The 288,358-nt window shown below is 37.7% G+C and overlaps 2 protein-coding genes across 2 annotated transcripts in view; both read left to right on the forward strand.

Moving 5' to 3' along the window:
• The first annotated feature begins 45,384 nt into the window (after nt 1-45,384).
• Nucleotides 45,385-155,566, forward strand: IARS1 (isoleucyl-tRNA synthetase 1). The gene is made up of 34 exons (XM_082322249.1): nt 45,385-45,459; nt 51,351-51,470; nt 52,011-52,167; nt 52,647-52,766; nt 55,641-55,723; nt 65,155-65,272; nt 68,022-68,169; nt 70,125-70,212; nt 74,210-74,270; nt 75,883-75,978; nt 80,909-81,031; nt 82,489-82,580; nt 87,420-87,518; nt 99,048-99,174; nt 104,084-104,157; nt 104,530-104,724; nt 110,447-110,533; nt 111,227-111,310; nt 115,362-115,509; nt 118,413-118,533; nt 123,168-123,259; nt 123,623-123,700; nt 124,181-124,302; nt 127,382-127,484; nt 127,704-127,787; nt 135,219-135,393; nt 136,180-136,292; nt 136,610-136,705; nt 138,830-139,006; nt 142,728-142,839; nt 143,816-143,941; nt 149,259-149,402; nt 150,371-150,523; nt 155,044-155,566. The coding sequence occupies exons 2-34, from the start codon at nt 51,352-51,354 to the stop codon at nt 155,124-155,126; spliced, it is 3,798 nt and encodes a 1,265-aa protein (XP_082178375.1). The 5' UTR covers nt 45,385-45,459; nt 51,351; the 3' UTR covers nt 155,127-155,566.
• A 21,238-nt stretch (nt 155,567-176,804) lies between these two features.
• ATP2B2 (ATPase plasma membrane Ca2+ transporting 2) overlaps nt 176,805-288,358 on the forward strand; it is a 433,349-nt gene continuing 321,795 nt past the window's right edge. Inside the window, exons 1-2 of the mRNA XM_082322150.1 lie at nt 176,805-176,921; nt 288,332-288,358. The exon at nt 288,332-288,358 is cut by the window's right edge and continues 25 nt beyond it. The gene's annotated coding sequence lies outside the window, so the exon portion shown is untranslated. The remainder of the gene's footprint in view (nt 176,922-288,331) is intronic.

Raw genomic sequence — 288,358 nt, forward strand, 5'->3', positions numbered from 1 at the left:
TGGCCGGCTGCCCAGCACCATGGCCGTGTGCTTTGGGCCTCGCTGGCCCCGCAGCCTGCTCAGTTTTCCCGGGGGAAGTTCACTCCCTCCCCCGGGACCGGGGGTCTCTGCCCCTACCCCCAGAAGGGCAGCCTGGCCCGGCACGGCCCAGTCGGCACCGCCACCCATCTTCTGGCAACGTAGGCTGCGTGCGCCCGCCCGCCCGGCATGGCCCTCGCGGCTCGCCCCCCAAAATCACGCGCCCCGGCCCCAGCGACTTTTCACACCCTTCAACGCTCTTCCGTTCTGGACAAGGCTAGAAGCAATTTCCTATCCTCGTTGCCCAGCTTAGTGAGAATTGCAGCAAAGTGGCAAAGCCGCTTTTCTTTAGAAGTTCAGTTCAGTGTCACGTCTGTATTTGCAACATGAAGATTGCTGTAGGTTGTGTTTCTACGGTAGCCAAAGGGCATTCCCCGTTCCCCAGTTGTCTCCTGTTCCCCAACATGATTGCTGCTCTACCAACGGAAGGCTTCCTTCGTGCAGTATAAGCCAAGAAATCCTTTTTAATAGAGATTGCAAACACCTGGGAAGGACTTTACTCCTCTGTGGAGACTTCAGGAGAGTCAGAGCAGTACCTGTTACTGAGGGCTTGAGTCCCATCATACGCCCTTTAGAGCCAATCAATCACATGTGCTCTACGGGAGGGTAACAAGGGGCCTGGGAACTGTCAGTCAACCGAAAGGGTTTCCCTCCTGTTGGAGACCAGCAAGTACCTTTTTTCAGGTTTCTGTCTTGGTCCTGAACACCGCCTGGTATTTGTCCTGGTAGGTCCAGTACTTGACTCAGTGTTTTTTGGTGAGGAAACATCCCTGATGCCTGGGCGCTCACCTGAGCCTGTAGCCTCGGCTGCCTTCCCCTGCGGATTCCTCATGGCCCTGTATCGATGTCTGTAGTGCTGCAGCATCGCCAGTGGCCCCCAGAGGCTGATGAATGTGCTCCCTCGGCTGCGTTGTTGCTCGCCGAGGAACTCTAAGTTTCGTAGGGTCAATGGCGTCTGCTCTACATTTCTCTCGTTTTGCCTTTTTCTTTTTTCTCCATGAGACATCCTTGTAGGCCTTCAAGAAGGTTGCTAGCAAGAGAAGGTTTCAGTCTTCTCTACCATGCTTGCTCCTTCCTAAACTCTTGCCAACTCTTTCCCTCACAGAAGGATGGGAAGCTCAGGTGTGTTAGGAGATGACTGTGAGCATTGGTAGAGGTGAATGATTAGCAATCAAGAGGCTCGTGCAAGTCTTCCGCTGAGAATCCCTTGTTTTTTATGTCAGGTAAACCAGAGTTTTAATAGCAAGTCAATGATTGGGGAAATACACTCTAAGATAAGAAAGCTGAAAAGTGTCTTTTCTTGAGAGGGACATGTTTAGAGCACAAAAGATCAAAAAGCAAATAGCCAAAGTATTGAGTAGGTGAAGAATAAAAACTGTCTTTTTTCTGAAGTTCTTTTCTTTTTCTTCTCCATGCTTTCTGAAGCTTGTCTGAGTAATTTTTTCTTTTTGGTTTTCTTTCTGTCTTCAGAATTCATTTGCATTATAGAAGATTGAAAACAGGTATAAAAAATTTACTTACTCTCACATATTCTTTGGCAAACATGAAATGATAAGTTTATAGGTAACAGGCTTTATCTTTGAAAGCCATTAGATCAGACTCAATTTTTAAATACCTTGGTGTGTCATGCTGCTTTGTGAAGATCTTAAATTGAACTGTTTTTTTGTGGCGCATGACCCTTTCTCTTTCTGAGACTACGTCGTCCTCCTAGTTGTAAAAAATGCCACATTTTGCAGTATGCTGCCTTACTACTTCTGCATGCTCTTATTTTCTCCTAAGAATTCCTGTAGGATTGATGTTCTAATGTGCTGCTTTCCTGTGATCCAGAGCTTCACAACTGTTAACTGCTAGACATAGTGCATTGTAGTATGAAAAGACCTAATGACATAGTATTTACAACAGTATATGGTTTCAATCAAGACTAATCTTTTCAGGCCACTTTGATGGGCATTAAACTAAGAAACAGGTACATAAAAGCCCCAAATTAGCAAAGGAATAAAAGTGCTGGGCACCTGCTATCAGCCCTTCTGACTGCACTAGATTTTGTACAGCTGCACATTTCAACCTGCATGGATTTTCATGTAGTATAGCTGGAGAAGGTGAAGGAGCACTAAGCTAAATTCTCTGACTTTTACCATAACAAGAAACATGTTTGTACCAGTTTGCCAGGAGAGAATATATTATGCAGTAGCACATTACTAGAAAATCCTCTTTCTAGTAAATCTGCACTTATGCATGGATCAGCATTGATGCTTACACAAAATGGCTGACTTGTTTTGCTAACAATCGGTGATTTCCTGGAATCTAATCACTCAGATTACTCAGGTCTTTGGAATATTTTAAGAATAAAGACTGCTGTATCAAATCACTTTATTAAATTGATATGACTGGCCAAAGAAACACCTGACTGCTTTTTAAAAGGTTTTTACATATTTGCAAAATTATGAAGATGGCACATTTCGATGTCTTAAAATTTAGTAGTTTTTTTTTCACAATAATGTTTCACCTGTCATATTTGAGGATATTGCAAACATGAATGTTTCGTATCTTTGTTCAGCCTTCCCTTGTCTTTTGACATATCTTTTCTTTCCTTACAGATCTACGGTTTTCCCTGTAGTGTTTGAAGCCAGATGTTTGGAATATTATATCTAGTTATGCTGCTGGCTTGATGTATTGAAAATATGAAACGTTTCACTGGAAACACCTGGTGTGTCAGCAGTAGCAACACGTCAATACTGCATGCCGTAAATTGAAAGCATGTTACTCAGCAGAAGCTGTCATGTAAATGCTATATCAGTTTTTTTCCTGACGGTGGCATCAGTTGCCCAAGTTTTGCCGTGTTGCAGACAGGACGGGTGTAGCCAGCGGGCTCGTGCACAGTCCCGGGAAAGATGGTGCTGGGGGGGGGCGGGGAGGAAGGGATCGCTACCGCAACGCTGCACATCATCCCCGTAGCTCTTTCGTTGGCGTGCATTTTTCTTTTTCGACAGGGCTGTGTTTATTGGTCCTTTCGTTTCTGCTTAGCTCTGTGCCCCGAAGCGTGGAGTTTTCATCATCTGGTGGTTTTGCTTCATGTATTTCAGGGTAGCCAGTTCCACACTGTTGCAGTCTGCTTACACCATTTTGTAAGTAAAACAGTGTGCCTGCCTTTCAGCAAACTGTGTAGTTACTAGGTCTGCATGCACACAAGGTAAGGACCTAACTTGTTTAGATTGGCAGCTGTGTTTTTCTGAACCTCAGTTAGTATATATCAGCTGTCTGATACTAAATGCATTGGAGCCTAAAAGATACCCCTGCTGCCTTCCCTGCTGCTTGTTTGTTCCAGCTGTTACATTGATAGTATGCTGTGTGTGCTTCCAGACCTTGGAGTGCAGGGAGGAGGGTGCGAAAGACGTGACAAAGCGAGGAGGAAAAAGGAGAGCAGTTGCTCCCAGAAGCAAAACCCAGCTCTGTTACGTAATAGCTGACTGTTTTCTTCTCCTCCCTCACCTAATGTCACTCTTCAGTGTCATGCTCTCACCTTCCCTTCCCCAGACAGGCTGATGCACGAAGCACCTCTGAAAAATTATTTGAGCAGCACAGCATTTTAGGAACAACTGTGGAAGCCATCGCTAGCCATCTCATTGCTGAAGGCAGGTGTTGTTTTAAACCAGCATTTCATTACTGCAGGTCTGCTAACATCCATTTTGTATAATCCAAAAATAGGTTGTTCAGCTTGCGAGTGAGGACATTCTCCCTAAAGGTCCTAGGAGCCTGAGGCTATGGCTGTGCTATGTTCAGAAGGCATATCACTAGTTAGCTTTAATCCAGCTGGACTGAGTACAACAGTGCTCAAATAGTAACGCAGAGTTCAGTGTGGGCTAGCTAGGTGAACAAGCGTCCAGGCTTCCCAAGAGGCTTCTAAAACTTGAAGCAGTGAAAGCTGGCCCTAGCCTGGCTGCCACAGTCATTTTACTGCACCATAGCATAGTAATGGAACTTTCTGATGTGACTGATGAGTGAGAATACCATTCAAATCATTAGGACACTAATTCTTGAGGGCTTGGTCATGCTACTGAGCTACTTAAATTTTTGTGTACTTACGTATTTTGCACAGTAGATCAATGTAGTTACTGAATGAAACAGCATGTAGTTTTATTTCCTTGGAAACAGAAAGGTAAAATGCATTAGTATAAGACCCCAGTGAAAACCTGTTTTTAGCCCATGTTTGCTGCTGACTAATGGCATGCTTGCTCTTAGTTAATACAGAGCAGCTGTTAAGTAGCTGTACTTAAATGGTAGTGATGCTGTCTTGTGTCCAAGCCCTAGCTATGCACATTACCTTTGAAAAGACAAAAGCATTATCCAGCTTGCCTCTGATGATGTTATTGTATTTAAAAGAACAGATGCTTGTCAGAAGAGATGGTAGTGAGCATGTGCATGTTTTACCCTGCCTGTGTCCAGTGCAAGATAATGTGGTAAATCTTAACCACAAAAGTGGTTTAAGGTAATTCATTTTACATTGCACCATCAGTGTCCATGATTCAGCTGAGAAGTGGTAATTCTGTATGACTTGCTAACTTTTCACCCAAGGCAGGTAAGTGTTGAAACACTTGAGTGGAGCGGTGCCTTGAAAAAAAAAAAAAAACACCACCACCATCACGCCCCCCCTGCACACTTCTGATAGTGGTTAAGTCTGCTCTCTGCAAAAACTTTTGGTGCTGCAGTTTGCATTAAAAGAGAAGACTGCAGTCGTCTTACAGGCATTGTGTTTTCATGTTTTACTTAAGATATTGCTGAGCAAAAATGAAGAATCATTATTGTTTCATTTGCTTCTACATTAATATATTTGGATTTGATCAATTTGCCCTGGAGAACGGCAGTCTTAGACTCAGATGTAACACAGTCTGATACAAATGCCTAAAACTTCCTACCTGGAGACTTTGGCTTTATTTTTACTAGCAACCAAGTACTTTCTGAATGCAAACATGCCCAAAATCTCAGTGTAGATAATTGCTACGTAGAAGGTCCTTGATTTAAGCATCTGATTGTGGCAATAGTATCCTCAACTAGGAGATTACTATGACAAGGTTAATATATTAAATCTGCATTTGCTCATTATATCCAGAAACTTTTGACACATTGGCTAGTATGACCAACAGTGCTTGGTAGGGTTTTTTTGTTGTTTTGTTTTTTGTTTTGACAAAAAGTATGAAAGCATAAACTAAAAACTAATGTGGATGATGATAAGCAATAAGCATATAACTGTCATTGAAGAACTAAGTGCACTTTGTAGAGTTTTAAAAGTTTGGGGGAATTATGTAGCAAGAAAGAGGAGCAGCTAATCTGTGGTCAAGCGTGGCAGTTACACAAGGGGCAGGTATGTCTGATGTTGGTTTCAAAATCTGCTTGCCAGCTAGAATTCAGGCAGAGTGACAAAGATCCAGCTCCCTGATTTTTTTTATTCTCCCCCCCGCTCCAGTTTGCCTGTAGTAGCACCAAGGAACTAAACACAAAATGGGCTCGGAGAGAAACAATGATTTACAACCTCTCAGTCTCCAAAAAAATAAACAAAAAAGAAGCACGACTGCATGACCTGCTGCTTAGCCCTCGTGTTTGCTTTCCTGAATTCCCTGCCTCTCTCCCCGGCCGGCTCTGCCGGGGTCCCCTCCCGGCTGCGGGCCTGCCGCCGGGCGCGGGGCCAGCGCGGGCGGCTCCAACCGCCCTGAGCCGCGGGGCCGCTGCGGGGCCCGATCCCCGCCGGTCTGGGTAAACTCTGCAACCCGTGCGCCAGGTTGAGCGCAGAGTTATGTGGAGGTTAACTGGGCTGGCACGATCGAAAGCACAACTTGCTAGTGGGTAGATTGCACCCAATGACTGATTCCTGAGCAATTACTTTTTTTCTACCAACCAACGATGCCTTCAAAGGACTCTCTGTTCTTCGGCATGGAAAGTTTTGTAACTTCCCAGCCATGCTACGTGCCTTCTCCTTTTCGATATATTTGTGGCTTGCATTTTCTGTTAGCAGTTACGATCCAGTGCGGCTGGAGCAGCAGATAATATTAAACCTTTCATGTACAGCTTTCATCTCTGTAAAGGAATGAGTTGATGCTTTGAGAAGTTTCTTAATATTTGTCAATAGCTTTCCCATTAATTTTCCCTTTAACTTTAATAATAAAGTTTTTAGAAGCAGTGTTTGTAGTGTTTGAAACAGCTGTACTGGGAATCATAACTTTTTTCAACATCAGTTTTATTAGAATATGTATAATTAGAGTATTTCTGCTTTTTAACTCGAATGCTCATTTCAAATGCATGTATTTTGATGTAATTTGCTTTTGCAAAATGATACTCTCTAAGAAAACTTGGACAGACCCCCCTACGATCTTTATTTTTCTACCTCCAGAACATACTGTATTTAACTTTCAGAATATTGAAGACAATGCAGTCTGACCTTTGTTCCCTATTTTCATTTTATGCTTTACTATGTTAAATGTAAGTGCCATATAGCTAACTGAATGATACAGCTGCTTTCCACAATGCTATCCTGTACTATTCATCTTCTATGGAAGATAATCTATTCCCTCATTGTATATATAATTCTTTAAAAGGAGAAAGTGGGGCCTGTCCCTTGTAAGTGTTTTTGAAGAGTATTGTCAGTTAAAAAAGCAAAGACATTTTTGGGGTGGTTTTCTTTAAAGAAGGAAGAACAAAGATGTTACAGGCTTGAAAATGTTCTTATGCTTAAAAAAAGGCAATATGATGTTAAGACATGCATGAATTGGTTGATGAGAAGATTGAAAGGCGTCTCCATATTAGAATATACGTCTAGAGCTTGGGTTTGTCTGATTAAATCTTTGGCTTTTCAACCCTGGCAGTTATGCCATGTAGTTAAAAGATCTAAGTGGTTTTTATGCCCGATTTGTTTTAATTTCTGCTCATACATAAATTAAAAATATTTTTTCCCTTAAAAGTACTTTTTATCTTCTTTGAGATGAAACTGGCATGTAAGATGCAGTGAATTAACTTAAAATCTGTGTATTTTCAGTGAAGATGTTAATGTGGGTTAGTAGGATATTCCTTTAAACCAAGGTACTTGATAGTTGATTAGGGCAGTTCAGTACACACTAAAGTAAGTCTTTCCTAAAGTTAATGTTTAATTAGCTAGCCTATTTACTTTGTTTGCAGTTTGTACTAAGAAATTATAAACCAGTCCTTTCACAGTGTAAGCTATAAGGAGTCACAGGCTAAAACAGGCTTTAAATTAGAAAGCTAAAAATCAGCAGCAAGGCAAAGACCTCAGCAAGCAGCTGAATGAAGATTGTTCTACAAAAAGTAATTATTTTTGCAGAGGCTAAGCGTTGTACTAACTGCCTAGACAGTATATAAAGGATGGACGTACGTGAGATATACTCCTCTGCAAAAGCAGACAATAGCCCATAAATACTTTTTGGGAAGGAAAGAAGTTCCTGTTGAGGTAAAGATTACTTTCCTGGTTTTTAAAGGCAGTTGGGGATTAATTTTTATATATGAACTTAAGCTGGGCTCCCATTCCCTGGAGGAGATATCCCTTCCCTCTTACATTTCATCCTACTTCCCCCCCCCAACCCCAGGGCTCTTAACCACAACTTAAATGAGAGGGTGTGACTGTACTGTTTAATTAAATGATGGTATTGACATGAAAACAATTGTGACTTCATTCATGGTGCTCCTTACAGAAGCAACCACTAGGCTAAGAGATTACAGCCCCTATTGCAAAGAAATCAAGTTACTAATTCAAAAGAGTAGGAATATAATTGTTCATACATCTATCAAACCCAGTAACTTCTATATAAAATTCTCATCCAAAACAAATAATTTGAAGAAATACTAATGTGTTTAAATATAATATTAATAATGCTGTCATCACAGCATTGAATTTTAGGCAGTGGACAAATTACTCTATATTATTGTTAAAATAAGATATCATTGGCCTCTGTTCTTCAGTTCCATGTTTATAACTGGATTGTCTCTTCACAAGTGCATGAATTTCTTAGGTCATAGGGGAGTTTGCTGCAATCGCCTGTCTGTGCAGCCATGGCCACCTGACTGTGCATGGAGGTAGCTGAGGCATGTGCCAGCATTCCTTTCTCTGACTATCCTTTTTTTTTTTTTTTTTTGTATTGGTGGAGTTCAAATCACACTTTATGTACAAACACAACTTCCAAAGAAATAAAATCCTGTTGGATATTTTGCATTAGGCAGAACTGCACAATTCAGCTTACTGGTAATGTGTTTATACATGCAATTATTTTATGGCCCTAATGCGTAATGTGCATATCTTATATCATATGGCCCTAATGCACCCAAATGTGCGTATCTTATAATTTCCATGTGTAACTGACTCCCATGACAAAGGGCTTGTGACTTCTTGGCCAATTACTTTTTGTAATTGGAGAAGAATTTTCCCATTCACCACAAATGATTCAGGTTTTAGTGGTGGAGATTTAAGTCCCACTTACTGCTGAAATCTGCATGCAAGGTCTTTCACATTAATGCTGTTTTTGAAGATGACACCTAAAGCTGTAACAATTGTACTATTGATGGACCTGAATTCATCAGGCAACCTTATTAACTTTTTAACTATACATGGAGGATTTTCTCAGTAGTTTGGCCCATTACTTGGGATCATTCACTTTAATGTTATTTTTTCATTCACTTTAATATTACTTTTTTATGATCAAAGTGTACTACTGAATCCCATGGCCTGCTCAGGGCTTGCTCAAGCATATCAGTTCTCAGAACATTGTTGTTCATTTTATTAAGTTTCTGGGTTTTGTTCCAAATTCAACATTGCTCTTCATTAGAATAGGAGCTGAAGAGGTAGGATGTTAGCTTTTCCATTTCATATCTTAAGCAGCAGGTATTTTTGCATCACTTTTCCCTGGGCTAGGGCACACCCTTGATTTCCAATAAAAAGAGTTAGTGCTGGGACAGGTGAGATTTTTAGACCCTCAGGTACAGTCTTGTCAGTGCTGATTTTAATACACAGGTCACACAAAAAGGGAAAACTTTTTTTTAATTAAAAAGAACCCAGAAACTTTTAAGGGTATTTTAATTGTGAACCCATGGCTTGTTTTCTTTTAGGGGGGAGTTTAATTTACTTGCTGCTTCCAGTTTAGCACCTTTTGAAATTGCCTCACCTTGGTCTCTCTGCTTTCGTTCTTACAATGATCACGCAGTTTTAAAAGATTTTTATCGGACAATACATCAGCAGGAATTTGAACTGTGTTCTGTTGCTTTGGAAACAAGAACTAAGATAACAGAATTTTGCATGGCTTCGCATAAAATGTCTATAGACTAAGGTTTTCTGCCTGTACACAGCTTAATTTCAGGGAGTTCTACGTTCTCAGGCAAACTTGTTGCTTTTCCTCTTAGCTTGAGGGGGGACGGGAACTGGGTATTCTAATTCAGTAAAGCTCACCATGCTGCTGTGTTAGTCTGTTGTAACAGCGAGTGGGGCTTATTACGTGTGGTAGGAGCAGGCAGAGTTTGTGTAGCAACAGCTCTCCCAGCCAATCACAGGAGATGTGAGATAAAGTGGAAGCATTTGTAGCACTTCCTCTGCTTTTATTTTTAATATGCTCTTTCCTTGTCCCCCTCCTCCACTGCAGGCGTAAGGTGATGTCTCGAAGCTTTCACCCTGGTTTGTGCAATCAAACTTGGTTAAACCAAGCCTTTTCTGTTTAATCGTTGTGACCTATATCTGCCAGGAAAAGGTTCTGTATTTTGTTTGCCTTTCTGTAAACTCCTCTGCAGTGCCAGCTGTACAGTGTGGCTAAGTAAAATGTCTGAATTTCTGTGTACATGTTTTTCAAGAGGACTTGAGAGACAGTGAACAAATTTTATTAGCACTTACTGCAGTTTTCCAACATCGGTTTTGATTAACAAGGCTAGAGTAAAGGGAGTACTGGAAAGCTACTGCTTACAGCACAGTGTAATTCATGCCATATTGTGGACTGCTGAATCACAAGCGGTTAACGCTGGTATTAGCGAGTTTCCTCTACTGAGATGGCGGGGGTTGGACAGCTAACGCAGACGATACTGGGAAGTAGCCTTGCACTGTAAGGAAAGGGGAGAGGTTAAGAATGAATGCAAGTTAGAAAAGCTAGTAGTGAGGAACTGAACTCTGGTCCCACCTTCCAGGAATTTAAGACAGCTGGATGCACGGGATAATAGGAATACAGAAGAAAGGGATCTCTGAATCTCCTGTCTACTGCTCTGTGTTTTGGAACAGAGGAAAAGCAGTCTTTTACTTAAATTAAATTCTCATTTGCTAGGCAAATTGGTAAGTGTTCACCCCCCCTTCCGTCTCCAGCCCAATTATCAGATTTGTTTGACAGTCTGGTAGCAAGCTGTGTCTTTGCTTTAATAACAAAGTCCAACCTACAGTAGCAGCAGTTGAGTTGCAGGGAAGATAGACATGGTATCTCTTTAAAAGACAGGTTCTTAAACACAGAGGTCCTTCGTGCTGCTGAGTAACTTGACCTGCTGTTTCTGACAAGTCCCGGAATTTAGCTTTATGGTATTTCATATCCCATAGTCTCGTTTGCATTTGTTTTTGAAATGCTGTCCTACCCAAAGACAAAAAATTATACCCTCAGCTCAGCTGTCAGGCTTGGAGGTAGTTAAGGACACTGATCTGTGATCACACAACAGAATGGGGTACATTTGGGAAATGAGCAGTCCCCTTTCCAAAGAATAAGCTCACTGAAAGATTACGTGTGGTGTTTCCAGTGCTTATCAGAAGAAAGGCAGAACCTTTACTTTGTTTGAATGGTCAGTATTAAATTTGTCCTTTGGTAACTTTTTTTGCTTAAGAATGTGGAGTACCATCAGTTAAAAGTTAGTCCTTTGTTCTTTTGATTTTGTAAAAACAAGTGTGAAAACATTGAACTTATCTTCTGTTTTTGTGAGCAGAATATTTGTGGGGTTTTTTTCACCTTAATGTCCATGCACGTTGCTTTTGTAAGGCTACAGTTTTATCTATGTTGTTGCAGTTCTCATAAGGGAAGTTAGGAAATGGGCTATATGCTGAGCACTCATTGAATGACACTTGTAAAGAATGCTCTGCATTTTCCTCCTGTGGAAAGGCAAGGTATAGTCTATTTTAAAAGAAGTCATCAAGTGGGGAGATGTAACCAGATGTGATATATGCATGCTGCATAGTGTACAAGGCCACAGAACATGGCTAGAAAGGAAGCTGTTACAGATGCAGGTGCTATAAACCAATCAGCAGTCTATTAATTAAAAGCAACATTGATATGAAATAGTTAACACTTCTGGGTGCCACGTAATGACAGCTATACATGAGGGAGTTACACAAATTTGCTGTGGTAAATTTTCAATAACATACAGTGAAGCAAGGCTCTAAAACTAGCTTTTTAGCCTAGCATCAATATGGAAAGCTGTTATATTTCAGTAGCGTTTAATTATAGTTTTTCTTTTTGGTAGATGTAGTAGGTTCTTGGGTCTGCTCTTCTAACTGGTGTATATTTCATTGACTTCCGTATGTATTACTAAGACATGTACATGGTTGAAGATGAGACATTTTGCTTTTTAGGAAGTGCAGTAGATATAGTCAGATGTTCAGAAAAGATCATTGGCCAATTAGTCATTCCTTTCTATCTATTTGTTCTTGACAAGAGAAGTACTTCTGTCAAGAAACTCAAAACTTTAGTGTAATTGGGGGGGGAAATATGACATTTACTCTGTCGCTTCCGTTATTGAAAGCAAATAAGTATTCTGCAAATGACCAAACCAAAATTCTGAAAATTAACATGTCATTTTGTAGATAGGCCATAGTCCATGAAATGTGCAGTTAGTGCTCTCCCTGTCTAGTTTCTACTTTAAGCTCTTGTGAGGAGATACTAGACAACTCCACAGTACCCCAAGAGAACAATGCTATACAGTTTAGACCTGCTTGTTGTTTTGACTATTCCTGTCCTTTGCTAATAATCTACCAAGCTTTGCAAGCTAGCAGAGTAAGTCTGTTGAGGCCTAGATGGTAGTTACAGAAGAAAGTAAGTAGCACATGAACCTGTGCTGATTCTTTGCAACAGAGAAGATCAGGAAGGTCAGGATATATTTCTTACATCCTACTCTGGACTGTCAGTATGAAATAATTCTAGCCTGGTAACAACAGTGTTTCAGAGGTGTTGGAAAACTGACATTGACTGAAGTAGTCTTACAGGCATCATGGGAATACAAATCAGTAATCTCTTAGTGGTATAACACAATAGCAAAAGAGAGTGGAGACTGGTAACTTAAACCCTTGTAGAGTAGGTTTGATACAAGCTTTGGTAGATCAAGCTTTTAACCCATTTGTTCCTGTTAACCTCTTTCTTTCTTTCCATCCTTTATAATTCAGCAGAATCTGTTTAATTTTGAATTATTTAATTTCTGCCTCTAATCTGTATTTGAATTACTGTAATGAATGTTCACTGTTCAGTTTTTTATGTCAATTAAAGGATGTGAATTCTACCACTGCAGAGCCAAGATAAATTTTGACAAGCTGCAGCAATTGGGCAAGTGGAGCTTTGTTAGCCATCTAAAAATGTCTTAACTGTGTTTCAATGTCAGTCTTAGAAATGGTATATGTTATTGCTGTTATGTGTTATATGCCATTTTGTTGTCAGACAAAAATTAGATCATATAACCTCATCTATTTTGTGTCAAGATTTTATGTCTTTGTATAGTTCCATAAGTGCATCTTGTAGGAGGTTCATTAAACCACATTTTAATTATCCTCATTAAGAATTATTTTGCCTTCCATCAAGATAAGTTATCTTTCCCTTCAATACTGACAAACCCAAGTAGCAGGAAACCACTAATCAGACCTTAATGCAATGGGCTTGCAGACTTTTAAAGCTCAAACGAGATTTTCTGGCTTTCAGGTTTGGGTTGGTTTGGGGTTTTTTTTTGGTGGTGGTCTTTTTTTCTTGCAACTAAAAGACAGAAAATTTTAGTATTCTTACTTCAGCTGAGAGCTGGAGATCTCCCTGTAATCATGATTTCAAAACCTGGTTCTTTAGAGAGAATGCCACATCTTGAATCACCAATAACTTTTCTTACTCCAAACAAAATTAGTTTTTCATTGTATGCAGTGATAAGACAGTTAGTGTGTTCTAATAATGTAAAGTGCTTGCCACTAGAATTTCCCTATACATCTTAAAAAAACCCCAACCAACCAATCAACCAACCAAACCCCAACAAAACAAAACCCCAAGCCCATAAAAGGCCTAATTTTATTTCTGAGCGTACATTGAGAACACTTACCCCCCAGTGCAAACTGCTGAACACTGAGTTCTTTAGCAAATCAGACCACATGTTTACATGCTTAGATGTTCTGACATGTATGCAAGTCTTTAAGCAATTGCTTTTGAGCACTTTAGCCTACCTGTTAGGAAAAAAAAAAATAGAATATTGCTCAAAATAGTCTTTTCTTTATGCTGCAAGCTCTTTGCATATAGTTTTACATTTGTGGTTTCTGATTTCATGGTTACAGAGCTGGCTAACTAGCAGTTAATCGAGTGTAGGGTGTCACTGCATTTTGCTTTCTCCTGGCAGCACAGCTGAGACAGCTGCAGAGAGACAAATTCAGAGTCAGGTTCTGCTCACCACTCAGCCCCTTCACACTCACAATCACTAGCTTCGCAAAACATGTCAAAATACAGCCAAAGGAGTGCTGAGCTAATCAGTACCTAGCAGCAGCTAAAGAGTTGGTTAATGAGCTTTTTTTTTTTTTATCATTCCAGAAACATAATCAGACAAGACAAATAACTATAGAGCTTTAGATGTTATCTGACTGTTAAAGCATTTTATTCAAGAAATAAAGTTATCTAGTTTAGATGCCCATGTGTCTGGAGCCAAATGACCTCTGTCTTTGTGTTTGTCACACATAAAATTTTCTGTGTTTCTGTGGGGTTCCTCTTATGCTTGCTTGTGTGGGCTGTTCCCTTGGTTCAGATGCCCACTTACTGCATGGGACCTGAAAACCTAATACAAGTTTCTCCAATCTTGTCCCTGCTGCATTCTCCCCTTAAAGGAATTTTTGCCACTCGTGATGCAATACCTGTTTTATAGTATTTTTCACAAATATGATCACTCATACAAGACATAGAATATGCAAGATCTTATTTTAGTTCCCCTGCACGTAGTACAGGGCTGTTTATACTAGCTTGGTTTTGCATGTGACACTTAGAGTAATGGGATATAAAACATTACAGTTTTTTAAATTCCTTTTCTTAGGTTGGCTCTCATCTGCGCCATTAATACAAGTAACAAACTGCAGTCATGGTGGGGAGAAAGAGTATAGGTAGCAGAGAAGCCACTGATTTGAATATTTTCCTCACAAGCTTCTCAGATGAAGTTATTTACGAAATACTAGTCAAAATGCATATGTGCTGTCTTAGTTCTTTTCTAGCCCATCTTTAGAAAAAGCTTAAATTGGAAGGAAAAAAAAAATAGCTGCAGCCCTATCAAGAAAGATTTCTGAGCACAAGCAAAGCTGAATTTGACATGCTGTATTTTCTTGAAGACAGCTGTGGGTTTTGATTTTTTTCTAGGTTAAAAGCATATGTTTTCTGTTTTAGATTCACATAGATTTTTATCTCCTAGATACCTTCTGCACACACTCCTCTCTTATCATGTGTGTGATTTGTAATACCTACTTTGCATAAGCAAACTAACTGATAAAATTATGATCCATTTATGTCTCAATGCAGATAATTATGGATGCTTGGATGCTGCCATATTCTACAGTTTAACTGGAAATATACTAGCTTCTAAGTATGCATTATATGTGTTATGTACTGTCAAGAAGAGGAGAGAGAGCATAGCATAAGAAACAAGATTATATGGTGCAGTCACTGTTTTTAATTCTAAATTAATAGAAATTTGCGGGGTTGACTTGGTAATTAACATTCTTATTTTGTTGTTTTGGGGGTTTTTTTTGTTACTACGTTACGGCTGTTGGAGGCAGTGGGAAAAGTGTGTTGTCAAATGGACTAGCCTCTATTTTTGACTAAAGAGAGTCTTGATACTGTGAAGGTAATGGTAGGTAGTGAAAAGAGAGATGAACTGTTAGGCTGATCAGCCTGTTGGTACCTAACAAATGTGTCAGCCTTTTACAACAAAAAAGAAAAAGGAAAAAAAAAAGGGAAACTAAAGCACCTAGACAAAAGGTTTACTGGTTTCTGTAGGCTAACAAATGCATGTTTGTTTACATAATCTTATTTGAGCTCTGGGGATAAAGTACTTTTAAAAAACATTTCTTCTATATTGCTTTAAACTTAAAAGACAACAGTTTTTATATTGTAGAAGAGATGTAATAAAAATAGGTTGTAATGAAACAATATCTAGAACTCCTAAATTAGTTAGAAGTGTAGATTAACAACAACAACAACAACAAACCTATATATGATTATTTCCAACCTCCCAGATTACAGTTGGAAAAGACGCACTGTATGACCCGCTATGTACAGCAACAGTGGAAACAGGAGCTCACCTTCCTGAGAGGGTGGCACCAGCAGTGCCACTGCTGTATTCCTGCTACTAGGCTCAGGCAGAAGGCAGGTGGGATCTTCTGTTTACATAGTAGGTAAAATGACTCATTCCTGAAAACTCCAGTGTTGTTTGATGGGCTTTTTTAAAGATCAGTCTTATTTTCTGGTTCCAGTACATAATTAACTGAAACTGTAACATAGAGTTTTTAAGGAGTTGGTTTCTTGATCTGATTCCTGAAATGATGACCACTGTACTTGCTCATGTCCTGCTAAACTTCTCAGCTGTGGTGAATCTATTGAAGGAATCTCTCAGGCATGCCATTCTTGTTTGTAAACCTTTGCAATCTGGGAGAACAATTGAACTGATGCTGTCAGGTAGCATTTTATGAACCTTGCAGTCAGATTGACAGGTATTTTGGATTTCTTTTTTATTTTAGGTTTTATAGTTTTATTATTTTGGAGAATAATATTTTTTTTAATTTTATACATATAAAAATAATTTTTTAGTGATAGAGTCATAATACAAGATCTTTGCCTTTGGCCTTGGGAGAGAAGCAAAGATAAAATGGCAAAGTATACTGTTTTTAAAAAAGTTTTCCTTTTTATTCTTGGAAAGCAATTTGACTGCTCTCCCCCTTGCCCCCTTCCCTGGACTGCCTGCTCTTCATAAATAATCTTCCAACATATAATTAATACTTATTGTCCTTATATAATTTCAAAATCTCTCTGTATCTAACACAGGCACGAGTCTGGAATTCTTTTGTTCTGACCTAAGACAAAACTCATAGTGCATGACAGTGGGAAACAAATTAAACAATTGTTAGAGGGCTATATTTAGGTTCAGTAACTGCACCAGGCACTGTTACTTTATGCTTCTGATTTTTAACGAAGCAAACAACAATCAAGGGAAGAACTGTCAAATGTGGATGCTGGACACAAAGGTGTTTCAGGTCTGTACTGAGGATAAGTGTGAGGGTGGTTAATGTCTGTCTCCTTTGGGCACTTCAGATGGTTATTTGAATGTGCTTTGTGTTTATTCAAAGTTAGTTGCCATTGGTGTTTTTCTTCTTTTATTGAGGATTCAAGGATGGGAATGCCACTAATAAAGTAGTGCCTTTACCTAGCATGCCAGATCTTGCAGTAATGCAATTGTATTCATATCTGGCTTCTAGTGGCTGTAAATAGGGCAGATCAACACTGTAGCCTTGGCAGCAGGAGTAATTGTTAAGGATACAAATAAAAATGAGGTGTTTATCTCCTGCAGTCTGTCAGTGGACTTTGGTGCTTAGCTGCCCTTCTTGGTTTCTCTTTTTTCCTTTTCCTTTCTGCTTTTTTTTACTTGTTTCTAATCTCTAGTGTTAAGCAAAAAAAACCGAACAACCAAACCTGTTTATATCAATAGCATTTCATATTGTTTAGTTCTAGAAAATAATTATTAGGGTTATCTGATCCATCCTCTGCAATCTTAGGTCCCTGATTTCTATCTTACTCTACTGCTCTGTTTTTTTTATTTTATTATCAGATCAGAAAGTGAAAATTTGCTTGTACAAGCAGAGAAGGCACCAGCCTTGACCTGTGAGAAGATAGTGTTAAGTTTGCAGTTTAATTCGGTTGTCATCTGTACTGTAACTATACAGTTTGATTTGGTATGAGCTTATTATAAAAACAGGACCTTGAATCAATTTACGGATTGTCCCACCATCCTAGGTCAGGATAACAAGCCACTGATAATAGCCGCAGTGACTGACATCAAAATGAGTGACTGCTGAAAATGAGCAGATTTTTTTTGTATGAGCAAGTTGTCAGCCTTCTTATTGAAGTAGCAATCTGAAACAAGAAGGGTTATTCTAAGCTGTTTATTCCACAAATAAATGGACTAAATTTTGATCAGCTGAACCTGATGACTGCTGGCATTTAAGAGGCATCGACATTCAGAACTCACTGAAAATATTTAAAGAGGGTAATCCCTCCTACACAGATATACACAAATACTGTCAGTACATTTGAGAGTCCAAGTTCTCTTCTGCAGTATGTGAAAGCTTTAAAATGTCCTATAAAGCCTTCAGCTGAAATGTTCATTAGCCGCTTATTCCAGATGCTTTCAAGGATTCTGTGGAATACCAGTTGTTCTAAATCTGGCTCTCTGAACACAGCAACCAACCATCATTCCCCTGAAATTGTATCTAAAGCCATATTTCAGGCAATAAAATATAGTATTTGTTGAAATGTTGACTTTTGTGCTGCTGATAAGAGCTAAGATACCAAAATTAAACATCTAACAGTTGCTAGTAATGTCTCATTTCAGCTGAATTAGATTATTAGGGAAATCTTCAGTTGTATCCTCTTCTGCACTGCACTTTCTTAGTTGTTCTTTTACCTGCATATAAACAGTAGAAGCTAACTAAGCTGAAGACTTGCCGATGCTAAAAGGAGTATGAGCTCATTTCATGTCGTTTGTGCTAGGCCTAGTGCTCATCTGACCACACGATCAGCAAGCCAGTCCCAATCGCCTAATCCGGCAGCAAATGTCTTTTTGGTTAATTCTTGTTCTGTGACAGTTGATTTGGGGCATATTGTAGTCAGATGCCACAGTCAATTCAAGAGATGTAGGAGGAGCATGTTGCTGGGAGAGGGAGGGAATTAAGACAGAAGTGGGGAAGGACAGAAAGGAGTAAGGCTGGTTTGCAGTTTTCGGCACTTAACAGAAAGCTTCCAGATATTTGCAAGTGCTTTTTGTTTATATTTTTTGTACTATATACCTGGAGTAGTATATAAGTAGAAAGAGCTGTGCAAAATTACCAACTTCCCTCTGGCATCTTCCCTGCTTCCTTCCCTAAGGCCCCCTACAACTGCATGAGAGATTTGCTTTGTGTTGTTCCATGAAGGGCAGTAAGCTGAAGCTACATGCCTTCTTGTGGAGATGCACAGTGTTACTACTGAGAGAACTAGGGTTTTGTCTTTAAAGAGGGCTTTATACATCACATATCTGTGTATAGTGTGACTGTGTTCTTCAGTGAGCTTCCAAGAATTTTCAGTTCACTTTGTCACATCATCTTGGTGATATGTTTTGTCTTTTTCTTTCAAATATTTAGAAATCTACATTAAATAATTTGTATTAGGAAATTTACAGTTAAGAAACTGGTAGGTTAAGTGTTCCAAGGTGTGATAGTGAGTTTGTTTTGATTACCTGCTTTCATCTGATTGTCCTAGCATGGCTTCTGATCTTTACAATTTGCTTTGCTCTCATCTCATAATTTGTATGTCTTTGAATGTACATTTTGGTAATACTTGGGTTGCCAGTAAATTCTATGACATTGCAGTCTTTAAAAGTTAAATGTGTGTATAAAATACTTTTAAAAATGATGATTACTGAACTATATGACAATATAAGTTTGTTAAACTTGTAAGAGAAAATGCTTTTAGTTAGCAAATAGTTGGACAAAATAGAAACCAATGAATTCTGTCCTTTAGCTGGAGAGAAAATGGCAACAAACTACACACGCACAAACATACACATATGAAATTTAAGAACTACTCTGGTGTGCTAAATCAGTGTTCTTTATTCAGAAGAGTAACTTAGTTTATGTAATTAGAAATTGATTGAAGTGCTGCATCTTGGAAACTTTACCTCTAATGTTACTAAATTCATGTTCTTGTTAGGAGAGCATGTAGACTTGATTCACGATTTATATACAGCGAATTCACCATTGCCAGGGATTATTATGAGGCTGGAATTCCAGATTATGGAAGGATCTGGATAGTACATGTCCTGTGTGTTGCAATCCATAGCAATGGGCCTAACAGCCTCCCTGTGTTTGTGTGTGCATTTCTCATTCCTGGAGTGAGGAATGCTGAGCAGTGCAGTGTGGGCACAGCCGGGTGGCTTTGTAAGGGCCAGATCACCTACAGCAGAACCAGTGCTGAGCTCAAGCTAAAGAGCTTCACTGCACTCAAGCTGACTCTGCTCAAAGGCAGTTTGTTGCATCTGTACTGTATGCTTCCAGTTTTAAGACGACAGTAAAGTAACACTTGAGTTGGCTCCTGCTTGGAGCAGTTTGGATCTCTCAGCTGTGTTACACAGTGTTTCTGAGCACAGGTTAGCCGTGGAAGCAATAGAAGTGTGTGAGCTGTCTGTGTCTAAGCCACCAAGTCGTTCTCTCTGGGGTGTGGTTAACTCACAGCCTGGATTAGTTGTTGGTAAATAACTGTAATCTTGAATTTGAACCACCTCTTGTAAATGATGTTGTTTATATGATGAAAGGGAAGGGGATCACATGTCTTCATATGGAGCACATTAATTCCTGATACGTAATAATAACAATAACCCTGGAAAAACTAGGGAGAATAGATGCAGACTTCATTGGGTTTTGGTTTGTTTTGGTTTGTTTGTTTGTTTGTTTGTTTGTTTTTTAGGAAATTCACTGTTACTTTTGCATTATTATTACTATCTTTAGTTAAAATTCAACTTTTTTTTTTAGTGTATTTGAACAGATCAGGTAGAATTCACCTTCAGTTCTTACCCGCAGAAATGAGTAAATGTATAGCCCCAAAATATCAACAGAAGTGCACAAAACCTAATAACTTTAATCTACTATAGTTGTTTATTTCATTTATGGCCTATCAGTTTTTTTGAAACAGGCAGATTAATTACCTTTTATAACAGGCTCAAATGGATATTTTATGCTTCTTTTTTTAATTAAATTTAACTTTAACCCTGAAAATTGGGATGATTGAGTCAGTGGTTGCTATGGAAATGTTCATTTGATACATAAAGCTGTAATTGGATGTTTGTTTCCCCCTGACTTGCAGCTTCTCCTAATCCTCGCACCATTGGTAACTGCTGCCTTCTGCAAGGCATCCAGAAGAATGATGTGAGTGTCCTGTAACTGCTTCAGGCAAAATGAGCTAGATAAGCTTAATAATTTAAATTGGTGATCTGAGCTAACTTGTCTGAATTTTTGCCTGAATGATAAGATAGTGCTTGCATGAAGTAGTCTGCTGACTCTGTGGTGGAGGTGGTAACACCCTGGCAGAGAGGCAGATGGCAAGTTCAGGTCGTTAATGTCATCTTCTACTTCAACTTAACTTTGTACAAGATATACATCCACTTGCTTTAGTGTTTTTATGACAAGGGCTATTCTTACATCTTGTTTTACAGTAAATTTATTACCAGGCTTTTATACCTAGCTAAAGCATGTTTTATAGTAGTCTAACCCAGACTACATTCTTACCAATGCTTGTTTTAACCATTGATTAGCCTCTGTTCATTGGAGGTGGACAGGACATATTTTGGGTTTTGTGAAGAACTGCGCTCCTGGGAACATGTAGATTTTCATTTTTGACAATAGGGACAGTAGGACGTAAAATTCAGGAAGATGATCTATATCTGAATGTTTTATACTGACATTAGCTCACCACAAATTGCTAGTCTCTTTCCTGGTCATCACCAGATGAATGATTTTTCTTTTTTCCTTTTTTCCCTTTAGGGAAGGAGAACTGTACCTGAATTGCAGTTTTCAGCTTCAGGTTTTACAGCGCAATGGAAGATTCTTGCCTCTTCTGCCTCAGAAATGAATGAAGCAAGTTCAGGTACTTATCTATTCACTGACTGCATGTCCAATCCATATATTGGAGAGAGACCACAGTTTTTTAAAAACAGAGATAATGTCTTTTTTTAAAAAATCAGCTGATATAATTAGAGAAACATACTAGTGTCTCCTCACCTCTAACTCCCTCAACCCTTCAAGTCTTAAATAAAAGCAGTGTGCTTCAAAGTTAAATAAAAGTTGAGATCAAATCCAAGTTGAGTTCAGAGTTTAATTAGATGTATACCAGTCAGACCATCTCGGGAAGATAGATCAGGTTGGCAAAAAAGGTAGTAAGATGACCATCTCTAAAGGTGGTCAGAGGAAAGCATAGCCTGTGGAATATAGACAAGATGGTTTAGGAAAAAAAAAAAGTGCATCTTTTTTAATAGAGTATACAGGTATTTGCAAGAAGCCATGTATTTTAAAAGTTACAGCTGAGTTTGAGTTTTGTCATTCCTGATGAAATGTGTTTGGAGGATTATGTGCCGATCTGGGTGAAGGGGAAGGGTTCAAGAGGGTGTATGTGTTCTGGGAGGGAGGCCAAAGGTGCCTTGCAGCAGGGCAATACACCTGTCCTCTCCATTGTGTTTGAAACAAAATACCAAATCAAGTAGGCTTAAATCAAACATGCTGTATTCTAAACACATATATGTGAGGAACTGAAAGAAAAAATGTGGTTGGAGAAGTTAATAGGTGTGGAAAAGAACTCTGCAAAGAAGACTTTTTGGTGTCCTGAACACCAAGGATTAGATTAGGTTTGGAGGAAAGAAGGGTCTACACCTTGCTTTAGGAACCAAGACTGTATATTTGTGGTGAAGACAGGACAAGGACATTCCGAACCACTTATTTTCACTGAAAGAGGAAGCTATCTGATTGTAAGGAACCTGATCTTTATGGAAGGTTATCCTGTCAAGATTTTCTCCTGCTTCATAACTGTTGAGATAAAAATTTGTGTTATTTGTGTTGGGATGACTAACGTAAAATCCATGCCTAACCTACTGAGGAGCAGTTCTGTTTGTACAATTCCAAATAAGCAGGAATTCCAAATAAGCAGGAATGCCAAGTAATAGAATGCACTTCATTGCTGGACAATTAAACAGGAGTCTTGTATTAATTGGGATGTGTCCTTTAGAAAGAACTTAGTGTCACCTTTATCTTGAGGCTCTTTGATTAATTGGTACGATTTTTTCTTAATTGCAGTCTTAACTGACACAGCTGGAAGTTTTTGCATTGAATAGAATTGATAATGTTGATAATGACTGGAAAACCTAGAGCTAATCCATATTGAAATAATTTTACAGTCCCAGAGAATGAAAAGTCTAATTTTGTTTTGTAACATTAAATAATCCTGTTTATGTTCTTAAAAAGTAGTGTGTGTCATGTAGCCTTGGAGGCTGGTAGTTATCAACTGTTATTCCTTTTAAGTATTAAAATTGGAGCTCTAAGCCAGCACCTCATTAAAATACTTAACCAGCTCTTTCAAAGCTGATGGCTTCCAACTGGAAACTTAAATAAGTCTGTGATAAGGGAGAGTCAATAGAGACATTGTGAGCAATGTGTACATCTGTCATAAGGTGTTTGTTTTAAAAGTACAGTAATCATGAGAACTGTCAAAATGCAATGGAGTTGTTAAAACACTTGTTCTACTTTTAATTTGCCATAATGGCAGTCTTTCTCGGTATGAATATTTAGAATTATCAAATCCGTAATATAACTGAATGATAGTCACAACCAGGCATCCTGAGACACTCTGTGTAACTCAGGACGGAATTTAAAGGAGCCACTAGTTGTAAACATGTCTGCAGATTTTAGATTGTCATTTCATAAAAGCTAATTCTGTCTGTAGTGCTAAAGTATTTACCTGCTGGCATATAATTCTGGCCTCAAAAGGCAATTTTTTATGTAAATTACTAGTCATGAGCCAAACCAAACAAGGTTATTGTGCACACATTGGAAAGTACAGAAACTGGTGACATGGAGTTACTGAAGACATTGTTTATAATTATTCAAAAAAAGGTGTATGTCTGCAGCATGTGTTGAACCTAATATATTACGTGGAGTGAGTAGTCTGGGGAGGATGCTTGGGATGATAAATGGTCTGTCAGGACAGCAGCTTGAATAGTCAGGTAACTCTTACTTGAAGTGTGCCATGTGGTCAGTTGTAGAGAGTTTGTCCTTTTGCAGAATGAAGTTCTTTTTCCTGCTGGGAGAAATCCATTTTTCTGTGATTTCCTAAAAGTGGATTTTGGCCAGACATCATGAGACAAGGCCAACATTGCCAGTGCTGCAGACTCCTCTAAAAAGTTAGGTAAATGAGTTATCTGTCTCTCCACTGGAACGGAAGCCATGAAGACAAAATACATACACTTATACACAGTACTTTTTTTTGTCATTCCTAGCTATATGTGTTAAGTGCTGAATAACATAGCAGAGTGCTGAACTCTTTTATTCCCTAAACATTTAAAGACTTGTCATGTAGCTATACAAAGAGATATTTTTTGAGTACTATTTTGTACTCACTGGTAATCTGATACCTTTTACCAGCTCTGAAAGATGAAAAAAAGAATTGTAATATACTTTTGAAAATTATAAGGAACTACCCATATTGGGGAAAAAATAGAGGTCTAAGGAGATCTGATATGGTTTTCCTTTAGAGAGCTCCAATATTTTCTGTATTGGGTGGAGGTTATGCAGCTGTTTTTATCCTAATATTAACATATTGGGTTACAGGAATCTTTCCACTTAATTGAGCAAACACAGGAGAGTATTTATGTAACTGAAGATCTGCAACTGCCAGTAGAATTAATTAGGAGAGGAATAATTAGGCAAATAGTAGTGTCCAAATGGTCCCAATAGAAAAATGTATTGCAATCCCAATAGAAATCTCATTAATGTTGTTATTTGTGATGAGCTGTGCCTTTTGCAGTACCACAAAGGGAGGCAAATGTGGAAGGATCTCAGTGGGGTGTCAGCTTGGGTATGAAGCAGAAACAATATCAAGGTTTTAAGCTGTCTAGTCTCATTTTTGTCAGTCATGGCTGCAGCTCTGCTATCTGCTTAAAAGCCTTCCTTGATTGAATGAGCCACTTTATGGTGAAATAGGTACAAAAGAGAAAATTGCAGGTTAGTACTTGTTACAGAATTGTTGCTTCATGTATCAGAAACAGCTTGTCTCTTATGCTGAACAGATAACCGCGTAAAAAATGAGACAAATTAAGCTTATTTCAAATACTTTTGCTCGAATTCAACGGCCTACTGGTTCAAAGAACGAAAAAGTTAATGAGCGTATTATCTAGACTTTCCATTGTGATAGTACTCATACAATGGAATAAAAGAAAGGTTAATTAATGTGATGTCATATTTTTAGTGGCTGTTCTAGGAAGTAGTCTCTTTGGTTCCTGGTCTGTAGTAGCAAGGTCTGTCATGTGGTCAGTGAGGGAAAATACCTTAGACATAGTTCTTTGGGGGAAGCTGAGGGTGGATGCTATAACAGAGAAGTTGAGTTGTCCCTGTTTTCCCCTTGTTTTGCCATCTGATGATAATCTTTTTTAGCTGTGTTACAAATTACTGCATTGCATTTCTCTGTACAATACTGTACAATACAGAGTGCATTTTTCAAGCCTGTTTCATAGGTGCATTGGAATGGTATATATGACTAGAAAATACTGTACTGTGAGAATATCTTTTACCAAAACCTATCAGTAAAACCAAAGCATTTCACAGATAATCATTCAGAGATTCCAGCTTGGGAAAGAGGTGTTACTTCCTCAGAAATAACCTCCTCCATGCCTTCCATCTGAGGCATGGAGAGGTTAAGGGAACTGTTTAAGGGTCACAAATATAATCTGAAGCAATGTGAGTAATATAATTGTTTCATATAACTCCAGTTTCTAACCAAACTGGAATAATGGCCTTCATTCCTCTATCAGTGAGCTACAGTGCCGTCCTGATTTGAACTGTTAACAGGATTTTGTCTTGGGTTTTGATCAAAATGAGCTAACAACTGAGTAGTGCATGATGTAGTAAATTAATTTTATTTTTAGTGATGGGTAAATTAATCCACATCAAAATGTTCTAGGCTGACAACTCTGGAAAACTAGTGCTTCTCTGTCATAGTGAAAGTCTACAATAACAGTTGTGTGCATTTTGTATTTATCTATTCCTCTTCCCCCATTAGCTATAGCTGCTGATGTTGTTAATTAACTTGGCTTCCTATTATGGTAGCAGCAGTGGATAAATATCAGTTAAGCAGGACTCTTGTTTATGTGCATTTTTTTAAAATGTGACTATAAAATATTCATTAACTCTAGATTCCTGGGGCCATGTTCAGACACACATATCTCTTCCTTAGTGAAGAGAGACAGATATCCAAGTGAGATTTTTGTGACTCTTACTATAGACAGCATGCATGAAAACAGGGTGCAGAGAAAAGATGGAAATAGTTGCCTGACTATGGGTCTTTGAACATGGTCTAGATGAGAGGCAATGCCCCCTACTTTACTGTCTGGACCAGAATACCTGAAAATGTGGGATTCTGATTTCTTCTAATACACTGAATTTTATGCCATTTGTTAGCTAACCATTTGTAGTGTCAATGGCAAAAGCTTTCTAAACACAGCCCTTTTGTACTCTTGCCCAGAATTAGTGAATGAGCAGCAAGACTGGTGTCTCTGAAAGGAGTTGGCTGTACTGTACATCCCAGAGCAGTACTTTTAACGCATACAACACGTGCAGCAGTTACATCCAATATGTCTGGGGAGCACTGAACACCTGCATTAGGGACACAGCAATGGTGACAGATGTGCAGCGAATCTGAGACATATAAAAAATACCAGTCGCTGTGCAAACACTGTGCAGTTAAAGAAGGGTTGCTTCTCTCTGTAGTGTTCTTGAACAAAACACGTGAATGTGTTGTGCTGTGCAAGCATGACTAAGGCCAGTACTTTCAGAACTGACGAGATTTACTGGCATGAAGGATCTCTTTGCAGCCAGCATATATTGAACGCGGATGTTGCATCTCACTTGCACAGAAAGTGCAGGTGAGACAGAGCAGGACAGAGCTGTACTGCTGAACCCTTCAGGGCTATTGGAATCTTAGAAATCTGGGAGAAATAGAAAATAAACTTTAAGCCCATCCAGAGAAGCAAGCAGAAAACCTTTTCCTTTGTGTGCTTTTTTTTCCTCTCACCAGAAAGAAAACACTTCCTGAAGCATTCAAACATTAGCCCAACCTAAATTTTAATACTTTTTTTCCAGGCAACTTTTTTTCTGATATCCAGAAGTATTTTTTCGAAGTAGAAGCCAGGCTAATGCAAGGACAGGAACTAGGGATTTTGGAAAATGGGGAAATTGAAATAATCTAGGACACAGTGGGAGTCTGATTCAGAAATAAGGAGGCAATAGAAAGTCAGTGCTGGAGAGCACTTCCCAGTGCTTCAGGAAAGTTAAACAGCTCAGGTGTCGCATGGGTCTGAATAAGTATAACTTTTTTCTGCTGTGTCTCAGCTGATGAGCATCCTCCCTCTAGCCCTCCTGGGCCTGTGTCCTGCCTTGCCTTTTTCACCACCAAATCAGAGAAGAAAAATCAGGTCCGATTTGTTGAGCCAGGTCTACTGTAAACCTCTCATGCATTGGCTATCATTTTCTCATAAAATCACAGAAGAAAAAAAAAGAAAAAACAAAACAAAACCCCAAACGAACAACCCAGTGGAGAGGCTAATAGCTGAAAAATCAAAAAGGGAAAGGAAATGAAGATGAGAAAGCAAAAAACATGCAGGTTACTTCAAGAGGAGACTGTGAAGGAAGGTGTTCAAAGGGCAACGCTGGTCAGCAGTAATAGGAGTTATTTATAAAAAAAAAAAAACACCTTACCAAACATTAACAAATCTAGTCATATTCATGTGAGGACAGAGGCAGTGAGCCAGTAGGTTAACTGGTGTATACCACTTAGCTCTTCTTGCATTTTGTATGTAAAACAGTGCATCTTGGCATGAATCCCTACGGTTTTAATCCAACTGTACTGCAAGAGCAACCGTTTCTAAACGCTGATGCTCTTCATCCCAGTTTCAAGGCTCGTGACCCTACTTCCATAACTGAACTTCATTGGGTTCATGTCTTCAGTGGTTAAATGCTGAGGCCCTGCTTCTTGGGGAACTGTTGTACTGAAGGGACTCTTCAAAAAGTGTTGTCTTTACATATCTCATGAAATGAAATCTTGGGAGCATGGTTTTAGCAAACTCAGAGCTGCTATGCTGTCTGCTGGCTCCCCGGTTCACCTGTTACAGCACAGACAATTCATTCACAATTTACGTAAGTCAAATTAGTAATCGAAAACGTGATGACTAGAAAATGTAACTAAGCCTGAGGTAGCTGGAGGACTGCTGGCTCATTGTCGGTCAGTGTTTCCACCCTAGCCATGAAAAGAAAGGGTACTGGCTGTTAGAGGGTGCTGGAGAGCCAGCCTGGGGCTGCTCGGAGGGGATCTGCAAGGCCAGGCTAGGGCAGGACGCTTACACTGTAGCTTGTATTAACTTATAATTCAAAAATCATTGGAAGCCTAAGCTCCTCCTAGTTCGATTAGAAGCCAGTTGTTTTTTTTTTTCTATGGGAACTTAATTGTTTCTTGCTGGCGTTTAACTAGATTAAGTTAAAGTTGTACTTTAACATAAGTTAAAGTACTGTTGATACTTTTTTTTCCCCTTTTCCTTTTTCCCAGTAGTAAAGGCTTGGGGCTGGCAGTCAGCATGGGGCCAGAGTTGCAGGGCCATGGGGAAGCACGCTGCTCAGCCTTCCCACTCCGCAGCTCTGCTGGGTCCTAGTGCCCGCTGCTGCCAACGTTTTCTCATCTCAGTTTAGTGTCTCGGGTTAGGAAACACTGATCCAGTAAATAAAAAGCAGGTCACCCCTCAGAATCATGTGCAAATCCCATGCAAGCCGTTTTGTAAAATTAGAGGCCGTGTTAGTCTTTTACTTGTATTACAGAGGTGTTGTTTCCCTAAGTAAGAACTGATTCTAACCTGAAACTGAGTTATAATACATGCAGTAGCCACTGTGACTAGGCACGTATTTACTCTGTGTGGCTGGCGTTTACAGATGAACAAAACCTGCAGCAGGCAAATGTTGCCATCGGTTTTCTAAAGCTTTACTTCTCTGCATTCAGCATGGGCATCATGCAGGCCTAGAATTGGAGAAGTGCTTGTAACAGTTTTTATTCCACTCTCTCCTTCTCTTTCCCAGGTAATGGAAACTCTTATGCATTTGAAGTCTGTTTTGGAGAGGTTATATTTTGATGTGTGAAACCTTTAGTTTATCTTGGTTTTGGCCACTTTATTTGTTAAAGCAAAGGAGCACAATAGTTTAAATAGGGCTAGAGATTAATTGTCTCTACTCCAAAAATTGATTTTCAGAGATCCTTGCTGTAATTCTAATTAGTATTACTATGTGCTATTGTACTAATATGAATACAAATGCACTAATCTAACAGATTTTATTGTAAATGAAGAAGCTGGTTTATGCAAGGATGTTGTTTTAAAGAAGTTTTTCAGAGAGCATAGTATTCGCTCACAGGCTTACTGAGCCACTGAAAGAAGTCAAATATAGATATCTAACTCTTCTTTCCTTTCCTGTTATACTACTTCATAATTTAGCTCTTACGTTTGTCAGTTTTGATATTTCCTGAATATGGGAACAATAATGTTAAATGATGAAAAATATGTTGAAATAGAGACTGAAGGACTGGGAATGTAATGTAAGAATGGATCTATTTTTAAAAGAAAAAAAAATCATCTGGCAGAAGTTAGTTGTATATTCTTTGAGAAACTGGTACTCTGCGCTCCTGTTTGTTTCCACAGCCTTCAAAAGTTACAGGCCGTGACTGACAGACCCAATGACGGGGCAGACAAAGGCTGTGCAAGGTCTTACCTAGTCAATACATACTCCCTGATCCTCTTCAAAAACCTGGAGAATTTTGGAGGACTAAATGCAAGAAGGAAAACTGTAGGCTTACAGGGACAAACTCAGTCCGGACAAGTGTAGACACAGCTCCTGCTGGCTTTGCTAGGAGCTGCGTTGAAGTCAAAGCTGAGTTAGGTCCAAAGTGTTGGTGTAAGGCTGCGGTAGCACTGGTGTAGACCTGCCCTGCATAAGGTTAGGCTACAAGACAGCGCTAAAGCTTTTCTGTCCTAAATAACTGTGGAGAAATGGGTAATAGTTAAATGATCTTAGAATAGTTCCATATTTTTGACAATGGTAAAATGTTTATAGTGCTTCCTGTATGAAATATCTGGTGTGCTAAATCACAAAACAGTAGAACAAAGAGGGGGCATAAGTTTAAACTAGTTAAAATAAAGTACTTTACACAACAGACTTTATTCCTTGCCCCAGTAATAGAGTGTAGGGGCAGATTGTATCAGTTGGTCTAATCAGGCATTAGACAAATTTGTGATGACAGATCCATAAACTAATAAGAACGGTTAGCATAACAATAGTAGATGTTGGGGGAGTATCAGGGAAACAAATAGTAGAAAGCAGGCAGATGTGTGCTTTTCCCTGGACAACTTCTCTTGCTGCTCTTGGAGATCAAATACTGAGCTGGGTGGACCACCAGTCTGACCAATAAGGTATTTCTAGTGTTCTTAAACTTTGCTATCTTGTGATTTTTTTTTTTAATTGAAAATGGCAAGTTCCTGTTATTGCTGAAGTCAGCAAGTTGATCATCCTATCCAAACAATGTGAAAGTGAAGCAGTTTCTTGTTATGATGACCACCATCTCTTACAGTCCTACTGAGACCAAGTTGTGGTGTTCAGGAACTGCAAGGAGAACAAGACAATGAAAGATGTGGAAGAAAGGGGTGAAACAGGAGATCTTTAGGAACAGAAGGAGGATGGGGGGAAAGGAGAAAGTTGGAGCAGGAGGATGCTAAAGGAAATGGAAGAATATGAACACAAGAAATGACTTCCAGAAAATAGAGACATGAGGAATCACTTCTGATCACTAGTGAAAAGGCTTGCACTTTTTAAGGCTGGATTTGTACCCCTAACATGTTTAGAAGCCTGGCAGTTTTCCCTTGAAAGCTATAAACTCCTGAAGGGGGGAAAGATTCTCCTTCTAAGCTTCCTCCTCAAATGAAACCCAAAATCATCAATGAGTATAAAATCAGCAATAAAAGTAAATCTTATGATTTTGAGAGTGTCCAACTCAAAATTTTTTTTATTAATAGAATTTTGTGTTGATATACTGGATACTGGCCTCTAAAAGAATCAGCGTACACACCAACACTTGCATTGTTTGACTGGCAAGGGTAGAGTAAATCTGTGGCCTTACTTTTCCTAGACCTTTAGGAGCAACTTTCTTCATGAAGGTTTTAGGAAAGAAATAATCCATGCATGCTTATTGCTTCTTTCATGCTTGTATGCCTTTTAATGGTAATTAAACAGTACATATCTTAGATCCAAAGGAAAACCAGATTCTAGTGTGCCTGACTAATTTCTCCTCTCTGAACAAAAAAGGGAAGCATCAAACCTATGTGTGAGGATGTTTAATGTTTCGGAAGGCTAATACCTTTACCACTGCACCTCTTACGTAGGTATCCTTAGATAGATATCCAATACTTTCCAATTTTTGCAGTATTTGGTTACAGAAGGGGAAAAGATGTGTTCTCTTGTGCATAGACAGAATTTCTTCATGGTCTGAAATGTGTAACAGGGCTTTTCTTACCTGTAAGATGGATTAAAGCAGGTCTTGAAACATGAGAAGATTTGCCTTTTCTCATAACATGGGTTAGTTAAATAGGGATGAAGAAAAACTGAACTAAGGAGCAATCAGAACAAAAGAATCTCTTTTAATCCAGTATTTCCTTGATATTTGTGAGACCTGCTAAAATTTTTCTTTACTTATGCATGTGCAGCTTCTCTGGTACTGAGTGCTGGTATAGATGGATCAGGACTAAACAATGGTATAAACCAGATAATAAGCAGGTTACTAGTTGGATAATTCACATTGATGCAATGTGTATATATATTATACTCAGAGGAAAGCGAGAAGGTTCCTGCCTCTGAAACTTAGTAACTGGTAGTGGTCAATGTTAATGTCAATGGTTAAGAATAAACAGTTTGTTGGGATGTGTGTCTTTGGGTTTTTTTCCCCCATTGGAAAACATTTGTGGGAGCAACATAAACTCAGGTAGGATCTCAAACTCAATGTTTATAATTGTCACCATGCTGTTTATAATCATCACAATAATCATCATCATGCTCTACTTAATTTTATACATAATCAGATGGTAACATTTTCAGTTGAAATGTTAAAGCTATTCAAATATATTTTAATATCAGTCATATATGCATACCACCCTACTTTTCTGAAAAGAGTGAATAAGCTAAATTCTTCCATAATCTATTTACAGAATTGCATGAATACTAACATTGTATTAATGTACAGTTTTCAGTAAGGATAGCACCTCTTTGTGTGTGCTTGTAAAACTTAACACTGGAAGTACTTTAATACTAGCGACAGAATAATAACATTTGTTCAAATGTTTTGAAATACATATTTTTTTTTTCTACCTTTGTCTCTTAAGGATCATGTTGTTGCACGTGTCCTGTTATCTATCCCTTATAATAATTTCTAGAGCCAAGAGAGATATAGAGATCTCAAAGACAGGTCACACCAATCATTTCTGTTCTGAAGAGGGAAAAATACACAGACAGACAGATGCTGTATTAAAGAATGCAATATGAACTCAACCTGTGGATCAAAGAATCCACAAAAGAAAGCCCCAGATTTAGCTCTCAGTTAAAGTTTCTCTTCTGTGTCAGTTTTCAGACACTCATCAGTAAGGGATGAACTCCTGATGCAGAACTGTGATAAAAATGTTGAAAATAATTCAGTCAACAACCAGGCATAAGCCTACTGGAAAATAGGCTTCAATAGTCTTGCTGTTTAAAATTATGAATTTTAGCTGGAACTATGATATGCACTGCGTTTCTTCCACACAGTGAGATTGTAGTGATATGACTGTAATATGATAGGAAAATGTCACCTTCTCACCCCCCCTTCTTTTTTCCCTCAAGGCTTGTAAAATCATTATAAAACAGTTTTTCTATCTATAGTGTGTATTAATAAGGAATACCAGAGAGTAGTTGTGATCTTATTTTTCTTTCTGCTTTTTTTCACATTTGGAAGCAAGTACTTTTTGTTTGTTTACAAATTGCTGAATTTAGTTTTATGTTGTTACATAAAAATTGGTAAATCTAACTTGACACCTACATTCAGTTAACCACAGGAAGTTTTTCACCTGGCAAACATTACAACATTTGAAGTATTCTCTCCTTCCTGATACTGAACCAAAATTTTCTCTATTTAAAATTACACTTAGTTGCATCTTCTTTAGAGACATCTTGTTGGCAGCTGTTACATTAAAAAGGGGAAACATTGAATTCGTTGCAATTGATCTATAGTAAAACTAATTTACAAATCAAATAACTTTTGGTTACAATGAAGTAATCTTAGTTGTATAAGATGACCTTTCTAGGTGCAAGCCATTTTCAAGTACAAGTCACCTGTAATTTTACAAGACGAAATACAACGACTAAATTTTTAGATAATAAATTTTTAGATAGTATCAGTGACTCATATAGAGTAACTGATTAGAAAGTCTGCAAGAGGAGATGCAACCCTTGCAATAATTCAGTGCAGATCACAGGGTTGATCAGTGTGAGAAAGAGGTGATTATGCTAGAAGTCTTCAGTTCAGAAAAGAGACAACTTGGGATGTGACAGAGGTTACAAAACCATTAGTGAGATTAGATAAAGACTAGCTGTTCAGCACCTCTTCTAATGCAAGAACTTTGGAGGCATCACATAAGCCTAGCAGAGTCAGGACGTGTACTTGATGCAATACATGGTAGACTTCTGAAGCTTATTGCCAAAGGATATTAAAGGTCTACTTGTGTGGAGAGAGTGAAGTGGTATATGGAATAGAAATATGCTGAAGAGTGCTAAATGTAGGGAGCCACATCTGACTCAGAAGGTTCCTTGGGATGAATATAGTTACAGTTTGGAAGAGCATATGGGGAAAGTGGTGTATATTTGTAATTTATGCCTTGCCCTTCCTCTTTCTTACAGTCTTATATGACAATGTTGAAGGCAGTGTGCTACTCCAGCTTTTGGTCTGACTTCATTGAACTGATGTCAGTTTTGTATGTTATGCCCTAATTTGGTAAATAAGAAAGGATATGACCTTGAATTAGATTTTTAATATGATTTTGTTGGTTTTGCCATGCAGAAAGACTGCTGGATATTTGAACCACAGTAAACACAGTAAGACTTGAAGTAGGTGTCACATAGCTAGGTTGTAATGATCTGTCTTCATGCTTCTACTGACAGATTCCATGATCAAGAATGTGTGCACTGTGGGTAGGCAAAAGATAACTTCATTGTGCACGGCAGCTACACAGCAGCATATTTCACTGATCTGGTAAATGGACTTAAGTCACTTCTTTGTAGAAGTGACCCTGCTCCATCCAAGTCTGTATTGAGAATCATGTGGAAAAAAATTGTATAAATGCAGGAGGCAAAGAATTTTCTCTCCAATGTTTCCCAAAATGGGAAGTGAGCATACTACTCTAGAAATGGCACAAAAGGTGTTCAGAAAGGGCATGGAAGTAGGTCTAGATTTGGAAGGAGCACAGCTTTGTCTGCATGGTTGCTGTTTTTTGGGCTAATTAGGGACAGGAACTGAATGACAGAGTTCATTTGTGGAGAGAAAAGGGGTTGAGCAAGATAATTAGGAAATCCTGGCTTAGGCAGGTCTCTGTGATAGTAACAAAGAGGAAAAACTCTACTTGGTGCCCTTAACTTGGCAGCAGATAGCACTGCTGCACTGAATCATTTGTTAAGGATAGATGACTATTAAATTTTTTACCACTGACTTGACTCTTGCAAGAACCCTTGAAATAGCAAAATTAGCATGTTACCGTGATATTGTGGGGCCTTCTACTCTTATTGAAGCAAAGATCATTGACTCAGTTTCCAGCTGGACTGGGCTCTCAAGTGGAGTGCATAGGGATACTGGTAGGACAGTACTTCTGCAGTACTTTCCTGTTTGAAACTTCTTAACCTGACTGATATGCTCGGGCATGCCAGAAGGAGACTTTTTTTTTTTCTTGGCAGAAGTTGCTGGCTTATGTTTAAAAGAACTGTTCTGGAGCCTGGAATTTTAATTATTTTGAATCAACTTTTGGTTAAATTGTTGCTATTAAAGAAAGTATTCATCATCTGGAAAAGACATTTAACTGGCTGGGAGTAATCCTGCTAGACGTGTATTTATTTCAGTTTAAATCTGTTGCTGCTAGGCTTTGGGTTTCTTTTCCTGAAGAAACACTAGGAGGAGAGAGAGAAACAGAAGAATAACATAAATAAAATTTTTATTCTGAACTAATTGCCTTGTTCTGAATTGCATAAAACATTTGATCTTTTTCACTACAAAATTTCATGATAGAAGGATCATTAATATTAAAGATAATATGAAATGCAAAAGTATTTGTTGTACTTTAGGTGGAAGCTTCTCTTTACATGGTATTTTACTTTTCTTGTTTCACAGCTAAAACTAGCATGTCGTAGCTGGATATGATGTAGCAGCAATACAGCCATAAGTGATGGTAAGTTGTGCCCCAGTTTGGTTGAAGAAATATAGAGAACTAAGCTAGCTTCAGTCCCACCATCTCAAATAAATGTTACTCTCATCTGTTCTTTACTTTGCTTTGAATTTCCACAGGCCTTTTCACTTCATCCTAGCTCTGTTTGCTTCTCAGGATGGAAAGCCTGTATGAAGGCTTGGAAGGAACTGCCAAGAACCACAGGCTCCTCTGTAGGAGAAACTGTCAAGGAGGATTCCCCAGGACTTGCACTTTGTATTTAATTTCCTACAAGCCACAAAACTCTCCATTCCCTTGAAACAACCTATGACCATTTGTACAAAAGAAGTAAATTACCAAAGGAAGGGCACTGCTATGTCTCTACTTCCTTCAAGAGCTAGGAATATGCTTATGGTGCAATACATAATGAATTTTTTCACTGAAGAAACACTACAGTTTGTAGTAGTATTTCTAGTCCTACCCAGAATGTGAAGTAAGTGTAGTTCCCAAAATCCTGTTAGAATTTGTGTCTAGGTTCTGGACTTCTCTCCCTATTTTCCTGAAAGTATATCTTAATTTCTTAAACCTGATATTTTTAACGGAGTTGAGAACATTATTCAGTATAATCCCTTTCTTATGATCTTTGAGGCACTAGAAAGATCTCCTGAAAGTGGCTTTCTTTAGGGCTGGAGGACTGGTGAGTCTAAGATGTGGTTTGCAGTTGGGATTCTTTATTATTTTCCTTCTTGAGAATCTACTTATGTTTCTTATGCAAAAACTTTATGTTTCATTTTTACTGTAGATATTGAGCCTGAGTAAGAAAAAATATTTTCAGAGGCTGTATAGAAAGGTAGAATACAGTGTAATCATCTCATGCACAGTAGTGTAACTATACGCATGTGGAAAGTGATAGGGGAAGTACAAAGGGAAAGAGAAAGGAGCTGACTTGAAGATAAAGATGGTAGGAACTAGTAAATCTGTCAAAGTAGCACCATATATGTAACCATTTTGCTTGTAAATTAATGCTTCTCTAACATAATTATTTTGGTATGTGTATGAAAACAACTCAAAGATCAGAAAGTCACAGAAGTAGCTCAATAAATGACTAAGATACTGTATTGGATATTGAAGGAAAATGGCCTCCTCTTCTTCTAAAATGTTACCTGTTGGGTGATGTGAAACTACTGCAGTCTTTACAAAAACTATGTATATGTTTTCAAGACAAGTTTGTGGGGTTTTTTTCTGCATGGTGAAAAAGGATCTCCCGATCCAGCAAAAATATAATAGGCCTAAAGTGAATTTTATTAGCCGTCAGTTTTTGTCTTGAAAAGAATACAAGAGCTAAGAAAAATTAACCAGAGACATTTGAATGTAATTGAAATATGTGACAGCAAAATGGTCACTCATATTACAGCAGATAGATAGTTAAAAATAAATTCCTTTTTATCACCCCATGTTTGAATTGAACCTCCTCAGATCCATTACAAAGGCATTGCTGGGAATGAGGAGCAACTGGGTGACAGTTTTCTTCCAATCATGGTTAAGTTTTTCTAGTGAATGTGATTGAAAGCCTTTCGGGTATTGTGCAACATCACCTGTTCCTCAACAAAAAGTAGCACTTCTGCCTTGCTGGAGACTTCAAACAATTATGCAGCCATACAAACTGCTTATCTACATGCTCAATAGAATGTATTGAAATTTTAATAATGGATAATAAAAGGGAAGTTCTGCCTCCTTCATAATATTACCAAGCCCTTTTTCTCCAGGTAAGTTTACCAAATTCTAAGTCATCCTGTGCACAGACTGGCCATAAAAATAAATTACACAGGTTACAACAGAACCCTTTGTGTTGTGTCAGCACAGCCTCTCTATAGCTTAGGCCTTAGCCTTTCCTCCCATTTGCCTTGGACTTCCAAGTAGTTCGTACATATTTTGTAAGTGACTTCCAACTGTACTCCTAACAAAAATTCAGTGAGTTAATGACTTGATATATAAGGTTCTGTTAATAAAATTTGTTTAAATTTCTAAAGCTCACCTGCATGAGAAGTGTGGCTATAAAAGAAAAATCCTATTCTGGTGAAGCTCTTTAAAAATGAAAATAAGGTGGAAATATTTCTAAAAGTGTTGCTGTTTTTACAAGCCTATACTTAATGACTTATCATGTCCATACAACAGTTAGAGTGTGACTCATAGCACAGGCATATGTTTCCTGACTGATAATACTCCTCATCTGCCTCTCCTACAAATGCTAGAGTTCAATATGTCATTGTAATACAATCTGATAGATTACAATGGCAATCAAACCAATAACTTATCAAAGCAAAATGTAGGCTCCAAGGATTCAAAATATTAAATAGATTGGGCCCAAAGATATCCTTCATCAGTTTCAGATCTCTGTCTGTAGTTTTGTGATCTGCTTCAACACCTGTGTGTATGAATCAGAGATTTGAGACAGTGGCACAAGAAAGACTTAGAAGCAGATGATGCACGTGCAAAACTTGCCATTGTAAAGTTTGAGAAGGTGAGCGAGTTTGTTGGCCAGTGGGTTGATCAGTGATTTTCTGAAGTAAGAGCTTTTGGTTTCTTTTCCCAGCTTTGATGTTGACTAACTTTGTTATGTTTTGAATTTCAGCTTTGTAAAGTGCTTTCGAACTTAATACTAAAGTGTTATTTGTGGTTGCATCCATTACAAAGCTGGTACTTTCCAAACACTGAAGTAATTAATAATTCACGTGATAAAGGAAGGAAATGGGAAAAAATTTACGAATAAGCCAGATCTAAGTAATACAAGTAACACACCAAGAAAAGGTCTTTAAGAGAATAGGGGCTTGCTGATGAGACAAGGGTAACTCTGTAAGTGTACAGTGAGAAAGTGAATATGAGAGCGTGGAGATGAAGGGCAATACATGAGGATTCCTCACTGAAAGTGTTGGTATCAGCTTTGCTCGGTGCGTGGCCAGACACATCTACGTTTCGGGTCTGTACTGACTCAAAGGAGAAAGGGGGAATCCCATTTCTGTCATCTTTCTTTCCCTCCTTCCCCCATGACTGATGGACAGACTGAAGTGGTGTCTGATGCTCTTGTCCAGGACAGGGCACTGCAGTCTGAATTGGTGGTGCTTGCTGCAAGAAGTCAATGGAGAAGGACACTCGGGGAGAAGGGGGAAGGCTGGGTGCCATGATGTACATCTAGGGCTTCAATACGAATGGATCGTTCATGGCAAATCTCTCTGTCTAGTGGTGAGAACATAGGGCTCACTTTCAAAATGCAAGGTATATCTCTATAATTCTGTCAGGCAGTATGTGACCTGTAATTATGTCCCTATGCTGTTCTATTAATTTACACTCCTGCTTTACTTTGCTTGTGTTCAAGCAGATCCATATTATGATGCAAATTTAGCAGCAGTACTACAGAATGAAGGCCAAGTTTCAAGTAAGTGTTCATAAGTGAGTTTTTGTCATACCTGTTGGAATGGCAAGTAGGGAAAAAAAAGAAGAAAACATGCATTCAAACCATTAATTTAACATGTTACTACAGATCTAGATTCATTAATAAAATACAAGCTTGCTGAAGACCAAATCTTTGCAGTTTTTCTGGGTGCAAACTTAGGTTTCATTTACCTGTATGAGAAGTGTATCCCTGTACCTCTGTTCTAGAATGGCTTCCCATTGAGTAAAATTCCCAGTATGGGCATGGTTCTAATACAAACCTGCTGTTGCCAATAAGAGCTGTGTTTTGCACCTAACAAATTGACTATGGTGCCTGAAGTTTATATGTATAGACCATATGGCTATTTCCAAATAAAATAAACATTATGTTACTCTTAATGTGTTCGGCAGCTTTGTTTCTTAGGAAAGGTGAAGAACATTTTCGACAGCATTTCTTTTGACAGCGTTTCTTTCAACAGCATTGTATTTCATAGGATTGCAACTGAGGTACTAGGAATCTCAAATATTTTGCCTTAAAATATGGTTTCCTTTGTAGGGATGATGATTAACTCCTGTCTCTGTGTCTGTATTTGTAAAGGGTATTATTATTTGCAAATCAACGTCACACCTTACATTTATTCTTCTGACATATGAACACAGATGTATTTGGATTTCACAGGCATGGACTAGAGGAGGGGTAGCGAACTTTCCCAACTCTACAAACAGCATACACCACATATTTACATGGTGGTAAAGCACAAGGTGTGCAACAGTCCTCAGGGAGCTGAAGGGAAAAGGAGGCACATTGAAAAATGATTCAAAGACAGACGATCGTGCAGCTCCAAGGGTGCTACAGTTATGCTGTAATTGGGGTTAAGAGGGTAAGAAAGGCCCTAGATGAGACCTGTGGCTCACCTGGCCCCGTGTTCTGTCTCCAGCAGCGCTGACAGGCACAGCCTGGGCGGCGTGGGGACACCACCAGTGAGCAGCCACTTCCACAGTCCCTCCTCTATATTCTTACCCCCTCAACATATACTATCATGCTTGCTCTGTTTGTGGACATGTCATCACTCATTTGTCTAATCCTGTTTCAGAGGAGTTGGTACAATTTGCCCCTGCCTTCTCCTGTGGCAACAAGTTCCAGGCGTGTGTTACCTGTTGTGTAAAGTAAGTTTTAACTGTTTCAAGCCAATCTCCTCCTAGCTTGAATTGATGCCTCTGAGTTCCCAATTTAGGGATTGGGCGAGCTTCATGTTTACCTTATCTGCTCCCTTCATGGTACGTATAAAACAGAAAACTTAATCCTAAGTATCTCTGGAGAACTTGGTTCAGCTGGTAGGCATCTGCATTTTTCGGTGTGCAGAGGCCCTTTAAATCTCTTTCTAGACATTTCTCCCTCTGCTGTAGTTGGTAAAATAGGAATAAAACCCTGCTGTCATAAATACAAGGCAGCCATGAAAACGCTCCAATTACAGTAGAAAAACGGCACAGTGGTGCAATCAGCAGCTCATGTCCAAAGTGCTACTCAGCTTTGATTGCATTCCTTAAAAGGAGGGGAACAGTAAATAGCTGCAGAATCAATGGCTTCGGTGTTTACCTTCACCGCTGGGCATGCACCGAGCTTCTCCCCCGCCCCGGCGGCTCAGCCGCGCCGCTGAGCCCGGGCACGGTTTTCCCATCCCCGGAGCCCGGGCTCCGGGACCACTCGGAGTTGTTTGTTTTCATCTTGCTGTTTCTCTCCAGCTTCTTCCCGCCCCCTCCCCACCCCCCTAAAACCACTGGCCGCCGCCGCTCCCCTCCAGGGTGGTATATAAAGGGCCATTTTCCCTTAGCTGGCTTTCCTCCTTGGCTGGCCTCCACTTGCAGCGATAATTAAACGACTTTTCCGTAGGAAACTAGAAACAGGGGCGAGAGCCAGGAACGCGTGAAACTTTTCCGCGCTCATTTTGGAAGTAAACAGGCCGAGAGCAGCCGTCATAAGCCACCCCGCCCCCGGTCAGTCACCGTCCCCTCCCGGTCTCACCAGCCCCCCGGGGGGGGGGGGGGGGCAGCGGTTGCCCCGGCAGCTGCCCCCCCCACCCTCACCCCCCCGAGGTGCCCCGAACAAAGCGCGGTCCGCTCCGAGCTCGCCTTCAGAAAAGTTCGCTTTTATTTACAAGGGAGATGCGGGGGTCCCCCCCGTTTACACACACGTTTATAAAATTAGCCAAACCCCCCTGACAAAAACGCAAAAGGGTGGCCGAGAAATAAATAAACCTCTCCCACTCCCCCCTGAGGCGGAAAGGCTTCACCGCCAGCAGACTTCCCCCCCTCTCCCCCCAAGCCGGTCCGCGGCGGCTCAGGCGATCCTGCTGCAGAACTCGTCGAAGTCCCTCTCCATGAAGAGCTCGCTCTCGATCACATCGTCCTCGGAGGGAAAGTACGGCTGGCTCTCCTCCTGCGCGGGGTCCGCGGCCGCTTCCCTCCCGGCACCGCGCAGGGCTGGCGGCGAGCGGACGGCGAAGCCGGCCTCCCCGGCGCACTCCATCAGCGCCCCGCGGGCGTTCTCCAGCACCCCCAGGTAAGAGTCCATGTCCAGCGGGTCCATCTCGCAGTCCGACCCGCCGCTCTCCGTACCCACCGAGTCCGAGCGCAGGTGCATGAGCTGGTACTTCTCCCGCATCAGGAACTGGTTGGTGTTGCGGGGAGCCCGCATGCCCGGTGCCCGCCGGCCCAGGACATTGACGGGCCGCAGGGAGAGGAGCACTCGCGGCCGGGCGGGCCGGTGGCAGCGGCGGAAGGCGCGGCAGTGCTGCTGCTGGTGCTGCTGCTGCTGTTGCTGCTGGGAGTGCTGGTAGTGGCTGTGCGTGCGGCTGCCCAGCAGCTTCCGCGAAACCCCTGGGTGCCTCCCGCGCCGCCCGGGCGGCCAGCGCGACCGGCTGCCGCCCCGCCGCGGCTCGCCGCCCTTCAGCGGCGGCGGGAAAGGGCCTCCCGGCACCCCTTCCCCGCGGGCGGGCTCCCAGGGGGGGCGCCGCGCGCCGCCGACGATCAGCTCCGCTCGTCGCAGCATCGCGGCCCGTCGCTCTCACATGCTCCTCACCGCCGGGAGAGCTGCCGGGACGCCCCCGCCGAGCAAGTCCAGCGCCGTCGCCTCCCCGGTGCGCCTTCTCCCCCCTTCCCCCGGGCTGAGCTGCCGGTTGCAAAGAGCCCTACGGCGTCCCCGCTCACGGGGGCCTCCCCGGGCGCCTCTACCTTTTCACGATCCGCTCTGTTTTTTTCTTGAGCGGAGCCCCTTTACAGCGCATAGCCTGGCTGAAGGGCTGCGGGCTGGGGGGCAGCTTGACCGGCTCCAAGCCGCCGCCTCGGAGAGATGATCTCGCCTACTCCCCGGCCGGCCGCTACCGCGCTGTCACCGCTCTGCCAGGGGACGGCGGGCCGGGGCGAGGCCCAGGGGGCCGGGTAGAACGAGCGAGGGGAGGGTGCGGGGAAGGCACTGAGCCCCGGTGCCTCCACGCCACCAACGCCGCCCTACGCCGACTTGCGGCGCGCAACCCCACACCCCCCATATTTCTACCGCCCGGCGCAGTCCAACTGCCGCCGCGCCGAGGGGGGAGCACAGGCGCTGCTGAGCAAGCCTGTCCTCGCCAAACCCCGCCCTCCGTGCCCGGTGAGTGCGGGCGCTCTGCGCCACGACGAGCCGCCCCGGGCCGCGCCCTCCTGTCTCCCGGGTTAATCCCGGGATCTTTTCCCCCGTCCGGCGCGTTTTGGTTTGGCTCAGCGCTCCCGGAGCGTTATTTTGTTCTTCTCCTATTCACGAACACCTCTTGCGCTCAGTTCCCCGCGCAAGCACCGTTGCCCTTCTCTCCGTTGCAGTGTCAGTACGCAAACTGCTTAAGCCGCCCGTGAGGCACGGAGCGGCGCTGGAGTTGGGCGGGCGTAACGGCTGCGGGGAGAGACGGTGCTCAGCGAGGGTGCGGGGCAGAAAGGGGCGCACCGACCCGTCAGCGGTTTGGGGCCCGTGACGAAGCGCTGGAAAGCCGCGGCGCTCTGTGCCAGCGCCTCCTGCCCCCCTTCCCCCGTAACTCCTGACTGGGGCCGACGCCGCCCCCGGGGAACGGTGATCTGCCAGCTCGTAGCCCACAAAATGGTGCCCGTCCCTTAGCGAGGGGCGACCGCGCCTTCCCTTCCCCCCGTCAACGCGCGGGGAGGGGAGGCCCGCACTGCCGTGAGGGCGAACAGAGGCCCGGCAGGCCGCCTCACGCCTCGGGTGCGGAGAAGGACAGACGCTCCGGTGGGGTTGCTCTCCGGTCTGCCCCGCTCCGGCGGCGCGGGAGGGGGTGCCCACCGCTTGACCGGCACAACCCCGATGGAGGGGAGGCGAGGCCCGGTCCCCACCCCGCGGCAGCCGCCGCTATGGAGGCGTGGGGCGGGGCGGGTGGCGCTGAGGCCTGGCCGAGGCCCAGGCATGGCCTGTACTGGGGAGAGGAATAGGGTGCGAGGAGGTTTTGGCTGGCATTTAGCTAGAGGAGAGGGAGGAGAAGGGCAGTCCCCTCTTGAGGCTTTCTGGGGTTTTGTTTCTTCCCTTTAACCTTTCCAGATGAATCGGTGCTTTTTGAACAGTATTTTGTGAAAAATGAGAGCAGAGACATTCATTCTTGTAGTTTGGGGACGGTCCCAGTTACTCGTGCTGGGCCTTGATCCCTGTGCTACAAATTTCCCTTGGTTTTCAAATCTGTTTTTTTTTTGGCACTGTGTGTAACTATTGCACTACTAAGCATGACAGTGACTGCCCTATTCACCCCTTCTTTTTGGTCAGTTTGTTTATGAAAAATGAGCTCAGTGTTGTGGCCCAAATGGTTTCAGTTGAAGGCTGTGCATAAATAAGGGCAGTAGACTTCCATGTAGATAATGTTTTATTATTATTTACTAGCAAAGGGTAAATAAGTACAAAATATACTGGGGCGGGGGGAACAAGGTGAAAATCTGGATATGTGGTAACTGCAGAGTCAACACTGTCAACAACAAATTGTCAACACTTGTATTTCATTGCTTAGGAATATACATTTTTAAGCAGTGTTTGTTTTAAATTCCATTCAGAAAGCATATGGTATTCAGTTTTAAAGTCAACTGGCCTTATCACCTATATGTTTTACAAACTAAAGTCCAAAATTGAAGGAGTTGGCACTGGAGCAAGCGCAAGTTGTCTAAAAAAATTGCAGCCTCTACATAGCTCATGAAGTGGTCTAAACCTGTTCGTTTTTTTTTTTTTTTTTAAGTAAGCTTACACTACTTGAGGGAAAAAAGTTCAAACTAAATTAACAGAAGCCACTGTTAAATTAAATTAAAGGCTTCCTGAAAGTAATATCTATCTGTCTGCATAGAGAAGAAAGCTTTCTGGCTATAGAAAAGGTCCATAACGGTAAGATGAGTAAAATCTCTGAATTAGTTATTCTTTTCTGCATTTTATTCCTCTCTTATCTACCTGTTTTCAATCTTGAGCCACACTTATTAGATTTTCTTTAAAAAAAAGAAACAACAGAAACTCCAAAACATGACAAAACAAAATGCTCAGTTGAAGGAACGCTGCATCAGGTGGTAGAATCCAAGTCCTCCTCCTTTTAGGTTGTCGCAGGCCTTTTCATAGCTCTTAGGTGCGTTAGAAAGCAGTATGGGTTAAACAGATTTCTGTCACTTCACACTTCCCTCCTGAATACAGAACATCCCGGATCCACACAGGCAGGAATCTCTGCATGGTGTTTACACTGGAGACTCTTGCTGGGCAAGCACATGCACCCAGTCTCTCCCTGTCCTGTTTGTTAGTCCTGCTTACTCTGGCCTCAGTTCACATTTTCTGTGTTGTTTCTCTGAGTTTGGTGCAGATTGAGTTCCCCTTTTAGCTATTCTAGAGTGATGTATGCAATTCTGTGTACAAAATAGTCTTGTGCTTCTTTGTGCAGGTGAGAATTCTGTTTAACGTGACATGCTTTGCATCTCGACGTGTCCCTCAACCACAGACAGACACTGACCTGTACGGACCAGTGAGTTGATCTTGTACCTAGTCCTGAAAATCAAAATCAAAAGCTAGCTTTTATTGATTACCTATATTTGTATTAGTATAGAAGTTTTAAAGAGTAATTGAAAATCATTACATGGAGGCAGCTCAGGCAGTTGAACTGCTTGGACCATTATCGATCGGAACTTAATTCCCCACGATCTGATGTGGTTAGGGGTTCAGGTGTACAGATGTCTAGTCCACAAAGAGCATCTTTCTCTATTCATGCTTTTCCTAGTTTCTGTTCCATTTTTCACTGTCCAGAGCCTTTCCACAGCTGTTTTCATCCCTTTCTATAGGTGGAAGGAAATGTTCTGTAATTTCACAATTGGCAGCCAGTAGTAATACTTTTTCAAATTCTTAAGTTTCCTTTGACATATGGGAACCCATTTACAACTTTTATTCTAGTTGGAGCGCAGCAGTAGAAGAGGGGACTTTTGTCATATTTACAGTCTTAAGAATTGGTATCTCAACATATTTAAGAGTATTCCTTTAATGGAGGCAAGTTCAAGCTTCCAAGATGTGTGTGTGGTAGTGTCTCTAGACAAGTTCAAGTTTATTTCACTCTTAGGATTTTAGAGGTTTTTTTTGTGTGTGTGTGCGAGGGGAAATCCTGTGGCCAAGAGAAAATGTTTTCACTTTCTGTGTTCCAAACCCAGAAATACCGCGGCGGGTCACGGCTGCGGGTCTCCAAACGGAGGTTTCCCTCAGCCGGTAGCCGCCTCAGCCCAGGGCGCTGCACTCCCTGTGCGCAAACGCAGCGATGGCAACCACTGGACATTTTAAAAAGCCACTTTAGTTTGCGAAAGAAATGTAAGCCATTAAAACCTGAGCAGGATTCATCCTCCCCGGTTAAACACTGCCCGTGCCCCCCCGCTGCCCCTCACGGGCGGCAGCCACAGCCCCGTCACCGCCCCTCCCGCGGGGAGGCCCCGCCTCCGCCCTGTCCTGGCCAATGAGGAGGCGCAGGCTGGGAGGGCGGGAAGGGTTTCCCGGTCAGCCCCGCGCGGCCGTGACCTGGCGTTTCCAGGAGAGCGGCGTGCCCAATAGCAGGCCGCCTTATTGCGCTCTAAGTGTGCCGCCCGCTGATTGGCCGTCGCTGCCGGGTGTGCCCGCTGGTGCTTCCTGTCATGCTTTTCCAGGCGCGGTTGCATCATTGCGGGACGGGCGGTGCTGAGGTGAGCGGTGGCGGGACCCGGCCCGGCCCTCGGGGCCCCTCTCCCGAGCTCCTCGCATTCCCCCTCCGTCCCCCGCCGGCCGAGGGGGACTGTCAGTGAGGCGGGGGTCGGCTCAGGGGCCTGACAGAGGGGCGGCGCCGAGGCCCCAGGGACGTTGCGGGGTTTTCGGGGGCGCTTCGTGCGGGCGCCGGTGCCGGGCGGTGCCTGTTAGGGTGTCACAGAAGACCCGCGGCTCATACGCTGCGTGCCGGTCCCGCTGGCTGCTTGCTCCGCTCTCCCTCCGCGCCGCTCAGTGGCGGGTCGCCGGGCGCGGTTTGTGGCCCGGCTGGTACCTGTCCTGTCACCGTCCGGAGCTCTGGAGCGCGTTAACGGGGAAGCGGTCGGGCTGGCTGCTCCACTGCGGGATTTTGATGTTACTAGCGCCTTTACAGGCGTTAGAGCTAATGTATTTTGTATGTATAACATTATGTTTGCGTATAAGATTTTTTTACTCTTAGCGTTGTGGTTTAACCCGGCAGGCAGCTAAACACCGCACAGCCGCTTGCTCACTCCCCACGGTGGGATGGGGTAGAGAATCAGAAGAGTAAAAGTGAGAAAACGGATGGGTTGAGATAAAGACAGTTTAATAGGTCAAGCAAAAGCTGTGCACACAAGCAAAGCAAAACAAGGAATTCATTCACTCCTTCCCTTCGGCAGGCAGGTGTTCAGCAATCTCCAGGAAAGCAGGGCTCCATCATGTGTCATAGTGACTTGTTTGGGAAGACAAATGCTGTAACTCCAAATGTTTCCCCCTTCCTTCTTCTCCCAGCTTTATACACTGAGCATGATGTCATATGGTATGGAATATCCCTTTGATCATTTGGGGTCAGGTGTCCCGGCTGTGTCCTTTCCCAGCTTCTTATGCACCCCCAGCCCACTTGCTGGTGGGGTGGGGTGAGAAGCAGAAAAGGCCTTGACTCTGTGTAAGTGCTGCTCAGCAATAACAAAAACATCCCTGTGTTATCAACACTGTTTTCAGCACAAATCCAAAACATAGCCCCATACTAGCTACTGTGGAGAAAATTAACGCCATCCCGGCCAAAACCAGCACACTTAGGCTTTGTTGGGTGATATACAGATTCTTTGCTTTTTGTAGAATTTAGTGATTACTTAAAATAGGTACTTATTAAAGGTTAACCAGTTTCCTTATTGCAGAGTTTAGTACTCATCAAGGCTTAATCTCATTAAATTGTTGAATAAAGAACCTAAGAAGCCTTGCAAGGTGTAATATGTCTTAAACATTCCACTTCAGCATCCTTCTAATAGAGGGGAAATTTTTGAGGAAAGCACACTTTTGATTAGTGTAGCTGTGATGGATTTGATGTTTCTGTCTTCAGCAAATCTTGGCTCCACCATGCCCCCCAGGAGCCTTCTGGAAACTGAAGAAAGCATATTTTTTCAGTTTTGTTGGTGACATAATTAGGAAGTGACTGTCAGGTAATAGCAGAATTTAGTTGGCACATGACAACAGTGTTTGCTAACTCAACTGACAGTAGTTTCTCATTTTTTTAAAATATGTGGTTCAAAGTTATTTCAAAATAACCTAGTTTTGCACAATGACAAATTTTACACTTTTAGTCAAGGTAGTATGAAGACAACAGAAAAATCTGCTTAAGAGATCATAAGATAGAGAGTAAAACCGAGTTCTTACATGGTATGAAATATATTTGTGTCTAAACATAGTATTAATTTATGAGCCCGCTCACTCTTCTAGCAATCTTTTAATTGGCTCTTCAGCATAAAAAGAAACACTCCTTGATGGGGGATAGATGAACTATAGTCCATCTCGCGTAGTGTTTCATCTTGAGTGATACGTTGAGATGAATTAACCTTGATATACTTTCCCTAACCCATCCTCGAGTATCAGGCTCAGCTTGAGCAGACTTAATTTACCTGTTTAGAAATTAGAAGCTGTCACTTCCTAGTTTCCCGGTTTAGTTTTTTGATCTGCTCACTTTGGGGCATATTTTTCAGTAAGAAAAGTCTGTAACTCCTCAGTTTTGTGACCCATCAAATAGAACAGTGGAATAATCAGGCCATTATCAGTCTGCTATGAATAAGGTGTGAATATACATTTTCTATGTTACCATCAAACCCAAAACTTTTGTGAAGAAAACCATGTTTTTAATTTTTTCCTGAAGTAATTACACTTATAAATTGCAGTGTTAGGGAGACTGGCCATGAAGGTGGCAGCTTTATGTCCTTTTAAAGAAGAAAACTGGTCGCTCAATTTTTTTTTTTTTTTAATAAGTTTATTCTTGCATTTCCAACTATTTGGTGGTTCATGTAAACTGTTAGTTACAGTAGGTGTGCATGATTTATTTTTTCCCCCCCACCTGTTCTCAGGTCTTTGATTAGTGTTGCAAGTCTTATTCCCTGTGTAAGGCATTGGCACAAGATTTTCAGAAGCAATGTTTGTTCTCTAGCTTAGCATTATGTTCCCGTCTATCCTTCCTTTTATTTTAAACTTGGTTGTTTCCATCTGTTCTAGAAACGTATGCTTTTGATTATCAGATGAACAGTTTCAAATATTGTTCCCTCAGAAATTGCCTTGCCTCAAAGCTCAGTACCTAAAAAGGCAGAAATGGGGAGCCTAGTTCTGTGTGTATGTAAAATAGCGCACTGTTTAACTTTGGGGAGGGCATCTGTAGATGGAGAAAGGAGGCTCTGCCTAGTCTATGGGGGGAAGTTTGTGCATAGGTCTCTTATATAGAATAGTTTGTGGGAGAAGGTGACTGGAACAAGGATGAGAGACTGATTATAAAGCCCTTGAAATTAGGAGACCTTTTGTGTGCTTTTAGTTCATACTGGTTCTTTATCTTTTCAGTTTCTCAGTCAATGAAATGAGTAATATCTTGAAATCTATGTTGTTTTAATCATCTGTCTATATGTGATGTATGTGAAGTCCAGTGCATTTCTGAAATACTGGTTCAGTTCATTCATAGTGGCATTTTTATTGAATTTTTGTTGAAAAACTAAATACTGATTTTTTTTATCTTAATATGCAAAAACCCACATTCTAACTTGCTTTTATGGTTTTAATGCTTTTTATTTTTTTCTTCTAGATAAGAAGCCCAGCATAAGTTTGAGACAGGTGTAGTACAATCTACAAACTTTCACGCCTTTCCTATTGAATGTTGTTATCTTTTAAAAAAAATGAGTGTACTTAAAAAAAAAAAAAAAGTTCCCCAGTGGTGCATTGCCTTAAACTTTACCACTTTTTGTCAGCAGAAAATGAATAGAGAAACAAGAAAACAAAAAAACCCTTGTGTTTACTAATCTGTATGTAAATTTGGAGCCTTGTCCAAAAGTGTTATTAGATGCATTTGTATAATAATTTCTATAACATCATTTGTGATGTTTTCACTCAGTGTTCAAAGTAATGAGTTGTCCTTGATTTTTTTTCTGTTTTAAAATACCTAGATTGCTTATAGTAATGAACTTTTTTTGTTGTAGGTATACAGAATTATTCATATCTCGGTCTATAAACTGGTTGTGCTTTTCCTGAACACGGAAGTCTGCTTTTTGCTCAGCTGAGGTTGAGCCATAGGTAGATTTTAAATGTGGTTTGTCTTTTAGGTCAATCTGTTTAAAATTCTGTTCTGTAACTTGAAAAAACTGACCTGTAGTGACTGTTACATATTAATTCTCATCAGTAATTTTTTCTTCCTAATTCTGACATAATAAACTTCTCTTGTAGTATTGATAAGAGTGTGTATGAATTTGTGCCCTGTGGTTACTGGACACTGGTTTGTGCATACAGTGCTTCAGTTGGTAGAAATGGGCCAAAAGTGATACTGTGATTTACGCATGGAGTCTGTGATACGTGAGCAGCTTCCATAGCCCGGTCACAGTTACAGACTAAACCTTAAACATATATTTAATTTATTAGATTATAGGGACTTGACAGCTGGGCCAGTTGCCAGTTTGCAGTTATCATTACATTGCGAAGGCTAAATTTGATCTAAGTAAAATGTGCAGATCCTTAGTCCTCTTCTCAAGTTGGCTGGCTTGTAGGAAATAAACTTTAAGGCCACATTCTTTTATCATCTCCATTGTCTTTGGTACTGTGATCTTGGGGCTGTGATCAAATTACTGAGAAGTGGCATGGTCTAATTAGTCCTTCGTTGAGTGCTTTGAGATATGATGATGAAAACTCTTGTACAAGTTGCATGTACTGTAACTTACTGTGCTAAGACTGGTTATTACCTTTTTAAGAATACATCCAGGCCATGTCCATGTGTTCCTTGTCAGCTCATGATTTCTTCTTCAGTCGCTGTGTTGCCTGTGTACCAGGTTGTGGGTTTCTCAATTAATTTCTTGTCTTATTTGATAATTTGCGTTTATTAGTGGGGAGAATGATCTGTCATTAATACAAAAAGTATGAATTGTGGAATTTGTCTGTAGGTTTCATTTTGGGGCACATTTTTTCGTATGGGTTCAAGCATTGAGCTAGCAAGTTCTGTGGTGTTCTGGGTTTCATTTAAGTAAATGTTTTGGAACTTTAGCGCTATCAAGCAGCATGTCAACTGTAACTTGAAGTATTGTCTTTATATGTTTGCATTTGTTGCTGCTTATAGTTGCTCTTTGACAAACCTGAGTAAATCAGAAGACTCAGTCCTTGTGCTATTGCTTGTAATTTTACAACACTAAGTGAAACTTGAGTCTCAGTAGTGCTCAGCTCGTTCTGGTATAACTGCTAAGGAGCAGCAGCACTAAAATTAGAGGTAGGAGAGCCTGTTTCTTCTCTGCAGTCGTCTATTATAACCTTCATAACCGGTTTTCTTCTGTTACGGAACTCCTGTCTTAAATATCCTTATTCCACAGAGCTTTTGCTTAGTGCTTGCTGTAGCGTTTTGTTGAAATTTGACCCCTTTGAATCTTGTAGCAGGTCTGGAACACGAGGCAGCTCTATTGTGTGTTTTTAATGATGTTGAGGATTCTCTTCCTTGTATTGTGAAGACATAATTTTCCTTGTAGTGATTTTCATTGACTTACCCAGAATTGAAGAATGGCTTTGCGCTCTTGTGGCCAAAACCCACCAAATAAAAAAAGACCTTCAGGAAATGGCCAGCAAGAAGTACCCCCTTGTGGCTTAGTTCTGACACACTTGTAAAACTGAAGAGGGGGGAAAAAAAAAAAAAAGATTAGAAAGAGACTAGTAGTTTTGCCAGTACTCTGAAAGTTAGAGCTTTTCAAGATGCACAGTTGAGGTCTTTGAGCTTTTTCCTCATCTGTTTGTTTGAATTCTTCCCCACGTGTTCATCTTCCATTGCAGTGTGTTTCAACTATGCTGTCTGAAGCTTAGCTGCTTTTAGGAGCATCTGAGAATGGTGGCCTAGCTAGATGGAGGAAATGCTGTTTTAAACCTTTAAATTGTAAGAATAGATATACAGTGAAACGGAGCCTCTTCTTCACTCGTTTTAGTTCCTGCACTTAAAGTACATCTCACTAGTTCACAAACTGATGCTGAAAGGTCAGTTTGAACTTGGAAACTTTCCCTAAAAAAAAACCAAACCCAAACTTGTAACCAAAAAATAATTTGCCCTTTGACTGCATTCTATATGAAACAAAAATAAAAGCATACTAAAAAATGAACGACCATAGCTGGATGAATGGAGGATCCTTTTCCTGTTACAAACCTTTGGTGCTAGTCTGTCAAAATTCTTAGGCTTCTTTTAGAATATAGTGCTCGCTTCCATGCCTACACTGAATCATGCTCTTTGAAAAACTGAGATGTGGTTTGGTGATATGGATTTATAAGACAATAAATTGTATTTGTGAAGTAATTTTTTTTCTCACTTCTGTTCAATATGTATTTTCTTTTCTCTGCTTGGTCGTTGCTGGGAAAGAATGGTTCAACAAGTTCCAGAAAATATAACTTTTCCAAATGAGGAAGAAAAGATATTGGAGCTCTGGAAAAATCTCAATTGTTTCCAGGAATGCCTAAAGCAATCAAAGAATAGACCTAGGTAAGAATCTGCTAAAAGCTGTAGCAACTGTGTGTGACAATGCAAGGTTGGCTTAGCTGTAATTACTTTTGGGGTTTTTTTTGCCTCAGTCCTGTTAACAGCAGCTGCTGCTTTTGCAGATAGCAGTCTTGGCGAATGTTGCTGTCATGTCAGTTACTGTTTATATTTCACGTTGTGAAGAATCAACAGTGTACAAACAGTAGTAATAAACCTGTATTTTCCCGCTTGGTGCGTTTATAAAAGAAATCTGCAGGTAAGCAAGGACAACTCTTTCCTGTGTCTGCCAGCTGTGGAGCAGCATGCTGGTATTTTCAGTAGTAATTTTGGTAGAACTGGCAATCAGTAGGAACTGAACGAGTTGAAATATTCCCTTTAGTCTCACTGCCAACATGATACCTATGCTGACTGATAATAGAAGAGGAAGAAATTGCTATTGTCCTAGTAAGACATAAGAAGCATAAGCATACAGATATACTTATGCTGTTTGAAGATTTGATGCTCAGTTTTTGATTTAATTAAGAATGTTGTCTTGTGTTGTAGGTTTAACTTCTATGATGGCCCTCCATTCGCTACTGGGCTTCCACACTATGGCCATATTCTTGCAGGAACCATTAAAGACATAGTAACCAGATTTGCTCATCAGAGTGGTTTTCATGTTGACAGAAGATTTGGCTGGGATTGCCATGGCTTACCTGTGGTATGTGTAATAAATCTGCCTACAGATATTTCTGTTGGTTCCTCTTTCCATGCTGTTACTTGCTTATCAATCACATTTCTATTGCTCTTATGCCTGGCTTTGATGTTAAAAGAGAAATGGGAAGTTCTTTGTCCAGTGTGTTGCTCTGGCTTTTGCTCGTGTGGTGGTTTTAGGTGCTTCCTACTGGTCACCTGCCCTTCTCCAGGCACTCTGTTCGTTACTATAAACGTATTTATTTGGTATGTATTTCAGAAAATTTTTTTTTCTTTTTCTAAAGATAGTAAAGAAACAATCACACAAGGGTTATCCTTTGAAATGTCTGCTTAGTTCAGGTGCAATACTCATGAAATCTCAAAAGGATAAAGGAAGCCCTTTAGCTTCATTAGAATGCATAGAACATAAGTAAATTACCCAGAGAAATCCTGAAAGCTTTTGATGACAGCGTGGGTTTTTTGTCTGGTTGTTTTCAATGCTCTCAGGAATATGAGATTGACAAGACCTTAGGCATTAAAGGGCCAGAGGATGTGGCGAAGATGGGAATTAAAGAATACAACAACCAGTGCAGAGGAATTGTGATGAGATACTCAAAGGAATGGGAGGTAAGTAAAGACTCAATGTGTATTCTGCTGTACATTTCTGATTGTATGTGTGCAGAAGTTTTTCAGCTGGGGTGAACTTCATCCTTCTGTCTATTTGATTACGTGCATAAATCTCATGTCTTTAGCTGCCTTGTTTCTCACTGGTGATCCTGAAAGAGGAACAAAAAGAACAACATTGTGGCTCAGAACAGGGAGACTGCTGTGATGTCAAGAGAAGGTTACTTTAAGGTAACCTGGAGTTCAAAGTCTCTAACTAGATACATCGAACATCAAATAGATACATTGAACAAGTTGTCTCTTTCTTCATGTCTTCTCTTGTATAGAAAATTGAAAGTGAGGTCTGACTTTGGTTTTCAAATGGAATCAATAAAGGAAATGCACATTAACCTCCCTGCTTTTCTGTCATGTCGTCCCTGTCGTCTTCCCCCTCCCCCCGCTTTTCAGTCTTTTCATTGCCAGAGTGTAGGACTGTAGCTCTGTAGCTTGTATTTCTGGAACAGAAGTTCTAGCATCTGTTTTTATGTCAGAATGGGTGTGGGTAAGCCCTCAGTCTTCAAAGAGACTGTTGGTCTAAACTTTATATCCCATGAGTATGGTGATAGGGAGAGCATTGGTCTGTGCAGACTCTTGAGGCTGGAGACCTGTTCCAAGTAGATATTTTCTTAAGAGATGCACAAGTTTTTTTCTAACTGATGCTTCTTATTTTTGTCCTTAGCAATGTGGCCAGAATAAAGTACATTTAGCCCAGTACTTTTTATTTGCTCTCAGTCTGATATGTCTGTGAAGTGATGACTTTTCTATGGCTTTCTGGAGCTGAGGAGGGGCCCAGGTGCTTTCCTAGCTGTGCCACTATATTACAGTGACAGCATGCAATAGCAAATGCCAAAGGAAGAATGGAAGAAGAGGCAATATTTTTTCAGCCTTTGTGGCACAAGGCCTTCCTAGGTCAAAGGATTTTTAATTTTTTTTCCCTAGTTTATAATCCCTAACAGATTTTTGTTTTTTTCCGTCATGAATTTATCTAGCTACATTTTGCATGTAGGTATACTGATGGCCTCTAAACAGTCTGTATCAAGGCATTCCTATACATAATTTGAAGAACTGCAGTTCTTCTATAATATGTTTTCCAGTAAACCTTTATCTTCACCATCACTTGTTTCTTTTTATAGGCAGAATAGTCCTAATTCTTTATTTTTTCCACATGCAGAAGCAGTTGTACCTCATCACAATCCTCTTGTATGTTCTCTAGTCCTGCTGTATTCCTTTTGATTGAAATACAGTTTCTTATTTGAGTATCGCTTCCCTCTTGCCCTTGGGAGCATTTTGAAGTTATGGCCATATCCAAAGAAACTACAGCTGCCTTTGTTAGAATAACTGCGGTCTAAATCTAAGCGAGTGGCTGGATGAAAAGCACAGAGTTTGTTTTTTCAAATATACAATCATTTATCTATACTTTGAAATTTTGTATTTCGAAAACATCATCAATGATTCTTTGTTGCCTTTAGAAATAAAAAGATTCATTCAGGTTCGTGTTTTGTTTTCTATAGTTGTTCCTTTTAACTTCTTAAGCTGTCTTCAGCAACTGGTATTTTTGCAGTGCTGATTAGTCCAAATACTTAGTCTTTTGGATGGTAAATGGATTTTGTATTTTGTTTTGTGCATAAACTTGTGCATGTATATGTGTGTATTTCCACGCACAGACATATATTTTAGATTATTAATAAAAATAATGAAATTTGTTTAAATGTCGTCTTTGTGATTTGTCTGGTAATAAATTCAAATATTTTGGGGTAGTGTTAGAGAAGAATTCCCAACATTCCTATTGGAGATAGTGTTTATTTTCTGTCTCAGGTGGCTAGCAAATGGTTGAACCTTATGAAAAAATATAAAAGGTTCCTTGGATGTGTAAGATCTTTCAGTGCTGAGACCTAACATAATACTCCAACTTCATGGATCCTTGTACTAATCAGTCCTAGGCTTTGGATCTTAATAGTGGAATATCAGAGTGGCTTAAAGGTCAGAACCAAAATTGATGCGTTTCAGGAGCTCAGGTGTTATGTGAAAATAAGAGGTGAGAGAATTCATTTGCTTTGTTTTCCCTTTACTAGTTTGACATTCATTATAGTCTGTGTCTAACAGTGTCAGGACAGGTGTCTCTGGGCTTGGTTATTCGCAGAGTTAGGGGTTCTGATATCTGTGAAATTGGCAAGAGAGTGCCACTTGTCCAAGTGAATCCCATAGCTAGCTTATTACTCATTAGTTTTCATATTCCATGCCAATGGACATGACCATAATCTGTCCTGAGACAGGGACTAACACCTGTCAGTCTTGTGGTCTTTGGCAGCCCTGTCATAGCTTTGGGAAGTCAAAGAAGGCAGTTGGCCCTGAAATAGTTTTGATAACTTCTTGTGACATATCAATTTCTTTCAGCATTTCTTTGTCTTCGAATTACATCATGTTTTCATAAAACTGAAAGCTGATAGACTGTGTTCTGGATTTTGACTCTCTCTGCAACGAGTAGTTTTAAAAATAGAAGCAAGACCACTGTAATCAAAAGTAATTTTCAGGCATTTGAACCTTGGCTGAACCTTGAATGATCCACCATTTCTGTTTAGTAGTGTTGAACACGTTTGCCTGTTGCATGACCTTGGTGCTAAACAATTATGTTCATGGTTTCATTCTTTGCTTATTTTTGCCTGTTTAAATACACTGTTCAGGACTATTGTCAGGCTAAAATATTTCATAGATGTGTTTCATTGATGTGGGACAAACACTGCACTTAAAATCAGGCTGTTTTACAGAATAAATACTGGAAATGTATCATGATCTTTAATGTTAAAATGCCTTTCAATCTGTGTGTCTGTTTCTTAACAGTTCAGTGTTACCAGATTAGGACGCTGGATTGATTTTGAAAAGGACTATAAAACTCTTTATCCTGAGTTCATGGAGTCTGTGTGGTAAGTTAACTTGTATACATTTTTACATATGTACATTTATATACATTACATATATGCTTAATGAATTTGCAATGTTAAGAAGGCTTCAATTATTGTAAACGTGTGTTGGTTCCTATATCACTAGAACTGTTTTGAAACATTCCAAATTCAGATAAATAGTGGGCAGAGTAATTAAGGTGATGTGAAATCTCTTGATGTCGAAGTGAGGGAATTAATTGACATACTTTTTTCTTCTTCAGGATAGTGGCGTTTTTCAAAATAAAGTACAACGGTACTGCTTTTAGTGAGCCATGAAATCTTACTGCTCCATGTCAACTTAAAAGCAATTCTGAAGATCTACTCATATGTTCCTTGCTTGGTTTAGGAAATTACATTATATCTCTACATTCTTGATGTTCTTCACACTGTCAGCTGCAAATGGGCAAACTATCCAAACTCAGCTTAGCTCTAAACGTCTTCTTCAAGCCTGAATTTAGAGGCAGGGAATCCGCTGTCATCTTTTTCTTGGCAGCATAGTTTGACAACTGTCTGGGACTCCTGGTGCAGAGCTAAGTAAAGTTCAGGTATTTTGGCAATGTATTCAGGGTGACTGTTGGCCTTCCAAAAGACAAGATGACCTTATATGTTAAGGATAATCAAATTGACCTAATGCAGTGGAGAAATGGCAACATTGAGTCCTTCAGGTGATAGAATTACAAGGTGGATTGCAGGGAGAGGTTTAGCAGAGTATATGCTGACAAAAAGCCATTGAAAAGCAAATTATATACATATTAAAGTATTATTGATGTTCTTTAATGTTTAAATTTTACTAGTAACCTTTAATTGTCTAGTTAGTTACATATGGTAATGATAAAGGATTAACAGAACTTCGATATCTCTGAAGCCATTCTAGAGGGCTGAAGTGCCAGTGAGTTTTCAATGAACATTGAAAAGATGGTGGGAAGGGAGCAGATGTTTAACTAACTTAGCTGAAGAAACCCTGCATAATGATAAAGCTAAGGCTGACAAGAAGCCTTCCTTTTGTAAGTTACAAAAATAATTAGTGGCACCTTAAATCCTGTTTAACTAGCATCTTCCAAGGACCATTTAAAAAACAAACCTGACTTGAACTACCTGCAGCATCTCTCTCAACGGTCCAAGCCTTTTTTTTGTGGCTTGTTTTCCTGCCCCCTTTGAAATAAAATTTCTGATCTTTCACCTGGCTTACAGAGGTTACCTCCTCTAATGCTTGCTTTGGATACAGGCTCTAAAATATAAACTTTAGATCTGAAATCTCTGTGGTATGAGATTTTAGGAAGTATGTAGGCAGACAACCTCTTAATTTTGTACTTTTTTGCCTCCTGATGCTATTAATTTTCTTTGTAATCATGTAATGAAATATATTTTTAAAAGTCTACTTTTAAAAATTGGGTTTTCTGGAAAGTCTTCCAAGTCTTGGAGGGTCATGTTACAATGCCATTACCAGCTTGCTCTCCAGTAGAACAGGAGGCAGAACCACTGATGTTTGCATAGAGATGGAGGAGGGGAATGGGAAAGGAACATGGGATGCCTGTTTCAAGGCTAAGGGAGATAATGCTTAAAGAGAGCACTGTAGCTGTAGTTACAGTAGTGCTTTTGACAGGATAATGTACAATTTTTCTAAAAAAAAAAAATCAGATCGTTACCTAGGCAATCATGAAACTGAAAATCTGCGTTACTGAAGTTACATTTTACGTCCATTAGGAGTGTTCATTTGAACGGTAGATTCTGGTGTGCTTCTCTTAAAATTGATTTTATTATTTTTTTTTTTTTAAATAAGAGTTCCTTTTTAAATTTAAAAAAATAGTTTTAAAACTTTAGTGTCCAGCTAAGTACAAAAGAGAAACTGCAGATTAATTTCTGCATTGCCTGTAACCTGGTAACCATATTGGCCTGTCCAGTGTTTTTATCTTTTGGTTTTTGGATTTTTTTTGTTGTTGTTGTTCTGCCTGTGTGAGTAGAACGCTGCTCTTAGGCCCAGAAAAAAACCCAGTGATAATAATAATGGTAGTGAGCATGGCAACCATGGATTTTGTGGTTAAAATATGGTAAGGATTTTGTCTTTAGTCTTTTAATCAGCTAAATATATCTGGTTTAGGGTTTTTTTTTTTGTTTGGGTTTTTTTGTGGGTTTTTTGTTTGTTTGTTGTTTGCCTTTTTTTTTTTTTTTTCTCCTTAGCTCTTCCTGAGGCGTACAGTTCTGGAGTGGTCTCAACTGAAATGTCTAGCTTTCTATGAAACATGTTGTTTTCATCCATTATGCTTATATTGAGTTCAGTGAGCTAATGTAATAACTTGTGATAAATGTTGTTTCCAGTGGTAGCTGATTTTATCCAGATTATTTAAACTTGAAATAGTTCAGGACTCAGACACCAAGTATATCTTTTATTAATATTATCTTGTTTTGTGCAAGCTCAGGATGCTAGAGAGCATTCTTTTTCATATTTTGTAATGAGTTTGTTGGAAATGGCTGCTTTGTAAGCATTTTGGTGCCGTGCCATATGGCAGCTGACAGTAGAATGACTTTTCAGCCTGCTAAATTTTGACTTAGAACAAAACTTCATCCAATGCTAAAATTGTGGCATCCTGGCAGAATTTTTCAGCAGAACATTGAATATTGGTGTCATTAACCAGTGATACTGCAGTGGTTTCTCATGTGAAGATATAGTCAACTCTTCATGTCTTAAATAACTTCTAATTCTGTAGAACTTGTATATCCATCCTGCAGCCAGCTTGAATCTCAATGAAAATGTGTTGTTCACTATAAACAGCACAACGAGAATGATGTTCTTGAGCTAGCATGGAACAAATGCATAATATATTCTTGCCTTTTTTTTTTTTTTTTAACAGCTCATGAGACGGATACAGTGAAATTGAGAGCAGTTTGATGTGATCTTAAACTTTTTACTGATCTACATTTGGTCTGAAAGAAGTATATGAACTTTGGGAAAAAAACAACTAGTAAATTATTGTCTTTACTACTGGCTTATTACATAGTTCTCAGGCCAGCTGCAATTTTGCACCTCAAGAACAGTTCTCCCTGGCCACTGAGGAAGCAGTCTGTGAAGTGCTGAGGAGAGGAGGGGAATAGCTCTGTGGTCAGAGCTGTGGCATGTTTCTGGGTCTGATGACGAGGGGTTTCAATTTTCTCCGTTGCACAACTTTAGGGTTAGTTAAACAGCTTTCTATCACCATCTAGTGGCTAAATTTAGCAATTGCAGTCTGAGCGTGATTCAATTTTAAAAACCGTTGAAAGCTCTGTGTATGTTTTGAAAGACTTGCTTGTATGGTGTGAAACCACAGGTGGTGGAAGCACTTCTAAGCTACTTCTGTACCCTAAGAAGATACTCTTGAGTCCTTTGTGATAACACTAGATAGTGGGTGGGGAGAGAAAGAAAAATGTTCCTAGTTATGGTAGAAAATTGGTACTTTACATGTTTGAGATCATGACTGTAGGCTAAAAAATGCTCTGTTTACTGTGAAAACGCTGTATGGAGCTTCCTTTGGTGATGGGGCTTTTTGTCTATTTCTGCCTTCCCTCCACCAGACCCATCTCAGTTGTTCCATCTTCAGTTTTCCTTTAGGTTTGTTAAGAGGGGAGCTCTCTTTCCTTCCTTACCAGGTGTGGCCTTTGGCCTCACAGCTCTGCCCTTCGATGTTCTGTAGTGGTGTCAGGCTTGGGGTGCCACCGCACTCCTCCTCTAGGCTGCAGCTGAGGATGTTGTAGGTAGCTCCTGGAACTGGAGCATTTGCCTTGGGTTGCCTGACTCCCGATGTGTAGCTTTGTTTTCATTTTGGCATGACATTTTTTTTTCATACTCTATATTCTCAAGACCAGCTCTGTCACTAGATGTCGGTGTCTGGCTGCCTTAGCCCTTCTCAGTGAGAAGGTGAATGGAGGCCTGGTTTGTTGTGAAGATCAAAGCAACTGGATTGTTATGTTGTTGTTTTTTCTTTTCTGTGTAAGCAGAAAAAATTGTTTTCTGACTTCATTTTTTTTCTGTATGTGGAGTTTATCCAGCACTAAACCAGAATGATTTCAGAACAACAGATCTCCGGGTCCTAATAGGAATCACTATTGCATTTTATCTATTCCACGACTCTCTAATGATTCTCTAGAGAGATACTGTTCATAAGAAATCTGTTTTGTCCATTTTTCTACTGGCTATCTGCATTTTTTCTCATACTTCTATTTCTTTTGCACGTTTAGTGCTCTAGTCCCCTTGTTGCCATCTTATCATTCCAGTCCTTGTTGTTTTATCTCCTCACCTGTATTTTGAAGGAGGAATACACTGAACTCCTACTTAGTTGGATCTTTGGGGTAAGTCTGGCATCAGTTTTAGATATTTATATTTTCTGCTATACAGGTATTTTGCACTTCTGGCTTGATCCAGAATCATTCAACACACTGATCCAAAGATTACATCAGGAAATCCCCTCACTCTTGCTAGTTGAGAGCTTGGAGGGTAAACCTGGAGCACAATGATCTCTATATGCTAGGATTTTAAAGGTTTCACTGGTAGTTGAGTGTAAGACTTGACAACTTCTGTACTTTCCATTTCTATGCCCCAGAACAAATGCTTTTCTTGTCTTTTTTATGAAGGTGTCTTTCAGAGATGCTATTCTAAAGACAGGCTGTCTCTGTGTTTGTTATTTGACTTAATGTTCCTCTTATGTTTATGCTTTTTTGACTCATGTCCAGTGTCGTTTGAGTACTTTTTTTTTTTTTTCCTGTTTTCATCCCCATGCATCTGTTTTTGATTGTTGCTTTCTTTTGATTTCATCTGGTCTTTCAAGCATTGCACATGAGTCACAGCAGAACCTTCTCAGAATCTCTGCTGCTTATGGTGCTGTTTGGATGCAGCCTGCTTGCTGAACTGTGTAGATGACAGGGCTTCTTACATAGTGTGGTGTTTGTGATTGTTGTTGGTTTGGGTTTTTTTGTTGTTGTTTTTTTGTTTTTTTTTTTTTAAGTCTCCAGAGGCTGTTAAATTGTCATTTTTTCTTGACATGAACTGCTACTAGGTCACACAGCAGTAATTTTGTTCATTTATCTATACTACCATGGATTTGTTGAAATCATATACTTCTAGATCCTGCTGTCATAATGTTTTGCCTGTCTTACTTTTAGCCTTTGTCGGTAACTGAGTTTACAATTCTTGGTTTGGTTGTTTTTTTTTTTTTTTCCTTTAAAAATAAAAAAGGGGGAAAAGCACTTGACATGAGCTTGAAAATAATTTCTCAATGTTAGTAATGAGTACTTTCATTTTCTGGAAAACTAGAAGTTTTCAAAGCCTTAGAAAACCCTAGATACTGAGTCATTGCAAACAGAACGACTTGATCACTTGTAATCGCTTGGTACCCCAATGGAATGGCATTAAGAACTTGAGAAGCTCTAAGATCAAATCCTTCTCTTCAATGTGAAATGAATCTGCATGTTTGAAGAGGGCAACTTGATTTTGCATCTGCTAGGGAATACTGTGGGATGTTGGATTTTGTGTGGTATGCCAAGGGTGTTTTGGGTATTGCAATGACTGAGTCAGTATCTTTTGGAAGCAAAAACTCCCTTTGTAGGAGTTTTATTATATCCATGTGGTGTTTGCATGGTGTGTATGTGACTTGGATCAACAGACATTGTGGCCAAGTTCTGATTTCTTGGAAGTTATGCCTATGGAGAGAGTAACTCACAGTCTCAGTTACTGACTGGGCTCAAACCAGTTGTATCATCCCCTAATGATGCTTTAGGAGCGACAAATGTGTTTTTCAGTTTGTGACATGCTTTTTAGAAGTTAAAGCTACCTTGCGTCTCTAGGGACCAGATTCTCTGTTAACAAGTGGCTGAAATATGCATCTTGAGTTCACCATTTCCCTAACTTTGTAAGTGCTGCTCCCACAGCCAAGAGGATGCAACTAAATTTATTTATGTTAGAGGAGAAACATAGAAGAATTAGGGGAAGAGGGTTTGATTTCTAACTTCTGTGAACAAACTTTTTCTGTTTGTCATTAGAAAGGAGCTCTGTGGTTTTGTTAGCTTATTTCTTTCAGAAAGGACTGCAGTTTCAACTTTGGCTTATAAACCCAGAGCCTCTTTCTTGAAAATCGTCAACATTTTGCAAACATAAGGGTTAAAACACAATTTGATAAGTTATTGTCTAAAATATCATGTGTTGAATTTTTAAGCAAAACATGGTATCCATCTGTAAGTGACTCTTACTGTTAGAGCTAGGTTCATCTTTAGCAGTTGCTTTGTTTTAGGTGGGCAGTGCTGCTGGTACAAAGCTCTTTGGGAGTCATTTCCTGTGTGTTTCTGATGGTCACACAAGAACTGTTCTCAGAAGCTTTCTTGTTAAGGAAACCAGTTCGGTGTTTTTCAAGATCACAGAACAGTTTTTTGTAGTGATAATGAGGGCTATTGCATCAAGCAGCAGTCTTGACTCAATCACGGTTCTACTTATTATGTTGAAATGGTTGTATGGGAGTAGAGGTTATGATAAACTACAAATAAGTGGTCGTTATGAACTGTAATGAGAGCACTGAAGAATGATGCGGTTTGAAAGCCCATCTTTTTGCTCAGCAGTGGAACAACCGGGGAGCACTTGGTTTGCAATAGGGCAGAATTACCACAAGAGGGAGATGCTGGCTTGGATTTTTAACTTGGCAGCACCATCTAGTGTTCACCTTTCCTGAAGTTTACAGTTATATTTACAGCTGAATTAAATATTCAGTGTTTCTCTGAGTAGTTTTCTTCTATGCTGTTAGTAGGCAGTGTTCTTTAGAAAGCAGAGATAAAGTGCAGCTTTTTTCTATAGATATTTTAGTTAACCGTTTTTGAAAGGCAAATAGAGCACCTTCAGTATGAATGCTGTCAGTTGTCACAGTCTGCATTAATTATCTCTGAGATGGTAACCATACATTTAAGTTGTGGTTTTTGTTTTTTTTTTTTAACTTGCATGAAAACTTCTGCAATTAGCCAGCTCAAATGTATATGCTGAAAGCTGGTGAAACTATATTCATGAATCATTTTTATAAAACACTGATTTATATTTACGCAAGTTGAAGTTGATACAGTCTCTGTTGTAAAACAGATGCACTCACTGCTGTGTTTCAAATTTGGATTAGGGGTCAGGCAGCCACAGCTTGCCTGTGGGTGACAATTATTGCTTTAACAAAGTTAGTTTTGAGTTGTGTGTGTGTCGTGGTTTAACCCCAGTTGGCAACTAAGCCCCACACAGCTGCTCGCTCACCCTCCCCCGCCTCCTGATGGGATGGGGGAGAGAATCGCGGGAAAAAAAAAAAAGTAAAACCTGTGTGTTGAGGTAAAGACAGTTTAATAGGACAGCAAAAGAAAATAAAATAATAACGATAAAAGAATATACAAAACAAGTGATGCACAATGCAATTGCTCACCATCCGATGGTCATCTGACCGATGACTAGCCCGTCCCTGAGCAGTGATCACCACCCCCTGGCCAACTCCCCCCAGTTTATATACTGAGCATGATGTCATACGGTATGGAATAGCCCTTTGGCCAGTCTGGGTCAGCTGTCCTGGCTGTGTTCCATCCCAGCTTCTTGTGCACCAGGCAGAGCATGGGAAGCTTGAAAAATCCTTGACTAGTATAAACAAATTGTTGCTAAGTGGAGCAACAACTAAACATCGGTATGTTATCTACATTATTCTCATACTAAATCCAAAACACAGCACTATGCTAGATACTAGGAAGAAAATGAACTCTATCCCAGCCAAAACCAGGACAGTGTGTAAAGTAAGCCACCTTTGTTGGAGTGCACAACTCCTGAAAGACTTCTGGGTTTGGCTCCTCCATGGCAGAACTTGATGCTGCTGAGGGTCTCTTAGCCTTTATCCATCTAGGAATTCAGATTATTTAATTTTCATGATGTTAGTGACAGCTAATAGGAAATTTACTAGAGGCCCATGGATGAATCTGAGTAGATTACATGTCTTCATATCACAGTCTCTATTTTCTTCCACTCTCTGATCTGCGAGGTAATAATTATTCTGATTAAGATACCGTATGACAACAGGCCAGTGCATATCCTTTGATGTTCTTGTTTCAGGCTGCAGATACAAATCAGTGCAATAGTCTACTTGCATTTTGTCTTGAAGATTACGTTTTCAAGCATAGAAGGCAAGACACTGACTTAAACACAGGTCCAGATTCTCAAGCACAAAACAACAGCCTGCAGGAGAAAGTGCTGCTTGCCAGGATGGGGTTGGTTGCTTAGCAATGAGCTATATATCTGGAAAGGGACCCAGAAAAGTGATCAGGATGGTTTGAAAACACAGTTTGAGTAAAGGAGCTTTTAAAGTCAGCAGTGTTTAACAGTTTGGATGTGGAGTTTGAAATGACCTGACTCTGCAGAAACTCTGATTTTTGAGTTTAATTTGGCATGATTATTTAAGGCTTGTCCTTTCCGGCCTTTACTTTTAAGGTAGCCAGCCTGCAGACTGTACCACTAAGTGTGCAAGTCAGGGAGACCTGGTAAGCTGATAAATGTTGATGATCCTTTAGCAAACCCTGCAGTATTCAGATACAGAGAAACATAGGGTTTTGTCCATCACACGGCCACTTGATGAGTTACTATGTGAAGTGTATTTTTCTTCCAGCTTCCATGCATCTTGAGCATTGACTCAGTTTGTCATATTGTAATATTATGTGCTGTCTTGATTATTTCAAGAAGACATAAGGATCCAAATATGCTACAGGCTGTATTGGAAATTTCATAAACAGAGTTAAAGCTTGATGTGAGACTCTGATCTTGCACAGGATCTGAGTGCAGGGTGAGATGAGCTAATAAAGGAGAACATTAATGTAAATTGTGGGACCATAAAACTGAGTTCATTACTTTGCATGGTTAGCTGTGTCCTCTTGTGAAAAATGCTCTTCAGATTGTCAGGATTTACTTGGGGTAGGTTGCAGGTATCTCTAACCTGTATCTGTCTCTCTTCTGTAACACTGGTTGCTGTAGTAGGTGCTCAAGATCATGTGATAAGTGAGCAGCCATGTCACTACATGTCTTCTCTCTAAATTATGACTGATTTCAGCTTTGTTAATAGGTCAAATTTCAGGTCTTTTTTTGTATTCAAGAGATTTGAGAAAGATTAATGAGCAATATGGATTTGTGTTTCATCTAAATACTATGTGCTGTGCAGTCAGTGCATGGAAAACCAAGTTGGTAGAATCAGCTAAAGCTAAAAATCAGCCAGAAATACACTTGCAATGAATTTATCTCTTTCCTTTCAACTTGCAAATATTGTGTTTAGTTGATGACTGATTATTTAAAAAAGGTGTCATTCAGAATGGCACTCCAGCTAGAGTGGAATCGCATTTTGCAGTTGGTTTATTAAATTTGAAACACCAAGTGCTATTCCATTTTCCTTGTTTACTTCCAGGTGGGTTTTCAAGCAGCTGTATGACAAAGGACTGGTGTATAGAGGTGTTAAGGTCATGCCTTTTTCCACCGCATGCAACACCCCACTGTCAAACTTTGAGTCCCATCAGAATTACAAGGTAAGTACATTATATGTTGCAATCAGATTTCTCTATTGTCTTCAGTTTGGATTTGGAAAGCTTTAGTATTTTTTGCTTGGTGGTACATAAGCATGTTATTACATTCCAAGTTGATATTAAAAATTTAGGTGAATGGGTTAGTTTTCATTATATTTTGCTGTGTTTGTTTGGATCACTTGATCTCAGCCTTCTTCCCTGTTCTTCTTGGTTACTACTTACATATATATATATATGTTACATACTGTGTTTTATTCTGGTAAATTACTCTCACGTCCTCTCTGGGCTCTCAAGATGAGTATTGCACTGTGTTAGGTTTTTATGTTAAATACTTAGAGGAGAGGTGCAGTTGTCCCTGTCTGCTTAGATCTGAAAAGAGGAAAGTCCTTGGCAGAGTTGAAATCTCCTGTGAGCGGATTAATAAGAATTTCCAAAGACTGTTTGGTTGTAGCACAGTATGATAATAGCTCTTCTAAGAATCATTAATTTAGATTGAGAAATTCCAGGAAATGTTTTACCTAATATAATGCATGATATACTATGTTTTATAAGATGTTCCTTTAAAAATGAATGACTAGATATAGTAGGTGCAGCTTCTCATTTGCAACAAACTTGTGTTCACATACATGAAGGTGGAACTTGTGTCCCAGCTTTCCAAATTTCATGTTAGCTTGTGGACAGAGGTTTTGTATCCTTTCTAATCCCCATCCAGGCTGCCATATCCTTATATCATAAATCTTTCACTTATGTTGTTACTTCAGAGAGCTAGCACAAATTTTACATCTGGTCTTTTTTACACCTTGCCTAAAAAATGCCAATTTGCTGGCCAAAAATAGTGTTTTTAAAACAAATGCTTAAATAGACTTGTAGTACAGTGCAGTCCACAGATACTAGAGCTTTCAATATTGCTGAGGGGTAATTGACCATACTGAAAAATAAAGGTTTTGTGATTTAAGAAAGTGAGACCTGCAAAGATACCTCAGTATTTGTGACTGTCTGACAACTGAAATAATTACTTTGCTTGTACTTATTAACTAACATTTCATGTAGGCTCAGATTAATGAGCTTTCTTTAGAACAAAGTCTGTGGGTGGGTTTTTCTGTGTGTGTGCACGCCCCTTTTCCATAGAGCAAAGCTCTTTTCTCTTCTTGAGTGTTAATGAAATATTTAGATGCTGTTTCTTACTCTAGAACCAGTAGAGTGTGTGTGGGGTGTACTGCTCTGCCACTTCATGCAAAAATTATCTTTTTTTTCTGCTAGAGGTGGTGTTTTAAAGACTGAAATGTTCAGGGTCTGTAAGCTGACATGATTTATTCTTGGCAAGACCAGTCATTTCTGGGTGTAAGGCAGCTGTTATCTTTCTCACTGTGGAAAGCAGGCTTTGGCTTCTGTTTATCGATCCTGTGAGAAACAGGACACAAATCATGAGAAACAGGACACAAGAAGCATGTTTAGAAACTGAGTTATGTGTCTGATGTACACTTGAGTAAACTATGTCAGCGGCTTGTATTACATTTAACTGAAGAAGTGTTGTCTTCAGATTAAAGCAGGTGTAATTTTGTGAACAGATAAACTATTATACAATGCCATTACCTGGCAGCCTGGATGTTATTTTTTTATGGCTTGCCAGTTGTTTTTATCTACCTGGTCAAATTAGTGCTTCAGAAAATGAAGTGAATAGCCTACAGTGCTGTTTAACAATTAGTAGAGACAGAACTGTAGTGATAGCTCGATCTTTGCTTGGTATTGAGCGCAGTTCGAGAGTTATGTAATATTTATGTTTTACTGTTGACTGCACCAGATGTTCACAGAAAATTCCCTCTGGAGCAGCCCTTAGCCTAGACATAAATAGCTGCTTGTCCCATGATGCCGTTAACTGTTCCATGACGCTGGATGGAAACCAGAGTGCTTCTCACTAGAAATGATGGGGAGATAGGACCTATTCATGTGTTTGGCGTCTGTGCGCAGGACGCCCATTTTTGTTTTGCGTTTAAAATTGATAGTGAAAATTTCACATTTGCAAGATTAGAATTGCTTTTTCCATCTGCTTTTCATAATATGTGAAATGTGAAGTGACTGAATAGGGTTGTACATCTGAAAGAAAAACTTGTTTTCAGGGGATTCTTTTGACTGAGGCGAAGTTTTATAGAGTAGCTGACAAAGGTCTCCTTTCCTGAGATTTTTTTTTACTCTTAAATAATGATGTATTCTTGTTTTTTAAGTACCCAGAACTTTTTTTTTTCCTTGGTAACAACAGCTTCTTAATAAGAGATTGCTTCTTCTTAAGTGGCTGTTCTTCCTACTCCCTGATGCTAGAGGAAAAGGTGGGAAAAGGCTTTGTGTAGTGGTATCTGAGAAACTGCTGCTTTTCTTGCCAGTTGAGATTGATCGTAAACTTTTAAAATGGGATTATAAGAGGGAACTGGCACTCACCTCGCTTTGGTGTTTTGGCAGCTAATTCCCAAAATCTCACTGCTAATCCGAATTTTTAACCCTGTGGCCTTGTCAGACTGACAGTTTGCAGTGGTATAATGGAGGAACATTGCGATTGGTGTTCTCTTCAAGCTTTCTTATGCTGCCACTTCACCTTCTACCATTACAGTGATAAACTAGGCAAATTGCAAGATAGGTTTTGGTGGATGGCAGTAATAGTTACTACTTCTTAGATTTGTATTTTCTCACTAATACATGCAGTAAACCTTTTTTCCCCCTCCCTCACTTTTTCCCCCTTTGACTTTATCTTGTTTTTAAGGACGTTCAAGATCCTTCAGTGATTGTGAGCTTCCCACTGGATGAAGATGCAAGTGTTTCTCTTGTTGCTTGGACCACTACTCCTTGGACCTTGCCTAGTAATTTGGCCCTCTGTGTTAATCCAGAATTGCAGTATGTAAAATTGAGAGGCAAGTGTTAACTGAAGGTGACATATAGTGAACACTTCTTTCTTCAGTGCCTGTGAATATGTACTTATATTTTGTATGATAGACTGTTTTATGCTAAATTTGTAGCACTTTGCTGGGGTTGGATCAGTGTTATTTTGAAGGATGAGATTTACTTCCTATGTGGCTGATGATTTCCAGCTGCTGTGCTCTTTTTATTTTACGTGCATTGTGAGGACTTTTCCCTAAAAAATATTGATAGATGAAATAAAGAACAAGAGCAAATGTTTTATCTGTTTTCTGAAAGTCATGCTATATTTGAGAGACAGGGAAGTGTGACTGGATGTCCCCAGCTTTTTTTTCTTCCCTCCTTTCTTGGGGCTCAGACTCATGAACAAGTTACTGCTATATGACAGCTAAGTTGCAGTAACTGAACATCTCTGTATTCTTAACCCGTAACAGACCGAAGATATCACATGCTAGTCTCAACCTGACTGAAGTGTGTTTTTTAGTACAAATGTAAGACAAGGTATATACTGTGGTTTCCAATGTAAGAGTACGCTTGACCAAATGCCTTGGCTTACTCGTGGATCAGTTGGTTGTGCCTGACTAAGCAAAGTGTACTATAAGGTAATCTCTTTCCTGAGAGCACCCAGCACTTCAGGAATTGCATGCAACAGACCCTGTAGGGTACCTAAACAATATAGGCTGTTGCTTTTCTCGTTACTGCTTCAAGTAGTTTTCCAGGGTTTGCATTTCCATTTTTTTTCAGTTGGCAATGCAGTATGTTATGATGTGTCTTCCTTTTCACTTAGGAAAATAATTTATTTTGTTCTTGAAGTTCAGTCCTCTTTAATTATATCTTGATCTACACCCCCCCCCCCCCCGCACCCTTTTTTTTTTAAAAATGTAAATAAAAATTAAGCAGGAATTTGGATAAAAGTACTTGTTGCATTGCTGTTTTTAGGTTCTCCCAAATTGCTCATCTTTTCTGACTTTTCAGTGCATGTTTAAAAATAAAAAAGAGGGGGGAAGAGATATTCAAGTTAATGATGGCATTTAATCTGGAGTAAATAAATGCCAAAGGTATAATTTCTGGTTCCAACATAACCACATGAATCTAACGTGTGCTTAAGATGATATTAAACATGAAAAGTTGCAGAGGCCTTTACAGTGAACTCCAGGTGTTTGGGCTTTCTTTGTTTTAAGAGAGAGCTAAATATGTTTCGGTTTTCAAAGGTTTTAACATAAATTTGGTCATCTCAAAAAGAGTTACTGAGGGCTTTCAGAAATAACACCTACACCTGCCTGAGGTGCTGAGTTGTTAGGTTTGGATGTCTTTGGCCTACAGCCTGCTGATGAGATAGTGACTCTGACTAAGATGGTAGGTAGTAGTCTGAATAAAATTGTCATTGAAGTTAAGAGATCAGGGTTATTTGGGTGTAGAAAATGGGTTTCCTTCATAACATTTCACTTTTATTTGTATTTACTTCCTTTAAAAAGAAATCCAAGCATAAAATTGATTGGAATAGTAAATCTCAGAAAGGCAGCATAAAGCGCAATCGTTACCCCTAATGTCAACTTAATAATATTGGCTTTATGTAGTAATTGTCCATCTTCCAATTATTTCCCTCTGTTTTAGTTACATATACTGAAACTTTTAAATTGCTTTTCTTTGGCACAATGATAATAGACAAGGTAGGGTATTTCTGCCTCTCAAACAAACAAACACACTGAAAATCAGTGGCCCGGGTTTCATCCTTTGGTTTCTGTTTAAAATGAACTTTGGAAAAGTGTTCATTAAGTGGCTGTATGGGGAAGAAGTAGCTGGAAACTAGTGTTCGATCAACAGGATTGTGCTGGGCAGTTTTATAGCTAATATGATACCATCTTGCATAAACTGAAAGGTTTCATAATGGTGCAAATGCAGGTATTAAATTTAGATTTTATGTAACTTTTTGTTTTATTTTATATTCTAGATAATGCCACAGAAAAGATTTACGTTTTGATGGAATCCAGGCTGATAGCACTGTACAAATCTGACAGTGAATATGAGATACTTGACAGGCAAGTACATAAATTATTACACACTTATTAACTTCCAGTATTTTTGTAGATCAGAAGTTAAATGGTTCAAGAAGTTGGATTTTGCAGTTATCTGTGTAAATATTTAAAAGGAAATGGGCAAAAGCAAAACCATTGTCTTTAGCAAGCAAATACTGCTTCCATAGGATGGTCTACCTAAGTAATGTAGTTAGTGGCAGTTAATGCTTTCTGAAGACTGCTTATTAATCTTGGTTCAGTAGAAAAATAGGAATTACTAAATAAAACTGTATAGGGGATGCAGGTATTAAATTCTGTAGCTCTCTTAGACAAAATATGTAGCTTGGCTTCTCTTAAATCTTTTGTATAAAACATCAACCTGTTAAAGAGGTAAAATACAACAAATATTTATTTGCTCACTTTATTCAGTCCTGTGCAGTGGGTAAAAAAACCCCAAACAAAACCAAACAAATAAAAAACAAACCAAACCAACAAAACACAAACAAACCCAACAAAAAAACACACAACACAAAACCACAATAAAACAACAACAAAAAAATCAAAGACTAGATGAGAGTAACAACCCTTCCTCACTGGCACCAGTTATTTTTATTTTTATCTTTTTTTTTTACCAAGCAGTTGAAAGCTTTATAACATGTAAAAAATATTTTAAAAAAGGAGGATGCATTCTTATTTCAGCTAAGCAATTACATGTAGTCATTGAATTAGGGGAATATAGAGCTGGAACGTTTGCTTAAGATGTTGTCTACCCTGATGCCTCATACTGTGACAGTTGAGTAATTCTTATTTTGTATTTCTGCACTGATTTCTTCCCCCCCCCCCGCGCTGAATTCTCTTCATCTACCACTTACTCTGTAACAATTTAAGCTGGTACTCAATTTGTAAAGATGATTTTCAGTACTCTCATTCTTCAGGGTTGCCAGAACTTCTGATCTCCAGTTTTTTTTCTCCTTTCAGAGTCATCAGTAAAACCATTGAATAGTGTCAGCATTATGATGCCTGTCTCTGCCAGGATAACAGTGGAAATTTTCTTTCAGTCTGTTAACTGAATTAACAATAACTTTTTTTCTCGAAGTGGTTGTGTATCCTTGTAAACGTACAGTCACCCAGTTAAAATATTTTTGTGTGTCAGAATGACATGTCAAAGTTTCAGAATCCTTACTAACATTAAGAGTTAAATCTATCTGCTTGCTTGCTAAGCTAGGTAGTCTGCCTAAAAAGAAGTAATTGGGCTTGGTGTGACTTACTCTTGACAAATTCATATTGTATGTTCTTTAGCACTTCACTTTTTAAAAACTGTTCAGTCACTTAAATTTGAATCAGGTTGTTTCGCTAGTCTGACTGGTTTTTAGGTCCATCGGTACTCCATTTCTCTCTTGAAGTACAGGTACTGTGTTCCTTACCAGTCTTTTGAAACTTCTTCAGAGTGTCTAAAAACTAAGCCTTGTACGAAACCCACTCTATTTTCCTAAATATTTTTTAATGCATCTCCTTCAGACTTAAAAAAATATCAGCAAGGTGGATGTATTAATACTTGTTGATCTATTGTCTTTTGCTTCCAAATTCTTCTTTTAATGGAATACTACAAATTTAATTTCTGTCTGGTTGCAGTCATTCTATATCCAGGAATGCACTGAATGTTTCAGCCTTTTTTGGTGTGGTGTTTTCATCAGCACTGTGAAGTACCTGCTCTTTAAGACAGTCATATACAGGTTTCAGTAGTCATTGCTTATGTCCCTGGCTAGTTGTATTACTAGGTTTTTTTTGCCCCCAATCTTTGATTTTTTTTTTTTTTTTTTTTAAACCTCTCTGTACCTATACATAAGGCCGCTAGCAATTTCTGTTCTCATTGCAGAGTGGTATATTTTTCTTCTTTCTGTGTTAGTGCTACAGTCTTATCAAGCTGACTTTTTTTTTTTTGGTCATGCTCCAATTTTTATGTTAAGTAATAAATTAGTTCTCTCAAATGTGAAATGTGAGACAATTAAGAGGTAGCTGGTAGTTGAATGGATCTTTTAAAGATTTAGATCTATGAGTATATAAGCTCATGGAAATGAACTTTCCCATTTCTACTCTTAGCTTTTTTTCTTTCTTCAGCTCACTTTTAAATTCTCAGGCAGTTAGGCCCTCAAGGGAGAAAATCATGACACTTGCTGTATACCAGGTGGCAGGCTGAAGTCAAGGAATGATCTTACTGAAAATTTTCTGTATCTGAAGTCATCTGAACTTCCTGAGTACTCTCAACCTTTCCCTCCCCTCCCAAACCTGACTTTTCTCTCCCTTTTCCTCTCAGATGCAGATGGTAGGTTTTTTTGTGAGAGCAAATGGGAATACTTGTTCTTTGTTTCACTGATGAGATGGCTACCATCTTTATCAGAACACTCTCTGTAGCGTTGCACAAATGTCTCTGTATATTACCCCACTTTTGGCTATGGAGTGGCTTGTTATTTTATTTAGCAATTGTAGATATGAAATGATTGAAGAGCATTTTCTTCCCTTTGTGTTGCATTTCAGTCTATTTTCATATTAAACACTTCATTTCTTTACACTATTTTCTGCTGTTGTCTCTTTTTGGATTCTAGAGAATCCAAGAAAGAGATTTCTGATCTCTTGAGAGTGAAAGATTACTATAGTGATTTTAAATGAGTTTGTTATTACTATAACTTAGGTCATAAGGAGGCAGCACTGTATAAATTTTCAGCTTGAAGTTGAGGACTTTGATAAACAAGTATTTCAGATATCAAAAGAGAAGATTGGCAATGTGATCCACAACCCTTACCTTTCACTTACCTGCATTACATAAAAATTTAACTACTTTTTTTTTTTTTTTAAGCTAGATCTAGTGCTACACGTTCTGTATCTGAGCATTCCCACATCTGTGTGGCTGAGCACTGAGAAGCTTTTCTCTCATCTGATCCCAATTAAGCACCTCAAACATTCCTAAGGCTGTTTGTAATAGAAAATATATAAACCATCTGCGAAGCTGTGCCTTAAAATAGAAATATCCCCTTTTCCTAGTGGGTATTATGTATGCCGAAGCTGAGGAGTCACGCTTTTTAACTTGGCAATAAATACTGCTTGAGTTCCTTTTTGTACAATGAAGCAGCTTTGTAGAGTTCCCCACTTTGAAGTAGTCAAATGTTTTATTATTTAACCATTGTTTTAGAAGATGTGGATCAAGAAGAGCACAGGGAAAGACCACAGCTGTGACACATTGAGAGGTAGCCCATCTGTTAAACGAAGTTATGTTTTAACTAGACTTTTTCCTGAAATGGAAGATTGAAGCACTTTGAGGGGAGTTCTGAGCAGTGAATCCCAACCTAATCACCATCTGTGTCGACTATTGTCAGAAGCCTGAAGACAGTCAGATCTACAGGCTCTCCCTCTATCTTGTATTTCTTGTCTGGCTCAGTTGGTTCCTCAGTCAGTCCTGTCTGTGTTGGATCTTTCTCTGAGATGCCTGTGGAGAGCTTGGATGCCTAGTTTTAGGAAGAGAAAGGAGGCATCCAAGCTCTAAATGCTGCAATAACCTGTATCACAATCTTCTGTGCATATAACTTTTAGGTGGTTTGGATCAGTGCTTACTTAGTTCTGTTGAACATGCTGAGCTATAGGGCTTTATTGTTATGAATATTAAACTGAAATTGTGTTTTATCCAGAAGGTCCTTGCCCAGCTTTACTAGAAATATTGTTATTAGTTCTTAATTCCTACATTAATTTACAATGATTCCTTGATAGAAAGACCATCAAATACAAGTGTACCTGTTGACTGTTAGCAGAGATGCATTAAGACATGTTATGGTTTTTGTCCAAGTCCAAATTGCTAAAGAGGTGTAGAAATGGGAAGCAAACTATTGAGAAAATACTTTTTTCTTCACCTTATAAAGTCAAATTCTGTTAGGGATGGGGAAAAAGGAAACAGGAAAAAATAGCATTCCTAGCAGCTGACTAAGCAATTTTCAAGTTGTTAATTTGTGTTCACATAAATATTTCTCCTCAGGTTTCCTGGCATTGCTCTTAAAGGCAAGAAGTATAAACCACTCTTTGACTATTTTATTCAGGTAAGATGAACAAGTTTGGTGTTTGATACAGGATACAAAGACAAATGTAAAAATGATTCTCAATATTCCTTGTTTGTATTATAAAAATCTTGCGTCCTAATAACAAACCCGATGTTGTATTAAGGTAGTTCAAAATCCTAGTGAAAGGTTGAAAAACAGAAGGTTGACTTTTTTCTGTACTTTTCCCCTTAAGTTTTAAATACACGCAGAGTAAGAACTCGGTGATAAATAGTAGTTTGACTTCAGATTGCAGAGGAACTTCCAATTCACATTAATAAATAGGCAGTATTCTCTCAACTTTTCATCTGGTGAGCTTCTGTCATCTGCCTGTTAAGTCCACGAATTTTGTATTCACAAGAGAATGACTTTGACTGTGGATAACAGTTGCAGACATGTAGTGTTTTCCAGTGAAGAGTTAAAAGTCTTTGCTGAAATAACAACTGATACATGTTTTTTATGGATGTCCTCCTGTGCAGCATTTAAGCACTGTGTAAGTCTAGCATAGTTAATAGCACTGCAGATGATAATAGAATATATAGCAATAAGAGAGGGGGCAGACAATGTATATATTTTGAAAAAAATTCTGATTAAAAATTGATTAAATTTTTCAAAGAGTTGAAGTGGATTACAGTACTGCTGGACAAGCAGCTGTTAACTTGTGTAAGGGATTTGGTCATTTGTGACTACCATCTGTTCTGAAGCACGTGCTGAAGTTCGTGAAGGTGAGAAAACCTCTGTAGGGAGTAGGACCTGTTATGTCTAGAAAAAGGTCAAACACATAGCTGAAGCTGAAAAACGGGACTGAAGGTGTAAAGGTTTGGAATGGATAAATTTTTTGAGTCCTGCTGTACTTCTAAGGAGCAGATGGGCATCTACTTTTTTTTTTTTTTAGAATGGATGTCTTATCTCGAAATATCCCTCTTCAGAACAAGCCAAACCTAATATTTTGTAATATATTTGGTTCAGCTGTGACTGCAGTGATTTCTTTTACTACTTTTGTTTTAAGGAATAAAAAATATCTCTGTTTTTCATTATCCACATACTGAACACATGGAAAATTTTCAGATCTTTTCTTGGCAATTTTCTATGTGTTGTTTTGGGGTTTTTTTGTGTGTTTGGTTTTTTTACTTGATACTTACCACCTTCTCATTCTCTGGAGGAAGTAAAATATATTACTATAAAAGCAAACTTCTTTTTTAAAATTAGAAGGTACAGTGGACATAAAAAAATGCAAGGAGACTTCAGTGTATAGAATCCCTGTAGCTTTCTTGATTGTATCCTCACTTACAGGAGTGTACTGATTTGTAGTCTGTTAAGCACAGAACTGTGTGAAGATCTGTGGCTTGAAGAGTAATTGGCTATGAGGCCTTCTGGAGAGGTCTTAGTTTTAATCACATCTGACACTGTTTAAATGAAGTATACAGCCTGGGTGCCGAAGCTATGGGAAATGATTAAATAATGTTAGGAATGTCACATTTTACTATGCCACTTATTTTTGATGCAGTTCTTCACTCTTGCAGGTGGCTAGTGGCTCTTCCATATTCTTAAGAATTCTGTTTTGCTCTCTATATACGTGTACATATATATTAAAAAACATGTTTTTGTGTTACAGTGCAAAGATAAAGGTGCCTTTGCTGTGGTAGTAGACAGTTACGTGAAGGAGGAGGAAGGCACAGGTGTTGTACATCAGGCCCCCTATTTTGGTGCTGTGAGTATGAACTACATACCTGTTATGTTGATTTTGTTCCAACACACATTGCTTGGCTTTCCAGCTACTAGGGACTGTCTGTCAGGGTGACTATGATATTAAATAGTTCTCCCATTTGCTACTTAAAAATGTAAGAATACAATGTAGCATTGTATTCTAATGAGTTCTTGCACTCACTAGTGCCCTTTGTGTGCTAGACTGGAGATTTTAGGTGTCCCTTGATTTGGTTATTGTTGTGGTATGTGAAGTGAACTCACCACTGTATCTTCTGAGTGTCATTGATCTTAGCTTTTCTCAAAGTCTAAATTTACAGCTTCGAGAAGAAGTGATCTGTTACACTGATAGTCAAAACTGGCTTAGCTAAGTGATAATTTTGGATGGTAACAGCAGTTCTGCTCAGCACACTGGCCCTCTTCAGTGTTTCAATTTCATTACTCATTGGGCTTTTAGAGAATGAAAAAATGCTTTGACTGCTTTTGTACTGAGACTTTATCCCTCAGTGTAAAAGAGTTTTGTTGCACTCCATTCTTTTTTCTGTCTTTATTGTCCTTTCCTTTAGTCTATTCTTCTGAAGGTTAAGAGGGATAATTTTTCATGGATTTCATCATTTCAGTTTTTAGACACATGAATTAAATGCAGTAGTTTGGACTCATTGTCCTTTATGTATAGTGTCCTGTCTTCAGTCATTATCCAAAGATGCCCTCAAAAAACTTGCAGTAGAGCTGCCAATGCCCAGCAATTAGCAATCCCTGGACCACGAGCTCTATCATCATTTCCAGAAACTGTTGGCATTAGTAATAGGCCTCTTTGTATTCATGTGAAATATTCCATCCTTTTTTGTCTTTTCTTCTGTATTTTTCTAAAGGGTGCATCCATTTTGATGTCATTTCCCTTGTCTAGATGAACATGGATATGAAAAGATGTCCCAGCTTAATACAGCTGTGAATAAAGAAAATCGGACTGGGCTGTATGTTATTAGTTAGTAAAGAAATTCATGGTGACTGGTAAAGTGTCTTAGGAAGTCTGAAGCCTATCACACTACTTGCACCTCAGGTATTCCCCTATAGCTAAATTTTGCAAGGACTTGACTGAGGGGTGAGGGAACAGACTTGGTTTTGAGGCAGGAGCTCTTGCTGTAGGAGATGGAGTAAAGAAAGAGAACAGGCTGCTAATATAGAAGGAGCTCTGGAAGAAACTTTCCCTTGGCTGCTGTATTGTTTTGTTGTATATTTGCACAATACAGTTTAGTTGTTGGAAACAGCTTGTTGGAAAGCCTGAGTGGCCGGTTAGAGCAAGGATTATCTGCCCTCTTTTATTTGATTTTGTTATAAGCCCACAGAGATTTGTGTAAACACAGAGCAAAAAAAATCTTTAGTCTCTCTCCTGGGAAGCCAGCAATTACCTTTAAAACTATTTTTTTTAAAAAACATGAGAGTATCAGTTAAATGCATTGCAAAGAAAAAATGCATAAAATATTTGTGTGAGGAAAAAGAACACTAACCTCACAAACAAAACTTTGCACTCATGAGCTAAGGAGCAGCTTGACTTTATAATGCATGATGCATAGACCTGAGTCAACTGGATATGCTACCTTTAGAAGGAAATTGTGTAGTATATGTTGCACTTAATGCTGCTACCTTTTTTCTTTTGGGATGCATGTAGCTCACTTTTTGCAGCCCGCTGGTTATTTTTGTTCATAAAGGCTCACAAAGGGTTCTGGTTTAGGTTCAGAAATTCATCATTGTACAGTAGGCTCTATATAGAATGCTGGCATTAAGTGTTTGCCTTTAAGTGGGCAAGCTCAGATGAAAGAGGAGAGATAGTCCTGCCTACAGTCATGAGTTATCTTCCTAATTAATCAGCTTCTCTGTGAATTCCTTTGCTGTTGTGTTGAAGGTGAATAGGAAAGAGGAGAGGGGTAAGTGGAGTAGGAGGCAAGGGTCAGAGGAGAAGAAAAAGAGCACAGTCCTTCACAGAAAGTGTTGTATCTTGTCTCTATCCCTCCCCCTCGATATAAGTAAGTCCTTGGATAAATAGGGATAGAAAGTAAATTTTTTTAAAATTCTGCTTGCTGATACATATTCTGTATTGCTGATAGCTTAGAAATGTATCCTTCTGCAACAAAATTTAAACTAAAAATTCACCTTCATTTAGTTCCAGGATATGTAGTTTCGTTGTCTTGTGTGATGCTTTTGCCAAATACAAACTGCCACACAATATCAGAGCACTCTATTATTTCAGTTCAAAAGAAATGAAAATTAAAGCTCACAGAACAAGACAAACCTGTATTAAAAACTCTGTAAACTCATTGTAGCTCCAGATTAATGTGACACTAAGATTCAGCTGCTCAGGCACTTCATCATATGTAGAGGTATCTACAGTCAACTAAAAAGCTTTAGTAACATTTTAATTTGCATACAAGCCCTATACTTCTAGTGCCTGCTCAGACTGAGTCACAGAAGTTTCATAGATATGTTACTGTTGCACTTTCTTTTCAGTAATTTGCACAAGTATTCTTGATATTTTTTTGTTGTTGTTGTTGAGGTGCCGAAAGTGAACCTTTTGCTTCATGTTTTTGTTGTGTGTTTTTTTTTTTTTTTTTTTTTAAATTTCAGATAAAAAAAAGCTTTGAGTTCTTATCAATGAGCTGTTTAATAGCTTCTGCTTCATCTTCATTCATTTTGTGTATGGTTTTTAACTTTTATTTGTAATCTTTCGAGAGATCTAATCGTGGCAGGGTTACAAAAGCGAGCAGTATGACTTCTCTCCTGCAAAGAATTGAAATTTGTTGTAGCTTTCCAGAGGAGCTTAGCATTTGTGGATTTCTGTATGTGCCTGAATATATTCTTGGGTTGTGGTTGCTGAAGCAGATCTTCATTAAATCAAATGGCAGGTCAGTCTGGAAAGCTTTTACGTTCAAGTTTGAGTTCTTCAAAAGAAAGGAACTAACTGTAGAAAACCAAAATAACAAAGCCCTTTATATATCATTGGCTGCATCAGCGATGCAAATTGAACTGAACCACCTCTTGACCTAGGTCTTGCAAAGTGGAAGGTTTGTTATTATGTTTTAGCTAGGTTGTGAGTGTGCCAAGCTTTGTAGTCTTTGCTCGCTGCTTCTTCAAAGCCTTTTACAATTCACTGTCAAATCAGGGTTGACAGTAGTTCTGTCATCTGGCCTACATTTTAAACACTGCAGTCTGCTTGTTGTATCCCAGCAATAATAGCTGATGAAAAGTCAACTGAGGATGGGCTTATCTTAGTTAATCTATTGACTGAAGAAGCTGGTTGACAAAGTGGAGGCTGAATGATCGTGATGGCTGTCTGCAGCTGCTAGAGAATGGAAAGAGACTATGGTTTAGATAAATGAGTGCTGTAGCTGAAGTGGTTTTTCAAGTCTAAGTGTAGGACCTTGGTACATGAAATAGCCAACTTCACTATTGTTGTGGATAAATTTCATAATTCTAAAATATACTGTTAATTAACAGGCAACATCTGCCAGATCTGGCTTGAGGGAGCTGGTAACTACAGGGAGTGGTGGGTAGGTTTGGAGGTTCAGGATGAGGACCACAGAAAGGATCTGGAAACTCTGCTCTGTCACTCCAAAGTTGTCTCACCTGTGTTGGTTGTATCTAGGAAAGGAGAATTCAGTTAGCTATGGGCCGCTTGCTTATTTAATGCTTATTTACACACTTGCTTCTGGTGTGGTCTCCTTAATCAAGGTGGACAAACTGCTTTGGAGTACAACTTCTATGAAATGGCTGCTGCATTTTACAAAAGGTAAATGAGCTCTAAGCATAGAGGAGGCTAACAGTTCAACTGCTGCCAGTTTTAGTGGGCAGGGTCACTGCAGGTTGTGTTTCACACTATACAAAACTTTAGTTTTTGTTCCTGACATCTGTGGTTTCCCCTGTTTCATCAGAGCAGCAATACAGGAAACTCTAAGACTCAAAAAAGCACCCTGACTTGATGCAGGCTTAGACGGGGCCTTTTTGAGGAAAAATGAAGTGATTCTGTGAATGTGCTGAGAGTGAATGATCTGTGACTGTTCCTTTTTCCCTTCCCCTCCCAGGCCCAATAATGTTCTCTCACCTTAGAGCAAGAAAATGGGTGATCTCGAGTGGTAATTGGCTAAGATATGGACTTACTTTGACTTCAGACTTGAAATTAATATCTGAACTTTTCTATTCCCCTAATAATTTTGTTTTAATCTTTTCTAAGATACTATTGTTGTTTAGTTATGTTCATGAAAGTCTGAAGTGACCCTCTTTTTCTTAATTTTTTTTTTCTTTATGTTTTTTTTCTTACTGGTACAGGAAATTGAAAGTTTAAATGGAGGCTGGCCAGGAAAATAAACTGTGATGTTGTCCATGTGTGGTTCTTGGTCAGTAGCATTGCCTACGGGCCAGCAAAAAATGAGAAATACAGATGTAAAGGCTTTGGATCATTAAGACGTTCAGAAAATGGGATTTCTTATGTGGAGTTCCAGAATTAGATTGATTAAAACAACCTACCTTCTGAAAAATGCCATGCAGGCTAAACAAGGAAGTCTCTGGCTAGTACAAGAGCATGGCATAGTGGTTGTCTGTTCCTTTACTATGCATTAGTAGCCTGAAGCTGTTGACTACATGTATGTATGTGTGTATATATATGCACGTATATGTATATGCACAGAAGCACATGCACATATCCCCTCTACTAGGTGAGAGAAAACAGATATTCTGAAGAAATCATCATTTCTGTGGTGAATAAAAGTACAATCTTGTAAAATACATCTTTTCCTATGCATATTTGGGATTAGTGAAGGCTGAGTATTTTGCTATTCTTGTACAGTCATCACGTTTTCTCTTTAATATTTAATTTCTTTTTCCAGGGATAGATATTTTAACCAGTATTTTGTATTTCTATAACTTGGCACTTGTCTCTTTTGTAGGATGATTACAGAGTCTGCATGGATTTTAATATTATTCAGAAAGATTCTGTGCCTGTTTGTCCGGTTGATGCATCAGGCTGCTTCACAGCAGAAGTGACTGAGTTTGCTGGACAGTATGTGAAGGTTAGTGGACTTGGAGAAAGTAAATTACTACTTTATTCAAGATAAATTTTATATATGGTAGAAGTGTTCTTTTCTTTCCCTAAGAAAGAAAAGCATTGTCTTCAATGTGTCTTTGGTATCTGGAAAAATCAAAACTGTGTTTTAACATTTGCAATGATGTTGCAATTGTTTATTACAATATCTGAAAAATAAGGAATTTGAAATGGAAGTAATACTGTGTTTCTAGTAGTGAAAAGGAAGAGGAGTGTCTCCTGTTCACATCTACTGCAGAAAGAGTCTCACTTTTCCCTTGTTTCTTATGGAAATGTTACGTATGCAATCTCTAGGCAAGTGTGCAGAGGCCTCCTTTACCTCTGGATGACTTCTGAATTCACAAATTAAGTTTGTACCAGCCAGTTAGTGTAACATGACTTGTTAGAGGTGAGAAATCCAGTCATTTTCCCCACTTGTGGGACGTGTTGCAATGTGAATTTACTTGCCAATAGATGCAAAAGAATCCATGTAAAAGGAACCCACAGGAACTCCAGATTGCTACAGACACAAATCCATAGAAAGGAGTGCCTCTTTAACTTTATGTACTAAGAAAACAAATTGGTTTTAGTCATTTTCCTACTGGTACAGTTTGATAGCAAAGCATGTTCCTGTAAACACAATATACTTGAAAAAGGCTTAAAAATCTTGTATTGCATTTGAACTCAAACAGCTGTCATTGCTTCCTGCTATATATTAAGGCAAATAAGAGAACACTGGAGGCTACATGTTTATCTTCTTGCTAGTAGGAATATGAACTGAAGGCTCTTGGAAGATATTCTTATGATGCTGAATTCTTAGCTTATGAATATTGTTGTATCATAAATCTTTGTATATTTTTTTTTTCCTTTCTTAATGTTATGTCAACACTTGTTTGTTCAGTAGATTGCCTTCGGTTATTGATATACAACTTTTACTTTCAGCTTAGAACTTAAATCCTGTTTAGTTAGTAAGGTACTGTAAAAGATGCTTCAACTTCTGTAACTGTAGTCACGTTAGAGGAATTTGTTGTAGTGAAGTCTAAATATTAGGTAAGAAGCACTATGTGGCTTCCCGTCACAAAATCATAAGACTTAATGAAAGATTTAAGATATTAAATAATATGAGTTCTGGCTTGTATTAATGCTACAGAAAAATTGAATTTTGTACACAGTTGTGTGTACGTGGAAACAGAGTTAAGGGCAAAAAGGGACTGATGCTTTATACCAGGATTTGGAGAGCAAATAACTTTCCAAATTTAGTGTTTTACAGTGCCTCTGCAGTAAATGCATAAATGATATAGAACCTTTTTGCATTTTTTGTGTACGTAAATACTGGATTATTTGTAGGGGTCTTCTTAATTTGGGTATTGGAGACAAATCCTGTAGTAGCTTACTAAAATAGTGAAATTTGTATTCCAAGGAAAATTTTTTGTTCTGTCTTTTTAGGATGCAGATAAGAACATCATTAAATTACTGAAAGAGAAAGGCAGACTGGTTCACAGCAGTAGTTTTAAGCACAGCTATCCTTTCTGCTGGAGGTAAGGAGAGAAGTGCATATGGCTTTAAAATTGAGGGTTCTAACTGAGTAGTTCTTCAGATTTGTCTCATTTTTTCCCTCCCTTGACCTACTTAATTTTTTTTAACAAGACTAAAAGTAACAGGAATCAAAAATATTGAATTAGGAGAGCTCCAATTTGGTTTAGTAATGAAGTAAATTAATTTTTTTTGACATAAATCTGATTAATTTAAGTGTAGTGCTGAAAACTTTTTTCTATTATGATTTTACAGGTGTGTTTTTGTAGCTTGAACGTCTCATTCTTTGGTGTTGCATGTAGTATTGCTGACTACTTTTTGAAGTCATCTAAAAAAGCTTATTTTCTAAACAGCTAAGTACTGAGTGGTGGAAAAGGATATTTTGGTACCCTTTGAATTGTATCCAAATAAGTATATCGCAGAATGTCTTTAAATGTTTGTGTTCAGACTTTCCATTTTTTGGATAAAATGGCTATATTATAGCTGTTATCATAGTTACTTCTTTTTAAACTTGTAAAATTACTTCTTTCTTTGGAATCTGGTAGAGCCCAGTTGCTTATAATGTGGAAATGTCGGTACTGTTGATTAAAATCAAAGTTAGCATTTATCCACTACAGTGGGTAGTAAGCGTAATACACAAATATGTTTTTCTGCTCAGTCATTCCTGAATGGAGTTCACAAACAATGGTTACATCTCTGATCACAAATAGCAGTTCACATGTTTATAATATCTGTGGAGACTTCTTAGAAATATTTGGTTTTGTCAACTAGAAATTCAAGATTAGCTCTGGAATATCAGGTAGGTGGTTCAGCACAGTGGCCTTCAACAGTCTTCCTTCTCAGATTAGGGATTTTGCAGAGGTTGAAGGAGGACTCCATGTGCAAGTCTCCATGGGCCTTCAGAAATACAGGCTAGACAAATTTAATCTAGAAAGGAAGCATGTTTTTGTTAGTGTCCTCTCTGGTTTTAAATGTATACAATTGGTGTTGCAAAATTGAGAGAAAAAAAAAAATCACTGAACAATGTCAAATTTAAAAAAAGAAACTTCAGTAATCTTTTAGTAGGAATATTGTAATAAACTGTTTTATTACAAGTAAAGGCACACTTCAAAAAAATAAAATATCTAATTACGTATCTGAAATGGCTTGAACATTTTATGTCATATCTGATGCATACAGCACCTGAACTGAAATAACAGTGATAAAAGCTTTTCTCTCCGTCTAGCTTTAATGCTACCTGGTGAAGTGTTTTAGCAGTATGCACTTATCTTTGATCTATAGCAAGAATAACCTTTACTTGCTCTTGAATAGCATGAGTGGTTTGTTTCTAACAGCTACCTAGAAGGAGAATTACTCTTCAAGGGTTATGTCCTTGATGATTTGGGACAGTTTTTGAAAAATGGCAGCCCAAAACCAAGCAGTGCTTGTGTTTTTCTTATGTAGCAATTCAAATGTACAGTCATGGCCTTCTGAGACAAACCAGTAATGTAGAAATGCTGATTCTGTAGAATGTACTTAATCCTGCCACTCTGTTGACATTTTTGTTGATTGATGATAAGTTGCAGGCAGCACCTAGCAGCAAATTATCTGGTGGGAAGAACAGAATAATGGATTCTACTTGAAAAGCTCATTTCACTGCCATCAGAAATCAAACCATAATTGGAATATGCTAAAAGTAGAAGAGTAGTTCATAACTTCGAACATAGTTATAAATTATTTTGATTAATGTAAGAAAACTTTGAAATCAGACTCTTCTACTTAATATACCACTGTTCATGCTTTTCCCTGAAACCAGGCAGTTGTTGAATCCTCATTATGTTGAGCTATTTTCCCTCTCTTTACATATCATCGAATTAGGGTCCTTCTCTACATTTTCTTGTTATTGTGATATGTAGTAATTTTCTGTTAACTAAACTTTAAAATCTGAGAGAGGAAAACAGTAACAACTTGGTAAGTACACAGTAGGTAATTTTCAGTTGGAATTCCCCTTCATTGGAACTGCTGAAGAAAGAGATCATTGGTCAAAAACACTCTATGTAGATGTGAGATCTTGAGAGTCTATATGGTCTAGGTAGCAATTTAACAACTCTGGAAGATAGCAAAGGTAACTAGCATGACAGCTGAAGTGTCCATCACAGCTACTGCATGCCATTCTGTTTGGAAGCTATATTGGGAAGCTCTACCATTGACAGATGAAGAGCTTTGTCTTTTTCAAGCCAGTGAAAGCAAAGCCAAGAAGCATCTTTCATAGCACCTGGTCACTTATCTATCATTTGTTTCCTAAATTATGAGAAAATGGAACGGTAATAAGATCACAATAATTTGTTTACAACAGCTGTGCAGTCCAAAACAGGTATGAGAAAACTATTGGGAGTGTGGAGTGTCCACAGAGAATGGTCTTTCCAGTCTTCATCTTCTCAAGTATAAAGATTGTATTTCAGAGAATGCTAATTTTGTGACACTGAAAAGGAACAGGCAATTTGCTCAGGTGCTTTGATTGCTCTGATATAATTCTAAAGGACATATTTATAAGGGGAACAAAACATCGTTCAGTTGAGACAGAGGAATGTTTAGGCAGGAAATTTATAAACATTAGTCTCTGATTTAGGTCTGTCGGTGTTTTTTCCCTTGTCTTGCATTGATGGAAAACACAACCCAGTAATGGGTATTTCTCATTTGATTCTACAGCAAAGAATTGAATCTGGTTTCCTCAACCCTCTCACCAGTCATGAGGGGCAGAAATGTGTAAGATGTTACTGGTTGGGCAGATATTCAGTGTGTTTTTCTGTTTTTGTCTCCTGCTGAGACACTACTTGGCAGTACAGCTAGAAGAAAGAAAATATTCAGGGAAACTGTGCCATCTCCCATTTCTTACTACCTTCATGTAGGTGGAAACAGTGCTCTGTGGGTGCTCCGGAATGGTTATCAAGTATTATACAGTTACAGAGTTAGGTTGAAAGCCTGGGAAATGATCATGGCTTCATCTGCTTGTCTCTTTCATAGATCCTTTGTGTCTGAAGCTACTTTTGCACTAAAGCTTGTCTTCCATCAGCCCCATCTGTCAGCTGCTTATTCCTGATAGAGATTGGGTACCAGTTTATTGTCCCAGCATTCTTTTTGCAATATGTTAAGGCCATGTAAGCAACTGTTATTATCAGGTTTTATTTTTCTTGTTTCCAGTAACTCAAGATCTTGTAGGTGATGGCAATTCATCATTCTTCAGCACATCTGAAACAAGATACTCATTGAACTAAAGTACTTCTGGAATACTTTGTAGCTTGCAGAATACTTTCTTTTTTACTGTGATCTTGCTGCTGTGAGTTGTTAACTGAACTGTTCCCTTTCTCAGGTGTTAGGACTTAAATTTGAGAAGAACTTCCTAGCTTAGCATGTTTGCATTTAATAGCTAGAACACTACTACATTATTATTGCTTTGAGCTTTTACCATATCCTGTAAGTTGTGGGTTTTCTTTTCTTTCTGTTGGTCAGGCAGGTGTACCTTTAGGAAGTGCTTCCACAGTAGCAATTCTAATTTACATCATAATCTCCAGTAGTTTGTGCATTTCAAATTAGTCCTTGCTATGGATAGAAGTAAAATGAATTAAACTTTTAAGATGGGTTGTTTACAGTAATGACTGCATGTAGGAGATAAGGGTGGTTTCTCAGGGTCTTTGCTTGTGAACTATTGTTGAGTAAGTGTATTTCCAAGTTCTGAGGCAAAGTGAATTAAACAAAAGTAATATTTTTAAGAAACATTTTGTGGGGTGAATTGATACTAAAGCAGAATGAGCTTCTTGTCCCAGTGTTGTTGAAGCTGCACTGTACTCATAGACAGATTCCATCCCCTAGGGCTCAGTCTCCCTTTTCACATTGGAATAATGGGATGGATGTGAAGGATTAGAAATGTCTGAACTCTCCTGTAATGACTTTTACCCACTACTTGATTACTGGATCCTTTAGAAGGATGCATGCTACTTGAACAATCTCTCAAGACCTTTAAGCAGTTGTATTATAGAACTGACAAATAAGTGACCAGGTTGAGACACAATGTGGTCAGATGCTTAGAGATACTAACTTTACTAGGTAATTTAGGGAACTTAACAGTCTGTACGCTCTGCCCCATAGTGTTCCCATTTCTAAGCAGTCCCACATTCTGAATCTGCTCCCACCATATATGGGCTTTATATGACTTTCTTTGAAAGCTGAAGTAAGGAATATCTTAAGATGTCTTCATAACTTCTTACTTTTATACGTTTATCTAGACCTCTTTCTTTCCTTCTGCTGGAATGGGACATTCTTCTAGTTAACCCTGGGTACTGTTACTTCATCTTTATGATTCATTGTTATTCTTTTAAATACAGGTAGTAAAAGTATAGCATAATTGTTTTTTGCCTTTTCAGATTGATGTACACATAAAAAAGACACAGAATGAGCTAAAGTGGAAGACTTAAATATGACTCATTTTAATACTTACTGAAGTTCATATTATTGTGCTATGTAGGAACATAAATTTCAAATTCAAATATTGTTTCAATGTTCTCATGATTTCTTTTGCTATATAAATTACTTGAATTGCTGGGTTTGAAGGCTTTTTAAAAATTTTCTGTAGGATTTGATTTTAAACTAGGAGCTCACATAAGTGTAACAGTTTGTGTAATTTAAAAAACAAGACAAAACCCAACCTTTGTAACTGTGATAATATTTCAGGAACAACAATGAATTCAGTCTGTGGAAAGGGGACTGTCATGTACAAAAATACATTTTAAAGAGTATTTTCTAAATAATGTAGCACTGAAAATGTTTTTGTTTGTTTTGCTCCCTTCCCCATCATCTTCCCTCTACAGGTCAGATACTCCATTGATATATAAAGCTGTGCCAAGCTGGTTTGTAAGAGTGGAGCATATGGTGGAGAAGCTACTGGAGAGTAATGCCCAATGCTACTGGTAATGTCTACTGCATATATTTTTTTTTTTCTTTGCCCAGGGTTGGGTGTGTAGCGGGCTGTTTGTGTGTGCGCGCGCATGCGTGTGCCAGAACTCTACAAAGCTCTATTTCACTGTTAGTGGGCTAACTTAACTTCATATTTCCATTCTGTCCGTTTGAGCCAATGTTGCTGGAATGGGGCTGGTAACCAGTTTTAAATAGTGTTTTATCTCAGGTTTCACAAATGTGCCTCAAACTGGTAGAGTAATGGAATAGTCTTGCTGGTATAAAAAGATATAACCTGCTTAATTGCTTATCAGCCCAGTGCTTGAACATCTTTGCACACTATTACTTTCTTGTGTTGAGAAGGCGTTCTTTGCTTGTGTAAAATCCCAATGAGGAACATATTTTAGGGTGTAAGTAAGGTTGAATACGTACTAATAATTTACAGTGAAATACATTGCAGGATCATTAAAAGTATCCTCAAATTGTGTTATACTATCCTAATTAATTCAGCATGAGAGAAACTGCAAAGGAAAATCAACCTGTGGAAGCATGGAAGTGCACATTTAAGCCTCCCAAAAGGGTCTACTAGAGAGAATTTAAGCAGCTAAACTCTGGGTATTTATTGTTCCAAATTAAAATAATTTTTAGATCAGTGTTTTTCTTTTCATCTAGTTATTACAGATAAGGTTGATACTTTGTCATAGGTGCATTTGAAGGAAAAAAAAAAAACCCAACAAAAAAAACCAAACCAACACCCCCTCCTGCCAAACTGACCTTCCCCCTGCAACACCCACAAAAAACCCAACCCAACTGCCCAAGTTTGTGTAATAGTTTTACGTAACCTCAGTTTCAGAGGTTTAAATCAAAATTTTCTACTAGTGGCAAAAATTAAATCTTTATATAGGGAATGTGAAAAATATTTGTGTGAAATTTATGTAGAAAACAACAGATAAGTTTTAGATAATTTAAATCCACTATTAAATTAGCAGTAAGAGGGAACTATTGGTGATGGTAGCCATTTTGAGGGTCAATTGTGGGTTTATGGTGTGTTAGTAACAAAAGGACCCCGTCTTCTCCACCTCCATAACCTTTATTTTTATTTCTTCTCTCATAAATAACTTGTGCCTGGGAAGTTGAGACCAGGTGAGGAAAATGTGGAGGTTACAGCCTTGTTCGGTTGACTGTGTGCCATTTCAGTTGTTGTTCAGACTTTCCGTATGAGGACTGTAGGAAGAGTTGGGATTCCACCCCTGTGTGCCTCTGCTCAGGAACTGAAATGGTGTTAAAGAAGGTGACGCAACTTTCAGTGAACAATTACAGCTTATGCTGCGTTTTTTCATGGACAGTAGTTAGCAATTACATTCTCGCTGAGCAGCTTTTGCATAACTGCTTACGTGGTACAAGCACTGTAAATATTGAAATATGTGGGAAAAGTTAGTGATCCATGATACAGACTGTCCAAAAATGCTGCAGTGTTCGCTTGCTAATAAGCACATGCCCAGTCTGGATATGTAAGAAGATTTTATAGATTAGTTAAGTGTTGCTTTCTGTTTTCCATAACAGAACATACTGTGATCCTTCTTTTGGGGAAAAATAAGCTGGAGAGGGGGTGAAAGTGTTTGTTCTTAGCTTTAATTAGCTTTCTCAAGATGCTTTTACTGTTTTGATGACTGACAGTAGACCTGCATACTTAATTTTCACATGAATATAAGAAAAATGTAATGATCCTATTAAGGAAGTGTTTGAATGGTTGAGATAGTTTTGCTTTTCCAGAAGCAAAGCTTCAAGAAGGAACTGGTAAGTGACCTCTGCTGATCCAGGAGACATTAATAAGAATTAATAAACAGTTTGAACCCTATGTCATCTACATATTTGGGTTTTAAGTGGTGCTTTCTGTAAGTGTTGGGTAATGGGGAGACAAGTGGAACCAACTGTGAGAGCTACTGTTGCAAAGGTTGGATGGGAAGACCAGGCAATTGTATTAATTGGCAATATTCAACATGCTTGGAATTAAAGTAATTGTCCTTTAGGCAGTTCTTGAGTCTCAACATAATTCTATAATTGACCATAAAACTGATTCCTCAAGATTCCTGTCAAAACAATATGGTCTTACAGATTTTTGAGAATCGTTTTAGAGAATACAGGCACAAGTAGAGCTGTGTTATCACTAAGTAATTAATAAAATACTATATATTTCCAGTATGTGATTTCATAATTACTAGTTTGAATACTCGATGGCTTTTGTTACATAAAGATGGCTTTTAAAATCTAGCTTTTTAAAAGAAAAATGCATTACTTTTAAGGTTTTCTTCCTATATTCTTCACTGATGTCAGTTTTATTTGGGATGTAACTTCTTCAGTTGGCATTGAGAATGCTAGCATTCTTCAATATTCATTTATTTAAATTTTGGGAACTCCATCCTTCCCCAAACCTACTTTTTTGCTTTTGAAGAGACTTGATCTCTGGAAGTGTCACAGGAATAATACCTAGCTTTTTAAAAATTTATTTTTGGACTCTCTGGGGCTTCAGCATGTCCTGAAAATGAGAAAATTGGGGATAAATGCTTTTCAGACTATATTAACCTTTGCAAAATGAGTTTGACTGCATTGCTTTTTTTATTCCTATAAATGACTGATAAGTATATTGTCCCTTAAGAATAGCTGCACTCTTTGTAGGTATCCTTTTTGATGAAATAGATTAAACATAGTTGCACAAACTTCGCAACCTGATTGCATTTCTAATTAGTTTTTTAATGAATTAGCCTACTGATAAAGCCATAGTTATTCAAAATTTAAAGCCAGCAACTGTGTCTTCATTTTTCAAAATGAACTTGACTATAGCTTTCAAGAATGATTACATGAGTAATGTGCCAGCAATTTTGTAAAATCTGAAACCAAAAAAAGCGCTCTTCTTTCTCCCAACCTTATTCTGATCAGAGTGGGACGTAACTTGTGCTGGATGTTGCTGTAAATGCAGAATTGGAACAGTATTTAAGAGATGGTGTTTCAGTCTTTAATCCAAGGTCCGTTACTGAATGTTCTTTTTTACCACAACTGGCAGAAGAGTTTATTTAAAAAAAAAAAAAAAAATCTAAATTAGAAAAAAAAAAAAAAAGGATATTCATATTCAGACAACCTACTACTATGGTACTTGAGATAGAGTGGCAAATTCAGCTGCTGTACCATTCAGGGCTGTCAGACCTTGGTTTCCTGTTACATCAATACATGGAGAGTTAGGTGCAGCACCAAAGCTGGGTCCCAGTGTAAGTGGTCTGGATTTCAGCCTTAATTGTTTGTAGTAACTGTCGTCTTAAAGAATGATTTGTTGAAGGAGCATTTCCTATGTAACCACAGACAAGCAACTAAACGATGCCCCCTTAGATTCTGTTGTATAATATAGGACTAATTCCTGTCATCACAGAGTTCAAAGTTGGTATAAATTACAAATTTTTAAGTTCTTTTAAAGAGTAAATTAGTGCAATATGTTTCTAAACTGTTGTAGCTCACACTTCTGGCAGTGTATATATGTATATACACTTGCAGTTCGATAGAAAAGGTTCTGTAGACTGTGTAGTTTGTATTTAAATATCAGCTTTGAACTCTTTATTTAGTTTTTATTTTTTAAAAGCCTCCCTCACTTAAAGTTCTACTTTTAGTAACTCCTGAAAGATTTACCTCTAACTGTTGGCAAGTTTCTAGTGTTAGAGACTATTGCGCAGTTCTGACATTGTTTACATAAGAAGTACAGCACTTGTTATAGTGGAAAAACGAGAATCAGTGAAAGGAAGACAGTAAGGGACTTCAAAGAAGCCAAGCCTTTTGTTCTTGCCTCTTCTTGGCATTGAAAAGTTCAAGCATTGTAATAAAGAGATTGATGTATATTAGTTTAAGGTATCCTTTTTTTACTTTCGTGACTTAAACTGTTAGCTCTTATTGAAAATACCACACAGCTTTTTTTCTAGAAGTGAATTTCCTGGTTTACAAAGTGTGAATTTTGCACACAATTCCTGCTGTTCCTGTATAAGCAGTCTAAGACCAAGTGTTTTCACATGTGTCAAACACATTAATCTTTTGAGAAGCTTTTGATCTTGGTCTTTCTAATCTTTGACCAGCTGCCTTCTTTGCTGAACAGCAAACTGACTCCCACCGTTTGAAATGTGTGATTTGATCACAGATTATGCCTATCTTGTATCATAAACCCTTAGACTGGTAGGGTGTGCAGAAGATGGGCTGTAGAAGCCACCTGCAATAGAAAGCTAACGTTTGCTCTACTAAACTTGTAACTTTTGTGCAGATGAGAAATCTGAGTCTGTAGCAGGGGCAACAGAATTGTAAGTCATAACAGAATGGTAGCAAAATGGAGGAAAATCAGTTACTGAGTCCCTTGTTTTCCTCCTTCTTTTTTTTAGGATGTCTCATAGGATATTTTCTTTCCCGGTTTGTTAGCATTAATAAATACATTTAAAACTGTTCAGATAAAATGTATCGTGTGTGTGTGTATGGATTCCCGCCGCCCCCCCCCCCCCCCCCCCCTTTTTTTTTCCTTTAATATGACCATGCAATTGTAACTCTTCTTTTTGAATCATTGATCACACTTTTCTTACCCAGGAAACGTGAATACAAATTCAGAGAGAGGTCTTCTCTCTAGTAGTGATTGTGAGGTATATAGCAACATACATTCACTAGATGGCAACATTTCCTGAGGAAAAATTCAAACTACTGTCATTGCCTACAGTAGGAGGTGAAAAAAAAATTGCTGCAGGGTTAGCCTTGTGTTTGTCTAATTTAGAGCAGCATAAATCAGAAGATTTTGTTACTGGCTGTTATCAGACATAGTTGAGGATTGGAAGTGAATTTTGAGGCTTGTTCCAGTTGATTTTGATGGCTTGTGTTCTGCTGTGTCCTAATTTTGCTGTTTCCTCTTAAAGCCTCTTGAGCAGAGATTGCCAGTTATGTCATGAATACAACAGGTATCTTTTCAGTTCCCATAAATGGTCATCAAAAGCTTGTTGTTTGGTTCAAGTAATAGCTTACTAAATAAAGACTCTAAATGTCAGTTCACTAAGCAATTACAGTACCATGTTCTTAGGCAGCTGGTAAATCTATCTGCATGTGCAGTATGTTGAATGTTTGCCACTGTTACAGGATTGCAAACATATTTATATATATAAATTGAAATGAATCCTAAGTGGTAATGCTGTAGAAAAGTACTTTGTAACTATAAACGTCAGAATATTCCAAAGGAAACTATGCAGAAAGAAGAAAAGTGAAAGCTTCATTTCTCACTGGCTTCAGGATGCAGGGATTTTTGCCATCATTGGTAAGATTAAGAATTTTAATAGCAATTAGCATGGTGTCTGGGTCATACAAATAAAATATATCAGGATTTTTTTAATATGAGTGTATCAAAAAAATTGGAGGTTACAGCTTCACTTAATCTAGACTTGTCAAGCAGCTGTGCACTGCTGACGGCGGGGTTATGATGCAGTCTGCAGCAGCATTGCAGTCTCACGCTAAAGTGTTTGTTGCTATGGGAACCAGGATAAAAGAGTGAAGAAAAACATTGCTATATCAAAATGATTGAAAGCACTATTCATTTAGCAAATGTAAGCTGCATATAAGCAGAAAATTCTCTTGCACTGGTGGAGGCAACCTGAACTTGTGTGGGGTATGTGGTTGTGCACCTTTCTAATAAGCTTTCGTAAATTGAAGAGGAGAAAGAGTCTGCTGCAATGGAAATTCTGCGTGCTTTGCAAACAGCTGACCTTTCCTCTCTCTTCCCCTTTCCTCCCTCCTGCCTCCCCCGATGTTTAATTAGGTCCATGATATAAATTGGTGCTAATTAAAGTGTCAAAAGGGCATGAATAGTTGCTTATTTTATCTCCTTGAATTAAAAACCATTAAAAATCAATTTGAGGGCATGTTGAAGGAGGCTTGTTATTACAGCAAATTAACATAATGGAATTTAAGACTTTGTCTTCTAAGTATTGCTTAATGTTTAAAAAGAAAAGCAAACGTTATACGTAAAATAAAAAAACCAGCTGTTATGCTATGAGTTTAAATAAATCTGTACATATTTAGTTAAGTGACATAGGATAACTACTTAATCAGCTTTGTTTTTGCTGTTACAACTCAGCTATCTTCTGGAAGAATGACTTCCTCCTTTCCAGACAGATAAGTGATTCCTGATTTCAGGTGTCACTTAAAAAGTTACTAGCTCACCAAATGAAAGGATGCACCTGGGACCATCTTCTCAGAACGAAACATATCAGATGTTGGGTGCTAATCTGCTATTAGATTTCCTAATTCACACTATTTAAGGTAGTGTTTGTTTATCAACTTTATAGTCTAACTCTTATGGGACTGTTTTTCAAATAATTCATAAGCTAAGAGCTTCCTTCAGTTAGTAATTATGAAGTAAATCTTATCCAATATATAAAGTTGCTGTGCTTTTTCAAAGAATGTAATGAATAAAATTAGCTGATGAGAAGAATGATGAAGAGTGAGAAAGGGTTGGTATATCTTTATGTAACGTCTTAAAGAGCTTTTAATGGTAAATCGATGATAAAACGTATGAGGCTTCTGCTGTGGTAATATTTGACAGCTATTTATTTCAGAAGTGATATTTGTGTTTACAGAAAAGAGGGACAGTACTGCTTTGAGACAGAGTTCCTGTGTCCTGTGACTAGGGCAAGGTGAGACAAATCACAGAGTCATGCAGAGCACGTCTGAGCTTTGAAATGGAATAATAAGTTGAATTCGGTATTTGCAATTGTGTTATGAGCATGAGATATACTTCAAAATATATGTACAGAAAAGGAACAGATGTCTTAATCCTTTTATTAAGTTTCCTTCCGGATTATGTAATAGTTGAGATTTTTTTACATCCTGCACATTTCTGGAGACAAGAGTCAGAAAGCAAATATACTAATATTAATTGATGCTGTTCCTCAGCTATTAATTGGTGATGAGAAGTCACTGGATCAGCAGCCGTGGTAACTTACTGTTAGCGTACCCACTCATGTTCTGGCATTGAAGACGGTCCCTAATTTGCTATTTTCAAATCCATGCCCACTTTGCTTGTGTGACTTGGATGCTGGGTAGTACATAGACTTTGAAGGCAAAGAAAATGGTTTCTATTGTGATAAGCTAATAAAAGTTGTTAAAGGACTGGATTTTGTTTTGTTCTTCATGTTTGTTTTTTTTTTCTCCTTGTCAAATGGAGTTTTTATTTTAGACACTAAGAAAATGAGTAGCTACCAAGAAAGGATGTGGGAGTTCACTGTGCAGAGGACTTAGCAATGCATGAATTTAGCAAAACCCCAAATCTGCTTCAAGAATAGGAACAAACAGTCAAAAACGGACATAGAAACTTGGAGCAGATTAATAATATTCATCATCTCTAACTTGTTAAGATAGAATTTTGATGTTGGGAGAGTAAGATAGAAATTAGCATTCAAACAGGTTGAAACTGATGTACTTTCAAAATATTTCAAATTTATGATTTGACAAATCAATATTTATTCCTTTGTGTTGTGGAGTTCAGTTCCCTGAACTTTTCAACTGCTGAAATGTCTGCATCCTGAAGTTTATTTAGTGCGCTGTCCTGGGTGCCAAGAAAGTAGAAATAGCTATTATCCCACACTATTCTACAGGCATGAATCAAGAGCTTCACGACCTGCTGAGACAGCAGTCTCCTTAACCTTGCTAAATGTTTGAGAAAGAATTACAAAATCCTATCTATGTCATTCTGCAGAGAAATTTGAAAGTCAAAACGAACACAAATTGTAGACCAGTTGGGAAATAAAAAAACCCCGTTTCTAACAGCATAGCTTTAGGAGCTGCAGCAGGATTGCGTTAGGAGAGAGAAGTCGCTGCTTTGATTTCAGTTGCAAACTCGTGGAACTATTTGATGCTGGAGCTTGACCTTTTCTGAGATCTGAATCTGTTCAGTGCCATTAGCAGTGGGTTGCTTTAAACGGGCTGCAGCACTGATCACCTTGCTTGTCATACCCAACTGTAAATTCAGTGGAGTCACCAGCATAAAACTGAAATTTGTGCTTTCAAGCTGAAGGGCGTTTGTGACAAATACCTGGTTAAATGTGAAAACCATGCATATTAGCGTATAGGAAAGGGCTTTTTTTCATATATCTGTGTTGTAAAATAGCAATATTTATGTGAGTGACCTTGCTTTTGGTTTTGTCTTTTTATTCTTTTTAAAGCTTCTAAATATCCATGCTGTGATGACAGTTTTGATGCACAGGGGTCAGTATTTGGCAAATTGTGCAGCCATTAACTTTCAGGGGACTGTTTCAGCTTTTGAGTTTAGGTAAGCGGTGTTTAACACACTGCAAAATTTCCTGAAAGCTAAGGACCAGCATCAGTAGTGATTCATGATTTTATCACGGTCTTATCAAAGTCACAATTCTGTTTGCAGTGTACTTGGGAATACAGATGGAAAAATTAACTGGGAATTATGAGGAAGACCGTGGGCTGATAGATTAAACACAGTATAGTGTAGCCTCAGGGTGAGGCCAAGTTTCTTCAGTTACTGCACGGGAGAAAAGGGAGCAGAATTTGCTGGAGGGCAGCATTCCTCAGGCTGCCCTCAGTCTTCTTAGTTGAGTAAAACAAACAATCTTTCTGTAAATTTAAGAAATAATTGCTTTGTGTAGATGGAAGAGTAAAAAATGCTTCCTTGACTAGTAATATATATCTGTGGCAGGATGTTATCTTTATTAAAATTTAACAAGAGAAGTATACCAAGAAAATATCTAAGAAAAGAGGATTAAAAAGAAATGGAAAAAGCCCTATAGAAACACTAACCTGGAGTTGGTGTAACATAATAATCAGGTGTTAGTAACAACATTGTTGAGAATACTCTGTTCTGTCTTCCCAACCTAGTGAAATATTTAAATTGAAGGTGCCTCTTATTTTTTCCTCTTTTCATGTGTAGGTAAGTCAGAAGTGTCAGACTGAGATATCTGTAGCTAAATCTAATGAGACTAAATAAAAGGAACAGGCTGTAGTCTTGAAGAACTGCGTGACTGGCAAGGCTGTTCTCTCCTGCATATACCTCCTCTAGCTCGTTTCCAGTTGGAGGCCGTATCTGCTGTTTGGTATCTGGGTAGCATGTATGGGCAGCATCTGTGTGGTGGTAAGAACCAGTTGTTTTAAGTAACACTTTCTTTGACTGATGGGCTCAAAATGTGTTTGAGATACAGGCTCTTTTTATTTTTTTTGATAGCTGTGTCAGTGTTATTTCTATATTGTACCTCTGAAGTGCCACAAATCATTGTTGCAAATGCGGTTCCTAGTAGATGAAGTGGTTTGTGTTTTATGTTCCACTAAAAACTGGCAGCAGGGTCAGACAATTTTACCAGAAGAGGTAAATTACATGCTTTCATAGCTCAGAGAGAGAGAGATCACACCACATACATTTTTGTGGTTAATGTCCACTTTGGGAATGAAATTAATTTTTCATGCATGTTTTGAGGAGGCAGAGTTGAAACTCTTAGCATTTTAATGTCATTGGGGGATTGTTTCAGCCTCTAGCTATGTTAAATGGGACTAATAATTTCAGCTAATCAGTGTCGAACAACTTCTGAAAAATGGAAACTAGTTTAGGAGTGATGTAAAGAGAAGTTTTCCACATTAGTGGAATGTTAGGCAAATGCTAATGATCTTCGTACAGTTTCCACTTGTGTTTGGAGAGAGGGTCTCTTAAGGTCACCACAAAAAGTTAATAGTAATGAGTCCCACTCTAATAAAACAAATTGTGAAAGCATGTATACATTTCTAAATTTCAAAGCAGGGATATGGATGTCATGTGAAACATTAGTCACTGAGTTTGTTTAAAAATTTTTTTTATATTACATTTTTGTTTAAGAAATGTTACAGAAGATAACTTTACAGCTGAAAGTAAATCTAGAAGTAACTAGTGAAGCTGTGGAACTTCAGGCTGATACGTAGTGAGTCTTTTAATGGTAGTTTTTATCCACCTGAGACAACATTGGCATCAAGAAGTCTTCAGATCCCCACAGGGCATCGTCATGGCTAAAACTTTTGAAAGGCGGTAGCTTTCATTTTCATCAGTAGATTTTTGAGGGATGCTCACACTTATTTAATGAATCTTCCACTGCTGGGCCAAAATCCTACCTTAGTGCATCATGTGAATCCATTCTTTTAATTTTTCCTCTAAAGGACGCTTTCATTTTTGTTACTCTTGGGGCTTATCTGTGATTAAAAATCATTCTTGTTCTTAAAAAAAACCCCACAATATTTGATAGAGGACCAGGAGCTTCAAAAAGAAAAGGTAGAAGAGACCATATGTTTTCTGTAGTTTGGCTGCTCCTTTCTTTGTAAACTCTGTGTCTCTAAATCCAGCTCATACTTTGGAAAGGGACCTTCTAGTTACACTGGAAAAACAAACCCAGAAAAGCTTGCCATGGTTTGCTCAATAACTCAATTCTAGAGTTATTTGTATTATTGTTAGCTGTTCATTCACAGCCTCTGTGCATCTATGACACTGTCTTAAGGTTATTCTTCCTGTGAGTTTCATTTGAGGTTGGTCTTTTTAAATGCACCTTTAGGCATGAAGGGGGTATATTGTTGACCTCAAAACCCATTGCTTTTCCTAATCTTCTATATAATCATTGTATAAATAGTTAATTATGTGTTTATATCATAAGAGAAAACAATTGGTTCCTCATGAAACCATCAGGCCATTTAGCATATCTGGGAAACTTGCTAGGCATCAGATTCTGATGTTAAACTTTGAGCTTCAAGACATTTTCATATGATGAAAATTTGTCTTTAACATCCCTCAGAGCACATTAGTGCTCAAAACAAGTTTTTAGCAAGCATCAATATGGGTTTGTTTGTTTGTTTGTTTGTTTGGGGAGGGGTGTTGTACTGTTTTTTTTCATTGGAGAATTAAAAGTGGAGATGATAAATAGTGTGAAAAGGCTTTTTTTGTAGGATGTATCAACTTGGGATTTCTTTATTCTTAAAGTCTAAAAGAAATGTGCAGGTACCTGGATGCTCACGCATAATGCAAGGTGCCTTTTGATGCTATTACTCCAGGCTTCTGAAACTTTGTAATTTCATTCAGCACCAAAATCAGAAACTGGTATTTTTTTCTGTATGTGAAATAAAGCACAGTAGTATTTTAAACCACCCTTAGCCATAATCCTCCAACGTTAGACTATCCTGGGGATTTTTGGACATTGTTTCATCCTTAATGAATCTATTGTATGTTGCACACATTTTTACTGAGTTATTTGACAGTAAAATAAACATGGTATTTTTCACTTCTATAGCTTACTTGAAGATCAAAGAAAGGCAGAAAAAATGGTGTTACTTCTTTGGCAGCAAGTCTATAGGCCTTGCAATAGCCAGTGCAGTAATATGAATGGCTCCAATTCATGCAATGTGCTGCAATTAACTTGTTTTGTGGATGAATTCAAATATAAGTGTTCTTATTAGCTTTCTTTTAAGTGGAATGTAGTGATACGAGAATACTTTTCTTATTTTCGGAACAGGGTTCCAGATTTTGTGAGGGAGAAGCGTTTTGGGAACTGGCTTAAAGATGCACGAGATTGGGCTATATCTAGAAACCGGTACTGGGGAACACCCATCCCTTTGTGGGTCAGTGATGATTTTGAAGAGGTGAGTAAGAAAACAAAGGTTTCCAGTTGACAGAAAAGCCTATCTGTATATGTTGTTTGCTTATTTTGATAGACTGTTATATCTTCGGCTGCTGTAGTCTTAAGTTCTATTAATATGTCTTTAACAGTATATATATATCTATAACAGGTGACAGATATATGCATATCTATGCACACATTTGTGTGCCCCTACACATTTTCTTTGCTTTTGCTTGAAAACTGCAAGCAATTTTTCTTGTTTTTCGTATTAGAATTAATCTTATCTTTTCTGGAAGAATTTGCGGTGATGGTAAATCTAATGGAAATAACAAATGCAGTGAGAAAATGGCAAGGAAGAGATTTTTTACTCAGTCCTTTCAGTCTGTTTTTGAAATTCTGATGCTCAGTTATTTCAAGGCAAATGTATTGCTGAAGGCATAAAAGCAAGTCCACCATAGTAGAACAGTGAAAATATATATTTGTAGTGCTACACATGTGAATGTAGCAGACTGTAAAAATGTGCATCTAGTGGAATGATAAATGTGTATAATGGGAATGCTAGAAATGATTTTTTTGAAGTTGTAAGGTACCCTGCAGTTGGTAGCATAAAGCTAACTGCACAAGTGAATACTTAACACAGTTTTGAAGACTGCTGTTTTCTAAGTGTCAAAACACCAAGTTTTAAAACATTTTCTGAAGTTTTTTTTTTGTTTTTTTTTTTTTCTGTGTGGGTTAGTTCCTTTAGACACACATAATAAGTCTTCCTCATGCTGGAAATAGGAAATGCTAATCAATGTCAGGATGTCCATGGAAGGTAAATACTGTTGACAGCATCCCAAGCCTTTGTTTTTATCTCCCTTAATTTGAAAAAGTTTTACTTTTCATTTTAGATGTGGAGGACCTCAAGTGGGAAAACGTATGCCAGAAAATTATTTTATTGTCCTAAACTGCACTATTGGTTAGATGTGCACCATAAAGCATTTTTCATTTCCTCTTCCTTGGAAATCTTGCTGATAGGCAGGGAGATATTGGGGGAGGGACGGAGTTACTCCTTGCAACCACGATTTAAGTATCTAAGAAAGCCTTGGCATTTGAATTCTATTTATGCTATGAGCATGTTTGTAAATTACTGGCAAACCAAATGCTTCTGTCTCTCATAAAACAGTTAATTTTTAACATTTATTCAAAATTTTTAGGTATAAACTGTCAGTCTCCAAACTAAACTTTTAAGTCCCTTGTTTGGTGTAACAGTTTTTTTTAGATAGAGAAAAGGCTTTCAGTTTTGTGCTAAAGTATTTCAAGACTTCATTCTACAGATGAAGAAGATTGTGTAAAGGTTACATTACTCCCACTCCTTGCCTCTAATAATATTTCATTTTTTGTCCAGTCTCCCAATGTCTGTATTCCTTTGTGTACAGAGTTTTTTTGCTTTTTTAGGTATGATTTGTTTGTTTTTAATAACAATATAATGTCTAACTTGGAAGACTGACCTTTCGTTTGAAATTAGCTGCAAGTATTCCTCAGGGCTTGGTGTTCTGAATAATGATAGAAATACGAACAGATCTATTATTTTTATCCGTAGATGTTATACATTTCTGTTTACTCTAGAGTCTGAATGTCATGCTTCAATAGTTGAGTGTGGCTTCTGGACCACGCTAAATTTCAAGTTAGGGTTTTTTTTAATATTCTTTCTCTTTTTATGCATGTGGGATATAGCTTAAAAGCTGAATACCATTGGAACTGATGTGGAACTTAAGGCCTAAGTGACATCTGCTCTCATATAGAAATAATACTCACTCAAAGTTTCCTGACTTCAGTTTTACTGCAGCCTAGTGCCATGTGAGATTGCAGAGCCTTCTCTTCATGTCTTGTTCTCAAAAGAACACTTCGTGGCATGCAATTATGCTGTGCATATTAAATCCTGGAGAAGTAATAACAGTTCCTTATTTAATATACAGTAAGGTGAATTAATTGGTATTAAAGTGAATTTTATTACAAATCAATATCTGGTTTCCCACAGTTTTATTTTAGCTTTTATTTTAGTTTTATTTTAGCGTAATTATCTGGTAGAGACACATAATGGAAGTTAAATTTGAAGCTTGTGTTTATTACCACATTTTTGCAGACAGTTTATCATTTTAAGATTTCAAATCACAATGATTTCCTCAGTGGAGGAACACATCTCATTTGGATTAGATAATAACATTTAGTAATATAGCACCCAAGTTGATAAAGCGGACATAGGCTAATTTTATAGGACTTGCATACATGTTATAGTATTAAATATTCAGTGATGTTCTGGAAATTGTCTGATTGTTTCATTGCTTGTCACTCATGTAAACTGTTAACCCTCTACTAGTTTTGGTGCGCTTGGTCTTGCATAACATATTTGGAACAAGAGGACTCTGACTGTGCTGTCCTGAAGGGTGAGGGAACTTCTAAACTTTAGGTCTGTTTCCAGTCTGCTTTGAGGCTGCATTAAGAATGACACTTCTAGCTGACCTTAGCAGTCATTTCTTTTACTAAATACTATGCAGAAGATGCTTTCTAAAGGTCCCAGAATGTCTTGCTGATATACTGATACACTATGTGGTCGTCTTTCTTTCCTTGAACACTCCTTATTCTTTGATTATAAGTACTTAACAGAGACGAAATGACAAACCCAATAAAAGCAAACATTTTTATTTAATAGGGACTGCAGATCTATGTCACAGGAACATTGAGGTCCATGAATGCTGCCAGATCGCTTTATTCTTCCTATTTACATGGATAATCCCAGATATAATGCTAATGGTCATTTCATTAGAAGTATTTAACCTTGACCTCTGATTTCACATTAGGTCACAGTGATGCTGAAGCAGGGTTAAACAGTCCCCAGTCTCAGCCTATTTATTTCAGTCTTTGCTGTGTACTATTAAATGTTGATACAGCTGGTTTTGTAGTTGATGTGGCTGAAAAATAGAGGATGAACAAGTGACTGGTAGAGAAAGGGGCCAGGCTACTAAAGTAGACATTGCTGTTGAAGAAATGTATCCAAAGCAATAGCTTTAATTTGAGAGCATGAAACAGTTTGTTGCAGAAACGAGTGGATGTGGCCTAATGAGGGACTGGATTTGATTAGCATCTACTTGCTGTATTGTTCTCTTGCCTTCAAGTATCTAATGAGCTAGCTTCATCCTTCCATAAGACAGAGGCAGTCTTATTCAGTATGGCGATATCTGCGTTCCTCTGGTGGTTGTTGGATTTTTCGTGTGGATTTGGGGTTATTTCTTCTATGAACGTGTTCTGCTGGGTGCAGTTCTACAGATGCATCCAATATTCAGAATTTTACTTAAGAATTGAAATGCTCGGTTCGAAAAGCAACAGCTGATGGGCAGCTTTTAACCCAGTACATAGTGTGAAAGTATGTTCAAATATTAAGGTTAGCAAAGATGAAGTAGTCAGTGTATCCAAGGGTATTTTTTACCCATGCTGCTATTAAAACCTTTTCTTCCACCAGCAGTGCTGAACTAAGCACCTGCTGTCTGCTCACTTGAGCTTGTACGATTGCTTATGGGGCCACACGGTGAATGAAGAGCAGATCTGGGTTAAAAATAGTTTGTTGATAATGGTGTATTCTTAACTGGGATCAATCCCCTGGTGTGGTTTGCTATGCAAACTGCAGATTGTTGTACTTGACTATCATAATCATTGTAATGCTTCACTTCCTATAGAAAAATAAGAGAAATAGATAAGTAATGAAATAATTACATTTCAAAAGTACTTTAACAATAAAAGGTGGTGATTAGTAATGCAGATCAGCAGTTGAATCAGACTGGGAAAATCATGGCTTAAAAAACAAATCAGGCTGAGTTTCTGTCTTCTCTGTAATTCATGACAGTTTTTTGGAATTAAATACACCAAAACCTTTTGGTTAGTCACAATTTCTGTGTGTATACATATGCATATATTTAAGACTAGCTATGGGAATTGAGCAATACTCCGACTTATTGTAGCCTAAGAGCAACTTAGAAAGTTATCTTATGTGAAAAATGTCTAGCCTACTTACAGCTTCTTTATGTTGGTACGTTTAACTCCTTCCCTGTCAGATAGGTCAAAAAAACGTTTTTTTCCATGGCAATTCTAAATTGGACTGATAGCACGTGGGACTGGATTTCCAACATCCAGACCTGTAATGCAGCTTGTGACTTGTGAATCCTGCCAGATGAGAGAGGGCCACAGGGCTCTGTGAGGTTTAAACTTGATTAAAACATACAGCAAAGAAAGCTTTGCTTTTCTCCTTCTCTCCTACATACAGTTTTTCAGAATCATTTGTTTCATCAACATTTCATGATGTCGATGCAAGTCTATTGCTGAAACTGCTTTTTTCTTAGATAGTGTGTTGATGCAACAAAAACAAGAAAAGTTTTTACCTTTCTTAATGACCCTTTGTTAGCTGTGACGCTTTTTTTCACTTTTAATAAGATGCCATTAATATGAACAGTTTAGTGTAACTGGGGTGGAACACTTATATTCAGTTTTGACTAATTTAGCTGCTTACCTTAGCTTCAGAAGAGGAACCTGGGATCTGAAACTCCTATCTGTATAAAAGTCAGGATCATTGAATTTTCAGAGGTGATTGTGTTGTGCGTTGTTTGGAAAAAAACCAAACAGTAACCCCTCACCTTTTTTGATATCTCACAACATGCTTGTTCTTCGAAGGCTCCAATTGTTTTGACATGAATTGTATTAAATCAGGGCAGTGGTCTCTAACATCATTTGCTGCTTTATTAGATTGAAGAAGGGGACCTTGTACAAAATTTTTGTTGACTCTTCAGCTATATCAGCTGCTTTAGAAGATACTGACTGACCTACAAGTCTCCCGTCTAATGTTAAAAAAAATTGCTACTGTGTGCAAATAACTGACTAAATTTCTTGAGTGTCTCTTACAGGTAGTTTGTATTGGTTCAGTGGCAGAATTGGAAGAACTGTCTGGAGTGAAAGTCACTGATCTCCATCGAGAAAGGTCAGTCACAGAGACTGTTAACTAGTTATTAAAAATAGTTGAGCAGACATAAAAAATATTGGGTTTCTTTGCCCAAACCCTCAGAAGCAGATTTAGGGAAAACAGAAAAGTAGTAAGAGGGCTTGTGATTACTATGTATAAATTTTCCTTTCTTCTGTCTAGGACACTGTTAATACAAAAAAAAAAAAAAATAAAAAATCTCTAAAATAGCTTTAAATTATAAAAATGGTCAAAGGAAATGCTGACCTTTTTGAAGAATGCTTAAAATTAAAACCAAAACTCCTGTCATGCCTAATGTGCAAGCATAACATTAACTTTTTGTGCTAATTCTTGTTTTTGTTTAGAATTTGTCAATCTTTTTCTTTCCCATAGTATTGATCACCTAACTATCCCTTCACGCTGTGGCAAGGGCTTACTGCACCGGGTCCCTGAAGTTTTTGATTGCTGGTTTGAGAGTGGAAGCATGCCTTATGCACAAGTCCATTATCCATTTGAAAACAAAAAAGAACTTGAAGATGCCTTCCCTGCTGACTTCATTGCTGAAGGCATTGACCAAACCCGAGGATGGTAATTTTCTGCAACTTTATTATGTCATATTATTGTCCTGCATCTAACACTGTTACATCTGGATGATCCTTTAATGTTGTATAGATAAGTGTATGATTTCTTTTTTCCAGTAAAATGTAAGGTATTCTAAAGCTTAGTGACAAAAATGTTCCAGAAAGATGACATGTTAGCAAGCAATCTTCTCAGCTTTTGTGGAAAACATTAGGTAACAGGGCAGATCTTTGGCCTGGTAAGGAAGAATTTCAGCAGCTGAATTATCATGGAACTTGAGTTATCTACTGGAAACAGAACAGCAGTTGAGTCAGTTGAAATGGAAGTCAATGTTTTGAGGATTTCAAGCCAATGTATAGGCTAGACATTTTTGCTCCCTAGATTAAATTTGAATTTGGGGTTTATATGAGTAGGGAAAAAACAAATTGAGTCAAACCTTATGTTGTTAAGATGTTATAGTGTACAAAAATCAAATCTTCTAACTGTAAACTTCATCTGTTTATTTGATTTCTCTCTGGATAAATGCTTTTCAATCATTGATAAAAATTTTTCACTAATCTCAGATTTTCTCTGGGTAATGTTCTCATACATGCATGCATGCATACATACAGTTTTAGTTTTGACATTTTTAAGTGTTTATTCTATTTTTGAAGTTTGAGGTTGGCTGTGAAAACTGACAGATTTTTAAGATGAATTCTTGTGCTTTACAGATTAGTACATTTGACTGCGTACAAGTAGAACTCTTCCATCCAGTAACTTGAGTTACTAGAGTTAAATAAACTAAATTCCTCTGGAGCACAGTTGGCACCTCCCTTTGCTCACTTGTCTGCTCCCCCAGCAAACCAACCAGTCCAAACAAAGCAGTAAGAGGTGGGCTTTTTCATGTTTGTGAAGTTGAGAGCAAGGTTTATACATGCTCTCAAAGCCAGGAGGCTTGAGCAAGGAAACATTTGAGGGATGATGCTGAATAAAAATAAGTTACATGAATATAGCAAAAGGTGTCTTCACTTTGCAACCCCTTACTTTTGATGCAAAAATTATCTAGGTCCTCAAAATGGAAGTTACATTTGCAAGTTTAGCAGTTAGGGAGGGACCACTTAAGTTTCACTTAGTGAAACATGGACTCCTCATGGCATATTAAATACTTTTCAGAATATAGCTGCACCTTACCTAGTTAGTGCTATGCGTAATGTTTGTAATGGGTCCTCAAAGCAGTACTTCACATAGATTAGAATTAGGGCAACCTGATGAACTTAGTTAAAACTGGCCTCTTACATGTATAGTGATTATTTATTTATTTATTTATTTATTTTCCCCAAAAGTAGTCTTTGTTAGGCCATCTGTTTGTGTTGATCTTTAACGTTGTGTTCTCCACAATTGTATATTACAGCTTATTGGTCATGATGCTTTTCAGTGTTAGTATACAACTATGTACTGTGGAGTAGCATGAAACCCAGCAGTAGAGGGACATACTGATCTCATTTGCAGGTCACTATTTTGTGCTCGCTGCTCTTCAAGCAGTGTGGGATCCAGTATATACAGTGAACACTACGTTTCTTCATTTACTTTTTCTTTACTGTTGCATATTGCATGTGGATACAGCACTGTTGATTTGACAAATGCTAATTTAGGAAATATTAAATATAAAATGGAATGTATATACTATATTATTAACATAATACCTGTTTAATCTTGAAGAAAAGTGATAGGTTTTGTTTATCTGGGAGAAAAACTGCTTACTCTGCAGCAGCTCTGCTTTGGGGACTGGGGGAGGCTAGTACAGTGTTAGAATGAAGAAGGAATAAAGAAAAATAGCTTGAAAAGTTGTAATATTAGTGATTCCATGTATTAGTCTTTCTGCAGCATTGTTCATTATGCCCACAAAAGGAGAATTAAAAACTTAGTTTTCCCTCTTTTTTTTATTCTATCTGAAAAGAATTAGAAAACTGTGCCTTTTTTTATTTTACGAAAAAGACAAAAGAACACATGATAAAAACATATAAAATGCATGCAAAAAAGCACAGTCAGAAACTCATTTTCTCCCTGCTACATTTTATAAAGATAAAAGGGCATTTATTGTAATTTAGAAGCCAAAAAATGAAAACAAATTAAGAAAATTCAGCAACATGTAATCATTCTTACACTGTGCAAGGGAGCTACTGAATTGTAAAAGTTCAACAAAATTAAAAATGGTTTGGGATTTTTATGTGGATACAAAATCTATTCCTGGTAGTTACAATTCCAGTAAAAATATACGAGGAATGATAAATTTTAGGTTTCAGGGTTTAGCTATTTGAGATTGGGATATCACAGTGGATTAGTATATGTCACCCATGCTTACTGCAATGTTTCTTTTAGTGCTATCCTCTGAAGCATGTGTGGGAGACATGACAGATGAAAAGACAAGTCTGATCTCATATGCGTCCAGTGAAGCTCTCTAGTGCCATTAAAGAATACATTTGTAATTTTTACACAAGTTGGCCTCTTTATAGTATGATATTAATCTAAACTTGCGTGCGGTGCAACATCCAGATCCGCCAACTATGATGTTTCCAGTTTTAATGTTCTTTTCTTTTTTAAATAGTAAATGTAACCTGTGGATAAGCAGCTTCTTTCCCTTTCCTTAGTAGGCTGAGCTTATTCATCTCACTAATTCAACTGAGGGTTGGCCCTGGAAAAATAACAAGAGAAGTCCAAGCTGATGCTAATGCTACCGATGACTCTGTGGTTGTAGACATACACCTGCTGTGCTTCGGTTTGAGCCCACACACTTGTGTTGTGTACTGTAGGAAATGTGCAAATGGAGACTTTCACATTACAATCTGGAGTAGATTGCTTTTCGTTTTCAACATCAGCATAACAGTTACTCTAAGTCTTCACCATACCAAAGCCTGTCTCATCTGTTTGTGGGTGGAATATCAAAACACTTGCCTCAATACATGATGCTTATACCTTTCCCACGGTGTTCATGTCTGTTAATAAGCTGGTGCTTTGATAACAGCTAGTGTTCTGTGATTTGCAAAAGAACACTTTTGTTTTGTGAAAGAAAGAAGGAATTAAGATTTGAGGTGGTGGATTTTTTTGGTAAAAGGTAAAGCTGTCTCAGGCTGTTCTTAAGAAGGGTTCTTATTGTAAAACTGCTAGGCTTTTAGTTACCTTTTCTTAAGTCTTGGAAAAAATGAGGATATTTTGAAGAGAAGATACATGTATCTGTCTGCTAGTATGACAGCACTATATCATAATAGGCCTAAGTGAACAACAAGCTGGTGAGTTCTGAAGTGTTAAGAGCATAGTATGTGATTTTAATTTGAGGAATTCTGTATAAAGTGATAAGATTCAGAATGAAGATTGGTTTTGTGTCAGGTCAGAGACTGCAGCTAACGTGAAGTGAGAACTGCTAGCTGGTGAAAGGCTCCGGAGGTAGAAGTCTGGTGATTTCTGTTTGACTCAACAGAGGAGGGGAGAAAGTCAAGGGAGACAAGGGGAAAATTAATGTGACCAAGGTGATAAGCTAGGAGAGTAATCTTTTTGATGACTTTCTGCATGGATATGAGAAAGAGATGAATTATATTTGTTGAGGCCAAAGGAAAAAAAATCTTACAGTAGTTTGCTTGCAAGACTGGCTGTCCGGACAGATTGGTAGGAAAGGCTCTATCTCTGTATATAGGGAGATGCAACAAGATTTATAGTCATGGTCAGAATGTGGTGGCCTACAGGGAATTCACAGCTGAAGGTTTTTGGCTTGAACCACGGGATTATGAATTTACCCACAATCGTTCAAGAAAGGAGAAAACAGGGAAGGGACGCTTTCTCCCTTTTGGGGGGGAATGGAAGAGGAGGGAAGAAGAGCAAAGAAGTGAACTTCTGTCTCTGTGGTGTTAAGGGTTTTTTGCTATTGTTTTGGCTGATAGCTGCATATCTGCAAGGACATAACTAAAAGCAGACTGAGATTTGGTGAATGGAAGATGAAGCAGCAGAGATAAGTCGAGGAAGTTGTCAGAAACATTTGTTTCTAACAACAAGATATTTCAAAAATAAAGTGCAGAGAGACACTCCTTTAAAATATTCAGGGTGAATGAGATGAATTTTTTTAAAAGGATAATCTGAGAAAGAATGAAAAGAGTTATGTCAGAATGGTGTGTAAACCAGTGGATCACAGGATCTCAAAGACAGTCTTGTAACTGTCATCAACTAAGATACCTCATTGCTGAGGCTCATCAGGTTTGACAATGCAAATAACATAAAATTTGTGAAAAGTTCTTGGATGTATTTTTTCAGTGCCCACAGTCCCTCTGTACAATTTTCCTAATACAAACAGTACTGAAATCTCTTCTAGTTGGTTCTACTTTGTTCTTTTTAATTGCAAACGCACCTGCTCTAATATGAGAATTTGCGACCTGTTTGCAGAAAGTGATGGGAGTTTGTCAATGAGGTACCTTCATACTAAATACTAAAGAAGTACTGCTCTGTTTGTAATCAACTGTCAGTCCTGTAGGCTTGAGGTGTTGATCATCCAAGTAAATGCTCAGATGTTTGTGTTTAGGGGTTTTCTTAAGAAGGTTAAAAATGAAGACAGGGATTTTGAGTGCATGTGTTTGTGTGCAGGTGGAGGAATGTTGGTTAAAATTCATGAAATTACAATGCAATTTAATAAAGAGAATTTGTATCCTGCAGTGTGAATTTAAGTGAGAGTTAAAAGCCTGTCTGAGAGATAAGCATCATAGTTGTCATGTAAGCCACTTAATAAATGCAGTAATGCACACAACAGCCTTTACAGAGCTTTGGACCCTCAAGTGTCAGAATAATGCTTTTGCAATTATAGGCAGCTTTTTGATAAAAACTACTTTGGAATGTACAGATGGACCTTTCCCTCCCCCGCCCCCCCCCAAAGTGTTTCTCTACTAAATCTTCATGCAAATGCATAGTTCTGAGGCATAACCTCTTGTGCCTTATTCTAAATCAATTAGCTTTTGTATAATCATCTGCTGTTTTAAGGTTGCTAAGCAATCGTCAGTGTGATACTCATTTTTAACCAGGAAAGCTGTGGCCCACCCTCCAGTTATTTTCTTAAAAGTAATTACCAGCAGTGCAGTTACAGAAGCTCATAGATACCTCCTTTATTGAAGATTCTGACTCCTGAGTATGAAATTATCACATCATCTTGCATCTCCACTTAATTTCTCAGATATAATCATATATCACTATATATCGACATATTGAACAATAGGTGCCTGTGCTTGCTCCAACACTGATTTCTTAAGTGTCCTACATAGTTTATACAGGTATTGTAAACACATCAGATAGAGCACAGGGGGAACCCCCTACTGCCCTTCATTGTGGGAAACGCCTGCATTCTCTTATTTTCTAGTGATGGCTAATTTAACCAGCTAATGCCCCCCTCCCACCCAGAATTCTCTTTTCTGTATTACAGGGGAAAACGCTACAACTTTCTTCTTCACGACCTTCCTAATGCTTACTATTCCAATTTTTCAGCCTTGTTGGTCTAGTAAACCACAGCTGAGCAAACAGCATGATATGCTACAAAGAGGAAAAAGGTCTACTTACAATAAGTTCCTCTTCTGAGTCTTTGCCACATAAATGTTCCACATACTTAAATTTTAACTTTGCTAGAGTAAAACAACATACTGAAAAATTTCTTTTGTAATGAAGGACATGCAGACTTTAGCTTGGCATATTTAGAAAGTCATGTTTACGTTGTCTCTTGTTTCAGGTTCTACACGTTGCTGGTGCTGTCCACTGCTCTTTTTGGAAGGCCTCCTTTCAAGAATGTAATTGTGAATGGCCTTGTTCTTGCCAGGTTGGTATGTCAGTTCTTTCCTGAACAGATAAGTCCCTGTGAATTATAAATTAAATCTGAAATGGACTTTGGAGCTGTTAAGACTTGTCAGGGAGATATCGGTGTTGCCCGAGGTAAGAGGCACCTGAGAGTGTGAGGTTTACACATCCCAGCTATCTGTTGCACTAGGTTCTTTCCAGCTGGATCAGTCCTTCCTAGAGAGAGAGAAAATGAGTAACAAGTCAGAATAGGAAAGAACAGGAAAAAAATGATACCTGTTATGCAGAGTAAAGGGGATTATAAATCTAGTTTTAGATGTAATTTTAAATAAGTTAATTATATTTGTTTCCCTTTATTTTCAAATAAAGGTTTGCCATTGGGCTGGAGGGATTGATTCAAAACAAGTGCATCTTCTCTCAGCTTTGATAGGAAAGACAGATTTCCTGTTTAGATTTGTAACTTGGGAGTGTCTTTGGTTGGTTGTTTTTTTTTTTTTTTTTTGTGTTGGGTTTGGTTTTGTTTTGTTTTTTCTTTTCAGTTGCTCTCGTGGGTTCAACAGTCATACTGTAATGACATGCTAATATATAATTATGCCTATGCTACCAAGAACATAATAGGACAGAAAAATTAAGCTGGATTTGAAGCACCTTTTTTCTTTATCCATGTATTACAAGAATTCTGGGAATTTATGCCTCCATTCTGATTTTTTTTTAGTGATGGCCAAAAAATGAGCAAAAGGAAGAAGAATTATCCTGATCCAATGAGTATTGTAAATAGTTATGGAGCTGATGCACTAAGGTAGGATTCCTTTAATTAATATACAATCTGATATGTTAGCTTTCTGTTCATAGCAGACATGTACCAGGAGAGCTGCTTATAGGTTTTTGACAATTAGCAGTAGGAAGTAAGTGAGTTTTAGAACCTTCTAGATGACTATGGCAGTCAAATAGCTGAAAGAGTGGATGACTCAAAAGAACTGGCAATAGTTACAGTGCCTGGACTTTCTATACCCTTGTCTTGTCTTCTTCAAGGCTGGTAACAACCAAAGCTGACATGCTGACTGGAGGCCTTTCATCAGAAAATGTGTGTCCAGTTTGTACAGAATGCTTCCACTTGAGCCAGCAGTGTCAGCTAATAGTAGTGAATCGATCCAGTAAAAATTGGAATAAAATCTTTGAGAACAATACTATTAGTTTACTATTAAATCATTATTTTAGGGAGGGATTACTGTATAATGCACAGAAATGTTTGTTTGCTGCTTATACTATACATTTTCTAAAGAGAAATCATTTTCGTTTTTGTTGCTGTAAGAATACAATATGTACCTAATAGTAGTGAAACCAGAAAAGCAGAAGTGGAGCAGCCTAATGTGTATATATAAATTGTCCTGGTCAAACAGAGATTAAACACAGTTCAAGTGTTTCATTAAAATTACACTAATGTATAAACGTAATTATGCAGTCACCTGGTACTTTGGCTAGATGTGCTAACTACATGCATGAAGTGGTACCTTGAGGTAAAGGTACAATGAAGACATTTTAATAACTGCAGGAGTACACTACTTATGCATTTCTCAAGAGCCCTTTAATTCTTGCTGTATATAAGAAAACATTAAACTGTCACACACATTGAATTGTATGTTACAACTATACATGGTAATGATTGGGCTGAATGAAAGCTTAGTGTACCATGGTTTTTTGTTTATTTGAGAAAGATGGTCGTTGCTTGTTCTAGATAATTTAAAAATAGATAGATGTGAGGCTCCTTATTGTTTCAAGCTTTAGCATTTAAAAGACCTAGTAAATTATCTTCTTGTATATATTTTCAGTGGAGAGTTGGGTGGATTTCTTAAATTTGATCAAGATAATTCTTTACAAATAATCAAGGTGTATTAGCAGAATATCAGCTGGAACAATACAAGTGAAAAGAGTTGGAGTTACTCATATTGGAGATTTTTAAATCGCAGATGATGTTTGTGTTGAAAAAAATCTGCCTTTTTCATAAAACAAAACAAAAAAATCTCAAACACCAGAAGTTACACTTCCATTATTCATGGTTTTTTGATTTCTGAAAAGCTAATTCATTTTTCTGCCTGTGTACTCATTCTTTAATGTCACATTTATTTATACATACACCCACATACAGAGTAAAAAGCATTGCAGACTTGGTTCATTTATGGAAGGAGCTCTGCGATTCAGTTGTCTCTGCTTATTCACTGAAGCGCTTGATGTGTTCTGTTTATAGAAAAAGCTACAACTGAGTTTTTTTTCCTTGGCACTGTTTCCCAGCAGAGTTACTTTAGCTTTTGCAATACATATATATATTTTTTTTTTTTTAAAAGCTTTTGCAATACTTTTTTTTTTTTTTTTTTTAACTACAGCTTTGAAGTATTCTCAGCAGTAGCTTGATAAATAGATCAGCAGAAAACATAGATGTAAGTTGTTTAAATGAATATGGAATTGAATGGAAAGGGCAAACAGATGAAATAACAGCACAGTAAATTTAACAACCCAACTTTAGACTTCCTGAAACTTGTATCCTGTGTGAAATCTGTAAGAATTGTCAAAAACAGTTATATTTCGATATTCCTAAGACCTATGACTTGGGTTGGATAGCTGTCAAAGTTGAAGTATGTCAGAAAGTGAATTTGCTGGTCATAGTATTTACAAACCCTTTGCTTTCATGTATCCTGAGGTAAGTATTGCTGTTAGAAGTGATGTGTTACATTCTCCTCTCAATCTGTTCTTAAAATCCAGAAGAAATAACATAATGCCACAGACTACTGTCTTAGAGACATGAAAAGGAGGTTAGTATTCTTTTAACATTTACATATTGTATGACAGTGCAGGGCTGCTATGTTAAAAAAAACAACAACAACAAAAAAAAAACCCCAAAAAAACCCCTGTAGCCTTAGAGAGCTACATTTTCTAAATTCTAAGAGCTATTTTAAGAAGACTTCTGATGGATTCTGCAGCGTGTGCTGCTCAGGTGGGTGCAAAGGAACACTTTAGCAGATCCTTCATAGCTCTGATTAGTTTGCATTGCTGCCTCCTCAGGAGGAAAGCAGTGGAGGCAATTTGAAGTGGTCATTATTCTAGGTAAGTCCCAAACTGGTAAAAGGCCTGGAGTATCCTTGTGTACCCTAGGGCCAGACTAGCTCTCTTACTCGGAGCAAAGTTATGTTTGACTTCTGAAATAAATAATAAGCACATAAATAACTGTGATGGGAGGTTTGGTTTAAATATATACTTATAAATTCTAGCGTCATTTAAGGACTTACTAGTTCATTATCATGCTTAATTGTTCTGTACTTTTGTAAATTTATAATTTGAATTCAGATATCATGTTTAAAAATCCTTTTTTTCCCCTTAATACAGTACTGAAAAATAATAGAATCACAGAATCATTTAGATTGGAAAAGACCCTTAAGATCATCGAGTCCAACCGTTAACCTAACACTGCCAAGTCCACCACTAAACCATGTCCCTAAGTGCCACATCTACACGTCTTTTAAATACCTCCCGGGATGGGGACTCAACCACTTCCCTGGGCAGCCTCTTCCAGTGCTTGACAACCTAATGCATGCCCGTTTCTGTGCTGCATTACTGTCTGGTTACTCTGGCAGCTCTATTTTTATGTATTCATTTTTATGCAAGAAGTCCTCTCCTGAAGAATTTATGGTCTGGTATTCTTGAATGTGCTGTGTCAAACCCCATTAAGATTTTAAAGCCTCCTAAAGGAAGTGCCTGTAAAGATATATTAGTTTAGAATCATGATTTTGGAAGTTGATAAAATGTGAGAAAATGAGTTAATAAATTTCTACTGAGAAATGTTATAGTCTTTAAAATAAAAAAATGTTTGGTTTGTTTTTCATATTTGGAAAATTAAATGAAGTGTATCTAAATCAAGTTTGTATTCAAGTTTTTTTGATACCTGTGTAAGACCTGGTTTCTTTTTGAGTTAACTTGATAGATACCAGTTTGTCTCTGTAGACAGAATATTTGTTTAGAGAAGATGTGATAAAGTATAAAGATGATATTTTGCAAACTCGCAGCCAGCAAGAAAGCTGGGGGACATGTCTGTCTCCCTGAAATGAGGAACTGTTAGCTTGAGAGAGACTGACCTGAGGAGGATCTCCCTAGACAGGGTGGATTTCATGTATAGATGAGCCCCCTTGGATGAGGTGGGCATGATTCTGTGAGGAGCTGCTTCTGATAGAAGTACTCAGCGTCACCTGAATCCTCTGCTTTGCTCTTTCAGAGCTGTTTCTGGAGCTGAGGGACATTTGTATTGGTAGGAGGTACATCCTTTGTCCTCTTTTGGGGCTGTTTTTCTTGAAAACATTAATTTCTGCTCTTTTACTTGCATTTGCCTGCTTTTCCTTGCTCCTTAGTCCTGTGTTTGCAGTGGGCCCAAAGCTTTTTATAATTGAGGAAATTAACTAGATTGAGTAGAAAGGTACTGTGTCACTGTTAAGGAATTCACAATATTACCAAAACAATAGGTGCCATTCTAAAGATGAACATTAATTCCATGTATCCACTGCTTGTTTTATACTGTAATAGCATCTGGGCATGTGTTATCACTTCAATTAACTTCTAGAGTAAAAAAAAAAGTTTAAATTCCAATTCAAATTCCATATGCAGTATCATAAAAATAATCCTGTAGCACTAGGAAGTAATTGTTACATGCTTACAATACTGTCTTCCTTAGAGCTCTTAGTGTGATACTGCTCCCTTGGGTATCTTTCTCTTGCTATGCAGCTCTCTAGGGTTTACTGTATATTTAACTGCATTTTTATCAGTATAGGCAGTTTTAAGCTTTTAAGTATTGTGTTCTTATTTTGCAGGTTATACCTGATCAATTCTCCTGTGGTAAGAGCAGAAAATCTGAGATTTAAGGAGGAAGGAGTGAGGGATATACTGAAGGATGTCTTCCTGCCCTGGTACAATGCATATCGCTTTCTAGTTCAGAATGTTCAAATCCTGCAACATAAGGTACAGATCTCTCAAGCATGGAAAAGCAAAGTGGAAGGGGCTTTGTGCTTTTTCCACTGTTAGAGTGAATTAGCATCGTAGAGAAATTTAGATTGGAAGGGAAGTCTGGACTGACTCTGGAGGTCATCTGATCTTTGCCTCCTTGTTCAAAGCAAGCCTGACTTCAAAGTTAGATCAGGTTGTATATTCTTGCTGTTAATTTCTGTGGGGTTTTGCTGTTTGTACTCTATTTTATAAAGCTATAATTGCCCTGCATCTTTCTCTTCTTGACCGAGCTTACTATTATGTAGAAAGGAGGAGTGGAAGGTAGGGGACTGTCAAGACATAACAGACATCATTGCTGAGATTAGGGTGCTCTTGATTCCCTTTTATTTGAGATAAATGTGATGCTATTGCATTCATACTCTTGAAATTAGAGAACAAGATAGGGACTTTGTGGGATTAATGCATACTAAGCAATTATCTGCTGCTAGTCACCTTGCTGGGAATGCCAGTTAAAAGCCAGGTACCACATGTGCTTGAAGGAATCCTTCTGAAATGTCCATACTAAACCTTGTTGGTTTTCTAGTAATTGTCTTGTCAGTGTTTGTGTAGTAGCTTGGAGGCAGTAGGTGTCACTAATACTGCCTTGAGTGCTGCTGCTGCTTTTTCTTTGCTGTTACCCCACGTCACGTAGTCAGGCATGGCTACATCGTGGGATGCCGTCCGAGGATGGCATCCGGACTGCAAGTTTCTCTGCACTGAGAACATTGCTTAATAGCCTACAGATTTAACACAAATAGAACTGCAAATAAGTAATGAAAAGAAAGTTATTTTCAGTGGTGGCTGCTGTGACAATTTCTTGAGCTAACTCGTTTACTGTGACTTTAATTATGAATCTGCATAAAAATGTTTAACTTGGGAATACTTGGTACTGAATACATTAGCCACAGCAAGAAGATTGCCTTCTGTAACATGACAGTTAATTTTTTTAGAAGTTATATTTAAATGCAACTTAGAAAAAAAATGAAGAAATGGAATGGAAAGAAAGGTAAATCATCATAAAACCAATAATGCTTTAGACTTGTAGATTACATTTGAAGTCTACTAAAAAATGCTGGGTGAGTGACATGAGTTTCTACACTTTCAGAATGAAGGCAAGATTAAAATTTCTTTCTTACAGTAATTTTTAATTTAAATTGAAGATTTTATGTGTATATTGTATAGTTTCTGTTGAAACCAATGTTAATCTTTCAGCTGAGATTAACGATAGAAGGTTACCACTTGTTAGTGCAGACTTTTATGGGAGAGTGGGAACTAAGCGAAAAAGTTCAAACCTTGTACTATGCATGAAATTACAGTGGCAGCCTAATCACTGTGGAGAACTGCCATTTGAAGCAATAAAGGCAGCTGACTTCAATAAATAGTACAGTAAATAGCTGACTTAAATAAATGTTTTTTTCTTTTTAACAACCCGTTTTGGGAAGAAAGTCTGGTAACTTCAGATCCTAATATTTAACAAATCTTTTCTTAGGATCCCTAGACAGCATTCATCAGACAAACTTACTCATTGCCCCAAAAATATACTTCAGTTTTTCCTGTTTGACCTTTGAATTATCTAAAGTGTGCTTTGTAGCTTTTTGCTGTGTTCCCATTAAATCTTGCAAGATCAGCCAAATTGGGGATGGAAGACCCCAGTGGAAAATAGAGGTGATTAAGCAGATAGTTTTGGTAACTCAGCAGATGTAATTTTTCTTTCTAAATAGAGTGAAACCATTCCTATGCACCATATTAGGCAAAAGAATGTGCTGTTGGAGGTGATAGTGCTTAAATTAGATTTCATGCACAGACTTAAACAACTCTTTCATTGTATTCTGCTTCCTGCAAGAGAGAAACTACAATCCCAGTGTTCTGGGTGTAGTCTAATAATAATTTTATGCTTACTGTAATTACCACAGTAACTGTAGTTGGTTAAATGATTGCTGACCTCACACTGGGATTGCTGCACTTCTGGGTGTGCAGCTGCATTTCTTTCCTAAGAATCTTCTCCTTTATACTATGTAAGCGGATGGATAATTACTGGGTCAAATAATCCAAACAGATTTTTTTCATCTGGACTCTGAGGAAAGGGAAAGTCTGCAGACTCTTAAAACCAGATGTTAAATACTGTTTGTAAATCTGAAAAAAATAAACAACCCTCTGTTTTCAACCAGTCATAAGAACATTCACATGGAAAAGAGTCCGACTGTAGGCACTGACAAGTGTGCTTACTTGTGGTCTTGCTTGCAACGCACTACAGAATCAGCAAAGTGTTATGAAATTTCTCGGATGGGTGCAAACATCAGTATTCTGGAAAGCAACAAAATGCACTATATGCATGTTGGATGCCTAAAAATTCCACCTGTTTCTTTCAGGTTGTTACATTCTTCTGTTTTAATCTGTTGAAATTGTCACATGCTCTTAAAAAATAATTATATTGTTTATATGCCCTTTCCCTGAATAGAATTCATTTTCCTAGTATATTCCTTGTAAATGCTTCAGATCCTCCTAGATGAAGGCATTATGTAAATTCAAGAGTCCTATCCTGTTTCTGGGAGCTATGACTTATACTGCAAATAGGGAAAAAACGACTGCATACCGTTGTGTGCTGTACTACTTTTTATCTGGTTTAAGAGATCCAAATAACTGACCTCCTTTGTAATTGAAGGTATGGTGTGGTGAAGTCAGCAGCAGTGGAAGTCAGGTTTTCCTTAGCTATTTCTCTAACATACATGTTTCTGGAATTTAATGTTCTCTCTTAGGAAACCAGTGTAACACAGTGAAGGTGACAAAATATTAGTGGCTGACAGGTGGTTTGATATAAAGGTTTGAATATATACCCTTATGACTTGAAAATGTGTTTTGTCTTTTTATGTTGATGATAGGATGAGGGGAGAGAATTCCTTTACAATGAGAACACTGTTAAGGAAAGCAATAACATCATGGATAAATGGATTCTTTCTTTCACCCAGTCACTCATTCAGTTCTTCAAAGCTGAAATGGCAGGTATGCATATGTTTGGTCGGGTGTGTGTACAGGTCTTTAATTTTGATTAGAGAACTAGCCATTTCATCCAGACATTTCCAGATTCCACATGAGACTTACAGTTCAGATAAAAGGAAGGAAATCTTTAACCAGCTACCATAATACATGGAATGCTGCTTACATGGGTGTTAATACAGATTTTTCTATACTTGTTCAGGAGACTTCAAAAAATGATGAGGCTTTTTTTTGTCACGGCTAATCCTATGAGCTCAGGGATGTAGCTTGTTGCTGTAACATCATATTTTGCAGTGGTTGGAGCAATTAATATTATTATAATAGTAACTGAAGGACAGCAGTGAAAAGGAAGCCAAACAGAATTTGGGGAAGCTGTAAAAAAGGATAAAATGGGCAGCACTCATGTCGGCTAAATAAAATAATTTTGAGAGGTACATGACCATGAGGAATAAATTTCCCCTGCATAGTTCCATAGAGAGGGTTTCTTTGTAATCGTATTGGGAGTGTGTGCAGCAGGACGGAATAGCATTAGGATATTGCATAGCTGTAAGAAGATACTCTCCGGTTTTTTCTTCCTGCATGTTGTCTTTTTCATCATCCCATACCTTTCAATGTTCACATTATATTAAGACAATATTAATTGCAAAGAGAAGGTGCTTCAAGAGCCCCCTGAAGTAGTTGGTCTGATCCAGTACGCTTACAAACTTGCAGATAAAGTCACAATGGTCTTTGAAGAGGTTTTGGTGCCTTTAAGGGCACTAAAAACCTAGATATTGGAAACAAGGTCACTTTTGCCATTGTAGTTCCTGTTTATGAATAAAAAACAACCCCCCCTAAGCCTGTGATCTTCAGTTGCCCTCAGAAGAACTTCTAGAAGCCTTCCGCAGGTGTGCTTGGGCTTGGGGAAGGAAGGTATTAGTGGGATAACAGATAATGAGGAAACAGCTAAATGCCAGATCTGAGTTTATGAGGACACACGACAGTCCTCCTCTGCTTCAGTCATCTCTTGTATTCCTCCCCTCTTAGACTGGCATGATGTTCACTCTCACCAAGATCAGTAAGATGAGTTTATGTTGCCTACAGTAGATAAGGCAGGTCACTTTGGTAATAACAAAATTCAGGTGAGGTCATCTAAGAACATTTCATTAAAGGAAGAAAGAATCCTCAAGCTACCAAATCCAGGAATATGATAAAAGCTGTCTATTGTTGATAAAAACGTGGCCTCTTCCTACAAGTTTTGTCCTTGAAATTTGATGGTGGCATGTGTTGAGTTCATGTGTTGCCGAACAGAAATATGCAGAGCCTATGAAAGTTTACATGCTGCATGTAAAGAGGCAAACACTTTGAGGGACAGTAGAAAATTCGATTGTGTGTGTGTACCTGGAATCTTGGATTAGTGCATGGTTTAAACAGAAATAGTATTTGCAGGAAGATGAGCATGGGCGTAGAAAATTGAATTCTTTGCTCTGGATTTCTAAGAGAAAGATGGAGCTAATAAAAAGGGATGTGTCAGCTGACATCTTTACAAAGCAAGAAGATCCTTTTAAGCAGGAGAAGAAAATTCCCGTTGGAAAATGACAACATAAAGACTTTCAAGACTGTAGTGTTGGTATTAAATGCTATTGTCTTGTGTTAGATGAAGATAACATAATATGCGCATCAAATGGGTGACACATCTCATTTGGCAGTGATTAATAAACATGATTTTTCAATTTATTTTTCTGCATAAATGCTGAATTCAGTCAGACAGATACTAGTGAGATGCAGTAAATTTGTGTACTGTGACACGATACTCTTATGGTTTGGCATTTTTTAAAGATTTTCTGCTTCATATGACTCAAAGTAGGAAAAATGTCAGGAAGAGGCAAGGGAAGATTATAATGGTGACTGATAACCTCAAATGCTAGGTCAAGGAGATAAATACACTACACAAGCTTCATTTTAGAACCCAAGACTTTGAAAATAATAATAGTAATAATAATAATGAAAAAAATAAACAAATGCAGAAGCTGTTATAGATGTGGCATGACGCGAGCAAAAATAAATTATTTGTTCGCCAACTGTTGCCATACAAGTCTGTTACCTGCAAGATGCATAAAAAAAATTTCTCTGCTGTGTATAAAACATAGCTGAGGCAGTAGTGTTGAGGTGATATTTGTGCACTATCTGTCAAAGAAATGGCCCAGTCTGCACCGTAACGTGCTGTTCCTGCAACTGTGTGTGTGATTGTGAAAAGGCTTGAAACTCTAAATGGCAAGGAGACAACGCTAAACAGAAAAATGTTACAATTGAGCTTAGCTTCTTCCATTTCATCAAGTGTATTTTATAGTGGAGCTAAATTTTACACCGATTGCCTGCCTCTAGAAAAATGTTTCCATTAAGTAAAACTTATGTTAATTTTGCCCCAGTTTCTACTAGCAGTTTGAATGGCCAGCAGTATTTCAGCCTAAATGGATTCCCTGTCAGTTTGGTACTGACCATGCTTGAATAGACTGAGGGTGGGAAGGGGAACATACCTGTGCACACTCCAGCTTTGGGATGCTTTAGAGAAAAACTTTGGAAAGGTATAACAACCCTCTGCTAATCCTGGCTTGGAGAGAGCTTTTGACTTCCTGGAACATGTGCAATTGGAGACAAGGAGACAACACGTATCAGAAAGCAGCATCATTTCAGTTATTCATGGAAAATTGGGAAAAGTTCAATGTGTTTGAAACCATATGCATGTGTATGTGTAAGAAGGTTTTTGCTGTTGCACGTTATCTCTGGTTTAGTAGGTGCCCAAAATTGGAGCTTTAGACATGCTCTCTTTAGAAGTACTGCAATTTAAGTACATGTGTGCCAGTAACCTCTTCAGCAGCAGCTGGTGTAGCTAACTTAGCTTTGCTTTGATAATAACACGCTTATCCAAATGAATTATGAGCTATTGAATAGTAGTATAGTTTCTCCACTAAACCTCATCTTTTATGATAGAAACTTCTGGGATTTGGGCCCTTTGATAAATACGGCAAGTAGTAAGATACTGGGAAGATATTATGGAAAGTAATAGGGCAAACAATCCTTTGTGTTTTAATGGGCGTTAAAATTCTGTATTTAAAAACAGTAAGCCTTATTATGCTTTTTTTCCCTTACTTAAGTGCCCAATACAAGAAATTATTTTACAAAACAACTTTTCTCCTGATGACTGAAATTGAAAGAAGTGTGTGTGTATGTCTCTGTGCATGTGTGTGCGCACACATTTCCATGTACGTGCATGCCTTTTCCTTGAGTCATGAAAACATGAGGTTTCACAATTTGATTTATGAATCATAGAATTATAGAATCATTAAGGTTGGAAAAGACCTCTGAGATCATCGAGTCCAACTGTTAACCTAACTGCCGGGTCCACCTCTAAACCAGGTCCCTAAGGATGAACTGGGATTACAGCTATTGAGGGGAGAAATGCATGTTTCCAGGCTAACTTGAACCTCTTGTTAAAGATACGCTCTCCCTGAAGGGTGGGGTTTTTGAGTTTTTTTGTTTGGTTGGTTTTTTGTTTTTTTTTGTTTGTTTTTTGTTTTGTTGTTGTTTGTTTGTTTGTTTTTAACCAGTCTCCTAACTAGATAATGCATAGCTAGAAGAAAGCTGGGAATTTTTTAGGAATACAAACTCCTGCATAAATGATGTCTTCCCCACCATGGCATGAATCTTCTGAGCATTTCCTTTTTAGGTTTAAATACCAGTACTCTGCCTTTAAAAACACTTCTATTTTAGAAAATGCAATGAAAAGTGTGGTGGAGCTTTTAAAGCAAAGATCCATTTTATTCAGTAGCTGCATGATTAATGAAACTGATTAGAATAGAGATCAAAAGGCTCTTTGCTTTTAGAGAAGTTATACACAAGTTTTTCCTTAGAAAACCAGGTCCTATTTAAGGTCTATCCCCACCCCCCCCAATTCTCTCGCAAACAACTGGAATTTGTTTTCCTAGTTGCATAGTGATGCTTGTGATGATCTTCTTTTTCGTGTTGGCAGTCCTCCATGCTTTTAAGTTACACAGAACTTGAAAATACAGCCATGTTTATCATCTTACCTCATCAGGCTTGCTGTTACTTTACATTCTTTTAGCCTACTGTATTACTTAGAAAAATAATAAAAAATTGCAATTAATTCGGGGAGAATTGATTGAAATAGGTGTCCCATTTTAAATCTGGTGAACAAAGAAAACATTGGCAGTAATTAATAAAATTTTATTGTATGATTCTACAATAATTTCTGTTAAACTTCTAGTGACTTGGCTGTATTTACAGCATGTGCAAATCTAGGATTTGCCAAATCCTTTGCGATTAATAGTCTTTTATCCACTATCCTCTTTACGAGTCAGATAAAAGCATAAGGCTTCCATAATGCGTGTTTGTGTAGGATTAGGGAAGCAATTTGGTGGTAGATGTGTTTGTCTTGAAGCATGAGAATTGATGACGTGCAGTTTTAAAATATGGTTTTAACATAATATTATGTCTAATCACTTTTTCGATCTTACTAACATACGTGCTTCTGCTCAAGTTTTATATTGAACACCAGAGCTATAAATGATAATGTGTTTCTTTAAGTGAAGAGCTTGATGCAAAGGGCAGATATTAACTGCAGTAAACATTTTTCCTTCTAGCTTACAGGCTGTACACTGTAGTCCCTCGATTAGTGAAGTTTGTTGATATTCTGACCAACTGGTATGTTAGAATGAATCGCAGAAGACTAAAGGTAGGTATCGACTTCTGCAGTCTTGTGCTGTAAAAGAAATCCTAGTAGTCTATGTTAATTAATGCATAGCAGCTTCATGGTGTTACACAAAATCTTTATGCTGCATTTTAAATTATATCAGTTTGTACCTGATAGTGGGAATGAGAAGTTAACATTTTTTCCTCCTCTTTGCTTTATGAGGAAAACCAAACAAACAAAATGCCCAGTAATTCTCTTTCACTTGCTGGATGGGATTGAGCAAAATGAATACAGTTTGGAAAACCAGTTTATTGTATTAACATAGGAAATTTTTGAAGTTTATTGAAGTGCACTTACTGATCCTAAAATTGCAGTTGTTTTTTTCTTGGTGAATCCTTTGAATAGGGCGAGAATGGGACTGAAGACTGCATTATGGCCTTGGAAACCTTGTTTAGTGTTCTGTTCTCCATGTGCCGACTTATGGTAAGGGAATTACAGCCCACTATAACTATTTGACATTTTTAATGTAGTTAATCTAAAAGCATGCCTCTTAGTGTCTGAGCTCACCATAGAAACTAAGGGTACAGAGAATGAACACATGGGGAGAAAAACTATATTGCTACTGACTTGTGTAGCACGGTTCATTTTCCACCTCCCCCTTTTATTTGCTTATCTGCCCCATGGTGCTATGAAGAAGGCAAATATCACCTGACTGATAAAGAGACATTATGAATTCTTACCTAATGCCGAAAAGTTATATGTAAATATCAGGAAGGAGGTGAATAAGTAGTAGCAATTTCATCATTTATTTCAATCTGCATTTTGAATAACGTCACAGTTCTGCATTGAAGACACTGTGTAAGCATTGTTTTTGCTGAACTGTCCTTATGCAATTCATAAGTATTACTGATTCATAATGTACAAACAATAAAGAAAAGATGATGATTGAATGCAACATTACAGGCACCATATACTCCATTTATCACTGAGCTGATGTACCAGAATCTGAAGACACTTATTGATCCGGCCTCAGTTCAGGAAAAGAATACTGAAAGCATCCACTACCTCATGCTTCCCCAAGTGAGGTAAGAGACAGCTGTTATGTGGCAAAATAGGGGTTTGGTTTGGTGGGGTTTTGGTTGGATTTTGGGTTTTTTTTTGCTTTTCACAGAACAGTGCTCCTTCACTTACTTGTGTTTAAAAACACTTTTGCATAGCAAGAAAGCAAGCTGCTTTAATAATGTGAATATTCCTTTGCATCTGGAAGAATTTTAGGATGATAGTTAATACATTCTTTTCTATAAGCAAAAAATATTTAAGTTTTGATTAAGCTCTGATTAATATTAGTCTCTGCTGTAGGAGAACATTTCAGTAGCAGTACACTTCACACCCTACTCTCAATGTTAGCTGTGAATTTTCTTTTCGCTGCACATTTAGGCAGCAGACTTGTGCTAGGTTAAAGAATTGTAGATAGGAAGGAAAACAATTAGGAGGAATGCATGTTCCCAACTCACAACATTTTCTTCTTATGGTGGGCAAGGAATATCCTTTTTACTCTTCAAAATGCATGCTGACTAGAAGCTATAATGCCTACCTGTGAAGGGCCCAAAAGGATTATAAAACTTTCTTGTGGGCCCTACATGTGCATCCCCCTATCTCTAGGCCTTTCTTAGTGAATGCTGATGCCAAATCCCATGTGGATTGGAATTACGGTTTTGTGTGCATCACATACAGAGCCAGCAGAGTGAGTTCTTTTGGCTTCAGATCAAGAATTTAGACCATTGTCCAGAGATTGCCACTTCCTTGTAAGAGGATACATCATATGAGAGAGCTTTCCAGACAGATAATTTCTTTGGATGCTGATGGGCGAGGTTTTTTTGTAAGTGCCAGTGTGTCTCAAAAAGGTTTGGGTCCACGATGGTTGTACTGGATATATGCTCTGGGTTATCCATAGTATCAGCTCAACCCAGGTAGCTCTTGACAACTGAAGTTGTTTTGGTTTGGTTGTTGGTTGTTTTGGTTTGTTTTTTTTAAATCCATCTGAGAGACACACTAGTATTACAGTAATCAGTTGCTCGTTAAGGCCTTGGTGCTATGTTAGTGGGTTATGTTAGTGTCTGCATTGCAGTCTGCTGTTAGTCACTGAATGCAAGAGAAGCAAACTTTTTCCTTTTGCATTGCCACTCAGTTTGAAAACCCTCAAGGACAAGGGAGCTGACCTTGATGCTTTACGTGCCAGTTTAAAAATTTAAACCTTCTAGTAATGGTGTTTCTTTTATGGATACTATATCCTTTGAGGAAGGTGTATGTTCTTTTTGATAGCTTTAACAGTGAGAGTTACTGCAACAAGGACTTTGAGATTGACATAATGATAGTGCTGATTTTCTGTTCCCTGGGAAAGTGCTGTAAAGAATATGTAATCAAAGAATGCAAAACTCATCAGTGAGCTATCAGAAATGGTTTTGAGCTTCTGTAGAAAGGAGTAATGGAAGGCTAGTGAGCTATTTTCAGGAACTCAGTTCAGGCTTGGGCTTAGCATGAGTGTTTAAGAGTGGCTTAGTCACTTTTTATTCCTGTTAGTGCTAACTGACTTGCTGCTGCATCATGCAAACATATGATGTATTTGAGTGGCTTGCACGTCTTTCCTCTTTGTCTTTGTTTGGATTTTTGTCTGCTGCTAGTTTGTGTAATTTACTGAATCCCCTACATATCAATTGTTCTCTTTGTCAGATAAAAAGACATGTTTTCAGAACTAAATTGTTGTTGAAGTTTGAGTTTCACCTTGAGTTGCTAAGCACATCATTGCATTTTTCTTTGAACATTTTTCTGATGACTGCATAAGGACAATATTGTCAGTTAAGAGACATTTTTTGATGCAGTTACAGAAAATACTACTTTAACAATATGATGGGTATGTACAGATAAAGCTAAGGGACATGGCCACTTTCACAGCTGAACTTGACTCAATACCTGTGTTACAAATACAAACCCCATTGAGGTATTACTTGGTTGCTTGGTGTCTGAATAGATTGGTTGCATTAAATTTTGCGGATGTGCATGCAATCTATGAAGACTATTCTCATTTTGTGGCTCCATCATGTTGTTAAGTAATGGCAAGTAATACTGAAATACTGCCACATTATGCTATATGAATCTTTCGGGAAGCAAAATCTTCTGTCTCACAATTTGCATGTTTCCAAGTTTTTGGAGGACCATCCTTAAAGACTGGCTTTTGGAAGAACAAAAGCTTTAAAACAGGTAGTAACATCTTAATCAAAGCCCTAATGCAGAAGATGGGGATACTTCAGTTCTAAGTTTTGCTCCACCAGTTCTGTTTTTCTGGATAATCCTTACTGGATGCATGGTTTTCATCCCAGTACTTTTGCTACTTATATTACAGCAAGCAGCATTGTTCATTTTATTCACAACTGTCTTTTGAATCAGTACCTCTGGTTTTGATATGACACTTGTGCAGTTTTAAAGAAGCTGCTCAATTTACGCAGCTACTCAAGAAATCAAGAAAACCACATTTTCAGAACTGTTGGCTGCTAGTACATTTGAAACAAGATGCGATTGTCAGCTCACTCAAAAAAACCCCAAACAACCCAATCCCCCCTCCCCCCCCCAAAGGCAAAAACCCCTCCTGACCCTGCGTTGCCTCAAAATGGAAGGGTGTTAAAATGATGAAGCCAGGAAAGATGACAAGACTGTCTAAAACATCAAGCTAAAATATCTAGAATTCCTGGAAAAGATTATAAATTGAGATCCAGTGAGTTGGTTGCATTATAAGTATTTCATTGTCATTATAAGTATCCTATTTATAATATCTTTTTGCATCTTCTTATGATATTACTAATGTAAATATTACTTTTTATTGGATATTAATAGAACAGGTAGTGTGACTCAATCCATCATCTCCATCTTGTGAGATGTGCTAACAAAAGATGATTTAAAAATAGCTCTGTTTTTTGTTTTCAGCAAGTTATTTCCTCATCATCTTCTACACAAAGAGAGAAGAAAAAACTGTTCATTTTTCAAATTGCCCCAAACAGGGCATAATTGAGTCTCTAGTAGGAAATTTCAGAGAAGGGGGTAAAATGTTTTCAGTGTGCTCAAACAGATGCAATGAAAATGAAGCAATGTAATGTTTCCTTTTTAATCTAGGGAGGATCTCATCGACAAAAAAATTGAAAGTGCCGTTTCTTGTTTGCAGTCTGTTATTGAGCTTGGACGAGTAATCAGAGACAGAAAAACCATTCCAGTAAAGGTCAGAACTCTTTAACACCTCTTATCAATACCTTGGGAATGTGCAATAGCTTTGTAACTTTGGGATAAGCCTGGGAAAATTGAATAATTAAGTTTGGAATACCAAACAAGAGTTCAACAATAAAATACTTCAAATGATAAATAATTATTTCTGAACTTCTTTGTTTTCAGTTGGGAGGACAAAAGTTTCTTTTAATTTTCTTTTTTTCCTTCTCCCCAGTATCCTTTGAAAGAAGTAGTTGTTATCCATCAAGATCCAGAGGCTCTGGAAAATGTCAGATCTTTAGAGAAGTACATACTCGAGGTAAGAATATCATGAACATGATGCTTAACTGGATTGTGTATGTCAGTTACCTAAACAAACAAAACCCTAACTTTCCATGTTGACAATATTAATAACCCACTAGGTAAAACTAATTTAAAAGAGAATTGTAATGAAAGGGGATATCAATGGGTACTGTGTATAGAAATGAAGGTAAATGGGTGATGATCCTTAGGCAGTCAGTTGTGGTATTGAGAAACACTTAGTTGCTCAAACTGACCACATAGGACTTCTTTAATGAATAATTAAGAGGCTATTAGAAATGTTCTTTTTCGTGATCAGTGAAAGGAAAAAACATTTTCTGAATAAAAATAAGACAATATTCAACTACATGTTGTCAAAGAGATGGACTGCAAAATTTGTGATCCTTCAGTTAAAGGGCATTAAAAACAGTTTGACAGTAAGTAGAGGGTTGATGGAGAGAAGGAATTCCATGTAAGGGAGAACAGGGGACCAGTCAAGATTTTTGCAGGATGTTGTTTAGGATATAAAATGTCAAATAAATAAGATGTTAGTCTATACAATTTCTTACACTCATCTGCTCCTGTATGCCACTGTAATACTCTCTTAATGTGTGTCCATTAGAGAAATGCAGCCTGCCCTACTTCTAAATCTTTGTTTGAATAAAAGCCCCGTCATTCAAAAGAAAAGTAACCCTTCTTGGTTTTTTGAGCATAACTTCTTGAAATTGGCTGCACTTTCTGGTTTTATTCAGTCATGTAAAAATCCATAGTATTTTAAGAAGTGAAATGAAAAAGGAGTTTGTTTATAAATAAACTGCATTTATTTGTACGTTTATCCTATAAATAAATATTTTAAACTTCAGTACTGCATTTCAGAAATTGTAGTGAAGGCACAAAGCCTATTACTTTTTGATTGCTTAAAAGAGTGTAGAGTGGGCTTTTTTTAGTCTTTATGTTCAATTAAATTTCATTACAAATAGACTTTATATGCATCTTCTTTCACATCTCTGATGTACAAGAGTACAATCAAACAGTAAGAGGGAATAGTGAGAGGGAAGAGTGTTTCAGCTACAGTGATGAATTTCAATGACCCATGGTGTTTTGATTCAAAAAGAAAAGGAAAAAAAGAGCTACTATGCCAGTATGCCTTTGAACTTTTTTCTAGGTGTTGGGGCCTTCAAAACATCTTGCAAACCAGTGGTTCTTACTACTTAAATCTGTCGTGATCATGCATTTGATATCATGAGCTATGCTATGTGTAATTTCTCAGTGTTAGCAGCCTAGGGGCTTTATAATTGCTTTGCTGAACAGGAAGTTAGAGGTAATAATATCTCTGTTGTAAGACCGGAGGCCTTTTAGAACCACTCTGGAAGGCAGTGAGGGAAGAAGGAAGACTGGTTAAACAATGCTGTTCTTTCTGAACAGTCCTAATTTCCTCTTGCTGCAGTAGTCTCTTGTTGGGATAGATGATCACTTTTCACCCAGATGTTTCATTGTGTTGCCTGGGGAGATATATCGTGACTTCATCTTTGTAACTGTATGTGTTTCGGAGAGGAAAGAATTGCATTTTGAATAGCAGCTCTTTGCTAAGACAGCAGAATTCTAAAGGGAACTGATTTGGTGTTGATATTGGGCAGAATGCATGCATTAGACTTGAATATAAATTGGGGATTACTTCATAACAATAATTTCTGTATATTAGTCTGTCTGGATTTTCACTTGAATCCTTCAATTATGCAATCGTGTTGTATTTGTCTGGGGCTCTTAGTTCAATGAGGCAGAATACACGCAAGCTTTTCTCTCGGATGAGAACTGAAGGAGCAGTCTTGCAAAACAAAATCACCTAGGTAATTGTTCAGATGGTCTTCCCCATTCAAGACCTCCTGATAAAAAGGTTTCTGAGGAAGGGATACTAGCCTCAATGCAAGGTCCTTGTTAGAGAAGTTAAGTGCAATGTAATACAAAAACTAACAACCACCCAAAGCATTGACTTCCTTTACTATTACAAGAGATTTCATGTAGAAGTCTTAATACAGTTTCTGAATGGCTGTGAACTTCAAGCTTAGCCTTCTCATGTTTTGCCCTCTCAAATCTACTTGTTTGAAACAATCTCTGTTTAGATGAGCAAAAACCAGAAGAAAAAAAGTTTTGAACAGCAATTTAGTTGTACATCTGCAAAGTTTATGAAAGACTTCCTTGCCTTCCCTCCCATGGTACCTTCACATCTGCAAAGGCGAGCCATAGGGTGTACTTTTCATTATCCTCTGAAGTCTGCCCTCTTCCTCTATTTTAAGTGCTTGTGGCAGATATACTAAAACCAGATTACCCTTACAACTTAATTCTTTGTCCTAATTTACCTCCAGCATACTTCCCAGGCTACTGTCATATTAGTGTATGGCTTCTATGTGTTCAAGTACAGTAATTGGTTGGGAAATGTAGGGATTCTCCACAGTTCAGAGTCCATCCACAGCACTGACGCATTGAATCTGACATTGCAGAGGAACTTTGTCTCATTTCTGTCTTGAGGAAATTCTTACCATGTTGTATGACCTTAGGACATCTGTACTTCTTAGATCTGATTTAATATAGGACTGGTGGGTTCAGCAATCTCTCTTTAGTTTGTGTTTCTGTTTAATGGCCTCTGGATTATTAAATAAAATGTATTTCACTAATAATTGACTTTTGATCTTCCTGTCATCTTTCATTTGTCAGAATCTGTCACTCTCCAGAGCAGTTTATATACATTCATGACAGAGTCAGTTCTAATGGCTATACTAATGCATGCTGGTAGTACGTGAAGCATAAGGTTACGATGCTTTACATTTAATGGATTTTTTTCTTCCATAAGTGTTTGTAACATTTTGCATTCTCTAAAGCCAGTTAAATGGGTCTTCAGAGATAAGTGAGATAAGTTCTTTTTGTATTATAATAACCACTGGCAGTACAGTATCTAAGGATTTTTTTTCCCTTGTCCAGAAATGGCATGGCCCTTATCATACGCCTGTCCTTGGTAGGTTGAGGATCCTTTCTTCCTTTCAATAAGGTATCTTCAGAGGGCTCTGTAACAGAAGATCTAGTCACGTGCTTAAAATGTGATGTAACTTTTTTAGTTCAAGTTGTCATTGTCAAGATCAGCTGCTTTGCCTTGACAAAGAGAACAAAAATCTGCATCTACTCAAGCAAGATCAACTCACCTTACTTGTCTTGGTGAAAGCAACCATGTCAGTCAAAGAATTCAAGAGCTGACTGAAGCAGCGGAGGATCTCTTAAACTTCTAATTATATTACTCCAGCAATACCATCTTTCCCCAAGCTTAAATATACATCTAGGGAAGGCTTCTAAAAATTCTGCTGGGGGCAACTTAAGAGCACTGGCTAAGGGAGTCATGGCTCAATGCACAAGACTTCTAGATCAGTGTTGTATGCTTCTTGCTTTTAGTTATTGTGGGACTTAAATTCTTAATAATTGTGCACTAAAGGAATTTTAATTAAAAAAGTCTTAGTTGATTTGCAAGTGGGATTGTAAGGCTTTTCTGTCATGTTAGCTTATTGATTATTTCTCTTAGACTTAGCAGTTATGATGCTTTACTTCAGAATTGCTATTATTAATCATTTCAATACCTGGATCTTTTCAATTGCAGAATTTTGTGAAATTTAGGTTAGTGTCTATCACATTTTCTTGATCTGAAAACTGGATTTGTGGATTTTACAGAATCCAATTTTAAAGGAGATGAGGTTTGCTTACTCAAATTACTTCCAAAAAGATAACTGACAAAATTTGCTGTCAGCTTCTACAGCTAGTAAAAGGTAATAAAGGAACCTAACAATTTGATAAATTATTACATAATTGGATTGTACAGAAGTATGTTTTAATTTATATTCATTTGCTACCACAAAGTTAAGGTGTGTCTTATGGGGAGAAGCACATATACATAATACTGTCTATTGTCGTATTTCTATTATGTATCTTAAAATTCAACAAGCTGATGCTGAAGCTTGTTGTTTTACTGTATGTGTTTTACTGTATTGCATAGCAATAAATCTAATTGTTTACTAGGATGGTTCAGAGCTAAAGAGGTCAATGGATACAGGCAGACTGGGTAGTATTACTTGGGCTGTATTTGCAGCTTTGTTCATCAACCTCCTACATATTCAGAGCTTTAGAACCTTTAGTTATTGCCAGAAGTGTGTTTCTAGTAAATCTGCAGGTGCCAGAGGTAATCTGTAAGAAAAATTACACCATTTGATTTCATGCAGTTGCTGACAAAAGAATTTGAAAAATACACTTGTCAGTCCTTCAAAAATTTCATTCATCACTTTTTCAGAAGTAGCTGTAGTCTTTGATCTGCAGTCTTACTCTCTTATCATCAGAACATAGCAAATCATTTAAATGAATGGAATTTAATATTAGAACTGTCCAGAGTATAGAGTTGTCATGCAAAAACGGCCAAGCTTACAAAATGAAATGAATCCACATGGCTTTTAGCAACTGTACACAGTTGCATTTTATTCATTAGGTTTTGAGGCCTTTTACAAGCCTAGTTCAGGACTTCTCTTCCTAACTACTTCCAGTGAAAGGTTTTACCTGAGTAAATTTTACTCTAAGCACAATCAGAATCTTGTTTGCATCCCACCTTTGTATACCCTTCAACTCTCACCCCTATAATAAAACAGAGAAAATTGTCATCTTCATCAAATCTGAGGTCTACCAGTATTTCATAACATTAATGGTGGTGTAGTAATGTAGTAGACAGAGTCCATGAATGGGCTGAATTAACTAATGAATGAACTGTGGCAGTGTGTGGTCCTTCGGTATTTTCTTTCTGACAGTATTACATAAACAATATTTATTTTCCCTTTTAAGACGTTTGCTTAGAGAGCCCAGCCCAGCTGAAGAAGAGCACTGGCATTTCTTTCTCTTTTCTGAGAATTGGGCGTAGTTGGGTTATCAGTTGATCTGATCATGTCTGGAACATGGCAACCAGCTAAAGGCCCTTGTACATATGAATGCCTGAATATACAAGTCTTCCTACTGGCAATGGGAAGGACTGGTTGCCTCAGTTTGTGTGTATGAGACTTGAAAGATGTGTTAAGGAGCTAATTTTGATTTATTGGGAAGATAAAATAAAGAACTATTTTAAGTCAAAGCACTCGACTGAGGCAGATATAAACAGACCTAAGATACAGACTTGCTTTTTTTTGAAGAATCATTCTGTTTTGTTAATTGATAATGTATACAGAAGAATGATTTCCTAATCTAATTGGTATAGAAAACTTGTCCTGATGGAGTTGGCTCGTATGTAATTTATCTAATCAAGCCCAAAGTCATCTTTAAATTTGTGCTGTTTTTTGGATTATAATTTCTTTTTCCCCATGAGGTCGTCATTTACCACTTGTGGGCTCATTTCCAACAGCACCCCATTAAAACTGAATTTCTGAAGTACGTAATTTTCATTAGATTTCCTAAAAGATGTATTAAATAAAATTAGATTCAGTTGTATTCTTGGCTCCTCATGTCAGTAGGACTTCCAAGAGAATTAGACTGTAGTTCAGAGGTTGTATTTAAGCATTACTTCTCAGTCTAAATGTCTAGTCCTGTCATGGTGACGCTACCATTTACTTCTGCTCCCTAAATGACTTTGAGCAGCTTGCTTGCCAAATCGCCTGGTGATTCTGTATCATGTTGATAACAACCTTCTAGTGGAGGTTTAAACACAGAATGTTTCAAGTATTGGGCAGTCTGACAGACAAAACCTGCCAAATTAGTGAAACGTGCTCCAGATATATGCAGGTTTGTACCTTTAGAAGAGTTGCATGTTGGCACTTAAAGCTCTCCAAGATCTGTCCCTGGCATGTTACACTAAGAATAGAGAGAGTGAGACTGCAAAACTGCAAATTTAGGTATCAGGTCCTTCCTTGTGTGTGTTTCTTACTTAGCTTTACAAAGCAGGGAAAAAACAGACTCTCTTGAAGACACAAAACAACACTGGGATACAGTGCTCCTATTTACAGGAGGTATACCAGGACATTATTTCTTGGTGTTATTAATAACGTGTGTAATGCATTTGTTCGTTGGACAGTTGTTCAGTTGGACACAGTTTGCTGTGTATTTTCAAATTTGGCATTGTATGATGGTCATGGTGTGTAACAAAGGGTGTTTTTTTTAATGGTGGTTTTTGTTTTTAATGTGCTTAAGTGATGAGGGAAATATTTGTAATATAAGAAGGTAAGAAATGACTTAGTGGTTTAGACTTGTAGCTCATCTAGCACATTGTGCTGTCTCCTGCAATGGCAAAGTCCATTCAGAGAAAGCACGAGCATCTGGCCACTTCTTGCAGTAGACTCCTGTCATAGTCAGCCATCTGCAGCTATTGTATTAAAGATACTCACGGGCACATGCCTGCCTATTTCCTTTAACATATTTTCACATGTCTACTGTTACGAGCTTAATTCCTTTTGGAACTTGATAGTACGCTCCTGCTTACCTCCTCTCGTGGCATTAAGTTAACTACTTGTTTATCTCTTTTAAACTAATCTCCTACTATTTTCACTGCACACTCCCTTACTTGAGGGGTTGTTTGGGGATTTGGTGGATAAGTTTTACATTCCTTACCCACCTCCTTCATACCTTTTTAAATTTCAATCACATCCCCCTTCCAGTTTCTTCCCTCCAAAAGCAATGCTTTTCTCTTAAATCAGTTGTTCTCTAAAACCTTCTACAGCACCATTATATTTCCCTTCAGATACAAGGACAAAAACTGCACCCGTTACTCATAAAACATAGGCACACCGAAGTTTCTGTAGTGGCAAAATAACATCCTTGGTCTAGGGCCCCTCCTGAAGTTCATGCAACTTTTATAAGCTTTTGGCTGCCCCTGCACACTGATCTTCAGAGTCCTTGTGCTGCAAAGCATAGACAGAAGTTTTTCTGAGCAAGTTGTTTTTCTGTACAGTAAGGACCTAGAATAAACAGATAAGGAAAGAGACAAAATGAGGCAGTAGCATTTGTACAACTTAAAATTGTCGATTATAGTTTTCTGGCTAAATGCATACTGAAAATTTTTAGCAAAATTTTTCTTCCTGAATTTTGCCAGGGCATGGCATACACAGGTAATAGTTTTATCTCTTCAGGCAGTTGTAACAGTAAAGTAAAAAAGGTTGTTGAATAGGGATCTGATTTGAGTTGAGAGCTGACTGGTGTCTATTAATAACAGAGAAATGTCTACCTAAAGGCTGAAGAGGAGGATAAGATCTTCTGCTGAAGGATAGTTTCAGTATTGGTTGGGTTTATTTACTCTTGCAGTGTTCGCAAATTACTTAGTTCATAGAGACAGCCATATAAAAAATTTGCAGCTTGAGACTTGTGACTTCCCTGGTTTTGTAGTCTTTCCACAGTTGTCAGAGATGGCTGTTCTTCAGCTTCATTTTTTCCTCTTGGTGTATTTATATAGGAGCTTAATGTACGTCAGGTGACATTATCTACTAATAAAGATAAATATGGAGTCCGGCTGAGAGCAGAACCCGATCACATGGTGCTTGGGAAGCGTTTGAAAGGTGCATTTAAGCTTGTCATGGCTGCAATCAAAGAGCTGAAGAGTGAGCAGCTGGAGAAATTCCAGGAGACAGGTACGTAGTGGTACAAACCACTGAATAATGGCAATGTTGACCAGAAAAAGATCCAAAATCCTTTGGCTCATCAGGAAAAACATCAAGCAATTGCACTTGATTTGTATATATTAATCAAGCATTTGCAGGAACAGATGCAAAAGTATCCTTCTGTGGGCTTAGGAAAACCTAAGGCCTACTTCCCAGTTATTATCCCTATTAAATTCTATGTTAATGAGAATAGGAGAAAAGTTGTTTTTTATTATTTTGCTGACAGTAGATTAGAAGTGGCCATGTATACTAATCTTACACTATTTTCCTGTTTAAGTGCTATTGTAAGGCCAAAATGAAGTAGAGAGGAAACTGTTCTGTAAGACTGAATCAAATTTGAACTGAGTATATGTGCAATAGTTTATATTCTAAAAGCATTGCTTCAATTCCAGATTTACGGGTAGGTGTGAAGTTTCCAGCTATATCTATTTAGTTAATTGCTTTGATGTAAATTCTGATTTAGTTGAGTATACAGGTTATTTTAAAGTTTTATTCCATTTCATTCAAATGGTACACAAACAGTTGCTGAAGTGTCTGCATTTGAGTGAGTTCTGCTGCCTGTAGAAGTGCTTGTATGAAAAATCTGAATGTGGGATAGTTCAGTGTGTCTTACTAGTGCTTAACTGCTGTTTAAATGTATTGCAAATATATTGCATTTCATGTCTTTGAAGATTGATACTTGTATTAAGCTTTTTAAATTAAATATTTTTTTTCACTCTGATTGTAAGAGATGCTCTTCATCTGCCAATTCTGCAGGCACCATTGTTGTAGAAGGACATGAACTCCATGGGGAAGATCTTCGTCTCATGTATACCTTTGATCAGATTGTAGGAGGATCTGCCCAGTTTGAGGCACATTCCGATGCTCAGGTATTTTATTGGTTATTTCTTTTCTTTCTTTCTTTCTTTCTTTTTTTTTTTTTTTTTTTTTTTTTTTTTTAATAAGGAAAGAGCTCTGCTAGAAGTAATATGAAAATGGTGAAGTGAAAGCTGGGGTGGTTTTGTTTGTTCAGTTAGTTCAATAAATGCCAGGAGCCTACCTTCTGAATTTTGTTAAAGTACTCTCTTCAATATGGTATTTTGTAAGTGAGGAGCTCTATAAAAATGTACCTGAGCTTCTGAGTGAGTTAATACTAGCTTGTTTCAAGTTTTTTACCTATTTAACTGTTTTCTGTGCATCACCTCAGGTTTTAGTTCTGCTAGATGTTACCCCAGACCAGTCCATGGTGGATGAAGGAGTTGCCCGGGAAGTGATTAATCGCATCCAGAAGCTTCGCAAAAAGGTTAGGAAGCAATGGTTTGGAACAAGACATTTTAATTTACTTTTAAGCAATCTTTGGGCAATATGCAGCAGAAACTGACCTTTGCAATTAAACATGAAGCCCTGTATCATTTACTCCTAATATATAGCTTTCTGATAGGACATAAATGATTACAAGTAATTATTTTCATTTTGAATTTCCGTATCAGTAAGTAGCTAGAGTTGAACAATGAGCTTGCTATACATCATCCATAGTGAATTAACTAATTCATTTATTTCACTGAACCTCTCTTGTTTTCTATCTTCAGCCACATAGGAGTGGTTCAGTCCTGGTTAAGCAGCTCTCAGGCCTGCCTGCCTCCTGCCAAGTATTACATTCTGTTCCATCTCAGTTCCAGTCCTGTCAGCTGGGCTGGTGAGAGCTGAGACATCTGAGCCTAGGACTGCTAAAAGAAACGAACTCATGTCTTAGGAAATTGCAGGAGGCATTTCTGGCACTGATTTGTATACCTACATTAATGATTCTGCTCTAAATTGTTCTCATCTTACATAAAAATGATGCTGTGTGAACTTATGTTAAAGCACTTTGAACCAATGTAACTTCCTTCTCTCTACAATACTAATCCAGAAAGAGCTGCACTCAGTATTTCTATTTTGTGCTAAGAAAGCATGGTCACCATGGAGGTGATGATAAGTTGAAAAAGCCTTTAATCTGGAGAGGACATTAAGTAATATTTAACTTGGTATAAAGAATTCTAAAGGTTTTAGAACCTGCAAGTTTAACAGAAAACCCACAAAACAAAACAGTCCCCTGTCCCTTCATGCACATGCACATTGCAAATGTGGAACGTGTTGTTCTATGATATATGTAGGGTTTTCCTACTTGACTAACTTGGTGGCAATGCACTAGAATTTGTGTCCTTTTCAGACTTATGCCTGAAGAAATCTTGCAAGAGCTCTAAATGATGTGTGGAGAAAATTTTCATGGGATGTGTTTTTGGGAAAAGATATCTGTACAGTTAAGACTGTATGAATCTTCAGTATAAGACTGAAAAATGTCAAATTTGTACCAAAATAGTTACACACACATACATACATACGTGTGTGTGTGTGTGTGTGTATATATATATATATATATATACATATATATATACATATATATATAAAAACACGATACAGATTTATATCTGTGTAAAATAAAACCAGGAGGGAATGTGGCCATGAAAAGAAAACTCTCTCATAAGTTACTGGATGATTTAAATTTACTGCTGTCTGGATGTAAGGTCATAATTTATTTTCACTTACATGAATATCAAAATACTTAATCTTGCCTAACAATTAACATGATGCTAATGTGCATTTATTCTGTCATTCTTTCATTCCCACTCCTGTTATAAAAGTGTACACATAATAAAACCCACAGATTCCGGATCCACAGTAACTATTACTGGCATTAGGTCAGTCATTATTTTTAGCAGATTTTAGAAATAAAGTTTTCGTGGTGCTGCTATTCTTTTTCCTTGAAACCACTTTTTTACTGCAGCAGAATTTTGCTCTTCTTCAGCTTTAATAAGTGTACCATTCAAATTAATTGCTGTTTTTCTGAAGTATATGTTAGTATGTGAGATGTGGCAGAACTAGCATGAAAACCTAAGAGCCTCGTCACCACCTTCCAAAACAATCCCCAAATAATCCCAAAATGTCTTGGAGACTGTTGGGTGTTAAGAAAATGTCAATGATTAAGCAATTGTTCAATAAAGAATTGAGGGTTTAATTTCAGGCTAACAGAATGTGTAAATGCTAGTAAAATTCTCGTGCATCAAGCAAAGCTTTTTAATAAATTTGGTAGGCTTTCAGTTCACTAAGGGGGAGAGTTGGTAAATGAATTTGCAAGCAAGACATTTTGAGTAAGGTACACTATACGGTCATTATCTTTTGAAGAAAAAATCACCGTGTTTCAAGTCTCTTTCTTGCCCTTCTGGCAAAACAATTGTTTTATTCTAAATCTTTTGTGGAAACTTTTAACAAATGTCTGGTAAATATCTTTCCAAGATATTTTTTTCTTTAAGTTAACAACTGTCCTTTTAGTTTGTATATGTGAAAGTCATCTTGCTGTCATTAATAGTATATCTGGTGTATCCTACAGCGAAATCTGGTTCCTACGGATGAGATTACAGTGTACTACAGATCACATCCAGAAGGTGACTACCTGGATACTGTTATTAAGGAACATACAGATTTCATTTTTGCAACAATAAAGGCTGCCCTGAAGCCTTACCCGGTGCCTACCTCGAAAGAAGTTCTCATCCAGGAAACAACCCAAGTAAGATGGAAAAAACATTGACTGCATAGTTCATTTTATCATCTGCTTTTAACGGAACCAAGTGCTTCAATTACAGAAAAATTATATGTCAATATTTATTTGTGGAATATAGTGGATATTGTTTCATATTTATAAATTTCCATATTAGTCTTTTTGGTTTAAAAAAGAAAATAGTTGGGTGCTGTTTGTGTAGTATTTTTGAAAATGAAGCTGCATGGGTACCAAAATAAATATCTCCGGTAGTTGTTTGTGTCAGTTTAATACGCACAGTTATTTGTGCATTGTTTAGACAGTAAAAATATTGCTGCTCTGATTTCTTTAAGTTAATATGCTTTTGTATTAGAAATGTTCTCCTTTGAGGCTAAATTTTGCCTTTTGGCTTAAGAACAACTTCAGTTATTAATGTTTGAGGAGGCTTGTTTTTTCTCCCCCATATTGCTGAAGTTCAGTCGTTTGTAACAATGCAGTTTCGCAGATTGGCTTACTCTTTCAGCAGCACATTTTAACTATTTCCTTTGTTTTCTTTGACTGTTTCTTCTAACATGTTTTGAGAATACTTTTGCTATGGTTTTATTCAAACTTACTATATTCAAAAGGCATTCCCAGCAGAATTTTGGAATAAATATTATTCAATCTAAATGTCATGCTAGACCAGAAAGACAAGAACTTATGATCTATGAGACTTAAAATTTGATTTACAAAATGGCTTGGGGGTCTGAGAATAGCTGAAAGGAAAGTGCATGTTTTATCCATCTTAGTAACAGTATGTGTAAGGAAATGTTTTATACTTACTAATTACACTTTTAAAGTTGTACAGATTTGAAATAAAGCTCTGTTTGGCCTTTTTCAAAACTATTAGTTTAATCTAGTGACACACATAGGGAAAACATTACGTAAAAGTGGAGAATATTATGGTTGAGAAACTGGTGAAAATATTTTGCTATTTCTTCTAGGTACTTATTTGATTGGGATACTGCTGATGGACAGTTTGATGTTAAGTCAACATGAAATCTGAATAAGAATGTAAAAGCAGCTGGAAAAAATGTATAGTGCTGGGAAACACTTGTCTGAATGCCTGCCTCTGAAATTGCCTAGTACATGGGCTTTAATGTTGGTTGCTGTGTCTTTCTGTGAAAGCTTTCATGTCTGGGCAAGTGTGGTTCCCCCCCACTATTATTTTTCTGTTTTCTAAATCTTAATTAAGCAGATTCCAGTGAAGAAAAACATTGTGGAAAGCTGAAAGATGAGTCTATTGGATTAGTTTTAAATAATGCTTTCTATGTAAAAATGAAATCTTGCCCTGACAGAAGGTGCTGGTTATTATGGATACAATTGATAGCTGCTGTCTGGATGTAAGCAAAAAACAGACATCGATTCAGTTTTGGAAATGATGAGCTAGTATTTAAACTGGAGATAGGAGGTTTGTGGGTCAGGCTATGCATTTGGACAAATGTTGGATTTCAGACTGTGTAAACCTAAAAAAATATAGCTGAAATAAGACTATATACAATAGACAGTTCTGTGTGGCTACTGCAATTGATCACTAAGTTTATAGAAATGTAATAATCTTGTTGTGGTCATAAAGCTGAGAGTGCCTACCTGTCAGCTTAAAATCTTGGGCGTGGAGGTTTTTTCAAACAAAAATATTAGCAGGGAGTTATTGCAAGTTCTGTGTACCAAAGCGATACAGTTTACATATGGTAAAGGGAGGCAAAGAAAAACTTTGTAAGTAAATACAGAGTTGTTTGTTATCATTTTACTTTAAGGAGTCTCAAACACTGCAAAGTACCTCCCCATGGAGTTAATCTGTGGTCTTTGCCATGTGGGTTGCCTTCTGCACATTTAGATGGTTACTGTGCTTACAGACTTGCTGTGCCTCTGAATTGTTAGTCACATACTTAGGCTTTAAAATGGAGGTTGCAAAGAGAAACAGATGACTCAGATTTTAGTGCAACTGTAAAGTCTTCCTTGGAAGTCGCGCTTCCTGGGACTGTGGAGATGGGATTGCTCAGGGTAGATGTTTGACTCTGTGTCCTGCTGCAACTAGCTTGTCACATTAAGAACAGTGAATAAAAATATCTGAAATTAAAAAGTCCTTCTTGAAATCCTTCCAGTGTAGAAGTTTGACCCTTTGTGGAGAGTTGAGGATAGCTCCAGCTGTGTGCAATGAATTTGTAGTTTGGTGCAGCAGACATGGCTATGGTTAGTCATCTTTATTAGTCATAACTGCATTGCATTTTGTACTAGCAGTTTCAGGCATAAAGACTATGAAGATGTGAATTCAAATTGAATTATGCATCAACTGTCTTCTGTTGGTGGGGGTTGATAAGCAGCGTTGACACGGAAAATGCTTTACAGTTATGATTATGTAGACGATTATATAGATTTTTCAGATATAAAAGCAGGAGCAAGTTAAAAGAATGAAGTGTGTAATTCCACACGTGAGTTCATAAGTTAAGTCAACTGTGACAGGATCATTGCACCAAATTTCTGGAAGATATTAAAACGAATAACAGGTCTGCATGATGTTGCATATATGTGAAGACTGGGACAAAAATGAAATGCAGTCAGTCTTTTCTACAAGTATTTTAATTACATTCAGAATCAGTATTTCTGAGAAACTACCCCAGATCAATTTTTGATACAAGGCTTTAATTATGAACTCTCGTCCCAAAGACCTGCTCTGAGAGACAACAGATAAAAACAGCAGTTGCTCAGAAAATACTGGGAAGGAAAAGCAGCTATTTGAAAAATGAATTTTTAATTGCTGGTAGAATTGAGTAAGCACAAAATGAGATTTGCTGCTCCATAAGTGTCTTTCCCTGTGTTGTAATAGGAGCCCAGCAAAGAGCGCCACTTCCAAGTTTGTCTGTTCACCCATTGGACTCTGACCAAAGACCATCTCTAAATTTACAAAAAAAATGGCTTAAATAGCCACTTAGTACCAGTGGTTCATATAAGTGATTTCTGTATGATATTTGTTTAATGAAAAATTTTAATTAAGAGATCTTTTGAAGTGATTCTCATGAAAATTGGTATAGGTGCCAGAGTAATTCCAGCCTGTACTTAGTTCAGGAAGAGAGTTGTGCTTGAAAAAGCACAGTCTTAAAGCTAAGTCTGTTTCTGTGGTATTGCTACAGATTCTTAAGTCTCTTCATCCTGTCCATCATTTGCAAAGGAAGATACCTGTTCCGTTTCTTGTTGGGGTGTTTGAAGTTTTAATTTGTTCACTAATTGCTAATGGAGAGATATTCACAAAGGCTGACTTCATATCAAGATAACTTCTACCCCTGGCTGTTCTCGGTAGCCCCTTGGAGACAGAGGAAGGCTTCTCCAGACAGCAACTGAGAGCAGGGTCCTGTCTTCAGATACTCTGAGTTTAGCTCTGCAAGAGTCTTTCTCTCTTAAGTATATTCACTTTTGGATTATATTTTGGGAGACTTTCATCACTGCTCATCACTTGTGAAGATCAGACTGTTTGTTCCACTCTTGTTTTTCTTACGTGTTAAATAGTGCTATATCTTTAACATATATTGAAGACAAATTAATATTTGAAGCGCTCTGTCTCTGAAGGAAGATGTGGCAAAAGTTGCTGGTTTATTGTAAGTCACGTTTAGTATAATAAGACAAGATCTTAATGTTGTTTATTTAAGGAGAATATTTTGTTGTGCTTGTTTAATAAAACAATATTCAAATACTCATAATATTTCTCTTCCTTCAGCTGAAGGGATCAGAGCTAGAAATTACACTTGTCAGAGGTGGTTTGTGTCAGTGTGTTGGTCCAGCCTGTGCCTACGTCAACCTCAAAGTTTGTGTTAATGGGACAGAGCAAGGTAGGAACGTACCAGGTTTGATTTGTCAGTGGTGGTGTTAAAAGATTGTTTGGAAAACGGTGCGATGAATGTTGGAGCCATTAATTTGTTTGAAAGATGGTGCAAACTTCCTCCCAATAGTAGCTTTAAACACTTCTTGAAAATAAGCTTATTTAAAGCAAAACCACATGCTGTCCATGATGTCTTCTGATGTGGACCTGAAGTAAATATGCAGGTGTGCACATGAATTATTTATGTTCTGTGGAAGGGCTTGTATGTGAATATCTATATGGAGGCGTACACACTCTGGATTTGTGTGTATGCATTCACCTACGCTCAGAGTGTGTACCTTGAGAATTTTTAATTCTTGATATAATACTGTAAATGTAGGTGATGCCTTTCTGTGGAGGAGATACTGTTTTTGAAAAACTTAGATACAGAGATGAACAGAATACTTAAACTAGAGAATATAATAACTATGTCTTAACTGTAATCAAGAGATGAGTGCAGTGATGTTGAGTTATGTATCAAAAGGAGAGAAAACTAAATGCACTCTCTGGAATTTTTTTTCCTACATGTCTTTACAGTTCATGTGTCAAAGTAAGTGTGCTTTGTTTAACACAGTTACAAAGCTACTTACTGAATAATAATGAACGTAACTATATAAGCTGGTGGACATCTCAGAGGGCACACAGTCTGTCAGTTTTTAATCAATATAATACTAGATTATAATTCAGTGACATAAAAATTTGACTGCTTTCCTAATAAAAACAAATATAGCTTCCATACTCTAAATCTGAAATACACTTGAGTCTGTTTGCCTGTTTTCTTTCCTCTTTCCCTTTCTTACTAAAAAAAATTTCTATAAGATGCAGTGTTGCCAGTTTGAACTCAGCTTAGAAACTCCCTGGAAGTAATTAGAAAAAGTAATTAGAAAATAATTGAAATTTGGATGTTGCTTCCAAACTACATTTTAATTTCTTAATTTTGGTTTTAGATGGTGTGTTGCTGCTGGAAAATCCAAAAGGAGATAATACCTTGAACTTCACTGGACTTGTAGATGCTGTCTCCTGCATTTTTGGTCTTAAAAATTCAAAACTGACAGTTTTTAATGGAAAAACAGGTAAATGGAGTATGACAAGGAAAATGGAAAGTCATTCTAGCAGCAGCTAGGAGTTATTTACTGTATAATTTTTCTATATATATACAAAATTGTCAGGAAAATGCATAAGGAAATATTCTATTTTATAGTACTTAGCTTATGAGACTGTGTTTATGGTCACATCAAAATGTTTCCAAAAGCTGCTGCTAAATGATGCTCATCTCTTCTGTTATCTTATTTCCATTGCAGTTCTCATCAGGACAAAATCTGATCTATTTCAGAAAGTGTTTCCATCGGGTCCAGGCAATGCTATGTATTGATGGCAAGCTGCCATCAGCTTTTGCATACTTTTTTTTTCCCTAATGCCTCAGTAGGCAGGGTGAGAATTTAAATTGAATGCAAACTGCTGCCCGTAGAGGAAAAAAATGTTGCTTTTTCACCCTAGAGAAATTTGAGGATCTCTGCATTTCTTCTTTTTAGAAAAATCTGTGGAATATTATTGCAGCTTGAACTTGGCCTCTGTTAAGGCATGAAAATGTAAAAAGCCATCTATGGATTATATAGAGAGTTAGTTTTGTTCATTACAAAGATAATACAGCTGAAACAGAGTAGAAAAACATATGAAAGATGTTACGATTAGTGACTATGAGACCCTATCAGCAAAGTGGCATTCTGTCCCCTGAGATGAAGATGCTGTTTTATTATTACATTACGTATAATATTTCAGTACATCAGAAAAAGTTACAACTTAAAAATCGGCACACTGAGAAAAAGATTACGCTAGTAACCAAACACTTTAGTGAATAAATACAGAAAGTAGAGTACCTGTAGTGGCCATGCCGTGATATGACTTCAGAGATGTTTGACAGTAATAGTAAGCTCTTTGTATGTTCTTAGGGTTGTTTACAGGCACATCTTGAAGTTCAAACTTTGTTTCCACACTATTCATATTAAGTCTAAAATGAGTGACACAGAAATGATAAAATACTGCAAAAATTGTAATTGGATTGCTACAGAAACTTTTGCTAGTGTGTTTTCATAGAAATATTACTGAAGCAACATCTAAGAGGGAGATACTTTCATTGGCTGTTGTGAAAGGCTGTTTTGGGGTGCCCACAGGACTGCTAAGGATCACCAGTTCATGTCTACCTGTGACATCAGAAGGGGAATAGTCTTACTTGAGTCTGTAATGTCACTGTTACCATCTTGATCTTTAGTTTTCTTGCTTGTCTCTTCCTGAAAGTATTTCTAGAAGAATGTTTTGGGGTTTTTCATATTGGATGTAATGCACGTACTTTACTGTGATAAAACCTCTTTCCAAGTTGTGCTCAGCTGAACTGAATAGTTCTATCATACAAAATGATTATTCTCTGCTTTCGGGTATAGATGATTTATAGGAAATTCTGGATCCCTCAGTATCTTCCTTGAGTTTCAGTTATGTTTTAAAGCAGGAAATAATTTTCCTTGAAATAATTTTCCAAATATTAGTGATATACTTCATAGCAGTGTGGTATGTGCCTACAGAGGTGGGTATGTACTAGTGCAATTCATTACAGTACAATTATTACAATTCATTACAGTACAATTATTACAATTCATTACAGTACAATTATTAAGAGATGACCTGCAAAAGGCCAAGAAGAGTTGGGAAACTCTGATCTCATTCAGATTATAAGCAGTTTGATGCCTTATTTGGTTTGTTTTCTGCCACTAGCAGGAGAAAAGGATGCAGCATTAGTCTACTAATGCTAAATTCCTAAAGGAAGTTGTAAAGAAAATGTAAACCTTCTCTCTTCCTCAAAGGTTCTTTTCTGCAGTAGTAACAAAGGCTTTATTTCTTACCGTTCCATGTTGCTTTTGCTGCGTAGGTATCGTTTAGGGACTTTCCATCTTGGTGTGCTGATTTTAAACTTTCACTCTTTGTAAATGGTCTGGGCAGAGTGGTTTTTTTTTCCCTGCCCGCTTATTAATCACATGAAAATTCCCTTGGAAAGATTATATTATCAAATTCACTTTTGTTGTGATTTGGCAGAGATCTCAAATAAGTATTGATCAGTAGAAGATATGGCTCCCTGAGGAGTCAGGGTTGAAGGCATGTACAAAGAAAATAGCCCTTAAAGATGTTAGAGAATAGAACCAAAATTCATGATATTTGGTTTGGATACAAGCCCTGTGCATGGGTAATGTTAGGTGAGGCCTAATGGTGACTCCAGGGTATCCTTAGGTGAGGCCTAATGGTGATTCCAGGGTCTCTTTAGGTAAGGCAGGGGGTTGGTATCAGCCACTCTGTCTGAGAGGAATTGCAAAGAAAGGTCATGCACTCCGGACAAATTGTTGCTGAATTGTTCCCATGTGTGTTAATAAAATTGTGACCCAGTAAAACCATATTTCTGGCTCCTTATTTTCCTTCCTGTGGTTTTTAGGACTGTCCACTTTACTTGCAGTAATTTATTATCTTGTTTTCTAATTGTAACGAAGATTTACTTAGGGTTGCGTAATGGCACAAAATCAGGCAGTTCTTGTATTAAGGCAGGCTAAAATATGTCATGTCCCTGTTTTTCAGCGCAACATTGAAATAATGGGATAAACATTTCCTCCCCAACAGTGTATCGATGTATTTTGAGTAACTGCACAAACACTGAGCAAGGCTCTGGGATTTGTACTGACCTTCAGAAACTGAGAATAGAATTTGTCTCTTTTTATATTTAAAAAAAAAAAATCATTTAAAGGAAAGACGCTGGGCTCAAGTCCGATGGTAAAAACAGTTGTCTGTGGCTTTCTTTTTGCTCTAGATTGCTGAAAAGCTGAAAACTTTCTAAAATTCTTATTGGGAATGCTTTTTGACTTGCACTCGGCTTTCATGAAGGTAGCCCATATTGAAAAAGACCTATTTAAAAAGAAATCAATTTGTTTATCTTTATGGGAATAAATGAAGCTGTAAATCATGTAGGGCTTAAAAATGGGGGGGTGAGGGAAGGTGACGCAAAAATTCCCCTAGAAACATCTTAGTCCATGTCTTATTTCATCTTTTATGATTTTCAGATGGCTAATTTTTTTTTTTAATTCTATTCTTAGCACTGTTTTCTGAACAAGAGAACAAAAAGATTTTTTTTTTTTTTTAATCTTTAATTTTTAAAAGGCCATGAGGCTGTAAGGCACCTTAGAAGAGCATTATCACTTAAATCTCAGCTGCAGGGAGAACTGACTTTAAAAGTGATTTTAATATTGATGAGCACTTGTAATATCTGCTTTGTTTTCAAGTGTATTGTTATATATGAAACAATGATCCACTTTTTTCTTTTTCTTGCTGTTATTAGAGGGTTATATGAACTGACTCCATTGACAGCACTGTACATGAGCTCTTCCTTGTGAAAATGTCAGCAGTCCTGTAATGCAAAATGCTAGATTTGTTAAATACTCAAATCACCATTAGTGTAGCTCATGCCCTGTGGCCCTGGACAGATCTGCACAGATCCCGGCAACTGGGTAATGTCAAACTCGAAGTTCCTTGAGCCATGTGTTTCTTGCTCTGTAAAGCACATTGCTCACTAATGCTGCCTCCTACCCACGACCCATGAATTGTACGTAAATGGCAAGCAATGCTGCTTTAGGGTTACGCTAGGAAAAACCTACTGCTGACTTCCTTTGCATATGATGAAATCTCATTAATTCCTCTCCACCTGTTAATTTGGTTATTTTCTTGCTTTCCTGTAAGTAAAACCAAAAGCAAAGCCCCCTCCTATGCTTGACCACATGCCTTGCACCTCAAACATGCCAAAGAACTGTTTGGGTAGCTGGTGGATGGCCACCATCATCATAAAATCTTCATTCTTGAAAACTGAATTTTAGAAGCAGCAATGAAGTTCTGCCTTTTTCCTTAAAGCTTTATATATATATATATATTTATATATGTGTATATATATATTTTTAAAAGTTGATTTTTAAAAGATAGCATTTTAGACTCTTAAATGCAGTCCGAGGTCTCTATCCTTCTTTAGGGCAGTGTCATAAGCCTTCCACAGTGCATCGCACTTTAATGTTCTGTGGTAGTTGGCAAAATTTTGAGAGCTTGTAGCCTGTGATTACTTTTCACCTTTTTGGGGGTTTTGTTTTGGCTTGGGTTTTGGGTTTTTTTGGTTGTTTTTTTGTTGTTGTTGTTTAGTTGGGTTTTTGTTTGTTTAGGGGTTTTTTTGTTTGTTTGGTTTGGTTTGGGGTTTTGGGGGGTTTTTTTGGTGTTTTTTTTTTTTTTTTTCATTTTTAAGTTTACAAACATCCTTGGAAAAAGGAGTGCCACTTCTGCCCCTTTGAAATTCATTCAGATGAACTGATGGAAAATAGGCTTTGTAAAGCTTAGGCTCAATGACATGTGAGTAGGGCTGATATGGAATAAAAACCTGCTGGAAAGAGATGACAGATGTGCCTGTTCCATATGTACAGGGAATGCACAATTCGTAAAAGAAATTAAATTTATTAATTCTTCCTGGATTTGGTCTTTGGAGTTCTTTTGCAGCTGCAAAAGCTTTATAGCAGAGTGATGTTATTTCTCTATATCTTTAATGTTGTGGCTATCAGCAGCTTTTTTTACCGCTGTGATAGGCAGCTGCTCATGTAGGTAGTGCAGAATGCAGCCTTACATATTTAATTTGTATTACAGAAACCTCATTGGTTTCTCATCTGAGTGCTTTCAGTGTGCTAGCATTAATTCTAAAATCCTTTGAGACATGGGTCCTATTTTGGGTCTGATCTTCCACCATTTTCTAAATATGCATGGCTGGAGTCCTCTGCTGAATCATCAGCTATTGTTGGCATTAAACACAAATATTAATGCAGAGGGCATTATTCATGAGCTAACCAGCTACTGATTTTACATTTCTTGTCAGCTGGAGTTTAATGAAGGAGATGTCCTGATGTTGCACAGTAACACATATCCAGTGCTGCTTCAGCTAGGGAAGTCAGGGTAGAGGCAAAGCTCATAGGTTTTAATTTAATGAGTAGAAATGGTTGGCTTAAGTGAATAATTTCTTACTTGTTTTAAGTTATTTAACTATTTTTATTGCATAAGTAATCATGTTGTATATTTATGTGCATAAGAAATGTTATGGAGGAGATAATTTCCACAGCAGATGAAGTACTCTGTGTTGTTAAGAAAACAAAGTATTTCTGCACAAATTCCATTTTTCAAAATGGAGAAATGCTCTTTCTTGTGGAAGGAGTTGTGAAGAGGGAAACACTTCCACAGTGGCATCAGTAGTTAGAAAGACTCATTGTCAGCTAATCGAGTGAGAACTGGACCTTGGCTTCCCTGTAATGGCCTGACTGGTCTCATTTTCTTTTTCAGAACTGATAAACAAAACTGACTTGCTTAGTCTCAGCGGAAAGACTCTACATGTGACAACAGGGTCAGCACCTGCTCTGATCAACTCTCCTGATGATCTGCTCTGCCAGTATATCAACTTGCAGTTAATGAATGCAAAACCACAAGGTATGTAGGATAGTGATCTCTCCTCGTTTACAGGCTGAGCTTTTTGTGATATAAGTTTTGGACACCATCACTTACTGATGAAGATAAGTACATATGTTTTTATTGGTAGATGGTGATTTTGTTTATTTTTTCCTACTATTTGCTTTCTAATAAACACAATGTTTATATTTAGCTTTTCTCCCTCTTTTCATAAAAGAAAAAGGATAGCCAGTTTGAGATAAGGGACAGCATTTAAACATGAGCCCTTCAGCACTGTTTCCCTGTTTCTGACCATCAGCTCACCTGTGCAGCTTATTTTAAAAGGCTGAGTCTAAAACTGACCAAAAATGAAGGAGGAGCCAGCTCTTTACCAAGACATTGTAAGCAGCCTGTGAAACATTCCTTAGTGCTATTTAAAAGCCAAATGAATTGTGTTATTAACCTGATCTGGAGTATAGATATGTGTGTGTCATTGTTTCACAGCTGCTAATCTTGTAACTTCTACTCTAACATTGCAACAGCTATGCTGTTAGTAACTTGCTCTTAATCTCTGCCCTGGTATGACTCCTTTCTGGACTGTCCGTATGGAATCTTCTTGACAGTACTGGGAACCTACCTGGACCAAAAATGTGTTTTTAACTGGGAATTTGATCATCAGAAGGTGCTTTGTGAGCTTCTGTAGTTCTTAGTGGTTTGTGTGTCCTATTAAAATATTTCATCTTTCCCAGTCTCCAGGTTATCCTGTTGACCCATGTAAAGAATTTTGCAAAGTTTTATTTTGTTTGTGAAGCTGTTAATAATCACTTCTGCTTCTATAATTCATGAACTTATTTAGTGAATATCTGTAAATAGGTTGGTATTGGTAATTACTCAGCACTATGAAGAAACAGAGATGAAATGGAAGAATAAATCCTAAATTTCAATTTACCAAGATAAATGAAGTAATATCATTCCTCACCAATAGTGATTCAACTGTTTATCTTGTTCAGAATGTCAGAAAGGAACAGTGGGAACTCTTCTAATGGAAAACCCTGTTGGTCAGAATGGATTAACGTACCAAGGTCTTCTACATGAAACGGCAAAAGTTTTTGGGCTCAGAAGCAGGAGACTAAAATTATTCCTGGATGAAGCGCAAACTCAGGGTAAGCACAAACTTTTGGTTTGCTTGTCCAAAGATACTTGGAAGTTTTTGTTGAGGAGCAGCTAATGTAGCCTGAGATCTAGTTTAATTACTAGATGCACTCTATTTACACATTGGTTTCTAATTTTGCCCAGTAATTCAATGTTTATTTAATAAAATCCTTTAAGCACACATATACATTTAGAAATTCGAAGTTCTAATGCATTCCCTTCATGAAATGGCCAAGACAAGTTCCGTAAAAGTTTCTTCCTTTTGAAATAGAAAGGTCAGTTAGCAATGTAAATGGTAGTTATGTGCTGCTGTGACTAAGCAGAGAGAGTGAATCTCCTCCTAGATGGGAGTGAGTCTAAAGTGTTGAGTATTTTAAGAACCTGTTCAAATTGTTCCTGTAACATTCATATTGTTGCAGATATTATTTTTTTACCTTCCTTTTGGAGAATGAGAGTGGGTGGAAGAGAGTATCGGATCTATTTTAGAGTTGCGTGAGTAGGTCAGACTTGGTAGGATACAGCAGCTGCAATTCATTCAGAATACCTGCGAAGTGGGAAGCTTCATCACATAGTTGCATATCTGAAATGTTCAAGAATCTTCCAAAACCACAGACAGATGGTGAGGCTTAGAGACAAAAATTTCTGATTCATGAGAAAGATAAGACTAAAGATGTCACCGCCTGTAGTGCTAAAAAGTTGGACCTGAGAAAGATTTGGCGCTTTATTTGACAGGAAGAATGGATTGGAAACTACGTGATAAAAACCCCAGATATTTCTGTGTATTCAGGAAAATTCAACTCTTTGAATGAAATGATGTAAAAGATTCTATCTCCAGTTTATCATAATGGCATGATTTACAAGGAAGGATATATGACACTTAACTTACCACGTTAGCTTACCTGTCCAGAAGTTAGACATCTTGTTTAAACTAGTTATCTAATCCTAGGATGGGATGAATTTCCTTGGGAGGTGCAGCTCAGCTGATGAGGGGAGGAGTGTAACGCTCTCACGTAGCTCGCTAAAACCCAGGTCACTTAGCTATCCACCTGGGTTGAAGGGATTCAAGTAGGATAGATTAGAATCAGAGCAAGTAAGGTGTGGGTTCTTTTGTTGTGGATTTTTGGGTTTGTTTTTTGGTTTTTGTTTTTTGGTTTTTGTTTGTTTTTTTTTTTTATTTCATGTCACCTGAACTCTGTTTATTCAAAAGCCATTTATGTTAAGTAAAATGGATCTCAAATGTTGATGAGACTTTCTAGTGATAGTTTGAGCTAATGCTAAAAATAATGTGCTGAATGGTGTTAACAGACAGAGAACTGGAGACTGTAGTGTTTAGAAACGGCACAAGGTGTAAGAACCAAGTGTATCAACCACATTTCATTTGCATAAACAAAAAATGTATTTATGTGTGAAACCTTGCTGACTAGGAATTTAGCCATTCAGGAGCAATTGATGTTATACATATTTCTTTTTTGGTTTCTATTATTGTTACAGGGCAAAAGGGTTCACAGCAGCATATAACTTAGTTAAGATACTAAAATAAGTATTGTAGGAAACTTTTGAGCTTTGACAGAGGGAAGTAACTGACAAAACAGGAAAATTTATAGCATATAAGTCTCAATTTAAGTAAGGATTTTCAAAATGCCTTTACCTAAAAGGGAAATCACTGTAACATTTTTGTAATATAAATTCTCCAGAACTATTTGAACTTCAAATAATGTATATAAAGTGACAATTCATGATGATGTGAAAGATCAGATTTGATAACTCTTCAAAGGCTAAAACTGATTTGATCTTTTTGAGACTCAGAATGTAGAGAACTTGGTCCTGGAGGTTTATTTGCGTAGCTAACACATGCTTATGCCATGCAGCTATGCTTCTGCTATCTCAGATTTACTTCTCACCCTGCAGCTCTTTAATAACATTTTTTTTTTATGGTGTAAACACTGAAATGGTTGTACTTTATCTTCAGATCTCTTTATACGATAAATAAGTGCTGCACATAAAACAAATATTTTGATGCCTCTGGAAAACATTAGTTCAATTAATGGTTATCCGTATTGTTGCAATTTTGTAATCCCCTATTCATGTTTTTATCAATATATTTCACGGTCTCACCTTCAAAACAAAAGAAGTTCAGTCTCTTGAGTAGGTTTTTTATGGTTTATTCTAAAAATAACACATTATTTGCTGTTAACCATTTGAAACGTTTGATGAAAATAACCCATAAATTGGAAGGTGGATGCCTGTTTTATAAAAAGAAAAAAAAAATCACTTGGTGGAAAATGAGTTATCATTTTTGAAAACATTATAAATGTTGTAAGGTACAAGCAGTTGGGCATCTGCTGTCTATTGCACAAAAGCTTGCCAACTTTTCAGAAACAAATGTGGTTTTCACCCCCCTTTTGAATATTGGAAAACTATTCCATAAATAAATGTCAAAGTGGTGAGCGTTGCTTATTCATGAGATTGAAATATGCGTTACAGGTAGCTGGTTCAGAGACACATTCGGGATGAAGGCAATACTTTTTAATGTGCTAACTTCAAAGCCTTCCTTTGGAGGAATTGGCACAGAAAGGACGATGCCCTTACATTTTGTTGATTAAATCAAGTTTCCAATTTCTAAAAGTAATAATTATGTTAAATACTGTTGAAAATAGTAGCTTCACATAGTTTCTCATTTTTCAGGATTTTTAAATAATTAAAAAAAGACTTTGAGACCAAGTTTGTAGTTTGTTTGGCTGCTTCTGCAGACCAAAATAACTTTTTTACATACTGATGTAACATTTTTGTGGGGAGGGAAGGAAGGTTAATGAGGGAATAAAGCCCTAATTGCTGAATCAGATTATACCTCCATTCCTGTAGTTCTGTAAATGGGTATTCAACTGCTTAAAGCAGAGCACTACACTGGAAGAGAACTCCTTAAAAACAGTACCATCATGATCCATAAGAGCTTCTTAATTCTTTAATTAATAGATTGCTTTTAAACTTCAATGCACACTATATCTGCTCAATCTAAAAATGAAATATTTTTTGAAGAAAGATGGGTGCCTTAATGTTAGAAGGAGCGTGCATACTGTTACATGGAAACAAAACTCTTTGCTGCCATTTCTAGAATCAGTTTTCACTTGGACATCATGTTACTGAAAACTGAACTGCTTTTACATTATCTCCATGGATGCACTGCACAGGCTTGCCTCCCCCCAACACACACACACACACATACCTTGGTCGCCGTCAGCTGGAGGTGAGCCCAAGTTAGAACAGCGTGAATATCAGACGTCAGTCCTGTGATACAGTGCAGTACACTGCAAAATTGTTTCTACTGAAAAAACACCCAGCCATTCCGAAGGTTATTAACGGGTCATTTGTGCTAACACTACTGCCAAAATTTAAAATTATCTTTTATTTGCTTGTGGTGTCTATAGGGATTCTAGTGTGCGGAGTAACACCGTAACCTCTTGATATGCTTTTGCTTTGGTTTCAGTGGATGTATTCGTGGTTACCGCTTTGAAGTTTCTTACCACTTTGAAGTTTCTTGGTAAAGAGACCTCTGATATATTTGTTATTCAGATTACTTTTGTTCCAAAGCTATACCTCCCAGTATTCAAAACAATCTGCTCTGTTATTGAGGTAGTTTGCTACAGCTGACGGGTGCTGCGAAGCATCGAGCTAGCAAGCATTAAACTTCTTGGGAAAAATGCTCTGTAAGGTGGCAAAAATAGTGAAAGAGATTTCCAGCTCCCACCAGCTTTGCAGGTGACTTTTTCTGTAGCCACAAAGTGTGATAAATCTGTGTTTGTGTCTCATAAATAATTATAAACCCTGAATCAGCCTGTTGGAAATATACTCTATCCTTAAAAGAGGTTTGTTGGTGAGACTTTATCCTATTACTGTTCCAAACTATGTGCATATAGCTATGAAAAGACTTAAAGAATTGATCTGGTATGGTATGAAATTCTTCAGGCATACTCGACAAGACTGCAACATTAGTTTTTCATCAGATACTACTATGATCCTTACTTTACGTATAGAACTCAAGTTAATGTATGCATGTTCTTATTCTTGTACTCTTTATCTTCTGTCAGAGATGGGATACTAGAGGAGATGGATCTCTGTATGGCCATTCTTACATAATGTTTATAAGGGACTCTGGTTTTCAGTGCATTGTGTTGTATTGTTAATATTGACTTCATTGCATTATAAAATAATTTTCTGAACTAGATACTATTCTGTGTGCGTATGAAGCTGGGAGCTGCGGGCTGACACAGGCTTTCAAAAAATTCTGCTTTGTAACCTAGAACAGTATCTTCAACTCTCGCAACGGCAATCCTGATGTGTGGTGACCCTTCCTTTAATGCACTGGGCTTTAACAAGAGGGAATTTTGAGCTGAGCAGTTTCTGTCCAAGTCCCGTTTTGATTGAACCAGTAGCACTGTCAGAATAAAGGAAAAAAAAAAAAAGTGTTGATAGTTTCACATGTAAGCAAGAGTACTAACTGTGTTCTGTTTCTCTCTTGTTTTTTTTGGTTCAGAGATCACAAAGGACATCTCCATGAAGAATTTGAACATGAAGACTGTGTATGTTCATGTTATACCCACCACAGCTGAATGTTGAGAATTCCATTTTTATGAATAAGACCATGTAGACTTTTTTCCACAAAAGAAGAAGTCAAATTAAATTAGTATGCTTTTAGATTAACATCCAAGCTGTGTATGGTACTTTTAACATCTCAAATTGCACACAGGATGTTTTCTACCAGTGCATGTCTAATATGCTGCTCTTTGGTTTCAAATACAATGTATTTTCATTATGTTATCTTATACTGTAAAAGCTGTTCAGACAAATGTGAGAACTCCTTAACCTTAGATATCTATGCAGTAATTTGCCTGAAAGAAATGGGACTAGTACCTCAGTGATGCTGTTCTCTGCCTGTCCTTTATGCAGGGGGCATCTTTGATTTTCTAAACCATGGGTAACCTACAAGGCTCTATGATATCTATACCATGTTACAATAGTGTGTGGCTGGTGATTTAAAATACTCCCTAACTTCAACACTTGGAACAATAAATTTGCTTCATCTCCAAACTCTTGTTTCTCTGAGTTCAGAGTACTTTGCTTCCTTACATTTTCTAAAGACGATAACGCTTGACACACCATATAGATCAGGAAAACCTAGAGAAACTTGACATCTGAAAATGCCCATACTGAATGCTAATGACTGTTTGGATTGTGATACTGTCAGGTTTTGGGAATTTTGTTTGGTTAGGGTTTCTGGGGAGGGTTTAAGATTTAAAAGCAGTTTTAGATTGAAAATAGTGTTGGGTTTCTAGTTTTTATAATAGTCAATACAACTTGCCAAATGTTTTAGTGTTAACTTGTATATCTGTAGGCAAGTGAAATAACAGGCAACTGTTTTTCAGTTTGAGGATGTTTTTTGGCTAGTTAAACTAGAAACTTAAGCACACTTAAATTTCACTGCATTTCAATAGTGTTGTTAATTAGTGTTGAAACTTGCTATTGTACAGGATACTGAACGTGAGAAGGTATACGTGCATGCAGCTGCCTTCGCTGCTGTGCCTTTATTAGCTTCCTGAGAACAAGATTACGTACACTGCGAACAAGGGTATTAACAGAGAGTAACGTTTTGTAAGAGTAACAAAGTCTTGCTTAGCATGTTTTTCCATTGCTCTGTGTTCTTCATCTTTACACTATGAATATAAACCAAAGCTTTTTTTGTGATAACACTATGTTAGTGAGAATAACTACAAATATATGTTCTGTGTAACTACTGTGCTCTAGTGGACCATACCAAAATTGTAGGGACCCGTTGGAAGTAAATCAAGTCTCTGGCATTCAACTTACATGGAATTTTTATCAGTATTAAAAATGTCAGTGCCTGCACCTACTGAATCACTGGCCTGTTCAGTTTATTGGATATTGCCCTCTACCTTTCCCTGTAAGTCAGCTTGCTTATCTTTTTTATTGACGTAGTGACATGGAAATCAAATTGGTATTGATTTTTTTTTTTTTTTGTCACATTAAAAATGTCCAGATTATGTTTTCTGCAAAGGTAAGATTGCTATTCCTAAGCTGAACAACTTCATTATTTATGGAGAATAAATGAAGATGGCGAATGATTCGAATCTAACCTCATTCTTAATGAGACAATCTAAGGGGCCAACATTACTTGCATTTTTAAAGAGTTATTTGGGATTTAGCATTTTGTGTGTATAATTTTTTTGTTCCAAGGATGTTGGCTGGCCAAGTTCTGTGTAAGGACTGGATTAGATTTTATATATATGTATGTATATATATGCTTTCCAGTGAATTAAAAGCCTAGCCAAGATTTATGAATTCACTCTGAGTTACAAACAGAAAAAGATAATCTTCCAATAGAACCTTTTTTCTTTCTCAGATATATTTATAGCTGCTTAACGTCAAAAATAATCTGCCCTTAAGAGAAGAAATACTCCTTGTGACCTTAGTCCAATAATCTCATGCTTCACATGAGGTATAGTTGAATTGGGTTTCCTGGATTTTCTTTAAGTAAATGACTGCTTTATGCTGAAATGAAAACTGGCCTTTCCCTTGACTTTATACATGAGCTTTCTCTGTGAAGATGTTCTGCAGAATAGCACTGCCTGTGATGCACTGTTAAAATAGATGAAGGCACGCTGATAAAACTTACTGTCAGAGGTAAAGGATTTAAATTATTTACTCAGAGAAAAGGGGTGAAGGAAAAATATTGCTGATAATTCTGTATGTGTCCCTTAGTTCTTCAAGACCTATGCAAAGGCAATAGGCTTTAAGACAATGTTAGCAAAGACACCACTTTATTTCTGTAGACCTGAAATTAGTCTAATTAGTTTGTGCATGAGGCTGCATGAAGGTTGCTGTATTAGCGTAACTACCCATTACCTGCTTCTTGGAGAGTGTTTATGGAATAATAGAGTTTATACTGTACTCTTTAGAGCAACCTAAAAACCAGAGGCAGGCAAGCCATTAGTTCAAGAAAAGGAGATGATGATAGACTACAAACTAGATGTGAAGCATAGTGGTTTTTTTCATCCTGTTTCACCACAACTTCATGTGCAAACAGAAAGCTGGAAGAATGCTTTCCTGTGGGTTTCTAGTCTTACCACAAAAAAAAGAGACAAAATATGGCCAAAAAGATAATGGAATGTTGAACTGCTTTTACAGAGTCTCCACAGTGTAGGTACAGAGTGCACCTGTAATGTAACATTTGTATTCAGATGCCATCTTAGCAGAGGGACACTGCCTACTTGGCACTTCATATTTGAATAGATATGGATGTCTCCTAGATTTGTCTTAATGTTATCTAGCTGCATTTGTTTCATTTTAGTAAAATAAGGTATATATTCATATTGCTTGAGCTGGAAGTAAATGGTACCACACTTTGAACAGCATAAGAAAGTACTTCTGCTTGCTCTCACTGTGCGAACAGGGAATGGTGAAAGTCTTGTTCCAAGTGGCAGTGTAGCACAAAGGATTATCTTTCACAGAAATGCAAAACTCTTCCTTGTCAAGGAGTATGTTCAACTAGCCCTAAATCTGTCTTTAGAGAAGTTGACCCAAGAAATCCTTCAGTAAGATCTGTTTTTCTTTTCCAAATGAGGCTTGAGCTTAAAAATTACAGACGGAAGACCTTTAAAGTAGATGTACTCTGTAGGGCATGCAGTGTAAACTACTACATTAAAGCTGTTGTCTCTCCGTGTAGCTTGATTGTGCTTTTTTCCTAAGGTGTTGATTCATTAAAGTGAAGTTGCTGCTGTATGGGTACAAAGTTATGCTACCTCTTTCTTTCCAGGGTTATGGACTTAATTTCCAGGGTCAGAAATAGTGTGTGGTGCTTGTTGGTGTTTCCCTTGCCCTGCTTCACCTCAGTCGCCTTTCTTCACGGCACATGCTTTTCATTGTTCCTTTTTTCCTCTTCTTTTTCCGTTCTCTGGTGGTGGTTGTTGTTGTTGTTGTGGGGTTTTTTGTTTGGTTGGTTGGTTTTACCTTGTTGCTTTTAGTTTCTCAGCTGTGGCTTTCTGTCCACATCCACATACTCCTCATGGGCTGTGATGGCTGGAACAGAAACTGAGGTGTGCCCTTGCACTCTCCACTCTGATCATATCACAAGGGTGGAAATGCCCATAAATGCCATTTCTGTAGGATCGGTAAAAGCTGTCAGAGGGGAAAATTCAATGTGCTTAGGACAGGTAATGGAAGAATGAGACCAGAGTTTATCAGAGGACACTGCTGAAAATGCTTCTGGGTCAGTTAACTTTACATCAACTTTGTACATAAGTAGTATGTAATTAAAAAAAAAAAAATCTTGCAGAATTATAGCTTAATTTTACTTTCAGCTGCTGCTCTGTTACTTGGTTATGATCTCTTATCTCTAAAACATACTGACAGTGAACGTTAGGGACACGTTGTGACCCAACTGGGTGAACTTGTGCTTTTTCTACCTTCCTTCTCCACATCCATTTTTAGTATTCTTTTTTTTATTCTGGATAATATCTAATCGTTGCTTGAGAGAATTTGTCTCATGGGATCTTGAAGTGGGAAAAGTTTCTTACTAATTTTTTTCTTGAGGTTTCCTAATGCACTTCTGTAACCTCATCTAGGTTGGGCTAATAATAGTATCTTAGCTTGATGTGATACTCTTCAGGATTTGTATACTTCAATTAGCTTCCCTCTTAAATAGCTTGTTATCCAAATTAGGTCCTGGACCACTGTTGCCTCTCTCTGCGTAGAGAAAAACACTACCTAGGCACTCACAGAACTGTGTTACGCCATTTATTGTACTCTGTAGGAGTTTGTATCCTTGAATTCTGATGCAGTCTGCTGACCTTCCACTGTTGCCTTTCACCTGATAGCAGTACAGCACTCTCCATTTTGAACTCATTGAAATGGGTGCAGCATCCAGTGATCTGCAAGAGCTGGACTCTGCTGAACCAGCTTTTTGCTGTCGGGGAGCTGTAGGCACTGATACAAAATAGATCTGTTGTTATAGCTGTATCCAGAAATTGTGGTGCTGTGGTTTAAAAAAGAAAAATGGAGACATCCTTCCCTCTCTGCCCCACCCTGGCTGTTCCCCCCCCCCCCCCCCCGCCATTTCCCCTCCTTGTCTCAGAAAACACCCCCTTGAATCTGTGGAGGCTGGTTTGGGCTGAAAGTTCAAAGCCTGATTTGCTATCTGTCCCATTTCTACCAGATAGGAATTCACTAGCTGATCCTCATTGGCACCCTTGACAGCATATTTAGCAAAAGGGCCTGGCATTGACTGAGACTGGTGACAGGATGACATCCTTGTCAGGCTTAGCCAAGATACACCAGCAAAGCCATGCGGACAGTATAGCAACAGGACTGTTTGTTCCCTGTCAGTCCAGTTTCCATCTTTCCTCAGAATAAATCAATGTAATGGTGGGTCAGGCTAGCTATATACCATAGTAATTTTATTTCCTTTTTCAGCTGAATGTACACAGACAAAAACTTGCAATTCTGTTTTGCTTTCATGCAGTAAAAAAGGAGTGACTATTGGTATCTCTCTGCAAGTAACTTCCTTCCAGAGAGAAGAATGGTTTTAAGGAGAGAAAAAAAATTAGTTTCTCCTCATCCTGTTGTAAGTTGAATAGCAGCTGTTCAGCTGTAGGGCCCTTTTGCAACTCAGAATCTCTCTGGTTTTCTGTCAGCAGAGGTGGCATCTAGGTATCCTTGTCATTACTGGTTAAGCACAAAGCAATTATTCAGTATGTCAAGTAATTTTTTTGCTCTTTATCTTGATTTCTTATGGGATAGGCTTGACACTGATTAAACAGATTGAAAAAATCATATATGCAACTGCATAACAAAAAGTGAACTTCAAAATAGTCTCAAATAGTTTCCCTTAGCATGTTTTTTTCAAAGATGGAACGAAAGAGCAAGCAGCACAGTATCATCCACGCATGGAAGCAGCTTTACAGTAGGAACACTATTTGCTGAGTTAATTTTACTCTTGCTGTGCTGTGAGTGGTGGTTAACTGGGGTTGGGGGGAGGGTGTGTCTTCAATTATCTAATGTTTTCCCCAGTTACAATGTTTATGTAACCAATATAATTATAGCTTTTATGTAATTGGGGGGGAAAAAGGTTCCTATTTCAGTATGTCTGGGTATTTCAGTTAATTTCCAGTCTCTGTCTGTACAAAGTTCTAATTAGGGGTCACAAAGCTCCTCAGAAGACTTCTAAAATTCCTTGTAGATGCAATTAGAATAAAATTGCCCCTAAATATATTTTAATTTTTTTTTAAAGACTTTCTTGGGTCAGAGATAAGGAAGTTCTGTATATATTATCCCAATTTTGCAGTTTGTTCCAGTTCTCTATAGTGTTCAAAACAGTGCAGTCGAAATCTCCCAAATAAGCAAAATGCACCTTGGCACTTAATATTTGCTACATTTGATCAAGTGTGACAGCCGGACATCTGTGCATAAGGTAGTTCCACAGAATATCATTTGTAGTATACCTGAAGGACAAATTTCCTTTACTTTTCAAGTCAGCAATTTTGCACAGGGGAAGACTATCAAAATTTAGAGATGGAGCATGTGTTGTGTGATTAATAGTGCTGGCAAACCCCCAAATCATGGGATCTTTGGGACTTACATTGCCTATGGATATCATATGCCAGGCATTGCAAGTGGGAGGAGGGGAAGACAGAAACAGCATGGCAAATTTAATTTAGGAGATCTTATACTGCAAATCTTGCTTATGGACATGATATAGCCTAAACAAGGATGAAGGATCCTGAATATTCCTGAAGATAAGCGAATGTTTGTAGGATGAAAAAGAAATGTTGCTTACTGTGTCAACTGAACAAGCCAAAAAATAGGCTTATGCTCTTAGAAACCAAGAGCTTTACAGTAAAGGGAGTTGCAATGGATTAGTATTTAAACAAGAACTAATAATTTCATACTTGTGCCAAACAACACAAGTACCAAAATAAGCAAGCACTGGGCTGTATAAACAAGACTATCTGTAAGATGATGAAGTAATCTTTCCAGTCGAGTACTGATAAGGCTCCTACTGGAGCACTGTGTCCAATTTCGGCAACCAAGCTATGAGGAAGATATTGACCATTTGGAGGGAAGCCAGTGAGGAGAAGCAGGAGTAAGGTCTGGGAAACGCGACCTGTGGGGAAGGACTGAAAGAATTGGCATGTTTAGTCTACAGCAGAGAAGACTGAGGGTGAGATGTGGTAAGTTTTCCAATAAATAAATAGTAATTACAAAGAGAATAGTAATGAACTAGTTTTCGAGAGGCTTGTGGTTAAAGTGGATGGGAATTTAGGCCACACATGAGGAAAAGCCTTCTGATGATAAGGATAATCTGTCCCTGGAATGGCTGGCCTAGGAAGGTGACAGGATTTTCATCTACAGGAGCTGGAGGTAGACTGGAAAACCTCTCAAAGCCTTTTCTGACCCATTTTTTAAATGTATTTTGTCACCTAAGGAAAAGATGAGTTCTCAGAAAATTCTTGACAAATTTCAGCCTGTAATTAGCTAATTATGAAAATTACTGTGGAAAGAAGAAAATAAACTGTTTCTTGCCTAGAAAGGATGGACCAGATGATCCTTGAGGTCCCTTCCAACCTGGTATTCTGTGATTCTATGATTAATTCTAAGGTATGTTTTCTATTCAGATGTCAATAATAATGCGTCCATCATTCTGATGTCCGAACACCTCTGTGGCAAATTGAATGCTTTTACTGCACTCTATTTGATTTTATATTTAACTATATTCTAATGTCATCTGAAAGAAGCATGCCAGCACAAATGCTGCTTAGGTGAGTCAGAACTGCATTTGGATATACATAGTAGGCTATTTTGTATGTGGTTTATCAGCTATTATATGTACAAGCCAGATGCACTAGCAGATTTTGCTGGCAATATTTGGGTACCTTCAAGAATCTGTTATTCACCTGATGTGAATGACAGCTAGCATCTAACTTAAAAGATCAGCTCTGTCAGAGGAATGAAAGTGGCTGTATTAAAGGTATAGAAAGGGGATTTAAAAAAAAAAACAACACAGGTTATATTTATCTATGTGCATGATGGCTGCTTGCCCCAAAGGGCAACAGAGAGGACAAACTCGAACATTTAGCTTATACTGCAAATCATTGGATGATACAATTAGTCTTGTGGACTTGGGAGGAGCTTACTCCTGATGTTAATTCTCCAAATGAATTAGCACAGAAGAGTGTCTTGGGTTCCTTTATCCTTTTTTTTTTTTTTTTTTTTTTAATGGCCTTTTTTTTTAAACGTCTCAGCTGCTTTGCCCTCCTCTCAGTGGCATAAACTTACAGTTCAAAACTAACAAAGCAGATTAACTGGTAAACAGCCACAGGAGTTTCTATTTTCCCCACCCTAAATTTAAATTAAGGAAAAACTGAGTATCCATCTGAAGAAAAAAGTCAAAAAGCAGCCATGTAATGTCTCTTACACAGTGATTATGCGAGGATGTAATCACTGATGATGGCATGGTATCAGAACTTCTATATTTGTGATGTTTCAGGTGTACTGATGGTCAACATCACAGGATTAGTATTCTTTTCTAACCTATGTCCAGCGCTAGACTTTCTGCATTTTATAATATGGAGTTCTGAATCTTAGTTTTACAGAAGGCCTTGAATCTCCTCCACTCCATCGCTGAGTACAGCCACTGCCCTGTGAACCTGTGCTTTCGTTTTTATCACTTCTGTTTTTAGCCAAAAAACACCGGCTATTTCAGACTATACATAATCCAAATAGATGTCTTCCTTCCCCCAAGGAAAATAGCAAAGAACCAGTAACATTCACCATTAAAAAATGGAAACATCTACAAAAAGGTACTACAGATGTAGACTTAATGGTCTGTGTCCAAATTACATTTTTCTGATGGTATCACCAAATACAAAATACAAACACAAAAGGCATATTATGAAGAACGACAGCAATTTTATCAAAACTGAGTTTGACAAAATTGTAAAATATTTAGCACTGACCTCTATTATTGTGTAAAATATTGTTTTCTGCCAGTCTCTTAGTGGATGCACAGGCCTATAATCAGGGTAGATTTCTTAGGAGATGTACTAACCTCAGGTTGCACAGGCAAACACTAAGGATCCCAAAGCATTGCTTCCCTTTTCCGTATTTCTCCGTGATGGTACATTGCACATTGCAACACCTTTGACTGTGAGCTTGTTTTCGCAACTGGCTGCAGAGTGGTTTTTCATTCCTGCCCTCCTATTCTCGTTTCTTCTGTATGGACTCAAGGGATTATTAGACTCAAAGCTACGTTTCTGGGCTTGTCTCTGTGCTGAACCTGAAAGGCACGAACATGGTGACTGCTGCCAGGGGGTCCAGTCTTAGCATCATTTTTTTGTTGTTGGTTTTGTTTTTTTGTTTTGTTTTGTTTTTCCCATCACTGACAGTTTGAATGTCTTAAGAATGATAGTCATGTTACTTTGCTGTTTTCCAAAAAGGCATTTTTCAGCTCATGGTTCAATAATGTATATTTATATTTTTAAAGGTTAAGGGTCTCTTTGAAGATTTGGCTCTCAGTCTGTCATGAGTTAATTCCTACTTGCAGATTACTTTTGTGATGTGCATGAGTTGCTAAATGAAACTGTGACTTTACTCATTAATTACATCATGCATATGTGACATGAAGAGTGAAATCATTGAGGGGGAAAAAAAAATCCAAAACCATGATTTCTTTCAAGGTGAAGAAATATGCTGATTATTTTGTAGGTTTGCATTTTTAGAATTTAATACATTAACTTGAAGCCTGTGAGTCTTGTCCTGTTTCTACCTAGCTCAGTAGCAAAGTATCAGCTCTGTCTGCTATATTCCTCCCAAAGCTGCCATTCAGAGCCTGAATCCCAATTAATCTTTGTTATATGATGTCGAAACAAAAACAGAGAAACTGACCCAGGAGTCAGTAGCAGCAAGTTAATTCTTAAATAGTTTCCATTATAACAGGAGGGGGGAAGAGGAGTGAAGTAGGAACAAAGTGAAAGATTTTCATGCAGTTTTATGTAAGGAAGAGAAAGAGCAGACGAGGGGACAGAAACACAGAGTACATGCAGTCTTTATTGCAAGATTGTCTCCTTAAAGCAGATGGTTTTAGGGCCAAAGTAATTTACATGGGGCAATAATATCAAACAGGTTTTGTACATCTTTGTAATAATATGCCTAAAATATTGTCAATTTAAAACTATTTTTACATGGAATAAGAGACACTGAAAAAATGTGTCAATCCCTTCCAAACAGTTATTACAATATTTTATAGTTGTAGCTAGCGGTTTTGTGTTACGAGTCTCTCAGCATTTTCCTGTATTACACTGGATATTATCAGTAGAAGGCAGTTACAGTGGGCCTTCTCTTTTCTGGGGGCGGTGGAGGTTGGTAATATGAAAATCTTAATCGTATGGTAATCTTAACAAAATAAAGCAAATGAATCCCATTTTTGGGGTCTAAACAAAGTGCAGAGCTGTAAGGTAAACAGAATTTTCTACCTGCTCATGTCTCTTATTACAGTACTCCAGAACTGGTTCACAAATTTTTCCAGCCGTGTTGAATATATCCCCTGACTCGGAAAGACTTTCTCAGAGCAGTACCTTATCTCTGTTCACATAAATGTTTTAATTTAATTAATAAAATGCAGATTTTTAGCACGTATATCAGCAATGAAAGGTTATCTATGATGCTGGTTGTTTCAGAAAGGAATTGCTTCCCAGTGCCAGAATTTAGGACACAATGAAATCACAGTGTGAAAGTGGTGATATCAGTTAGTGTCAGTAATAGTTGAAGTAGTCATCTGAGCACAATTTTATTGCATAAAGTGTAGTTGTTCTTATTTAGTTTTGATTTCAGCATCATAAAACTTGCAACCAAGACTCAGACTTCCCTGCTGACCATTAAAGGTAATGATGAAACTAGAGAGAGACAAAGCCTACCATTAGAGAATGTAAGAGATCATTTCAAACTAGAACTCAACCATTTTTTGCTTCTAAAATAAAGATCCTAGTTCCTGTCTTTCAAAAAATAAAGCTGTACCAATGTTCTCTGAAGACCAGCTAGTTTGAACAACTGTTGCATTTAAGGAAGTCAAGGGATGTTACACAGAAGAGCTTCTTGCAGGATGCACTGCTGGAGCGCTGGTGAGTGATCACAACTCATCAGTATTATGCTGAGGAAGAAGAGGCAGTTTCTGAAGCAGACAAATCTTCATCTGTCAGTAGCTTTCCAAAGAAAGTTAAAAGCGGCACCTTGGGGTTTTTTTGAAAAATTAATAGAGAATATTAATTCAGAGGTGGCAAAAATAGAGAACATGATACAAATGGGTGCATTTGGGAGAATAAATTTTTATAGCTGTTTATCAGACATACATAACTTGACCAGGAGTTTATACTTTGGAAATCAGGAGTTCCATAAAATGCAATTCAATACAACGAGTATAAACAAAAAGGGTGTACAGTTGGAGATAGATACAGATTTAAGCAAGGAAAGTGAGTACTTACTTACACCAAAATAAAAATATTTTGAAGTTTAATTAGTGAAGCTCTTAGGGATTTAAGGTCAATAAAAATTAGTAAGGATTTGAGATGAGAACTGTGGTTGCTGATACATGTGCACCTATCTGAGCGTCATTTATGGTTTCCTGTTGGATAGTCTATTTTTCCTAATATAACAATGATATTAAAAATCACTTCCCACGGCTCATCTATATTTACCATTTTGAGCCACATCAGTGTAACATCCCTCATCCTCCCATTCTTTGAATAAAGCTTGCTAGTTAAAGAAAACCTAGACCTGATATGCCTCTAACAGCTGAGGCTGAAACAGTCCAGGAGTTCTCAGCAGAGCAGAGTTGAATTAATCAAATAACTTTTTTACATCTCAAGTACAATATCTAAATTGCTGACCTTGAAACTTCTTAGAAATATCAAACTAAATATGAATTTTTTCAACTCCTTGAACTATTGTCTCTATTTCACAAATGGATAAACCGAAGCAACTCTTACTATTGTCTTCCTTGTAGGGATGGTGAATTGGTACAGCATGGTACGTAAGATCTTGAACTGCTGTGTTCTCCATTGCTAGGCAAGAACAGGAAATAAAGCATAGAATAAAACATAGTCTATTTTTGTGTTGCTTAAGTATTGCTGGAAGCATGGGAATTTGTTCTACCCTTAGTATCTCTGTTCATTTTCATGTAATTTGCTTCCTTCTGTGGCTACTAAGAGGATCAAGGCCTAACATTAAAATACGATGTAACAAATGGAAAAGTGAAAGTAAGCTGGAGGATGAAAGTGTTATCATGGGCTTTCTGGGGCTCTCAAGCATGTGTGCAAATCCTGAAACTGAAAGGGGTGGAAGGGCTGTGTTTTTCTTTCCCTTTCTTCACCTCTTTCTGTCCCCTCCCTCCCATTTGCTCAACTGTAAAATCCTGCAATGTTTCACAATCACTTTGACAAAAATTGGTACGTGGAAACATTTGCATAGTCTTTGTTCATTCCTATGCAAAACATGATTTATTGAAGGTTGTAGCTTGACGAGGTAGCATGTGAATATACGAGCACCACTTTTGCACAAGAAAGGAGGGTTTACTTCTCTTTACCCACTTAAAAGTTGAGTCATTTCCTATAAATACACTGAACATAATGAGGATTTAGGCATGAAACAGTCTGTACTAGCATTTTAAGAACGAATTTTGTATTTTTTTTGTACACTTGAAATATATGCCAGGCTAATCTTAGAATGCCTTTTAAAGCTTAGCAAGGTCAAATAAGTGCTTTGTGCAATCACACACGTAAGTTGTATTTAACTTTTCATTAACTTTTCAGTGTGCTAAAAAATATGAATAATTCATTTCCCTGCTGTTTTTATGTAACCATATGATAAATGAATAGGAGAGGGGGGGAAAAAGATGAGAAATTGGTGAAGCTTTGTCATGTATGCCTACCACTGAGAAACCACTATGACTGCCAACTCGAAAAGCATGCCACTGCATAGCTTCATTTTTATTCAGATCCCAGTAAATTATAGAATTAAAAGAATATTAATGTGTACTAAGTACATCTACTCGAACACCCCCTTATAATTGTAGAACTTCGCAATAATTACTGCTTTAGTATAGACTTTCTGATTAATATATGCCATTGCAGTTCATTAAAAGTAAGTAATGTGCATACATACTCTGTGAGAAGTTTTAAGGAATGGATGAAGATTTGCTGGTATCTTTTTGCTGTGCTATGAAAGACAGTTACTTGTCCTTTATGGGTTTACTCTTGTCTTGTATAATAAAACAACCTTTTTTCAAAGATTGTATCTTCATACCTAGGTTTGATTTCTTTGGTCTTGCATAACTGAACATACACTTAACAACTGTCCTCTGTGCCTATATGCAGATTACAAGGTGATCACAGGATCTGGGCAGACACTACTTTGCACTGTAGGAGTTGATTCGCTGCCTCATCTAAACCTTCAACGTTTGCCTTAGTGCAGAAATTCCTGGATTTCCCTTACTGAAGTTCTCATAACATTAATGTGTTTTTTCAATTTTGCCAATTGTTGGAGACTAAATGTAGAAACAACTAATGAACATTGGTTTACCCAAGAAATAAACCCAAGACAGTAGAAAACTTAAAGAGGAAACAGTGATAACTTCATTTAGAAGACGTAGCCCTGCCTGCCTCCTTCCACCATTAACAGAACAGTCCATCTTTGGTACCTCCATTCTGTCCAAATGCCTCATTCCCTTCTTCAACAGAGAAAGTAAGGAAACCATTTGGAGTAACCAGAGGTATTGGGGGGAAAAGTTTGGATGCTCATCCCAACCTGTTTATTCCTGGAGAAAATAAGTCGTCGAATTGCAAACAGGAGGATTTCTGAAAGGCTCAGGGACTTCTTAGTTTTACCAGTCATCCCAGAACTGTTTTAGCAAGCCATCACCGGAGGACCAGCAGACAACTCACCGCAATCTTTTCAAAAGTTATTGTAGCTTTTGTTTTCTGACATACCCCAGTTCATTCCTGCTGCTGAGATCCAAGCTTTCTAGGCATAATTAGGACAGCTAGCTGAGTGTAGTAACCTCTACAGTTGCCACGCTCAGGAAATACAGTACATTAGATTGTTTTTTCTTCTGCTATTGAGCCAGAAAATTGTTTATTTTGGTGAGATAGATAAATTGTAATGTAATATATAACAGTAATATTTGCCTCATTAGGTAGTGTTTGTAAGTGAGGATAGAATATGCATCAGCCCAGAAGCAATGGCGGACTAGTAGCAAGATACCATTTGCATAGGCATTGCAGAAGAAACCTAAAACATGCAAATTCCATCTTAAGAGAATAATACTTCTCCCAGTGACTTGTTTGTGTTACGATATCACATCCATATAAGAAAAAGTGTAAACCATCTCTAAGAGGTAATTAAATCTTAAAACTTCAGGGAGTGGGTGTCTGGGTGGGATATTTTTGTGCAACAGCAGTATTCTGTGACAAACACTATCCCTGAGGTAGTTTTGCTCCAATTATCACCAGAAAATGCTGGAGATAAGGTAATATTTCCAGGACCCAGTAAGTCTGGAGAAATTCAGGTCGCTCCAGAAAAGCATTTTAAATTAAAATTCATCCCTATGTTGATCCATGATTAATTAAAGGTTGTGCAGAAAGTTAGATTGAGATACACTGTGGTTTGGATGCTCTTTGTCAGTAAATTGTTGTTGCTGATAAAGATCAGGTCTAAAACTTTAAATGACAATTTTGATAGCGATAGGAGTAAGAAAGAAGCTTCAACGAATCTGTTCAATCAGCGTGGTGGAGGAGAGGCTAATCTCATTCATCTGTATGGGATACAGAAGAGTTGAGGCTGGAAGGCACCTCTAGCTTCCCTGCTCAAAGCATGTTCAACTACAGCGGGTTACCCAGGACTGTGTCCAGTTGGGTTTTGCGTATCTCCGAGGATGTAGAGTCCACAACCTCTCTGGGCAATCTCTGCCACTGTTTGACCACCCTCACAGTAAAAAAAAGGTGGGGTTTTAGTTTTGGGTTCAGATGGAATTTCCTGGAATTCAGTTTGTGCCCATTGCCTCTTGTCCTGTCACTAGGCACCACTGAGAAGAGCCTGGCTCCATCTTCTTTATTTCCTGCCACTGGGAATTTAACCACATGAATAAACCCCACCCTGAGCCTTCTCTTCTCCAGGCTGAACAGTCCTGGTGCTCTCAGCCTCTCCTCATATGACAGATGCTTCAGTCCCCTAAACCTCTCCCTGGCCCTCTACTGAACTCGCTCCAGTGAGTCTATGCCTCTCTTGTACTGGGAGCCCCCCAGCACTGGACCCTGCACTCTAGATGTGTCTCACCACTGCTGAGCAGGGGGGATGGATCACCTCCCTCAACATGCTGGCAATGATCTGCCTAGTGCAGCCCAGAAGGCTGTTTGTCTTTTTTGCCATTAATGCAGAATGTTTTTAGATTTTTTTCCCTCTCTTATCTGGGCCGATCAGTTGACACTATAAATTTATGCTGATGCAAATAAAATCAGAATTTATTGTCTGAGAAAAAACTACAAGTGGTAGTACTACTACTACTTGTAGTGGTTTCACTAAACTGGGAGTAATTTTTTTACCTAAAAGTTCCAGATCAATATAAATCAATATGTTGCTGAAATGCTATAAGAAAACAAAAAACTGAATGAAAAATAAGAAAAAAGGCTTGTACTTTTTCCATCTATACTGTATTCCATGTCCGCATTTTTCTCCTTCCTGCTGTTTGCACTAATCACTAGAATACATGTCCAAGATCATTAGACAGATATATGGATTTAATTATAAAACAATGTAAGAGATCAATACTATTAAAATGCCCAATTTAGGTGTGTAGTCACCTTAAATTCCGCTCCAGATAATGGAAAGATGCAAATGGTGATACTGAAGAGGTCTTAGGAGGCCTGGAATGCCACCTGGATGTCCTTACTTCTCTTCTAATTGTTTTATATATGTGTGTGTTTATATAGATGCATACATGTGAGTACACACATACTGGAGGCTAAGAAGAATACTCCGAACTTCAGCACCATGGTTCAGTGTAAAGAATATAAGCCTATGTAATCATGATGATATATTAAATCTACAGGTAAGATCCTGCTGCTAAGAACCCACTCTTTTAAGAATTAAAGCCTGCGGGTGAGATCACACGCAAATGTTAGGGCCATACATGCTAAGAATATGAACTGTCTTGCTGCCATTTCCGTATGCAGTTAAGCACATAAACTACTAAGACAGCACATCGTATCAGTCATGCTGGTAATTGTGGGATTAATTTGCAGGTAGGCTTGGAGGTACTTGAGTCTGCCCATGTCTGACAGGAATGCTTACGTTCATCTCACCTCAGAGCTCATTTGTAGTAATTGCTGAGAGATTCAAAGCAACTATTTATGGAGTGCTTTGGAGAAATAAGTACTATATTCATTAGTAGAAGTTTTGGCCAGAAGCTGAAAAAGTAAAAAAGCAGACTTCAATGTTGATAAATTGCAGAGCAGTCTAACAGCATTGTTAACTTCCTTTCGCAGTGACATGGGTCTCCTGAGTGGATCCAAGGGCTTCCTGAATGTTTTTCCTGGCATCTATGACTTAAAGCAATCACTTGCTTAAAATGCATGTTGGCAGATTTGCCTTGCCCTTGTGCTGTTTTTTGTTAAGAGTTTAAGCATGAAAGGTAAGTGGGCTTCCCAGCAAAATAGCATGAATGTAATTTACAACCTTCAATCCGAAGAAGATATTTTAAAACGTTATTATATTGTTCTCAAATAAAATTAATTATTCTTACCCCAACAGCAGCAAGCTAAATCCAGTGTTTACACAATGACCACTGGGACCATGTCTAGATTCTGTTTGCCTTGCTAAATCCACTTTTATTCACAACATGAATTCTGTGTTATTGATAAATATTTTCTTTTAGGTATTTTGTCTAGTATTTTTTCTGGAAATTTCTACTCAAATCATTGATGACAGCTAGTATTTAAATCAATTATTTGGTTTCCCCTTGGGAAACTGCTGTAGAAAGCAAGGACTGACTTTTAAATTTATAGGAATGTCAAGACAATTTTGCCAATACTCAGCTTGTTTTCCAGTACTGACCTTTAGATGCTGCTTTGTTTTCACTGCTTTTCTGGATTTTACTCTTACTTCTGAAATGACCCACATCCCATGTCGAAGGATTTAATTATCCTCCACATTCAAAATCTTTGTTACTAGCACTAAGGATTACGCAAACCGTTGCCTATTTCACTCTATCAATATTTTTTTCCCTGAAAACAAAGTCAAACAAATAGTTGAAAAATAAAAAGAAAAGAACCATATTTGAGGAGATTATTTGTGATTATGACTACTGTCCTCAAAATACAGCTAAAAGTTGTCTTTTTTTCTGAACTGTAAAATAACTGTGCTGTGATTTAACATTCAATAGTTCACTGTCTTTTGTTTCTCGTATCTACAGTGTTTTCAGGGTTTTTAATTCAACAAAGCATCCACTTGAGCATCCTCCCTCATGTGCTTCCTTGTGAATAAATAGATTCAATGAAATATGTAAGTGCTTCTTAATATGATGCCATTCTTACTAAAAATTTTCATTTTGCCAACTGATTTCTTACAGTAAACTGTGGAATGGTGTGAAATGGGTGTTACACAGGTTTTGGATTTTTTTTTAAAGCAGACTTACTGCATAACTTAATGTCTGAATGTGTTGCAAAAAGCTCTTTCTCACAAGTTACTCCATGCATATAAAAGAACTTTGTGACTGCTAATGAGTTCAGGGGTAAAAAAAGTTATTCTGCCCCCATTTATATACATGTATTCAGTAGATTATGACAAACCAAGTCAGACTGTGCATCTAGCAAACTAACTTGTGGTCCTTTCAGAAAATATACAATCATAATATTACGGTCTCTCCATTTGCCATATTCTTTTGACTCTTTTTTGTTGTGGTGTTTTTTGTATCTTTTTTTGCAGGTTTCTTGTTGTTTGGTGTTTTTTTTGGGTTTTTTTTAGAATAAAGGTATTGCGGACACCTCCATCAAGTTCTAAATGCCACAGAAAGCAGCCTTTTATATTCTTTAAGAGCTTTTGGGTGCAAGATCATCAACTTTCTGTCAGGTTTAACAAATTACTTGCAGTTTGAGAATTCTTTTTGCCAGGGAAGCACCAGATTTATTTTATAGAGAAATCAATTGGTAACTTTTAGTCAATCTTATTTCTAGCCAGGGTCACTAGTGCCAACAGGGTCAGCAAACAGGAACTTTGTTCAGGCCCTATGTCTGGCCTATACAATTGCTTCTGACATCAGATGGATGTTGAAGTCCCTCTACTTTTTGCATAGCTGAAGCTAGGCCGTATCAAGGTCATTTCATGTAAGCGCAAATATAACGTGCGCTTTGCACTTGACTATTTTTGCTTTGATACTGAATTAGAATGGGGAAATGATGGTTGCAGAATATCCCAGTATATCTAATAATCCTTTGATCGACCTTTTTTTTTTTTTTTAACAAAGCAGAGGGCAGATTTTTCTTCTCTTCTCCTAGTCTTCTCCTGTAGTGCATATGACATTCAAACATTAAATGCAAAAAGCAACTTCCACATGCTGACTGCTATAAAACTTCATGACAATGTCACAGAATGTGTTACTGTCACACCCTTTGTCTATCATTACTTTTGCTCTTAAAAACAATAGAGATTTAGGACTGGTCCGCTTTTGACTGGGAGACTGTGACGTGAGGGTGTGAAATTACTGCAAGAGATCACACTGGTGATTCACAGGGATATGCTTTCTACTGTATCAGATGCTGGACCTACGCCATAGTTTGGTGGCATATGATACCATGGGAGTTTTTTCTTAATAGCAACTAAGGCTGGGTCTGAACATTCTGGTAATTAAATGTCCGAATTAGTTATAAAAGAGTAGGACTTCATGGCTGCGAGTCAAATATGGGTACTCCAAATATCATTCCTGGTCTTCATATTTCACAAAGCTCTGTACTATTGTATAACAACTCCTCGTACAACATTTCTGCCTGCTTCGTAAAGAATGATGACAGGTTTTATGATTGCACTTTGCTCTGTTAATCTACGTACTACCATATTTTTGGCAGATCAAGTATTCTTTGCTTTCATTCTTAGTGTTGCCATTTGGCACCAACAACACTCCAAAGGTAAACTCTGTAAATGCATAAGGATTCCTTGGGATGGAAGATGTTATGTATATATGATATGAAAACATCATGGTTATATGCTTTAAAACATACATCTATTTTTAGAAGTTTCATAAAGGATGCTGAAATACAAATAGCTATTTCATTCTAACATAATACAGCCAAACTATAAGTTGTTGAATTGGCATCCATTATCCCCTTCTTTTTGAAATTTTCTTGAAATTCCTCCTCCATTTTGTTAGTGTGGAAATTAAGCTCTAGGTTGTGAAAAATATGTGAAGCTGAAACCTGAGAAGAACTGACAAGTGTAATTCACTATTAGATTATGCAAACTCAAGGCAAGCGTAGTGCCAAAGTGTTTGGTGATAACATGATCTCTGCTCCTTTACGTTCTTTTGAAAAAGTAGATTACCTTCACTATGCATATATTCCCCCATTAACTAGGAAGACGAGGAAGAATTTAAAGGAGTATCTAAACCTCACCTTAGGTGAGAGAATGTGCAATAAATTTAGGGAAAAACATAACACGAATGGTCCTAATCTCCAAAACATATTGAGAAGTGTTAAATTATAGTAGATCAGTTAATGCTGGCTGTTGTTAACATCACACTTTATCTTGTAGTATTATTAAAATGGATACCTAAGAGGCTGAGTTCCTGGAAATACTGTAGTAAAAGAAAGAGACCTCCAAAGGAGAAAAAGAGATGCTGAGACCTCTGTCATATACTCTCTATAAAAATATGAGGATTGCTTCTAAAGCTGTCAGAAACTTAAGAAATTCTATATGACTCTTTGCATGGGAAAACATTTTCATAGGCAGAAGATACTAAAATGAAGAAAGCTGCCCTGTCATTCATTGTTTATCACAAGTGATAAACAGCCATGCACTTCTGCTGTTTCACAATGATTTAAAAAAATCAGTTGTAGGGGCTAAATATCTTAAGATGGAGAGGAGGCAAGGAAAATAATAATTTGTTTGTACTGCTCTGGCATTATTAGTCCCAGCTGCAGTAGCTGACCAGCTGTAGATGTTATGATGTGATGAATCATATGCTCGGAGACTGTCCTTCTGTGTAATATTTAAATCCTGAGCTCTGCACTGTGATCCTTAGTGTTTAACAGGTGTGGTTTTGTGCGGAATTTAGTATTTTTGTGAAAACAGTCTGTAGGATGTAATGTTTTTATGCAGCGCAGAATTACCAGCCAAATGTGTTTGCATGCAGCTAGTAAGAATGCACATCTAATGCTTTTCAAATAGTATTCCAATCATCTGCTTTAAATGATTAATAAGCACAAGCTGAAAATAGCCCCACATTTACCTCATGTTTGCATGATTATTTTTGTAAACATTTCATTCAGGCTTTCTCTGCCATCTTTCTAAGCATTGTCAAAACAGATATGCTGCTAGTCTTGATTAGTTTTTCTCAGTTTGTTTGATCTTCATCATGACCCAGAGAGATGCAGCAGGGGAAAGCACCAGAAATGTTGATTCTCAGTTGATGGTAACCATGTGGTTTAAGATCAAATGAGAAAGCTAATCTAGATATTTGCAGAATAGTTACAGGTTTCTCATTTCCCAAAGCTAGTAACTGAACTTGGTGAGACCTACAGGTCTATATTTTGCTAACGAGCTTGTCTTTCAGACAATGTGTAGTGCTTTCAAGCACTACAAAAATACGGTCACAGCTTCTCCTGGTTTTAAGTTAGAAATAGTTTTAAAAGATGAGGAGGGATTTGTACTTTTGTTATGTTGGCTGTCCTACTTTTTTGTTAAGTCCTTGCTGAGATAAGGTTAAGACTGGAATTTAAATGGTGTTAAGGAAGAAGCCAAGATAGTAATCAGAATATAATTAACAGCGTATCATCTCTCAACCAACCAGGGCTGGCTAGCGCTGCTATTCACCAATAAAAAGTGGTGGAAGATTTCCAGTTTTCCAAGTAAAATGCTACCGTTGTTCACTGTAGCGGTCTACAGGTTTGTGTGATGTGTACGAATCCATTACACCAAACAAAAATCCATTCCATCTACCAAATATTTTTTTTCTGCTCTTCAAAATTCGCTCTATTTCAGTTCAGCTTTGGAGACATTCAGTAACTGGTTTTAACTCTCATGGTAAAAAGATTATATGGCACAACAGAACTGTTATGAAATCTAATATAAGCCTATGTGTAAAACATGGAAGGTTTGGTTAAATACATTAACTACTCTGGAAGTGTTTCAAAGATGCCATCCTCTTTTTGGCAATGTTGTGAGGAAAAGTAGTATCTTCAAATCTACATTGTGGGGTTTTTTTGACTAATTTTCTAATACTGGCATGTTAGTTCCTCAGTCTATGTAATGTACATTATCTGTACATCGTACTTCATAAAGTGAAAACGTACATAAATTTTTCCACAGGTCCTGTGTCCCAGGGTGGGACTCTCCATCTCCCAGAATCAGGGTCAGAATTCTGCCTGTAAACTGTGAGTATTAAGAGAAGAAAAAAAAAAAAAAAAAAAAAAAAAAAAAGGGTTGTGGTGGTAAACCTTTCCTGTTGAGAGACGCGATTAAATCCCTTCTCGCTGAGGCGAGGTGAGAGCTGCCCTCATCTGCACGGCACCTCTGCGCAGTTCCCGCCAGTGCCCCGACATCTTGGGAGCACCCGCGGTGTGAGTGGCGAATTTTAACGTAGTAACTTGAACAGTATAAAACTGAGGGAGGGGTGTCTCCACGCCTTCTCAGGACGCCCCTTCTCCGGCTCCCTAAGCCCTGCGGCGGCCCCAGCGCTCCTCCGCTCGGCTCTCGGCCCTGACGGGTACCCCAGGCGAGAAGCCCGGGCCGAGGCGCGGTGGTAGGGGCGCCGCTGCGCGCCCCCTGGAGCCCTGGCGGAGCTGGGCGCGGCACCGGCCTCTCCCCGCTGAGGGGAGCCCCAGCCCTGTCGGGGGAGGCGAGGCTCCGCTGGGGCCGGCACCTCGGCGGGGAGGGGAGAGGCGCTGCCCGTCCCCCCCAGGGTTTCCCCGCTAGCCGCGGCCCGGCTAAGTCTGACGGAGCGCCGCCGCCGCCCACCGCAGCGCAGCGGCCGGGCGCAGGAGGGAGGCGCCGTGCGCGGCCCGACTCCCCGGGCGCCGCCGCTGAGGGGATAGCGGCCGCCTCCGCGCTCCCGGCGGCTCCGCTCGGCTCCGCTCGCCGGCTCAGGTAGGAGCGGGAGCCTGGCGTGGCGCGGCTCCGCCGGCGCGGGGGGGACTGTGGGGAGCGGCGACCCCCGGGGGCTGCCCCGCGCTGAGGTGACCTTGAGGCGCGGGGGGCGGCGGGGGAGCGCTGCCCGGTGCGGCGGGAGCCCGTTGGGGCCAAGCCTGCCCCGGAGAGGTGCTGGGGGCAGCGGGATGCGCCTGAAGGATGTTTTCGGGCAGTGAATGGAGACGGCTCTGCCGCGGGCTCGCTCTGCGGGACGGGAGGGCTATGTGGCAGCCGGCTGTGCTGCCGCGGGGTAAAACCACCTCACACAACCTCGGTCTCGGTCCGTTTCGAGCCTGGAGGTTTCTGTAGTGACAGGAATAGGAGCGCGCAGGAGGCGGCGGGCGGAGGTGACCCTGCTCTGCCGTGCCCTGCTCGGGAAGCCCGAAGGCTGGCAGCGGGGTGGCGGCACTGGAGCCCAACGCTGGCCCGCCCGAGGCACAGCGGTCCCCGGGCGAGCGCCCGCCGCGCCCCGCAGCACCGCGCCTGGCGGGAGCCTGAGCAGCCCCGGCGGCGGGCTCTGGGGCGCCAAGTTTCAGAAGGTGACGCTCTTAAAAGTCTTTATTTGAGAGAGTTAGAAGGAGGTTTATGCCCCTCAGTCCTGCTCTTTCGGCTGGGTTGTGTGAGATGATGAGCTGATGGAAGAAGCCCCTCGGGAGCTCCGTCGCCGCCGTGTCCACGGGCGGGGGAACTCGCCCAGGTCCTGCACCTTCAGCTGAGCTCTGGTACGGCGGGGTTGGGGCTTTTTTTCTTTTTTTTCCACTGGCGGATTTAATTATATTTTACAAGCAGTAGTTTTCAAAGCCTCGCAGTACTCCAGTGAAGTGTTAAGAGCACCTCAGAGCCGAGAAAAACTGCGGCGGGAGATAACTTTCCCTAGGTCACCCAGCAAACCACCCGCCGAGGTGCCCCTGGATCCCGGCTCCCGTGTTTGCTGGAGTCCCCGTCACCACCACCTTTGCACAGATGTCGCTAAGATGTGCTTTCCTGTTGTCACGGAACATAATGGATTATTCTTGTACAATTTTGACTTAGAGACTGTACTAGAAATTTGAAAGAAGGAACACTGTTTTCCATTATGTATCTTTGAAAGGCCTGTTGTATTGTAGGTGGAGGAAACATCTCTTTTACTTAATTAAACTGTCAAAAAGTTTACTTCTTTCTGTGTGTTTCTTGCTGATCGTTGTTGGTTGTATTTTTTTCCTTCTTATTGTGCTGTTTTATCACATTACACCAACACAACCTAATCCTGTGCTAATACTTTCTTTACTTTCTTTTTATTTAAAGCGTATTTTGTAGTAAAGTGATATTTGAGAAGCAGGGATACCAAGATAAGGTGCTGGGAAGATAGACAAGCTGAAAGCAATGGTGTAGAGTAGGACTTTGCTGCTGAAATAAACTAAAATGTAAGTTTATAAACAGTGTGAAAGTTGACACTGCTGTAACTCAATTCCCAAACAGTAAAAAGAAATCTTCTAAAGAGTACTGGTATCTTGCTGGTAGATACCGCAAGCCCTTAGTTACGTAAGCAGTTCTTTGAAACTGAGTGGGGCTGCATGCATATGGTCATGTTTGCAGGTAGCACTTCATTTCTGATCCTGTCTATTTGTCTACATGTGACTAATCTTCATGTGGTGACTCAAATAGAATTCAGCATTTTCATGACTTTTATGTGAAGAAGTGGTTGCTTGTCTATGTCTGTGTGTCTTGCTAATAGACTAGTTCAGTATTCTTTTTAATGACTTTATGGTCTAATGTTTTTCAAAGTGGGCGTTGCTGTAAGTTCTTCCTAAAGCAAAAGAATATGTATTAAATGCTTAGTGTCAATATCATCATTTTCACTTTAACATTTAATGGAATGAATGTTTTGTTTAATCTTACAATGCAGGGTATTATGTTACTGTTAATTCATATTTGATATCATTACCAGTATTGTCTTTTGCTCACATGCTGCAAATCCAGGACGACCACTTCTTGATTATTTAGTCTATTGAATGTGATATTGATCTAAATTTCTGGCATTTCTCTCTATCCAAACTATATCTTTTAACCATTCAATTTCCTCTTTTCTAATTATGCTAAGTGAATTTTTATTGTTTTTGACAAGTTCCATAGGGAGATAATGGGTATATTTATTTGGTGTCCTGTAATGCTGCCACCTCAATGGGAGTCGTTTTGGAGGAGTGCAGTGGCGAGAGGGAATGGACCATTATAACAGCTGTTGGGTTTGGCTTGGTTTTCCTCAAATAGGCATTTAGTGCTATTTGAGATGCCTCAGGGTACCCCTCCTGGCCTTTCACACGTTTCAGAGGGCTGTGAGTCTCCACTATGTCCCATGTCAGGTGTCGGACACAATAGGGCACCTCAGATAGCATTAGCTACCTCTTTGTAGACAGCTGAGTCAAACCTGGTGCATTTCTCTGGTTCCTTATCCTTTGTTAGCTAAGAATAAAGTGCTACAGATCACTTACCACAGTAACTTTAGTGATGTGACTAGGAAGTGGGACTATTTGTCTGTATATTGATAATCCTCTAGGTGTTAGCGTAGAGTTTATCTACATCAACAAAACCTGCATATTCTGTTTATTTTATTATAATAGGCAGTTTAAAGTATAGAAAGTGAGGTTAAAAAGAAAATTCTGATGCTCAAAATACCCTAAAACTTGCATTGTAATTTCAGAATAGGTGTAGGATGATGAGTGCAGTTGGGGCAAAATGCCTGTGTTGACCATGAGGAAAAGCAGAGTTAAGCAATTGTTCTAGTGACAGTCTGATGGGAGATGATAGTGGAGGAGATAATTGGGAACAGGAAGAATGTTTACATTTAAACAAAATTGTGTAGCAGCTGGAATCTTTTAAAATAAACATTTGAACGAAGTTCAGACTTCTGATGAAGCTTACCATTGGAATGTGTGTGTCAGATATGCTTTGTTTTTAAACAGAATTCTTAAGTTTTACATATAATGTATACTGTGCAGTAAATATTTGCAATTTGCAAAATTCAAAGTGGAACTTCAATTGTCCTTTGAAAGAAAAAATATGTAAAAACTAACTAAGTAAAGATAAGTATAAATCCAGACTATTTATTTTAAGAATAAAAGTGGCAAATGCAAAAGGATAAAATAGTTCTAATTATCTGAAAATAAAAAAATCTAAAATCTTTGAGAAAGGAAACATGAGCGTGGAGAAATAATATTTACATGTAATAGCATAATAGGCCTGACAGTAATGTGTGTCATAGTGGCTGATATATATGTTGCTCTCAGTATATTCATGCTACAAAAGTATTAGTTAAATCAGAAAGGCTTATTTTTTGCCAAAGCCTACTCTGAAAAAAGGTTAATCTTCCACAAATGGAGTTACTTAGTAGTGAAATATTTCAGACTTCCATTTTATAGGTGTGACCAACATTTATTGAATCTAATATAGCATATCCTAAGTGATGTGTTAACTGGCATTTTCCCGGGTCACCCCATACACATCAGCATGGACTTGTATCTAAAGGTCATTGTGTAAAAGGCCTTGTTTTCACATATTTTGAACGTTACGTTCAGAATTCTTGAATATTTTGTAACATATAAATAAAATAGCTGATGTGCTGCAGGGACGCCCTCCACACACTGGAATGTAAACCAAAAAGGCTTTAAATGTTTCTTGGAGGCAGAAGTTGCTGCATATTTAACACGTACAATAGGAAGTGTATTTTGGAGGGCCCATTACATACCTTTACATGTGCAGAAAAAGACATAATTTCTGAAGAGCCAGAGTTTCTTCAGTCTGAATGCTTCGGTCAGCTCCCTCATAGCCTCAATCGCAATTCTCTTGTGGAAGCTTGTTTATCTGCTTTCAGCTATTTCCCTCCTCTGATCTAAAGGCCTCACATTGCTGGCAGATTTTACAGTCTACCCATTGCTCCTATTTCAAGGCCATACATCTCAAGAACTGCTCAGCTTCCAGAAGTTGCCATATTTGGTGTGCCAGATACTTGTGAAGGCAACGTTGTGGTGCAATTTCCGAATGTCTGTGAAAGAGCAACAACAGTGATATTGTGTACTAGGTAGTACAGTTGTCATAATACAAGAATCTTTGCACAATGAATTTATTCATTGTATAGTGGAATGCCTCTAAAAAGTAATAGCACTGTGTTTTTCCGAACCAAAACTGCTTGCTTTCATTGGTGCTCTTGTGAAGGAGGTATTTTGTCCTGCCTGCATGTAGCGGTCTGATTATGTGTGCGTTGTACGTATATATGGAAACCATCACATGGGTTTGCAAATTCATCAAGGAAGGATTGTTTTCAATTGTTGAAAGGACAGGATTTGGAGCTGCAAGACTGAATCACGTTTCCCTCTCATACCCACCAAGCTTCGCAGCAGTCTGACCTTGGATGTACATTTCAAGTTTTGAAAAACTTGCAGTATGAAGCCCAGAATACTGATGCTGTCTCTACTCAACATTTGTATTTCTAGGATTAATAAGTCAATAATTCCATAGTGTTTGGGGAATTACCTTTAGCCTAATTTATTTATTAACATGCCTAAAATAACTTTTATTGAACTTTATGAAAAGTATGTCTAATATAAAATCATCCAGCAGGGATGAAGAGTGTTTAAAAATATTACATGCATCTCTTCTTAAAATGCTTTAGGATTCACGAGTTTTCTGATGAATAGGAGATTTTTTTTTTTGGTCGTTACCAGTGAGGCTAACACCTAGCATATTCCTTTTGATATCTCATTATGAGCAGGAGATAACTTTTCAAGCCTCTGGATAGCTGTACTGTGAAAAGTCACAGTGTCACCTTGAATGTATTTGCTGATCATATATATTCTATCCTGCTTATTGAATAGTGGTTCTTCATCAGTAGAAGTTATTCCCACTAATGGGAAATCTTCCATCCTGGAGGATGTGATTGCATTCAGCAGAACACACAAAATAGGCCCCTGTATTGGACTATCCAGCATTTCAGTTTTTGTGATGCAGGTATTTTCTTGGTATTTTAAACCTTTTTGTAATATTGCTATTATTTACACAGACTAATAATGTTTAAGAGGATTGAAATAATAGGAAGTTTGTTTTCAGGGAATGTTCTCTGTAACCAAAATTGGAAACTCCCAATAGGTTGATGGGTTCCTAGAAAATATTCTAACAGGCGTCTCAAAATGTTTCTAAGCAGGAGTATTGAATGAGGAGATTTATGATAATTAAGAGCAGAAAAATGTTCTTTGCTATCATCAGATTTCTTGGCAATTCTGTTGATAGCAATTGCTGAAGCCTAAGGTAAATTCAGCTTATCCCCCACAAAATGAAGATTTTTATTCTTTGTCATCTGAGGAAATTGATCTGTGCATTTTTACGTGCTGGCCTGCAGTCACAATAAAAGCAAAATGGTAGTTTTGAGAATAAACTTACGCCACAAAAAAAACTGGTGGCAATATTAGGTGTATATACAACTGCTTTGCTGCATTGAAGTTGTAGTCTTAAGTTCAAATGCAGTTTTAATGCATTGCTTTATTCTACAAAATTTACATGTTCACCAGCATTTTTCTAATGTGTGAAGTATTTTACTAGCTTTAAATCAGTTTTTGTGGACTAAAAATAGAAGACTGGCATGAGTTTTGGCCTATGGATAGTAGAAAGTAATTACATGAAGACAAAATGTCAAAATTTTATCTGGAAAAGATCTATTCCATGTTATTGGGTTCTTCTTAATTACAGTAAGTACCAAGTGTCCAAAAACCCTGACAAAAACTAGGCCCATTTTAGTTAAACATGAAAATGACACAGGAATCATTCTGGAAGAGGTAGAATGATTCTTCTTGAAAGGTTAAATACTCTGAAAAATGAATGTGTAACACACTGTAGCCCTGCTGATTCTGTGTCAAGTGCTAAAAATTTGAGAGCAATAGGAACAAGAAAATGCCCTTATGGTCTGTGGGGGCTTGGTGTTAATAGGTTTGTTTCCTCCAGAAGATGCAGTGTTATGTTGCTTTTTGTGTGACCCAACAGTGTTCCCTCCATGCTTTCTCTTGGCACTGCTAACATTTATTGCTCTCTAGCTAAATAAGATGACAAGACAGAGCTGCCTTTACTGTGAATTGTCTTGTGATTTTTTTTTTTCCTTCCTTTTTTTGACTCTGGTTTTGCAAGTTTCTGGAGAGTAGAGAAAAATGGAAAGGTTACTTTATGTGTGGCACTCCTGCTATACATCCTGGCATGACATGCCTTTTTTAAAAATACCGTTATGCTATGTTACTTATAGTCTACAATGGCTTCCAGATTCCTTCCAGCAGAACTCAGCTTATCTCTATTTTGCATTTTTGCTTGATTTCTAGATTTTTCACTTGCTCTGCTTGCAGTTTACTTTTCGACAAGTCCTTCAATATATTAAGTTTTATTTTGAATTTTGGTCTTGTCTGCTTGTGGATTGAAGGTGATATGAACCCTACCTGCTGACTTCAAAACATTTTTCTCTACTGAAATTTGTTAATGTATACAGCCAGCTGTGAGATGTGTTCTTGCAATGTGCCATGTGAAATTGCATTCCATCGACAGTGAATTTTAGTAATCACTTTTAATTTGTGTGATGGTTGGTTGGTTTGTTTTTTAAGAAACTTTGCACCCAATAAGCTGCAATTTCATATCAGTCCCCTGCTAAGCTGTGATTTCATATCAGTCCTTACTGTCCTATAAAAATACCATGTTGGACAGTTACTGAAAGCCTTTCTGTAGCCAGTATAAATTGCCTATTACTGCTTTTTCCTTCTTTGGTAGGCCAGTTACTATATCAAAAAGGAAATTTCATTGGTTTGATGTTTTGATTATTTTCAGGCACTTAATCCTTCAGGTGCTTATGTGATGATTTAACTGATTTCACCATCTTCCTGGGTATAAAACGGAGGTGGATTGGTTTGCAGTTTCTTGAGTCAGACTCGCTTCTCCTTTTGAAGTTGCATACTATTTTTGCCTCTCCACAGTCCTTTGGGAACTTTACCCTTCCTTTGTGCATTATTGAATATAATAGCTAATGTTTGGGGACGGCTTTAGGTAATTCCTTAAGTACTTTGCAGTGAACTTCGTAATTCTCTATCAAACTGAGTATGTCTGGCTTCTTTCAATATTTTTTAGCCTGTTCTTTTTTCTTCAGGCCTGTAGTCCTGTCTTCTTGGTAAAAATCCCTTCAGAAATTTTTTTGCTTTTCCTTATCCTTAAGATGGAGACATTAAAAGAATATGAAGGAGGTACTGAATACTTCAGCTTTCTCTTAACCATCTGTTATTTTCTCTCCTTTCCCATTAAATCCTAGAACCTTCTGCTGTATTTATAGATCCTTTTCCTATTAGCTTTTTATGTATGTCCCTCATTAGTTGTTGATCCTTTTGTATGTTGGCTCATCTGGATCATACCTGAGACATTTGTGCCATTCTTTTCTACTTGTTCTTTGTTAAATGCTCGGTTCACCTTTTGTACCATCTCTTCTGATAGTCAAAGCCTTTAAAGACTCTGGATGTAACAGTAATAGTCTCTTACAATGCTTCCTATATTCTGTCTGCACTGACGTAATCTGTTGCACTATTTTTACAGGCTTTGTTGATAACTATCAGTTTTCCTGAACTCCTTGATCATCTCTTCAAGAGATGTTACAAATCATTTGGCTGAGTTTGCTGAAGTTGCTGCCCTGAATTCCACTTCTTTTTTTGTGCGTCTTTCACATCTTCCTTTCAATATGTTAGTGAATTCTCTTGACTTGTGATAATGCTTACTTGAAATGTATTGCTGCCCTTTAAATCTCAGCCAATGCTTTCCTATTAATCAGAATAAAATACAACTGCAGCGTTAGTAACATCTTCCATGTTCATACCTCTATCTTATTAGCACAGCTCTGCCTTGATAATATAACATGTTTTCTCCTCAAGGGAGCAGCATGAAAAGATTAAAAAAGTGCATGTATGTGATGGCTAGGGCATGGGATGGGGGAACTAAGACTCTTTCTGTTTTTACTTGCTTTGTTAGGGATGTTTTCTGCCTTCATACTTGCTTGCCTTTGCTGGGCTGTTGTATTGGATTAATAATTAATCTGCTACATTATGCACCTAACCTGCCTGTTTCAAGGGTTAATTCATCACTACTTGTAAAGCTACTGAGAATTTTGGATAGAAAATACTGTTGTAAGTGCAAAGCACTGTTTGTATCTGCAACATATTTCTAATGTTATTCAAAAAGAGTATTAAAGCCACTTACTTAAATAGGAGTGAAGTGTGGTAGCTTATACGTATACACAAACAGCCAAGTCTCTTCTCTATGTGAAGACATCAGTTTTTTTGTTGTTCTTTTTGCAGGCACCATTCTGAGAACCAGTGCATTTCAAGTAGAAGAACCTGCCTAGGACAGAATACCCTTTCAGTTAAAATATCATCCTGCGCTAGGGAGGGAGTATCACATTTGTAAACTTAGCACTAAGTAAGTGTTGCATTCTTGTCAAGAGACCATTTCCAAGTAACATTTATGGCCTGATTGTCAAATAAGTTATAGATAACGCAGTAGAAATATTTAATGTATTAAGGGCAGGATTTTTAAAAAAGCGGAGGAATGGAAGCCAAATGGAATTTTAAGTCCTGTTGGCTTGTCAGTGGGATTTGTGCATCTTATAGATGGATGTTTTTGAAAATTGCACTCTAAATAGGTGACTAATAGAGATCTTCCCATGATAATGGTATAAAAGGCTTACAAGTTACCATTAATAATTCAACTGAAGATTATTGGAGTCTGATTCAGTACCTCCTGAAAATGATGAAAAGTTTCTCTCATTGATTTTAGTGGCTTTGGGTTATGTTAGGGCTCTCTGATGAAATATTGTGCTTTTGGGGGATAATTTTGCCCCTCCCAATGCATCTAGGTAGCCACAGTTGGAAGTCGTAAGTTACAGGAGAAATGGATGATGGAGTCTTCTTTGATGCTGTTTATGTACAAGTATTTACAAGGATGTGTGAGATCCTGTTCCCCTGAGCGCCCGAAGAATCAGGTGAAGTGCACTTCTGTCTGCCAGCTTTCCATAGCAAAAGCTCAGTGGTGGATTTCCTTGGGAAGGGAAGTGGGAGGTGGGCTATGCAGTAGCTATTACTGCTGTGCAGCATGGGCTCTGCATCAAACAATCGGCAGCAGTGCCCTGCCTTCCCTCCCAGCCTCCCTCCATCAGTGCACAGGCACGTCCAGTGCCGCAGCCTTCGCTGTTATGCACCACTGAGGACCTGGCTGTTTTCATTGTTCCTTCTCTTTCTTTGTCTTACTGTCTGCCTCTTCTCCTCTTGCATTTTACCTTTCTCTTTCTATTCTCAAAAAATATCTAGATGAATCCTTTCCCCTTAGACCATTTGAATTCTTAAAGAGTCTTATGTTTGATATTGCTTTGGTTGGAAACATGCCTTTTACAGCTGTTTGAAATGAGGGATGTCAATTAAATGTACCAGTTTTATCCAACCAGATTTTCAAGCATCCCAGAAGCACAGCACTGTCTTTGGGTAATCTGTGTATAAATATAAAAAATAGAAGCCCCGTGTATATATTTGTGGGGGACATAAAATCTATAAAAGAGCAACAGTGGATCACTGGTATTGTTAATAAAGCAGACATAATATTTAGAGATTTTTAGGGAGATGTGGAATTTGTTATCAATATCTGTGAAAAGAGATTGATTAATAAAAAGATTAGTGAAAATATGTTCATTAACACTGAAATATGAGCTGATAGGTCCAAGTCCCTCTGCAATGGAGAGAGATATTTTTCTAAATGAAAATACAGAGGTACTGGTGTTGAACTGGAAGTCATTTGGAAGTATTTTTGTCTTCTCACAACACCACTCGGTGCCTTTTAGCAGTCTGCCTCTCTGCAGCAGCAATGAGTGTACGACACTGATGTCTTTTCAAGTTGAATAAAATTCTGCTTCAGACATGACCCTGCCTGAATTTCTCTGTCTGTGGAACAGACTATTGCACACTGAAGGACACTTGGAGAAGTTAAAATTGACACTTATGGGTGCATACAGTAGTGTTTAGTTCCTATGTGAATGCTTTCTGCAGTGCCAAGGGGAAAGGCTTTTTCAACCTGTTATTATATATGGCTTCTGGCTTCATAACTTTCCTATGATTCAGCCTATTTTTTTTTTTTTTGCATATTTCTGTGTAAATATAGCAAAAGAAATACGAGATTAGTGGAGCTCATGATATCCATTCTGATTTTAAACCTATGACTTCTGGAAGAAAATTGTAGGCCTAAATGCTTTGCTGTGTGAGAGAAAGGTATACAGAAGGAAAAGCCATAGGATGACTGTAAGTGTTGAACAATAAAACCGGAACAGAAAGCTTTCTATAAATAGTAGCATGGTCCCAGTTCAGTGAAGTACTTAAGCATATGCCTAAATCCCTCCTCGTTCAACAAAGCACTTACATGTGCATTTGAATTCTGCTGAAATAAAGCATTAAACATCAGGCTTAAGTGCTTTGTTGAATTAGGGACTGTATCTACGCAGACCTGGAGAGAAGGACAGTTTTCTTCACGGGAAAATGGTATGTTGTAAGACTTTGGCATATTTTCTATGAAATTTCAGACATTGTGCACTGACCAATTAACTTGGAGAACTATTGGACATTAAAGTATTAGAGAGTGATTGTGTTCTGATATTCCAAAAATTGTGTTCTGTTATTTGCTAATTGGTAAGACTTAATGATAACTGCTGCCTTTGTAACAGTAGGACCTGTATTATCTACTAAAGTGAATTTCCAATTTGTGAGTAAAACTAATACAATGAGGGTTTTCCTCAAGACATCAGTGAAGCATTCTGTACTCAGGAATTCAAAGCATGGGCTTCTCGATCCAGGTACCCCAGTTAGCACTCTGTCAAGGAGTTTTCAAATATGTGTAAAGACTATTTTGGTTCTCAATTTTTGAGTTGCCCACATAAGACCTCTTACAAAGACTTATTTTCTCAGAAAATATTTAGCACCTATTTTCTTAAAATGAAATCTAGTTAACCATTTCAATTTTTCAAAGTGTTAGTCACTTTTCAAACTATTCTACAGGGATCCTAACTATAGACAGCTTGTTTTAGTTGTCTTGTCTCAAAAGGCTCCACATAATGTTAGCAGTGGTTGCGATAGCTTGCTGGATCAATCAGAAGGTGATACTTAAAAAGTGTGTCTCGATCAGGCTAACATAATGAAGGTACAACGCATCCTGCTTTTTTATAACATGGACATGTACAGCTAGCCAGACAATTTTTTCATTTGTAGGAATATGGAGGTTATAAAACTTATATTTCCATTGGGATGGAAACTTCGATGTGTCACTTCCTTGTCAGGGATTCTGAGGTACAGACTTGGCTTTTGAGAAACCTGCCCCAAGTCCCTGCTCTGATTTACAGCATAGCTTTCACATCTCAGATGACTCAAAATTAATCAGACCCAGGATTCCCCAAATGCATTTCAGTATATTAGTTATGAGATTTGCCTTCACAGCTAGGATACTTTTTTTTTTTAATTTCCAGTGGAAATCTGGGTGAAGTAGGTAAGTAGTGAGTAGTTGGACTTTTGATAAAGCGAGGTTTTGACCAAAAAAATGTTCTGATGTTTTCATGAAACAGTATTACTGTGGTGATTTGGAGGCCATATATGTGGCAACTGGATCTAGAAGACGACTTTCAAAAATAGTTTTTGAAGTACTGGGACTCTTCAAAAAGAAGTCTGTACAGCCCAAGTCATACCTAGTGCTAATTGCCTATCAATCACAGTGCTAGAGCGCACTGCCTTTGCTTTGTTAACGTCACTGTTTTTCTGTTTAGCAAATCTGTATACCTGTTTTGTGTGTGTGCATTAAGTCCCTATCAGGAGAAGCACACTGTAAGAATGGTTAATTCAAATGTTATACATTTGAGCTGATTAAATAAATTGTAATCTGGATCTTTACATAGGAAGTTATAAAGGAGTTTTGTAATTTAAACCAGATCAAGTCTATAAAGTCATAATAAGCTCATGTAAATCTCCCCAGTGTAATAAAGTTGACTATTTCAATTGTATAATTAAAAACACCCCTCTGTATATATTCGAGTGGAAGTCCCTTGTTGCTTTACAGTATATTTGATTAGAGCACACAGAGCTTTGAAGAAGTGCCATTTTGGTCTGATTCAAAAGGTCAACTGTTACGAATCATGGTTAATGTCATAATGTTCTCTTACTTCGTGTGCTGCATTTGGCACTTCAAGTTACACAAAATGAGCTTTGCCTGTTTTGCACTTCATACTATGTGAATGGCAGTTTCTGTAGCAAGGATCAAAATATCTGTTAGAAACGGGATCAAAATACAAAAATCGGTCTGTAGAATGACATATAACTTCTGTTAAAATGAATGAAGTTATACTACATGGGGTAATTAAGCAGGTTGGTAGGTAAGAAACTAATGAGCTTGACTTTGTGAAATATGCAGACTGAATAACTTCCAATTGGATATTGCTGTGGAAATGACAGATTAGATTGGAAGTAAACTGATGAAGTGTTTGATGATCTAGTGCTGAAATGTACATGCAATGCAGCAAACCACTTTTGCAGAATACAACTCTCTATCAAGCTTCCTCTTCACAACACTGAAAATAAATTCAGCTTTTTTAATGAAATGCCCAGGAGTGTTTTTTTTAAGGTAGGGTGGCAAATTAATTCTTTAGTCCAATGATGGTGCCCAAGGCACTTAAATCTCACCCCCAGAAGAACAAAAAATATTTCTAAGCTATATATCAAGTACTATTACTAATTTCAATTACCCAAATCTTAATATTCTTAATTAAGAAAAAAAAATCCAAGAAACAGAATCACTTTCTCTTCCTATTAGGAAAAAAATCCATTTTTCTGAGATAGGATTTTGGTATGTGTTAGAGGATATTGTGAATAAAGTTGAACAAAATGATCATGATTATGAAATATTTTTGTTAACTAAATGAAGGAAAAAGTAGTGGGGAGACATGAACAGTCATTATTTCCTTTGCAATCCCTTCTGTGCGTTTCTCTGAAGAGAGCTTTCAACAGATTTTAACCTAAGCGGGGCTTCATCAGCTGGATACATTCTCCTCTCTCCCTTCCTCCACCTCCTGGGAAATTGAAATCAAATTGCATTGTACAGCAGATTAGTAGTGAGTTGAGTAATCAACTTGCAGAGGCAGTGATGACCTGGAAGCTTGGTTGTAAGTTCCCCCCTCCCCCCAGTTCAGTACTGTTGCTTTTTCCTAGATGCTTTCTTTCTGTTTGAGATGACTGACAAGCGAATATGGAAGTGCATGTAGAAGCGTATGCATAGGAATATGAAAGTAAGATTGTAATAAGCAAGGAAAAAAATGTATCTGTCAACTCAGAGCAATTTATATCCTCATTCCAAATTCTTCCTGAAGGTGGAAGGCAGGTTTCCTTCAGCTATGTTCATGTATCAGCTCCTGTGTGTCTGTGATGGTCTCATGCTTTAACAGGATGGGATTGATGGCATCTTTTTGGATTCACTTTTCTTATTCTTACGCAGCAGGATTGTAGACGTTCAAAGGTATGGTAACAGTGGTCAAAATATCTTTGTTCTGAGAAACTCAGAATATTTTAAAGTCATGGAGTTTTTTTTCTCCTTTTTTTTTTTTCAGTCTGTTATCCAAGATGCTTTTTAGCACCATGAGGGTTGGTAGGAATTGAAGTTCTTCGCAAATTAGTCCTACTGTGGTAATCTTTGCTGTATTCATAGAAATAACAAAACATTATTTGTTACTTATATGAATAGCTGTTTGAGATCTTTATGAGGTAAAGGCTTATATTCAAATACAACATATATTAAAAAATATACTTCAAAGGATACTTATTAATATACGTAATAATACCTCAGCTCTCTGAGGGACAAATAACTTTTCATGTATGTAGAACTAGGAATTAGAAGGAAATTCTGTGAAGTGCTTCCTACCTATAAATATTTGTGAAACCCTGCCCAACTATAAATAATAAGGAGGGCTGCAGGCTGAAGATTTGATCTTAGAAGATAACAGTTTCAGTGAGGACGGTGCTAGAATTCTGTAGCAAGTGGGGTCCCAAAGGGCTGTGCTTTTTATAGATGAATATTTAGCTGTCATGATACAGACAGATTATTAATTTAATTAATTTAATTTTCTGTTTCTGGCACAAGTTTTTCTGCATCATCGCCATGATATTTGATTGTTTCCTTACAAGTTGTGGTTCCTGGAGTCAGATAATACTGCAAAATGACCTTTTGTTTCTTTTTTGACTCTCCTTTTTATAAAAATAAAATCCTTTATAATTGCGCACAAAAAAAAAAATATATGCCCCAAGTGTTACTTTAAAAAGCAACAAGCCCCAATTTTTCTCTTGCCTACTTCCTCATTTTTGGAAGGAATGACCTGATTAGGATATTTTTGATTTGTTGGTAATAATGTCTACAAGATAATTTAGCGCCTGCTTGAAAGATAATTCTCTGTTACGGTAGTCAGCATTAATACAGATGCATGAAATTCCTAGTGTGTAACATTGCCCTTTTAACATTCAACTGAGAGTGTAAAATAGCATTTAAACTAACTGGGGCAGGAAGTGCATATGAAGTGGAGTATCCAGTTGCCAGCAGGTTTACAGACAGAGAATCATTCAATGAACTTAGAAAAGTGGCTGAAAATGAAGAAAATACCTACTAAGTTTAAGCCTTGATATGGTCTGTGGTGCCGTTTTACTAGAACAGATTACAGAAATCAAGTAGTAGTATTCAGCATTTTCTGTACCTTTTTTTTTTTTTTTTTTGAAGAGCTCTTTCCTCTAGGAATTAAATCCAGGTTCAGTTAGATAAGATCAAACTTCCTATCAAAGCACCATGAATAAGGCATACTTGTCAGCTATGTTATATTGAATTGCAGTGTAGTTATGGTGAGTAGAACCTGAGGTTAGAATAAACCCTCTGAACAATAATTCTAATTGTAGACTTAGACTTAAGAAGATTCACCTTTGTTGGTAGGCTGATTTTAAAAAATATTTGAGATATGCAACAGACTTTTTAAGGAACCGTAAAATTATAAAATTAGGTAGTCCCAGATTAGGATATTCTGTAATCTCTATTCTCTGGGCAGCCTCAAGAGTGAAGGGGATGCTGTCTGAACTAGTTATTTAGCACAGTGTGGCTGACTTTTGTGCTACAAATATGAGATGTCTCTCTACAGACAGCAGAGTTCAGTGTATTGTGTGTGTTTTCACTGTGAAAAGTTTCAAGTCTAATGACTGTGAAGTGGATGAAAGCATAAGACATGAATTATTTTCCCAGGGCTCTTTCAAAAGAGCATGCAGGGAAATCCTTGACTGAGTATGAAGTTAGACTCTCAGGTGTGAAAGAGTGTGTTTAGTGACTGCATTTCTCAGAATCCAGCTTTAGTTCCCCTGTCTTGCAATACTGGAAACGGGAAGAAAATTAGCATTTAGAAAGTTAGGATTGAATAGGCTACAGGAGCTGACAGTATTGTTATCTAAGGTAACTGGGCCAGGGCAAGCAAAGGAAATGCCTGGACCAAGAGAAAGTTTGTGGTGTAAGATGGGTGAAAAAGTTCTTTTTTAATCTCAACGCAGACAGAAGTTAGCCCGATTACTTCAAGTGTTGGATAAAACCAAAAATAAGGCCATGGATGTTGAAAAACTCTTGCAAATGTTTTTATTGAATTGTTAATGTGAGTGGGTTCTGAGGAGGATAAGAAGAAGAGGCAGCTGATGAGGCAAAACCTTCACTGGCCATCAAGCCTAAAACTCCACAAGAAACCCGCACAGAAGCAGAGAGTGGTAGTGGTTTATCTACAGGTTTTGTGTTTTGTTTTTTTTTTCCTGTGGAACTCAAGATGGGCAACTGCATAAGAGTCTTCTGTGGGGAAAATGGCAAACAGACCTGAAACTTGTGTATTGCACCCACTATCCTGTCTGCATGTCTAGACTTCAGGTATGGTTTTCCATTTCTATAGTGTTCTGTAGACTGTAGGCAAAATGCAGATAAAGGCAAATTCATAACTGCAGTTGAAACGGGTGGGCATGATCTCTCTTGGGATATTTCCTCACTGTTTATCTGCTTTTGCATTTCTGATAATTCACTGGTTTATTTCAGTAGAAGTGTTTTGCTAATCTGATAGTTTATAAACTTTCTCACACAGCCATCAATGGGCCAACAGGTGAATATGCAGCATAAATTAAAAATCTACTGCCATGCTATTACATTAGAGAAATTAAAAGTAGTATAAATAAATGTTATCTTCTACAGATAATTAGTGCATAAAATATACAATAGGCAAAATACTCATCTGAAAATAAGCACTGTTACCAAGGGCAATACCACTGCTAAGCAGAGACATTAGTAGTGTGTGTCGAAAACACGTTTTAATTTCAAATGTCTTTTAGGAAGCATCAGTATGTTACTCTTCTTTTGCCTACCCTACTGATGACATGACCTTTTGTAGTTCCCATATAGAAGCAGAGAAGAAAACAGTTATTCAAGAATAGTAGGGCAGAAACACAGTAATGAAGGCTGAATGCAATTCTAAGCTATTGAATATATAAAAAAAAAAATTGTCCTTACATCTTAGTTCTAATGGTAATCTAATCTCGGAGTCCGTTTGGACGGACAGCCTGTTTCTCTTTCCATAACAGGTCTTACAAAAAATAAACATTCCTTTCAATTTCTTCTTTTCAGTGGGCAGTAAGTATCTTTAATTTTAGTTAAATTCCTCTTTAGCTGTTTTGAAAGATGAGCTATAAACATTTATAAAATGTAATTATAGAGACATTTCATTGCTGTATAAATAAATGCTTTTGAACATAGACACAAGAATTCTCTATGGAGTTACTTGATTGTGTGTGTTAACTATAAAATTCATTTCCTGCTCAGTAGGTGTAACTGGCTCAGGAGTGCAACCAGTACAAACTTAGCATAGCTTTAGAGATTGTTATGAATCTGTCAATGACTTTTAGCAAAGATTGTAACCTTCATTTTGTTTAGTACTGCTCTAGTCACATCGTTAACCCCATGTCAATGATTCAAAATGTTTCATAGCATCATAGTAAAATTTAGAAATGCCAAGTTTTAAAGTAAATGGTGTGAATGAGAAGAATAATTACCTGTATGACCAGAGAAGATAAACCTTTATGAATGTATTCAAACAAGTCAAAAGCCTTATGAATTACAGTTGCTGGGACAAGGCTGTGCTTTTTGAAGAGTTACCATGTATTAATTACTAACATTTCATAGATGAAAGATGTAGGAAATCCTAAAACCTGATGCATTTTGTCTCTCTCTTAGCTGATTTTTCTGTACTGTTTGATCTGTTTTTCTGTGCTCTTTGCTTTGTCAAAGGTAAGTGTGTGTGCGTACAAACACATCATCATTTAATTACAACTCAGAGTAAATGGTGAATGTGTGCATGTACATAAACACATACGTGCTATCTTCAGTATCGTTTAATTACCACCCAGAGCAAACAGTCTGTTTTCTGTATCCTGGGGGACAAAAGGAATGTTTTCTTCTTTTTGTCTGTTTTAGGGGCAGTAGGCTAAGTATTTCTCTGAAAGATGTAATTTCACATCTGACTACTGAACAGAACACAGAAACATAGTAGAAGTGACTGAAAATTAGAAATATATTACACTTTCTTGATATTTAAATATTTTGTATTGTATGAGATTGTTTTGTGTGTCTCCTTTGCATCTTGCTAATATGTTTGACATTTACATATACAGCATGGTAATTAAAAATCTGATCTGGCCTAGATGCTGTAGAATATAGTGCGTATTTATTCTTTGCAGGGGGACACATACATTCATATATGTGTACCTAGATTTCCGCTTTTCTTATTTGTTTTGGGTTTTCATATTTTTCTTACAAAGTTATTAACAGTAAGAATAAATATAATCTAGCTCTTAGGAATTGAAATTAACAGAGTGCCTTGGCGGCATAAAATAATGTTTAAAATTTTTAAAAACTTAGTTTTCCCTAATGGCTTTCTTTTGTTTTCTGTATGCTTCTACTGACTACCTTTAAGAATTAGTACAAATTAAGCTAGTGTAAAGTGGTACAAAGGCTGAATTTCACACTAATTCATAAGAGAAATTTATAGCAGGCCTGTCTGTTTCCCAGTTCCTGAGGTGTTACCTTTATAAATGGTTTAAGTTATTTATCCTAATTAGTATTTATCTTAAGCTTAATTGGACGATGTATTTTTACAACTGATTGTAGGAAATGAGGCTTGAACATATTTGATAAAACATCCTATCGGAAAAGTTGTAATTGACCTCAGAATTGAATATTTTTCTGTCTTTGATATCAACTCCCCTGGAAGGAGAGGAAAACAAGCTGACAGCTCAACAGCTTACTAACAAGGCATCATTATTTTATTTGTATCTATCTGCTTATCTATTCACAATCAGGCTGCTGATTCAGCTTCAGTTGAATGTTGTTTGGCCCATTCAAGTGGGTAAAGAGACCTCGGTCAGTTTACCAGTAAATAGATGTTTAAAAGTAGAGAACTAAAAATAAGATTAGAAAGTGATCACTAATTGGCATCCTGTTGGTTGGCTCAGCAAGAGACTACTGAGACAGAAATAATATTTATGCAGCGCCTGGGTACCACTGTAATAAAAATGAATAATGACTGAGCTGCTTTCTCATCCTTGGAAGTGGTCCTTCCAGTTCTGGGTTGGAGGCATGTTTGTGTAACAACTGCCCTCTGGGGTATACCTCTTCTGTAAGTAAGTAATAGACTTCAAGCTGCATAACCTTTTATCCTTGCTGAAATATTAATTATTTTCAACATTCCAAACTATGCACAAAGGAGTCAAAGTACAAATGCTAATTTTTGAGGAAGGGAGGAGACTGTAAGAGAAGACCTCAGAAGTTGCTATTCAAAGCAAACTTACTGCAATTTTGGTTATTTTTCTGTCTCTTTCTTAACTATTTCCTTGGCCCATACTTTTTCTGTATGCCTAGGTAAGAGCTTAGAGGCAATTTCCTGTTGATGGCATCAAAGACAGGGAATCAATTGCCCGGATTTTCCCAGAGGAAGCCACAAACTCTATCTATTTTGCCCTTTCAGTACTACCAGCATTAAGGAACAGCAGTACTTAAAAATGGAAGTCTTTTGCCTTATTTCTCGCTGCTGAAGTTTTGTTTTTGGCTTAGAGAACGTGAACACACCTGAGTCCTGAAAAATACCTCTTAACTATGCCTGCCAGCATAGGTACCAACTAATGACCGTGTTCTTATGTTAATCCTATGGGCACCTATATCGTAAGAATCTTAACTGATAATTTTACCCAGCTATGAGGAGCACACTTGCATTCCACACTGGACTAAAAACACTGTGAATTATTGCTGAGCTAAAGTTGGTAAATTTTGTTTGCTTTCATATTCTTAGTGGCTGAACCAAATATTTTGTAAGAAACAAAACTGGAATTGAACTGAAACAGCAATTATAGAATTGTTGGCAAAACAATCTATAAGGCTTTGCTTTTCAGCCTAAAATATTTGCCAGCTCAATTAGAACTAAATGTTTTCCAGATTTTCTTAAATTAGGTGATTTTTGAAATGAAAACTTAACATTATAAAAATATTTTAACATGAAACATTAAATTGACCAAAAAGAAATATTTCACTTTGATTTCAAAATGTGATGTTTTATATTCTGAAACTGTTGCTCTCACATTTTTTCCAGCTTAGCCTCTTGGTCAAATACGACTTCAAATAATAACTAGTTTTAGTCATGACCTCTTTTTCCTACTCCTGCACTCCTCAGCTATCCCCAAGACACACTTAATTTTTCCTGCAGCTTGCTGGCTGTAATAGTACCGATCGCATTGACTTCTGCAAAATGTTCTTCTGCTAACTGAATGTCATTTGGAGGAATAACATTCTCTTTACTCAGTTTTTCAATTGACTGCAGTTAGACTGACTTCTCAAGAAAATTCAGTCCATATACTTTCCAGAATGCCTGCATGATAAGTGGTATGGAAAACCCCCTCCCTAAGTACTGAAAGTAGGAAAATCTAAGATGTCTGTTATTTGTTCCTATTCTAATTCTCAAAACAGATTAAAAATCTAAAGCATGTTTTATTTTTAGGCTCATCAAGAAATGCACACATACATAATGCAGAATAGAGTAGAACCATGCTCTATGCCAGTGGCTTTCATCTAAGAAAATACAGCTATTTCTTCATCCAGGGCATTTCCCACCATCTGATTATTACAGTAGCTGTATGTGCTATTATATGATGTGTGTAGTAAAAGCAACATATGTGCTTTTATCTGATAAGTAGTCTAAAAGCTTTTTTTATTTGTTTTGCTGTAGTTGTTAGAAATCCTGCTGTTGTAGGCTTGGATTAAAATTGTTTAACTTTGGAAGAAATACTTAATGGAGAGTTGCTGAAATTAAATTTCAGGCAGGGAGTTATCAGTGTAGAAGATGAGAAAAGGTGCAATATAAAGATGTTAGTCATACCTCATGTACAGCAGCGACTATGTTGCTCAGTGGCATTTCCTGTCATTTGCTCTGAAGACTTCTGTGTATCTGTTAATCATCATTCCTGGTTTTAAATGCAAAGTCTCTCTGCTTTGATCTCCTAGCTCTCCCGCAGCCCTGCCTAACATAGCTGTTAGTCAGGCTTTTCCCAAGCCAAATATTATTTGTCAAAAAATCCAGAGAAAATGTCTGCCCACAAATTTCTTATCTACATATTCATCTGGGCATATTCCTGGCTCAGACTTGGCTTTTCTTTCTTTTCCTTCCATAAAAATCTTCTGCTGAGCAATGAGCTCATCGCAGCACTCCATTTCTTCTGGAGAAGGATCGCCTGTGTAAATCACTGAAATGGCATCAATGATTGCCACAGTCTTGTAATGTAGCTGGAACTCTAGCAATGATTCATCTTTGGATCTGCTCAAGGTCTCCAAATATGAAAGAAAGGAGAAATAGTTTGAATTATATAGGGAAAGTTTTGCTGCGAGTTCTCAACACTGCTTGAAGTCCACTGACTGACTATTGTAGATGATCAATATTGTCTATCAAGTTTTTTTCATCCAGCTATCCAATTACCTTTGTCTCCCAGTGATGCACAGGAAAAATAAGACCAGAGCTTTGCTGGTACATTCAGACCCTGCAGGTATGTTTTACCAATATCTAAAAGAAAAAGGATTTTTTTTTTTTTTCTTTTTTTCCCCAATGTGAACTCTCACCAGAAGAACAGCAAGGGATACATGACTTATCTAGAAGATTGAATTAGAATTTTCTCCAGTAAATGTTTTCCAAACACCTCTAAGCCTAACAGAGAGGAGGAACGAACACCAGCTGTCTCTATCAGATAATCCACAAAATGTTATGGTAAAATGCCTGTATGATTACCTTTATGTTGGAAGGTAATAAATACTAAGAGAATGGGGCAGCTGCATTGCCATGAGGGCAGTGTAGCAAAGATAGTGTAATTTTCACAAACCTTATAGTCAAACAGTGAAAACGGTAGCTGTCAGAAAAAAAATTACTGACACAACTGTGTGGTGGGTAGTGTCTGCTGAAACGACAGTCGTGTTAGCTCTAGTAAATGCTAATACACTTCTAGTTTTATAAGCATTTGAAATAACCCTGTAATGTGCCACATGTTTGGAAGAAAGTCATCTCCAAAACAGAACACCTACGAGACAGATTTAAAGACCTAAAATTCTCATGAGAGCCATAACCAACGTCCTTTATTATTCTCCAAAAGTTTTTTAAAAATGTAAATGTATTCCCCCATATTCCTCTTGCCCGCTAACTGAAAAGAATCCAAACTTCCACTGCCAATGAGAGAGGGGGGAACTGGATCTGAGGCAAACAAAAATGCTTTGGTGAAATAGGATTAGTTCTTAAATCTCAAAAAAGCTTGTGGAGTCATGCAAAACAGAAAAGAGAGGTTTAGCCTGCATAGAAACAGAATCACATGAGTGCAATATCATTCAGACTTTCACTCATGACGTTTGGTTGTTGTTGGAGACAAATCTTTGAGAAAAGAAGTACAGTAGTTTTTATAGATAAGGAGCTCAGTTTCCTTAGCTTTTTGCAGTACATGAAATACAATTATTGCAAGAGGGATGAAGTGGGAATATGGCAAATACTCTTCTAATTTGGCTGCATGTGTGTTTTCTTTAAACAGTGAGGTTTGGTTTTTTTTTTTTTTTTTATTTAGGGGAATGTGTTTTGATTTGTGGGCTGTAACACCAGGTGCAGCATGTGTTGCTGCTAGAGTTTCACAAGTTGTTATAAGAGAATGACAAGGCATGGGGAAAATTGTTAAGACCTGCCATAGTGAAGATGCAGTTAAAAAAGTCAGATCCTGGGGATAGTGGCTAGAGAGAATGAGATTTGTTCGTTTGTATATAGGAACTGCACAGTCCCTTCCTTCATTTTCTTGCAGACCTCTCTGAATAATTGTCCACATCCACAGTGCGTGTTGAAGGTTGGAGTCTTCGTGGCCATCAGCACCTGCAGAGTGCTTTGTGTTTATTATGCTCTGCACAAGAAAGCATGAAGGATATAGTATGCTTCCTGGGGCTCAGTTCCTCTCAATTGCATCATTCTCCGAATGAGTGCTGTTTGCATTTGGACTGTAGGAATGTTTTGTGTTAGCAGGTTGCTTGTTAGTTTTCTTAGTGTTTTTAAAAACCCGGGGCTTGCCTGGAATAGAGTATACTGCTCCAGCTCATTCAAAGGAGGCATAAAAAAATTAACATTCTGTTTCCTGGGGTAATGCTGCATCTCCAAATTCCTCAACACAAGACAGAGATTGTCAGTTGTGTTGGAACTGGACTAGAAAATGCATTCAACTATGGTAGAAGTCTGAGGGAGTTCAAGTGGCAAATCCCCCACGAAAAGGCTCCTTTAGAAAGAAAATTCTCCTGGTGCTGCCTATGCTGCCTCTTTGCTGAGGCTTGTGGCAGTCCTTGAAGGCCCTCACATTATGTACAGGGTCAAAGATCAGATAAAATATGGGGTCAGTGTTACAGGTGTTGGAACAAGTTTTTTGTTCCCTTAGCACTTCTTTGCACTTGAACTTTTTCCAGCATAACCTGGCTATCTATACTGCACAGGAAGGGTTTGTGTGCCGTGACTCATCTACCTCTTCAGCACCATTCTGGAAAAAATCCCTTTATTAATTGATCGCTGTACTTAGATCTTTCAGATGTGGTAGTTCTAAGCATGTTCTGCAGTGCACACTCATCTCTTCTTCAGTCTCTTGTCTCTGTAATTTAGAGAGAGCTGAGCTATGGTGGGTATATTTTGCTCTTTTTATGATCCTGGTTCAAAGTGTGAGTGACTAAAGAGCATTCTGGTCAAAACATGTCTCAGATTGGATTCATAAGACAGAGGAAAAATGAGGAACTAGTGAGAAAATGAAGTAAGGAGCAACTGAACTCATTTTAAATTCCCACATCAATGTCACCATTGAGAAAAGGATGTTTATAAGTTGCTATGTGTGTTTTTTGTAATTAAAATTTGGTTTCTTGGTATTAGTATATAGGAAACCATTCTTCTCGGCAACCATTCTTCAATCCAGGAAGAAAGTAAACCTCCTGAAATCATACTGTCCCATAAGCCAAATTATGTATTATCCCCAAGATGAAAAATGGTAATACCAGCATTGAATGCTTCCTGGGTACTCTTCCATAAGAGTCTATCATCCTTCTGGCAAGTGGGGAGATGAGTCATAATGATTCCTTTCCTTTGCCTAATAGATTGTACTTGGCTTTTCAGTCCACTTCCAGTTGACAGAAGTCCACATTACAAAAATACTCCCTGTGTGCCTTCTCCGGCACCTAGATAAAATTTTCACTTGCACTACCAAGGATTCAACGTAGCTATTTTTTATCCACACTCATTAATGTGAAGGAAATAATATTCTCATGGGAATGTGATTTTTTTTTTTTTCCTTTCCCCTAGTGCATTGTACTGTGTTCTCCTAAACTATGTGAAGCTCCTATGAACAGCTTCTTGTAGTTTTCTAGTTATTCTTAATAATCTCTGTTGCCTTGTCTCTTTGTCTTTGATGCTAAGGTAACACCTGGCCTATAGTAGGCAGAAGGTAATGTCTTCTGAAACACACTCTCAGCAGGTTTTCTACCAGAGGCAATGAAAGTTAATGGTCTTCTCTTCTGAAATCCAAGCTAGTTTCTGGGTGATTTTGAATGCAGTCCAGGGAGTGGACTTATCATTACTTATCATCAGCTTGTATTTCACTGATGCAATTTTTGTCAAATCTATTTTTTGAGAGAGAGATTTTTGTTTCTATTTCTCAATAGAAACAAAATGCAAATACAAACCAGATACTGAATACAAAGTGGATTGAGGCAGTGTGGTGGAAGGGGAAGAAATATGTTTTGTCTGGTTAATAATTCTAACAGAAAAGTAAGTCAGCCTAAAGGAAATCAGTGTTGCATTGTTAAATGAATGTTTTATTTAAATGAAGTAATGCCACCGGCTATAAATCACTTGGTGACTCTGCCTTAAACATTTTTCTTTTTGGGTAGAGATGACTGACTCCTAAAGGCAGGAACGGCTTATTTGCATTGATCCCATAGTACTGACCTCAGGCTAAGTGCCATCAGCTTTGAGTTTAATAACGTTTATTTAGATGGATTTCACATGATGGATGTGAAACTTTTTCATACCTTACAAATACTGAAGCTCTTCATACTCTTCATATGAAGAACAAATGGGACTATAATCCTTTTTATAAGAGTGACAGCCAGAAGCTCCAGTCAAAATGCCAATTATTTTTTTCCCTTTTTTTTGTAGTGAAGAAGTAGCCTCATATTTCAAGCATGAGTTGCCCAGTCTTGCCAACTCTGGAGACCAGCTCTCTCAGGAGTCCTCCAACACAGCCTGTGCAGTGTACAGGGCAGTGGCACCAATATTTTCAGCTCATCTTGGGCTGTGCACGTATGCTGAAGGAGAAGGCACTCCAGGACACATCCATCCCCTTCCCTGGTCTTTTCCCTTCCCTCTCTGCCTGTAGCAGTGGCTACAGGTGGGTGCTGAACTTCGGAGAGACACAGGTGGAGGTGTTTGGCTGTGCAAGAGTTCAAGCCTGAACAGTTGCTTCCTCACTGCTCTGGAGGGAAGGCGTGAGTCAAAATATGTTTAATCTGGCCCTCAGACTGAAAGCAGGACCATGCTGTGCGCTCAACTGACCCTATTATTTGAAAACTGAGAACGCTAAAAAAAAAAAGGAACAGTAATTAAGACATATTATAAAATAACAGTTGTTCTACTCAGCAAATTAAAAATGAAGCATGGCCAGCAACATGAGCAGAAGGGAAGAAAGCTGCAGGCAGAGATGCAACAATGAAGTTGCATGTACATCTCTGAAAACAGGATATGGTTAGAGAGCAACAAACATTTTCAGCCCTGTGCAGATGTGAGCCATGGCTCTGAGAGCCTGGAGGAGCCAGACACTAAAGCAGAGAGTATCCGTGTCTGTTGAAGATTTGCCTATAGTTCCCCAGAGTAGTAGTTTTAGTCATTTTAGCCTAGTGAGGAGAAACTAACCTGGTGAGCAGTTGAGGCTTATCAGTTGAATAATTGGTCAGAAATAGGAAAAAACAACTTTTTAAAAAGGCATAAAAACATTGATGAATCATTTGTAAGGACATGTATTTAATGACTTAGAGCTCACTTCACTAATACATGAACAAACAGTTATTACCAGTTCTTTGTAGCTGACTTCTGAGGCAAGGAAGCGTCATGAAAACTTGTAACAGTGCAAAATTATTCAAATCAAAATGGTAAAAGAAGTTGGTTTTTTTCACTGAATGATCTAGAACAGGAAATGAGGCTTGTTGTGTTTTTGCTTGTTAGTGATTTAAATCAATTGATCACAGCTGACTTGAATTGGGTCAGACTTTCACCAGACTGTTCTCCTTCTCCCATTTGTTCCCTTGTTTCTCCAGTTTCTAGTGGTTCTCAGCAAGTGCTGGTATTAAAAAGGTACTGGCACCCAGCAAGGACCTAGCCTGATCTGTTGTAAACCCCAGTGTTACAGCTGCAGGAGCCTGTGTCCTGAGCTTACCAGAGTATTATTTACAATGAAAAGAAACTAGAATTTGTAGGCAATAGTGGGCATTTAAAAGACCTTGCAAAACTTGGAGCAATTTGAATATTCTGATTCAAGGCTGTGAAGACAATGAAAGAATGCCATCTTCTATTTCCCAAGGAAATGGGAAGACCAACAGTGACGAGGTAGGCCCAGTGGAAGTGTTAGAAATCTTGAGACTTACCTTTTTTTGTTCTTGTTTTGGTCTAGTCTCTGCTGTTCATGTCTGGCTCTCCCCTCCTCTCTCTGCTTACAGAATGTTTTATGGGACTTTCATTGTCTTTCTCTAGCAGTTCATGTTGTAATTTCAAACTGTTCACGCAGTGTATTCAGTATGCTTCCAGTCAGTGGATTTCAGCTAAGGAGATTAGTTGCTCTTACTCTTATAGAATGCTAGTGGACAACATTAATACTTGAGAATGATTGTGTAGAATAAGGTTTAGGCTCCCTGGGTCGAGGGTGGTAAGCTTTTTCTCCCACCCCATCCCCCCAAGTGCTTAATTTTCTCTTTGGCTCCAGATCGACGATATCAGTTGGTTTGAGGCAGAGGTATTCCTACTGGGCACACATAATGCAGAAGCTTCAGCATGTTGGTTTTTTTTGTTTTGTTTTGTTGTTTTTTGTTTTTTTTTTTTTAATAAATATTTTTTGTTTCAACGGTTATGGATTTCCTGAAAACCTCTAATCCAGGACCGTTGCAAGTATTCTCTGGCACTTTTATTTATGTAAAACTTACGATTTAAATGGATACTGTAGGTGGCAAAAGTGATATGTTGTTATATTACAGTGTCTTAGTGCATTGTTGTAAGTGAGTTTAACCAAATATTTGCTTGAAAATCCTAAAGTAGTGCCTTATATTTCACTTTTGGTGTAAATGAGTATAATTTCACTCAAGTTAATAGCATGTCGTTCATCCTAAAATTAGCCCACATTTTGCAATGATAACTCAAAATTGCCTGTTGGTGTCATTTCTGGAAAGCAGAATTAATACTTCAGGAGTCTTGCTTGCGAGGAGCAAGAACATAGACAGAAATACAAATAAAAAGGCTTTTTCCCTCTTGCCTCCTTCCCCTTCTTCTCACATACTTTTTTTCCACTTGCCTCACTGCAGCATGTAGGATATGGGATTTCAGTGTATGCTTGCACTGTGTGCAGGCTGCTTTGAGAAAAGTTGATCTCACTGAGGGGGGATATTACTGTATCAGAAAAGGCTGGTTTTGAATTGCTTTTATACTGAAAAGTGATCTTAATTAATATATTATTTTAACACCTCGGCTTACCGTACAATACCGTTAAAAACTTTGTCAAAAGCACAGTTAATTTTCTGGCTAAACATCTGTGTGCTAGTTACAGTGGCCTTTTCTGGGGCATACTGGTATTTCTATCTGTAAAAGCTGATGCTTCTAAAATGTCTTCGTGAGTCTTGAAATCTGTTTTTCATGGAACTGTGACTAGACACGTGCATGGGCAAAGCTTCCCTTTAGAGGGGTTACATCACCTCCTGCTTTTTGTTTTGCCGATTATGTGCTTTAAATGAACTTTTCTGTTCACTGTGGTGGACTTCAGTGTGTGTGTGAACCCTGATAGTAATAGCTTTAATAGTAATAGCTTTATGGTAACTGCAAAGGCTGAAGGTTAAAGAGAAGCAAGATTTGTTGGGAGAGGGAATAAATTTTATCAAAGCAGTTGATATCGCTGTAACTAACTTGTAAATTTTAAAGTGTTGTGTGTGAGTGGGAAGGCAGAACTAAATAGAGCATACAGTTGGCCTTAAAAGAAAAAAGCAGAGCAAAATTTAACTCTTAGGAGTGTAGTCTGTGTAACACTTCTTGCTTAGGATATTTTTTTGTTATAGGAATGGGGTAGACTGAGAAAGAAGATTAAAAACTCATTTGTGTAGCTTTGAAATCTCTTTAAATGCTTGTTTTCTTTAACTTTTAGCTATAATCTATCTTTTTAAGTTTCTGTTTGGGGCAAAAAAATTCTAGTTATGTTGCAGTTTTGCTTCTCTTAGAATTCAAGACAAAAAATTAGAAAGTGGCAGCTAAATGTTAAACTGGCTGTTAAATAGGATCAAAGTATCTTTTATATGAGCTTCCCGTTCTTTGGTACTAGACTTATACACATGAGTGTCAGAATTTTTGTTGAAGTTTGTGAATTTTGCTGGCTAGTGATGAAGTACCAATTTTGCAAACTGCGTGTGTAATTAGAGACTTTTCCCCAGTGTTCATGCCAACATGAGAAATTCTAATGCTAATGCTGCCGTGTATCAAGACACTGAATTTGTTACTTTCTCAGTATATTTTTATGGTTCCTATAGAAGGTATAGGGTGAGCAGGAGAGAGTGAACAAGCATGTTTACACATACACAAAACACTCCCTAGGATATAAATGGTATTTAGCTATTTCTGTGAATAGTTAATGTGATAATATTGTTATGTTTGGACGTTAGTACTTCTATCAGCCATTGCTGCCTGTCTCTCTGGACATGAACCAAAATGTATTTGAAGAGTTAAAACATTTATCTTGATCTCTAATCCTTCAGCACTACTGATTGTTTATACAGTAACCAAAAGAGCTGTAAATTGAGTTCATTGCCAATGTGGGAGGTTGATTTCCATGCAGTTTTAAGTACAAAATGTTCATTGGTGGTAGTTATGCCCAGAGAGTGAGATAACAGCAGAACAAGTTGGTATTATGGCATATATCGAAGAAATTTTTTACTCTTACACGCACAGAACAATGTCACTAAACTTGTTTTCGTATTTGAGATTGACAGATACCCTGGACATTTGTCTTTTAACTGGAGATGCTGTGTGTTCAGCTGTCACTCTTCCTCGTGCCTAGGAATTGGCATTGTTGCTTGTAGTGCTGCGGCTTGCTCTCTGGTGGGAGTACGGGGCTAGCTCTGCTCTTTTGCTGCTAGCCTCTCCTGCCTGAGCTAGCACCCAAAAATACGTTGATGCATGTCTAGGCAAATATAAGCTTATTCTGCTCATGCTGAAGCAGGATGGAAAGCAGTGTGGCACCAAGAGTGAGCTGGCATTATTAGATCTGTACTGAATTATGCAGTTGTGCGGGTTTACTTTGTGTTATAGCACAGACAGTATAAACACTAATTTGATTACAAATTGTTATTTAGAGATGCTTAAAGTTGTTTGAAAAATTCTTTCTTTACAACAAAAAAAACCCTAACCTGAGAGACTGGTGCCACCCAACCAAGTGCTTACATTGGCTCAGTTGCTTAACAATGTCTGTTTTGTTTCCATCTTTTCTGTTTGTTTGCTCAGAGACTAAAGACATCCTCTTTCTGCAGTGGGAAACTAATAAATAAAACTTGCACCTTTTTTTGAGGTTTCAAGGAATTGGATGTCTTACCCAAACAGTGGTTCAAAATCCGTTAGTGATATTCCAGTCTGGGCATTTCTCTGCTAACCCTCACTTGTCAATGGCAAAACGAGTAGGTGTGCACCATGCTGTCACACTCTTGACAATGTATGGTTGTTGAGTGCATGTTTTTCTCCTTTTAACCTATGAATAGAAAATACAGGCTTCAGGTGCTGAACAGGTTTGTCCCTGAGCTTAGTAGCTAGGTTTTCTGAGTTGTTAAGCTCTTCTTCTCTTCAGCCAAGTGTCCTCTTTTTATATGTATATATGTGTGTGTGTGTACACGTACATGAATATATCTCTCTCTCGCTCCCCCTTCTCCACTTAATGGCATTTTCTCAAGTGCATGCTGTAGAAAGCCCTTAGGTTGCAATAGGGCACTCACAAGGGGAGGGGGCGAACACTACCCTCATCCTTTGCCTTATGTTCAGTTCTGAATTATCTTCTATTGAGGATTGTATTAAAACTTCAAATACTGACTTGACATTTATTTAAGATAGAATATGTTTTTTGAGCTATTACTGTTAAAAAGGGTTTTAAAGATCCAGGACAAAAGACTGGATGTTAAACCTCCCTCTCTGCAGAGAATTCATTCAGTAGCTGATAATGTGATCTGCTCAGGATAAATGAAGATAAGATGTCCAGGCTCTGCCAGCAGCCTCCGATACTGTTGACTGTGCAGATGTTTTTTGTGTGTGTGTGTGTGTTGTTTTTTTTTTTTTTTTTTTTTAAAATGTTGCCTGGGCTTGCAGTGCTTATCGGATGCAGCTCTTCTCAGGTTTGCAGCAGACGCAGCCTTACTGCTCACATCTGGATGGCTGCGTTTGACTCGACACCGTTTGATTTATTGAACATGGACCAAATGCCCAATGTTGTTGGTCCTGAAATGCTGCTGGGTTGGGTGGAGTCTGAGGGGGAACAGGGAACCCAGGTGTGCTCAACCCCAGCAGCGGGCCTGTCTGTTGCTGCTCATGGTTAGATGGGGGAGCTCCAAATGGCAGTGGTTGGTTTTGGTGGGCGCGTTAGGACCCCTGTGAGGGTTCACGGCCAGAGCCCTGACCCCTGTCCGAAGGCAGCAGGGCTGCTTCTTGTGGGTGACCCGAGGCTGAGACTGGGCACAACTCGTGTCCAGGATGCCGTGAGTCACCTTTGCGGTGCTGTGCAGGCCGTGGCTGGCCACCACGTTGTTACTACAACAGCTATTGTTATTTCAGTACCGTTCGCAGGGCGCTCCCGGGGCGCGGGGTGCGCTCCGGGGAGCCCGCGCGGCGCTGCGGCGGGAAGGGCCGCGGCTGCTTCTCCCCGGTGCGGCCGCCAGGGGGCGCCGGCGACACGGGCGGGCAGAGGCGGCGGCTGGACGCGGGCCGCGGCGGCGGGGCGGGAGCGGGGCTTGGCCGGGTGCTGCCCCCGGCCGGGTGCTGCCCCCAGCCCGGCCTCGGCCCCGGCCTCCCGCCGCAGCCCCACGGGGGTGGGGTGCTCCCGCCACCCCGGCCTAGGTACCGCGGCGTGGTGGGCTTGTCTCCCCCTCCTCCCCGTCGTGTGGGGATGTTACAGACCTGAAATACCAATAAACCCACCAACACGGAACTGCGGATTTAATGTATTTATTATATATACATAGATGTGTAATATGGATTATGTATATATTTTTTTTTTTTCCGTGGCAGTATGCTTGCGGGTTCTTTCCAACGTTACAGCTGCGTGTTGACTGGGATGACTTTTGTTTAGAATCCTTTGCAGATCAGGGTCCCTCCTCAGCACAAGCCTAATGCTGAGCGAGGTGGCAGGGAAGGGTTTGCTGCTCATCTTAAGGGTGCGAGGGTGGGTTTGGGTGGCTGGAGAGAGGAAAGCTTTTAAAGGAAGCAAGAATCAAAGTAGAAATTCCAAGGTCCCTCCTGCCCTGTTTATAAATCTTTTTGGCACCATCTTAATAGTGTTTTGTGTTGGTAATCTCCAAGTTCCCAGATACTACATGCCATGAAAACGGGGTAAAGCACTTGGGGCTGAGCAAAGAGCTGCTTATGCTGCTTTTAGAATGCAAAACCCAGAATGCTGTGCCCGTTTAAAAACAAAACTTGCACTGCTCCATGTTGCCATTTATTTAACACCATATGAAAGGAAGAAGTTTGACCTTTCTGATTGTTATATGGTCTCCTTGAAGCAATTCAAGTAACTGAGTAAACACACAAGGTTTCTTTTCTGTAATCTCTGTTTTCTAGCATAAAACTGCAAGTGAAAGCAGCTGATGATATTAAATCCAATTACAACTTAATAGCTTTATGGAATCTTCTTTGCATTTCTTAAAATATTACACATTCAGGACACATACTGTGAAGAGATGATGGCAGTGTAACACCTGTACCCTTTGTATTATTATTCCTGTCATCAAACTTAAAGCCAATATTTTAAATATATTTTTGTTTCTGAATGTTATTGATAAGGGTACATCACCATATTATTAATTCCTAACTAAAATGGGGGAAAAATAACCACAACTAATGTTTTAAATTTTAAAATTGAAAATAACTATTTTTCTTCAGAGAACTGTAGTGCTGAAACTAAACATCCTGCTGAGATAAAATAGTGAAAGTGTTTCTTATGGTGAGGGAGATTAGAATATATCAGCACTCAGCTTGGTCTGTTTCTGTAACCACTGCTGCTGTGCTGTCTGGAAATGTCAGGCTCTCATAATTTTTGCTATCCACTGCTGGCGATCTGATTGTATATTGATGAGCATAAACATTTTTTTTTTTATTACCTAGGCATCTCCTTGTTATATCCAGCATTATAATTCCTGTAACAACTGTACTGTGTGTAAACAAACAGGTGGGTGGCCAGAGAAAGTTGGAAATTAAAAAAAAAATCTTTTTTTTTTAAGTTGTAGACAGAGCTAAAGAAACAGCTTTTAGCTCTTGGACAGATATTGCAGTCCAAGATTTGAAAAGTTCATCTGAGGTTTTTGTGAGCTCTGTTCAGAGCACTTTTTAGAGGAGGCTATTCAGAGTCTCTCTGGCTCTGGGAAGCATCTGAAACTGGGCATCCAAAGCACATACACGTATCCTGGCCTGTTTTATAATTAGAATATGACTGTTCTTTCCAGTTTAGTTGTGATGCATCTGCATGGCACACTTAAATTGCTCCCTCATTATTTGACAATCAATAGTTTTGTTGATGTTTATATACATATGTTAATATTTTGTCAATATTGTCAACCCCATATGCTTATCGATGAAATGGAATTTCATACTGTTTAGCATTTTTAATGTAGTATAAATATAGCTCTTTGTTTAAGTTTGGGCACACTCTTCTTTCGCTTGCATCAGTACAGCTTCTGGTTTCACTGGAGGCTCTATCAGTAAAAATGAGATGGGAAGCTGCCCCCAAAACTGAGTTATGTAACAGGTAGAAATCCTCTTTGGCTATAAAATATTTATTCAGTATTATGTAAGAAAATGGAAAAGCTTGGAGGTGGAGAAAGAAAAAGAAGAAAAAAATCTAATATAAGATTTGAGTGGGAAACCGAAGCAGATAAAATCTGGGAAAGTAAGTCTGGTGATGGTGGAAACAGTCTATTTAAGGTTTGCTTCATGACTTCATCATTAATCCCCAAAGTTTTCAGGCTGAGGAGAGAAAACAAATGTACAGGTTCTGAGCTTTCTGACGCACAGCACTCACGTATTCTCAGACTTCAGGTACAGTAAGAAATGTCTTTTATTTCCACCATAGAGTTTTTGTCACATCATGTGAAGATCTAGTGACTTTTTTTTTTTCAGGGAAGCGTGACTGAAAGCTCCCTGCCCTCCATGTCACCATCCACCTGCCTGGCCTTGAGACTGTCAGAGGCACGTAGTGATGTTTGAATACCTGAGGAAGAGTGCCTTCTCCCGTGCCAATTAACACTTGTAAAAAAGCGCAATGTATGCTTTAAAGTAGACATCTTTAAAGTTGGGGTTACGAAGTGAAAGTTTTTCAGCCTGTGACTGAAGTCACACTGCTGTCTGCCTTCTGTGACTGGGCCAAGGCCTTTCCTTATGGATGTAATGTTTTCTGGATGTCTCAGAGGAGGAAGTAACTCCTAGGTTTGCTTTCTCTCAAGACAGATGACTTTGTCCATAGGTGTCTCTTCCAGTGATTGTACCCAAGTTTCTCTGTTTTCCCTGTGTTGTGTAGACAGCTGAAGAAGGCCTCAGTATTTGCAAGGCAGACATGGCAAGTGTTTTTTTGTTGTGGTGTTTTTTTTTTTTTTTTTTTTTTTTTTTTAAATAAAGGAGAGGTTCATGCTATTATTCTCCAATTCTAAAGCCTTGATAGTTTTATGGACTCTCTAATTTAAATCTATAGCATGGGGAGGGGGAAGCCTGTAGTGGTTTTATTATTATTTTTCCTTAATAAGTTGCATTTCCTCCTGCGAGAGTTGCAGTGGAAAGCATGGGTAATACCTGTACTACCTGTTCGCTTTGTAAATGATTGCTTTCAAATACTTGGCCGGAAAGTAGGGATGAACTCAACTGGATGGTGTTCCTTTGAATTAATATATGGGGAAAGGATTCTCACCGGGGAAAAGCCATGATTCTCTTATCTTGCTGTCAAAGCACATAATGATGAAAATAAAATGAACTTGTCACAAGCAAAGTTTGGTGAGAACTCATCTGCGTGCAGAATAATTCCTGTAAGCGTGACATCTTCATTTAAAGATGTTTCTGACACTGCACAGAGAATTTGTCATGCAAATTACATCCTCATTAGGAAGTAATATTTTTAGAATACTTTAAGCAAAAGGAAGTATATTCTTCTAAAGGCTTTCTATACATGCATAGAACAACTTTATAAAAAGGAAGATCAGGCTGGACATGGTTGTATTAATGTGAGACAAATGTTTTCCCAGATCATGTCATTAGGAAATCTAAATTTGGAGTTCTTACATGATCCGCCTTTCACAAAATGTTATGCGTTAAAGGCTTAGGTTTTAATGTCTAAAATTTAACCTACCTATGCAAGATAACAAGAGGCTGTTGCTTCGCTGCAGTGCACCACTGAATATCCTTCCTAATCATTTTGTCAAAGAAGAAATGTGTCTGTTTCACCTGCTTTTGAGTAGGGTGAAATACAGGAACTCGGTTACAGTATGACATTTATATAGGTGAGACAACAGCAGTATTTCTTGGAGGGAGAAGTGACAACACTGTCGCTGTGTAATATTTAAGCCTCTGGTCTTAAAAGCATGTGATGAAGTTTTGCATCTATGCAGCTGAAATGGGTATGTGTGTCTCGGTCGGTAAGACTTGGAATGCATGTTGCTGAACAAGCCTGGATGGAGAAAATGCCTGCTTCTGAGCTGTGGCAAATGAGGGCAGTTTTTCTCGGCCCTGATTTTGCAGTCTCACAGGGCAAAGTAATGGCTCTGTACAAGGCAACTCCAGCCTCCTACCCCTCTGTTGTATTCATGTGGAAGGGTCTGGAGCTCCACACAGCCCAAACACCCTGTCTTGATTCTCTGAAGAGGGGGTGTTGGGCTGGTGGGAATCAGCCACAGATTCTTCACTGGGTTTGTGCTTACCTAAAAGGTTGGCTAGCGTGGCTTTGCATTCATCTTAATTGTGTTTCTGTTTGTCTTGTTTTGTAATGTAGGTACTTTTGTCGGTAAATTCTAGCCAATTCCAGAAGTCGAAGTTTTCTGTGTATCAGCAGGAGGAACTTGACTTTGCTGATGATAGAAAATACATGATCTCTATGCAGGCCCCTGTGGTGATAAGAGGTTGCTCAGCAAAGTATCCTAGTCTACTGCAAGAACTAGAGAAGTCCCTTGCTTTGTATAGTGCTCAGGCAGTGTTAAGGACAGAAATGATTAAGGTAGACAGGAAAGGTGGTGATAGAAATTAGGAATTCAGGTCACTGAAAGTAGGAGTGATGAAGAGCAAATGAATTAGTACTCACATCACAACTTTTGCTGCTCTGGCTCCCTTGCTGATAAGACCAAATAGGTATTGTTGAGGATAAGCAGTTTATGTGAACTTCTAAAGCTGTGAAGAGGAGCAACTGATTAACATTAATGTTTAGAGTTGGTATCAGTCTCCTGTGAAACTGATACAGTTTGAGGAACTGAGATGATCCCTGGTATCTGTTAGCCTGACTATTGAAGCAATGAAGCGTGTGAGCCCTTCTGCTCTGTGTGCTTAGAAAATGTATAACTGATTAATGTAGGCACTTTTCCTGAAGTGAAGCAATCTGAACTTTTGCCACCTTAGGTGGATTTAGATTCTGTTGTTCAGACACTTGAGGGGTTATCTGGAAGGCTTTTGAGGCAAAACTTGGAAAGTAGTGTTCCCTGGCCAGAATGCCAGGTGAACATGTATTGTACCGATTCCACTATTCATCCATATCTGTATTGAGATGCAGTACATTTATTTTCTTTTAATATAGGTTCTGAAATTATTGAAGATGCATAAATCCTTGGTTTTCATTGTAGTCATCTCAAAAAAGCCAACTGCAAAACTTCTAGCTTAAATAATATAATAGTTTTCTAATACTTTTATATTAAGTTTTGTAAGGTTTCAGGTTTGCTGTAAAAGATATTAAAAAAGATGAACTTTGGTTTCGAGAGTGTGCTTTTACTTAGCATAGCAACACTTCTTACAGCTGCTTAGATGGCAAAGAAACAAATGCAGTTACTGTACAAGAGCATGACATTCATTTTGAAATATGCTGTGAAATCTGTGGTCTTTCTATAAATTGCACTCCCTCTGTTAGTTTGGGGAGGACTGCAAATGTTAAAGGCTGAATATTGCACTTTGGACCTCTGCATGCAGGAAGGGAAACATCAAGTAGACTGGAGAATCTGGTTACCCAGAGAAACAGGCAATAGAAACGGGCAGAGAGTTGCATGAAATGCAATGCTGTGTGCTGTACACAGAATAGTTTTCACCTGGTGTGTTTTTTGTTTTGTTCAGGGAAATGGAACTTATCTACATGCTTTAAATAGCCAAATTTTTTCAAGGATATGCCAGATGCCATCATTAAATCCCCTCTGCAACTAAAAAAAAAAAAAACCAACCAAAAAAACCTCAACCAACCAAACAAAAAAACCCCAAAACCAACACCCACCAACCTGAAACAGCAACCAACCAACTGCTCCCCCAAACAAAAAAAACCACCCCAATGCCACACCCCCCAAATCTGGCTAACTCCAGGCAAAATGAAGTAATAGTGATTGTAGTTGGCAGTAAATAGAAATGGAAATTTTATCATCATGCTAACTCTTTTCCAGCGGAGGAAAACATTGGATAGCACTTCTTATATGTCCAGTTTAGCATTGTTGAATTAAGTATACATATATTTGTATTTGAGAATCTACTGGTAAATAGCATATACATGAACTGAGTAGCAATGGACATTCAGTCAAATGAAGGCATTAACACAAAGCTGTATTCTTAATGAAGGTAGGAATATAGGAGATGGGAACTGAAATGGGATATAAAGGGTAGCTAGAAATGTTAATAATAAAGGAAGTAAGATATGCAGGGAAGTATTTGTGTATGTCTATGAGAGAGAATACATCTCAACGTGGTGCTGTAAGACCATGTGCTACCTGAGTGCTGCTATAGATTCTCATAATGGTTAACGCATGTACTTCACTAAAAAAGTTAGCGACTTTTGCAGCAGGCAAGCCTGTGTCTTTGAGAATGTGATGGAAGAGATACAGAACAGTTGGGACTGTAGGTGCTGCATTCCAGGCTGCATTCCAGCTGGCAGGCACCTGACACCAACATTTTACCCACCTGCAGTGTTGACAAAGATAATTGCAGCATTTCTGAAGGGAAAAAAACCAGTCCTGTGGCAGTCAGCAGAAAGGGGATTCCTTCCTGAGGCACCTCAGTGCAGGTGGGCACCTGTTTTGTGTGACACAGACGCACCTTGTATAGCTTGGTGTTGTCACCTAGGGTCTATTGAGTTCCTGCAGGGAGCAGCGAGAACAGAGTGGATTATTGAATGTGCTGCAGAGAATATAACTATTCTGCTTTACAGAATTACAAAGGTATCGTTATTACTCTTGCCTGTCGTCTAGGACATGAGGGCATGCTAGAACACGTGCTGATGTTGCCACTGTTAATTTAAATATCGTATGTTCAAGGCTCTGGTCACAGTCTGCCATATTCTGCAAGGGCTAACAGAAAGTTGCCTCCAGAAATGGTAAGCCTGTAGCTTGGATGCCTTGGAGAATATGCCACTATGTGGATTTACAGTTAAGATTCAACTTCTGTGATTGATTTTCCTGAAAGGATAAAACCAAAAGCATGCCTTTATCAAAGGAAAATGAAGAATTAATATGATTCTTCAGTAAGGTGCTGTTTCTGTGAGGATAATCAAATGTTCTGAGACATAGATGACTGAAGTCTGGTAGCATTTCTGTAAAGATTGTCTGAAGTCAGGAACTATGGCTGTCCAGATAGCTGTGTATTAATAACAAAGATCTTATCCTTCCAGTTATGATACCGTAGGGGACAGAAGTGCTTCACTTACACAAGTGTAGCAGCAGGGTGAATGACTGGGCATGTAAGAATACAAACTGATTTGAGACAGAATAATTTCTTCAAGGTCAATTACTATCTTGGAGTTCAGGCTTAGTTCCATACTGCTTTGTTTGTGATGTTGTACTTCGTTGATGCAGTACCTGGAATAAACAGCTTTTTAAACCGTGAAGCAGAAGTGACAGAAGATGACTTTTGTTATGCAAGCACCTAACAGAGCAATAAGGACACAAGAAAGGCATCCTCTTGCCATCAACTTTTTTTTAGGGATAAGAAGTGCTGCTGGATACAACTAATTCAATAGCATGTGCAGGAGACTTCTATATGGGATATTTAATAAAAGGTTAGTGATAGCTTTTATTAATTCATTTAATAAAGTAATTTTTTTTGCCAAATTTAATTATTCAAATAATATCTTAATCATGCCGTAGTTAACGACGATCACAAACTCTACTCTGTGAACACTGCAGATGCATGTACTCTTAGTCAACATTAGGTTACCACAAAAGTTTGTCCTGGGTACACTAGCATTTACAATTGCCTTTGTACTTGCTGCTTAATGTAATGACAGAAAGCATAAACCGTTTTGAACAAGGACACTCAGGTGTATTTGATGAGAATTTAAACTTTCCCATAGCTGTTCATTCTTTGAATTCTGTTACCAAAACTAATCTGGGAAGCGCTATTTTTTTATATATCAGGACAGATTTCCCATGACCCTGACTATAAATAAAACAAGAATATTATTTCTGCAGGCTGATTCTTTTGATAGTCTGAGTAGTTTTCATGGATGCTTTCTTAAAATTAAAACAAACAAACAAACAAAAGATTAATTTAGCCATTTTTTTCTCTGTTTTCACTCATTCATTGTCTTTCTGTTAACTAAATCTTAGCCCTCCAACTGAGGCTGTGCTTACACAGCATAGCATTTTGGTTTTGATTGTTTGCTCTTTGGAAAACTTGATGGTAAGTAAGAGGAAGATTAAGAACTTACAAAGTTATAAATGAAGATGTATGCAACTACTTTGCATTTTGCATTCAAAATCTGAGGTTGGCTATGTTCTGTATAAGTTCTCAGTTCCTATTTCTCAGAAAGCAGAAGAGCTGAACTGTGGCCATGTATTCATGGGTGGACACTCTGCTAAGTTGGTCACAGTTAAATATGGACAAGGTTAAATGCAGGTAAAATACAGTCTTAGGGGGATATGCTTTGTCATTTATCTTTGATGTATTTTCAGTGAAAAGGTTAGATTCTTATTTCCAGCAAGATACTGGAAAAAGAAAGAACTTCCTGGACTTGCTTGGAAATGATTTATACTTATGATCTACTAGTCTGTAGATATAAACCTACAAGATAGATCTGTATGAGATGTCTTTCTGTCCCTGCCGGCTTTTGGGAGAATGAAAAAGATCTTGTGCTCTTAATGTACTGATTCCTTAATGGAAAAAGGTAACACGGTGTGATTAGAATATTGCATAGACTCATAAGTAATACAGATTCTTTAAAGAAAAAGTAAAATTGGAGAATACTAACAGCAGCAATATTATTTATGGATGCTGTGATCCCCTTGAGCAAAGGATGTGCCTATATTTTTTTGTTGGTCTTCAAAGGTAAATAAGGCAGCCAAGTGGGGGAATTTGATGACAGTTTGCAAAATCTGGTGACCTTGCTTGAAAGCTTTGAACCGAAGATATTAAAGGCGAAAGTTTTGGATCCTCTAAGTAAGATTTGTTGTTACAGATCAAGATAAACAAGATCTGAAGCATGTTAGAAGAGAAAGTAAGTGGCATATACATTTGGAAAAAGAGTTCCAAAACAGTACAGAATTACCTAAAGTCATTTGAGAATGGGGTTCATGCTGTCTAAACAGTTGTTATTTCTGTAAGCAAAGGAAAAACATAGCTGGAATGTAAGGTAAATAAATATGCATGTTTCATTTGTGCATGCTACAACTGGGTTGAGTACAGAATAAAGTCCAGGAGTGTCGTTCTCCCTCAGCAGCTCATTCATTAGGGCAAAAATGCTGGTACTGGACCTTCACTGAGCTGTCAACAGAAGTCAAGACTTGTGTGTTGGTGTGAATTGGGATGTAGGACTGGAAGAAATTATTTTTGCATGAAAGACCAACCCCTTTGGTTGCAGGTAACCATATAACAGATTTCTGGCTGCAGAAGTGTCTACAGAATGTCTGTTCCATACCTTGTAGGGTACAAACACTTTTTGACACCTGGTCTGAACCTTGATGTCTGTAGCAGACGAACAAAAAGCTGTAGCTGCAGTGGTTCACTGGAAGAAAGGGGGAAGGACTGAGGGCTTCGTTTATGTCGTTGGTGCCTTCCAAGCTAGAATGTGTAATTACAATTCCACTCCATTAATGATGGTGATTGTGCTTGCTGCTGTGGAGTAGGGCAGATGGTGACACGTACATCCAATATACCTGGAAAAAGAAAAGTTCCTGATTCCAGACTTGTTGCTGGCTTGTCCCTGAGTCTGTGAGCAGGGCTGCTGAGCGTGGATGATGTTTAAAGCCAGGGCACTCGGTTCTCAGGGCGCTGGTAGACTGTCCTTTGGCAAGTAAACAAATGGCTTCTTAGATTCATTGCAGCTTCTGGTGATACCTTTTGCTTGACACCAATGATATAATTCATTCAGCCTGAAGGCTAAGCATTGTATTCTAGCAAGGTCAGTATTCCAGCAAAGTCACAGCTATTACTTGAGGAAGGCACCCTATTTGCATTGTATTGCTCTGCTGGAGAAATTAATTTTGAAACTGCTGGCAGTTCCCTTTGCAAATACTTCTTTGTGGAGGTTGGGCATATGGAAAGAATAGAATTAATGCAGCTAAATCCTTGGTTCCTTCTTGGCAACGACTGCAACAAGATGTTGCAGGAGGATAAGGAAGCGACTATATGGTTGGGATCTACTTATTTATGACAATAAACCCTGGAGATGGGAAACTGGCCAGCCTAGAGCAAACAAGAACAGTGCCAGTGCTTGTTTAGCCTGCATTAACACAAGAACCAGCAAAGCAGCTTTCTTTCTCTCCCCCTGCTATCATGTTGATGCCCAAGTAGCTATGAAGGGGAAGAGCTAAAGGATTCTTTTCTCTCCCTCAGCTCCCTGCAGTGTGGCAAGTCGGATGCAACCGGAGCAGCCAGAGCTGCCGGCTGTCTTCCTTGTGATGCGCTTAGGTGCCAGCAGGGCAAGGAGAGCTGCTGGAGACACTGTGGCTTACCTTAGCCTGTGCCTGGGGCTGCAAAACATACCAGAAGTAACTGAGAGGCAGGTGGTGCGCAGCCTGCAGAGCAATATTCGCATTTCAAAATTTGGTAAGAAAAATTTCAGTGTGAGAACCACAAGTTGTCTACAGACAACAATTTGGACATCCTTGTCACGCACTAATGAGCTGTTGGGGGTTTGTTATGTTTGCTAGCAAAGCATTTGTCTTGTTGGTTTTGTAGTCTGTAATCTGCTTAGTTTGTGTTTGCTCGCACTAATTGCTTTCAACTTGCATAATTTGTCAGTTGTTCTGTGGCAGGTGCACAGTCAGTCAGATCTAGGAGGTAAGAACATGTGGGAAAGTGACACTCCTGTGGTTGGCTTTGCCATTTCTTTTTAGCTCTCCTTGTTAAAATTAGAGGGAGGAAATTATTTTGAAATTTGTTTCTCTTCGTAGGTTTTATGTTGCTAGGTGGTCACCAGAAATATTTTCAACTCCACATTTGAAGGAATAATTGTAACTATTTGCTTTATTTAACTGATTCCCCCCGCCCCCTTTCTGGAATCAGTTCAGTAGTAGTTCAAAGCCTTTTTTTGTTACTTATTTAAGGTACTATAAATATTCCTGTGTTTTCAGGTTACATTCTTGTGCTTGGACTTAAAGATAGAACTGCTCTGCTAATGAAAACTGTGGGACAAGTACCTCACTGTTTTGGACACATTTGGTTATAAAGACCATAGCAATTATACTGTATCTCTAGTGCCTTAATCCATAGCAAATGCTGTTTCCTTTATGCCACTAAAATTCTGAGGCTTGGAGGGGAAGCCCAGTGGGAAGGGAGAGGTGTCAGTGGCACAAAGCCACTTTCTTCTCTCCTACTTCCCTGAGAACCTTGAAGCTTGTGTAGAAAGACCTCGCCAGAGGGAACGGGTATCCTGTGTTGCTCCACAGATGTTAAAAGAGATGATTCTTCTCAGACCCAGTGGATGTGATAATGTGGTGAATCCAGCTTTGCACCTGTGCCTCTTACCAGAACTCCACCTGCTGAGAACGGCAGATTCATTAGTAATGGCTAGTAGTGTTTCTGACACTGTGAATCTGAATACAATAATGCAATAGGAATCATAAGAGAGATTAAAGTTTTTCTCTTTAAAAAGAAAGTAAGGGCTATAAAACGAGAAGCAGAAAAAAAAGGAGCAAACTCAGAGTAGTCGGGGGATTTGGAATAGGACAAATTGAAAAGTTTGATTTGTTATCTTGGAACAGAGACAGTATGATTACTGTATGTAGATAAAGCACTAAAGGAAAGAATTTAGAAAGGTCTATTTATCTAAATTTCTATAATTTGACTAGACATCTTCTGGTGCCCACTTGGATAAGATTTTCTGTGTTTGAATGTAGATGTTTGTATTTCAAGGTCAGAAAGTTTGAGGTGCTACAACCTTACAGGTTCTAAAGGAAAATTAACTTGCAGCAAACCTGTTTGACCTCAGATGTAAACGCAAAATAAAATAATCCCCAGGATCTACAGACTTAATTTAGAATGCATAAGATTTCCAAAGGAGCATTTTACTGTTTTTTCTAAAATGATAAAGCATATTATTTGTGGCTTTTAACTTTTAAGAGGCTTTGTACATTTTTTTTTTTTTTTTTGATAACAATTATTCTGCTTTGTTTTCTAAGATTTGGTTGAGTTCCAGTTTTACGGCTGTCAGTGTTGGTTTTTAATTTGCTAATGGGTCACAGATACATGATAGACATTTCACTAGGTTTGTTTTTGATTCACCTGGTTATTTTTTAATAGTATTTTCTGTGATACTCATTTGCAACAAAGATAATAACAAATAACTAGTTAATGGAAATAAAATGTTTTGTGTTTCAGTCACATCACCTCTTTTCTGTGATATTGATGGTTTTGTTTTCGTCTTATGTTCATTAAGTTAGCTTTTCTCCAAAAGAAAATAATTAGAAGTGTAATTATAAAACACAGTTTTCTCATGAAAATACACAGCTTGTTAAATATTAGTATATAGGATCTTGTGCAAATTTGTAAGCAGTGTAGCAATTTTTTGACGCTTTTTTTTCCTGAAGAGATTTTTTCCAGTAGTAAAAATTTGAAGTATTTTCTCACTTTATTTTTCTGATTGCCATGTTAATTTTCATCTATTACAAATATGTTCATTTGGAAAAAATAGTAATTATTAAAACATTACAACAGAAGCTGATTTGGCAGTTAACTTGCTTTTTTTAGAGATCTGTTTTCTAATGTAGTTATTTTTCCTTTGCCTTAGACTGGAGAATTAATTTTGTTATGATGGGGTGAGGAGTCATTTGCTTAGGCTGTCGTTCTGTTGAAAGAGATTATGAAGCAATGAAAGATAGTCAGTTTGGAGCAAGAGGAAAATAAATAATTGTACTGTATTTCAGAGCTTCTTCCTTGTAAAGCTCTGTAATGTATAGTATCTATAACATGGTATTAAAAGCTAAGAGTTGGAGATTATTCTCTGGCTTTAATGGAAGAAACCACCATGCTTTGGTGAAGGAAATGAAGAGACTCATGGTCTCCTGTGATTATTCAATAATGTTGACACATGGCCACATGATCAGGGATAATAAAATGTCTTTCTCTGAAGGGCAGAGGTTTTTATAGGTAAAACATGCAGTGACGTGCATGATGCTTTCTTCTTCATCTTAAGTTGCTGTTCAAGTGCTTGTGTTGTGACATTGTGTACTGCTTTGCATCAAGTCCTTTATTTCATTTTTAGTGTTGAGAGTGACAGATAAAAACATTTCTTTCAATGAAGCCTGTCGTCGTGGACAAGTAGTACTTCTGATGTTTCTGCAATAGGAACCAACACCAAAACTCTGCATGCAATAGTTCTTCTTTTGCTACATTACAGTAGATGTGATTTTTTTGTTGTTGTTGTTATAAGTTACAAATATAGTTTTACATCAATTTGCAGTTCTTTTGTAACACTCACTTTTCACTGAGGCTCTTGATTTTATCCACCATTTTCTGAATGAGCCTTTTTTCCAAATAATTTCATTACGCTTTTTTACTTTCCCATTTAATCTCAGTGCTTAAAAATAGAGAATTTTCAGACATCATTAAGGCTTCTGATTCCATGAAATTTTAACAGATGTGATACTTGAGAGGCTCTGTAGTGGGCAGCGATCATTTATCAGGCGATACTTTTTAAGACTTGCATTATTATTCAGTAATTAAAAATTTGCAGGAGTGAAAAGATGTCTTTGTAAAGATTTTTCTCTCTCTCTTTTTTTTTTTTTTTTTTTTTTTTTTTTGGTGTGTGTTTGTTTTTTTTCCCTATGAGAATTTTTAATAATACCTCTTTTGTAAGACTGCTAGCAACTATGGGATAATTTTCTGTGGACAATACTTGTGATGAGGTAGGCAGTTGGAGACGAATATTTAAGGAAATGGCTTAGCACATTGGATTGTTTCAGAGAGTGCACATGGTCATATTTTTTTGAGAATGAGGAAGGAAAGGAATGCTTGTAGTAATGTTCATATTTTGCTTGTGGTATTTTGTTTGAGACACTGGGAAAGCTTTAGCATTGAGTGGAGTTAGGAACTGCTGGAAGAAAATGCATGACATTAACATAAAATATAATTGATCAACATACTTCCTACCCTTTTTTGACAGGTAAATGGCCAAAGTTCTGTACATTGTTTGCCTAATTTCCATCTTACTTCTTTATTACTTCTGTTTCTACCACAGAATATTGAATATGGTTGGGTTTTGGACATTTGAATAAAAATCTTCATCTTTTCCTTATGTTCCACTGCTAAGTTTTTCATATTTTGTATGTATTGTTAAAAAACTATTTTAACATAGATTCTTTTGGGAGGCTAAAGCTATTGTGTGCACTTTTGTGTTCAGTAAGTATTTAGCCATAGTGTTGCAATGGAAAGAAAATGCCAAAGTCAGCTGTGGTTTGAATATCTAGAACTCCAAATCACAAGCCAGCATATTTTCAGATGGTTTACTGTTAGTATGTTGTATCACTGGAGAAGTTGGATTGTCTTTCTTGTTTAGAGTTTTGCTAGTTCTAGCTTTAGCATCATCATGGTATTCCTTGTTGCTTCATTGATTTTGATACTGGGTTAAGTCTATTTAGGACAGCACCAAATTGTGAACTGAATTCTCCTCTACTCGTGCTTGTGAGATTAAAAAATAATACTGGTTTAAGAAAATATTTTTTGGATATCACTGGGAAATACTACTAAATAAAAACCTCTTACTCATGTAAGTGAATATAATACTGTATGCAACTGAATGTAACACCATATGCAAATACGACTTGCGCTTTATGTATGTATCTATATTGAAATAAACTTGCTTTTAAATTGGCAGAGAACATCTGTCTACAGAACTCCAAGTGATATTTCCCCTTGCCTTGAAAAGATTATGTCAATTCTCCTATTTCATCCATGAGAGTTGACTGTATCTTGATAACTAATTTTAGGGGAAAATTAAAGCTAGCTGGACCAAATATTGGGGGTCTGAAAAAAGTTGGTTTTTTTTTTCCCCCCCTTGTAGTTTTCACTGTTTGACATGTGTTTTCCTTCTGCTTACAGCCTTCTTAGTCCAGTTTTGCCTTCTGTTGTTGTCTTTCTACTATTCAAGAGTCTTTGGATTTCTTCCCAGGTGATGATTTCCAAGTTACAGCTGTGTTAGTTTTTGACTGACTCACAGTAATCACTATTGTAGTACATAACTCAAAATTTTTTACTTTCTGACCTCATGTCTTAGATTTTGACTGAGTCATCTGCTTTTACTGTTTAATGTAGGAAAAACATTTCTTCAAAATCTCCTGTAGAAAGCAACATGTGTATGGAAACTTTCTAAAAATATACATGAAGTATAGCAAGTACGACAAGACAATGGTTTAAAATCTCTCTTTGTAAGGCTCATTTGTAGAAACATTGAGAATAGAAAAGACTTCTTATGAATGGAAAAGACTGAAGAGGAGTGGACGTGTATGTTAGATCAATAGATACGGCATCTCATCCCTTGTCAAAATCTACTTATTCTTTTTATAAAGCATAGTGTAAGTTAAAAAATGAATGTGGGTGAATAATGCTCTATCAGATGTGAATAACAAATGGTATTTTCAACAGTGCATTAGTGTCAGGAGTAGTGAGACGGGGCAGAGTTTATAGTCACAGAACTACATACAAAAATTCTAGTGACATTTGAAGGATGATCTTTTAGGCTATTTCTTCCATTCCCTTAGGAAAAAAAAAATCTCTTGCAGCAGTGGAGCAGCATATGAAAGAATTGATTTGGTATCTTCCCAGAGAAGAGAGCTGGTTGTATTGGTGGTATATATATTTCAGCTGAACGATTTCTTTAAGCAGTTTTCTTCCTGGAAACATCAAGTTTTAGTAGTAGTACATTTTGTTAGTACATGGTTACTGAAACTTAAGATAACTGTGCTACATGGATGCTTATTTCTTTGTTCCTAAATGTGCATGAATAAATACTTAAAGGAGACTTAAAGAAAGACAACTTTGATTAATGCATGCTTTAGCTAGGATCCCGTGTTTTAGTGTAGTTGTCTCTCTGGCCTGTATGAACTGTAAAAATTGTAGATGAACCTGAGGAAGATTGTTATGTTAGGGATTCTGTTTTTATTTTGGAAATCAGCATTCTAGTTTGGAGAGCAGCTGTGAGAGAAACGCTGTAAATGATAGGTTAGTGAAACTTTGTCTTCCATGTGTTCCACTTATGCTCTGGTTTCATTATTTCACCATATACTTAGTGGTTAAAGTGGCATGTCCGTGTTAGCTGTCTATTTCTGAAAAGGAACATTAACACAGTAAATGTTTTTTAAAATGTACTTGATTCATTTGCCTAAAGATTCCAGGTGGCAAGAGATTATCTGAATCTCTTGATGTTCAAAGCAGCTTTCCTTTTCCTTGGATCAGAATGATGAAAACTCCAGTGTTTGTTTTTCCCTTACAGTTTAGGTCTGTGGAGATTGGATCTTTGATATTCTGGATTTTCTCCTCAGATGGAACAGCAAGGCACTATTTCAGGGGTACTGAGGAGAATGTGTGATACTCATAAAGCTATTATTGAGTAAGGAGGAAAATTATTTTAGAAAGCTGATGAGGCAAACTGGTAGAAATTAAGTTAGCACACATCATATAGAGAAAAGCTGGTCAATCAAGAGAGAAAATGGAGAAAGTACCTTTAAAAAAAAAATAAGAAAATAAACTTGTTTGTTCAGATATAGTACCTGTGTTGTCAAATACTTTTCCAGAAGATCTTGCATCTGTGAGTAAACGAATGGCAGAAGAATGCAAAATAAAATTGAAATGTTTATAATGTTCTTGTGAATTTTGGCCTGGTATTTCTTTCCCTGTTAATCCCTGAAAGACTTCTAATAAACAAATTTAATGGTACCCGTAGTGTAGGGTTTTTATATTGAGAGGATTTTTTTACTGCTTTTGTTGGATCTACCTCAGCCAGAAAAGGTAATGCTAGATGTTTTATGGAATTGTTTTTTGAAACTCTATATGCTGACAGAATAAATATACAGGAGGCAATGTAATTACACACACGCACATATATATATATATATATACATAGGCAAATTATTCAGATGTATAAACTCAAATCATAAAGATTTTTGTTTTAGTTGATTTCTTGGTAAAATAATTCTAGCTACTGCTGTGGGATGTGGATATGCTCTATAGTAACGACTTCGTATTAGACTTTTGTATTGGTGAATGTAGAAAGCAACGTTTGCTCTGACAATGGGTTTGTGTCTGTATGAAAGATGTACTGAATTGTCCTTATTGTGCTTCTGTTCCTCTGAACCTATTCATGTTTCAAATAATAAAAAAGGCATTGTGAGAGCCAAACACTTTCATGCCAACATAACAATATTTGAAGAAGATAATCAAGGCTGTTTGTTCTGCTTTACTGCTTTCACTTTGTCTGCAATTCAGGTCTTCATTATGAAGCAAGATGGTGTCTGAAACATTGTCTGCAAAAGAGGTAAAAAAAAAAGCGAGAATAGATCTGGGACTAAAGCACCAACAGAATTGATTTCAACTAGCTGGAATATTCTTGGTTGTGCAGTGTATTCTCTGTGTGTTCATGGACTGTTGTGTGCCATTGCTGGTCTCCTGCAGACTATGGCTGTCATCTTTAGAAAAGAAACATACTCAAACCTTGACATGTGAATATGTCTTTACATATATATATATATATAAATATATAAATGTATATATATAATATTTGTTTTACTTGGGCTTACACTTCATAGAAAAATTGAAATTTTTATCTTTCTTATTATAGTACTTTCATGTAAAATAATGATACTTCTGCTTTGTCTGTAGACCCAGAATTGTTACTTAAACAGTGTTATAGTAATGATTAGTGAAACCTTCTGTAGAGCAGAACCAGAAAAATTGTTTATATGGCAAAAAGAGTAGAAGTGACAGTGAGGTACTAAGAGACAACCTTTGCTAACAATATAAATGTTTCTGACATGTTCTTGGGGTTTTGGATTTTTTTGTGGGTTTGGGTTTTTTTTGTAGTTGGTCCTTCAGCTTTTCATTTAGCCTTCAAAATAATGGGTCATATGATAATTAAAGATATTAATAAAAAATGTCCAGAGCATTTGCATGACCAAGAAAGCAAATAAAACATGCTTTTAGGACACCCTTCTCTATCCTAACTTGAAGGTTGTCTTCAATTCTGATGGACTACAGAAGGATAGAGAGAGAGAGAGAGAGAGAGAGAGAGAGAGAGGTAAGTTGATTTTTCTTTTTTTTTTTCCCCCAGGCTTAAGATGCTAATTTTTCCATGAAATTTAATGCAGTATGAGAGCTTTCCTAATAAGATGTACTTGTGACCACTGATGCTTTGAATCAAATTGTATTGAAATTGATTTGATTGACTTTTTATAATTGAGTTGAAAGAGAGCCTCTTACTACCTGTATGTAAGTAGGGATTATTTTGTGGGGAGGAAAAAAAAAAACCCCAACAAAAAACCCCAGACCAAACAACCTGATACCCAACTGTAACCTGCTTTTGGAGCACATAGATTTGCAGTTCCCAAAGCTGTTTGGAAGGAATAATGATGATGATAACATTATCAAATTACTGATTGATTTTTTTTTTTTTTTTAAAGTCAACTGCTTAGTTATTCTTGGAAATTAGAAATATTTTTTTAGTGCTGACTTTTTATGCAAGTTCCCTGCATGATTCAATATGTTAACCATAGCCTGAAAAAGCAGCTGAAGACATGCTTAGCATTAGCTTGTCTCATATAATTAAATGCTTTGTTGGAGTATAGTTCACCAAACTGATTGCCATGGTGTATAATTGACCTTTTGTATGGCACAAATATATGAGTATTTTGTACTCATTTGTATTTTGTATATTTTTATGCTAACAGTCTTCTAATACTTATGTCTCTTGGGGATTTTGTGGAAGATTATAGTAGATCTCTGGAAAGCTGGACAAATAATTTATGATGTCTTAGTAAATGCCAGTTAATGTGCTGTTAACACCTGTTACATTCATTTTAATTTCTAATCTCCAACTGTCTTGGAAAGGAAAAGTATCAATGATTGTAGCTGAAATTTGATTCTTAAACTTCACATTGGATGAGGTTGATGTTCACGTGTAAATGGCTAAAGGCCACAAAATAGCCTGGCTTTATAGACTGAGTATTGGACACTTACCCAAGGAAAAAAGAAGTGTTACAGTAACATTTTAAAACTTCTTATGGTAATTACCTTGATCCAAACTATAGTAGTGCTTTAGTGAAATAAAACTGGAGACTAGGCATGGGAGGGATTTCTTTATTTGCTGCAAATGCTCCCTAGAATAGTCAAACTTGTTGTAGTATCAAGATGAGACATTAGGCAGCTTAAAAGTATTGGAGATTGAAAGAGGGGGTTTGATGGTACTGGAATATCTATTTGACATTAACCAAAGGCCGTATACAGTTATTCCCAAATGTGGTAATAAATTCCAATATAGTAGCTTCTTTTCAATATTTAACAATTAATTGTTTCAGATTTCACAAAACTAAATGGTAGTTTAAATATATTGTTTAAGGCATGCCACATAATGTCTGTTGAAAAGCCTGAGATGGCAGGTGAAAAAGGGAAAGTAAATAAAAATTAAAGGGGGTGGTAAAGATTTTGTTACTGTGAAAATGACTGTGCATTTTGCCACTAATTTTCCTGAATTCAGCACTTAAGTTCTTTAACTACAGTATCAAATATTCTTTTTTTGTGTTTTCATTACAATTGTGGTATATCAAAAATTTTAGTTAGATGTAGAATTTTTACCTGCGGAGAGTTTCACATCAGTTGTTTAGTCTCTTGAGAGAGTTTAGGTTTTTTTATAGCATGACTATAAAAAGTCAAGAGGGCATGCTGTGATGTGCCTGCAGCCCTCTCCACTTACCCTGCACAGGGGAGTACTTGCCACAGCAACTGAACTCCAGTGGTTTTGATGTTCTCGTGTTCTTGTTTTGTGTGTGTGTATTCCCTGGGACATTATGATGAGTATGGAAAAGTAGAATGGAATCTAAAAACTCTTAACTTTTTGTTAGTTGGTGTTTTAGTTCTTAGGGAATACAGTAACTGGGATTTTAACACAGTTCTTTGAATGGAATATTTACTCAGCTTATTAGGAGATGAATGATTATTTGAACCCAACTTTGTCCCTGTGCTTCAAACTTTCATAAAGTACTTAATGATTACTGATACGGCCATTAAATCAAGATGATTTAAGTAGTTGAAAGGGTATGTTTTTCAATGACTTTATTTAGACTGCTCTCAGCCGAGAAGGTGTAATGTTGCTGAATGTGTAACTTGTAGTATATCCTTTTTTCAGATATTAAGATTACAGTTGATATATCTTCATTTTTATTCTGTGATCAGTATTTGATTAGTGTTCTTGAAATAGCAGGTTCGCTAACTAGTAGATCAGTTGCACTGACAGGCACTTGATAATTCCTTTGGTTTTAGAGTGCAGATGCGTTGACCTTTGATCCTTTTACAGTATGTAGCAGTGCAGATGCCGGGTGTGTTTTTTATATTTATATATTTTTATATATATATATATATATATGAGTCCAGCCAATTTTTTTTAACCTTGACTCTGTGTGAAATTGGAGTGTACTGCAGCTGTGCCACAGCAGTTGTGTTGCAGTGGTGTAAATCATGCACTGAAGCCTGGTTTGTGAGAGAACTATATGTAGGAAAAGGAAGGAAGGACCTGTGAGGTAAAACCACGTGTGTTTATGTATCGTGAGGATGAAGTGAGGAATAAAACCTGTATGCAGTATTGCATACTGCTTGATCTAATCATACTGCAAACAGGAGGAACTATATGAGGATGGTTTGAAATTCCTTTCCAGAACTCATGCTTATATAGGTGAGAAACGAATTTTTTTCTCTAGCCCCAAATTAACCAATTTATTAGTGTCAAGATCTAGACTTAAAATTATATTTTACTTAAGATTTCCCCCCCCTATTTTAATTACTTCTAAAAAGAAAGAAAAAGTACGTGTAATTTGGAATTTCATTTGCCAAAACATTCACTGGAAGAACAGTAAGATTTTAACATGTAGTTATGATGTACTATAAGAATAAATGTTAGACGAAACTTTGATTTTTAGCTGTGTGATGCTAAATTATTTATCTGCTACTGAAAGGTATTAGAAACAATAGGTTTAATGAAACCATCAACTACATCTTAAGAATATGAATTTTTTTCATATGCATCTGAAATAAGGGTGAGAATGTGTAGTCCAAAAGTTTACTATACAATAGGGGGTCAGAGATGATAAGGTAAATTAAAAGGATTACTTTGTACGTTTGGAATGAGAAATAATGTGTTGCTGATCACTTCTGTTTGATTTCTGTTTGTTTTCTTCCAGAATTTAACCTGTAATATGGACTAAGTACTGAAGAACACCCCCTTCCCCCATTATGTTTTCTTTTTTTGACACTTTCAGCCATTGCTGGTTCTCAAAATTGTATAAACTGAGGACTTGACCTTCCCTAAGTAAACAGTTGTTTGCATCAGTTAGATCATGTGTCTGTTTTCTTTTCCACACTAGTGTCTAAGTCACCATATTTCTGACAAACCAGTAGGACTAGATTCTTCTTAAGAGTTTTTTGTTGTTTGTGCTAATTCGAAATAATGAGTTTATCAACGCCACGTCATTGACAACGGTAATACAGATTATTGTTTGGTGATAGATGAAATTCTGTCACGCTCTCCTCTTCCCCCCCATTCTCTTTTAAAGGAAAACTATATGGTGATTTGGAAAAGAGATCAACAGCGTTTAACTTCCTGTGAAAATGTAGGCTGCTTATATTAGTGTTTATTAAGCTAATTGCTATTCTTCTGATTGGGTTCCAGGCTGCTTGTACGGTGACTTTAATAAGCTGAATTATGTCCTCCTCCAAGGAAGGAGGTCTCCAGTCTGCTAGAGAAACTGGTTCCTTTCAAGGTGTTTTAATTTTTCTTAAAATGACTTTGGGAAACCTGTGAGTTCCTGTGTGTTCTCAAAGATTTTTCACTTGCATGCTATTTTGAGCAATGCCATGTGATTTTTTTTTTTTTTTTTTTAATACGACGTTATTAGATAATACTTTCATCTGCCTTCATCTCATTCTGTCAGAGAATCAGACACACAAAGTGTGAGTTTTGAGCTTGTTTTGGTCTGATAGAATTACTTAATTTTTTTTTAATCCTAAGTCATGAAGCATTGGGAAAAAACATAAATAGTCACTGTTAGTTTGTTCCAGAAAAGGAAAATGTTATTAACTGTATGTGGAAACTAACTATTTGTAGAACTATTGAGAATTAGGTTTCTTAAATGACCACTCATAGGGATGTTTGTATAGATTTTGGGGCTACAGAAGATGTGGAAAGGCTAGAGGTTTTAACCACACTACTAGCTGTCTGCAATAATGAATTAACTTGTATCTCTTGTGCGCTGAAAATGAGGTTTATGTTTCAAGAACTACTCAGCTGTGGAGTAGATAATGAACTGAGCAACTGTAAAATAAATAACGAAAAAAACCCCTTTCGTTCAGATAAATCTGCAGTTCATGTGTTGTCAGGCCAAAGACTGTACACTTATCATAACTATATAATATGTGAACAAAAAAAATGTTCTTGGTTTAAAGAGCTGCACTTGCCAGAATGGAACAAGTAGTCTGTTTATTGCTTCTGGATGGATCCTGACGTTTTGCTTATTGTAGTAACAATAGGGGCCCCTCCCCTCCTGCCACCTTCATTCTAGTTCATAAAAGAAAGAATATTATCATTGGCAACCTTACCAGCATCTCAAATACCTAGAGTTGAGTTAGTTTGAGCGGTAGGAGCTGATAAGCAGCTCTGGAGGTACGTCAGTGAAAGATCTCCCCCCCCCCCCCCCCCCCCCCATCTGCTCTACCAGTGCTATCTCTGTGCTAGATAAAGGCCTTCCCCCACAGATCGATTATCTTCATCCCTGGAGAGAAGCAGCCAAATCCATTAATTATTCCCATTTCCTTTGCCAGGGAAAGCAAGGGCAGTAGTCAGAAAAGCAATCTATTTTAAAATTTATTTTTAATAAATTCATCCATCATATTATTTTAAAAGGTTATTTACTTAATGTTCCATTTATTTCTGACTGAACTCTTTAATGTTAGCTTCTTTTAAAACATTCATCAAAATATACCTAGTGCTATTAAGTGGATTTCATTCTTTCCTTATTATGCACTTAGAACCATTTTTGTGTTCATAGACCTGTGTTTGACATTACTGGATGTTGCTGTGGTCACGCTACCACACTGGTAGGGATATACTGAGAGAATTCGGCATTAGTAGGTAAGTCTTTTTAGAGGAATGTCAGGCAATCTTACTCTCCTTTTTTTTTTTTTTTTTTTTTTTTTCCCTTTTTTTCCTGAAACAGGAATTATTCATGAAGGTGAAACATACATAGAGAGAAATGTGGTTGGTTGCTTTGTTTTATTGGTTTAAATATAGAAGAATTAAGCTAAGACCCATTTTCTTTAAGGCTTTATAGACGTCTTATGATATTTTCCTTAAAAAGTGCCTTTGCACTTGGTGGATGAAAGTATAAAATGCACTACGTTATAACTTGCCATAGCTAAATGGCTGTAATGTTCACCAGTGAAGCAAGGTTTATGTTTATTTCTGTCAAGAGGGAAAAATGTGGCTATAGTTTTTGTAATATGGTAATGTTGACCTTTTACTGACCGCTGCATCAAACTTTTTTTCATGATCAAAACCAAAGCAAGCTTTGCAGCAATAGAATCTGCTACTTACGCTGAGAACCTTTAGCCTGCTGCCAACACTGCAGTCTAGGTGGAGGAGGCTGCAGAGCTATGCAGTTTATATATCTATCCATCTATCTATAATATATATTTGTATATATGTGTGTCCCATTCTTTCAGTAGGAAAAAATAATTTTTTCTGATATATTTTTTTTTTCCTCTAATGGATATGTTTGATTTATTCTGTCATAATTAAGCTTATCTTTTGGTGGATCACGTTAAGCCAAAAGATTGTGCTTTGAGACGTGACAGATGGCTGTGTGCAAACAATGGCTGTATACTGTAATAAGAAAGTAGGGGTAGAGGAATTAATCCCTTTTATTTCATGTTGTTTTACCTATTTAATTTAATAGTGCTTTTAATACTTAGTTCTAAATAAGACTGAAACATAAAATCAGTTTGGCCAACAAAAATTGCCTAGTGAGATTCTTGGCTTCTTGCTAAATTTTAAGTTTGTCAACTCGTCCCCATGAAACACAATGCATTTCTATCCCTTCTCCTACAAAAGATACTTTAGAGATCTCTTGAGAGCAACAGCTGGTAGCCCTCCACAAAATCCAGTGAAAGCTGAATATTAAATCCAAAATGGCAGTATGGAGGTCCCAGAAGCAAGGTTAGTGACTAGTAATAATGTTGCCAGTTTCCACCTATCTGTGAGGATGAGTGTTCTGACCCATTCCTAGAACTTGCGACGAAGCTACCAAGAAGTTATGGCTTGAGCAAAAGTAGATGTAGAACATTACCTTGGCTCTAGATGGTGTCCTGCAGCACTTTTGATTTTCTCATCATTGAGTTTGAGGGAGGTGAAGATGTTCCTAAAATACATGAGAAACCAGACTCTGTCAACGCTGCAAGAGCTGCCAAGGTGTGGTAGTGTTTTTTTTCTCCTAACTAGAGGTTGCATAGATTTTATAATTTGCATTAATTCTGCATCCTTCTTTTTAAAAGTTGCCATTATATAGCAGTTTTCACACTTTGCCATGCAAACTATAGTCAGAAATTATTGAAGGCCATGCTTACTCCTGTTGCAAGGAAAGTTGTACTGGAATTAAGATCTTCAACCTCACAACGTTAAAGTTTGCTGAGGTGGTATTATGTAGTGTTATGACTTTGTATTATTCTGGTAACTTTTTGTAGAAGTAGATGCCAAGAGAGGCATGCGTGTGATGTTTATGGGTTTTTTTTTCTGATATTTAGTAGAGTGGTTTACAATATCATATAGAGGTTATGTAGTTTAACTGAACTGAGCAGGAACTTGAAGATAGTGCTATGTGGTATTTAGTGAGTATTTTCTGAAGGTTGAATACAACTAAAGATTGTTTTTCTTGCTACTGTCTTTCTTGAGGGAATATTTTGAACATGTTTCTGCTTCTTTTGTTTAAATGGATGGTACATACTGTACTACCTTCTGTGCTCAGCAAAACAGGTGACGAGGAACGGCTCAGCTCATCCTGCTACACAGCCATTCATTTTAATTAAAACTCAGCCGACCCTCTCTGCTTTCTGTATGATTTGTATAAATGACTGACTTTAATTTGACCTCCTGGAGTGTGACGAGATTTCAGACTTCAGTTAAATGTTATAAGTTGCCGTCTTTCCTGGCGTGTATGGGGAATGGGAACTGATGAACCGTTTCTCTTGGAGAAACACCTGTTTGAGCTCAAACGTAGAGCTGGGTGTGACAGGTCTTAGCTTCTTCTCCGTTGAGCATAAAATGGAAATAATGGTAGATTTATAATAGTTATAAGGAGCTATCTGGCATGAAGACAGCCATTTATTATACCTATTATAATTATAAGCCTGAACTTGGAGACTGTTTTGCTAAAATTATATCATACTTAGATCCTATGGATGTATTCTCTGGAAACTCGAAGCACGTAATTTCTTAACGCTTTTTCAGCTACTGCTTCCAGTGTGCAGCCCTCACAAAGACATTTTACTGACTGATCCTGTGTAGATTGTAGTGACCTTGAGGACAGGAGAAAAGGGCTGAAGTGCAGTGCCAGCCCTGCAAAGGCCAAGGGAGGGACCTCAGTTTAACTGAGACATTGTGGAAACTGAGTGAGTGACAGGAGGGGAATGCCTTAAGCAATTGTCAAAGTTAGGATAAGTAGGATAACTTTGTTTATTAAGGACTTTACAGAGGTAATTCAGTGAGCCAGGTCAGCTGAACACTTTCAAATGAAGGGAAGGGGTAGAGGTCAGAAAGAGTTCTAGCTCCAGACTGTGAAGCTGATGAGTTACAAATAGACATGCTCAGGAGGACATGGAAGTGGAGAAAAGACTGTCACTGATGGTTGTTGAAAGGGAAAGGACACTAAGATAAAACCATCATTACCTTTTTCTGGTAAAATATTGAATATCTCATAAAGCCTGTAAAATGAGAGTTAGGATGCATCTCTATGTGAAAAGACAGTGTCTTCTGTTAATGATTTCATTTGTGTGTTGAGATGGTCCTGCCTTTGTCAGAAGGAAGACTAAAATTACAAGCTGATTTCCATTTTAAAGGGAGAGATAGAGGGCATGGAAACAAAGTGAAACTCTTGGGAGCTTACTGAAGGCAAAGAATTGAAAAGCTGATTTCGTAAAGAGTAAGAAGTTGTGACCTTAGTCACCTAGAAACCAACCTGGTAGAAAAATACCAATCTGGAAGGAATTTTTTTTTTTTTCCCCACAGAAGAGGTACTTTAAAAAAAAAAAAACAAAACACACACCAAAAAACCACCAAAAAAACCAAATGCCTTTTAGTTTTTTTACTAGCTATAAAGGTTGTAATTTAAAAAAAATATTTCTTTTTAAAAATTATTTATTTCTTATTTAAGCTTGAGCGAGAGGGGAAAAAAGGGAGAAGTTTTCCAGGTGGATGTCTTTAGAAATAAGCAAGTAGACTTGACTATCTCTAATCAGACAACTCTAGGACTCATCGGTTGCTGTCAACATATGTAGCATGTATTATAATGAAGATGAAGAGTACAGGAAAGAGGCACGTGCGGCAGTTCAGATTACATATATAGAGTCAGCTGAACAGAGTTAAATTCAGCAATGAAACACGCTGGGCTTCATCTAGGTGAAGTTTTGAGAAATCTTTCTCATACTGAAAGGAAACACATAAAATTGTTGGGTACCAATGTAAAGATGTACAAATACCATAGAAGCAGGAGTTACAGGACACCACATAGATGTTTGGGCACTTCAATGTTATGAAAACCAAACTGTAGGAGAAGAACATAGGTCCACATATACACAACTGTGTAATGCAACCATCCGTAAATGCTTGATGTGATCAGAGGCAAAAGTAGGCTTTGTTAAGATGACAGCAGTAAACCATAGGCTGAATGAATGTAATGGCAGCTAAGAGAGAACACAGCATGTAATGCTTCGTAACAGGAATGGTTATTTAGACAGATCAGGTCTCCTAAATTAATTGGCAGATATATCCTTGAATTAGTTCTTTAAAATAAGAAAGATCAAAACATACAAGACTTGAAAATTTTCTCCCCCACACCTTTTCTGGTGCTTGCTTTCAAGAAATTTGCTGTGAGACATGCTAAATCTGAGCCAATGTGAGAAAACAGATTATATAGGTAAATTGTGTGGTGCTAGAGAACTGAGAACTACTGAGATTGCCTCAGCAAAATAATGAGTCATGATTAGTGAAATTCATCAGATAATGTCAGTCTATTGCCATCTTTGGATTCTATCTAACATGATCAACAAATCCTGTAAACATGTAAAGCACGAATTGTGACGAGTGATGAGGGTTGTCTTGAGATAGCTCTGTAACCTGTTGACCACAAGAAATTAAGCTCACTGTGGTTGATCTGACTTCTAGTTCCTGATGGTCTGTGATGACATTGTTTACGCAGTTGCCTTGGAGAGAACTGCAGTGATGAAAGGAGGTTCCAGGCTTCTTAGTATATGAAACAGTGGCTGCTTGTTTTTGTCAAGGAAATGGGGAAAGCTTTTGAGAGCAACTGGTTCAAATAGATTGCATTTGTTTGCCCATGTGTACTGCTGCCATATGCTGTAAAGAAGTTTTAATTGTGTAATAATCTCTGCTTTTTCAGTTAGATATGTTTGGTTTATACTTTTGTGTTCAAATAATTCACTTAAAGCTTACCAGGCACTTAGAAAAACTATTTGATAAATAGTTCTTATTGCTCTCTGGACTGTACAGATGTGTATGGGAACATGTACCCCTGTTAAGCATTAAATACAGCACCTGTGCCATCACTACTGATTTCTAAGTGGCCAAAAGACAGAGTATGTTGACAAACATGAAGTCACCTAAGGCTTCTAATTTGTTTAAACACTACAGAATTTTCTTACCTGACTTCCTATTAGATTGTGAATGATGGTGAATTGAAAAGGAACCTGTGGTTGTACAACAGTGCCTGTGGTACAGTTGGCAGTATTTATTTTTAGTATTCACTGTGATAGATGCACATGGAGAATTATTTTGGTGAAATATTATATAAGGAGGTATTTGGAATCTGAAAGCATTTTTCAAATATAGTTTGAGTCTTTAATTTCAAAGCAGTCAGAAATAGATGCAGCATATTTTTCTACATCCCTCAGATATTTAATCTTTGGTTTAATCAGGTAGAACTTTTCATATTGTAGGGACATCAAATGTGATGGATTGCTTTGTTTTGACTTTCTTAGCTGTAACTCCTCTCTGAGAGTGCTTCAGATTCAATGAGACATAAATAATGTTTAGAATGGTATAGAGGAATGTCACTTCTGTGAACATTTTGATTTTCCCCTGGGTTTGTCCTTTGCACCTGGAATCCGATTGACCACCTCCAGTCTGCAGAATTTGCCTTGTTGAGAGTTCTTCAGTTTATCTTCCCTGACTGCTTAAGTCCTAATTGCATAAATAATTCTATATTAATTAAGAGGATCTAAACCCAATAGCTGCAAAACACACTATGTCAGATAAACTTATTTTCACCAATCTTTTTTTAAAGGATCGTAAAATAGTATTTTTTAAAATGACTTTTCTGTCTGTTTTTCCCTCACATTCTTACATTGGGAGATAGTTTAAAGACCTGGCAAATTTCCCAGATATTTTATTTAAAATCAAGGAAAGAGGTTTAAATTCCATTCTATAGAATGTTTAACTTTTGCGTTATAATTCACATGCGTTTTTTTGGGTATGGAGAATGCTGAAACATCCTATTCATCAATATGAAAGGAAGTTTTCCCCTTCTACAGATAAAAATGCATTTTATGTACAGGCTTTACTTAGATATGAAGTGTTAATTGGAGGTTATAATTTGATCTACGTATTTATGATAGGCATTTAGATACAGTGGTTACAAATGCTAAATAGTAAGCACACCCATAGATGCTTATTTGAAGGCTTTTGACACTGTTCTCTGTTATGTTTTCTTTCCACTGTATTTTGAAAATTTTTTTTCTGTAGAGCATCAGTGAAGGCTGACTTGCTGTTACCATGTTGGAAAAACTCAGTGTTACTGGAATACTGGGGGAAGTGTTACCTGACGTCTTGGATTTGACAGAATGAGCAATGGCAGGGTTACAGGTGGTGTTGGCGATTTTTCTTCTGTGAACAATAGATAATGATGCATCTGACTAGAGAAATTCTGACAAGTGCATAATTTGTATATTCTTGCTTATATTTCTAGTTACACTGAAGAAAAAGTCTTTTCACCCGCCATATGCTGTAGGGGTTAATTTGTTCAATGTGTGCTTGCTTCAGTAGTTCTAAAAACCTTACCTTGTGATGTGAAAGATTCCCACCATTTTAGTCCTTTAAATAGAGATGCTGCTGAAGATGATAATACGTATGGAATTCTTTTACTGTGGTTCATTAAAATAACCTATTTTGGGAGTTTTTTTCCTGGGCTTACGAAAAATTTTCTATCATTTAGCTAACTTCAATGCTTGGCACTGTATTTTGCTAAGATTTCTTTAGTACCATCTTCTCTTTCTGTCCACTAACAAATTGTCTTAACAAAATGCAAGAAAAGTGCCTGTAATCTTCCTTACCCTTTCCAAATATATATTCTAGTACTTATACTATTTGGGATTTTATAACCTAAACTCAACCACTGGTATCATCATCTGTGAATGTTATGGATAGCCTTACCCAAATAAACAAGAAAACAAGAAAAATAGGAAACTTTTGTACTTTGAGATTCACTTGGTTCGATGTTTATTTTCAAGTAATGAATTCATGTAAAGTCACCACGTGGACTTTCGAAGAAGAAAATGCAAAATCCTGAATTGGGATAGGATTATCCAAAAACTGTCTACTGAAAAGATAACTAACTTGGAGGGTAACTGGAATTATGACTCTCTTTTTAAAAAACGAAATATATTTCAACTGTCAGGCATTGTAATAAAACCATAACCGTGAGGATTATGGGATAACAGGTTCACTTAAATATGTGCTCTGTTGCTGTACTGACCAGCTATAGTGATTTAATCTGTTGGGTTAAATCAGAAACTGCCAGATGCAATTACAGATTTACCAGCATTGGTGGAAAACTGTGTTAAAGTGCAATAATTTCTATATATTTTGTTCCACAAGTTATGTTTATGTGAATAATATCATGCCATGGGCCTATCCATACTAATAAACTTTTGTACATTTTGTAAAGCATCAAGTTACCTGCAGATGCACAACAGGGGCATGGTTTCTATTAAGTTTAACAGATTGTGACAGTTCCTACCCTCTTGTGTATGGAGTGTCTATAAATGTATTTGTTTTACATGAGACTGCAAACCTTTGTTATTTTAAGGCATCATGATATCTGTCTACTTTGTTACACACTTTGATAATATTACCCTTCTCACTTTTATTCTAAGATGTTTTTCTTCCTGGACAAAGACTGTAGAGGCCAGCAAAAGATGCTCACCAGGAAAAAGAAGCTGTAAGAATATTTTCATATGCATGTTATTACCACAGCTATTAAAAGTTCAATTTCCAGAGATAGCATAAAATTAAAGAAGTTATTAACTAGTCTACTATGCATTTTTATCATCTTTTATTGCTTGGTATGGCTTCAACAAAGTTAATTCTGTATATATTCATGCACTCCGTCATTTGTATGATAAGTCTTATCAAAAAGCAGAAAGACTTCTCTGGATATTCTTGTTACTCTTTTTTGTTTTATAAAGATGATAAATTATGCATTTAAGACTAGATTATTCTAGGAAGTTAGAACTTTGCTTTCATATGTCTTAGGAAACCAGTGCCTGATCCACTAAACATTTTCCTACTTAAATTTCATAACATGTTTCATGTTTTTCTTTAATGTTATGTACTAATTTCCTAAGATGATTTAGACATTACTATAACTACTGCAGTTGATTGAAGCAATTTGTCATCTGAAACTTACTTCCAAAAATGCAGGCATTGTGTTTACCCTCCTTCTGGGTACCACAGTGCTGTTTGTGCATACTTGAAAGAGATTGGTCCTTTTTGTGGTATGCACAAAGCATGACTCAGTCCTTCCCGAGTTGGAACTAAACATGCTGGCTCCAAAACCAGTGTGAAGGAATGTGTTTCTATGCTTTTTTTTCTCCTGGATATAGAAAGGGGAAAGTTTTCTTTTCTTGATACTGTCTTGTCAGATTCACCTTTCCCCTCTTGCTTTTACTGGAACCCATTTCCTTTCACAAGCTCAAGTCACATCTACTGCATGCTGAGACATACAGACTGTGGTTTTTTGATGAAAATTTTTGGAATTAGATGGTGTTTGAACTGAAATATTTCAGGGTGAAAGGCCAGCAATATTTTATCGGGAAAATCATGACTGTAGAGTTTTTTTTCTAGCCTTCTGACAAGGATTAGAGTTACAGGATTTAAATCACGACAACCTTTTTTTGCCTACATTAATTTTAATTGTACTTTTCCTTCCTTCATTATCAATTAAATTAGAGGGGCTTTGCTGCACTTAGTTTAGATACTTACTTCTGTTTCACAGCATGTCATTTCAAAGTGTCAAATATTTACTTGTGTCACATTTGACTGTAGTGCCAGGCTTTGTGTGTTATTTGTGTTTGTGTATAATTTGCACCTGATTCTTTGCTGTCAGACTATATGTAATCTGATCTGTGGCTTTCCTCCTGCTCTTGCTTTACCTAGACTGCAGATCATTTGCTGTCATTCACTTTGCTTCACTGGGATGTGAAGAAACGTGCAGAATTAATACTGAAGACTATGGAGTATTTGTGCTCTATGTATGCAGTACATTAAACAAGGAAACTGGAATTTATCTTGGCCAGTTCATGAGAAGAAAATGTTTACCTCATTAAAAAAAAAAAAGAAGACTTTTTAGCTTTATGTTCGTCAGGTTTTTAAGATTCAACCTGTTAACGATTGCCATTTTTTATCTCTGATTTTTGCAATATTATGGTGAAGTGAGAGGTGGTCTGTGAAGTCAGTTTTCACCTTGCGTTGACTACAGGAGTAACTTTAAACATCTGAGCTATTAATGCAACTTGGACTGCATAACTTGGTTTCTCCTATACATCTATGTCTGGATTTTTGGGAGGAGGATTTGGGGAAGTTTTGAGTGCTTATATATGTCAAAAAAGATTTTGAGCCTTCCATTTTTCTCCATCCCGTAGGTTCAAATCTCTCACTGATGCTCAACTTTCATTTACTTATTAAATGAGTAAAAGTGTAGATATTTGGATGCCTATCCTTGGGCATCAAATCGTGTGTTTAGGCACCGAAGGGGTAGCCCACTTTTCTGAAGTTTTCTGCATCAGTTTTGATCTGTTCGTTTGGATATAATAGTGAAAATTGTGGCTTGCGATGACTGTGTATTCGTAAGTATTTGAGCAACAATAAACTATAGATGAAGGTTTTAAAGAAACTTATGACTTGAGTCCTAAACAAACTTAATGATTCAGTATTCAGCATTTTCTTTGGAGACAGTTCTATATCTGCAAGTTTATTACTTTTTGTTGTGAATTTTGAATGACTTTCAGTCATCATCATCAGGTTTATTAATTCTTTTTTTGGGGGTGGGGATGCCTTCTGACTCTGTTTTCTGTGTCTGTGCCTATTTCAATACAACTGTTAAATTTTGAAAGTTGTCTAAGTATGTTTGGGTTATACTCAAGTTAAGTTAAACGTGCTAGAGTGTGTTTCCAGGTTCTGAGTCCACCTGGCATGGTTATATAGGGAACAGTCCAGAATCTCTCACTCCCCCTCTCCTTTCTCCCCACCTCTCTCTTGTGTGTAATTTTTTTTTTTTTAATGTCCAGATAAGATTTGGTAAGAACAGTGTTTTCAGTGGTTTTCTTTTTAATGTCTTGCAATGAATGGAATCAGTAGAATCATAGTCCTACAGATCTTTGCCAAAGACGGTGGTGAGGATTCGTTATCAGACTCGGTCTTCTTGATGTCAGCTTAATTTATTTTGTTCCCTGCTTCCTTATGTTGAAACATTTCTCTCTCATGTGTTTCCTCATTTCTAGTGGATGACTGTTAAAAGTGAATGTCCATTTGTTGAGGTTCCCATTGTAACCATAAGACCTATTGTCTGTTATGTATTTCTTTTTTGCCCAGTTTGGACAGTCTATCTCATGATTCAGGACAAGAATTTTAACTAATATTTTATGTATAAACTGTATACAAAACCATGCTCATGCACAGTAACCATACAAAATGGAACCATTGCAGACAGTGTGAGAGTGTCACATTTACTTAACTTTCAAGGCCAGAGAAAGCATTTCTATCACCACCAAGGCTTAGTTACTGAGTAATGCAGGTGAAGCAATTCACCATTCGCTGACCTCGGAGGGGTGGTGGAAGGATGGCATATTCTTGGTTTGTATTTCCAACCCTTCTAGCTGTATTCGCTGTGAAGTTCCAACACCTGTGATGTTGAAAAGGAAACAGTATTATCACAGTTCCTGCTGTGAAGTTACGGGGAAAGATCATAAAGTATTATAGTTTGTAGTCAATCATGTATTAGAAGATTTTTATCCTGGAAATCTGTTTAGAGGCATTTCTTTGTTTTCCTCTTGTTTCTGACAGTCTAGAAGAGAAAGTCCTAAAATACTTCATACTTCCGGGAATTTCATGCAGCTGAAAATAATGATTGATGGAAAGGAGCAAAGTTGTGAGAAACACAGTTGTTCCTTATGTTGAGTTATCTGCTTGCCCTGTGGTCTTCAGGCTTACTAGACTAATCTCTCTTCCTAGATTTGCATGTGGTGACGATTGCTTGGGTTTCCATTTTCAGTATTTGTAGTGTCACAAAACAGAACTGTGGCTTTTTCCACTGAATTTTCACTTGTGACCCCAGTCAAAATCCATTACTAACGCAGAGTATCACTTTCTCACCTGCTGTGCAGAATGGACCACAGGCATTTAGAGCACCTGTGCTCAGCACCAGCTGCCAGGACATCTGTATATAATTTATGGTTATATACAAGTATAAATCTTTTCATGAGTTAGAAATCAGCAATTCTTGATTTGCTTCATACCAGCATCTTTACCAGTATGCTGCATTTTAAACTCCATATTCCAGAATATAAAGCTTAAGCAAACTTGATTTTTCTCAGTAACAGACTCCTGCTGGGTATTGACTTAAAACCAGCACCTGTATCGACCCAGAAGGAATGAGAAAAGGCATATCTTTCTAGAGATTGTGTAGAAGCTGCCACGATGACGTAGAACATGAATTAATCCACAGATATTTTTTTTTCATATATATATTTTCTAGAGAAATACTGCATCTTTTTAAACCTTTTTACATCAGGAGGAATTTAATTTAATTCTAATTATTTATATTATAAACTCATTGATAATAAATAATGACTTTCCTTCTTCATAGAAATCAAACTGCACAGACTAAAATGCTCTAACAGATTTATAATGCTTTTGAAAAGAGGTTTTTGTGTCTTACTAAATGCTTAATGATACTCTGATTCCAAATTTGCAGTTGTCCTCTTAAAAAGTTTGCTAAAGTTGGCCATCACTTTTTACTGTGCAAGGAATACATTATTAGTGCACAGAAGTTTGAATACATTGTAGTAGATTTAACTTTTAAATGAAACACGGGCAAGGTATGTTTTTTTTGTTTGTTTTTTTGTTTGTGTTTTTTGTTGTTTGTGTTGTTTGTTTTTTTTTTTTTAATTGCACATTGTAAGAAGCCCTGCATTTGTGGTGATGTGTTATATTTGCTGTATGTAAACTGAAAACAGTTAATGTGTAGCTAATTTTCATTCCTTATCAAAGAAGGCGGCAAAAAATAGCTTAGTGAATATTCAAAACCTCTAAAGACAGTTAGGGTCCAAAACTTGACATAAATCATAAATACTATTTCTTTTAATGAATTCTTAAAAATTGAGAGGACCCTGGTATTTTAACAGTTACACAGCATGGAAAATCCACTTAGACACTGGAACTGAGTTCAAATCCTTTGGAACCAAATTAATTTCTAAGTGGGGATTGCTGTCTCAGATAAGTGGTGGTTTGTATGTAATCTGAATTGAGTGGGTGACATTGCACCACCATTGATAGAAATGTCTGCCTTAAGGTTAACTGATAATTTAAAAATAATGGTTTGAACTGTCTGTTTTTTGTGAATACAGCTGGAATTCTAGCTTCATTCATAGCAACAGTTATGCTATCTTTTTTTTTTTTTCCCTGAGAATGAGACTAAAGTCTTTCTTACATTGGGGAGGATCTGAGAGGGTTAAGAAATCTGTCATAATTTAAAAATATTCTGTAGTATTTAGTAAATTATTTGTAACTAATGTACAAGTGATAGAGGGCTCTAGGCTGTAAATTCAGAAGTCAGATGCATGTGTGCAAAATGTGGGCAGGAAACAGACATTTCTGATTTTTGTCTGATAAAAAATTGTTTGACGTGCCAAACATTGCTTAAATAGCTACAGCTATATCCCACTGCTGGGAAAGTTTAGATGGTGGATGTATAGCATCTTGACAGATCCACTTATAGATGCTTTTATAAATGAATTAACTGTGTTGCAGTGGTGCTCTTTCCTGAAATTACTGTCTACTGGACAGTTCATCTGAGCAAAGAATAAGGTCTGTGGTGTTAAAAGGTCTGTAAATACCATCTGTGCTATTGTAAGTTTTGGTGGGTTGTTTTTGATTTTGTTTTTCTTTAAATAGCAAATAGTGAAATAAGGAGGTGAAGAGAGACTATGAATTGTTCTGACCCGTCACTCTAAATAATTACAAACCTTCCTGAACTTTGACAGTACTAACTTTATTAATTTGAATACTTACGTCTTTGTATTTTCATCTTGTAAGTAGGTCAAGAAAAATAAATTCTATGTACCTGTTGGCTATCGATAGCTTGTATTAATCATGAAATTTCTGTCTTTGTTTTATAATTCAAGATACTTCTAGAAAAACCTAAGTATGTTTTTCACACAGGTTGCTGGGGACCTTTTGCTGTAGACCCTAATGGGGAATTGCTGCAGGATAGTATCTTCAACAAAAGAAATCATGTGTGTGTGTTTCAGCTTGCTGAAAGAAGAAACTGAAATTTCATATAGTCAATGTAGTATAAATAGCCGTAGACTACTTAATGTTTGCCAAAAGGCAAAGTTAACATATTAGACACACTTAACTGACAGTGTGTTGTTCTTAGTGATTTGCTTCAAAATTAGGTTAAACAGTTTTTGTTCTCTACAAGCTGTTAATTGACTTCAGCAAACTGTTCTCCAACTAAAATGAATGGCGATGGTAATTGGGACTTGACCAATTGACCCTGTCGGGTCAAACCAGAATGATTGCTATCTTTAGGTCTATAAAGAAGGGAGTGTCTCTTTCTACTAGTGAGTGAGAGAAAAGAACAGATGATTTGGAGAAAGCTGAAGCATGTTAATATCTTTTTCCTTTTTTTTTTCTTAGTCTATCCAGAAGAGATTATCTGTGATCAGATGCTCTATGTGATTTCAAAATAGTAGTGCATGGCTGAAGATAAGAATGTGCTAGAAAATATTTAGGTAATTTAGATGCATTCAACTTGTTTAGGCCCAATGAAAATACTTTCTTTGCTATTTAAGGAACTCTTTGAAGTAATGTATGATTTACTGCCATTTGACATAGAGAATTTGTTAGAAGGAAAAATTCCCAGAGAATTGGATGGTGGGTGTGGGTGGGAAGCAATATTGCTTTTCTTTGTAGGAGGGTAAAGAGGGCCTAACTGGATATTTCAAAAGATGTCAGAACAGGATTTTTAAAAAATGAGTTTGACAGTACATAGAGGACAAGTTTCATTAAATAGCTGACAGGTTTTACTGAGAACCCACTTACTTTACAGCTTTGAAAGGCTAGCTGGAATACTAGAAGATGGGAAACACACAAATGTGGCTTCAGTAGGGCATTTGACATGGTCTAATATGATGTTTTCAGAAGAAAAATCTGATCTAGGTGAAATGATGGCAAAACAATTAAGCATTTTCAAGGGAACAGGCAGTTTAGGAGAATATACAGAGTTAACCAGTTATTCACTATCTAATTGGAATGGATCGCTCAAGAATATGTTCTGGGCCTGATTTTTCTGTGCAATTTTTTTTGTTAACAGGTTGATAGTAGAATAGAAAAACACGTAAAACTTTTAGTGCTTCCAGGATAGATGGGGATGCAAGCATTTTGCAGGACAGTACCAGAATTAAAATTGATGTTTACAAATAGGTGAAATTAATCAAAAACATTAAAGAACAAATCAAAAAGGAAACATATGAATTACTAATAAAAATTAAAACCAAAAGTACAAACCTAAAATAAGAGATCATTTGGTTAGTAGGCAGAGAGGGAATTAGGGCTAGGGTAGGGTGTAGGACTATAGCGGACTATGAACATGACGGCGTGGTGTCTTTATAAAATTTTTATTCTGGGATGTTTGGAGTTACCTTTTGTAATACGCACCAGCTCTGAGCTCACCCTCAGAGCTCATGAAGGCCCACTTAGCTAGCTTCTAATTTTGGGTGCTGCCCTTTAAAAAAGTGGAAGAGAAGGGAAAGCAAAGGACAAATTGTGGAGAGTACAGTGGACAAGGGAAGAATAAAATGTTTGGGGAAGATGATCTTTGTGGGGGGGGGAAAAACCCTGAAGGAATTGGAAGAGAAAACTATCAGCTGGCAACATGATTCTTTAAATACAAGGTTTCTGAAAAGAGGATGGTGATCAGTTGTTCCCTGTGATCCAAGAAGTATAGCACACAAAGTCGTCATCAGATGAGTTTGCAACAAAGATTTAAATGAGGTAGTGGTGGGGGGAGAGTTGAACTACACTTGAAGAGCTGAAGCACTGGAGTGGGCGGTCTGTGGAGGCTGTGTGAAGGATTGTAAATGGGACTGGAGGCACATCGTCAGGCACACTTTAAGTGTGCTATATTCTGCCCAAGCTGCAGGAAAGGACTCTTGAGATTCCTTCCAGCCTGTTGCCTTTTTCAGGTAAGCAAACCTCACTTCACACTTCCTGTGTGGCCCCTTTAGCTCACACAGTCTTAGTGGAGGAATTTAGGTGAAGTAGAAGGTAATATTCCCCAATGAAGAGTATCCATCTCTTTCCCTGGTATGAAAAGACTGGTCTCAACAAATATGGTCATCATGTTCCTTCTTGTAATGTCTTTGCATGGGCATAATAGGAAAATCTCAGGCATACTCTGAATTTTACCCATTGGTATCTAGAATGTGCCTTGCAGCTTGGTGAAGTGCTATTACATCCAATAATTACTTTTTTTTATTTTCAAAACTCAAAATGAGCTAACATAATGAGACAGCATATCCATGTGAAGTTTTTTTGAGTAAGTTCATAATGCTGAGTCTCTACTGCTGTAGTCCCTTTGTTGTGTGCTTTGAAAGGTCAGAGGATTGAGTGCTGATATAATCTTAGATTTAAATGGATTGTTTCCAGGTATTAGAATGACCAAAGGTGGCTCTACCACTTTCCTCAGATCTTCAGAGCTTGGGATTTAAGCACTAAATAACACTCGGACCCCTTTTTTCATCTAAAAGCTTAACAACTTCATATAACTTTTAAACTATATCCCTCAACTGCGTATTTTTGAAGTCTAATTGTTTGAAGCTGTCAGAAGATGAAGAATTTATGATATCTGTTGGGGGAAGGGGAGGAGTATAGTTATGTATCACTTAACGAAGAAACATTACACAGCATCAAAGCAAGCTGCAATGTATTTTGGTTATGAAAATTAGTCTGAATAATGAAAAATGCTTATATACCTTTTCAAAGAAAAGCAAGCTGAGGAATTATTTTTAGTGTAAGTCTGTTCCTTTCAACTGAGGTCTGTTCACAGCTTACAACAACTTCAAAATCTTTGTTGGACTCACCACATTTCATTTGATTCTCTCCCTCATGCGAACTAGCAAAGCAAGTCTTTTTCTGCTACTTATTTCAGAAAGCTGCACAGTTCTGCTTGTGATTTGAGCATATTTTATTTAATTTATTCAGGAATGTTTAATCTAAATAAATAAGCTGTTCTTTCCATTAGCCTATGCTGATATATTTGTATGAGCTGTGTTTAAGCAGCTGCTTAAATCACTGCTTGCTGCAATATACTAATAATGTCAAACAAAAATTAATTAGACAGCATAACAACCCAAAGTGAACTATTTATTTCAAGTTACCCTTATGTTTACTACTTTCACATTTAAAATCTCTCATGTGACTTGGCCTTGTGCCTTTGTACATTATGCTTTAGGAGAAAGTGAAAAATCTATTTTCAGACATCTTGTTAAATTAAGCATAATCCTGATCATGTGCTTAGTCTAAAGCAAAGGAACTTATGAAGAAAAAGTAGCAAAGGAAGAAAGAGATAGCGAATGTGTCACTGATACTTTGAGTTATTCTTAAGGATTTCAGTTTGGAGTGGTTGACAAAGGCAATGATTGGTAAAATGTTAACAAATAGCAGATATCTTATTTTGTGCTCAGCAAATTATATTAAAGACATATTTACAAATCTGAAGAAAATATAGTAACTCTTTGGAAGCGTCCCCTTAATGTTAACAGGATTGACAGGTATTTCATTTGAGATTATTATAATTCTGTTAATATCTTTGCATTCCTGGCAACTTTTAAGACTGAACAGTAATGTGAGAACTGCCTACTGGCCTTTTGTTCCTGATGCTTTTGTAATACCTGAAATAGTTCACAAAAGATTCTTGTAGCAAATCCTGGCAGACAGGGGTTTCTCACGTTGTTTGCTTGACCTTAACCCCTGGAGAAAATTCAAGAGTGAGAATACAAATGCTTGAAACATGGACGATTCAATTTCAGTTATATTTAATTTTTTTACATGGCTCAATGCTAAGAGTTAAGAGTTCAACCTATAGAAAGAAAATGTGCTAGTCTTCCTTTTAAATAGTTAAAAATATTTTTAAAAAATTACATTTCTGTTTGTGGATTTGTCTTGTCCTTTGGAATTCTCTGAAGCAGCAATTCTGAAACATCTTAAATTTATAGGTTTCTTGTCCATTTGGAATTTTCAGTGCTTTCCAAAGGAGGGAGCTAAGAGAGACATTCAGCGTTTGGGTAGGGTGGAAGGTAACAGTTTAAAAACCTCTCAACCAGTGAAACAAAAACACACACACAAAAAAAAAAAAAAATCAGCGTTCTAGGTTTGCTGTGGATACAAATGGGAATTGCAGACAATCTCAGAGCTATTTAAATGTATATGTCACCCTCTATCAGATTGAGAACAGAAGAGAAACAGGCAAAGGCAGCAATTACTAACTCGGGAAGCAGTGTTGTAGGATGCAGTTGGATGCTGTCACTGTCTCTAGCCTCTCCTTTCTGGTAGAATTCTTCAGTGAAGCATATGTTGCAGCTTCATGGGACTGTGCAGTAAACAAAATACTATGAAGTGCTGTAAAATCATACATAGTTCATAGCGTATTTTTAATAGACTGTATGTTTGCGTGCTTTTCTTCAGTCTTAGTAATGGTAGCTTAAAATGTATGGTGAGTTCAAGGAATAAACACCTTCCATGTGTCTGAGGTACAGCACTCCTGTTAGGCAAAAAATATTTCCATGTGTCCGTATAACTTTGGAGTCTGACAAAGTGTATCTGCCTTAGTAATAACAATGGTTGCATATGGGATCTTTCAGGCTAAATTAAGTATTGTCATACATACACCATATAGGTTAACAGCTGTTACTGTTAATGTCATGTTCCATGTCATGATACAGTCCTAAGTCATGTATCTAATAAGTGAATTTATAGCTTTTTAAAATTTATCTATAATTATAATTTTATATAAATAAAAAAACCCTGGTCTTTGTCATCTGCATTCTTCTGAGGGAAGAACTAAGGTACTTTTGATGCAAGTCAGACTTGGGCAGTGTGTCTTTGCTTTACCTAATCTTTCATTCCTTTCTGTGAAAAAGATTAATATTCTGACACCCAATTTGAATTTTATGGTTCCTTTGGTTTTCACCTCGCTGGAATGTCACTTTAAGAATGGTAAAAAATATCTATTCTGTCAAAATCGATTTCTCAAATGTGTGTGGGTTGTATTTACTCCTAGTTAACAATGTTACTATTTCTTAACTATAATATTTATTAGGAACAGTATATATTGAGCAAACATACATAGGGCTGGATGTCTATAGTCAGCATTATTCAAAATTAATGTTCTGTAGTGTTCAGTCATGTAATATTTGCCATTTTAACTTGTCCCAATTGGTCTACAAATCACATAATCGTAAAAACTCCCTGTTTCAATGAAAACAAATAATAGCAGAAACAGCTATTCTTGGTATTCCTCCTCAAAATTTTCTCATCTTTTTTGGAGTAATGAAAAACTTTACTTTTCTCCCTAGTAGTTATCTGAAAGCAATTGCAATTGTTGTCTTAGTGCTGTACTGAGTTTTCTTTCATTTAGCAGAGGACTAACTTATGTGTAACTTCCCCAGCTAGAATAGGATGCTAAGAAAAGTTTGTTTGGAAATGGTTTCATAAAATATGCAGCTGAATGGCTATTGGGGGGGCACCTTGTATTTTGATTTATTTTAAAAATTATCCTTTCTGAGAAGGTGTTGAATTGTGTGCAAGAAATCTTTCGAAAGTGGGAAATCTCAAAATATTATTTCCTTTGTTAATAATTTCTGTTAGAAGGTTGACGGAAGCCTGATTTGATTCTTGAGGCTTTTGGTGCTAGGGAACTTTACAGTTGAGGAATGCCTTTGTGAACTTGTTCTTCAACAAGGGGGAGGCCGTACCCAAATACAGTTCCCGTACTGAAAAGCTGATGATTCCTTCTTACTTGGACAGAAGAACAGACTGTGCCAACATGCCCAGTAGTCTCTAGCCCTAGCCAGGGAGACTTTTGAATAGGCAATTCTGTCCAGTCTGGGAATAGTTACTGGGAAGTGAATTTTCCAGTGAGAGAAAGATACTGTCCTTTTCTATGCGATGTTTCATAAGTCTGTGGAAATGTGATATTAGGTGCAGGAGCGCAATGAAATGCTGAAGCTTTTACTTTCTTTTCTGAAGTTTTGGTTAGTGGTATATGTGTTTATGAGTGCATGAGTACATATGGTCTAAACATTTTGTATGTGTATACATATGTGCACATGCACTTTTTTTTTTTCTTTTATTCACAGCAAAATGTTTATGGCTGTTCTTAAATCTATTTCAAGTGGCTTCTCTTTTCCACAGCATGATTCCTAAAATCGCTTTTGCGAAGAAGACAGTATTGGCCTCAAAAAATTGCTCATACTTCCACTATTCCAGTGACTGAGACCTATAAATACTTTTGAACCAGAGACCAAAAGATGTTAAAATAAAAGTGACTTCTTATCTGTGGATAAAATTTTACCTACAAATAAAATGAAAAGTTGAAAGTAAATTTCCTAATACGGCTATTCTAATTATTGTTTTTTAGTGACTTTGCAATATATTTTGTTGGTTATGTTAAGCAAAAAATTAATCTCAGCTTTAGGTTATACATATTATGTTTAAGAGAGTGTCTCTTTCCTGTTTTAGCTGCTGCTCTGCAAGTAGGATGGGAAATGTTGAAGGACTTTCATTGCACTACGTGTTTTCATTACTTACTACTTGCATGTTTTTATTCTCTTTAGAGCAGAAATATCTTAATTGTAAGCAACATTTTGAAGCACCAGTAAGGATTATGGTCTCATCTTCTCAAATGCTATTTTCATGCATGATGCCATCAAGAGTATTATTTTGAGTATTGCTTAAAATTATTATTGATTAAATATACTTTCTATTTTGCATTTACTATAGAATTCCTCAAATCTAGCCAGCAGGACTTGACAATGTAAGGAATAGTTGCTGCCACTTTTGATCCATTTCTTTTTTCATTATTATCTTGCAAAAATATGATTGCGATAATAAAGCTATTTGTTCAGTGATGGTGGTGGGAATGTTAATCTGAAATTATTGCTTACCTTTTGAGTAGTTATTAAAGTCACTTTTGTTTTGAATTGATTTGTTACTCATCATTATGACTTTATATTTTAGTGAAGTTCTACATCCACTGTCCATTGAAGAGGTGTGGGTTTTTTTTTTTTTTTTTTTGAGTAATTGTACTTGACTGCATTTAGTTGTGTCAGCATTTCCGCTGGAAGGTAGTACTTGCTGCACTGAAATAGTGAGACAGTTGTAGCCATACTGAGAAACGGTAACTTGAAGGATTTCTAGGTGAAACTTCTGCTTTATTTCATTAACATGGGATGAGAATACGAAATCACACATCTTTCAAATAGGTAAGGATGTATGGAAGTCAAAGAGAGAAGGAGTTCGTATTCATTTTATTTTAGCAATAACTAATGTTAATTAATGCAGTTGAAATATTTTGTGGATAGAATTCAGGGTTCATATTTAAAAAAAAGATGATTAACAACATCCTGGAAAACAGGGTGAGAGTGGAAGGGAATAATTATGGGCTATGTACTTGGTATCCTTGGAAGGAAGAAAATAAATAGTAAATACTCATTCTGTCTATTCTGTGATAGAATAGAGAATTTGTCATTCCAGATGAGCAGTAGAATTGCAGCAGAAATCATTATCCAAAGACAGGGTTTTTGTGTGTGTGCTTGTGCTCTTTCTCAGCCATAGCTAAGATAACAGGCATATTTTGTCTGGTACTTACTGATTTTCAACATAACGGGAAAGTTATGGGGTGGGGGGAAGTGAGTAGAAAGTTTGCTTTCTTGTTTTGAGAACGTTGTTCCAAGGCTTTCAATCACAAATGGATTCTTTCTCTGTATGATACAATATTCCTCAGAAATTGTACAGAGAATATGGATGAATGAGTGCAAGATAACTTAGTGAAATGTGTGCCCTCAGGAAGAAGAGGGGAAGTTGTACTTGCATATGTTGTGAAAAACATATGCAACTAAATTTAGCTCATACTAGCAGATTCTACTTATTTTGAAGATTGTTTGTGGGATACTTCCAACCTTGTATGAAAAAGGGCATGGGAAGATATTTTTTTTATTTCTGTTTGGGCCCTTGCATCTCCTTTTCTCCTTTCTCCCTCCCCCAAGGAAAAAAGCCTCTGAACAGAAGACAAATTATTTCTCTGCCTACACTTGTATCTTAATAGTCTGATTTTAGCACCATGTCGTCATGCTTCAAGATTAACTAGCATATGCTGGTTTTTGTTTTTAGCCTCCTCCAGTTTTATACAGTAGCTAATGCTTTTCCCATAAATCTTAGATTTAACTGTGAAAGCTTAGCCTATTATCCAAAACAATTTCTTTCCTGTTCTCTTGAAATGCAGCAACATTAGAAACTGCTGTTTATTACATGCAATATATATTTTGTGTATTTGATACTAATACTGCTGGATTAAAAAAAAGGACTGGATGGCTTAATATTTATCTGCTAGCACTTTAGAGTCTTTATTAACCCTTTTTGGTGGGTGTACTGAGCTGCAAGTGCTCTGATTGTAATTTAGAGAAACACAGCGTCAAATTGACCTCTTCAGCTATTATTTTCAGAAATGTGTTGTTTTTTTCCCCTCCTCTGTTATCGGGGAAGTTGAACACTAACATATCATGAACCTTGCTGTGATTTGGTTGGAAGAGTATTGATAGCTTTCCCTTCAAGAAAAAAACCCACTGATATTATAATTGCATGTCACATCTGTAGCTGAAAAGAAAAAATACTTGCATCCTGATGCTCCTCTATATTTCAAAGTATATAATTTCTTCTCATAAAAGATACTTTCACTGAAAATTTTGCTTTACATGTGGTGTACAGCTGCCTTTCTATCTTAAGCTAAACAAATACTAGTTAGTTGAAATAGATTTTAAGGATTCTAATTGTTTATAATCTTCTTCTGGAGTCAGTGACCATAATATACTCAAATTTAGGGATTGTACCTTTGATTTCCAAGCAGTAAAATAAGGTTGTTTACTCACTGTTCTGAAGTTTTTCAAGCTATTCAGAGAATTACCTTTTAACACTGCACTTCATAAAGCTATTGGTATTTCTTCTTTGACAGCATATACCCTGAGGTGTTGAATGCAAGGATTTTTGGCACATAGATGGTAAAAGGATTTATAAGCCACTTTTTTTAAGAAGGTCACTAATGAACGGTGAGTTGCAATTTGTAGAGGTGACTATCCCAGCTGCTTTTAAAGCTTGTCCTTTGTCTTTGGAGTACCTTATTTTACAACAGAACCACTGAAGGTTGAGTCAACTTTGTTCAGAGCTGTATCCCCTGGAAACGTATTGGCCAGCATGATTTAGCCGTACTTGTCTTAATCTTGTACATTCCTGACCGCAGCAAGGCTACACATTCAGTAAACTTTATTCCACGTTGTACTTTCAGCATTTAAAGTCTGTAAAGCCAAAGACATTAAAAAGACAATATAAGAAATGAGCTTTTTTCTTTTTTGTTTTGTAGATATAAACTTTAAAAGTCTCAAAAAGAGACTATTACATAATATGAAACTATAGTTTCTGAAGTATCTTAAGAATCAATCTGAAACTTTAAAATGTATGAAATGATGGAACTATTTTCAGCACCATTGGATTCTAGAAGTATTTGGGGCAGTTTGTGCCAACAGTACATGTATATAAAACTGGTGTGCAGATAAACTTGTTCTAACTTGTTCCAATGACTGCTTCATTTAGGCAAAGGACTTCTTTGTGACCAACCTTTCCTCATAAGGGTGGGCTTCTAAGACAAATTAAAAAGCTTCCAAAATAATGGTAAGTTATTCAGTAGATCTGTAGAGATGAAAAGGATGCTTATGTTTTAAAATGCATACAAAGAGGCTTCAGGCAGTCCTGCTGGCAGGAGGCACTCAAGTGATTGTAGTGACTTCTGTCAATGTAAAATGGGTACAATACATTTTATAAGGGTCTAATTATTGTTTGTAAAACAAGAGTAATGTGGCTGGACTCTGACTTACTGGAAGACCTAGATTTGATTTCAGTTAGGCCTGTCCCATGCCCGGGTGTGATTATGTCTGCAGCTAAAACTTTGTTTGTTTTTTTTTCAGGAAGGTGGACTAGGTATTTCAGTAATTTAGATATAATTTACTGCAGTAGGGCTCTGCAGAAAACTGAAACTAATTCCAATCCTTAGGGACTTCTCCAATGCAGAGCTGGATGCTTTTGGGAGATACTAGAGTGTAAATGAGCGTTATCACTTTGTTGTATTTTATGGTACTTACACTAGTATTTATGATGGTACTACCATAATATTATGACATGTTGTCTTGATAGCTCTGAGAAGTAGGGGAATCACTCCTGTCTACAAAGAGAAAATGAGTCATGCAATAACTTAAGAAATTGCTTGTGATCTATGGTAGATCTTGCGGAGCAGGAGAGATAGTCATTACATAGTGTCTGAGGGTTGTGGGCCAGGACTGCTGCGGCACTGAGATTACATACAACAGTATAAGCAACACATCATATGACTGAATGCAGCTGTCTTATTTCTTATATAATGTCTTAACCCATAAGCTAGTTTTATTTTCCATCAAATAAAAAAATTATTTTATTGCTTAAAGTTCTGAGTTGGTGAAAGGAAATATTCAAAATGGTATTTTTTTTTTTCCTGAGACAGAATCTGTACTTTTACAGTTGGGATGAAGTGAGCAGAGGAAGAATGTCTGTTCCTAACTCATCTAAAAAGTTATTTAAGGTGGTTGTTTCGTTTGTTTGTTTGTTTAATTACCAAAGTTTTATTAAATGACTAGAAGTAAAAATAGTTCTATTGTTACTCCTTTCATGGAAAAACATTCTAATTGTTTGAGTACCACCACCCTTCTTCATTTCTTCCTTATGGCAATACTGGGCACTGCTAGGCTTTGAGGAAAAATGGGCCAGGGAGGAAGAAAGCAGGGAGCCCAGTTTATTGGGGAATAAGCATTTACAATAGAATCTGCGTTAAAAGCCAGTTCGTAACATTACTAAGAGTTCCTCCCTAGATCTTGCAGTCTGAAATGAAACCATCATATCTTCACTGTTTGCAGCTGTTGCTCGAATGCCAAAGCATTCTCTAAAGGATGTTTTGTTGCAGTAAATGTGGGTTTCTGCCCATGAACAATGGATTTCTCAGAATTTCAGTAAATGTACTTTTCTGAGAGAAATTTCCACTTTTATAACTGATATTTCAGGCCACCTTAGTTTTGGAAGAAGGAAAAGTTGAGAGGTCTTCTAAGGAGAGGAACCCCTTTGTTGCAAAATTGCTGTGATAGTGTATCAGGGAGGACTCTCTGGTTTGCGAACAGAATCTAGAATAGGTTTTGCAGCATGTTACCAAACTCCTTAGCACAATCCATGGCCACTTGCTATGGTCTTTAAGTCTTGGCCATTTCAAAAGAACGGCGTTTATATCAAAATGCACCAAGTTGTTTGAAGGGAGGAATCAAATATTATTTTCAGTATCCCCAGTCAGATATGGAACCTAGAGGTTCTAAACATTGCATTAATGTATTTCAGATTACTGTTATATGTAAGTTTGTTCTGTATTGTTCCACCATCATAATTCTATGTAAACTAGAGGAAAATTAGACCAAGTATCTAGAAATCTCTGTAAAATCCGATTTTCTATATGGAAAGATTTTCCTGAAAGGAAGCACTACTTGAACCTTTAAATTAATGTAATACACTAACAAATTATCTAGTGGAGTTTCAGGGATACCACACATCAGTTTTCTTCTTTGTTAGTACAGATAACTAAATGCAACTGTATTTCTGTTTTTTATTGTTGCTTTGAGTTTTCTTATTGGAATGTCAATGTAATGTATAGGATGAAAGTATAAAGGCTAGTCTAACTCATACTTTAATAAATTATATTTGCTTGAAGTGGGAGATGTGTTTAATCCCAACAGAGAGAGTAAGCATCTTTGTTCTGAAATGCTTCAAAAAAAAGCTACTGACAGTAGCTTCTAGTTAAGGTTAGCAATTACACTGATGCTAACTTAATACTAGCCAGAATCAAGCCTAATCTTTCAAAATTCTTGTTCTACCAAACAGTTATGTGTCATAATGGTTTATCTTCCACTTGATATCCCCTCGCTAATGGAAAAGCTGTTAGAGATTAAAGTAAATAGTTTGGGATAGGGTGTATTGTGCTCTACTTCAGGTAATTATTCACTGTCTGTGTTTCCCTATGCTCCTGACTCGGTGATACACTAGAGGAGGCCGAGGAGGAGCAGTGAGAACACATTTATTCTTTGTTTGGAGGTCATTCCGTGAAGCTTGATTTACATAAAATGCACAACATGGAAACACCCTGCTACCCTGAGTTTAGAAAATAAATAAACTCTCTGGTCTTTGGTGAGCGAATCAGTAGCCGAGCTGTTTCCATGTCCGCAGATCTGTTAAGCAATCGGTCACCAGTGACAGCTTGACAGCAATACCTACATTACTTGCTCCTGCAAAAATGTTATCAACAGTATTAATGAAAGTAATTATTTTGTTCCTGAAATTACTTAATTTCTTGCAGCAGCAAGGGGTAATTATTGGAAGTAATATTTTGCAGTAACACTTTCTCTAGCAGGATCTGGGGTGGGGAAATCTGAGCTTGTAATTTTTGTTTTAGAAATAATTTATTTTGATGTGGCTCTGTTGTGTGGGTGTTGTGCAACATCAAAGTAAGAGAATCGGAGTGCTTCTGTGCTGAGATGTCAGTAGGTCAGTGATAGTACATTTCTCTTAATCTGTTAATCATGAGGTAGCTAGAAAAGAGAATCTGATGTTTTTATGACTCAGAATAGTGTCACCTTGTCAAGAGCATTAACTTGCAATACTGTCAGTCCTTTTAAAAGTTTTTACGTATTAACAGTACTTTTTCTGTTCTGGGCTCCAGCACCCATTAATTCTCAGTTGTAGCTGTGAGTGTTCAGCGTATCTGGCAGTTTCAGGTTGGATACAGAAAATGCACAGCACATGATCAGCAAGCATGAGTGAAAAATTTTGTTGGCTCCAGGTCATGTAAGAATTCTGCAATAGCTGCAGAGAAAGAATCCAGCTGGCCAGAATTGCATAACAAATTCATTCTTTTTATGGTTTTTAATTTGGTGGTAGGAATGGTGGAGACTTGTGACAAAACCATTTTTGGCTGAAAAATTTAAATTCATTGTAACCCAAAGTGTTTGTGTAAATGTATCCTTTTGAAATTCTAATGAAACAGACCATTGGAAACCGCTTGTTTCCTGCTAGCTGAGCTTTGGCTTGGCAGTTTAAGACAGAGCTTCTATGATGATTGCTGTGATCCACAGACCCAGGAGGCCTGTGGTCCTTCATTTTGAGATTTTTAGAGCAGGGCCTTCACAATAGGACCTCACAAAGTCTGGGCTCTTGCCGCCTCTGTTTCTGCCCTGGCAAGGTCAGTGCTTGCAGAAAGCCAGGTATGTCCAGAAGCCCTGTGAACCACTGCTGACTCTTAGAAATCAAGCCTTGATTGACATATTTTTCAAAAGTTATTTTGATTTCTTCTCCTGTGGGAAGTTTTGCAATATCTATTTTCTGTTTTTCAGATTTTCTTGCTGAATAAAATTCTCTGTTGCTACTTCTACAAATCCTGTCATAAATGAGGCAGGGAGCCCACAGGTGCTACACAACACTCAGGACTGACTTAGCTGAGTTTTAAGTAGAGCAAAAAGTTAAAATAACCTATCATTCAGTCACATGTGAGGCTTTGTCTGGGGTGGAAGGATGGGTGAAGCAAGTGAGGCTACCTGCACAGGCCACTCTGGTGACATGAAGTGCACGTGTGTTAAATGGGTCAGTGTCAGTGGGCAGGTGACAACTCCATTCTTGGCAGTGAATCACAATGACGTTACCTTAATATTTGCAGACCGCGTGACTTAAGTGTGTGAAAGTAGCATTAATCCCAGTTATCCTAAATTAATTATTTTGCCAGTGGTTTAACTTCATAAATAGGTTCTAAAGCCAGCGTTTAGTATAATCTTATGAGCTAGAGTTATGTGCCTAGCGAACAAGATTTCACTATATATAAATTTGTTTCAGAGAAAGTAAAACCATTTGTATTTGTGCAGAGACACTCTTTTATCCTAGAGTGACATGTTTCTGTAATTTTGTATGTGTAAGCTATCCAAACACTCACCTGCTTAGGGTATCCAGCACCTTCCGCTATTTTAACTTTGTTTTGCATGAGGCTCAATGTAGCAGACTAAGCTTTGCTGCTCTGAATATTTTATGTTGTCACTGGAAAAGTCCCAGCTGGAAAGTGCTTATTTAATGGTTTTCATTTGGACTTCTTCTAATAAAGAGACAGACAAGGGTGAAAGTGACCTGCTTTGACTAATGCAAGCAGCTGACAAAACCGATAGGTTTTCTGAAAAGTTTTATGGTTATATGAACATTTTTTAAATTTCTAGACATTTCAGTATTTTAGACATTAAGAATTCGGAGTTTTTTAGCATGTGAAGTAATATTTTTACTTGCTGTGTAGCTTCATTTACATGAAAATATTGCATGGTCTTGTTTCATTCAGGTGTTTACATATGGAAACAAGTGCACAAATGCACAACAGCGCAGGAACCAAATACATTTGCCTGACTGTAGAATTCAGGTAGTGAAACTTCACCTCGAGTGCAATTATTGTTGAATAGAAATTGCAAAGCATACCGAGTTGTGTAGAGGTAAAGAGAGTTTAATATGTAGGCTTTAATTGCTCCTTTAAATTATGTAGTGTTGTCAGTCTGTTACTTTCCTTCATATTATGTATTTCAGAGGTTATAATTCTGTTTGTGAGTGCGTTTTCTTTCAATGTTTTACTAGTTGGTTTTTTTTTTCTTATTATTTTATTTTGGCAAATTAGAGTTTACCAGTTTCTCCAACGTGATCATAGAAATGCTTGAATATTAAACGTAGTTATGCAGTTTGAAAAAGAGCAAAGTGATGGAAGTAAAAATTAATATGAGTGTCCTGAATATACTTCACTGATGCTTAGTTTGGAAATACCTTTCCTGGTGAATTAGCCTTTTTGTTGTTTTTGTTTGGGTTGAGAGTTTTGTTGTTGTTGTTTAAAAGCCTTGCTGTTAAGTGAGTTTGAGAAGAATTTTAAAAAATTAATTGATCTATTTTGTCAAGAAAGGAATATGCTTTTTCTTTAAATGACTATGGACCTATTTTGTCCATCTAGCAATTCCACATCAGTTTTCATTTCCAGCTGTAAAACTGAAAGTGTTACACATCTGTACTATGGATGTAACAAAGAGGTTTTAACCCGGGGGGGGGGGGGGGGGGGGCGGGAATCGGAGATTATAAATCTATGAAGAGTGCTCATAAAACCGGTAGTTCCTTCAGGAACTTTCAGTATAGTCTCTCTTAACTGTTTTTACCTCTACAGTGTAGAGCATCTCTATTCTTAGCAGGTAGGTCTGCAATTTCAGATATGTGTAGTTTCCAAATGTCTTTATAAGAAAAGCAATAATTATATAATAAGTGGAAACATCAAAGGCTTTTTCCTTTGACTTTTATTATATTGTCTATATGATCTGATACCCTACATCAGTGGAGCAGTTATGCTCATTTAGAAAAATGGCTTTTTGTTGAGCTAGCTCTTCAGAGTTTAATAATACTTCAAGGTACATCAGATATGTAAAGTGAACCTTAGCCCTTATGCCCTATTATTTTAAGTACATCTCAAGGAACCTTTAGACGAAGTGAAAGTGTTGAATGCTATTGGCTTTTTTTTTAAATAATGTAATAAAGCCTTCCTTTTTCTTTAGAACTACTTAACTTTTCTGCTTTACTATTTGCATAGTGTATTGGCTTAAAAAACCCAAACAAACAACAAAGCAAACCCACTGCTTTTTATGGCAAAATAATCTTCAGCAGAAGTCCAAACAGGAATTTGTTGTTATTGCTGAGGAGGGTGGATGCAGCTCTGTTGTTCTGAAGGAGGCTTCTGTCAGACCCTTAAGGATGAAAGCTAAAAAACAAATTTTGTTTCCGCAGTACTTTTGTATTGTCCTATATCACTTTTTCTGTGGCATTACTAAATATTTACATCCATGTGGCTTCGTGTATGTAAACTGAAGACAACCCATGGGTTTGCCCTGCTGAGGAGTTTTCCAGGTTGTACAGCGTCCAGGTCTGTCTCATGCTTCACCGCCTCTTCTGCCTGCTGGAGCACCAGTCTCAGCTCTTCCTTCTGCAGATCATTTGCAAAACTTCTAAGCAGATAGAAGCTCATTTGGAAGGGGGGACTGTGTGTGTGTGAAAAGCACAGTCTAACTTTTTAACTTGCTTCATTGAAACAAAGAAGTTAGTGATGTCAGAAGGGCCTGTCTCACATTTGTTCAATACGTTAATCACGATGGCAAAATTCAAACTGAAATCTTTTCAGACAGCCTAATTGCTTGGTGTCTGTGAACAGCTGAGATGGTTATCACTGTATGTTGACAGTAGTCTCGCAGCTGAGATTTTGACTACTGAGAGATTTGGCTTACATTACTGTTCTGTTTCATTCTACTTTTGAAGTCAATTATTTAAATTGTCACACAGCTATAGAGGGGCCAGGGACGACTTAGAATCAGCTCTGCAGGAAATAAGTCATTTAGCTCAGGTAAACCTTAAACTCCATGGCTTGGAGAAGACAGAGAACATCAGTTTTATTTTGCATGGAGGATGCAATGATCTAATAATCCATGTCGGAGAGGAAGGCAACTGTTTTTCCCAGGCACTGGGAAAAATACGAAAACTGAAAGACTGCAAGTTCACTTTCCCTCTACTCCTTTGCTGTGACTGTCCTGCTCTGAACATTTCTTTGGTACAGCCATTTAATTACTGGCATTTTTTTTCCCAGACATTGTCATGAAAGTCCATGTGAATGGCAAAGGTCACCTATTTTATGAATTCATTTACATGCAATTATTATAGAGATAGGAACAGACATCATAGTATTTCTAATATAGAAACACTGGATCTTTTGCCCTTTGATAGTTTCTGTCTCTCTTAAACACCAGGAATGTGTTTTTGCGGACACATGACATTTTTGTGTTTTCAGTCTCTGTATGCCTTTGCTTGTCAGTGGCTACAGAAACTTCTCCCTAACTTGGGCTTGAACTTTTTAACTCAGTCTGGTGATGTTTTAGATGTTTAATTTTTGCAGTAGTATTTATTACAAATGCATACAGATTGCTAAACTCATCAGAATCAGAAATACTCTAAAGGATCTAGCAGTATTTTCCACTGTCATTTAACTGAAGGGGCTTACAGCCTTTGTAATTTGCTCCTTGTGAAGATGCCCCAGATAAATACATCATTTCCATTATGCAGGACCAAGTGATTTTAAATTGCACCTTAGATTATTTTTTAAAGGTAAAAATCTGTAGAGCTCACTAGGATTACACAACTTGTTAATTATTGAAACCTTTTTTTTTCTAATTTACTTTATTGAAAGGCGAAAACTTCTTACTACTTACTGTCTTCCTCTGTTTTGCAGAAAGAAATCTGTTTCCATCTATTAAAAGCTTCAAAAAAGTTTATAGTGCTATCATACTGTTTGTGAAACAAACATATGTTTTACGTGGTGCTGGATTACCATGCAGTTATATTGCTACAATTACACTGGTATCGTCTTGTGTTGCTTCCTTGTATGTACAAATGACATGTAAAGGAGAATTCAGTTATACACAATGCCAAAGCTTTTATATGTTAATTAATGTTTTATATCGTTTGTAAGTAAAAGACCTTAATTTAGATTTACTGTTTGTACAGTATAAGCTATATTAGGTATGTTGCTTTTGGGGGGTGGGATGTTTTAAGTAAATTCGTTTCTCTATATAACAGGAATTCCTGGAAGATGAGGTCCTGCACTTTGTCACAAAATTACATAATTGTTTTTCTCCCTCCTCTATCCAATTTAGTATGCAGCAGGTTTCCATTAAAGAAAGCAGGTGTTCAGTTTGTGTGGTCCATGTGATGTACGTATTTTGTAATTTATGGCTAAAGTGTGAATTAAAATCAATCTGTAGGTTACTTTTCCCTGGGAACTGGGCTCAGACTGTTAGATTTGCTTCATGAAATCTGTCAAATATCCTGGTGGGCAATCATATAATTTACTTAGGATGTGTTTTAACTAGCTACCTAGATGTGAAAAGCTTTATATGCCATCATCCTCTTGAGCGATGTGTCTCTCTTTGAAGGATTATCTTTAGTCAGCCTACCCAGATGAAGTCTAGCCAGGTAAGTTGATATGTACTGTCAGCTGGATCTAAACAATGGGAAAGATTAAAATCACACTAATAGGATAAAATATTGTTAGCAATGTCTGTTTGCTTTTATTTCTGGGTCAGATCAATTCTATGCTATAACAGCAAATGAAAGACTAGTTTAAAACATAATTTAGTTGTTATTTTGGCGGTGCTAGAGGTTTGCATGGCTTTCTGTGCATTAGTGAAGTCAGCCTGCTTCCTAGCAGGTAGGCACTAGGGCAGTTTTGGTTAGTGATGCCTCTGTGCTTTGTAGAGATACAGAAAAGAGATAATATAAAAAAGGTAAAAATAAGAATACTTAATTTTAGTAAGTCTGCACTATTACTATTAGAATAGAATGAAAGTAGTTTGAATGCCGATTGATCCCTTACAAACTAGCTATCTGTCTCAGACTGGAATCTGACAGAAGGAAAGCCTAATCGATATATAAGCAAATCTGAACCAAAGAGTGAAATCCACAAAAATATTCTCCTCTAACAGTGTCTCTTCACTCCTGCTGTTATATCAATGCACTGTTTCCTCAAAACACTGCAATTTTTATTTAGCCTAGAACTATGTTTAATATTTTCTATCAAATAGTAGAGGGTTGGCTGTTCTGTGCTAGTAATCCCATAGCATTTCCATTTAATTTTCCTAGCAGTTCTGTAACATGGCAGCCAAGGTATTGTGACGTTTATAAGAATTCAACAAGAATTCAGATCTGCTTTAGGGCACTGAGGTTTTTTTTTTTGTTTGTTTTCCCCTCTCTGAGTAAGGTGAGGTATTTTATTCTTCACTACGTTTTCCATGATTTTTGGGAAAGAAGAGACATCAGTGTTTGAGAAACAGCACTGTATTTGGTTTCTCAGTGGGAGGCACTGTTTGAAAAAAATGAAATACGTTACAGCAAGGACAGTTATCTTCTTATTCATGGATGAGAAGCTGTTCCACAGAGATCACTCCTATCTATGTAGAAAATCATGTAAGGCCTTTGTAATGTTCAGCACAGCATATCTTCATCCAACAAATGAGGTATTTCTTCTTGCTGTCAAGTTATTTTGGCTTGAGTGTAGCTGATCAGACTTCACTGGGACTACAGCTGCATGACAGTTGCTGTAGTTAGATGTATGCTGCTCACAGAAAGCAAACTGGAAGAGAAAAGATTCTGGCAGTAATAATACCATGCAGTTCAGGAACAATGGTGCTGGAGTAACAGAAGGGTAATTTTCAAAAATTTCATTTTGGTCTTTATCACCAGGAAGAGTGTGAAGGAAAAAATTTTCTTCCCACCCACCAAGTGTTGCATCATGGTAGCACGGAATTTGTTGGCACACCAACAAAACGTTCATGTAATCCTACTGGAACTATTGTTTTTGTCCTGTCAAGAAATGCTAATAACATGATATTTGCGACATAGCCTTATAAAGCCATTACAGGATGGTAGTAATGAAGTCATCTAAAGCAAATGTTTGTGTATATATGCTTACATTTTTGTTTTAATTAATCCATTCATTAAAGTTACAGATAAATAAAAGTAGCCATCCCATCAGTAAGTTAAAAATAAACTTTTAAACTCGTTTTTTTTGGTGTTCCTATTCTAATGTTTTGATGGCAGTATGGTGGGTTATAGTATGAATTCATGTGTTCTAGAAGGCAGGGTTTCTAATCAGAGTCACTAAAAGTTGGGTGGTTTTTTTGGGTTTTTTTTGTTTGCTTAAAAATTTGCTTTAGCTGATATTAATTCTTTCAGGGCCATTAATGGGTTTAAGACAAAACCCCGGATTGTTTAATTAACCATGTATTTCTTGAGATCAATCACTGTGTCTCTGTTCTCTCATCATAGATTTTGTTCTGCCCAGGTCTTGTTGGAGACTAGGTAATACCAGTCATTGGATAATAAAACCACTTCCACTGCCTTCAGCGAAATTCTCAACAGTATAGGTGTTTATGATTTGCATCTCCTATTTCTCCTCCTTTTGAGTGTGCAACTTTTCAATCCTTCTCTTTCCCCCTTCTGCCACCCCCTTTCTTCTTCTCTCCTTTCTTCTTCTTCCTAATAGGGTTTTGCCAGAGCATTATCAGAGCTCCAGAAGAATCGGCTTGCTGGGATTGAGGTTACGGGTCAAATGTATGAATCAGATACTTAAAAGCAGGCATGATATGCTCCAGGGGGATGCCTAGAGTATCCTAGGAAGACGTGACGAGTCCGAGAGAGGCATTTTGCAAGTGGAGGATAATTAGCTGTTGTTCTCTAGCCATTGGACTGTCTCCTTGCTGGTTGTCTTCTACCCTGTAGTGCAGGTTTGTCTTCTTTTCTGACCAGGAACACCAGCAGGGATACGGTCTTATTTCAGAAAATTGTTTCAGACTTTGTTTCATCTAATGCCAACTTCCTCTCTGTGCCCCAAGATGGTGCTATGATGACTATTAACTGGAGGAAGGTGGAAAGGGGAAAAACTCTCCAGAATGGATTTTGCACTAGAGAGAAAAATAATCTGATAGACAGTTCTTAATTCCCAATGTTTCATATCCTTCCTTTGTATGCATTTTAAAATGAAGAAGATGAGAGCTAAGTTAGTGGTGGTTGCTAAAACTACAGGAAAAACTGGCAGTAGCTTGATGAAAAACTCCTAAACCACAGTTAACTATTGATTATGATAGAAGCAGTTTAAGTGAAGATATAATCTGTTGTTTGGGGTGAATACATATTGTTGTCATCAACAAAGAACCCAAAAGAGAAAATGGCTCAAAAGAAGGAATACAAACACTGCATAGGTTCCAGTATTTTAAATCCACCTGTCTATATTACAGCTACTCATGCAAGTATTGATCAATAATGCACAGATTTCAGCTTGTTTCATCTCAGGGTTGATGCCAAACTAGCAAAGAACTACCTGGAAAAATGTTCTTGCTCCTCTTCTGTTTTGTTGGTGGTTTTTTTGTTTTTTTGTTTTTTTCTCTTCTCACTTCATTGAAAATTTTGACCAAAATGAAGATGTTACCTACCCAACAGGCTGTACGTGCAGCATGTTACTCTACAGCATCAACGTGGCTCCGGTAGGAGGCTGGAAGCATTTTTGGAAACAAATTGCACCAATTCCCCCCCAGATTAGTCCTACATTGAAATAAACTAAACTGTGGTACTTAAACAATAATTCCAATGAAGTTAGAATTTTGGGCAATTTCCAGAAGTTAAATACATTTAAAAGCATATACTTATTTAATTTGCATAATTAATACTTACACTAAATTCTTTTTTGAGCTCAAGTCTGTTGAATGTTAATGGAGTTGCACTTACAGTGTGCTAAGTGAGATTAGAACTGGGTCCTGCATGTTTGCTTTGATACGTTGTGGAGCAAAATTCTCTAGCAAAAGCCTTTGACTTCCATGTGTGTCAGTGTTGAAACCTTGCAGGAAGAATGCGCTTTTTGTACACTAGCAAAAGCTTTATCTCTAGAGGTTGTACTGTTGGTATGTCTGTGAAGTCAGACAAAAGGAGCTAGGTGCTATATATCATTAAGCCCTCTGGAAGAAAGTTTAATTGATACTGTATTAAAATCTTAGCTGCTAAAGCCCTTCAAGAAATTAGGCTGGTCTAAAACATTTCATGAATTATCTAAAGGCTTTGAGAAGTACTTAAATTTCCTTTGTCTGTTGTAAGACCTAAGATGGGAAACTGCCTACTAGCTTTTAAGTAGTCATTGTATAGTATACTTCTAATGAGGCAGGGAAGTGTTTTATATTTTTATAAGATGATATCTGGTGATTTAAAAAAAATAATTAAAATGTTTTATACAGTAATGTTGGGGTTTTTTTCTTCATTAGCTGTCAAAAAGTGTCTCCCACCAAGGACATTTTTGGTATAATCTCTTAAGTAATTCATGTGTCTTTCTGTTAGTGCATAAGTAACACAGCCAACCAACTATAATGCCAGCAGAGTTTTAAAATGTTGTTAAATGGCTATCTTACTATTAGACCAAAATATTTACCCCTCTTTCCTCTGTAATATTTTATGAAATAAATAATAAACACTCTAAGTACTAAATGTATGTCACTGGTGGGTGAAGCAGTTAAGTTTTACTTTGCTTATAAAATGTTGCTTTGTGATCTGCTAGCGTCCTTCAGAGATCTATTTGGTAAAAAAGTTACTTAGTGAGACATGAAAGAATGTAAAATGGATGACAGTAGAAGAAACAGTTATACTTTCTGTTTGTAAAATACAGGTACATTGGATTATACCCTCTGTCAGGTGGATGGCACGTAAACATCAATGCAACAGTTCTCTGCATTGTCTTTTATGTATTAGCCTTGCTTCAATAAGAACAACATCATTTATCTTCCAGAATGGCACTATACAAAACTGTGGTGGCTACAATAGGAGAGGGCGAAGGCAATAATGATGCCTTGCTCCTTTTATATGATAAATTAATCTCAGGAGCATTCCCTCAAATGTGGAAGATTTTACAAATCCCTTGTAAAAAGAAGTACCTCCTAATAAGAAGTTCCTAAGATCTGATAAGGAACTCCGCATACACACTTGTGTGTTTTCTTGGTGGATCCTGTTTCCAGATGTAGCCTGATTTGTGTCCCTAAAACAGGACTTTGGCTACTGCTGTGGGGGTCAGAGACCTATAAATGAAATAAGGCATTGCTCAGATTGTGTGCTTAGCACAGTGGGGCTTTAGTTCCTTTCTGGATCCATCCTCCAGCTCTTTCTTTTCATAGCTTTAGTGGCTTTTCCCTTGGATGGATAAAGACTTTGAGGGTTAGAAGGAGAAGGGTTAACTTTCTGAGGAAATATTACAGACACGTGCCCTAATTGTAGGTGCTATTATGAGAGTAAGGCTGAACTGTGATGAATTAGGTAATTCCCTCTCACACGAAAAGAGGAATGAATTCTTAATAGCTGAGAATTGAAAGGCAACGTTATTTAACAGGCAGAGGGAAAACGGTCTCCTGAAAAGGCCCTGTCATAGACTCCCATGGCTTGTCAAACTGTTTTCTGGAGATGGGAAGCAGGTTTGAGTCTGATTGACAAGCCTTTTGTGAACTTAGCCGTATCTGAGAATGTTGAACCATGGTAGTTCATCTTACTTGTGACTCTAGTTCTCTGACCTTTACTTACTTTTAAAGACAAATCATTATTGATCCATCAGAATGCTTTTTAGAAATTATTTTATGTACTTCTAATAAGGAACTTCTCACAAGTAGAGATATTTTGCATTGATTTATGAACAATTGCAGAGAACATGAACCTGCACGCATCTACCCTACTCAGTTAGCAATGGAGAAGACTGTTGAAGGTCTGCTTGCAGGTGCTGGATGCAGGGAGAGATACTTACTGCTGTGTTTCTCATCAGGAAAGTGGTCTGCAAAGAAAAGTTGCCACCTGTGTAAATGTTTTGATCTGTGTTGTTATTGGAATGGGCTATCATATTTGCCCTGGGAGGAAATACAGTTGTGGTAGAAAAGCTAGAGGGGAAAGGACAGAAAAAGCTTTTAAAAGCTGATTGTGAGCCTTGTTTTTCTATTACTTAGAGGGAGCGACAAGCAAACCTTTTCTTTGTCATCATTTTTTTGGGAGAAATGAGTCTTGGGAGAATGACAAGTCAGGGTGCGAGTCAGGAAAAATATTTTGCCTCTATTGGCTTTTGCAGTTCTCTTTTGCCTTATGGCTCTCTGTCCTAGCCCTTCAAAAATTCATGTTTATTTTTATCCCTATCTGGAACTTGCTATGCAAAGTAAAGCTGGTGTCTTCTGCTTGACAGGGCCTTGCTCTTGTATTCCTTCTCTTGAAAACTCTATAGCCCCTGTAGGAAATGCATCTTCTTGTGCATGGTTTGTACATTTTTAGGTGCTGACACAGTATAATTAAAATTGAAGAAAGTAGGGGAGGCATTTAGAAACAGTAATTACTGGTATGGCAGTAACAAAATTAGTGGGAAGTGAGCATGAAAAGTAAAATCGTCCTCCTGTGAACAGCTTTAGTAGATCTGTCCCTGCCTATGGGCTTAAAATATTATATTTGAGTTGCAGGACCACAGATGGACCTGTAGCTGCCACTGATGATAAAAATTCTCTTAATCTCAGTGAGGGAATTAGCTGTCCTTTCCTTTGGAATATTAAATACTCATTAATTAATTGATGACACATTGATGAGCTGGTGCTTATCGTACAAGTCCACAGCATGGGTGGTTGCATTGCAAGAGGTGCGGGCCATGAAAGCATCTGTGGAAGGTCTGCTTCTAGGCTACCAGAGAAGTAGCCCTTTAGCTCTGGTGAATATGTATGAGCCTCACTTGCTTTTTAGTCTTAAGCCTGCAGGGCTGTTAGAATGTTTTGGCAGAACCTGGTTTTCCAGGATCAAAGAAACATGAGCCAAAGGTTAGCTCTGCTCTAGATGCTGGTCCTGCAGGGTTGCAAAGGAAAACAAATAATACTCAGTTTGCTTTCAGGGTCTATAAACCTGTTTCTAGTAGACTAATTTCAAAACCAGTTTATAGTCAAGTAGTATAGAAGAATAAGTGAAAGGAGATTTGGTTTGGGGGGTGTGTGTGTGTGTTTTAGTGGAAGATGTATATTGTCTACTTGGCTTTCTTTCTTACATTTTTTTAATTTGTTGAGCTCGTTTGATCTCTGCCAAGTGTGTTAAGGTAAGCATCTGAAGCTGGTTACTGTGCTTGATATTTTACCAAAGCTAGTACATAATAAATACTTTGAAACAAGTATTTGCTTTTAATAGGGATGGGTGTGAGTTGCAGAAGGGTCTCATAATGCAGACTGCATATGGAGCTCATATTTTGATTGGATCTAATGCAAAGACTAGAGTCTGCTGTAAACTTTGGGTCCTGGTCCAGGCTTTGATCCTATTCTTCTAAGCTCAGGGTAATTTGGATACTTTTTGCCTCAACCTGATCCGTTGCCCTGATCGGTCAGTTTTTAATGGTATCCCTTTGGACAATCAAATCTTCATAACTTAAAAATTACTATTCTGATTTCAAAAAAACTTTGAGAATATGGTCCCATCATTGAAGGTTGTTATGAGCAGTCCCACACAAATGCAGTTCAGACTTTTAAAGAGATCTCACTCGAGTCATTCACTGCAGCATGAAGACTTTACTTGAGAAAAATACAGAATTGCTATATTGCTGCTTTATAAGCTCTCATCCCTGCCTCAGACTAGGTTCTTTTTTGCTGTCGTACAATAGAATAATGTAAGATTACTTTTGACCTACTGATTGAAATTTTGTCTTGCAGCTATTAACCTTCTTCCTTGTTATTTTACACATTTATTTATTTATTAGGTTTTGTCTCGGGATGTGCTTTTCTTTTCAGTATTTTGGTGTTTTTACTATTTTGAAGGCATGCAAATTTTGAAAATTGTATGTTGTGACTACTGGCAAGCCTCAGTGGATAGTAGCAATGATCATATCCATAATCAGTGTTTTCTTTTCTGACAAAAGTAATAAAAAATGTTTTACTGCTTTCACACTGAGCTTCTACCTGTAGCAAAAGGGATGATAATAACTGGAGGCAGTCTGATGTGTGGGTTGTTTCTTTGGTGCAAGTAGACTGGTGTTTTTTGAAGGAGCCCAGCTTTCTAGCTAATGTTAAGGGCTAATGTTTAAATGTACATTTAGATTTAATAAAGCTTTATAAAGACAGAAGATAAAATGCTCTACAAAAACTATGTGCTTTGATTTTTTGAAGTCTAGACAGGCCCTGACTGCCACAAATCTCACACTGCAGAGTGAGTCAAATGCATATACCTTGGGAGCAGCTTGCCAAATAGGTTAGCAGCGCTCTGAAAAACAAGTGTCACTATGTACAAATAAATTCCAATTCAAATTCTGATTGTGTGAAATCAATTTAAAGTGAACACTGAAAAGGTTTAAAAACCTGAGAAATATTGGATCGGCATAATAAAATCTTGGGAGCTGCAGTTCTTCTTGCTTGTATCTGCTGTTGGAACCTGAGCTGACATGAACTCTGTTTACACTGAATGATCCAAAGGAAAATAATTGGGTTCTGACCCTGCAGTAAGTTTTGCATGGACTCATAATCATTTAGACAAATGGGATATGTTAGAGTTGCTATTTCTTGTTTCATTGTAGTAATAAACGGCAGCATTTTTAATAGTTTATGTTCATGAAACTATAATTTTTATTATGCTTCAGTGTGATTTGCAAGCTGCCATTGGAATGAACAAACACACAAATGATTGTAAAGGTGAAAGAAGACTTTAACAATATTCAGTTTGGATTATTTAAGATAGTGTTCAGTTTTGCCATTTCCCTTTCACTGTTCAGGTACTTTTCCCATAAGCTTGCACTACTACTTTTTCTTTTGGGTATATGCAAACCACATAGGCTTTGCATGTGTTTCTCTGTGTGTGAGGTCAGGGAGTACCTGAGCATTAGGGAAGAAATAGTGTGGTTTTGTTGATTTGTTTTGCCCTTTTTTTTTTTTTTTTTTTTGAAAGCTGACTCTCCAGTGATATGTGTAAATGTTAGTATTCCAATAGGAATTCTACTCTCAGACATGGCTCTGAGATTTCCAGTGGTCTCTTCTTCCCTTAGCCTTCTCCTCCACTACCTAATAAATTTCTTTTACATGGTTCTTGGATCTAGTGGCAAGATTTGTAAACGTGCTGATTATCTGGCAACTCCTGTTACTGGCAGTGGGACTTCAAAATTTGATTGCTGCATTGTGGTGCTTAGTAGTGCCGAGTATCTGGCTCACAGGGGGTTGCAAGGCACATAGGAGAACTTGCATCTGATCTGGACCTCCCCACTGGCACATCATCTCTTCTTTGTTCTGTGCTTTTGATTCAAACCTCTCTTCTGTAAAGTAAAGGTGCGGCAGGAACAATAACTTGAGCGAAACAGTTCATAAAGCTGAAGGGTATTGATCTGCATCCTGTAGAATAATAAATTACTGGCTTTGAGAACAGTTTGCTACTCTGTGAATCACCTGCCCTGTGTTCACATGCAATGTTAAGGTTTTGATGCCTTAACATGATAATAAATGCTGGTATTTCTGTTAGTTTCTTATCCCAAACCCTTATGTCTAGGAAAGTCAGGCTATTCATTTCTATACTCTGTTAGTGGAACAGTTCCTGAGAAATACCAAGTGTTGAGGAACGTGCTTCACACAGATGTGATGTACTGCTGTTCCACTGAAAGACTTGCACATTCTGTTCACCTGTCATATCTCATATGTTAACCTGGGGGTAAAAACCTGTTTTGTTTGGTTTTGCTAGCTTATAGTTTACATTGATTTAAAAATTCAACATATAGCAATGAAAGATAAAATGCACCTTCAGATGCTATAGAAAAGCTCTCTGAGAAGGCCTTTGTTATAGCATTACACAAATTAGATACATGGAGTGTAATGGCGCAATTTTCATTTAAAAAAAAAGAAAGGGATAGAAGGAATCCTTTTTTCACTTATAAGGGAAAATGTCTGTTTCCTGCAGAGTATTCCTTTGCAACAGGATCTGGATGATAGGATATTATGATAAAATATGTATTTTCCATTTGGCATCAAAGGGTATGGGTCACTTTGAAAATCCCTGAAAGCTTTTTGTTTTGTTAGTTTATGGGGAATAAAAGCAAGTAAATAAGAAGATGAAGACCAAGGCTACTGTAAAGCTGGTTACTGATTTGAGACAGTCAATCTGAGACAGTTGAAAATGGACTTATTTAAAAAAACAAAACAACCCTCTTCTCCCCTGCTTTTCGAAAAATTGGCCGTTTGTGCTGACTGAAGTACACAGCTGGAATCTTGATTAGTGAGAGTAATAATTGAGAGCAGAGAGTGTAATAAGACAAAATGTCCACTATTTGGCTAAATATATAAGTACATAAAATGCGAGTAGAGAAATTTTAAGTAAAATTAATGCATCCTTGCTTTGAAATGTGGAATATTTTGTTATGTATGACTCTGGTGGGAAATTTTATATGCTCTTTTGGCCTGTGGAAAGACTGTTGAAGAAGTATTCCTTTTATGTTAGAACACCTGGGTCCTTGTTAATCGTTCAACTCCATAAACTCATGTTGGAGATTTATCTAGATAGGAGAGCCATCTGTCCTCAGTAGGAAAGTAATCGAACTGTCTTAAATTAATGTTTTTAGTACGATGGTTGAATGGACCATGATTAGCTTGGTTCCCTATGGATGGAAAGCTTTATGGCTTTTTATTTGCTGGAAATAAATCCAGCCTTTTTCATAAGTATATATTTAGTGTGCCACTGGTAGCACTATAAATGTATCAAATAGTAAATATAATGCTCTATTCATATGAGAGATATTCGGGGGAATGTATTTATTTGAGTCTTTGGCACTTAGCTTCAAACAGCACCTCCTATATTGTGTTAAGTTTTTGCTGTTGAAAGAAAATGTGATTATAGAAGTCTGCTAAGATTGAAAATATTACAAATTTTGTTGCTTTTTGCCATGGCAATTTGTATGTGTGCTTTTCTTTTAAACAACTTGAGCAGTTTTGTGCTTTTCTGGTTTGTTTTTGGTTTTTTGTTTGTTTGGTTTTTTTTAAAGCTGTACCTCAAAACCAAACAGATAATCAAGCTGTTTATTTTAACATTTTTTCCTTTTTGTTTGAAAATGCTTTTTATTTTTTGAGACAAACTTCTGCCTAAGCTCAACTATTGGAAGTCAAAGTCTGTTCTGTTCCTAAGAAGACAAATGGACAGCAATGGGAGAGAAGTGGAAAAAATAAAAACCAAAACAAGCAAAAGCTGTTTCTGTGGTGCCTGTAGCTCAGCTGCTGACGGGCTATGGGCAAAGTATATAACTGCTGAACCTTCATTCCCTCCCAATGCCCCTCTTGGCTGAGGACAAATCATGGCTCTTGAATGTTGTCTTTGTTTGGCCTGTCTGTGGAAGCAAAATTCACCAGCAGCGTGCTGCTCTTGGGCAGGTTTTATTCTGTGAAACTGGTCATAACTAAGTATCATGAATAGAGATGTTTCCCAGTTACCAGATGTAAATTACAATGGAGTTATAGAAAAGTAAGTGACTTTTGGTGGAAGTAAAGAAAGGCTTTGCATTGCTTTTCAGTTGTAGTTTCTAGTGGCGTTAGAGCTACTTACTGCTTGGAAAAGCAGCTATTCAGATTTTTTTTTTGTAACCCTATTAGAAGCTGGAGAAATGGCTTTTGTGGTACTGTTGTGGATGTCTGAAGAGTCGTCTTCAGTTCAAGCAGTAAATAAAGCTAGACTGCAAAACAAAACATTGATTATGTTGCACATTATATGTACTAGAAGTACCTGTGAGTAGAGCTTTCTTCACGGCTCATTAACTGAAGAAATGGTGACAGCAATGGGTAAAGGCTTTGAATTGTTATCTGGAGGGATCCATATGGGGAAACCTGGAATAATAATGATGCCAGTACCTGTAAGTAATAGGTAATACCTAGTAATACCAACATAAGCAATGTCTGTATTGGTTCTAGTCTGTTTTGTGGACAACTATTGGTTACACTTTTTTACTTGCCGAAAGCCTGATACGTTTTGCACAGTTACTGAAAAGTAGTGCTAGCATTTTGCCAGCTTTTATTTGTTGGCTCACTTCTTGTTGAAACGCATAGTAATTATGATTTATATTGCTTTCCAGCTTCATTAGTTTGGCATGTGGGTGCTCGTTGTGTAAAGTTAAATATTTGTCATCAATTGGAATTTACATAATCTTGATGCATTTTCATCATGTAATCACCACTGATGTGGTAAACGTTTCTGAGCATTCTGTGCAAAACTTTGTAAGATTCCCATGCACTTGACTTGACCATATTTGTGCATGCTGAAGCCACTGAGGATTTGATGTTGATGATCTCAAATGAGGGTCAAAAATCTCACAAACAAAAAAAATTAATACAAACTTAAAATGAATTACATCACACCTCACACAATTTAATACATCTGCATTTATTCTGTGAATGACACGTTTTACAAAAAAAGTTATTTAAGACCTCCAAAAGACTTTATGAATAGGATTTTTGCATGTATTTGCATTTAATATATCTAATCTCTGGTAAAACTGAAATCATGTTACATTTCCTTTAGGTGATGGCAGCGGTTTTATTTCCTTGGATCTTCCTTCCATTTTCTCTTGTCAAAAGGCACTGTTTATCAGAAAAGGAAGATAAATACAGTACAGCGTTACAATCTTTGAAACAGTCTTATGTCTGTATTTCCTCAAGTATTTGTTCACATACTTAGAAATGATCTTGAACAATCAATTTATTCTAACTATGTATTGTAAACTAGTGTTGTTTCCCCTGTGCAGAAACACAGTCAGTAAAAACAAATATCTCTAATCCATAATAAGGGGTCTTTTTTTTTTTTTAAACCTAGAAAATTTACAGAGGTTAGCAAAACCCCTTGTCACAGAAAATTTCAGCTGAAATGTATTCTAATATTTGTGAACATACTGGTGACTAATGAGTATCTTCAGTTAGGTAATTATCAGGAAACTAAGCTGGCATGATCACCCTTTATCATGGGGAATAAACTTGATTTTGCCTCTGTTTGGCTATCCTTTTGCAATATAGTAACACCTAGCAGACTACATTGTCTAGTTGCATGTGCTCCTTGATCCTGCCCATAAAACTTCCTGCCATTGAGGGGAAGCAGTACAGTCAGCTTAGTTTTGGCTTCTCAGAATACGTGGGGTATTCAGCTCCTGAGGCCATAATGTGTTTTGAGGGTAGGGTAGACAGGGCATGGAATGGGAGACTTCATAAAAGGCACTGTAGCCTGCTCTGCTCCTGGATCCTATAGATAAGTGAGCTGGAAGCAACACTGTTGTTTGTAAAGCGCTTTCTGTGGCAGATGACAAGTTCCCAGAGGGAGATCCTGCCAGCGCCGTATTGCTGTAGGAAGAGGTGCGATGTCACGTCGAGGCCTGGCCGGGAGAAGCCAGTTTATCAAGGCAGAATTTTTCTGGATCTGTGTGTGGGTGGCTTCCTGCTGGAGCCTGAAGAGCTGTCAGTGTTGCCTTTTTGTGACAATAGTGTGGGGGAAAGCTATGCGGGAGAAGTCTTGAAGAGCTAAGAAATATTTTAAAATACTTACTGCTTTTCCTTGATGCTTTGCTGAAAGACCACTGTTTTGCCTTTAACAGAAGAGAGATTATAATCACTTGTTTTTTAAAAAGAGTATGTAGTGGTGTGCTCCAGTGAATTCTTTTATGAAGGGCTTGCAGGGAACAGTCCTAGGCATGTTAAAATACTGGCAACAAAACAATACTCCTCCAATGCAGGGAATAGTCCTAGGCACCTGAAAATATACTGGTGACAAAACAATATTCCTCCAAACAGGTCTTGTAAACATTCTTTCAAAAGTCCAGCCACAGATGGTAAAAGGAATAGTTTAAGAATAGAGTTAACTGTCAACCACAAGAAAAACTTTCACTGGCATCTCATTGTTACATTTTAATTGATAAAGTGGCCTATTGTCTGCTTTGTAATCAAAAGAATTCATCTTGAGCCACTTCTATATGTGCCATGAAAATAATTTCTGTATTTTAGTTAATCAAAGAAAATTTAATTGATTGCTGCTTTTGAGTCATAGGCATTAATAAACAGGCAAAGCATAATGTCTCACATAAAAAGCCAACCGATTAATTTACAGAGAAATCTGTGTCAGATGCTGCTTGTCATACATAATGTCTTGGTATGAGGACGTACAAAATGTTTGCAAATTGCCATTATGGTTCCATCGTTATTCACGTACTCCAAAACTACCTTGTTTATTATTGTTGTTGTTATTGAGAAAACTGCTGCTGTAAAGAAACTGTAATGGCAAGATCAGAGGAAGTATTCAGAAACATCTAATCTTCTGCAAATTTTTGTATCTTTCTACAATAACAAATACCACCTTATCAAGATTATAATCCTGTTCCTTGTAGAATTGTTGCTTTAAATTAGACCAGAAATAATTTGAGAAAAATTCTGCCTATACTACTTTGGAACTTCATTAGGCAGTTTTCAGTCTGCCCTGACCAAAATTTTTTGTTGGTGACATCAAAGCAGAAAAAAGAAGGGAAAGAAAGGAATGAGAAAAGGAAAGATGATGACATCAAAGTATTATGCTTCTAATTGGGGATAGAGATGATTCATCAGGCTTATTTCCTTTTATCTGCACTATTTTTTCTGATCTGTATCAAGAAAAGTCTGGAACTCTTTCTTTAGAAATACAGAAAACAACAACAAAGAACAAACGTTAAGGGAGGTGGTTAAATTCTAATAACTCCAGGAACTCTGAGATTGTCAAACTGTCTCTTAAACAACAGCGTTTTTCTCTTCCTCATAGGCTTTACCTGTAATATTTATTTACTTTCCTGGTAAGTATGTATCCACTTATAAACTTCGTTCCAGAATTCTTGTTAATAATTGACTGAATGTGCTGCAGCAGCAATACTTGTTCCCTTTGAAGAGGGGAAATTCTTTTTTCTCCTTGAGCTAGAGGGGTCAAAATCAGCCAACACACAATTGAAAGCTATGTTGGAGCTGCATTTATGTATGACAGTTACTGTATTTATAACATGGAACAGAATGGTAATACTCCTTTGGCCAGCAGAATTGCATTATCTACAGGTCACTGTGATGAAACTGGGATATATCTATGTGTTTCATTTTCTCCATCCTTTCATTTCTGAAGGAGTTCAGATATATCAGCAGTCTTTAACGTTCAGTGTTTCATGATGCCTCTGGACATCAATTTAGTTGGTGCAAATCCTCTGATTGCCTATATTTCTTTTTGCTTCTTTTTTTCATTCTGTAAGAGTGGTATGTGGTATGGGACTACAGTGGCAAGATACCTTGCAGTAGTTCAAGTTGTAGCACGAGTAATTAATAACAATTTATAATGAATAATTATGTGTATGGTTACTATAAGTGATGGGAAAACCAGCTTTGAACTTAGTTTAAGAAAATTCTGGAAGGCATCTTTGCATAAATAATCTTTCTTGGAAATGTTGTCACCATACTTTGCTGGTGCTTTGGAAGACCTTAAGAGAGAAAATAAATTAATTTTCAGGTAAAACTTTGTCAGAAAAACAGTTTAACCACAGTTCCGTGAACAGGGAGGTATAAATCCTTTCTCAAATCCGGAATGTTTGGATGCACCTAATGGATGCGCAGATTACTTTTCTAGGAACTCTTTTAATCACTCTTTCAGTGATCCTAAGCTTTTGGTCCAGGCAGGCATCTTAATTTGATGAATAAACCTACTGTGAAAATCCCCTATTAGGTTGCAATGCAAGTGGGATGCTACGTAGAGGTAGCTGAGCTAACTCCAGAACCAGCAGTGATACACTTTTGTTATTGAGTATAAATTATTCTGAAGCAGCACTACAGAAGCGTGTCTGTGCTTTTACTGGGACTCGAGGTCAGATCTTCCCATAGTGCTGCGCTGTGCCCAGCAGACAGGTGCTTGTAGCCTACCCTCAAACAATGTATATGAATAAAATAAAAAGAAGGTGTGTTAAAGCACTGTGTGAAATGGTGGGGGTGCTTCTAGTTTTCTAAATTCACAGTAAGATGCTTATGGTTAGGATCTGTCTGCCTGGCAAACTGCTGTAATTTCAGTGTTTTATAGCTCTTTCCTGTGAGAAGATCTTTAGCTAAGCTGCAGGTTATCTCTTGGCAGGCCTTGACTATGGATATGACCTTTATACAGCAGGATGAATGCTCCACTAGCCAGCAAAACTAAATGAGAACAGAATTACAGCCCTTTTTCTTTTGAGGGTTGACTTAAAGTGTATGCGTGGTTTTCTCTAATGGTTGAGAGAGGTTCTCTCAAATGGAAAGAAGTTATTTTCCTGTGCACATCAACTGAGACTCTTCCCAGTCATGTTCAGGTAAAAAAGAAGCAGAAGGAAGCACAAAAAAAGAAAATTCTTGTTATTCTTTAATATTTGAAAAAGTAGTAGTGTGATAAAAATTCACTAACAGCATAGCCGTTAGTGGCTATGTCACTAACATGCAGTGAGAATCAGAGATGTCCTTGCGAACATCTGGTATAACAGCAAGCACAGCAGTAGATTAAACCTATTTTCTTAGAATTACTGAAAAGGTTAACAGTCTTCCTAGACAGTTTGGTGGGTTTAACATTAAGGTTGATTAATCTTTCTTACATGAAGGCTTGCAGTACTATGAACTCTTGAGATATGTTCAAGTTCAGCATTTAAGTACACACTGAACTTCTATGTTAAACTTATTGCAGTCCTTTATACTAAAAGAGGGTTGCAGAAATTAGTCCTTTCTGTATACATGGAGCAGTCTGGCAGCATTCCTTTGTTGTAGTGTCATAAATGTATTTACAATAAATGTGGCTACCATAAATTCTAAAGGCATATTTTTTTTCCTTGGGAGGAGACAACAGACTGATTTATTGCTAAGCAAATCTTTGCAGCTCTTGAAGAAATGCACTTTAATCAGCATCATTTGGGGAGGGTAACTTCCCCCCCCCCCTTGTATTAATTCTCTCTTAAATGTGGATTTTAATGAAAAACGTTGAAAAATGCTTTTGACTAGATGCTTATGAAAATATTTCATAATTAACTTTTTTTCTTTTTCTTCAGTTGGTCATTTATATTCTGCACAGACTAGAATAGCACTGTGGGGGGAGCACTTAAATAGGAAGAAGATATTTGTCATCTGTCACACTCTGAAATTAAACTTTTGATATCGAGTTATTGCCTTAGAAATAACTTCAAAAAAATTTACATGCAGAGAAAAGTACATGGTGGGGGAAGCTGTTGAACTAGTTATGTAATAACACTATGTTAAATCCTCTGTAACTCAACAGAGTCTTTAAAAATATTTCTTCATGAATAAATTAAAAAAAATACATCTATACAATAAAAACTTCAATGATTCCTTGACCACTTAAGTGGATTTTTTTTTTTTTAACAAAATCACAGAGGGAGGCTGAGGTTCCCAGAGCTGCTGCAGAGATTTCCAATGAGAAATTGATATCCAGGTTTGTTAGATGGCTTTGAAAATTCTCGTTGTACATTTACATATATTAAGAAAGTAGAAGGGAGAGAAGGGGGCTATGTCTAAGGAGAGCCATTCATTATACAGTGAGGGAAGTTAAAGCTCAAAAGTACCAATGGCAAATTGTACAAAAAGTAAGGTGGGGGGAATACATACTATTTAATAATAGCTATAGTGGAAAGAGTACTTGGACTTTGGCATGATGCTTCTGTTTTGTGAAAAGATGTTGAAAAATTATAAATGAGATGAAACAAAGGAGTGGCTTATCCACAGGGCTGGGATAATAGAACCATTCCTAGCTGATGAGTTTAAGACTAATGAGGGAGAATGATGGAGTCCTCCTTCCCACAAGCGGTTTTGTTTCCAAATGCTTGCTAAATGAAAATATCTGTAGAGTGGCTGTGTTCATTAAACCTGTCATTTGTTGAGATAAGTGAGTGACTTGCATTTTTTTGCTAAATCAGGTTGCTTGCTTTGTGGTTTTGCTTATCCCCTGTTGACAGCTTCTGCTGTCGTGCAGAAGGCTCGGAGGCATTGCTGTTACATAATGCAGAGCACACCAAACGTATTTTCTTGTACTCTGTGTGGATTTATTTTTTTATTTTTTGGTCTGTTGCAAGTATGTTTGTCTTATTTGTAGCCATTGTAGCCTATGGTCATGTAATTTCTTCCCCTAAAATGTTTACAAATTTGGGGTTTTTTTCTCCTTTTGGCACATAGTTGATAGCAGGTTTGATTTAGCATAATGAGACATGTGGTGTGAATGTGTCCATGCTGTCACAGTGTAAGGATGCCTTACAGCAGAGGTAGATGGCAGTAGCTTAACAGCATGTGGATCGTCCATTTGATTCCCTTTTTGTGTGCAGTTAGCCATGCGGGAGCTGGCTACTGTGCTGTTTGCTGGCTGAACGCCAGCTCAACACACGGGCAGCACTGTAAATAGCCAAGAAGCCTTACATGCCTAAGAAATGTGTGATTTCTAGCTGGGAATGCCTGAAAAGCAGCATTTTGTTAGTCCTTGACTTGTGCTTTCAGAAATAAGAAACTATGTTTTTTCTAATAAAAAAACCTGTTTTTCAAACGCAAATTACGTTTTTTGAGACTTTACAAGAGGTGAATCTCATTCCTTTTTGAACTAGTTTTTATAGGGTGTACAGCCTTAAGCTGTCTAGAAGTGTTGTTGGATCACTGAACTGATCTCTGGGAGAAAACAGTCTAGTATCTGTGTTGAATCATAGAATCGTTTAGGTTCTAAAAGACCTTTAAGATCATTTAGTCTAAACGTTAAGCTAGTGCTGTGGAGTCCACCACTAAACCATGTCCCTAAGCACCACATCTACACATCTTTTTAAATACCTCCAGGGATGGGGATACAACCACTTCCCTGGGCAGCCTGTTCTAGTGCCTGACTACCCTTTCAGTGAAGAAGTTTCTCCTAATATCCAACCTAAACTTCCCCTGGCGCAGCTTGAGGCCGTTTCCTCTCCTCCTATTGCTTGTTACTAGGGCGAAGAGACTGACCTCCATCTCGCTACAACCTCCTTTCAGGTAGTTGTAGAGAGCAATAAGGTCTCCCCTCAGCCTCCTCTTCTCCAGACTAAACCACCCCAGCTCCCTCAGCCGCTCCTCATAAGACTTGTGCTCCAGACCCTTCACCAACTTCCTTGCCCTTCTTTGGACATGCTCCAGCCTCTCAATGTCCTTCTTGTAGTGAGGGGCCCAAAAGTGAACACAGTACTCGAGGTGTGGCCTCACCAGTGCCAGGTACAGGGGCACTATCACCTTCCTAGTCCTGCTAGCCACACTGTTTCTGATACAAGCCAGGATGGCATTGGCCCTCTTGGCCACCTGAGCACACTGCTGGCTCATGTTCAGGCGGCTGTCAGCCAACATCCCCAGGTCCTTTCCTGCTGGGCAGCTCTCCAGCCACTCTTCCCCAAGCCTGTAGCATTGCATGGGGTTGTTGTGACCCAAGTGTGGGACCCGGCACTGAGCCTTGTTGAACCTCATACAGTTGGCCTCGACCCATCGATCCAGCCTGTCCAGGTCCCTCTGTAGAGCCTTTCTACCCTCCAGCAGATCAATACTCCTGCTCAACTTGGTGTCATCTGCAAACTTACTGAGGGTGCACTCGATCCCCTCGTCCAGATCATTGATAAAGATAGAAAACAGAACTGGCCCCAATACTGAGCCCTGGGGAACACCACTCGTGATGGCCACCAACTGGATTTGACTCCATTCACCACAACTCTTCGGGCCCAGCCCTCCAGCTGTTTTTTTTTTGTGCATATATAAATATGTACATAGAGCTGTAAAGCTTTATAATATCATATAGTTGTTATTATCTGAGGATTCTTCTAGCCCAGATAATCTTCTAGAATCAGACAGACAAATTATTAAAGGAATTCGTAATAACTCCAATTTATGAAGTGCTGGTAAATACAAACAGTGAAGGAATTTGCACATAAGCTGAGTTGTAATTGTTTTATTTTCTTTGAAATTTTTTGAGTTCTGCTACAAATTCAACCCCATTTGTTAGTAATAAAATGGAATATTTAGAAAATATATGTCTGTGGTAAAGATGGTACTATGCCTTTTGAGTGACTGAATGTTCTTATAACCAAAACAATTTCAGAAGAACAGAAGTTCAGCCTCTTGGGATATGAATAATGTTGAGGCAAATGAAGGTTGGACATCGCCTTGAGTCTTTTGAAATATATGGCTTTGACTCCAGCACTTAAAATCTTAAATACCTGTTTCATTATTAAAACTGAATACTTCAGGGGAGCAAAGAAGCATACCACTTAAAAGACTCTTACATGATTTTTTTTTCCCTGTTTTAAATCTACAATAGATGGCCTTTGAATAAAATGGGTAATACAGATTAATATCTTAAAAAAGGTCAACAAATGCACAACTGTACCTAATGAAATTTTAACATCAAATTAATCTGGATCTGTTGTATGATTCGGGTAAAGTTGTCCATTCATATTTGTTGCCTTAACATATAGAATAGTCACTGTATGAAATACTTGCGTATATAAATATATTGTGGATTGAAGTCAGTATTTGTTTCTCTTGTGGTTTAATTCCAGTCGGCAACTAACTGCCACACAGCTGCTCACTCACCCTCTGCTACACATCTCCACCCACCCTCCTGTGGGATGGGGGAGAGAATTGGGGGGAAAAAAAAAAGTAAAACCCATGGGTTGAGATAAAGACAGTTTAATAGGACAGAAAAGGAAGATAAGATGGTAATAATAACGATAAAAGAATATACAAAACAAGTGATGGACAATGCAATTGTTCACCACCCGCTGACTGATGCCCAGACAGTCCCTGAGCAGCGATCGCCACCCCCCGGCCAACTCCCCCCGGTTTATATGCTGGGCACAAGGTCATATGGTATGGAATAGCCCTTTGGCCAGTTTGGGTCAGTTGTCCTGGCTGTGCCCCCTCCCAGCTTCTTGTGCACCTGGCAGAGCATGGGAAGCTGAAAAGTCCTTGACTAGTGTAAACTCTACTTAGTAACAACTAACACATCAGTGCGTTATCAACATTATTCTCATACTAAATCCAAAACACAGCACTATACCAGGTACTAGGAGGAAAATGAACTCTATCCCAGCTGAAACCAGGACAGTTTCTTAGGTGTTGAATGCCAACTTTGCGTCTTTATTTTAAAGACAAAGTAAAGAAAGAAAAAAAAAAACCAAACTACAAAAACCCAACAAACCAAAACCACAACCCAACCCCAAACCTTTTTTTCCCTTCCCTCCACCAGAGTAACATTTCCATTGACAAAACATCCCTAAAGAAGTACTCAGTATATTGTGAAGTCTCAACCAAGGCTTTTCCGTAACACTGAGGCATAGTCACTTCCAGATGTGGTTTTGACATTGTACAGTGACACTTTTATGATCAGCTCTGCTGTCTTCTTATTCCTAACAGCTTAGGTCACTAATGAAATAAAGCATCTGTGAGGGCATCGGTGATCTCAGATCTCCAAGTAAAATGAATGGGATTGTTTTAATTAATGCGTCTATAACTTTCATGACCAAGAAGAGAAGTGTCGTCTGTTTGGTGCCTACAGCTCTCTTCTAGCTTCAAGAGAGACTCAAGGTGCCTGGAATTTCACCTTGATTTTAATGTCAGTCACTTTGATAAAGGAAGCACCAGCTTTGCATGTTTGAAAATACATGACTGCTATCGGGCAATGTTTCCAGCTCACATTTCTAGCTAGGTCTTGTCTGAGAGACAGCAACCTCTTTAGAACAATGCCCTTGACTCATATAATAGAACAAGGAAACCCGTCACTTGCTGCTTTTCCAGTTCATCATCTGATGAGAGATGACAGTAGATGTACCACAGCCACTAAGAGGCTTTACTGCCTGTCTTTTTGACATATTGAGCTAACACATAGGCTGTCAGTTTTGTTTTGTAATGCTATAATTACATATACTGAAATCCTGGGAAATTGTAAGAAGGATGAGATGCATTTCACATTGTAAGTTAAACTTGGAGTAATACTACATTTATAGAAGGTGGAAACAATTGAAGGTGTAGTAGAGGTCTGTAGCACTATTGGAGGGCGGTGGTAGTGGAAGAAAAAACTCCTCACAATAACCATTTCATTAAGGAAATAATTTCTCCTCCTTCCATGGTAGTGTATTTTCCAAGTATCAGTGTAGTTTGTCTTTCCTGTTCTCTTCCCTGATTTGCAAATGTTGTGATTTCATTTCTCTACCAGCTTGAATTGCAGATGCATAGTTCATTATGGAATTTCTGCTAATGCCACAGTCCTCATACTGTATATATTATATGATAGAGTGTCCACTTTAGAAAAATGGCATGTTGCTTTACTTGGTCTAGAGTTTCATTCATTCGGTGTTCAAGCATTAATAACCTTTGACCTAGGATGCAAAAGCCAAATGGAGTGGGGTTTTGAGGTCTCTTCCACTGCACAAGATGAAAGCACTGGCCAGCAGGATGCCTTTCCTCCCAGAGGCAGTCCTAATACTGCTGACTTTTATTTATCCCTGCTTCACCTAAAGCTCTGCCTTCTTTTATATTAACAAAAGCATTATGCTTGATTCAAAATCTACATCAATGATAACGTTAACAAATTCAATTTATTTTGTTTATCTTAAGCGATGTTACTGTATATCAGCAGCGTTCTAGGACATTTAGAGATAGAGTAGACAGAAATTCAGTGATGCTGTAGTGGACATATCTTACTGGAATTTGTTGTAAATTGAAAAATACAAAGCAACTTTGATTTGTCTAAGCTACGGTATAAAGTTTGGCTTTGTTCAGTATCATGCCAAATACTGATGTCATCTTTCTAATTTTGTTAAAGTTTTTGTCTTCACAGAGATCATTCTCTATATTTTTCTAAGTATGTAATATGGACAACATATTTTTCATCCTGATCCTCATCAATTTGTACATCAAAATAAGAATCTCTCATTATAGCCTTTGCAAATTACATTTAAGCTATCGTTTGTGAACTATATGTACGTGCTTTCTCTGTTGGCTGTAAAGGAGTAAATCAAATAAAGGAAATAACGGAAAATCTTAACTATCAGATGGCAAGGGTACACATATTGAGTAGTGGAAAATACTGCAAGTGGAAAAGCTCTTTTTAGGTGTTGGAATAATTGTATGTTGCTTGAAGCACACGACTAGAACAGTTTAAACAGTTATTAAAGAATGTTGCCAGATCTTATCACTGCAGTCATGCATACAGATCAGTGATCTCTGTGCAGCACTACAAAATGTGTGAATGAGGTACACTTACTAAAAATAAACCTATTGAGTGCTGTTCCTAAATTGCCACAGAATACTGGATAAATGATACAATTTTAGTAGTACAAAATAATCTCTAAGATTGAGTGAAAAAATATGTTTAACTGCAACATTACTAGTGAGTTCAGGAGGCTATAAAATAGTTGCAGGCCTCCTTTGTTTGCCTGAGCATTCATCAGTGTTCAAAAACCAAAACAAACAAACAAGATGCCACAGAACAAAACAAGCCATACGAGCAGTATACTTGGATGAAAATACTGACTTGAGATGAGGTTAGGGCTGGGTGTGGTACAGTGGATGAACAAGCATGCGTAGCGTATGTGCTGAGTCTTACAGGAAGGCACCATGGAATATTTTACAGGTTTCACTTGGCATCAGTGAGTCTGCAACTGATATATCCCTGAGTATCTACAACCAGTCTTTAATCATCCTCAGATTAGTTCATTGAACTTGGAGCCATTGTAGTTCTGCTCTTGCATCATTTGCAAGAAGTGCTGATTCATTGTAGTTGTGTGGAAACACCTGGTAGGGGTACAATTCTTGGAGCAGGCTGGAGTAGATTCTAACTGCTGTGACTTACATTGTAAAGTCACTTAAGCAGCCCAAAATATAAAGAGAAGTATCTGGTTTTTGGTTTGTTGTTGTTTTTGTTTTGTTTTTTTTTTTAAATAAAAAAAAAGTTCTCAAGACATTTGGTAACAGGTGAGCATCCCAGAGCTGATTGAAAGAGGGACAAAAGAACCTTTTCTTTCCCTCGCCTCCCCTTTAAAAGAATCCTTTAATACTTAATCGAATTTCTCTTGTGCCCTTGTACCCCAAACAGAATCTATTTTCTTTCTCATAAGAAACTGGTTTGTTGATGAAGAATCTGCCGTTGCCACCTCTGTGACTCTTACAAATTTTTAGGGTATTGAATAAGTGGGAACTCACATCAATTTCTTTATAGTTCAATCTTCAGTTTCACTTGGGAGGATGAAACCTTTCCCTCATCAAAAACAGTCTTAAAAATCAATAAACTACTTTTCTCTCTAGCAAATTCTTTGATTATCAATTTCTGTATGGTTATTCATATTTTCAGCCAACTGTAGCAAATGAATGATTGAAGGTATACTGAATTTCTGCTCCAGCAAGGTTTTAAGCTATTCAGGGAAACAAATGAAGCACAAAGGTTTTTATTAACAATAAATTTTGTATGAATCTAATTTTTTTCGTGAGTGACTGGCTTTCTCAGATCAAACTCCTTTACAGGGAATTTTACAGCAATGTGCAGTTCCTTTAACAACTGTAATTTTCCAAAACTCTGCGAATGCCAGATGAAAGCATAAAGAAATATTGATCTCATGGAGCCTTAAGTAATCCCTGATCAAAGCAACGATGCATTTTAAAACTAGCTCTGATTACTCCGGGACTTACAGTTTTGTAATCCTGGACTATGGTTTTGTTAACTTTCCTGGTCTGGAAATGTTGAGTCTTTATAGAGTCAGAGAAATAATATTAAGAATACTGATTAGATATTTATCTGAATTTATCACCCTAATGTTTGAGCACTTTTACGTTATCTTCTGAATTTATACTCAAAACCAGTCTTATAGAAGTGGAAGTACTTTACTGATGAGGCAAATGGAGGCAGGAGGTTTAATGACATACCTGTAACATTAGGCAGAAAGACACTTTTTGCAACCTAAGCCTCAAATAGTAAGCATTGGGAACTGTGGTGTAGACAAAACAGAGGTAATTATTCTCATCACTGTGACTGCATCTGTGCCGCTTTGAGTCCTGCACTGGGAGTCCCCCTTCTTATTTAATTTACTTTGCATCATTATAATCTCTGCTGTTAAAGCTATTTTGACTTGCTGTACTTTAAAGCTATTGCATTTAGATATTGTCCTCTAATATGTCTCCCTGTTTGCAGTTAGTTTGATTCTTGGAGTTACCTGCAAATTGCCTGGGATGGTATCCGATGCACGGATTGCATTGCCAGTTTATGGAGAAGATGGACTGCTTTTGCTTAGTTCCAGTATTGTGCATGCAATGCAAAATGATAGAGCTCTAGTTTTCAGCCATTTTCATGTATTGCTATCATGGGAAATCTCCAGAATAAATGTGGGAAACTGATGTTGGTAGCCCGGGTAGTGGAGCAAGGTGCCTTGGAACTACTGCAAGTACTTCTGTTAGCATAGGATGAAAGAAAGGTATTTTGATCACTTGTAGTAATTAGATTCTATGGCACTTCCATCAAGTGGTTTAGCCTTTTTTTTGTGCCAGATTTCAGTTTCATTTATATTGTGTCACCTACCTAACCTAGCCTTGACTCTCAAATAAGTTGTATTGTCCTTTTATTTTCTGACCTGAACAGGTGTGCAGCGTTCACAGTGAAACTCAGGTTCAAAGAATTGCTTTTTGGCTGTTAGTAGCATAATGTACATTCAGTTTGTGTATCATTTTGTTACGCTCCAATAGTGCTTTGAAAAGTTGAAAAAGAGATACTGAATGTATCTATTCTGAAACTCTTAGAAGGCTGCCATTGCTATGTAACTGCATAAATCTCACAGCTTAGTGAAGCAATTATCTAACTAGTGGTAAGATGGTATGTTTAACAAGACTGTACGCTTATTAAGTTGTGTCTTGACAAATATGATACACACAGAGTATTATGTCTCTGCTTACTTAAAATAATCTCCAGAAGGTTTTTAAATAGATTCTTTGTTGAAAATCTAGTAATCCTGTAGTTAGATTTGTGAACCAGAGAGATATCCAGATGTTTGTCTTGATGTAATTCTTGGAAGAGATGTTTGTTTTCATCTCCTCCAAAAGTAACTGAGTAAAACTTTCATATACCCTGATTGATATATATATTTATTTACTAGACCTTTTTCCCTTCAGAATATTTGATTCTAAGAAAAATTGAGGTTACCAGTTCTATTTAAGACTTATAGACCTCAGTGGTACTACAGGATAATTATAAATGGCAACAAGTGTAATAGCTTTTACATGTATTATTATTTTGATTATTTTGGAATGAGACAATTTTTAACACTTCAGTTCTCTTGGAAGATGTGTTAGTTTTTTTTTTTTTTTTTTTAAGGCTCACTTTTAAGTTTGCAGTTAGGGAGTAATACAGAAGAGATCAATAAAACCATTTGGATCTAAATGAAACCAGAAATGCTTTTTTCTCTGATTTTACATTCATTGTATCTAGTCAAAATTTATATTTTCAAAATTGAAACTATTTTTTCTTTATTTTTATTAGGGCTTGCATGCTGTGGCACAAAGATTG

Source organism: Platalea leucorodia (genome assembly GCF_965183815.1).
Source record: "Platalea leucorodia genome assembly, chromosome: 9".
Classification (NCBI taxonomy): Eukaryota; Metazoa; Chordata; class Aves; order Pelecaniformes; family Threskiornithidae; genus Platalea; species Platalea leucorodia.

Bases quoted from the DNA above. Each gene is read 5' to 3' on its own strand.
- IARS1 (XM_082322249.1), top strand. From the start codon at position 51,352: ATGGTTCAACAAGTTCCAGAAAATATAACTTTTCCAAATGAGGAAGAA. The intron at 65,273-68,021 runs GTAAGTACATTA...CTTGTTTTTAAG, and splicing joins AGTCCCATCAGAATTACAAG to GACGTTCAAGATCCTTCAGT. The intron at 82,581-87,419 runs GTAAGGAGAGAA...TTCCCTCTACAG, and splicing joins AGCTATCCTTTCTGCTGGAG to GTCAGATACTCCATTGATAT.